Source organism: Mobula birostris, chromosome 2, assembly GCF_030028105.1.
Source record: "Mobula birostris isolate sMobBir1 chromosome 2, sMobBir1.hap1, whole genome shotgun sequence".
In the NCBI taxonomy this organism is placed as follows: Eukaryota; Metazoa; Chordata; class Chondrichthyes; order Myliobatiformes; family Myliobatidae; genus Mobula; species Mobula birostris.
In genome coordinates this window covers 212,427,843-212,674,378 of record NC_092371.1, presented here as the reverse complement: position 1 = coordinate 212,674,378, position 246,536 = coordinate 212,427,843, and the positions used below count along the sequence as shown (strand labels likewise).

General features: G+C 40.7%; 4 protein-coding genes across 7 annotated transcripts; 1 reads left to right on the top strand and 3 right to left on the bottom strand.

Moving 5' to 3' along the window:
* The first annotated feature begins 3,516 nt into the window (after window positions 1-3,516).
* Window positions 3,517-66,079, top strand: trim54 (tripartite motif containing 54). The gene is made up of 9 exons (XM_072251413.1): window positions 3,517-3,773; window positions 4,255-4,427; window positions 7,818-7,989; window positions 8,178-8,273; window positions 47,196-47,429; window positions 47,546-47,568; window positions 49,531-49,655; window positions 57,850-57,936; window positions 64,560-66,079. The coding sequence occupies exons 1-9, from the start codon at window positions 3,606-3,608 to the stop codon at window positions 64,568-64,570; spliced, it is 1,089 nt and encodes a 362-aa protein (XP_072107514.1). The 5' UTR covers window positions 3,517-3,605; the 3' UTR covers window positions 64,571-66,079.
* A 296-nt stretch (window positions 66,080-66,375) lies between these two features.
* Window positions 66,376-80,234, bottom strand: uts1 (urotensin 1). Of its 2 annotated transcripts, none has more exons than XM_072278977.1 (2): window positions 80,131-80,234; window positions 66,376-66,970 (listed from the first exon to the last, which is right to left on the bottom strand). In XM_072278977.1, the coding sequence occupies exon 2, from the start codon at window positions 66,955-66,957 to the stop codon at window positions 66,460-66,462; it is 498 nt and encodes a 165-aa protein (XP_072135078.1). In that variant the 5' UTR covers window positions 66,958-66,970; window positions 80,131-80,234; the 3' UTR covers window positions 66,376-66,459. The 2 variants fall into 2 exon arrangements, with proteins under 2 accessions (XP_072135078.1, XP_072135089.1); XM_072278988.1 differs by lacking the exon at window positions 80,131-80,234 and adding an exon at window positions 79,842-79,899.
* A 15,282-nt stretch (window positions 80,235-95,516) lies between these two features.
* On the bottom strand, window positions 95,517-144,348 carry mpv17 (mitochondrial inner membrane protein MPV17). Of its 3 annotated transcripts, none has more exons than XM_072278964.1 (8): window positions 144,281-144,348; window positions 142,673-142,755; window positions 118,003-118,118; window positions 114,369-114,461; window positions 112,382-112,477; window positions 99,345-99,377; window positions 98,922-98,974; window positions 95,518-97,681 (listed from the first exon to the last, which is right to left on the bottom strand). In XM_072278964.1, exons 2-8 carry the CDS (start codon window positions 142,716-142,718, stop codon window positions 97,612-97,614), a joined length of 507 nt encoding a protein of 168 aa, XP_072135065.1. In that variant the 5' UTR covers window positions 142,719-142,755; window positions 144,281-144,348; the 3' UTR covers window positions 95,518-97,611. The 3 variants fall into 3 exon arrangements, with proteins under 3 accessions (XP_072135058.1, XP_072135065.1, XP_072135049.1); XM_072278948.1 differs by having other exon boundaries at window positions 144,119-144,330; XM_072278957.1 differs by lacking the exon at window positions 99,345-99,377 and having other exon boundaries at window positions 95,517-97,681; window positions 144,119-144,330.
* Window positions 144,349-145,343: 995 nt separating this feature from the next.
* Window positions 145,344-221,356, bottom strand: LOC140194044 (uridine-cytidine kinase-like 1). Its single transcript, XM_072251412.1, has 15 exons — window positions 221,259-221,356; window positions 213,300-213,499; window positions 209,071-209,177; window positions 207,540-207,710; window positions 200,132-200,203; window positions 192,036-192,225; window positions 185,369-185,430; window positions 183,290-183,306; window positions 163,487-163,585; window positions 158,611-158,704; window positions 158,393-158,455; window positions 156,258-156,380; window positions 155,729-155,836; window positions 153,417-153,573; window positions 145,344-147,697 (listed from the first exon to the last, which is right to left on the bottom strand). The coding sequence occupies exons 1-15, from the start codon at window positions 221,327-221,329 to the stop codon at window positions 147,621-147,623; spliced, it is 1,611 nt and encodes a 536-aa protein (XP_072107513.1). The 5' UTR covers window positions 221,330-221,356; the 3' UTR covers window positions 145,344-147,620.
* Between the last annotated feature and the right edge of the window lie 25,180 nt (window positions 221,357-246,536).

The window sequence follows — 246,536 nt, the reverse complement described above, 5'->3', positions numbered from 1 at the left end:
TAAATGGATTTTTTTTTGCATCTGTATTCATTTTAGATTTAAATTTAGATTATGAGAACACTCAGTCCTCTTTTATTGTCATTTAGAAATGCATACATGCATTAAGAAATGATACAATGTTCCTCCAGAGTGATATCACAGAAAAACAGGACAAACCAAAGACTAACACTGACAGAACCACATAATTATAACATATAGTTACAGCAGTGCAAAGCAATACCATAATTTGATAAAGGACAGACCATGGGTACGGTAAAAAAAAGTCTCAAAGTCCCGATTGACTCCCGAGTCCCCGATAGCAGGTGAAAAAGGGAAGAAACTCCCTTCCATAAACCCCCAGGCACCGACAACTTGCCGATGCATTGGAAGCACCCGACCACAGCCGAAAACTTCGAGCCTGCGACCAGCCCCTCCGATACTGCCTCCCGAACACCTTCAACCTCGCCCTGGCTGCTGAAGCAAGCAAAGCCGAGGATTCGGGGCCTTCTGCTCCAGAGATTCTGGTTACCACACAGTAGCAGCGGCAGCGAAGCGGGCATTTCAGAAGTTTCTCCAGATGTTCCTCCATACTCTCATGTCCGTCTCCACCAAATCAGAATTGTGCACAATACCCTACATGACAGATTACCGCTATCATTCACTGGAGAGGCCACGCATGCTGTGACGTTCCACCATCTCCTCCATTTGGGAGGTGGACAGGAAGTCTATAGAGCTAGGGTAAAACAGTAGTGAGGTCATGGATGATATATGGAAGAAGAGATACATGCTTCTTAGGCAAATGAGGGTGGATAAGTCCTTGGGGCATGACGAGGTGTTTCTCTTGGGCCTTGTCGAAAGCTAGTGCAGAGCTATCTGAAAAGTCCTTGACATGGGTAAGGTGCTGGAGAACTGGAGAATAGCTAATGCTGTTCTGTTGTTCAAAAAACCCTTAAGAATAAGCCATGAAATTATAGGCCAATGTACCTGAAAACAGAAGTGGGGAAGTTGTTGGAAGGTATTCTAAGGGACCGGATATGTAAGTATTTGGATAGACAGAGCCTGATTAGGGATAGTCAACATGGCTTTGTGGGAGGCAGGCTGTGTCTGACCAATCTTGTGGAATTTTCCAGGAAGTCAAATCAATCAAATCAAGTTTAATTATCATTCAAAGCGCACAAAATGCTGGAGGAACTCGCAGGCCAGGCAGCATCTATGGAAAAAAAGTGCAGTCGACATTTCAGGCTGAAACCCTTCAGCAGAACTGGAGGAAAAAGCTGAGGAGCAGATTTACTCCTACTCCCCAACCTCCAACCCCCAACCCCTAACCCCTAACCCCAACCCCAACCCTACCCCTCAGCTTTTTTCCTCCAGTTCTGCCGAAGGGTTTCGACTTGAACCATCGACTGTACTCTTTTCCATAGATGCTGCCTGGCCTGCTGAGTTCCTCCAGCATTTGTGTGTGTGTATTGCTTGGATTTCCAGCATCTGCAGATTTTCTCTTGTCTGTGATTTAATCATCATTCAAACCATACATTGATACAGTTAAACGAGACAGCGTCCCTCTGGGGCCAAGGTGCATAAACGTACACACGCATTCAAAATAACAAAAAAGAGAAAAAGAACTTAGTCACACAAGGATACACATTTTTAATCCAAGACCCTGAGCAACAAGTCCCACAAATTGATGGTTGCGAATAGTCCAGTCTGTAATTCCACCAATCCAACAGAGGAGGGCAGCACTGGCAGGCGAGACCACCCCCGACTGGGCACAGAAGCCACACTACATTTCACTACCAAACAAGGAAAACAGGCCGTGGCAATCAATATCCAACAGGGTCTTGCGATCGCAAAAGGAATGTCCACGACAGACAGCCACTCACTATTTCACTGCATGCCACCTTTGCACACCAACTCTGGTGCCTTCAAATGACAGGCAGCAGTAAGGTCTGCACTCACGTCGGCTCCTCCAATCCGCCTCCTTGCGCGGCCTGACGGCGCGTCCAATGGCCTCTCCTCTGAACCGCCGGCCAGCTGCTACAACAATGAAGGAAATGCTGAGGAGCCAGAGAGTGCCAGTAGATGGTTGCCTCTCTGACTGGAGGCCTGTGACTCTGGGTGTGCCATAGGCTGGTGCTGGTCCATTGTTATTTGTCATGTTTATTAATGATTTGAATGATAATGCAGTAAACTGATTCAGCAAGTTTGCAGATGAAACGAAGATTGGGGGTGTAGTGGACAAAGAGGAAGGCTATCAAACTTGCAGTGGGATCTGAACCAGCTGGAAAAATGGGCTGAGAAATGGCAGATGGAATTTAATGCAGACGGGACATGGAGAATGGTTGGGCACTGAGGTGTGTGGTAGAACAAAGGGATTTGGGAAAACAGACCCATAATTCCTTGAAAGTGGTGTCACATGCAGATAGGGTGGTAAAGAGAGCTTTTGGCACATTGGTTTCTGTAAATCAGAGTACTGGGTATAGGAATCGGATGGAATGTTGAAGTTGTATAAGATGTTGGTGAAGCCAAATTTGGACTATTGTGTGCAGTTCTGGTTATCTACCTCAGTAAGTTTGAAGGAGTTTGGAGAAAATGTACAAGGATGTGCCTGGAGTTGAGTGAGAGGGGAAAAGCTGAATAGTTAGGACTTTATCCCCTGGAGTGTAGGAAAATAAGGGTAGAGTTGATAGAGGTATACAAAATTCTGGATATAGATAGGGAAAATGTAAGCAGATTGTTTTCTACTGAAGTTGGGTGAGACTCGAACGAGAGGTGATAGTTTAAAGATGAATGGTGAAATATTTAAAGGGAACCTGAGGGAGAACTTCTTCACTCAGACGGTGGTGCATGTCTGGAACAAGCTGGCTGAAGTGGTGGATGCAAATTAAATTAGAACTGTTACGAGAAGATTAGATAAGTACATGGTTGGGAGGGTTATGGAGGGCTATGCTCCAGACACAATTGATAGGACTATGTCAAACAACATTTTGGCATGGACTAGATGGGCTGAAGAGCCTATTTTTGTGCTGTAGTATTCTATGGTTCTAATTAAGGCACACTGCATCATTGTGTGGGATGTGGCAATTAATTATATTGGATTGTTCGCACATTGATTGTTATCAAGTGAAGTTAGAAGTATTGATTTAATGATGACAAATTGTTGTGTTGGAGAATGACACGTGCAATAGACAGTATCTATTTGAAATGCCTGTTAGGTGCTAGGAACAATTAGCTTTTTTTCCTCTATGGATTTAATTTCATGATTTAAGATTCGATTTAAGTTTAAGGCATTGATTCAAAAGCATATGGAATGAACTCAGTTTGAAGAGTTTATATTTAATCTGTAGCATACTTCATGAGTAATGGTCAGTTGACAGTGAAACGAACTGCTCAACAAATGGCTCTTCCACATCCCAGTCTCTCATTTCATGAGATAAATATGGAGCGTGGAATGCCGAGCACTTAACCGTTGGGCCATGTGACTTGTTGCAATCCTCTGACAAGCTGTTCTAAATTTAACTGTTTGTCCATCAGTTAGCCTGTGAGTTAAGAGAGAAAGGCAGAAGAAAAGAGAGCTCTGAAAAGAGGAAGAAATTTAATTATTACTTTACCGATAAGTCTTTTCGGGGATGAACCTCGCAGTGGGCTTCAAGCCGATGCTCGGAGATGCACAGACAATGGACGGTTTGGAGAAACAACTTATTTGTCCTATCTGTCTGGAAATGTTCACAAAGCCAGTAGTAATTTTACCATGCCAGCATAATTTATGCAGAAAATGTGCCAATGATATTTTCCAGGTATGTGTTTCATTGATTGTTATTAATTGGATGTGGTGTAATTGTTAATTTATTTTGAACAGATGAACATTAACAGCATTTATACTTTCAGTAAGATGAGTGAACTTTTTGATCAAACAAGACATGGGGTGCCTGCACTTCAATATCTGAAAAGACAGCTTTACTGACATTTTCGATTTGAGCTTTAAGGAAACAAAACTGTATAATGAGGAAAAGAAAATAACAAAGGAAATACACTCAGGACATTAACATGGCCAGAGAAGTGGAAGAAATAACAATCAAGTATAGATCAGCTGTTTAAAAATAGAAACATTCTTGTGTAAGATATTACTACCATTGAAGTGGATGTTTGTAAAATGGAAGAAAGTTATCAAAACAGAAATCTTGAGAAAGGATATGTGTTCTGAGAACAATAGCTGAATCATTTAGTGAACTGATTATTGGGGTTAATTGACATAACCATATGATATCTCGTTCCCAGGCATCCAACCCCTTCTGGCAGTCAAGGGGTTCCACAACAGTACCTTCAGGGGGCCGCTTTCGCTGCCCTTCCTGCCGGCATGAGGTCGTGTTGGATCGCCATGGGGTTTACGGCCTGCAGAGAAACCTCCTGGTGGAAAATATCATTGACATCTACAAACAAGAATCATCCAGGTTGCGCAACGTACTTTATTTATAGAGGCAGTTGGGCAAACAGAGTCAAAATACTTCAGTGAATGTTTTGAAAATATATTTATATGAAACATGGGTTTTTTTGAGTTTGCCTTTTGTTTTCTCATTTGCCCTCTCATGAACTGTACCATCATCTTAAAGCCATTCTTTCAGCCATAGTCTTGCCAGCAGAGCTGGGGGGAGGTGGGAGGAAAGAGTAACATAAAAAGGTATTTTTCCACCAGTGCCATTCCACTATTCAATAATTAGTGGGAAAGGGGAAATAGCACTGACCCTTGTGAATGGGAAATCAGAAGTAAAATATTCTGCAATATGGGAATCCAAATAAGAATGGTTAAAAATGTAGAAAGCAACAAGATTGAAAGTCATGAAGGAGGTGAAGTGAGTTGAGCATCAAGTCAAGTTTATTGTCATTCAACTATATACACATATGTAACGTATCAAACCATATAGAAACAAGATGATGTTTCTCCGAACCAGGGTGTAAAGCACAGTAGTACACATAACACACAATAACTTATGAAGATAAGGATAAAAATCTACAGATGAATAACAAACCATAAGGTATGGGGCAGATTAACCAGTGACACTTCAAATACAATGCAGCCGGGAGTTCAGAAGCCCAGTGGCCTGGGGGAAGAAGTTGTTTTCATCTTGATTGTTCTTATCTTTATGTATCATAGTCTCCTGCCTGATGGTAGAAAGTCAAAGAGAATGCTGGATGGATGGATGAATCAAGCCTGGGATATTAAAATTGTTTAACCATTATTTCACTTAAAGCTCTGAGGCCTCCATCGGTCGGAGTTGACTATTGATATTGCATCCCAGCTGTCTAGATACACCAGCCTGGGCAGTACGATATGGAGAGCAAGCTGTTGCCCGTGTAGCAAGCTCAATGTGGGACTGCCTTAGGGACTCCAGCTGGGGAAGGCTTTGGGAGTAAACCCCGAGGGAAAAATCTGGAGCTGGAGTCCCTAAGGCAGTCCCACATTGAGCTCAATGCTGACTGGCAATCCCTGCGATGCTGCTGGTACCAGACCGTATGGGTGTCTGCCGGCCCTTTGGGTTCATCGGATGCATGGAGAGGGTGAGCTTGCTACATGGGCAACAGCTTGCTATCCTTATCGTACTGCCCAGGCTTGTGTATCTAGACAGCTGGGATGCAATATCCATGGTTGACTCTGACCGACGGAGGCCTCAGAGAAAAGGTGGGGTTCTTTTGCCCGCTACTATCACTTGATTTGAGTTAATTAAGATGGTTTGCTTCTGATTCTTGTTTAAATGAATTTGAGTTGGTGGATTGATGTTTTTCTTTTATGGAAGCTTGTATGGCGTATAGCTCTGGGGTTGTCCTCCCAATGGTTTTTTTTTTGTTTTTTTTTGTTAGCAGGGACGTTTTTTTTGTTTTAGTTAGTAGGGGTTCTTTTTTCCTATAAACAATTTTTTAACACTTTATTTTTTCTTATTATTATTGATGTATTGTTTAGCTTTGTTAATCAGTTATTTGGTAATTTAATTCCTCATTGTACAAATTGACATGTTGACTTGATTACTTTAATGTTTTTTTGTTGATCTTCAATAATAATTAATAAAAAATTTAAAAATGAAAATGAAAGAAGGCCATGGAACCCATTCAGAGAAAAGCATCAACTCCCCCCCCCACTGCTCCACCCCCGCTCCCCATACCCCACTTCATGCACAGAAAACAAATCCTGCACAGCAACAAAAAAGAATGGGCAAATACACAGAATATAAAGCACAAAAACTAAAGAGTCCATATTAAGTTCAGTTCAGTATTCATTATCTGCAGGCCGCCCTGATTCAAAGTTGCTCAAAGATAGCAACAGAAAAGGGGAGCGACGGGAAACCAGAAGACACAACATAATGTGAACTACAGTCCAATCTACAACCGCATTGATTGTACCTTGCTCTGGGACCATCCTCCGACAGCATCGGGAGAGAGAGACCATTTGAATGCAGGGACCTTCCTTTGGGAGCAGTGAGTGAGAGGGAGTGAGAGAGACCGTCGCATGAAGATATCTTCTCTGGCAGCAGCGAGCGAGAGGTTGGAGGTGGCATGGGACACCCATTCACCTTCTGCATTCGCCTCAGAGTTTTCAATTTTCCTCGATGCTATAATTGGCGAGATCGGTGAGAAATGGGGTCGATCACGGGCTCGTGCCCAGTCTCCAAACCTTCAGGCCTCGAGGAGGCCGCTTACCTCCCAGAACACTCTCGAAGACAGCAAACCACCAAATGACTCAATTGGCCTGAAAGTACACCATCAAACTGTAGATCACAGGCTCCAACATTGCAGAACTATATTTGAAAGAAAAGGAAGTGAAAGAAGTAGTTTTGCGGGCCAACTTGAGGATGTTGCTCGTGATAGCATTGTTCCCTGTGCCATCTTCTTCCATCAAGGAGCCCCATCATCCAGGCCATGATTTCTTCTTGCTACTACCATCAAGCAGGAGGTACAAGAGCCCTAAGTCCTACTCCACCAGGTTTAGGGACAGTTATTACCTTCAACCATCAGGCTCCTGAACCAGTGAGAATATCTTCATTCATCTCAAATCTGAACTGGTTCCACAACCTACTGACTCACTTTCAAGGTCTCCACCACTCATGTTCTCAGTATTACTCATTTCTTTATTTGTATAACTTGTCTTTTGCACATTGATTATCAGTCTTTGTTTACGTATAGTTTCTCAAAAATTATATTGAATTTCTTTATTTTCCTATAAATGCCTGCAAGAAATTGGATCTCAAGTTAGTATATGGTTATACATACTTTAATTTGACTTTCACTATGGCTTAATTCCTTGAGGTTTATTGTTAATATCAATTCTAACTCTATTTCTTCCTCCTCACTCTAGGGATCTTTTTGCTTCTCCCAACTCAAAACAGCGGAAGTATATGAATCACTCGCTGCTGCATCTTGACAACATGCTTTCTATACTTCCTCCATTTTTTAAATTCTTCCTCCTTATCTGAGAGATGAGTCTAAAAGAAAGATCATGAAGGAGGCTAAATAATCAAATTTCCTTCCTAGGTGATCAAGAGTTAGCACAGGAAATTGCAATGGCATTGGCAATTCATTGCATTGAGCACCTCCCAATAAAGGTTCTGGTGTTAGGTGTGTGGGCCTGGGGTGATGGAGAGGCAGTGGATGTCAGAGGGGACGGCCGAGGATAAGTGGGTGAGGTGATGTGGGAGGCAGTGGGAGGAGGAGTATCTGTTCATGGAGGTGAGAAGACATTACCTAAAGGTGGGGGAGGCAATCATCTCAAGAGAAATGAAATGACTCATTCTTTTAGTTCCCAACATTTCCCGTTGTGGCACTTCGTACTTTTCACTAATAATTTTCTTCAGGCCTCTGCACACCAAGCCTGACCAGCAGTTAATGTGTGAAGAGCATGAAGATGAAAAGATTAATATCTACTGTCTAACTTGCGAGGTTCCAACCTGCTCAATGTGCAAAGTCTTTGGTGCTCATAAAGATTGTGAAGTGGCGCCTCTGCAAAATGTCTACAAACGTCAAAAGGTATGTTGGAGTTCTTTAACAAAAATCGGTATCCCTAGCTAGTGTTTTGCTATTGTATCTTTTTAAAAAAATGCCACTAACTTATCTTAAAAGAGTTGTTAAGATGTCAGAGAAAATGTTCAAGCCATGGACAAACATGTCACTGCTGCTGCCTGGAATGGTCTGACAATTATTCCTATTCTTCACAGACTGAGCTCAGTGATGGAATTGCAATGCTTGTGGCCGGAAATGACAGAATCCAGGCAATTATTACCCAGCTGGAAGAAATCTGTAAAACCATTGAGGTAAGCAACTGCATGTCAAAAATATCTGTTACTTAGCTCACGGAATAACTACTCTTTGTCTTGTAGTGTATTATCTGTTCAACTGATCAAACGTTCCATGTTTACAATAGTTCTTCATCGCACTCATTGTTCCTGTGCCTGCCAGTGTGCATTCACTTCCACTCAGACAAAGGCCCAGGTTAAAAGCCTTTCTCGTTTTCATTTCCTGGACTTGCCTCTGCATTTGCATTCTGCTCCAGCTCTGAAGCTCTTCTCCAGTCTGACTTTAATGAGCAACTCATTCCCTCAGATGTGACCATATCTTCAGCTACCAAGGTCCTTAGGTCTGTAATTTTCTTCTTCAATCTCTCCATCTTTCCTATCATTAGACATTCCTTTGATCCAGCTCTTGCCTGTTTATCCTAATATCTGATTGGCTGTCAGATCTGGTCTTGGGAAGCATTTGTTTTGCATGTTAAAGACTCTTCTGGAATACACGTTTCTGTTGCTGTATAAGAACATCAAATGAGGAACTATAGGAAATTTTTAGCCTGTCTTCAGCTACCAGAAATTTGACAACAAAAATACCGAAAATAGCAATGTAAGCAAGTAGCTGGCGAGCTGTGCCTGTTCAACAGTGTGTGGCAGATCTGCAGCAGAGCAGCATGAAGTTTCTTGTCATTAAAGGATGTAGATTAATATATTTTTCCTCTGTGAACATGCGTTATTTTGTGTCATAGTATTTGGCAAAAATGTGTTTAAAGAAGACCTTTAGTAAATACCAATCTCTCATATCATATTACAAAATTGCTTTGCTAACATCTCCAAGTTGCAAGGTGATAGAGAGGATTTTCTAAACTGAATCCTTGACCCTTATCATTCCTGCTTTAAACATTAAATTTTGTCCCCCCCCCCCCAATGTTCTTATGACATTGTTCACATGGTGAAGAGGAGAGTGTGTGTGGGGAGGAAGGAAAAAGAATAAGAAAAGAAAATCTGACTGGAAAAAAAATGCTTTAGTGGAAATTGAATAAATCTGACTTCGGGGTATTGCCCAAGTAACTGTTCTTTGAACTCACGGGCTGAATGGTAGAATATGTTCGTTAAAAAATGCAATAATGTCTGTTTCTTGTTTACTGTGATTTTTTCAAAAGCTGTGCAGCTATGATCTGAGAATGAGTTTGTTAACATTATGTTTGACCTCTGGATAATAACCTCGAGGTAATAGGGAATTTGTTGCCAACAATCCTTTAATACTCAGTTTGTCATTATTGATCTGTTGTTCCACACAAACAATTAGCCACCTTATAAATAAATACAATTATAACAAAACTAATTATTTAATTCTTGAACATTGAGAGCTACCAGTGCAATTAACCTGTGTAAGAACAAATTGGGTGACTGACAGACAAGGATGGTTATTGTATATTACAATAACAGACATGTTAAGGCGATAATTGTGTGGCTGTTCATGTGAAGAGGAAAATAGTCACTTTCTAGTATACGGTGTATGTTTTGAAGAATCGGTGAATTATAGCAGCAGTGGAACCTGTCTGAATGGGGAGATTAACCAGTGGGAAGTTTAAATGATTGTGCAAGGGGAGGTGTGCACCAAGAGAACTGGAAGACATGTTGGTTTCTAGAGAATGAGGATTTAAGAATCTTTCACTTGGTTAAGTAGGTCAAGTTATGTTGGCATTAACATGCAAATAGCGAAAGTATTCCCTTCAATTTTTAAATGAAATACACATCCTTCACTCCAAATTCTACATACAATTAAAACAAAAACAGAAAATGCTGAATGTATAGAGTAGATCAAGTTCTATCTGTGGGTAGACTGATAGAGTTAACACTTCCTGTCGGAAACTCTTCTCCCACCGTCACGTGATTTTGAATATATAATTAAGTTTGTTCTGGCTACTGTTTTAAAATTGTGCTGTTAAGAGAAGGACATCTTTATAAATTCTTATTCCTTATGAACCAAAATATTTCTATCTCATTCTGTTGTTTTGACTCATGGTCCCATGTGTGTTCTTAGCTGAAATTCCTCAAGGATTTGTCACGCTTGCTGGTCTGTGACACTGAAAATTATTTTGGGAATACTTTCCCCTGGAGATTGCTGTCATTACCAGCCTCTTTCTATCCCAGTGCAGGGCACCCACTCTCTCAACTCCTGCACCCTCTGCAAAGGATATCAAAGTGTATCAAATGATATATTTTGTATCAAAAGGTTGAGCAGGAAGGCATAGGTGGAGGTGTGGCTCTGTTGGTAAAAGATGGGATTACATCTATAGAAAGAGGTGACATAGGGTCAGAGGATGTTGAATCTTTGTGGGTGGAATTAAGAAACTGTAAGGGTAAAAAAGAACATTATGGTGATCAAATATAGGCCTCCAAATTGTAGCCAAGATGTGGGGTTGAGATTGCAAAGGGAGCTGGAAAGGGCATGTAATAAGGGTAATGTCACAATAGTAACAGGTGGGACCTGAAAAGGGCATGTAATAAGGGTAATGTCACAATAGTACAGGTGGGACCTGTACAAAAGGGACAGGTTGCACTTGAACCTGAGCGGGACCAATATTCTTGTGGGCAGGTTTACTAGTGCTGTTGCGATGGCTTTAAACTCATATGGCAGGGGGATGGGAAGCAGTATGATAGAGCCGAGGATGAGTCAGCAGGTTTGCAAGTAGATGATGGGGTAACACGAACGTAAGGAAGGACAAGCCAATGATTGGGTACAAATGCAGAAAGGGCAATGAGTTAAATCGTACCACAGAGGCAAAGTTCAAAAGGACAAAGAATGCAGGACTGAAGGTGCTGTGTTTAAATGCTTGTGGCATTTGGAATTAGGTGGATGAACTCTTGGCAATTAGAGATTGGTCAGTATAATGTTGTGGGCATCACTGAGTTGTGGCTGAAAGAAGGTCATAGTTGGGAGCTCAACATCAAAAGACGCTTTGCATCCAAAGCAGAGGCAGGAAGGCATAGGTGCTGGTGTGGCTTTGTTGGTAAGAGATAGAATCACATCTTTAGAAAGAGGTGACATAGGGTCAGAGAATTTTGAATCTCTGTGGGTGGAATTAAGAAACTGTAAGGGTAAAAAAGAACATTATGGTGATCAAATATAGGCCTCCAAATTGTAGCCAAGATGTGGGGTTGAGATTGCAAAGGGAGCTGGAAAGGGCATGTAATAAGGGTAATGACAGAATAGTAACGGGGGACTTCAATATGCAAGAGAATTGGGAAAATCAGGTTGGTGTCAGATCACAAGAGAGGGAGTTTGTTAAAACCTATGGGATAGCTTTATAGAGCAGCTTGTGCTTGAGCTGTCTCGAGGAAAGGCTCTCCTACATTGGGAATTGAGTAATAACCAAGAAGGAGCTTAATGTAAAGGAACCCTTAGGAGACAGCAATCATAGTATGATTGGATTCATACTGCAATTTGAGAGGGAGAAGCATAACTCAAATGGGTTAGTACTGCAATGGAATAAAGGCAAATACAGAAGAACGAGAGAGGAGCTTGCCCAGGTGGATTGGAGGATGATACTGCCGAGAATGACAGCTGAACAGAGATGGCCGAAGTTTCTGGGAATAGTTCACAAGGCGCAGGATAGATATGTCCCACAGAGGAAGATGTTCTCAAATGGCAGGGCTAGACAACCGTGGCTGACAAAGAAAGGGAAGGACTGCATAAAGCCAAGGAAAGGACATGTAAGGTAGCAAAAGTGAGTGGGGAAAGTTGGATGATTGGAAAGTTTTTAAAATGGATTTGGCCTGTCCCCTAAAACCCTCACTAATTTTTACAGATGCACCGTAGAAAGCATTCTTCTAGGGTGCATCACAACCTGGTATGGAAGTTGTCCTGTCCAAGACCGGAAGAAGCTGCAGAAGATCGTGAACACGGCGCAGCACATCACACAAACCAATCTTCCGTCCTTGGACTCACTTTACACCGCATGCTGTCAGAGCAGTGCTGCCAGAATAATCAAGGACACGACCCACCCAGCCAACACACTTTTCGTCCCTCTTCCCTCCGGGAGGAGGTTCAGGAGCTTGAAGATTCGTACAGCCAGATTTGGGAACAGCTTCCTTCCAACTGTGATAAGACTGCTGAACGGATCCTGACCCGGATCTAGGTCGTACCCTCCAAATATCCAGACCTGCCTCTTGGTTTTTTTTACACTACCTTACTTTCCATTTTCTATTTTCTATTTATGATTTATAATTTAAATTTTTAATATTTACTATCGATTTGTACTCCAGGGAGCGGGAAGCGCAGAAACAAATATCGCTGTGATGATTGTATGTTCTAGTATCAATTGTTTGGCGACTATAAAGTATAAAGTATAAAATCATCAAAATAAGACTAAAAAAGCTATAAGAAGGGAAAAGATGAAATATGAGGGCAGACTAGCTGATAATATAAAGCAAGATACCAGAAGTTTTTTCAGTTATATAAAGAATGAAAGGGAGGTGGAAGTTGATATTGGATCACTGGAAAATGATGCTGGTGATATAGTAATGGGGAACCTAGAAAATGCAGATGAACTTAATAAGTACTTTGCTTCAGTATTTACAGTGGAAGACACTAACAGTGTGCCAGAAGTCCATGATTGTCAGGGAGCAGGAGAGAGCACCATTTCTATTACAAAAGAAAAAGGTCTTAAGGTGGATAAGTCACCTGGACCAGATGGACTACACCCCAGAATCCTGAGAGAGGTTGCTGAAGAGATAACGGATGCATTGGTAATGATCTTTCAGGAATCACTTGGTTCAGGCATGGTCCCGGAGGACTGGAAGATTGCAAACATCACTCCACTCTTTCAGAAGGGAGGAGGGCAAAAGAAATGAAATTATAGACCAGTTAGCCTAACCTCAGTGGTTGAGAAAGTGTTGAAGTCAATTACTAAGGATGAGGTTTTGGGGTACTTGGAGACTAATGATAAAATAAGTCAAAGTCAACATGGTTTCTATCAAGGGAAATCTTGACAGACATATCTGTTAGAGTGCTTTTAAGGAAGTAACAAGCAGAGTGGACAGAGGAGAGGCAATGGATGCCATTTACTTGAATTTTCAGAAGTGCCACACATGAGGCTGCTTAACTAGTTAAAATCCTATGGATAGAGGAATGGCTGACAGCCAGGAAGCAGCGAGTGGGAATGAAAGTGGCTTTTTCTGGTTGGTTGCTGGTGACCAGTGGTATTCCTCTGGGATCAGTATTGGGACTGCTATTTTTCACATCGTTTGTCAATGATTTGGATAATGGAGCTGTTGGCTTTGTGGCAAAGTTTGCAGATAATACCAAGATAGGGGGAGGGTTAGGTAGTGCTGAGGAAGCAATGCGATTGCAGCAGGACTTAGACAAATTGGAAGAATGGGCAAAAAAGTGGCAGATGGAATACAGTTTTGGAAAATGTACAATAAAATATTTTGGTAAAAGGGACAGTAGTGCGGACTATTATCTAAATGGGGAGAAGGTTCAAACATCAGAGGTGCAGAGGGACTTAGGAGTTCAAGTGCAAGGCTCCCAGAAGGGTAGTTTACAAGTTAAGTAGATGCAGCAAATGCAATGTTGGCATTGTTGGCACTTATTTCAAAGAGAATAGAATATTCAACAGTTTTGTGCCCCATATCTCAGAAAGGATGTGTTGTCATTGGAGAGAGTCCAGAGGAGGTTCACGAGGATGATTTTGGGAATGAAGGGGTTAACAGATTTTGGGCCTGTAACTCACTGGAATTTAGAAGAATGCAGGGGTACCTCATTGAAACCTACTGAATGTTGAAAGGACTAGATAGGGTGGATGTGGAGAGGATGTTTCCTGTGGTGGGGGTATCCAGAACTAGATGGCATAGACTCAAAATTGAGGGACGACCTTTTAGAATGGAGACGAGGAGAAATTTTTGTTAGTCAGAGAGTAGTGAATCTGTGGACTGCCACAGACTGTGGTGTAGGCCAAATCCATGGGTATATTTAAGGTGGAAGTTGATCAGTCAGGGTATCAAGGGATATGGCTAGAAGACAGCTGTATGGGAATGAGTGGGATCCGGGATCAGCCATGATGAAATGGTGAGTGGACTCGATGGGCTGAATGGCCTAATTCTGCTCCTATATCTTATGGTCTTATGGTCTTAAGTGCAGTCGTGGAATAGAAACTCTCAGCCATACTTCTCTAGCTCAGCGAACAACAGGCAATACCTCTGACTGTGGCTAAGTAAGTCAAATAAAGCCTCTTGGAATTCAAAAAGAAATGGCAGACTGTATCTCACTTTTATTTATATCTGCCTATTGGTCAATTATTTCAAGTCATCCCATTACAGGAAAGATGTGGAGGCTATGAAGTTGGTGTAGAAGAAATTTACTAGCATGCTGCCTGGACTAGAGGGCCTGTGCTTTAATGAGAGGTGCGACAGAATTATTATTTTTTCTCTGGAGCAACAGAAGCTGAGAGGAGATCTGACAGAATTTTATAAAATTATGAGAGGCCAGTATCGCAGATGAGCGGACAGCCAGCATCTCTATCCCAGGGTCAAAACGTCTAATAGCAGAGAGTGTGCATTTAAAGTGGGGTGGGGAGGGGGATGGATTTTTACCCAGAACGTTGGGTGCCTGGAATGTGCTGCCAGAGGTGGTTGTGGAGGCAGGCACATCTGAGGTGTTTGAGGCTCTGTGGTACGTGATCATACAGCGAATAGAGGGATATGGATTGTGCGCAGGCAGGAGGGATTAACTGTGATTAGCTTAAACAGTTCAGTACAACATCGAGGACTGAAGGCTTCTTCCTGTGCTTTACTCCTCTGTGCACTGATTTTTTTCTGGTTTTGTATAGTTTTACACTTCCTTAATATCTTCTTTTATTCAATTATTTATACAGTATGTATTGCTATATTTTTGTTTAATGTGTTTAGAATGCCCTTAATGTTAAGACCCTCCATGTAGTTTTAATTCCTTAAGTTTAATTAATTGCTCCACTTACTTTTGAATTCAGTTGCCCCTTTTTGTTGGAGGGACGATTCGCCTCCTTCCTTCTCTGCATTGTGGGGTTCTGCCACTTGCAGCTGTTTCTGTTGCCAGCCCCAGCCCCACCTGCAAAGCTGTAGCTTCTGGGTTACAAAATTCTGGCATCAAATCCCACTGGAGACCAGGCCACAGAAAACCAGGCTGCGGCTGCTGCTCCCGTGCAGAGCCGGGGGAGCACTGCAACACAGGAGGTGCGGCCTTTTGTGTGAAATGTTAAACCAAGCCTCCAGCTGCCCACTTGAACACAATTACACTTTTCACAAAAGATTTGATGATCTGGCTCTTCTCTCACATTTACCTCACAATCAGCATTACTAAAACAAATTATTGTATTTTTTTGTTTGTATAAGTTTGCTGCTTGAAGAAGGGTTACACTCTCAGAGAGATATGAAAGGCCCCACCTATATTCAAATTCTTTTATTTCTTTTTAAACAGTGTACACAAAACAGGTCTAAGGTTAAAAGTGGGTGAGGCATTCAGTTCCTCTGTCCATCTCAGATCTTTCAATAGTGGTAGGAGAAATCCAATCTAATTTTGTCTACTTAAAGAGTTTCCTAAATATGCTTCTAAGATTCTGTTGTGTTTATATTGCCACTTGGAGACGCTTGAGAAGAATTTGTTGCTACTCGGGACTGGGTGCGTGGGTAAATGAGTCATCAGATATCTTGTTTGCCAACACTGCAAATAGTAGGAGGCACAGTGTAAACACAGCCCAGATACATGTTTGAGATATCACACCATAAGCCTGAGAATATCAGTTCGGTATCGAGCTTACAGGGCCCATGCTACTCCAAGATCCTCCATTGTCTTCAGTGGAACACCTCTAGACCTCACAGACAGATGATATGGCAAAAGCTATCTTGCTTTAAGGCCTCTGTGAAGCAACAAAGTTAATAAGTTTAAAAGGCAAGGAAATCTCAGGTAAATGCGTCACTGTCAAGGAATAAAGATAAGTACATTTTGATTACAGTGTGTAATTATGGATCACATGGATTATTTCAGACAATTTATTCATGACTTTAACATCCCTGGAGTTTCACAGTGTAATCTTATCATAGAATCAGCACATTACAGGCCCTTCAGCCCACAATACTGTGCTGACCATGTAACCTACTCTAGAAACTGCCTAGAATTACCCTACCATGTAACCCTCTATTTTTCTAAGCTCCATGTATCTAAGAGCCTCTTAAAAGACCCTATTGTATCCACCTCTATCACTGTTGCTAGCAGTGCATTCCACACAGCCACCTCCTTCTGTGTAAAAAAAACTTACCTCTGACATTCCCCTTGTACCTAATTCCAAGCACTTTAAAACTATGCCCCCTCGTGTTAGCCATTTCAGCCCTGGGAAAAAGCCTCTGGCTATCCACACAATCAATGCCTCTCATCATTTTATACACCTCTATCAGGTCACCTCTCATCCTCCGTCGCTCCAAGGAGAAAAGGCCAAGTTCACTCAACCTGTTCTCATAAGGCATGCTCCCCGATCCAGGCAACATCCTTGTAAATCTCCTCTGCACTCTCTCTATAGTATCCACATCCTTTCTGTAATGAGGTGACCAGAACTGAACACAGTATTCCAAGTGGAGTCTAACTAAGGACTTACATAGCTTTAACATTACTCATGGCTCTTAAACTCAATCCCGTGGTTGATGAAGGCCAATACACCGTATGCCTTCTTAACCACAGAGTCAACCTGAACAGCAGCTTTGAGTGTTCTATGGATTTGGATCCCAAGATCTCTCAGATCCTCCACACTGCTAAGAGTCCTACCATTAATACTATATTCTGTCTTCAAATTTGACCTACCAAAATGAACCACTTCACGCTTATCTGGGTTGAACTCCATCTGCCACTTCTCAGCACAGTTCTGCATCCTATCGAGGTCCCACTGAACCTCTGACAACCTCCAGATTATCCACAACATCCCCAACTTTTGTGTCATCATCAAACTTACTAACCCACCCTTCTACTTCCTCATCCAGGTCATTTATAAAAATCACAAACAGAAGGGATCCCAGGACAGATCCTTGCAGAACACCCCTGGTCACTGTCCTCGATACAGACTATGAACCATCTACAACCATGCTTTGCCTTCTGTGGGTAAACCAATTTTGGTCCACAAAGCAAGATCTTCTTGGATCCCATGCCTCCTTACTTTCTGAAAGAGCCTTGCATGGGGAACCTTATCAAGTGCCTTACTGAAATCCATATACACTACATCCACTGCTCTACCTTCATGTAATCTTAATGTAATAAGGTACATAAAAACGTATTGCTGCATTTCAGTTGACACAATGAGATACACGAGACCTAAACTGGGTTTGCTTGTTTCCCCTGTGATTTTATATGTCTCTAGCTTGCAAGCACACTTGCATGGTCTCCATGTACTTTCTTTATCTCTTAGTTTTCACAGTTTAAAAAATATGATGGAACATGTAATGAATTTTACCTAAAAAAATAAGCTACCTGCAGATTGCACTTATAATCTGTAAATCTGATGAATATTTCTTATTCGTTCAGAAACATGCTTTTTTTTTGCTAGAAACTAGAAGTGTTGCTTTAGGTAAAATTCATTACATACTGTAGTCTATCACAATAGAGTGGAGACAGCTGCATTGATGCAAACTCTGTTACAGTAATGTTCTGTTGAAGTGATTAATGGAGTTTATGCTATCTACTTTTCCCCAGAATGTATGCTGTTTGAAAATAATGGATGATACGGGATAGTCTATAAATAAGTTTGGTGTACCTTTCATTTATATGAAATGTCAGTCCACACTGAGGTTTCAGCCAAGAGAATGACATCATTACTTTAACAACCTGGTTATAGGCTAATAGCATTTAAGCAGTGTAGTTCCTTGAATCCAGAAATGGAGCTCGTGTTTTTGTTTACATTTTTCTTTTACTAGTTAATACTTTAACCTCTCTAAAGAACAAGTTATGATAATCCAGCATTGCAACAGATCAATGTGTCTCATTTTTTATTGATTGCCAATGAACATGGCACCTACCAACACCTGAGTTTCTATTTCACTAGTATTTTCTCGAGGTCAGATAGGTCTTATTTGGATGATGTATGACAAATAAATTTAAATGTTGTATAATCCACATAGAACAACACATGATTATAACTGTCTCAGTAAAGCACAGGCTACAGTATTTACTCCAGCAAGAAAAAACTGTGTCAAACAGCCATCCTGGCTTTTTTTTTACTACTCTTTCCTTGGATTGCTGGTGTAGGTTCTGAAAAGTGATCCAGTAATTTCAGAAATCCATTTTTAAACCACTCCTGAAAGCAAAGGATAGCCTTGTTTAATGTTATTGCGTCAGTGTCAGCTGCTCACTAGTAGGTTTCGTGATACCGCCAGCTGTAACAGTGATCAGAGGATCAGGGTTCATTTCCTGCTGCTGTCTGTAAGGAGTTTGTACATTTTCCCTCTGACTGTGTGGGCTTCCTCCGGGTGTTCTGGCGTCCCCCACCATTCCAGAGATGTATAGGTTAGGATTAGTAAGTTCTGGGCATGCTATGTTAGCTCCAGAAGCACAGCGACACTTGTGTGCTACCCCGACACATCCTCGGATAGTGTTGGTCATTGACGCAGATGTTCCAACGTACTTGAGACTAATAAAGCTAATGTCAACTTGAGAACGTGTTTGACTTCGTTCAGAGGCTATATTTCACCTCTGAAAATCTTAAATGTGCTTTTAGGTTGGAAGTTTTCTAAATGAAACACGAAGCATGGATGGAGTTGAAATTTTCTGGCTTTTATATGGTTCACTTCAGGAGGACTTCATGCTTCAACAAAACTGGGTATCTTCAGTTGCTTAAGGAAATAAAGTTTAATAGTTCAATTTAATATCAGAAAATGTATACAGTATACAAACTGAAATTCTTACTCTTTGCAGACATCCACAAAGCAGAAAAGAAATCCCAAAGAATGAATGACAGGAAACTTTTGAACCCCAAAATTTGTGCATTAGCCTCTGATTTCTGCAAAAACATAATTAAACCAAATTGCTAATAATAATTATTACACAATAATTCAGCTTTACTTTAATTATTTCTTCAACAAAGTATTTTGTTTTCCACTATGTAAACATGAAATTGGACATGGTTAGACAAAATTAAATTGGACAGCTATATGGACAGGAAAGGAATGGAGGGTTATGGGCTGAGTGCAGGTCGGTGGGACTAGGTGAGAGTAAGAGTTTGGCAGGGACTAGAAAGGCCGAGATGGCCTGTTTCCATGCTGTAATTGTTATATGGTTATATGAAACTCAAAATAATGCCATACATCTAATGCAGCCAAAATACTTCATTGTGTGAAGAAGGCGCAACCTATATTTTAATTGAGTATTCTATGTGAGTTTCTACCACTATCATTGTATAGGTTCCATATGGTAGGGAGCAATGGAAAGTTGGATCACATAGAATCCAAGGAGAGGTAGCCAACTGGAAAAAGAATTGTCTTAGGAAGGTTGTTTTTCAGATTGGAGGACAGTGACTATTGTTGTTCACCAGGGTTTAGTGCTAGGCCCATTACTGCTTGCCATCTATATCAGTGATTTAAATAAGAATAATAAGGGTTTGATTATCAGGATTTACAGAGGGAACATGATCAGCTGGGTAAATGGACCAAGGATTGGCCTTTTTCTGCAGTCCTGCGGAGGGGTCTCAGCTCAAGGTGTCGACTGTGCTGTTTTCTCAGGATGCTGGCTGACTTGCTGGGTTCCTCCAGCATTTTGTCTGTGTTTATTGGATTTCCAGCATCTACAGGCGTTTCTGCAAGGATTGGCAGTATTTTAATTTCGGTAAGTGTGAGGTGTTACATTTCGGGAAGACAAATGAGCTGAGGACTTTCACAGTAAACAGTAGGGCTCTGGGGAGTGTTGTAGCCTATAGGGAACAAGTATATATTTTCCTGAAGGAGGCATCACAGGAAGACAGGGTGATGAAGGAAGCTTTTGTCATGGTCCACACCTTCAGACAGGGCATTGAGCGTAGAACTTGCAATGTTATGCTGCAGTTGAACAGGATGTCGCATTGGCAATATTGTGTTCAGTTCTGGTCACTTTGCTGTAGGAAAGATGCAATTAAGCTGGAAAGAGTGCTCAAGAGATTTAAGAGAATGTTGTGACTCGTGGGACTGAGTTATGGAAAGAGACTGAGCAGGTTGGGACTTTTTACATTTTAGCATAGGAAAACTGGACTATATTCCAGTGTCCTGAGATAGGTTACTGAAGAGATAACGGATGCATTGGTCATGATCTTTCAAGAATCACTTGATTCTGGCATGGTCCTGGAGGACTGGAAGATTGCAAATGTCACTCCGCTCTTTAAGAAGGGAGGAAGGCAAAAGAAAGGAAATCGTAGGCCAGTTAGCTTAACCTCAGTGGTTGGGAAAATGTTGGGAGTCTATTAGTAAGGAGGAAATTTCGGGGCACTTGGAGACTAATGATAAAATAAGTCAAGGTCAGCATGGCTCCTGTAAAGGGAAATCTTGTATGCCAAATCTGTTAAAGAGTTCTTAAAGGAAGTAACAAGTAGGGTGGACAAAGGAGGGACAGTGGATGCAATTTACTTGGATTTTCAGAGGGCATTTGTTAGGGTGTTTAACAAGCTAGCATCCTATGGTGTTACAGTAAAGATACTGGCATGGATGGAGGAATGGCCTACAGCCAGGAGGTAGCAAGTATAAATAAAAGAGGCCTTTTCTGGTTGGCTGCCAGTGACTAGTGGTGTTCCTCAGGGTCAGTATTGGGACAACTACTTTTCACAAAGTTTGTCAATGATTTGGATAGTAGAATTGATGGCTTTGTGGCAAAGTTTGAGGATGATGTAAAGATAGGTGGAGGGGTAGGTAGTGCTGAGGAAGCAATGCAATTGCAGCAGGACTTAGATAGATTGGAAGAATGGGCAAAAAAAGTGGCAGGTGGAATACAGTGTTAAGAAGTGTATGATAATGCATTTTGGAAAAAAGGAAGATAAGTGTGGAATATTATCTAAATGGGGAGAAGGTTCAAACAGAGGTGTGAAGGGACTTAGGAGTCCTCGTGCAAGACTTCCAGAAGGTTAATTTACTGGTTGAGCCTGTGGTAAAGAAGGAAAATGCAATGTTGGAATTTATTTCAAGAGGAATAAAGTATAAAAGCAAGGAGATAGTGCTGAGGCTTTATATGACACTAGTCAGGCTGCATTTGGAGTACTGTCAACAGTTTTGGGCCCCGTATCTCAGAAAGGAGATGTCAAGTTCCTTGGGGTGCAGATCTCGGACAATCTCACCTGGTCCAGAACACCACTGGGATTATGAAACGGGCCCAGCAGAGATTGCACTTTTTGAGGAAGCTTAAACAAGCATCACTCCCCACTAACATCTTAACTACATTCTACAGAGGCGTGGTTGAGAGTGTGCTGACCTTTTGCATCACAACCTGGTACTCCAGCTGCAATGCTGTCAACAAAAAAGCCTTGCAGAGGGTGGTTAAGGGAGCAGAGAATGTTATTGGGGTCTCCCTACCTCCTGTCCAAGACCTCTTTCAGAGTCGATGCCTCCAGAAGACACGATACATCATTAAAGACCCCTCACACCCTCTCCATGAACTGTTTGTTCTTCTGCCATCAGGCAAACGTTACAGCAGCATCAAAACTAAAACCACAAGGCTACTAAACAGCTTCCTCCCACAGGCAGTCAGACTGCTAAATAGCTGCTCTACCTGACTCTGCTTTGGACACTTTTAACTTGCACTGGACACATTATAACTTGATTTTAACTGACATGTGGCTGTTGTGTTTTACTATTTATTGTTATGTTTATTATTTAGTGTTGTGTTTGTTATGTTATGATTGCACTGCTCCTGAGAAACGCTGTCTCATTCTGCCCTGCAGAGCTGATGTATGGTTAGAATGACAATAAAGTTTTTTGAATCTTGAATCATTGGAGAGAGTCCAGAGGAGGTTCACAAGGATGATTCCAGGACTGAAGGAGTTAACATATGAAGAACATTTGGCAGCTTTGAGCCTGTACTCACTGGAATTTAGAAGAATGCGTGGAGATCTCATTGAAGTCTACCCATGTTGAAAGAACTAGATAGGGTGCATGTGGACATCCAGAACTAGAGGGAACAGCCTCAAAATTGAGGGGTGACCTTTTAGAACAGGGGTAAGGAGGAGTTTTTTTTAGAGAGTGGTGAATCTGTGGAATGCTCTGCCACAGACTGCAATGGAGGCCAAGTCTCTGCATATATTTAAGGTGGAAGCTGATAGTTTCCTGATCAGACAAGGCATCAAAGGATATGGTGTGAAGGCAGGTGTTTGGAGTTGATTGGGATCCGGGATCAGCCATGATGGAATGGCGGAGTAGACTCAATGGGCTGAATGGCCTAATTCTGCTCCCATGTCTTATGGTCTAATTAGGGAAGATGCTAATGAGGTGAGTAAAGTTATGGTAGGCATAGAAGGGTGAATATACACAGTCTTTTCCCCAGGGTTGGGGTATCATGAACCAGAGGGCATGGGATTAAGGTAAGAGGGGTAAAATTTAGTAGGAACCTAGGGGGGTAATTTTTTATCCAGAGAGTGACCTGTGTGTGAATTGAGATCCCAGAGGAAGTGGTGGAGGCTGGCCTATTAACAGCAGTTAAAAGGTGCTTGGATTGGTTCATGGATGGGCAAAGTCTAAAGAAATATGGGCAAACACTGGCAGAGGGGACTAGCTTAGATGGGAATCTTAGTTGGTATGGACCAGTTAGGCCAAACAACCTGCTTCTGCACTGTACATCTGATCACTTGGACGTGGTGTGGCCTGTTTGGTTTTGTTTTTGCCCATTCTCCTACCTTAAACTTGGCTTGTGTTTGATGACTTGTCAAATATCACAAATAAGGTCAAGAATTTAGGGCTGGAGCCTGATTCCTGATCTCCTGCAGACAAAACACTGGTGAAAATAGATTATATCAGCTTTTCTCCTGCTTGGAGTGTTTTGTTCACTCTTGCACTGAATTCCATAACCAAAAATAAAAGATCAGTTCAGAGACCCAGTGAGCTATCAACTGCCCTTGACAGGAGTGGAGCTGTCTCATGTTTCTCGGTGTCCATGGTAGATGTCATTATTTCCTTACGGGGATTATTGGGAAAACCATTACTTCTACCAGGACTCAAAGTAAGTTCTGTCCCACAGCCATTGAATTCATCCTCATCCTATTAGATTCAGACAATGAAATTTGATCCTGCATGGTTCTTCAAACCCCACATCTTGTCTACCGCTAATTGCTTACCTCCTGCTCTGCAACATATTATGCCTCTATTCTTCATAAATAATTTTAACTATTCATTCTTTTCTCCCTTTCAGAGGGGAAACATCAGTCAAAACTCTCTGTTTATTAGTTGTGTTCCATGGTGCTGTGGTACAGCTAACAGTACTGTTGTCTCACGATGGCTTAAGTCTGCTCACAGACCGTGTTCCAGTGCTGCCTATCTGTACGTTGTGTATTTCCCCCTGTGGACAAGTGGATTTCCCTTGAATGCTTTGGTTTCCCTCCACATCCCAAAGATGTGCAAGTTGATAGATTAAGTGCCCACCGTAAATTGCCCCTGATGCTTGGGTGATGGCAGGATATGAGAGCAGTTGAGGAGAATGCGGGCAGAGTAAAATGGAACTCGGACTTTACTTGGGTAATACTCAGTAAATGGGATGCTTAATAGTCAGCCTAGAATTGATGGGCCAAATGGCCTGCTGTATAAGTTTGCCTTTGTTCCTCATGCCTCTTTTACCCCATGTCCTATAGCTTGGTCACTGGTCCCCATCTATCATCATTGTGACAGACTCTAGGACTTTAATTTTAACATCAAAGGAATGTCATAAATGCCTTTGATGTTCTGCATGCCAATTTGAACCTCGTTGTTGTAGTTATTTTCATCAAGACATTTTTCAACTTGACAAACCTTATGTGGTCATCCATGGTACAACATTTCGAGATGGCCTATTCATATTCTCAGGTTTCACAGGATTATGGATTAATGTTATAAAAAGAGAATAAAGGCAAATACAATTGGGGTCATAATAAAAATGTGATTGTTTTCACCATCTTGAAACAGGGCTAATAATTTTAACAAGATTCTGTAAAATGTGAAGTCTTAAAATAAGTCTTCATTCTTTGGAGTGTAGAAGGTTGAGCGGGGACTTGATAGAGGTATTTAAAATTATGAGGGGGATAGATAGAATTGACGTGGATAGGCTTTTTCCATTGAGAGTAGGGGAGATTCAAACAAGAGGACATGAGTTGAGAGCTAAAGGGCAAATGTTAGGGGTAACACGAGGGGGAATTTCTTTATTCAGAGAGTGGTAGCTGTGCGGAACGAGCTTCCAGTAGAAGTGGTAGAGGCAGGTTCGATTTTGTCATTTAAAAAAAATTGGACAGGTATATGGACAGGAAAGGAATGGAGGGTTATGGGCTGAGTGCAGGTAGCTGGGACTAGGTGAGAGTAAGCATTCGGCACGGACTAGAAGGGCCGAGATGGCCTGTTTCTGTGCTGTAATTGTTATATGGTTAAATGTTATATGGTTATAAAACCATTAGAGCATAAAACCATAGGACCATAAAAGAAATTTGAGATAGTATTGGAATTCCTGAATTTACTTCAGATTTTACTTGGGTAACAAAAGCAGTCTATTTATAGAATGGTGAGGCTTAGAAGAAACAGGAAACTGATCTCCAAAAATTTCAACCCTGGGTTTAGTGATTTGATAAGAAGGCAGGTTACAACATAGTTAAATGCATCACCTGCTGGATTGGCTGTTATCATCCTACAAAAATGCAAACCAATGGTTAACATTTTGACTAAAACACAAAATAGGAAACAAATGGAGGCTGAACAAATTCATTATAACAGATCTGATATGAATGTTATTGGATGTTATTCAATGTTATTGCTACAATGTATGCAGCAAATTTGTGTTGCAATTTTCCCAAGTGGCATTGCTGCATTTGAACTTGTCAATTTCCTCAGTTAAACTGCAACAACTTCTAATTATCGTGAAAAATATATTTATGTTTGATTTTGTACTGAGGAAATTAACATAGTTATTATTCTCCCCAATCTAATATACCCTAAATTGAATGTTTGTCCTTCTCTACTGGTTCTGTGTGTTATAATATCAAACTCCCATATGCGGTTAATCAGTGTTGCCATAGCAGGTAACACTGCTGAAATGCATAAGAGTTAGGAACAGGGGTTCATAATTGCAAAAAATGTATAAAAACAGGGCTCCCAACCATTTTTATGCCGTGGACCCCTAGGTTGGGAACAACTGGCTGCTATTAGCATAAAAGTTTAAAAGCCAAAAATGACTCTTTGGCCAGTCTAACCTTATACTATGTTTATATAACATTAAATGCTCTGGATTCAACAGATGGGGAGTTGCATCAAGAGGTAAAGGCAGTCAGAAGTTCAATGAATTTGCAGCAAACATTTAGGGCAGAAATTGATTGTTTCTTGATCAGTCAAGCCATCAAAGGATCTGACGAGAAGGCAGGTGTCTGGGATTGAGTGGGATCCGGGATCAGCCATGATGGAATGATGGAGCAGATTCAATGGGCTGAATGGCCTCATTCTGCTCCGATGTCTTCTGGTTTTGTGTCCATTATAAACCCACAGACTCTCACAGGTACCTGAACTATACCTCTTCTCACCTTGTTACTTTTTACATAGAACATAGAATAGTACAGCACAGTACAGGCCCTTCGGCCCACATTGTTGTGCCGACCCTCAAACCCTGCCTCCCATATAACCCCCCACCTTAAATTCCTCCATATACCTGTCTAGTAGTCTCTTAAATTACACTAGTGTACCTGCCTCCACCACTGACTCAGGCAGTGCATTCCACACACCAACCGCTCTCTGATTAAAAAACTTCCTCTAATATCCCCCTTGAACTTCCCGCCCCTTACCTTAAAGCCATGTCCCCTTGTATTGAGCAGTGGTGCCCTGGGGAAGAGGTGCTGGCTATCCACTCTATCTATTCCGCTTAATATCTTGTACACCTCTATCACGTCTCCTCTCATCCTCCTTCTCTCCAAAGAGTAAAGCCCTAGCTCCCTTAATCTCTGATCATAATCCATACCCTCTAAACCAGGCAGCATCCTGGTAAATCTACTCTGTACCCTTTCCAATGCTTCCACAACCTTCCTATAGTGAGGCAACCAGAACTGGACACAGTACTCCAAGTGTGGCCTAACCAGAGTTTTATAGAGCTGCATCATTACATCGCAACTCTTAAACTCTATTCCTCGATTTATGAAAGTTAACACCCCATAAGCTTTCTTAACTACCCTATCCACCTGTGAGGCAACTTTCAGGGATCTGTAGACATGTACCCCCAGATCCCTTTGCTCCTCCACGCTACAAAGTATCCTGCCATTTACTTTGTACTCTGCCTTGGAGTTTGTCCTTCCAAAGTGTACCACCTCACACTTCTCCGGGTTGAACTCCATCTGCCACTTCTCAGCCCACTTCTGCATCCTATCAATGTCTCTCTGCAATCTTTGACAATCCTCTACACTATCTACAACACCACCAACCTTTGTGTTGTCTGCAAACTTGCCAACCCACCCTTCTACACCCACATCCAGGTCGTTAATAGAAATCACGAAAAGTAGAGGTCCCAGAACAGGTCCTTGTGGGACACCACTAGTCACAATCCTCCAATCTGAATGTACTCCCTCCACCACCACCCTCTGCCTTCTGCAGGCAAGCCAATTCTGAATCCACCTGGCCAAACTTCCCTGGATCCCATTCCTTCTGACTACCAGACCACCTGAGCCAGGTGGCAACTGGGCTGAAAAATAGCAGATATAATGCAGACAAGTGTGAGATTTTGCACTTTGGGAAGACAAATCAGGTAGGACTTGCATGGTGAGGGGTGCGGTAGAACAGAGTGATCTGGGAATACAGGTCCGTAATTCCTTTAAAGTGGTGTCACAGGTAGGTGAGGTCGTAAAGAAAGCATCTGGTTCATTTTCATTGGCCTTCATAAATCAAAGTTTTACGTACCGGAGTTGTGATGTTATATTGAAGTTGTATAAGACATTGATAAGGCCAAATTTGGAGTATTGTGTGTGCAGTTCTAGTCATCTATCCACAGGAAGTGAGTTTCTAGAAAGTACTTTTTCTGTTAGTACATAGGTAGTGTGCTGAGAACGGGTCTGTGTGTAGTACTATGTTCTTTGTGTGAGATGTGGGAACTTTGGGAGATCTCCAGTCTCCCTGATAATTCCATCTACATGAAATGCTGCAGCTCCTTGTAGACCCTGTTAAGGAACTGGAGCTGCAGTTCGATGACCTTCAGCTCATACTCACAATGAGGAGGTCGTCACCCCTGTTGCGGGAGGCCACTGTGTGGAGAGGGAAGGGAAATAGGCAGCCAGTGCAGAGTACCCCAGTGGCCGTTCCCATTAGTAGTAACTATATTCACTTTGGATAGTGTTGTGAGGTGAGGTGGGGGAACCTATCAAGGGGAATCTGCAGTAACTATGTCTCCAGCACTGAGTCTGGCTCTGTGTCTCAGAAGGGAAGTGGGGAGAAGGGGAGGTTGGCAGTGATAGGGGATTCTATAAGCAGGAAGCAGATACTGTGAATGTGAAAGAGACACCCAGATGGCATGTTGCCTCCCAGGTGCCAGGGTCAGGGATGTGTCGGATCGGGTACACGACATCCTAAAGGAGGAGGGTGAATTATGACCTGTACAAAAAGGACTAGTTACACCTGACCCTGAGGGGAACCATTATCCTTGTGAGTAGGTTTGCCAGAACTGCTGGGGGGTGAGGGTGGGGGGTTTAAATTAATTAGGCAGGGGGATGGGAACCAGAGTGATAGGGCTGAGGATGGCGCAGTTGCTATACAACTAGATGCAGTGTGCGGTGAAACTGTGAGGAAGAGCAGGCAGATGATAGGGCAAAATTGCAGTCAGTGTGATGAGTTAAAATGTAACAAGGGGCTTAAATCAGAAAGGGTGCTGAATGCAGGAATGAAGGTGTTATATTTAAATGTACGCAATATGCAGAACAAGGTAGATGACCCTTGTGGTGCAGTTAGAGGTTGGCAGGTATGATGTTGTGTGCATCTCTGAGTCGCGGATGAAAGAAGATCATAGCTGGGAGCTTAACATCCAAGGATACACATTGTATCGAAAGTACAGGCAGGTAGGCAGAGGGGGTGAGGTGGCTCTGCTGGTAAAACTGAAATCAAATCCTTAGAAGGAAGTGACATAAATTTGAAAGATGTAGAATCTTTGTGGATAGAGCTAATAAAACTGCAAGGGTGAAAAAAGATCATGATAGGGGTTAGGAACATAGAAACAGCACAATACAGACCCTTTGGCCCACAATGCCGTGCCGAACATGTATTTATTTTAGAAAATACCTCAGGTTACCCATAGCCCTCTGTATTTCTAAGCTCTATGTACCTATCCAGGAGTCTCTTAAAAGACCCTATTGTTTCTGCCTCCACCATCGACGCTGGCAGCCCATTCCACGCACTCACCACTCTCTGTGTAAAAAAAACTTACGCCTGACGTCTCCTACTTCTAAGTACCTTAAAACTGTGCCCTCTCGTGTTAACCATTTCAGCCCTGGGGAAAAGCCTCTGACTATCCACATGATCAATGCCTCTCATCATCCTATACACCTCTATCAGGTCACTCAACCTATTCTCATAGGGCATGCTCCCCAATCCAGACAACATCCTTGTAAATCTCCTCTGCACTCTTTCTATAGTTTCCACATCCTTCCTGTAGTGAGGTGACCAGAACTAAGCACAGTACTCCAAGTGAAGTCTGACCAGGGTCCTATAGATCTGTAACATTACCTCTCGGCTCTTAAACTCAATCCCATGATTGATGAAGGCCAATGCACCGTATGCCTTCTTAACCACAGAGTCAACCTGCACAGCAGCTTTGAGTGTCTTATGACCTCGGACCCCAAGATCCCACTGATCCTCCACACTGCCAAGAGTCCATTATAATTTTCATCCATACATTTAAAGTTGGGCTCTCCTGTGATAACCATTTCCTGGTCAGGGTCTTTTTACCAGTCACCAGCAGTACATTCATTAAGTATTTATCTCTTTTCAACCATTCTTGAGGTATATGCCCAAAATATATGGTCTTACTCTCTAAGGGTATTTCAAATTTAAAGATGTCTTGTAAGGCATTATGTATCCCACTCCAATAGTCTTTGATAACGGGGCATTCCCAGAAAATATGATAATGGTTTGCATTTTGATTTCCACAATTTCCCCAGCAAACAGGGAGGTTACTATCATAATGGGATTTCTGAGAAGGTGCAATAAAATATCTTATCAAGTTTTTCCACCCGAACTCCTTCCATTTCTGTGAACTGGTACACTTCCATTGATACCTCCACATTATTGTCCATTCTTCCTCAGATATTATTATCCCTCCTTCCTTCTCCCATTTTGTTTTAATGTATGAAGTCGAATGTGTTTTAAGATTTGACAAACCCTTATACGCGCTTGAAATGACTCTACTACCATTGTCTGAATTATATGGTTTACTAAGTAGCTCTATCAGACATGTACCTGCCCTGGTTGCATCTTATTAACATACTGTTGCATCTGTAAATACCAGTAAACGTCTTGTTTTTCTAATAAGTGTTTCTCTTTGAGCATTTCAAAACTGAACAATGTTCCTTCTTTCATTATATTGCAAATAGCTGTTATTCCTTTAGCTGTCCAGTCCTTCAATCTAGCATCCAGTTTATTCGGCGTAAAATCCAAGTCATAAGCACATCATTTAAGAATTGCAATGTCTCTCTCTAGTTTATATTCTTCTATAACAGTTTTCCATATTTTAAGAGTTCATTTCACCCACGGGTTGTCAATATTATTTATGTAACTTTGTAGGTTGTTATCAGCCAAAATTGCCTGTATGAGGATGGAAAGTATCCTCTCCTCAATGTTTTTCCATTGAGTGTCATATGATGGGTTGCACCAGCATATCACGGCTCTCAACTGTGCTGCAAAATAATAATCTCTAAGAGAAGGTAGGCCCCATTCCCCCCTTTTCCTTGGCTAATTGCAAAGTTTTGAGACGAACCCTAGGCCTTTTACCTTGCCATATATATCTTGATAGCACCTTGTTCCAGTCATTGAATTGATTTTGGTTAATCTCTATTGGTAGGGTCTGAAAGAGATATAGTAGTCTGGGCAGTATATTCATTTTAATAGATTCAATCCTTGAACTGAGACCAAGAAAAAGAATTAGGTTCCATCTTGTTATATCTTCCTTAATTTTTTATATATATAGGCTGATAATTGCATTCTGATAATTTTGCCAAATCTTTTGGCATAATGATGCCCAAATATTTGACGGACTCTGTTTGCCATGCCCGAGGATATCTACTTTCAATTTCTCTTGGTGGGCTATAGTTATATGAAAGTAACACACATCAAAGTTGCTGGTGAACGCAGCAGGCCAGAGAGCATCTCTAGGAAGAGGTGCAGTCGACGTTTCAGGCCGAGACCCTTCGTCAGGTCTAACTGAAGGAAGAGCTCGTAAGAGATTTCAAATGTGGGAGGGGGAGGGCGAGATCCAAGATGATAGAAGACAGGAGGGGGAGGGATGGAGCCAAGAGCTGGACAGGTGATTGGCAAAGGGGATATGAGAGGATCATGGGACAGGAGGTCCGGGAAGAAAGACAAGTGGGGAGGGGGAACCCAGAGGATGGGCAAGGGGTTTAGTCAGAGGGACAGAGGGAGAAAAGGGAGAGAGAGAAAAAGAATGTGTGTATATAAATAAATAAATAATGTATGGGGTACGAGGGGGAGGTGGGGCATTAGCGGAATTAGAGAAGTCAATGTTCATGCCATCAGGTTGGAGGTGACCCAGACAGAATATAAGGTGTTGTTCCTCCAACCTGAGTGTGGCTTCATCTTTACAGTAGAGGAGGCCGTGGATAGACATATCAGAATGGGATGTGGAATTAAAATGTATGGCCACTGGGAGATCCTGCTTTCACTGGCGGACAAAGCGTAGGTGTTCAGCAAAACGATCTCCCAGTCTGCGTCGGGTCTTGCCAATATATAGAAGGCCACATTGGGAGCACCGGATGCAGTATATCACCCCAGCCGACTCACAGGTGAAGCGTCGCCTCACCTGGAAGGACTGTCTGGGGCCCTGAATGGTGGTAAGGGAGGAAGTGTAAGGGCAAGTGTAGCACTTGTTCCACTTACAAGGATAAGTACCAGGAGGGAGGGAGGGAAAGATGTGCTTAGTGGTGGGATCCCGTTGGAGGTGGCGGAAGTTACGGAGAATAATATGTTGGACCCGGAGGCTGGTGGGGAGGTAGGTGAGGACCAGGGGAACCCTATTCCTAGTGGGGTGACGGGAAGATGGAGTGAGAGCAGATGTACGTGAAATGGGGGAGATGCGTTTAAGAGCAGAGTTGATAGTGGAGGAAGGGAAGCCCCTTTCTTTAAAAAAGGAGGACATCTCCCTCGTCCTGGAATGAAAAGCCTCATCCTGAGAGCAGATGCGGCGGAGGCGGAGGAATTGTGAAAAGGGGATGGCATTTTTGCAAGAGACAGGGTGAGAAGAGGAATAGTCCAGATAGCTGTGAGAGTCAGTAGGCTTATAGTAGACATCAGTAGATAAGCTGTTTCCAGAGATAGAGACAGAAAGATCTAGAAAGGGGAGGGAGGTGTTGGAAATGGACCAGGTAAACTTGAGGGCAGGGTGAAAGTTGGAGGCAAAGTTAATGAAGTCAACGAGCTCAGCATGCGTGCGGGAAGCAGCGCCAATGCAGTCGTCGATGTAGCGAAGGAAAAGTGGGGGACAGATACCAGAATAGGTTTGGAACATAGATCGTTCCACAAAGCCAACAAAAAGGCAGGCATAGCTAGGACCCATGTGTGCCCATAGCTACACCTTTAGTTTGGAGGAAGTGGGAGGAGCCAAAGGAGAAATTATTAAGAGTAAGGACTAATTCCGCTAGACGGAGCAGAGTGGTGGTAGAGGGGAACTGATTAGGTCTGGAATCCAAAAAGAAGCGGAGAGCTTTGAGACCTTCCTGATGGGGGATGGAAGTATATAGGGTCTGGAGATCCATGTTGAAAATAAAGTGGTGGGGGCCAGGGAACTTAAAATCATCGAAAAGTTTAAGAGCGTGAGAAGTGTCACGAACATGGGTAGGAAGGGATTGAACAAGGGGGGATAAAACTGTGTCGAGGTATGCAGAAACGAGTTTGGTGGGGCAGGAGCAAGCTGAGATAATAGGTCTGCCAGGACAGGCAGGTTTGTGGATCTTGGGTAGGAGGTAGAAACGGGAAGTGTGAGGTGTGGGAACTATAAGGTTGGTAGCAGTGGATGGGAGATCCCCTGAGCGGATAAAGTCGGTGATGGTGTGGGAGACAATGGCCTGGTGCTCCTTATTGGGGTCACGATCGAGGTGTAAATAAGAGGAGGTATCCGCGAGTTGTTGCTGTGCCTCAGCAAGGTAGAGGTCAGTACGCCAGACTACAATAGCACCCCACTTACTGGCGGGTTTAATAGTAAGGTTAGGATTAGTGCGGAGGGAGTAGAGAGCAGAGCATTTGGAAGGAGTAAGGTTGGAATGGGAACAAGGTGCGGTGAAGTCGAGACAGTTGATGTCCCGTCGGCAGTTAGCGATAAAGAGATCCAGAGCAGGCAGAAGACCAGAGAGGGGTGTACATGAAGAGGAGAAGGGTTGAAGACGGGGGAGGGGGTTGTCGGTGGGGGTGGAAGAGTCCTTGCCGAAGAAGTAGGCTTGGAGACGGAGACGGCGGAAGAAGAGTTCTGCATCATGGCGAACGTGGAACTCACTGAGGTGTAGGCGAAAGCAGTTGGATTTTAGCTATATTGATCTTGTATCCTGATAATTGGCCATATTGTTCAAAGGATTGCATCAATTTAGGTAAAGAGTATGTTAGTTGCTCTAGACAGATCAAAATATCATCCGCATAACAGGCCAATCTATGCTCTGTCCCTTTAATAGTAATTCCCCTGATACCTTCATTTTGTCTGATGTGTTGAGCTGATGGTTCCAGATATAATGCTAAGAGTAGCAGTAACCATGCACAACCCTGTCTCGTGCCCCTTTCTAGGGTAAAACTATTAGATAAATATCCATTGATTTTAATCCTGGCAGTAGGATTGTTGGACAGTGCCTGCATAGTTTTAATAATTGTGTTATGTAGACCAAATCTATGTAAAACTCTGTAAAGAAAATTTCAATTAACCGAATCAAATGCCTTTTCAGTGTCCACGCTTATCACTATTACTTCAATTTCATTTTTTAAATATATGATCCATAATGTGAAGTGTCCTTCGTATATTGTCTTGTGTTTGGCGTTGTTGTATAAAACCTGTCTGATCATTATGTATCAGTGTGGGTAGAAACTCTTCTAATTGTTTGGCCATGATGAAGGTAAATATTCTATAATCCACATTAAGAACAGATATTGGTCTAAATGACCCACGTTCCATTTTATCCTTGCCCTCTTTCGGTATAGCTGAGATTATCGCCTCCTTCCAGCTGGGTGGCATTTGCACCTTTCTTAGAGACCAGTTCAGTGTGGGGAGTAAAACAGGAATTAACTCACTTCTAAACTCTTTATACCACGCTGCCATATATCCATCTGATCCTAGTGACTTGCTTAATTTAAGCCTACTAATTGTAGTTTTGAGTTCAGCTTCAGTTATGTCAGCAGTCATCGTTCTATTTTGTTCTTTGCTTAAAGTGGGTAACTCTAGAGAATTCAGGAAGGTGTCAATTTGGGTTATGCTTCCTCCTGGAGCTTTGGAATATAGAGTTTTGTAAAACATTTCAAAAGCTTCTATAATTTCACTTAGCTATTTTTTAATCACTTTTGTTCTTGGATCCCTAATCCTATGAATTGTATTTTCTGCTATCGTTTTTTTCAGTTTCCACGCTAGTATTTTCATTAGATCCACTTTCATAGTGTCTCTGTTTCAGAAACATTAATTTTTTTCTATTTTCTGTGTAGCCAAACTATTAATTTCATTCCTAATTTTTAAAATTTCCTCTTGTGTATCCTGTGCCAAACTCAATTTGTTTTTTTTCTAGTTCCTTCAGCTTATTTTGTAATTCCTCTAATGTTTTATTCCTTATTTTTTTCTTATATGAAGATATCGCTATAATCTTCCCTCTTAAGACAGCCTTCATAGTATCCCATAGAATGGGAGGTGAAACCTCTCCATTATCATTGAATTCTAAGTAAAGACTAATTTCTTTTTTAATTTGTTCCTTAAAATAGGGATCATTGAGTAGACTTGAATTTAGTTTCCAAATAGTATTCTTTGGTTGTAGGTCAAAATCAACAGATAAATATATAGGTGCATGGTCACTTACATCTATTGTCCCAATTCCACAGGTGATTATTTTGTCTCTATCTTTTCCAAATGTTATGAAATAGTCTATTCTTGTATATACGGAATTGGGGGGGGGGGGCAGAATAATGAATGAATCCCTTCTGTCGGGGAAAAGGTCCCTCTATATATCACGCGATCTTCCACCTTCTCAATTCAAGTCTCTGCCACCGCTATTTTCTGATTGACGTTGGTGAGCTCTGACTTTATATCATTGAGTTGTTGCTTTATCTCTTTTTGGACTTCCCTTATCTCTTCCAGAATCTTTATCATATTTGCCGCTTTGCTTGAACGAGGCCCAGCGTCAGCCTCGCCACCACGCACACGTGTAGGAGAGCCGTGTGCTGTAACCTCTCTCTTCCATAAGCTCCACAGTGATGCTTTTTATCTCCATTCTTTCTCCTCATTCTTGCCCCCCTTATCAATTCAGATGTTTTCGAAAGATCTTATATTTGATGGATTAACGGGGCAAAATATGCATTTTTCCAGAGGAGCTGTTGATTTAAGCTGCCATTCTGAACGATGACATCACCGGAACCTGGAGTCTATTATTAAGGATGAGGGTTTGGGGTATTGGAGGCACATGATAAAACAGGCATGGTTTTCTAAAGGAGAATTATTGTTTGACAAATCTTTTGGAATTGTTTGAGGAAATAACAGGTAAGATAGACAAAGGAGAGTCAGTGGATGTTGCTTATTTGGATTTTCAGAAGGCCTTTGACAAGGCAGTGCACATAGAGCCCATGGCATTTCCTGAAAGGTACGAGCACGGATAAAAGATTGGCTGACTGGCAGGCAGGAGGAGAATGGGAATAAAGGGGTCCTACTCTGGTCAGCTGCCGGTGACTAGTGGTGTGCCACAGGAGATGGTATTGGCACTGCTTCTTTTCACATTATATGCCAATGATTTGGATGAAGGAATTGATGGCTTTGCGGACAATATGAAGATAGATGGAGGAGCAGGTTGTGGTGAGGAAACAGTGTCTGCAGAAGGATTCAGACAGATTAATGGAATAGGCAAAGAAGTGGCAGATGGAATCTAGTGCAGGGAAGTGCATAGTCACGTCGTTTCCTCGATAAGAGGCCCAAACTGCTCTCAATTAATAAAGGAACGGACTATTCTCTAAATGGGGAGAAAATTTAGAAAATCAGAAGGACAAAGGAATTTGAGAGTCCTTATGCTGAACTCTCTAAAGCTTAACTTGAAGTTGAGTCAGTGGTAAGGAAATGTTAGCATTCATTCCGAGAGGAGTAGAATATAAAAATAAGGATGTAACGCTGAGGCTTTATAAGACATTTGTCAGACTGCACTTGGAGTATTGTGAGCAGTTTTGGGCCTCTCACCTAAGAAGTGATGTGCTGGCATTGGAGAGGGTCCAGAGGAGGTTCATGAGAATGATCTCAGAAAAGAAAGGGTTAACATATAAGGATCGTTTGATGGCTCTGGGCAAGTACTCACTTGAGTTCAGAAGAATGGTGGGCGGGGCGGTGTAGTGGGATCTCACTGAAACCTATCAAATATTGAAAAGCCTAGGAAGAGTGGATGTGGAGAGGATGGTTCCTATAGTGGGATAGTGGGGGAACCTAGGACCTGAGGGCACTGCCTCAGAATTGAGGGACATCCATTTAGAATAGAGATGAGGGCTTATTTCGGTGCTGTAGTGTACAATGACCCTAAAGGGTAACTTCATATCCGGTTTTCAGTTGAAACCTTCCCGGCTTTTAAAGAATTGAACCCCTGGTGACAGTCTCCATCTGAAGGTCCCAGCTGTGAGATAGACTGTATGTTAACTCGAAGATGTGGGCACAACTTCACACACCACTGGTACAAACCCGCAATAGTTCATCATGGACCAGATGGGCCGAAGAGCCTGTTTCCGTGCTGTGGTGTTTAATGACTCTATTGTGTAGTAAAAAGAAGGCAGAATGGAGATATAGTGTTGTAGTTACAGAGAAAGCGAAGTGAGGGTCGACAGATTATGTGCAAGAGCCACAATGAAGTAGAATAGATATTCAAGAGTTTATGTTTTTAGGGAGAAGCTCATTTGGTAGTAAAAATAACAATAAATACAGTGGCAAGCACAAAGTGACAGGCTGATGCAAAATACTACAGAATGATTGAAGCCAGGAGAGAGAAATGTGAAACAAAGTGTACTTTGCTTACTCACATATAGTAAAAAAAATCTGATAGAAGTGAGATTATGGACAGATAGTTGAAGTATTTGTCATGAAAGGAGATATCTTTTGGAACTAGAAACAGAAGCGTACACATAACTCAATTTTTGTAAGAGAGGTTGAAGAAAGTACCATAGTCATGTGATCATGAATGTCTTCCACAGTGGGTCCATTGGAAACCGTGGAGAAAGCATCACAAGATTCTACTGAACTGAGTCAGGAAATGGTATCTATCTTGCGTAAAAACAATGACAAACATCAACCTTACAACCTTGAGAAAGGTCCGAGGGAAAATTTTATCTGCAAATGTGTGACTCTCAGTTTCAATAAAAGGGGACAGCAGTGTGATATAGATGGGTAATATTTGTAATGTGTCTGTACATTTACAGAGTACTTGAAATGATGGAGCGGCCCAGATAACTTGTTCTAGCAGTTTTCCATGTCTGTAAGTGATTCTTTATGTTCTTGGCAGTAGTGTAGAATCAGAATTAAGAATCTACCAATAGAGGGAGACCTCACCTTAGATAATACAGTGGATTCCAGTTAATTGGACCATTGGTTCATTAGTGCAGCCTCTAACTTGGGCCAACTCTGAAAGAACAAAAACTTATCGAGAAAATACCCAGGATTTCCTTTGTTTTTTTGGGACATCATGCTGCTTAATTGGGGACATGAGACTGGTGCCAGACAGTTTCTAACTAGTGTCAGACGAGAGCACTTGCGTGACCGTTAGACACTGAAGTGAACAGTTTTTAAATAGTACCAGTTGCATGTGTTCAAAAAGCAATGATTTTTGTCGCTGAAGGGTGGTGAGAAATAAGATAATTCAGAACTGTTTTGCTCACTGCTTTTTCAAGCGTCAGACTTGGAGATGCCAGAAATGGCCAGGAGTGAAAATGAAACTATTTCATTACTTAATCAAGTTAAGAACGAAGAAGAATTTGAAGGTATCAACAATCATCTTTGTTATGAACGTGGGTTTTGACCTTTAATTTTACGAAAGAAAAAAATTGGCTGGAGTCACTTAGCACTTTAGCACAAGAGTGTTTATTAGATGCCTTAAAAATCAAACTTGCAAACATTAGTGAAAAATTGCCAATATTTACAAAGAGATATCTACAAGAAACACAATAATCGTTCCATACTTATTCTTGTCCAGTGTGAACTCTCGCAGCCCCTGTCTCTCTCCCACAATGAGCTCCTTTTATGGGCACTGGGATGTGCCATCTTTAATTATCAACAAAGTTAATTTAAGATTACACGTGAAATAGAATGTGATGCCCTATAATGTAATTACAATCATATTACAAAATAAACAGTATATAAACCAATACATACATTTACATACCTCCATTACTAAAGAAATGGGATATTCCAGTGCATATGGCGGAAAAGACCATAAAGCCAGCCCAAGCGAATCGGCTCGGTTTAGGATCCAGCAGATGCTACAGAACTGCCGGGAGGTGACAACATGAAACAGCAGGACTGTTTCATTTACTGTCAATCAAAAGTAATGCGCAGCATACACTGGGTTAATTTTTCTGTTGATAAGTATTAGGAACTTTAAATTTAAACTTTAACTTTAAATTCCTTGGTGTTCTTATTTTGGAGGGCATGTCCAGGGTAAGTGCAGTTATGGAGAAAGCACGGCAGCACTTTCTTGGAGTTTGCAGAGATTCAGCAGGACACCTAAAGCTTTGGCAAACTTCTATAGATGTGTGGTGGAGAGTATATTGACTGATTGCATCACGGCCTGGTTTGGAAGCACCAATGTCCCTGAACAAAAAATCCTACAAAGAGTAGTGGATATGGTCCAGTCCATCGCAGATGAAGCCCTCCAACACCACTGAGCACATCTGCATGAAATGTTGTCACAGGAAAACAGCTTCCATCATCAGGGACCTCCACCATCCAGGACATGCTCTCTTCTCTCTGTACCATCATGCAGAAGGTACAGGAGCCTCAGGACTCACCCCACCAGGTTCAGAAACAATTACTATCCCTCAACCAGAGGGATAACTTCACTCAACATCACTTGCCACATCATTGAAATGTTTCCACAACCAATGGACTCACTTTCAAGGACTCTGCGTCTCATGTTCTCAATATTTATTGCTTATTTATTTATTATTAGTATTATCTCTTTCTATTTTTATTTGCACGATTTGTTGTCTTCTGCACTCTGGTTGAATGACCAAGTTGGGTGATCTTTCATTGATTCTGTTGTGGTTATTATTCTATGGATGTATTGAGTATTGCAAATGAATCTCAGGGTTGTATATAGTGACATATATGTACTTTGATAATAAAATTACTTTGAACTAATGCATAGTTTTTTGTACTGATGTAGTATTGGTAGTGTTCTAATTTGTTCTGTTTTTCATTTAAATACATAATGTGTTACTCAGCTAGGTGGTAGTTTGTCTTTTTCACACCTTTTTAATTATTTCCATGAAACTTTGGCTAATTGAGGCAGTCACTTAACTGAGCCAAAATGGACAGGTACTGATGTGTCCCAGTTAACTGGAATCCGCTATCTCCAATCAACTGGAAGTTTATCTGGTCCAGATAACAAAGTTGATTTTGTGTGAGCTGGCCCTGCAATGGTTAAAGGCACAATGCTGATTTGTGCTACCCCTCAACCAGAGGGATAACTTCATTCAACATCACTTGCCACATCATTGAAATATTTCCACAACCAATGGACTCACTTTCAAGGACTCTGCGTCTCATGTTCTCAATATTTATTGCTTATTTATTTATTATTAGTATTATCACAAATTCAGATGGTACTGGATTTGTTGTCAGAAGCACAAATTCAGATGGTACTGGACTAACTATGCTTCCTCGGAATCAGACCTTGGGAAAAACTTTGAACGCAAAGCAAGCAAAACATAAGTGAAAACTATGCTGCCAGGAGAAGGCCTGTACAATCAGATGACAAGCAAGTCATTGTGCAGAAAACAAGAACTTAGTGATGCAAGTTGCTCCATTGTACAATCACATCTTGCCCGGAAGATTTACTCAATTATCTCAATGTGGAACATGAACTCAGAGGTGGAACTTGCCACCTGTCATGATAGTACCCGAAAACCATTAGCATTGTTGGAATTGAGAACAAATAAGGACTAAGTTATTTATCGACTATGAGGTTTTATTTTGCTGTATGATATCAGTGGCAGAGATATCTTCAACAAAATTAACTTTACATCTTGAAGTACACCACTGTGCACATCTACATGGAACGCTGTCTCAGGAAAGCGGCATCCATCATCAGGAACCCCCACCACCCAGACCATGCTCTCTTCTTGCTACTGCCATCAGGAAGAAGGTACAGGGGTTTCAGCACCCACACTACCAGGTTCTGGAATATTTACTGCTCTCTTCAACCATCAGGCTCATGAACCAGTGGGAATAACTTCACTCGCCCCATCACTGAACTGTACCCACACCTATGGACTCACTTTCAAGAGCTCTTCACCTCATGTCCTTGATATTATTTATTTAATTTCTTTCTTTTGTGTGTGCATGGCTTGGTGTCTTTTGCACTTTGCTGGGTGTGGTCTTTCAGTGATTCCATTGTGTTTCTTGGATTTACTGGGTATGCCAGGAAATGAAATTCAGGGTTGTATATAAATAGGCATCCGTTAGTCTCTTGAGACCATGGATTTGCGCCTTGGAAGGTTTCCAGGGCGCAGGCCTGGGCGAGGTTGTATGGAAGACCAGCAGTTGCCCATGCTGCAAGTCTCCCCTCTCCACGCTACCAATGTTGTCCAAGGGAAGGGCACTAGGGCTGATACAGCTTGGCACCAGTGTCGTCTCAGAGCAATGTGTGGTTAAGTGCCTTGCTCAAGGACACAACACGCTGCCTCAGCTGAGGCTCGAACTAGTGACCTTCAGATCACTAGACCGATGCCTTAACGTCAGTTAACGAGGGTTGTATATGGTGACATATATATAATTAATTTGCTTTTTACTTTATACTTTGTTCAAATCCATTTGCGTATGAAATGAGTTTTACCAAGCCAAGATTCCCAAAACTACATTATTTAATATAATTCAAATTAAATCAAGTTTAATTATCATTCAAACCATACATAGATATAACCGATCGAGACAGCATGCCTCGGGGCCAAGGTGCAAAATGTACACATGCATTCAAAATAATGAGAGAGAGAAAAGTAAAGAACATAATCACGCAAGAAAACACATTTTTAGTCCAAGACCTTGTGTGACAGTCCAGCCTGTAATTCCACCGGTCCTGCACTGGAGGGCAGCACCAAGGGGAGAGGCCACCCCGAACTGAGCATGGACACCAAGCTACACCACCTGAAGCATTACCTCCTCCCCTCACTGCAGCAGCGGGCAAGCCCGCAGTTTGCCTAGTCCTTGCTACAACAGAGCCAATACTACTGCCTCGCCTCCTGTCTCGCCACCGAACAAGGGAAGCAGGCCTGCAGCAAGGAAAGGTCCAAGCCAGTCACTCGCTGTTTCACTGCACGCCGGCTTCGTGCACCAACTCCAGAGCCTGTGAGTGGCAGGCAGCAGCACGGCCTGTGCCCGGGTCAGCCAAACTGAACTCAGTATGGCCTCTCCCATGGCCCAGTGGTCTGGCTCTCCTCCTGCAGCTTGACAGCTGGCCTCTGCTTCTTTGAACTGCCAACTGGCCCCTATGACACCCCAGCCGGCTACTCTGAGCTACGAGCAGCTCACTGATGCGGTAAGCCTGCTGTACTCATAGTTATTGGAGGCCAGCATAGTCTTACATGAAAAAAAAACAAACTTAACAAAGAAAGTAGCACCTTTGGTTGTTTCCCGGGAGGCTGCTGAGACTACACGTGTCATCATCTTACAGGAAGGTGAGTGATCCAATCTATAGATCAAAAGGCCAAAGCAATTTGACTTCTCATACCACTTTTATAGTCCCATTGGAATTGTACAAGATTGTATTTGGCTTGCATAAAAATCATTGACATGAACAAAAAAATGTGGATATTCGTACTATAGAGGAAATACTTATTATTCCTCTGGGTACCGCGGATTTGGCAAGTACCCAAGAACTAGACAAAGGGAGTTATTGTGACGATCCCCAAGAAAGGAGCACTAAGTGATTGCGACAGCTGGTGTGGCATCACACTTCTGTCTGTGCCCAGCAAGATTCTCACCAGAGTCATTGCCCAATGGATTATAGATGCTGTCAGTGTGTGCTTGAGGAAAGAGCAAACTGGATTCAAGAGAAAACAGAGGCTGTGTCGATCAGATCTTCAGCCTGTGTAACATCATAGGACAATGCACAGAGTGGCAGAGACAACTGTATATAAATTTTGTGGACTTTGCAAAGGCTTTTGATAGCATCTACAGGGAGAGTCTCTGGCGAATTCTCAGACCATGTGGGATCCTTTCCAAAATTGTCCAGCTTATCCAGAGTTTCTGTGCTAATTTCACCTGCACAGTTGGGGACTGCAATTTGAGCTTTGAAGTCAAGACAAGAGTCAGGCAAGGCTGTGTGATGCTGGCGATATTATTTAATTGGGTTATGAGGCAAACAATGAAAGGTAAGCAGAAAGGCATTAGGTGGACTCTATTCCATACTTTGGAAGACCTTGACTTTACGGATAACCTCGCATTCCTATCACTTACCTGTAAGAGAAAACTCAACATCTCTGTACCTTTGGTGGACAGGTTGGACTCAGAGTCAGCCAGGGAACAACTGAGACCATGACTCTCAGTGTAGGGTCTCCTCCTCCCATTAGGCGTCTACTTACCCAGCACCAGCAGATTCACTTACCTGGGCACCATCATTCAGCAGGATGAGGGAACAAGGACGACATCCAGTGCAGACTCAAAGTTAGAAACATCTTCAGATCAATGAGCAACATATGGAGATCAACCAAGTACAGCATCCACACCAGAGTGAAGCTGTACCAGAGGTGCATTCTGTCCACACTCTTTATCGGTCAGAATGCTGGTCTTGCCAAGCTGTCGTTATTCCACACTAGGTTCCTCTATATTTTCTGGCCAAGGAATATCTCCAGCCACACCCTTCTCATTCAGTGCCATCCAAGAGGACATGGCCACAATCATCATGAGGAAATGTTGGAGACGGATTGGGCACATGATGTGAAGAGAGACCAACTCGATCATCAAGACAGCACTTCATTGGACCCCTGAAGGGCGGAGGACAAAGACTACTTGACTATGTAGCGCAGAAGCAGAAATGACGACCATGAACCACGCTTGCGGTACAATAGAGAAGATGGCCAAGGATGGAAAGAGATGGAGGACTTTCATTGCTGCCCTAAGTGCCAGTGGTGCAACAGGCAGTAATTACTAATCACTACTAATCTTGTAAGGACAGGGAATTGAATTCCTAGTTCTGACTTCTCACTTTGTGTTCTGCTGTTAATGTGTAGCTACCAATATTCAAATATTGGAAATGTATTTTTCCCTTTGCATTTGTAAACAATAATGTAAACAATGGATCAGCCCATGATTGAATGGTGGAGCAGACTCGATGGGCTGAATGGCCTACTTCTACTCCTACATCTTATGGTCTTATAATGTTCAAATTCAAAACACTACCTACTTCTGCATTTATCTGTGACACTATGAATTAAAGTTCAAAGTAAATTTATTATCAAAGTACATACAGTATATCTGACCATATACAACCCTGAGATTCATTTTCTTGCATCCATACTCAATAAATCAAATAACCATCATAGAATCAATGAAAGACTGCACCAAGAGGGCATACAACCAGTGTGAAAATGACAACTAACTGTTCAAATACAACAAGAAAGAAATAATAATAAATAAATAAGCACTAAATATCGAGAACATGAGATGAAGAGTCCTTGAAAGTGATTCAATAGGTTGTGGGAACAGTTCAGCGATGGGCAAGTGAAGTTGAATGAAGTTATCCCTTCTGGTTCAGGAGCCTGTTGTCTGAGGGGTAATAACTGTTCCTGAAACTGATGGTGTGAGTCCTGATGCTCCTGTACCTTCTTCCTGATGACAGCAGCGAGAAGAGAGCATGACCTGGGTGGTGGGGGTCCATGATGATGGATGCTGCTTTCCTGTGACAGTACAGTACTCTGTGTAGATGTGCTCACCGGTGGGGAGGGCTTTACCCGTGCTGTACTGGGACATTCACTACTTTTTGTTGGATTTTCCATTCAAGGACATTGGTACTTCCATACCAGGCTGCAATGCAACCAGGTATGTGTGATGTACTTTCCTCCACACATCCGTAGAAGTTTGAGACCACAGCCCCTGGTTCTTCACTAATGCAAACAACCCTAATTAGAAACTAAGAATTCTGTTTGTTTAAATGAGGTTTCTTCCCATCCTTCTGCAATCTATCCAATTTCTCTTCATTTACCATCCCAAGAACCAGTCCGATGAGTTTTCAGCACAATCACTCTATAGCTAGTGTACATGTTTGTTGGACGAGGAGGCCAAAACTGATCACTGTGTTCCAGGTATGGTCTCACAAAGGCTCTATGCAATTAGAGTGTCTTGTCTCTGCTACTCCATGTAAGTTCGATTGCATTGAAGGCAGGCATACTATTTACCTTCTTAATCTCCTTCTAACCATATTTGTTTACAGTGGCTTGAGCACAACAACATGCAGATCCTTTTGGACATCATTATTTCCCAGACTCTTGTCATATAAACAAGTCTCAGGGTTTCTAGTGTAGACTTTTCCCACACAGTACTCCATCTGCTATGCTGTTGTCCTCATTCTCAGCTTGTACACATCCCCTTGAAGTCTGTTTGCATTCTCACAACATCTATGCTTGCAGTCTGTTTTAGTTTCATCAGTAGATTGAAAATGTTACTTCCCTCGGCCAAGTTGGCCACATCTTAAAAACACATTTTAATATGAATAATGCTTCTGGTCTCCCTTTTTTGGAATTGATGTTTTATGCAATATTTGCAATGTTGTATTCACAGAATGTGGCTGCTATAGATTAATTAATACCCTAATGTAAACAAGTCAACCACATACATCAATTTGCTGTGACAAAGTTATTCTAACATAAGCTCATGAATTAAAAAAAATAGATTTCTCTAAAAAGGTTCTGGCATGTTGATCATGATCAGTACTTAATATGGTTTCTTCATGTTGTGTTTGAATTTTATAATCTTCAGCCAGTGTTTGAAGATATGCCAAACCCCAGAGTCTGTTATTATTATTGGGGGTGGAATGGTGAAAGTTGTTTCTTTTATAGTTCTTTTGCAGCAGGATGTCCAAAACACCTTACAGCAATAAAGTCTTCTGAAGTGTACGCGCTTCTGAAATACGAACAAATTACATTGTAAGCTTGTGATAAATTTCCCTGCCATGCCTGGCATTGAACACAGAAGTCATTGTTCAACATGATAGATGATGAGCTGACGGTGTAGGTAATGATTGAAAGGCACCACTCGTTGCAGGTTGAATGGGTTCCTGATTGCAAATTTATTTTTGCTGAAAATGATTAATTGAAGTGTGTTTGAAGAAAGTGTTCCAGGTAAATCTAGAATAGTCGGTGCATAAGCCATGGTAATCTGCCTTGCACGAGCAGTTGATCCTTAATATCAAGAAGTACCTGTCATAGAAGAAGGGTTAGAGTGGCAAATGATGTTAAGGCACTTTCTACTTTTGAAGATGAGAAGCATTATGAAGGGATGATAATAAAACAAAAACTCCCCAAGCTCTTTGTCCAATTTTTCTGTGAGGGCCAAAGAGGAGAAAGTTGGAACATCATAAGGAAACAAAATCTTGACCTTGTTAGATATTCATGTTGAACCTCCCAGCTAGGTCATTGGTTAGCAGCCGCAAAGATGTTATTGTTTTGACAATTTTTGGCCAAGGTCGTGGAATTTGAATTAATTTCAATAAATTATTATAACACAATTAGAATAAATCTAAAATGTGCTTTGGAGAGGAATGCAATTTCTCTGCCAGCAAGTTTTTCATTGCACCTGTGCATATATTTTTGCAAATGATAAACTCAACTTTGGCTTTGAATTGTCAATGTTTCAGATCAAAACACTGCATCAGATATAGCTTTGATATAGTCTTTGTATTAATATTTTTAACAATTTTCAATTGTAATCCCTTTTCATGTAATTTCCCAATTTACCATATGAACTCATGTCACATAAAATCATAGTTAGCTACCAAAAATGCGAGTGGTTATTCTGTATTGTACTTTTGTTGAGGTCATCTGTAACTTCAGAGATTAGCACACTTGCTTCCTTGTCTTGAAAGCCTGAGTCACGCTCTTGTGGCCAAATTAAGTTGTTCAGCTGTCGAGCTACTGCCCAACAACACCAGAGGCCCAGGTTCAATCCTCACTTCAGGTGCTGTCTGTGTCGACTTTGCATCTTCCTCCCTCTGACTGTGGGGTTTGCTCCGTGTGCGCTTCCACATACCCACACCCATATTCAAATTGAAAAACCGAGTTTTGAACAAGTCAAAAGCTGCATCTTTTATTTTAATATTGTCAAATAAAACACTTTAAAGACAGAATAACACACAAAATGCTGAAGGAACTCAGCAGGTCAGCCAGATTTATTTATTTATTTATTTATTTATTATTATTATTTTATTTTTTCTCTTCTATATTATGTATTGCATTGAACTGCTGCTGCTAAGTTAACACATTTCACGACACCTGGCGGTGATAATGAACCTGATTCTGAGGGACAAACAGTTGACGTTTCACGCAGAGACCCTTCTTCAGGACTTCATGGGATATACACCTGTAAGGCAAAGGTGACATGGAAGCAGATACCACCATTGGTTTAGGGCCCTGCCAGCACTGGAAACTGGACATTCCCTGAGAAATGTCCCTGCGTTAGTAGGATCTGCGTAGTTTCCCTCTCAACCTCTTGTCCAAGGACCTTTACCACTAAGGACGTGCTTTTAAAGTCACTATTGGCAATGTACCATTTGTAAGCCGGTTTGGAGCAGACCAACTACCAGCCTGAGTTACCCTGACCTTCACATGCTCCTCTGTATAGTGTACTATCTATTTACTATTGAAGAGTTAGATTATTGCTTCTATTGATGGCAGATCAATAGACGTTTGAGAAATGAACCTCCCTCTATGTGCACTGAACAGAACAAAAAAAGCTGCCTTTAAGAGCTTCCAATATAGTATCATTTCTGGATGGGTTGGTCGTCATGCTTGGGAAGGGAATGCATTGTAAGCATCAGGAAATTGGGTATCAGTGGTGCAGCTTTTGATTTTCTGTCCATCGTAAAACACAAGTGTTTGACTCTACTGGTCTATCCCATGCATGCCACAAACAGATTTTCATACCTTTCACAGGACAACAGCAGAAGACAAAAACAACTCCTTTGTGAAAAATTTGATGCTCTGTATGCTATTCTAGAAGAGAGGAAAAAGGAAATGCTTCAATCTATAACCCGCGAACAGGAGGAGAAAGTGCAGTATGTCAGATCGTTGATGAGGCAGTATGGAGATCACCTGGAAGGAGCCAGCAAGCTGGTAGAAACGGCCTTGCAATCTATGGAGGAACCACAGATGGCAGTGTTCCTGCAGGTTGGTCTATCACTTGGCCAATATGTTTCCCTGCTGTGGATATACAATATTATTGTGAGTTGTTTTTACAGTAATTTGCAGTGCAATTCATTTTAGTGCATTTCTTCTCTTCACAGAATACAAAACAACTGATCAAAAAGTAAGTCAGCTTCTGAAGAATGGTTTCAAAACACCTTTGTTTCTGCTGTAATAATTCTTTGCTAATATTTACGTAAACCAATCTAATCTTTAGGGAGAGTTATGAGTGTGTATTTCCACTTCTGTAACTTTGCCAGACTTTAACCCAACCTCAGGCTTCTGCTGAAACCTGCACGCTTGCTGGTGTTACCTAGGCGTTATTCTCCTTCTGCCAGTCTGCAGCTGACACACATGCAGTGCTCTGTCTGTCAGTATTTACCTCATAAATCTTGGCTGCTTTCTCTTCCAAGTGAGGGTGAAGAAATAAGTTGCTGATGTCTCAGCACATCAATAACATTTTACAATGTGGAAACAGGCATGGCTCCTCAGTGATGCAGACACAGAATTATTCCCGTGTTCTAATTTCTTTTGCTATTTAATATGGTTTCTGACTGTAGGATAACAGTGGTTATGTCTGAACATTCTTACTAATAAACTGAAGTACATTTTTCATTTAAGTAAACTTTGCTGGTACTACTATAATTTTTTAACATCACTCACAAATTTTTGAAGCATTTGCAGGGATGTGGGGCCAGAAGAGGCACAGTCACTGTCTTGATAATCATATGTTGTGCAGTATACATCCATAATATGCACTTGTTTAAAATAGTGATAAAATTTAACTTCCTGTGCAATCCCTGCTGACTCTGCCTTGATAGAATAAGCTCCATTTATGTTAAGTACCGTCAATGTTTGGGTGGCGGGGTTGGAGATGAGTTTCTACTAAAGGAGGTGTAAACCGCTCCTTCCCTCTGCTAACCTGCAGGTAGGCCACCCTCAGGCAAGCTGTGGCACCTGCTTAGCCCTTCAGTCAAGGTCACATGAAGCCGTGGAAGCAGGTGGCAGATGGTCATATGGGCAGCTGGTGCATATGGTCCTGGTTATGTGACCACTGACTCCAGGAAGAGTATTGATAATAGCTGGGGTCGCCCATCTTGTAGAGACACTGCCCAAAAGAAGACAATGGAAAACCACTTCTGTAGAAAAAAGTTGCCAAGAACAATCATGGTCATGGAAAGACCATGAACGCCCATGTCATACAATGTGGCACATAATGAACGAGTCATAAATGTACATATGGATGAAAAAATCTTGCCTCTTTTAGGATGTTAAACTAAAACTGATGACTTTCTGACATAATTGCCATTATCCTACAATGAAAAATGGCATAGGCAAAGGAAATAAGGTATTGCACAGAAATAAAGAACCTTAAATTAGTTATCTTCCCCAGTCTGATAAGGTGTTAACTGCTAGTTCTATATTTGAAAATGAGGTGAATACTTGAAAAGAAGGGGGTCTATTGAAAGGTACTGTGAAGTTCAGGTGCAATTGCACAGCCAGGACATTAGACTCATCACACTGCCTATGGCCACCCTATCAGAATGTTGACTCTGCAAACATTTGATCAACAGTATTACCTAACAATAGAAAATACCTTCAGCAGACTGTATAATGTATAATTACATATAATTAAATACTAATCAGCTTTACACTGGGGTAAGATTCTCTTGTTAGAACTGGCTGTTACTGTGACTGGGTTTAAAACAACTAAAGGCTATTTGTATTATAACACAACATTGAGATTGTACATTAAAAACTAAGGTAAAAGAGGACAGCTTATTTGTCCTAATGCCAACTCAGTCAGAATCAAACTGGCTATGTATTAATGTAAACAATTAAATGGTAACCATACCACAGCTGAAAATTGCTCTAGGTTTGTAAAAAAAATTCAATTGCAAACATTATCTCAAGCTTTGCTTAATAATATTGCAAGGTGGAAATTTATTAACCTCAACTCCATTTAATGAGAGATGTGTGTGTGTGTGTGTGTGTGTAAAGGAATCTACAGAATGTGGATTAATATTCATTCCTTTCTGCATGTGCCAACCTATCTGGAATAATGTTAATGTACTGACTCTCTTAGGATTATCGATACATCAAAAGCTGCCCAGATGGAGAGAACAGAACCTGGATATGAAAACATGGATCATTTTGTGGTCAACTTTGGAAGGGCGGAACAGATATTGCAAAGGATAAATTTCCAAACAGGTATTAAGGAAACAATATTGGACTTAGTGGAAATCAAACCATGCAGGCGCTGGAAATCTGAAACAAAAACAGCAAACTCTGGAAAGACTAACAAAGGGTCTTCGACGTGAAAGATTAACTCTCTTCCCCTTTCCATGGATACTGCCTGACCTGCTGAGTCATTCCAGAATTTTCTTTTTTTATTTCCTTTGATTTAGTATCCTGGTATTTTGCTCTTTAAAGGATATTTCTTTTGAATATTTTTACTGAAAATGTAGAGTGGGGAAAAAAGTAAACACAAGAGATACACACAAAATCCTGGAGGATCTCTGTAGATCAGGCAACATTCATGGAAAGGAACAAACAGCTGACTTTTTGGGCCAAAAGCTTTCTTCAGGACTGGATAGGAAGGAGGAAGATTCCAGAATAAAAAGTTGGGGGAAGGGGAAGGAGGATAGTCAGAAGGAGATAGGTGAAGCCAGGTGCATAGGAAAGATAAAGGGCAGGAGAGGAAGGAACTTGATAGGAGGGGAGAGTGGACCATAGGAGAAAAGGACCCAGAGGGAGGTGATGGGCAGGTGAGAAAAGATAAGAGGTCAGTGTGGGGAATAGAAGAAGAGGGGAGGGAGAGAGATTTTTTTTATTTACCGGAGGGAGAAGTTGATATTCATGCCATCAGGTTGGAGGCTACCCTGAAGGAATATAAGGTGTTGCTCCTCCACCCTGAGTGTGGCCTCATTGGGGCACAAGAGGAGGCCATAGACTGACATGTCAGAATGGGAATCAGCATTAAAATGTTTGACCACCGTGAAGTTCTACTTTTGGGGGATGGAGTGGAAGCACAAGAGATTCTGCACATGTTGGAAAACCAGTGTAACTTATATAAGATGCTGTAGCATGTCAAGCAACATCTAAGACCCAAGGCGTTGAGCTTCAAAACTAATCAATAAGCTCCAACAGCTTGACCTCAATACCTCGTTGAGCAACTGGATCCTCACTTGTAGGTCCCAGAAAGTTCAGATTAGCAACATCTCCTCCATGATCTCCACCAGCACAAGTGCACCACAAGGCTGTGTGCTTCGCCCCCTGCTCTACTCCCTTTACACCTATGACTGTGTGGCTAAGTACAGCTCCAACACCATGTTCGAGTTTGCTGATGACACCACTGTCGTGGGCCGTATCAAGGGTGGTGATAAATCAGCATACAGGAGGAAGATTGAAAATTTGGCTGAGCGGTGTCATAACAACAACTATCACTCAATGTCAGCAAGACCAAGGAACAGATTGTAGACTTCAGGAGAGAGAAACCAGAGGTCCATGAGCCTATCCTCATTGGAGGAACAGAGGTAGAGAGGGTTAGCAACTTTAAATTCCTGGATGTTACTAATTCAGAGGACCTGTCCTGAACCCAACACATAAGTGCAATTGTGAAGAAAGCTTGGTAGCATCTCCACTTCCTTAGGAGTCTTCACTTTGCAGATTCAACATGACATCTAAAACTTTACAAACGTCTATAGGTGTGTAGTGGAGGGTGTATTTACCGGCTGCATCATGGTCTGGTATGGAAACTTTGAATGGAAAATCCTACAGCAGATAGTGGATTTGGCCCAGCACATCACAGGTAAAACCCTCCCAACCACCGAGCACATCTACATGAAACACTGTCATAGGAAATTAGCATCCATCATGAGAGATCTCCACCACCTGGGCCATGCTCTTTTCTTGCTGCTGCCATCAGGTAGAAGGTACAGGTGCCTCAGGACTCGCATTGCCGAGTTCAAGAACAGTTACCCTTCAACCATCAGGGTCTTGAACAAAGGGGATAACTTCACTCACTTGACCGACAATGAGATCTTCCCATAACCAATGGTCTCACTTTAAGGGCTCTTTATCTTGTTATTTCATGTTCTCATTATTTATTGCCATTTATTTATATTTGCATTTGCACAGATTGTTGTCTTCTGCATTCTGTTTGATCTTTCATTGATCCTGTATTGTTACTCTTCAATAGATTTGCAGAGTATGCCTGCAGGAAAATGAATCTCGGGGTAGTATATGGTGACATATATGTACTTTAATAATAAATTTACTTTGATTTTGAAACGTCGATTGGTTATTCCTTTCCAGAGATGCTGCCTGACCTGCTGAGTTCATCCAGCATTTTCTGTGTGTTACTCTGGGGGGAAAAATAGTGGTATCAAATGATTAGATAACATGAACAAGCCGTTTATTACTGCTCTGAAAATATTCGTAATCTATACGGTAATGAATCTTGATGAAAAGTGAGTGAACAAGTTTACAAGTTGAATCTTATTTGTGAAGTTATTAATGATTAACTTGTCTATTTTACTCCAGTTTCTTTGTGGGATGGTGGGGGTTGGGGGGTGGGGAGCAGGAAAGGTCAGTATTATTACAGAAGTCAACAGCTACAGTTTGTCTGGCAAGCAGCAAGGGTTTAGCAGCCAGTGGAAAGGATATCACAGATGGAGCAACAGGAAGAAAAAATGTTTGACAGCACAAACACATATGTGTTTTTGTTTCTCTGTTACCACCTGTAGGTAGAGACAATCTGCAGGGCACATCTGAGCAGCACAATTAGATTATAGACTGGAGAACCATCACTGAATACTCAGTGAGAGGTTGCTTTCTATCAGGGCAGCACAGTAGCACAGTCCTTACTGCTGTCACTCCATGGTTCCAGCAACCAGATTTGATCCTTATCTTCCCTTGCAGTCTGGGTGGACTTTGCATATTCTCCTGGAAACCATGAGCGTTTTCCACCATTTCCAAAGATGTGCAGGTAATTACTGTAAGCTGTCCCAAAGGAAGGTGAGAGGTAGCAGAATCAGCAGGCAGTCGGTAGCTCAAGTGTGTGCTAGAGAGAATAAGGTACGTGGGTTCTAGAACCAGACTGCAAACCCCTAACACCACATTAGACTATATCTTTTTTCTCGAGAACATTAGAAAGTTTTTGACAAGAACAGGCAATTCAGCCCAACAAAGCTTGCCAAATTCCTATTCACATGGTGTGTTGAAATAACTATTGAGTTTAGATTTCAGAGTCTCTACGGTACTACTCTCAACTACACAACTAGGTAGTGTGTTCCATGTGTCCACGAGTCGATGTGTAAAGAAATGCTTCCTGATGTTAGTCTGAAATCTCCCTTTAACTAGTCTCCATCTGTGGCCCCGTGTCCTAGTTGCTGGCACCCTCCTTACTTATACCTTTAATGATTTTGAACACTTCTATCATGTCTCCTCTCATTCTATATCTACTTAGGCTGAAAAGATTTAATTCTTTCAATCTTTCTTCATAGCTACAGTTTGTTTGGCAAGCAACAAGGGTTTAACAGCCAGTGCAAAGAATATCACAGATGGAGCAACAGGAAGGCCAGGAATGAGTCTGGTTGCCCTTCTTTGAACTCTCTCCACGCCTTCACATCCCTCACACAATATGGAGACCAAAATTGTACAGTACTTAAGGTTTCCCTCACAAGCACATTAAGCTTAAGGAGAATGCCTCCAGATTTGAACTCCACTGAGCGCATTATATAGCCCAACATTCTCTTAGTCTTCCTGATTGCTTCTGTGCATTGTCTAGATGTTGATAGTGATGAGTCTACCAGGATGCCCAAATCCTTCTCACACAATACACTTTCTAACTCAAAACTCCCCATTGTATATTTATATCTAGTATTTCTACTTCCTATGTGTAATATTTTACATTCACTTACATTAAATTTCATCTGCCCACATCTGGATTTTGTTTAGATCTACCTGTATTGATTCTGCTGCCCGAATGTTATCAGCCCGTCCCCTTAATTTTGTGTCATCAGCAAACTTTACTAGTTTATTTATTATGTGCTTATCCAAATCATTAATACAAATTAGAAGCAGCAGTGGCCTCAAAACTCATCCCTGCAGAACCCCACTTTTAACATCATCTAGGTGTGAAAATGATCCTCTCATCACAACTCATTGTTTGCTGTTTTTGAGCCAATTCTGCACCCATTCGCACACCTTACCTGAATGCCTACCTCTTGTAATTTGATTATTAACCTCTTATGGGATACCTTGTCAAAAGCCTTCTGAAAGACCAAGTAAATGATATCAACTACTCTATTGCTATCATAAATTTTAGTTGCCTCTTCATAGAACTTCAGCATATTACTAAAACATAATTTTGTCTTTCTGAACCTATGCTGGCTTTCAGCTAACATGCCTGTTCTTATCAGCTGCTTTATCATCTCATCCTTTATTAATGTTTCCATTATCTTACCTATGATACACGTTAAGCTTGCTTATAGTTACCAGGATTAGTTGTTACCTTTCTTATATACCGGGACAACATTAGCCAGTCCTTAGAGATTTCACCAGTCTTCACTGACTTTTGAAAAATATGTGTTAGGGATTGGTATATATAATCACAAACCTCTTTAAGTACCCTTGGATAAATGTATGTTGTCTGACCCTGGAGATTTATCTGATCTTGCACTCATGTCAATAAGTTTATTTTTCATGTAATTTACATTAATTTATATTTATGTTAATTTGTATTTGTCCTGTTTATGATGTATTGTGCTGCAGCTACAAAAAAAGATGATTTTCATGGCATTGATGCTCTTTGTATGTATGCCTATGGCAATGAACTTAAACATGATGGGATTAGTGGAATTTTAATTCTCTCTGATGGTAGCAATGAGAAGAGGGCATGTCCAGGGTGTCAGGCATCGTTAATAACGGACGCCACATTTCTGAAACACCGCTCCTTGAAGATGTCGTGGATACTATGGAGGCTAGTACCCAAGATGGAACTAATTTTACAGATTTCTGTACCACATTTCGGTCCCCCCCATACCAGACAGTGATGCAGCCTGTCAGAATGCTCTCCACAGTACATATATAGAGGTTTTCGAGTGCTTTAGGTGACAGACCAAAACTCCTCAAACTCTTAATGAATTTTAGCTGCTGTTTTGCCTTCTTTATAACTGCATCGATATGTTGGGACCAGGTTAGATCCTCAGAGATCTTGACACCCAGGAACTTGAAGCTGCTCACTCTCTCCACTTCTGATCCCCCTATGAGGATTGGTATGTGTTCCTTCGTCTTACCCTTCCTGAAGCCCACAATCATCTCTTTGGTCTTACTGACGTTGAGAGCCAGGTTGTTGCTGCGATGGTCAAGATTCCAAGTCTAGTCATGATTTGTCCTTTCAGTAAGAACTAAAGGATATATTTCAGAAAACAAAAATACATGTTAATCAGCTGTGAATCTGAAAGTGTAATATAATTTCACATTAATAGTATTACAATTTCTGTTGGTGTTTATCACTCATCTATAGTTGGTTCTTGCAGGTGGTGGGAGTGGGTTTTCTTCCTGGACAGCTGATGAATTAGCTGATGCCCTGAACTAGTCAACAGATTAATGTCTGAGGAGCGTAGGATGGTAGAGGTGGTGTGGTGGTACAGACTGTTGGGGAGCTCATGGGTTTATGCTGCCCACAGGAGAGCTCCTGCGTCTTGATCTCAAAAATATAAAAATTTAAAAACACTTGTCCCTCGGCCATGCGCACCATTGCACTTTTGGAATTTAAACCGCAATCAAGATGTTGCCCCGGTGTACAAGTTGGATTGAATATTTAAGGAGGTTAGAGGCATAGAGTTACACAGCACAGAAACAGACCCTTGCATCTAACTTGTCCATGTCAACCAAGTTGTCCAGTCCTTAATACAAACACAAGGAATTCTACAGATGCTGGAAATTCAAGCAACACACATCAAAGTTGCTGGTGCACGCAGCAGGCCAGGCAACATCTCTAGGAAGAGGTGCAGTCGACGTTTCAGGCCAAGACCCTTTGTCAGGACTAACTGAAGGAAGAGTTAGTAAGGGATTTGAAAGTTGGAGGGGGAGATCCAAAATGACAGGCGAAGACAGGAGGGGGAGGGATGGAGCCAAGAGGTGGACAGTTGATTGGCAAAAGGGATACGAGAGGATCATGGGACAGGGGGCCCAGGGAGAAAGACAAGGGGGGGGAACCCAGAGGATGGGCAAGGGGTATAGTGAGAGGGACAGAGGGAGAAAAAGGAGAGAGAGAGAAAGAATGTGTGTATATAAATAAATAACGGATGGGGTACGAGGGGGAGGTGGGACATTAGCGGAAGTTAGAGAAGTCAATGTTCATGCCATCAGGTTGGAGGCTACCCAGATGGCATATGAGGTGTTGTTCCTCCAATCTAAGTGTGGCTTCAACTTTACAGTAGAGGAGGCCATGGATAGACATATCAGAATGGGAATGGGACGTGGAACTAAAATGTGTGGCCACTGGGAGATCCTGCTTTCTTTGGCGGACAGAGCATAGGTGTTCAGCGAAACGATCTCCCAGTCTGCGTCGGGTTTCACCAATGTATAGAAGGCCACATCGGGAGCACCAGACGCAGTATATCACCCCAGCCGACTCACAGGTGAAGCGTCGCCTCACCTGGAAGGACTGTCTGGGGCCCTGAATGGTGGTGAGGGAGGAAGTGTAAGGGCATGTGTAGCACTTGTTCCGCTTACAAGGATAAGTGCCAGGAAGGAGATCGGTGGGGAGGGATGGGAGGGACGAATGGACAAGGGAGTCACGTAGGGAGCGATCCCTGCGGAAAGCAGAGGGGGGGAGGGGAAGATGTGCTTAGTGGTGGGATCCCGTTGGAAGTGGTGGAAATTACAGAGAATAATATGTTGAACCCGGAGGCTGGTGGGGTGGTAGGTAAGGACAAGGGGAACCCTATTCCTAGTGGGGTGATGGGAGGATGGGGTGAGAGCAGATGTGCGTGAAGTGGGGGAGATGCGTTTGAGAGCAGAGTTGATGGTGGAGGAAGGGAAACCCCTTTCTTTAAAAAAGGAAGACATCTTCCTCATCCTAGAATGAAAAGCCTCATCTTGAGAGCAGATGCGGCGGAGACGGAGGAATTGCGAGAAGGGGATGGCATTTTTGCAAGAGACAGGGTGAGAAGAGGAATAGTCCAGATAGCTGTGTGCTTGAATTTCCAGCATCTGCAGAATTCCTCATGGTAACGAACAAACTTGACTGAGCTTTTTTGAGGAATTGAAAATTATTGATTTTCATTGGAGAAGTTGGGGAGTGGGTGGTGTGTACGTGAACTTTCATAAAGCTTTTGGCGAGGTCTTTGATGGTAGGCTGATGCAAAAGATTAAAGCAAAGGAGATCTATTTACAGTAACTTTGAAGACATGTAGTAGTGGAAGGACGTTCTTCTGACTGGACCAGAAACCAGTGGTATTCTGCAGGGATCAATGTTGGGACCTCTGTTTTTTGTGATATATTTAAATGATTTGGATGAAATTATTGGGCTGATTAGTAATATTTGCAAACTTGGTGGAGCTATGAGTACTGTGGAAGGTTGTCAAAGGATATAGCAGAAAACATGCTGATTGGAAATTTGGATGGAGATACAGCAGATGGAGTTTAATCTAGACAAGTGTGAATTAAACTCCATCTGCCATTTTTCTGCTCAACTTTTGGAGTGAATTTTTAAAAGAAAATACATGTTCAATACCAGGACTATTAGATGCAATGGTGTATAAGAGTGGCTGCACAAGTAAAGAAGGCCAATGGATCAGGCTCAGGAAGGGGACTTGCAGCTGTATAGTTTGGCCACACTTGGAATACTCTGTGCAATTCTGGCCACTTCACTACAGGAAGGATTTGGAGGCTTTGGAGAAGATGCAGTGGAAAGTCATCTGGATTAGAGGGTATTAGCTATACGAAAAGGTCAAATGCACTTGGATTGTTTCCCCTGGAGTGTCAGAGGATGAGGAGCCGCCTGTAGGAGTAAATAAAGTTACTAGATAGAAGGCATAGCTGTGAGATGAGAGTGTGGAAGGTTAAAGGAGATTTACAAGGCTAGTTTATTTTCATAGCAGGCATTGAGTTTGAGTGTTAGTAATTGCAGGAAGTTTAAGTTCCCTGCCAAATTTTCTAAGACCCGTAGCAAGGTTGGACTAATAGAGAAGAAAACATTCAAGTATATTTCAAAATGCTCCTGGATTTTCCAACACATCTATCTGGTGATGTTCAGACCCTTGACAACTGCTAGTGATTTATGACTCTAGATAACTGATAATTTTGCTGAGCATCTATCTGATCAGGAAGTTGGTACCAAGAATATGTATGAATCTTGTCTACAGTTTCTAATGATTTCTCCTCCTCATAGAGTACCAAGGAGAAGAAGAAGAAGAGGTAGAAGAAGAAGAAATAGAAGAAGGTGCTGCGATTGAAGAGGAAGGGGAAATTGTAGATGGTGAGCAATCAAAACTAAGATCTGCTGAAGGTTTTTTGTTTTTTTCATCATTATTTTCATTTTACAAAACTCATTTTTCTTAATATCATAATAAAAACACTAATTTCTCAGAATTTTCTGCATACTCTTTTTGTCCCTCAAGTCTGCTTACAATATATCTGTCAATGTGGCTGCTCCCATCCTGACAAAAACTCTTAGAATGTTTAGTCCAGTTTGGTATGGTCTTCTAATTGGACAGAAGATAATATAGTGTCCATGCAATGTTCCCTCTAATTGTAATGACCAGTGTGCGCAAAAATCTTGTGCTGTGCAATTCTTTGCCCAGTGACAACAACAAGTGCATACTGAAGTTTTGAGTGGAAATAAACTTGAAGCTATTCTAAGGATAATAGACTAGCATGTCCAGTCTGTTGTTCATTGTTTAAAAGAAATAAGATTGCATCAGAAACTGGAAAAGGATATGTGATTGTGTACGATCGTGAAATATACCTAACATACCAACGAGTTAGAGGGTGACACCTTGTGTGCGCAGTTTAAATTCCTTTATGCACACACAGACCTTAAAGAGAACGTTGTGTCTATATACTGCCTACTTTTTAGAGAAGTTGCTCTTCTTGCCTCAGTGGGAGTGTGTTGAGCATACATTATATTTTTCCAACAAAATGCAAGGAAAGACTGATTTTTATTCCCCAGCAGGTCTCAGAAGCACCTTAACTTGTTTTGCAAATAATTGCTTTGAAATGAAGCGACTATTTTGAACAAGGACCTGCTTCTTCAGGCACCTGCTTGAAGTGTAACGGTGGGTTCCTGCTGCTTCAGCTGCGACAATGCATCTGTGTGTGGATTGACTCATAGTTGAACTAGCACAATTCCTTTTTCTAATCTTGTTTACTTCCCTGTTCCTCATGATATAGAAGAAAGCATCTGTTCATATCTATGTAAGATTTGGATATTATCCAGTGAAATTAAAAATGAGTGACAGCATGAGATTTAAATTCAGGCTCACAGCTTTGAAGAATCCTTTTTATTTCTGGAGCAGTATTTAAAAGAAATTTGAATCCTTAGGAATTGCTGAAATCCATAATTCTATCTTTTTACTTAGTTCTTTGTCACCATTCTCAATCAAATTAAGTTGTTAAAACCATAAGATAGGTGCAAAATTAGGCCATTTGGCCCATTGAATATGCTCCACCATTTCATCATGGCTGATCCAATTTTCCTCTCAGCACCAATCTCCTGCCTTCTGCCTGTATCTCTTCATGCCCTGACCAATCAAGAATCTATCAACATCTGCCTTAAATATACATAAAGGCTTGGCCTCCACAGCTGCCTGAGTCAACAAATTCCACAGATTCACTAGTCTCTGGCTAAATAAATTCCTCCTCATCTCCATTCTAAAAGGAGGCCCCTCTGTTCTGATGCTTTGTCCTCTGGCCGTAGACTCTCCCACCATATGAATCATCCTCTCCACATCCACTCTATCAAGGCCTTTCACTACTCGATAGGTTTCAATGAGGTCATCCCTCATTTCTGGTGAATACAGGCCCAAAGCCATCAAACACTCTTCACATGACAAGCCATTCAATCCTGGGATCATTTTCGTGAACCTCCTTTGAACTCTCTCCAGCTTCAGCACATCCTTTCTAAGACAAGGGGCACAAAGCTTCTCAAAATATTGCAAGTGAGGCCTCACCAGTGCTTTACAAAGTCTCAACATTACATCCCTGCTTTTATATTCTAGTCCTCTTGAAATGAATGCTAACTTAATTTTAGCTAATATTTTAATATCACTACATGCCAGCCCATTGCAGATAATGGGAGACTGAAACTGAACTCAATGGCTATTCCTATTGCCAAGTCAATTGCCAATACAACCAGGATTTTTAAAATTAATTGCAGAAGTAGAGATCATTATTTTGTGCATATTTTGTCATCTTCAATCACTTCATACTGTGTGGCTTTGTTATGATTCCACAGATTCTCACAATCAGAGTCAGGTATATTATTACTGACATATGCTGTGCAATTTGTTGATTTGTGACAGGAGTGCTGTGCAAGATGTTAAAAAATCACTAAGTTACAGTGAAATAAATATATTGTGGAAAAGAGGAATAGTGAGGTAGTGTACCCATGTGGGTCATTCAGTATTCTGATGGCAGAGGGGAAGAAGCTGTTCCTAAAGCACTGAGTGTGGGACTTCAGACTCCTATACCTTCTCCCTAATGGAGATGGGAATGAGAAGAGGGCATATCCCAGACAGAGAGGGTCCTTAATGATGGATGCTGTCTTCTTAAAACTATGCCTTTTGAAGGTCTCCTCGATGGTGGGGAGGGTTGAGCCCATGATTGAGATGGCTGGGTCTGCAACCCTCTATCCCCTTTCAATCCTGTGCCTGTAGACAGTACGCGGAGAGAACATAGTAATCCGAATCATTAGGAAGAAGGCCACACCAAACTGATTGAAACATTCTGGGAGTTTTTATCAGGGTGGAACAGCTAGGCGACAATGAAACTAGTTAGAATGCTCTCCACAGTACATCTGTAGAAATTTGATAACATCTTAGGTGACATACCAGATTTCCTCAGACTCCTAGTCAAGTACAGCCTCTGGGGTAACTCTGAGGTTTTGATACCCAGTCACTTGAAGATGCTCACCCTTTTCACCACTGGCCCCTCAATGAAGACGTGCCCTTTCTGAAGTCCACAATTAATTCCTTGATCTTGCTGTCGTTGAATACAAAGTTGTGATGCCACTCAAGACTGACTCCAGTATACCACCTTGTCGCCATCTGAGATACTGCCAACAACAGTATTTATAAATAGCGTTTGAGCTGTGTTTAGCTACCCAGTCGTGAGTGGACAGGGGGTATAGTGGGCTAAGCACACATCCTTGAGGTACTGCTGTGTTGATTGTCAGCGAGGGAGAGATGTTATTACCTCCGAATCTGTGGTCGCCCGATGAGGAAGTCAGGAATCCAGTGGCACAGTGAGGTATGGAGGCCCAGGATTTGAAGCTTGTTGCTCACCACAGACAGGATGATGACGTTGAGTGCTGAGTTATCATCCATAAACAGCAGCCTGACACAGGTATTGTTTTTGTTCGGGTAGTCCAAGGCCGAATGGGGAGCCACTGAAATGGCACCTGCTGTAGAATTGTTGTGGCAGTAGGAAAGTTGCAGCAAGTCTGTGTCCCTCCTCAGGCAGGAGTTAATTCTAGCCATGACTAACCTCTCAAAGCAGTTCATCTGAGTAGATATGAGTGCTACCAGGTGGTAGTCATTGAGGAAGCTCTTACTGGGAAGTGAAGCATCACAGTTGATTCTGCTGTTAGATTTTGCCTTATTGGAAGTAAAGGTATGTAATCCCTGCCACTGCTGTTGTGCATCCTGTTGTGTCTCTAACTTCACACGGAGCTGTCTTTTCGCTATTGTGATGGCCTTCCATGAGTCCTACCCGAACTTCTTGTAGGGTTCTAGATTGCTGATCTTCAACCATTTTCCTTGTGTATGTAACCTGAGTGAGCGTGTAGATATTTGATTGCAGAGGGAGTTGCTTGAGCTTAAATATTTTTAACTTCGTCCAAATAATACTTTAATCAAAAAGGAGTACTCTAGGTAATTTATTTTTTGCTTCTTACCCCAATTTTGAGGCAAATTGCAGATAAATTAATTTTGCACAAATTTGGAACTGAATCTGGATCTCTGATCCTTATGACTAGGTGGTATCTCCATTCTGATTACCCAATTATTAGGTATCAGGAACATCAACAAACATTGGTTGTCAAGGCTGTTTTAGGTTACAGTGAAAGAGAAATGGAAGGAAGGGAATTTTGTCTACTTATCTTGTCATACATATTTTCCTTAAATCAAAAGTGGATGTTGATCTCTTCCTTCTGCAATGGGGAAGATGATGTCAGTGTTGGAGGTACAACAACTACTTTTTTTTAACTCATTGTTTCATGAGAAGTGGGCATCTCTGGAGATTTAGTGATTGTTGTCCATCCCTACTTTTCCTCAACTGAGAGGCCTGGTAGGCCGTTTCATTTGAGAATGTCATGCAGGAGATGTAGGATAGTTGTGTGACACTTTGTTCTCTGAAAGGTATGCGTATATCAGATGGATTTACAATAATAGATCTTTGCCGTCCTGGTGTGGTTCAGTCCTGAAGTGGGCCACATTGTCAGTTTCTATCCCAGCACTGCCTTGAATGAGAACCAAAAAATTCATTCCATTATAACCATGTTCTTTCAAGGCCTACACTTAGGTGAAGTAAAACCCTGTCCTAATCCCTAACTGGTGATAACCTTGTGAGATTCTTCATCCACTGACACATCTGGGAAACAAATTAAATCTGACCATTCACAGACTTTGATTGTCAACTTGTCTCATCGCTCTTTGTAAATGTCGTTGTTCACAAGATATTTAATTGTGTATAAGATTCAAAATGACTTCTTGCTGTTGACAGAAATTGGAACGTAATACACTGTCAGATAAGTCCAACTGTTTCATTCATCATTGGAATCAGAACATAGAACACTACAGCCCAGTACAGGTCCTTCAGCCACGATTTTGTGCTGACATTTTAGCCTACTCTAAGATCTATCTAACCCTTGCCTCCAACATAGCCCTCCAATTTTCTGTTATCCATGTGCCTATCTAAGAATTTCTTAAATGTTCCTAATGTATCTGCCTCTACCACCACCCCTGGTAGGGCGTTCCACACACACATACACCACTCTCTATGTCAATAACTTGCCTCTGACATTCCCCCTTCAATCACCTTAAAATTATGTCCTCTTGAATTAGCCATTTCCGCTCTGGGAAGAAGACTCTGGCTATCTTTACCTCTTATCATCTTGTACATCTCTATCAAATCACCTGTCGTCCTCCCTCACTCCAAAGAGTTGATCGCTTTCAGCTCATCACAGTCATACAACTTGAAGCTGTGTGTTTTAATGAACGATGTGAACTAACTCCTGTACTCATCTTTATTTTAGATTGTTAGTTGAAGGTTTTAGGAATGCAAGATGTTTGAGTGTCATTTGATGTGGCCAAATCTAGCTTTCTTGAGCTTAACTGGTCTTGTTTATTTTATAGTCCTTTTTATTTCTCTAAAGTAAGTAAATTTGAAACAGTTGAAACCTAATGTTTGATTTGATCCTGATCTACGTTGCAGGCCTTGCAGTGAACTTCTCTTACAAATGCTGAAATTGGGAAATATTTCATAAGATTCAAATAGCATTCTTCTCTGGTCATTAAATAAGGGAATAAAAATTGTAGTTGTTTTGTTTCCCATTTAGATTCCTATATAAATAAATAGGTCAATTATTTCAACTGTGTATAATTATGCATGATATTTTTTCAACAGTGCACTAAAGACTACATCTGTATTACAGTCAGCTTTTTCTATATGGTTTTAATATTGAAATATATGTTAATAGATGTCAAACCTACAGCATAGGTTCATGATCTATCAAAACATCTCCTAAATTTATTAACTTTAAGGGAAAGTCTCCAATTTGTTTGACATTCAAGATGGATTTGACATTGGCTTTGTGGAAGAAGACAGAGTAGATTGTAGATGGTTGTTTTTCTAACTGGAGATCTGTGACTAGTGGAGTGCTTCAGGGATCGATGCTGGGTCCATTAATGTTAGTCATTTATATCAACGATCAGCAAATTCGCGCGTGACACCGAGATTGGTGGTGTAGTGGACAGTGAGTAAAACTATCAAAGCTTGCAGCGGGATTTGAACCAGCTGGAGAAATGGGCTGAAAAATGGTGGTTGGAATTTAATGCAGAGAGGTGTGAAGTATTGCACTTTGGGAGGACCAACCAGAGTAGGTCTTACAAAGAGAATGGTAGGACACTGAGGAGTGTGGTAGAACAAAGGGATCTGGGAATACAGGTCTATTATTCCTTGAAAGTGTGCCACAGGTAGATAGGGTCATTAAGGAAAGTTTTTGCACATTGGCCTTCATAAATAAAAGTTTTGAGTACGGGAGTTGGAATGTTACGATGAAGTTGTATAAGACATTGTTGAGGCCTAATTTGGAGTATTGTTTGCAGTTTTGGTCACCTACCTACAGAAAGATGTCAATATGATGGAGAGTGCATAGAAAACTTACAAGGATTTTGCCAGGACTTGAGGATCAGTTATAGTGAAAACTTAAATAGGTTCGGACATTATTCCCTAGATAATAAAAGAATGAGAGAGACCTGAAAGAGGTATACAAAATTATGAGGGTTATAGATAGGGTAAATGCAAGCCCGTTTTTCCACTGAGGCTGGGTGAGACTAGAACTAGAGGTCATGGGTTAAGGTGAAAAGTGAAATGTTTAATTGGAACATGAGGGGGAACTTCTTCACTCAGAGGGTGGTGAGATTGTGCCAGTGGAAGTGGTGGATTTGGGTTCTAGTTCTACATTTATGAGAAATTTGGCTAGATACACGGATGGGAGGTTTATGGAGGTCTATGGTCCAGGTGCAGGCAGATTAATATTCTGGCCTGGACTAGATGGGCCGAAAAGCCTGCTTCTGTGCCGTAGTGTTCTCTGACTCTATGATTCTGGATTCTTATTCAGAACCACAGATAACTATGTAATAACTCGATTGTTCCCCTCAGGTCAACACTGAAGTCACGTGAAGAGAATGAGGACTGAACCCATGAAGTAGTCTGCTGATATGCATTGGGACTAAGGTTCACACACATTGTAGTACTGAATGACTGTTGATGATTAGACAAGCTTGCAAAATGATTTCTTTAGCTCACCAATCACAGCGATGTGAATAATTAATACAGCACTGTGATTTCTCAATTAGACCAAATAATTAAAACACTAAAAATGTTAAACACTCCAGTAAACATTAGGGTAATATTAACTTTGCAATATTGAATCTCTCTTTTTAAAAAAAGCAACACTTGGATACTTCTGCATTTTGTTAGTTTAGAATTTTCAAGCAATTGTATTTCTAGATGAAGTAAATTTAGAAAGGAGGTCCATATAATCTGCTATTTTACCAATTTCCACAGATTTTTAGATTAACAATCTTGTGTGTAAATCTGAAGTGAAAATATAAGCCATGTGCTGGAAGTAATCAATGCATCAGTTAAGGTCTGAAAGACATACAGTAATTCTTCAATGTAAGCATCTTTGCTATAATGCCCTTGGCTTTTGGGGGCGTAAGTCTTTGATTGCTGTATTGAACTATCCATTAAATATATCGTCCAGTTTTTAATTTACAAAATTCTGTTCAATGAATTGTTTTCCAAGAATGTATATCTAAGTAACTGTATTATCTATGGGTCATATTCAATATTCTTGTATTTGTAACCCATTCATTTTTTCAGCTATGCATCTTGTTAGTCACCGGAAATGTGTTTGCGTCATAATTTATTTGTTTCACCCAAACTGTCTCATCCTTGTGGGTTCTCTTTGTCATAAGAGACTTTGGAGGAACTGAAGTCTTGGTCTACAAAAATCAAATGTCAAACTATTTACTAAAGAAAGAGACTGAGTGGTAGGAGTTAATGAAGAGAGAATTGAGACCAGGCCTCGTGAAAAGGAAATGTGTAAGAGACCTTAATATCCTGAGACATTATTTTGAAACGAAACTAATGAATCTTGTCAGCTAGTTGGTTAAAAGGCAAGTAGGGAAGTATTCACAGAGACGTGACTGGGTTTGTAAATTTCTGATGGATGTATATACAGGTAATGGCAAGGAACAGAATGAAATTGGATTAGGTAATATATGAAAGCATCTGTACAAAGCGCAATTGGCATTTTCATTTCCTGCAGATTGCTCAGCAGGCTTATTGCGTTAATCATCCAGCTTAGCCACTTAGTTTACATCTCTTTTTGAAGTTAGCCAATTCTCTTTAATAGATACTTTGCAAAGTTATGCTAAGAACATAAGAATAAGTCATTCGGACTGTTACCCAGTAAGATCATGTTTGTATTGGATGTGGAATGTGGATGCTTTATTTCAAAAATTCTATCTCTATATTAATTTCTAAGACATCCAAAGTGTTCTTCATTTGATGAAGACTAACAAGTGATGACAATTGACTGACAATATCTCTTTGAATCCATGATGCAACTGATTGAATATTATTTTTAATATTGATTAAATTTCTACAAGATATGATTTTCTAACTTGTAATTTTTTTCTCTATTTCATACATCCAAATTCAAGTACTAATTAGCTCAACTGTGATCATCTATTATGAAATATGTTTCAATTCATGAATCAGTCCCAGACTACTGCTGTTTTCTATCCAACCGTCCCCTCTGAATAATGTGTTAGTCAAAATGATGCTTTTATAAAATGACAATTATTTGATGCTGCACAATTTCATGAATATTTATTTATTTGATAAATTTTTGAATAGAATATCTTTTGGAATTACACAAGTTCAAAAGACAGATTTGGTTAGCAGTTTCATTAATAACTTTGGATCCATATGATAAATATTTGGGAAAAAATTAACTCTAATTTGATAAGTTACACTGCTACAAGTTACATCATTTGCCAATGGCATCCATAATTTTCCGATTTTTCTCTGCCTGTATCAATTGATTCTTATTCTTTCCTATCTTAATCATTTCCTTCAAAAGGTGAAATGTGAGATCCAGGGAGTTGACTGGGTCAGCAGATCTCTTTGAGCGTTCAGAAAAAGCTGGCACCATGTCGAGTTCTGCTTCTTGAGTGGACACTGGTGTTTCCGTGTTTGGGAAAAGTTCATGCAGGAGGTGACTGGCTTCAAGGATCTCATTCAGAATCTGATCCAAGGATGACTGAGAGTGAATCTTCAAGTAGTTTGGATTCTGCTCCAAAAGTTGGAGTAACTTTTCCCTCAGAATGTAGGCAAGAACTTGATCATTATCTTCACCACTGGCTATGCTGACATTGGAAGCCAGCCTGTTGAAAATACTCAGATCTGCAGCGCGACACACAGCAGGGGAGATATGGCTGACAAGTAGCAAACAGGTTGCAATGAAAATCAGTGGTGTTGTTGTCATGCTGACTGGAGATCTGAAAGCAAAGACAAGAGTCACAGTAAAATCCAACCTCACCAGGTATGGCCCACAAATGATTTGCAATGAGGCGCCACTCCTTTTAATGAAATTATACAAATTCGAGCTGAATTCTGATTGCTAATTTTTGGCATTGAACGTACAGCTTCTTGAACTGTGTGTCATTTTAAAAGCCAAAATCAAATCTCATTCACTGTGGAAAAGGGAATTTCAATTTACAACTTGTGTCTTACATTCTCCCTTAATTGGTTTCTGCAAACTTGTGAGATTATTTTAAGGCTGGTATTTAAATTGCACCTTATATTAGAATTCAAAACAGTTTTACGTAACAATTACTACCAATGGCTGCACTAACTTGCACATCAGTTTGGCCACATCTTCCTAGTCCACCATCCAGTCTGGAGCACAGAATGATCTTGTTTTCCCTCTGCATCTGGATGACAGGCGGCCAGTCTCTGTTACTTGTTAGCCTCAGACAGATTACTGATGAACTCCTGTCCCCAAAAGAAGCCAAGGCCAGCAGCAGGCATTGGAATTGAAGACCCATACATTTATTTTTGACCAATAACCTCCCCATCCTTTAACATAGAACAAGATAGTCATAGCATCTGTTTACAAAGCAGCTGCTCACGTTCTCAGACTGGAAATGTGAATGCTGAATGCAATTTAGATAATTCCAAATGCACTTTAACATTAAGTTTTCAATTTTCTTAATTATTCTTGTGCTGGCAGATTTCTCACATCATAAACGATGAACACCCATACAACTAGCAAGTTTTTTTAAAAAAGGAATATTTCAGAGATTTACAGAATATTTCTAGCAATAATGAGCTGCAGTCCAAATTAAGCAATTGTTATGAAAGATGGAAAATTTAATGTGAGGAACATTTGAGAAAAGTTATCCTTGTTTTAACTTTTCATATTTTAAAATTAGGAACAGATCTGAACTGTGCTCAGTGACAGACAAACCTTTCAGGGTAAATAGCACTGATGTCATACATCCTACTTGCTGTACATGCACTATATCAAATCTAATAGCAAATTAGCACTGACAAAGGGATAGATTTGTGAAAACCTGTGCTAAATCTCAACTCTTTCCATATCTACATATCCTGAATAAATGTTTTACACTGCAGATCAAGGGCAACCTACGGTCAAAATTGAATGCCGTTAAATTGTGTAATGTAGCATTTAATGTATTGGCACTATGGGTACCTTCGTCTGTTTCCTAGATTGGAATTTAACTATTTGACACACTTGAGATTGCACAGCTCACTGGATGTTTACAAAAGTTTTTGCTGCGCTCAGGGACTAAGTCACAACGTTAGTAGTAAAGATGTACTTGTTCTCTCATGGCATTGAAGACAGGTCATGGGGGCCTATTCATTAATAAGAAGATAAAACAGAAGTTGTACAAGAAAGACCAGAATCCTTCTTTCAGCTCAATTATACCAATCTAGATAAATTTTCAGATATTGAACATCATCACTCTCCTTACCGGATTTAAGTTAAAGAAAATAACTAGGACTCCACAGAGAAATTATATTACGTATCTTTAAATGTGGTAAATGCTTCCTCTAAAGTCAAATGCAATTTACTACATCTGCAAAGGTGAAATCAATGTCAATTATACATTTTGTTTATGCTGTGAATTGGGAAGGGGATCTGTACAATTATGGATAAATGGATTGTTAAGTTCTCTGGTCAAGTTTCGCTGATTCGTTTCTATGTTATCAACGCAAGAAATATTAAGAATTAAGAATATGAAGAATTAAGAATGCAAGGAGAGACAATCCAAGAACAGTAGTCAAATGGTGCGTGAAGCCTAGAGACCGAACTCATCGAAGTTATACATTTGAACTCACTATATCAAGTGGGCCATCACAATAAAACCATTCATGAAAAGCTTCACATTCTCATCAAATGCAGGGCCAGTTCATGAAGGTATTGCAAGATAGAGAACCTGTGACCTCTAAAGTAATTAATCTGCTGGCATTCTGGAAATCCTGGCCAATCAGTACTGTGGAATCATTATCCCCATGAGGACTGAGGTGCTGAAACACAATGTCAACATCATAAGACACAGGGGCAGAATTAGGCCATTCAGTCCATCGAGTCTGCTCCACCATTCCAGTATGGCTAATCCCAGATCTCACTCAACCCCATACACCTGCCTTCTCGCCATATCCTTTGATGCCATGACTGAACAGGAAATGAACAACTTCTGCCTTAAATATACTCACGGACTTTGCCTCCATTGCAGTCTGTGGCAGAGCATTCCACAGATTCACTGCTCTCTGGCTAAAAAAAATCCTCCTTTAAGGGTTCTGAAGTTAAAAAGTTCTAAAGGGTTGCTCCTCAATTTTGAGGCTGCACCCTCCAGTCCTGGATACCCCACCAGAGGAAACATCCTCTCCATATCCAGCCATCTAGTCCTATCAATGATATCCCCCTGCATTCTTCTAAATTCCAGTGAGTATCGGTCCAAAGCTGCCAAATGCTCCTCATATGTTAACCCCTTTGTTCCTGGAATCATCCTTCTGAACCTCCTCTGGACTCTCTCCAATGACGCACACCCTTTCTGAGATATGGGGCCCAAAACTGTAGCCAATACTCTAAGTGCAGTCTGACCAGTGTCTTATAAAGCCTCAGCATTATCTCCTTGCTTTTATACTCTATTCCCCTTGAAATAAATGGCTACTTCACATTTGCCTTCTTTACCGCAGACTCAACCTGTAAATTAACCTTCTGGGAGTCTTGCACAAGGACTCCTAAGTCCCTCTGCACCTCTGATGTTTGAATCTTCCCCCCATTTAGATAATAGTCTGCACTATTGTTCCTTTTACCAAAATGCATTATCATACATTTCCCAACACTGTATTCCATCTACCACTTTTTTGTCCACTCTTCCAGTTTGTCTAATTCCTGCTGCAATCACAGTACCTACCCCTCCACCTATGTTTGTATCCTCCGCAAAATTTGCCACAAAGCCCTCAATTACATTATCCAAATCATTGACAAACGATGTGTAAAGTAGCGGTCCCATCACTGACCCCTGAGGAACACCACCAGTCACTGGCGGCCAGCCAGAAACGGCCCCTTTTACTCCCACTTGCTGCCTCTTGCCTGTCAGCCATTCCTCTGCCCATGCCAGTATATTTCTGTAACGCCATAAGATTTTAATCTTGTTAAGCAACCTCGTGTGTGGCTCCTTATCAAAAGCCTTCTGAAATGCCACCCACAAGGGACTGGCAATAAAAACAGCTTCACCATTATTGCAATATCTCAACTACAAATGAATTGGCCACAATGGGGCATTTCAGCCCGGAAAGCTGGAGGATAGTAGGATTATGAGCTCAGAACATGGATTAACACATGGAATTATGACATTGTCGTGAGACTTGGTTGCAGGAGGGGCAGGACTGGCAGCTCAATATTCCAGGGTACCGCTGTTTGAGATGCAACAGAGTGAGAGGTGTTAAAGGGGGAGGGGTGGCATTACTCATCAGGGAAAATGGTATGGCAGTACTCCATTGGGACAGACTGAAGAACTCGTCTAGTGAGGCTTTATGGGCGGAACTGAATGGAGGAATAAGAAAGGAATGATCACGTTAATGGGGGGCTATATTATAGACCACTCAACAATCCATGGAACATAGAGGAACAAAGTTGTAGCAATATCACAGATTGTTGCAAGAAACATAAGGTTGTGGAAGTAGGTGATTTTAACTTTCCACACATTGACCGGCACTCCCACACTGTAAAAGGACAAGATGGATGGAGTTTGTCAAATGTGTTGAAAAAAGTTTCCTTCATCAGTACATATAAGTCCCAACGAGACAGCCTGCGATACTGGATCTGCTATTAGGGAATGAGACAGGCCAGGTGACAGAGGTCTGTGCAGGGGGAACACTGTATCTAGTGGACACAATCCTATTAGTTTCAAGGTAAATATGGAAAGAGATAGATCTGATCCATGGGTTGAGATTCTAGATTGGAGAAAGGCCAATTTTGATGGTATCAGAAATAATCTGGCGTGTGTGGATTGGGACAGCTATTTTCTGGCAAAGGTGTACTTGTTAAGTGAAACTTTGAGTGTACAGAATTTGTATGTTCCTGTCAGAATAAAAGGTAAGGATAACAGGATTAGGGAATCTTGGTTTTCAAGAAATATTGAGGCCCTGGTTACAAAAAAGGAGGTTCATAGCGGGTTGGCAGGCAGGAACAACCGAGGTACTTAAGGAGAATAAGAAATATAAGAGAACACTTACGAAAGAAATCAGGAGAGCTAAAGGAAGACAGTAGGTTGTTTTAGCAGACAAGCTGAAGGAGAATCCCAAGGGATTCTACAGATATTTTAAGAGCAGAAGGATTTCAAGGGACAACATCGGAGATCAGAACAGTAATCTATGTGTGTGTGGTAGAAGTAGTTAAAACTAATGTCTGATGGGATACTTGACCATTCTGGAACAGCTGGGCTTAAGACTGCTGATGCGTGTCGAGAATAACCTTGGATGATAAAGCTGAGAGAATAATTGACATCTCTTTTAAGCGATTGATCATGTACTGACCGTGGGATGCCAAACAAAGTTATGTGAAGTTGTTTGTCTTGCTGTATAAATATGAGCTCTGTATAACCTAGAATTCAGAGTTCTGGTGGCGGTGGAGACTGCTGCGGACTCTCATGATATCATGTCAATAAACTCTTAAAACGAAACTCGAGGTCACTCTGAGTGCCCTTAGTTAGTGTTTCCATCACAGCGTGGAGCCAAAAGAGACAGGGGAGATATTGAATGGATTTCTTGCATCTGTATTTACTTGGTAGACAGACACAGAGTCTATAGAAGTGAGGCAAAACAACTGTGAGGTCCTGGAGCCTACACAGGTTACAGAGGAGGAGGTGTTTGCTGTCTTGAAGCAAATTAGTGTGGATAAATTCCCTGGTTCTGACAAGGTGTTCCCTTGGACCCTGTGGGAGGCAAGTGCAGAAACTGCAGGGGCCCAAGTGAGGTGCTGAAGGTTTGGAGTATAGTTAATGTTGCTCCATTGTTTAAGAAAGGCTCTAAATATAAACCAGGATATTATAGGCCAGCGAGCCTGACATCAGTAGTGGGAAAGTTATTGGAATGTATTCTAAGGAACCGGATATATGAGTATTTGGATAGACATGGACTGATTAAGGATAGTCAGCATGGCTTTGTGCATGATAGGTCATATCTAACCAACCTTTTAGAGTTCTTTGAAAGTTATCAGGAAAGTGGATGAAGGCAAGGCAGTGGATGTTGTCTATATGGATTTTAGCAAGACATTTGACAAGGTCCCACATGGGAGGTTCAGTTGCTCAGCATTCAGGATGAGGTAGCAAATTGGATGAGATACTGGCTTTGAGGGAGAAGCCAGAGAGTGTAGTAGATGGTTGCCTCTCTGATGCGTAGCCTGTGACTAGTGGAGGGCCATAGGGATCGATGCTGGTCTGGTCCTTTGTTGTTTGTCATCTATACCAATGATCTGGATAATAATGTGGTTCACCAGATCAGCAAATGTGGATGACACCAAGTTTGGTGGGGTAGTGGACAGCAAGGAAGACTATCAGAGCCTGCAGCTGGATCTAGGCCAGCTGGAAAAATGGGCTGAAAAATGGCAGATGGAATTTAATGCAGACAATTGTGAGCTGTTGCACTTCGTTAGGACCAACCAGCGTGTGAATTACACATTAGGGCACTGAAGACTGCAATAGAACAAAGCGATGAGAATACAGGTCCATAATCCATTGGAAGTGCCATCATAGGTAGATAGGATCATAAAGACAGATTTTGGTACATTGGCCTTTATAAATCAAAGTACTGATTACAGGAGGTGGGATGTTATGTTGAAATTATACAAGACACTGGTGAGGCCTAATTTGGAGTATTGTTTGCAGCTTTAGCCACCTACCTACAGGAAAGATGTAAATAAGGTTAACGGAGAAAATTTACAAGGATGTGGCCGGGTCTGGAAGAACTGAGTTAGGGAAAGATTGGATAGGTTAGGACTTTATTCCTTAGAACACAAAAGACTGAGGGGAAATTTGATAGAAGTAAACAAGATTATGAGGGGTATAGATAAGGTAAATACAAGCAGGCTTTTTCCACTGAGGCTGGGTGGAACTACAACTAGAGGTCATGGGTTAAGGGCGAAAGGTGAAAAGTTTAACAGGAACATGACAGGAAATGTCTTCACTCAGAGGGTCGTGAGGGCGTAGGCTGAGCTGCCAGCACATGTGGCGCATGCAAACTCGATTTCAACACTGAAGGGAAGGTTGGATCGGTACATGGATGTCAGGGGGATGGAGGGCTGTGGTCTCACTGCAGGTCGATGAGAGTAGGTGGTTTAAATGGCTTGGCAGGGCCTAGATGGGCCAAAGGGTCTGTTTCTGTTCTGTATTTTTCCATGACTGTGATTGTTCAGAATTGAAGTTCCATGTAATTAGTTACAAAGGTCCTCACTTCTCATCTTTTTAGAAATGCATTGGAAAGTAGCACACATGGCACATTGAAGAACATATGGAGCAAGGGATATATGCAAATGTCACCTGTTGTTTGTAGGGAAATGACAGATTTGACAGTGAACCGTCAGCAATTCACGGAGGACTGGTCACATCTAATGCATTTACAGGAGTTTCATTAAGAAGCCTCTCATTCTCCCGAACCCATATCATTACATAGCACTACATTCACCATTAGTCTGCCTTTTAAAAAGCAATTATGCACTTCTGTGGATTAATTATTGAAGTAGCGAGGAACTACCAAACTGTGCCAATGCAAGGCTGTAAAGTAAAAGGTAATCTCTTTCTGATATTATTGGTTGGAGCCAAGTGTCAATATGATTGCAGAAGAAACTTTTATCTGCTGATCAGTTTTGGATGCTACCTTTTGCATTCTCGAGAGGCGTACTTAGGCAAGGCCTTGTTTTAAGGTCATATTCCAGAGGACACTTTTGCAGGTACGACTTTTTAAAAGTAATTTTGCTTTAATGTTTTAACTGTATTCTTATTAATTAAAAATGTTTCATATTTTAACATTGGTATTTCAAATTTTAAGCATCTCTGACCACCAGATGCATTTAAAGTTTGAAATCGCTGGCGGCCTTTCACGGCGGCAAAGCTGGGTGTGAGTCGACATCAAGTTTGTAGTGGCAGTCGTTGTTTCACTGCTCCAACTGTGTCAATGAACACTCAGATACAGAGAGTTGCTGGTTGACTCTTAGAAGGCCACCTAATATGGCGCTGTGAGACCAAGGACATTGATTCCATGCAAACTCAGGATAACTAGAGTCAGAATACTGGTCATAATTAAACTGCTCCAATTCATTGTAGAGTATGGGAGGAAAAGTGCTCAGATTAATTGTTGTCACCTCAAAGACTCCTCTGACTGCTTCTATTCACCAAAATAACTTATTTTAATTACCTGTCTACTGTGCTGCGTTAATGACTAACAGCTCTTTTCAGTATTAAATCTCATTAGCTTACTGTCTTTAGGTTTTCCAAATTAACAAAAGATTGAACTTGAGGTCTTTAATACTACTGTAATAATGGCAAGGTTGTCTTGCTTCTACTGCTGGGAAAACTGACAGCACACTACAGAATAGGTAAATGCGTAATCAAAAGGCTGCCATCAGTAATACTCTGTAATTGGAATGATCATAGAAATTGCCTCTTTGGGATTATGAGAAAGTTCAAGTCCTTTTACAAGCAAGAGTCACTTTTTTTTTTAAGTAATAACTGAGCAGTACTGAGTAATTATTTTTCAAAATGTGGAACCACTTTCCCCCTCAGAAAAATGCTAGATTTAAAAATTCTAAAGCTTTTATTTTCTATTTAAAATTCTCCTCTAATCCCGTGTATCTGATCTAGTCTTTGCTGTCGTACAATGAGAATGTAATTTTAGAACATTGTAATGGGGGGGGGGGGGGAAACGGCCAGATTGTCTGATCATTGTTTTTGAAAAAGACTCCTTAGATCCCATATAGATTGCATAAAATTCAAACTGATATTGTGAAAGAAAGCCTGACGTCCTGTTTAAACTTCACAGACAGCTGATTTGAAGCTAGAAACCACGTACTGTTTGTTCACTGCTGAAGCAAACTCTGAGCGATTAATTAGACTGCTGTCTACAGAAAACCTGCTGAAACGAGAGGTTGGCAAATGGATACCTACCCCCCTTTGCTCTCTCTCTTTATAAATCTAAATATAACTTCAAATATCCTTTACATTTAAATAATGCATTTGCACACTTAGATCTTCCACTTCCTACACAGCCTTCAGCACATTTCCAATGATTTTGCCCAAAATACACCACATACTTCTCCACATAAAATTGCATCTGTCACTTACCTACCCAGGCAGATGGTGATTGTACACTCTAGGAGCAGTTCACCATCAATGCATTAATACAATTAAGGGTGCTAAATAAATGCTGGCCTTACCAGTGATGCTCAATTCCTAGAAAAGTTATTTTTAAGTGATGCATTTTCATCGCCTTTGAGTGGTTTAACTTAACTTTACTCTGGTAGTTGAATCCATTGGATATAAAAGACAATTTAAAAAAACTTTTTTGATTACTTGCTACAAACCCTTTAATTTGGATACTTTTGGATTATGGTTTCTCATTCTTTAAAATGTACTTTTACATACATTTTACATCCATGGGTGACTAGTGAGGTGGAAAATCTAGTCAGGTGGCAGAAGGCAGCATACATGAGGTTTAGGAAGCAAGGATCAGATGGGTCTATTGAGGAATATAGGATAGCAAGAAAGGAGCTTAAGGGGCTGAGAAGAGCAAGAAGGGGGCATGAGAAGGCCTTGGCGAGTAGAGTAAAGGAAAACCCCAAGGCATTCTTCAATTATGTGAAGAACAAAATGATAACAAGAGTGAAGGTAGGACCAATTAGAAATAAAGGTGGGAAGATGTGCCTGGAGGCTGTGGAAGTGAGCAAGGTCCTCAATGAATATTTCTCTTCGGTATTCACCAGTGAGAGGGAACTTGATGAAGCTGAGGACAATATGAGTGAGATTGATGTTCCGGAGCATGCTGGTATTAAGAGAGAGGAGGTGTTGGAGTTGTTAAAATACATTAGGACGGATAAGTCCTCGGGGCCTGACAGAATATTCCCCAGGCTGCTCCACAAGGCGAGGGAAGAGATTGCAGAGCCTCTGGCTAGGATCTTCATGTCCTCATTGTCCACGGGAATGGTACCGGAGGATTGGAGGGAGGCGAATGTTGCCCCATTGTTCAAAAAAGGTAGTAGGGATAGCCCGGGTAATTATAGACCAGTGAGCTATACGTCTGTGGTGGGAAAGCTGTTGGAAAAGATTCTTAGAGATAGGATCTCTGGGCATTTAGAGAATTATGGTCTGATCAGGGACAGTCAGCATGGCTTTGTGAAGGGCAGATCGTGTCTAACAAGCCTGATAGTGTTCTTTGAGGAGGTGACCAGCCATATAGATGAGGGTAGTGCAGTGGGTGTGATCTACATGGATTTTTAACAAGGTTCCACACGGTAGGCTTATTCAGAAAGTCAGAAGGCATGCGATCCAGGGAAGTTTGGCCAGGTGGATTCAGAATTGTCTCACTTGCAGAAAGCAGAGGGTGGTGGTGGAGGGAGTACATTCAGATTGGAGGATTGTGACTAGTGATGTCCCACAAGGATCTGTTCTGGGACCTCTACTTTTCGTGATTTTTATTAACGACCTGGATGTGGGGGTAGAAGGGTGGGTTGGCAAGTTTGCAGACAACACAAAGGTTGGTGGTGTTGTGGATAGTGTAGAGGATTGTCGAAGATTGCAGAGAGACATTGATGGGATGCAGAAGTGGGCTGAGAAGTGGCAGGTGGAGTTCAACCCGGAGAAGTGTGAGGTGGTACACTTTGGAAGGACAAACTCCAAGGCAGAGTACAAAGTAAATGGCAGGATACTTGGCAGTGTGGAGGAGCAGTGGGATCTCGGGGTACATGTCCACAGATCCCTGAAAGTTGCCTCACAGGTAGATAGGGTAGTTAAGAAAGCTTATGGGGTGTTAGCTTTCATAAGTCGAGGGATAGAGTTTAAGAGTTGCGATGTAATGATGCAGCTCTATAAAACTCTGGTTAGGCCACACTTGGAGTACTGCGTCCAGTTCTGGTCACCTCACTATGGGAAGGATGTGGAAGCATTGGAAAGGGTACAGAGGAGATTTACCAGGATGCTGCCTGGTTTAGAAAGTATGCATTATGATCAGAGATTAAGGGAGTTAGAACTTTACTCTTTGGAAAGGAGGATGAGATGAGACATGATAGAGGTATACAAGACAGCTAGTGCCTCTTCCCCAGGGCATCACTGCTCAATACAAGAGGACATGGCTTTAAGGTAAGGGGTGCAAAGTTCAAGGGGGATATTAGAGAAACGTTTTTTTATTCAGAGAGTGGTTGGTGCGTGGAATGCACTGCCTGAGTCAGTGGTGGAAGCAGCTACTCTAGTGAAATTTAAGAGACTACTAGACAGGTATATGGAGGAATTTAAGGTGGGGGGTTATATGGGAGGTAGGGTTTAAGGGTCGGCACAATATTGTGGACCAGAGGGCCTGTACTGTGCTGTACTATTCTATGTTCTATACAAAGCGACCAACTTGGCTTTTTCACTGACAATTCAGATTAAGCAGAGAGATGACACTAAATAGTGTTGATGATGTACTCTCTAGCACTTCTATACTATTTTCTGAACTGATCCATAGTCTATTTTTCATGAAAACATTTCCAAACAGAATCATTTACGTTTATAAAGAAACTGTGTATACTAATATAGAGATTTTCAGGTGAACAGAAAGTATTTAAACACTTAGTATAATAGATGACACCATTTGCAAAGCAAATGATGCAAATGATCTAAAACTGAAGGAAGTCTTAATGATAATGTTGATACATTTCCATTAAAGTTAGAACTCTGGTTGCACCAAAGCAGACTTTGGAAATTTTAGCTCAGGATTCTTAATTTGGAAATCAGGGTCCTTTTGAGGTTGTTGTTAAGTTAAGTATTGCTCTTATGAAACTGCATATATGCTGCAGTTTAGGAAACTGCATATATGCTATAGTTCATGAAACTCCATATATGCTGTAGTTCATGAGAAAGCCAGAAATCAATTGAGTTTTCTCAAATATTTAAAATCTTTCCACTAATAATCTTTCTCTGTATCCAATGTCATATCAGGAAAATAATTTAGGAGTTCATCATTTTGATACATTAGCATGTATTATTTTACTTCCCAAAATACATATTTTCTCTTAAATATCATAAATATCTGCAGTTTTAAAATCAGTCACATAATATCTATTCAAATTTTGCAAAGTACTAAGCTATGCTACCTGAAGTAAATATTTTTGAATATTGTAAAATTTAACAATCAATAACAAAAGAATCAAAAGCATTGATACAAAATGTCTTGAGTTAATCTGACAAAGCTATTATTTGTAAACACTAATAGAAACATGGAAAACATACAGCACAATACAGGCTCTTCAGCCCACAAAGCTGTGCCGAACATGTCCCTACCTTAGAACTACCTAGGCTTTACCCATAGCTCTCTATTTTTCTAAGCTCCATGTAGCCATCCAGGAGTCTCTTAAATGACCCTATCGTTTCCGCCTCCATCACTGCCGGCGGCAGCCCATTCCATGCACTCACCACTCTCTGTGTAAAAAAAACTTACCCCTGACATCTCCTCTGTTCAAGCACTAATATTAAAGGTTTAGAGTTTCTTTAAAATCACGAATGTAGTTGTAGTTTGAACACTTAAAAATCCTACTATTTAATTAATTTTCCAATGGAAAATGAAACAGAAATGGAATATATTAGCCCAGTGAGTCTGCTCCAACTATCAAGCACCCAGTGTAGAATTAATATAGAATTAGCTAATAGAATGATTAGCCAATTTCTATGCTAATGTTCCCCCCCCCCCCCATATTCCCATCAAATTCGCCAGGAAACCACCACTGCACAATAGGACCAACTTTTAGAGCCCAATTAATCCTACAACCTGCACCTCTTTGAAATATGGGAGGAGCCAGAGCATCTAGACCACAGAGAAAATGTGCAATTTTCATGCAGACAGCACTGGAGAATGAAACCAAGTCACCGGAACTGAAAGGCAACAGTTCCATCAGTCTCTTCGTCACCCTCATCCGATCGAGTCATGTACCTGATCGTTACTATTTACGTTTAGAGTGAAGGATTTAGAAATCTGGTTATAAAATAAAAGAATATTGGGGTAAGCCATTTACCAGATCATTACCCTCCAAAGACATTTGTACTTATTAGAGACCTAATTCCATGTACCAACATTTCTAACTTCAGTATCTTTTCTTCCAAGCTCTATTCCTGAGTCACACTAACAATTGACCTAGTTTTAATTGCCATTTGCAGGAGAGTTGCCGATTAACTAAAAAATGAGCTAATTTCCATTAAAAGGTTAGTAACCAAGGTGGAATTAACCTCATTGCTTTTAGAAAGAACTGGCAAAGACTCCACCAGTTGCAGAGGTGCTCACTCTGTCCTGCGCTTTACCTTTTTGGATCCTGCAGATTTATAGTTCTAAGTTGGAGCAAAATAAAATTTGAGACAATTAAGTCAAATATCAAAGCAGATTTTTGTAATTCAACTGTCCATTAGTGCAATATTATCAAAATAGCTACAATTTTTACAAATCATTTCTGCTCAAATCAGTTTCTACTGACTAAATTTCCTGTCCAGATTATTTTTGCAACTTAAAATTCAAGAGAAATATAAGCAACGTGCTCCAACCAGTTTATCCTCTCTGCCTCTATAACAGAGAACAGTTTTAAGTACACCATAGCTAAATTACCTTTTATTTTTAAATCAATGTCACCCGTTTGGATTGACGGATGGTGAGGGTGTACCTTTGATCGAAATCTCCATGCCTAGCGTCTTTCCCAGTGTTATCTAATTCATCCAAAGTGCAGGAGCGGAGTCGATGTTAGCCCACTTGTCTGCTCCTTTCTGAAAAGTCACGGACGATTGTGAACGCACTCGAGCACCGAACTGCTTCAGGTACGAACTTACTTCTGCCGGATCAGAATAGGTACAGCGGCTGTTCTCAGTGTAGGAGTGGAGAGAAATGCTTGCCTACTCACCTGCCTGTCCTGGCGCTGTAGGTATAAAACGTCTAGAGTTGCAGGGGATGGATCACTGGCTGCGGGGGTTGGTTGGCACTTCAGCTCCATGGGGTCTCTCCCAGCTTTATATCACATCTAAGGAGTCGAGTTGACGTCAATGTATCTGCTTGTAAATGCACGAAAGATGTCCACAAAACATCAGTGGTCGGTCAGCTGCTGCAGTAAAATATACAGTGAATGACAACACTTCTAAAGCACGTCTAATAAAACTTAACGGGACAAGTCCTGACGGGTCGGTTTAAGCGAAACATCAATAATTCACCTGTTTTACGTGATGTACTTTGTGTACTTTGAACAAATGGGCAAATGAGATCTTCAACACAATTTCCTTATCTTTTCATGTTATATTTCACATGTAGAACAGAGACGAGATCTAGATGATTCTAGATAGTTTTACAGGTTGTTTACTTCCGTGGCTGAGGCTAGTAAACTCATTGCAGGTGCGGTGGAGGTGGAACGGCGTCAGGCCGATGGTATGGGCGGCGTGACCGACAGGATAGGAGATTCGTGTGAGGCGGTGCATGGGGCGGGGCAATTATGTGGGATGGTGAGTGTTAATGGGGATAATGGGTGTGTTGTTTGGAATGGGATGTGAGGCAATGAGCAGGTTGAATGGGATCAAACAAGGTATCTCCTTCAGCACAGACGCACCCCAAGACTGTGTGCTTAGCCCCCTGCTCTACTCGCTTTAGACTTACGACTAGGTGGCTAAGCACAGCTCCAATGCCATTTCTAAGTTTGCTGGCGACACCACTGGCGTTGGCCGAATCAAAGCTGGTGACGAATCGGCATATAGGCGGGAGATTGAAAATCGGGTTGAGCGGTGCCGCCATTACAATCTCTTACTTTAACGGCAGCAAAACCAAGGAACTGACAATTGACTTTTGGAGAAGGAGGAAGTGTTCGTTGGGGGATCAGAGACGGAGAGGGTCAGCACTTTTAGATATCATTGTGTTAACATTTTCAGAGGACCTATCCTGGACCCACCTGGGAAGTGCAATTACGAAGAAAACATGACAGAACCACTATTTCTTTAAAAGTTTGCGAAGATCCGGCATGACATAATAAAACTTTGACAAACTTCTCCACGAGTAGTGGAGAGTATATTGATTTGGCTGCATCACAGCTTGGTAAGGAAACACAAATGCCCTTGAACGGCAAATCCTACAAAGCGTGGATATGGCCCAGTCCGTCACGGGTAAAGCCCTCCACAGCATTTAACATCTACACGAGGCGTTGTTGCAGGGAAGCAACATCCACCATCAGAGACCCTCATGATCTCTTCTCACCGCTGTCATCGGGAAAAATGTCCAGGAGCCTCTGAACTCACACCACCAGGTCCAGGAACAATTATTATCCCTCAATCAGCAGTTCTGAATCAAAAGGGATAAATTCGCTTACTTCACTTATCATTGAAATGTTCCCACAACTTATGGACTCTCTTTCAAGGACCCTTCATCTCATGTTCTCGATATTTATTGTTTGTTTGTTTGTTTATTTTTATATGTGCACAGTTTGTTGACTTTTGAACACTGGTTGAACATCTAAGTTGATGTGTATTTCATTGATTCCAATATGATTATTGTTTTATATGGATTTATTGAGTATGCCCACAAGGAAATGAATCTCAGGGTTGTATATGGTGACATATATATGATAATAAATTTCAATTGAACTTTGAGAGCAGGGTTTAAATGACAGCTATAAAATGTTAGACTAGTGACCGAACACGTCATACATACAAATAAATTTATAAACATATGTAAAGAAGTTACATCTTTGAAAGTATCCAAAAATAACTCTTCAATTGGTAGAGTTGGTCATTGAGTTTGACCCTATTTTTTATCAGTACGGAAGTCTTTGTAAATTGTTTACACTCTTCCTGTATCTGTACCTTGTTATGTGACAAATCACCTAAAATGCTAATAGCTATTTCAACTGGTTTTTCCAGTATTTGAAATATAGCAGAATTAAATAAAATGGTAACAATGCAAATGTTTTAAATAGGTTTAGATAGGGTAGAGTTTGTTAGATGTGTTCAGGAAGGTTTCTTGACATATGTAGATAAGCCTACAAGAGGAGAGGCTGTACTTGATCTAGTACTGGGAAATGAACCTGGTCAGCCGTCAGATCTCTCAGTGGGAGAGAATTTTGGAGATAGTGATCACAATTCGATCTCCTTTACCATAACATTGGAGAGGGATAGGAACAGACAATTTAGGGAAATGTTTAATTGGAGTAAGGGGAATTATGAGGCTCTCAGACAGGAACTTGGAAACATAAATTGGAAACAGATGTTCTCAGGGAAATGTACAGAAGAAATGTGGCAAATGTTCAGGGGATATTTGTGTGGGGTTCTGAGTAGGTACGTTCCAATGAGACATGGAACGAATGGTAGGGTACAAGATCAGTGGTGTACAAAGGCTGTTGTAAATCTAGTCAAGACAAAAAGAAGAGCTTATGAAAGGTTCAAAAAACTAGGTAATGATAGGAATCTAGAAGATTATAAGGCTAGCAGGAAGGAGCTTAAGAATGAAATTAGAAGAGCCAGAAGGGGCCATGAGAAAGCCTTGGTGGACAGGGTTAAGGAAAACCCCAAGGCATTTTACAAGTATGTGAAGAGCAAGAGGATAAGACGTGAGAGAATAGAACCAATCAAGTGTGACTGTGGAAAAGTGTGTATGGAACTGGAGGAAATAGCAGGAGTACTTAATGAATACTTTGCTTCAGTATTCACTACAGAAAAGGATCTTGGCGATTGTAGGGATGACTTGCAGGGGACTGAAATGCTTCAGCATGTAGATATTAAGGAAGAGGATGTGATGGAGCTTTTGGAAAGCTTCAAGTTGGGTAAGTCACTGGGACCAGTCGGGATGTACCCCAGGCTACTGTGGGAAGTGAGGGAGGAGATTGCTGAGCCTCTGGCAGTGATCTTTGTATCACCAATGAGGACAGGAAAGGTTCCAGAGGATTGGAGGGTTGCAGATGTTATTCCCTTATTCAAGAAAGGGAGTAGGGATAGCCCAGGAAATTATAGACCAGTGAGTCTTACTTCAGTGGTTGGTAAGTTGATGGAGAAGATTCTGAGAGGCAGGATTTATGAACATTTGGAGAGGCACAATATGATTAGGAACAATCAGCATGGCTTTGTCAAAGGCAGGTCGTGCCTTACGAGCCTGATTGAATTTTTTGAGGATGTGACTAAACACATTGATGAAGGTAGAGCTGTTGATGTAGTGTATATGGATTTTAGCAAGGCATTTGATAAGGTACCCCATGCAAGGCTTATTGAGAAAGTAAGGAGGCGTGGGATCCAAGGGGACATTGCTTTGTGGATCCAAAACTGGCTTGTCCGCAGAAGGCAAATGTAGATGGGTCATATTCTTCAAGGAGGTCAGTGACCAGTGGTGTGCCTCAGGGATCTGTTCTGGGACTCCTACTCTTTGTGGAGGGATGGGTTAGTAAATTTGCTGATGACACAAAGGTTGGGGGTGTTGTGGATAGTGTGGAGGGCTGTCAGATGTTACAACAGGACATTGATAGGATGCAAAACTGGGCTGAGAAGTGGCAGATGGAGTTTAACCCAGATAAGTGTGAGGTGGTTCAGTTTGGTTGGTCAAATATGATGGCAGAATATAGCATTAATGGAAAAACTCTTGGCAGTGTGGAGAATCAGAGGGATCTTGGGGTCCGAGTCCATAGGACACTCAAAGCTGCTACACAGGTTGACTCTGTGGTTAAGCAGCAATACGGTTCATTGGCGTTCATCAATCATGGGACTGAGTTTAAGAGCCAAGAGGTAATGTTGCAGCTATATAGGACCCTGGCCAGTCCTCACTTGGAGTACTGTGCTCAATTCTGGTCACCTTACTACAGGAAGGACATGGAAATCATAGAAAGGGTGCAAAGGAGATTTACAAGGATGTTGCCTGGATTGGGGAGCATGCCTTATGAGAATAGGTTGAGCGAACTTGCCCTTTTCTCCTTGGAGTGACGGAAGATGAGAGGTGATCTGATAGAGGTGTTCAAGATAATGAGAGGCATTGATCATGTGGATGGTCAGCGGCTTTTCCCCAGGGTTGAAATGGCTAGCACGAGAGGGTGTAGTTTTAAGGTGCTTGGAAGTAGGTACAGAGGAGATGTAAGGAGGTAAGTTTTTTTTAAAACGCAGAGAGTGGTGAGTGCGTGGAATGGGCTGCTGGTGATGGTAGTAGAGGCGGAAATGATAGTGTCTTTTAAGAGACTCCTGTATGGCTACATGGAGCTTAGAAAAATAGAGGGCTATGGATAAAGCCTAGGTAGTTCTAAGTTAGGGACATGTTTGGCACAGCTTTGTGGGCCGAAAGGCCTGTATTGTGCTGTAGGGTTTTTCTTTTCTATGTTTCTAAACTTCAACCATCTTGGCTTTGACTGTATACAGGATCTAAGGGGCCCTCTTCTCTTGTTCCATCTCTTGATAAAACCAATGTTTACCATGTACAGTCACAACGATAATTGGGACATGGTAATTTCCTGATCTTAGATTTTTAAAAAAGTATAGCAGTCTCACTCTGCAATAAATTCAAATAAATTGGAATGTTCTTACGTGTTTTCCAAAGTTGTACAAGTACCCAGAGTTCAGTTATGCATGATCTGGATAAGTGATTCTGTGGTGCTGGAAGTATCAGAAAAGACTACAGTAATCAATAAGTGGAAATAAATTTCATTGAGAACTGTGAATTAAATCCAAAAAGAGAAATGAACCAATAGATTTAAACTGACCTGCTATTAATATGCTTTTTAATATTGTAAGAATCAGGGAATTAAAAATGTAAGACAAATGTCTAAAAGCATGTACTATCAAGATCAAGGACAACTTCTATCCCCACTGCCATCGGTGTCTTGAATGGACGTCCTGTACAATGGGATGGACTCTTGGCCTTACAACCTGCTTTGTTTTGATCTTATACTTTATCTTTTACCTGCACTGCACTTTTTTGTTAGTGTTTACATTTTTGTCATACCTTATTCTACCTCAATACACTTTGTACTAATTTAATCTGTGCAACCAGTATGCAAGACAAGTTTTTCACTGTATCTTGATACAAGTGATAGTTATAAACCAATACCAATATCAAAAATGTTCAAAATACTTAATCCTCTATCAGATCATTATCATTAGAACAATCGAGATGTAAGTGTATGAATAAAATGGATAACTTGCACCTCTTATTTGGTCACTCAAGTTTTATATTTATCAGCTCAACTGGATAAGACTAACTTCAACATAATTGTACTTTTCATGTCTAACTTCTTAATCTTTTAGTTTCGAAACTTCCCAATCCAGCATATAAAAGTAGCCTGATTACTGATTATACTTTCAAAGAACATTGAATAGATTGGCATTGGAAAACCAGTCAGTCCATATTGTTGTGTGAATCATGCATTTTAATTTATTCTAAATGTCCTCTTCCATAATTATCCATATTTGTGTGTGTGTCTGAAAGCTTCTCAAAAATCCACCCAACTGCTAATTCCACTACAAACTCCGGTAACTCATCCAGACACCTACCAGTCTCTGTGCAAAAAAAAAAGCTTGCGTCTCACACCACCTTGAAAATTCCCTCTCTAACTTTAAAAGCATCTCCTCTGGTCTTTGACATTCCTACCCTGGGGAAAAGATTCTGATTGTCTACTTTATCTATGCCTCTCATAATTTTAAAAACCTCGATCAGGTTGGAATTTGAATAAAATTTGCTTTGAATAGAATTTTATATACCATAGCTACAGAATGACTTTCTTACTCTTATATTCTAGACCCCAAGCAATGAAGGCAAGCATGCCATATGCCTTCTTTATCATCTCATCCACTTGCGTGGTCACTTTCAGTGAGAAATGGATTTGGACCCCAAGATCTCTCTGAATTTCAATGGTAGTAAGGGGCCTACCATTGCCTGTATACTTTCTCCTTTCATTTGACCTTCCAAAGTGAGACATCTCATATTTGCCCGGAGTAATCTCCATTTGCTGCTTCTCTGTCAAATCTGTAACTGATCTACACTCAGTGGCCACTTTCATAGAAACATAAAAATCTACAGCACATTACAGGTCCTTCGGCCCACAATGTTGTGCTGACCTTGTAACCTACTCTAGAAACTGCCTAGAATTACCCTGCCGCGTAGCCCTCTATTTTTCTGTTCCATGTACCTATCTAAGAGTCTCTTAAAAGACCCTATTGTATCCACCTCCACCACTGTTGCTAGCAGTGTATTCCACACACCCACCACTCTGTGTAAAAAAACTTACCTCTGACATCCCCCTTGTACTTCCAAGCACCTTATACCTATGCACCCTTGTTTTAGCCATTTCACCCCTTGAAAAATGATAATTTTTCTCTGTCCTAATAAAGTGGCCACTGAGTTCATGTTCATGGGCTTCTGTATTCAGAGATGCTCTTGTGTACACAATTATAATCACTGTCCTCTCTAAGCCATATAGGTGCGTGGCCACACAAGTGTTCCCATGCACATCGCCTTTGTTGCCACACAGCTGGAATTTTCTTTTATATAATGTTAATATAATTTTGAAAGTGTACTGAATTTCAGTATAAATAAGATCAAAATTATCTGATTTTTCAAATTTCAGTCTAAAATTACAAAAAGACATTTAATGTGCTCGCAGTTTTCAGGCTGTGTAAAATGTTCCCATTCAAAGCAATAGTTGGACTGTGCAGTTGTAAAAATTTAGAGAGAACGTTGGTTGTAATTCATGGTTATTTGAGTTACTGTTTCCTTCCTGTCTGCTTGACCATTCTCCTCGGACCTCTCTGATTAACAGGGCATTTCCCCCTCACAGAACTGCAGCTCACTGGATGTTTTTGTTTCCTGCACCATTCAAATGATCAAATGAGGTACTTAAAGAGCAATCAACAGAAACTGTTGTCGGTGAAAATTCCAGGAGATCAGCAGTTTCTGAGATACTCAAATCACCTCATCTGGCACCAACAATCATTTCATGGTCAAAGTCACTTAGTTTTACCTGAACATCAACGGGACCTCTTGACCACATCTGCATGTTTTTATGCATTGAGTTGCTGCCACTGATTGGCTGATGATATATTTGCATCAACGTGCAGGGGTACAGGTGTACCTAATAAAGTGGCCACTGAGAAAATATCCTGCTGTATTCTTTGGATGTCCTTTACACTATCCACAATTTTTCACCAATCTTGGAGTCATCCACAACTTTGCTAATCCATCCATGCACATTTTAATCCAAATCAAAGCTCAAAGTACATTTATTTTTAAAGTATATACACGTCACCATACACAAGCCTAGAATTTGTTTTCTTACGTGGCATACACGGTAAACACAAGAAACACAATAGAATCAATGAAAGGCCGTACCCAATAGGATGGGCAAGCACTGTGCAAATACAAAAGGAAAAAAAAAAGCAATAAATATTGAGAACATGAGATGAGTTATGGGAATAGTTTAGTGATGGGGATGAGTAGATGGAGTGAAGTTATCTCCTCTGGTTCAACAGCCTGATGGTTGAGGGGTTACAGTACAACTTTTCTTGAACTTGGTAGTGTGGGTCCTGAGGCTCTTGATGACAGCAGCGAGAACAGAACATAGTGTAGGCAGTGGGGGTCTTTGATGATGGATGCTACTTTCCTGCAACAGTGCTCCGTGGTTGTGATGTATAGCAATGTATCATCACTATAAATCAAACAACAGCGAGCCCAGTACTAATCCTTGTGGAACACCAATGGTCATGCACCTCCAGCCAGAATCACAGCCCTTTAACACTACTCTCCGCCTTGTCAAAAGGGCAATGTTACAATAGTTATGGCAGATTTCAGTATGCAGGTGGATTGCAAAAATCAGGTAGGTGTTGATTTTGGATCCTAAGAGAGAGAATCTGTAGAATGCTTATGAGATGGCCTCTTAGAGCAGCGTGGTTGAGCCCACTGGAGGATCATCTATTCTGGATTGGATATTGTGTAACAAAACAGATTTAATTAGGAAGCTTAAGGTAAAGGAACCCTTAGGAGGCAGTGATCATAATACGATTGAATTCACCCTGCAGTTTGAGAAGGGAAGCTGAAGTCAGATGTATCAGTATTTCAGTAGAGTACAGAGGTATGAGGGAGAAGCTGGCCATAGCTGATTGTAAAGGGATGCTAGCAGGGATGATGGCAGAGCAGCAATGGCTGGAGTTCTTGAGAGGAATTTGGAAGGCACAGGATAGATCAGAATCAGATTTAATATCACTGGCATATGTCAAGAAATTTGTTAACTTTGCTGCAGCAGTACAATGCAATACATGATAAACATAGAAAAAAATCAATAACAGCAATCATATATGTATATTAAAGTTCAATAAGCAGTGCAAAAATCAGAAATAAATGAAAATAAAGTAGTGAGGTAGTGTTCAGTATCCATTTCGAAAGTGGACAGGAGAGGGGAGAAAGCTGTTCCTGAATCGCTGAATGGTGCCTTCAGGGCTTCTGCACCTCCCAAAGAAGAAGTAGTACTCCAAGGGCAGAATGACACAATCGTGGCTGACAAGGGGAAGTCAAAGCCACCATAAAAGTAAAAGAGAGAGCATATAATAGAGCAAAAATTAGTGGGAAGTTAGAGGATTGGGAAGTTTTTAAAAACTAACAAAAAGCAACTAAAAAGCTTTAAGGAGCAAAAAGATTAAATATGAAGGTAAGCTGTCTAATAATATCCAAGAGGATGCCACAAGTTTTTCAAATATATAAAGAATAAAAGAGAGGTGAAATGAGATATCAGACTGTTGGAAAATTATGAGGGGGAGGTAGTAATAGGGGATAAGGAAATGGTGGACGAATGAATAAGTATTTTGAATCAGCCTTCACTATGGAAGACACTAGCTGTATGTCAGATGGTCAAGAGTGTCGGGGCAGAAGTGAGTGCAGTTGCTATTACTAGGGAGAAAGTGCTTGGGAAGCTGAAAGGTCTGAAGGTAGATAAGTCACCTGCACCAGCTGGACTACACCTGAGGGTTCTAAAAGAGGTAGCTAAAGAAATTGAGGAGGCATTAATAATGATCTTTCAAGAATCAGTAGATTCAGGTATGCTTCTGGAAGACTGGAAAATTGCAAATTCTGCTCCACTCTTCAAAAGGAGAGAGAGGCAGGAGGAGGAAATTATAGGCTAGTTAGCCTGACCTCAGTGGTTGGGAAGATGTTGGAGGTGATTGTTAAGGATGAGGTTTCAGGGTACTTGGAAGCACATGATAAAAGGTAGATCAAAGTCAGCATGGTTTCCTTGAGAGGAAATTTTGCCTGCCAAATCTATCGGAATTCCATGAGTAAGTAACAGGTAGGATAGACAAAGAAGAATCAGCGGATGTTGTGTACTTTGATTTTAAGGCCTTTAACAATGTGCCAAACATGAGGCAGCTTAGCAAGATTAGAACCAATGATATTACAGTAAAGTTACCCGCATGGATAGAGCATTAATTGATTGGCAGGAAGCAAAGAATGGAAATAAAGGGAGCCTTTTCTGATTGGCTGCTGGTACTACTTGTTTTCTGCAGGGGTTGGTGTTGGAACTGCTGCTTTTCACTTTGTATGTCAATGATTTGCATGACAGAATTAATGGCATTATGGCTAAATTTGCAGATGGTACAAAGATTGGTGGAGGGGTAGATAGTGTTGAGGATGCAAGGAGGTTAGAGAAGGACTTAGACAGATTATGAAAATTGTCAAAGATGGAATACAGTGTTGGAAGTGTATGGTCACGCACTTTCATAGAAGGAATAAAAGTGTAGACTATTTTATTAAACAGGGAGAAAACTCAAAAATCTGAGGTGCGAAGGAATTTCAGAGTCCTTGTGCAGGATTCCCTAAAGGTTAATTTGCAGGTTGAGTCGGTGGTGAGGAAGGGAAACACAATTTTAGCATTCATTTCCAGAGGACTAGAATATAAAAACCAGGATGTGATGCGAAGCTTTATGAGGCACTGGTGAGGCCTCACTTGGGAGTATTGTGAGCTGCTTTCAGCCCTTTATCCAAGAAATGATGTGCTGACATTTGAGAGGGTCAAAGGAAGTTTACAAAATTGTTTCTGGCTTATCATATGAAGAGTATTTGATGGCTCTGGGCCTGTACTCACTGACAGTCAGGTGGTCTCATTGAAATCTATTGAATGTTGAAAGGCCTAGATAGAGTGAATGTGGAAAGGATGTTTCCTGTGGTGGGGAGTCTAGAACCAAAGGGCATAACCGCAGAATAAAGGGACATCCATTTAGAACAGAGATGAGATGAGGATAAATTTCTTTAGCCAGAGTGGTGAATCTGTGGAATTCATTGCCACAGGTGGCTGTGGATGTTAGTGTATTTAAAGTGGAGGTAGATAGATTCTTGATAAGTCAGGGCATGTAAGGTTATGGGGAGGTGACAGGAGGATGGGGTTGAAAGGGAATGGATCAGTTGTGGTCAGATGGAAGAGCAGACTTAATGGGCCAAATGGCCTAATTCTGTTTCAATGTCTTTTGGTCTTCTATAGGCGAGCCAGTTCTGAATCCTAACTTGTAATTCACCCTAGATCCCATGCTTCTTCATTGTCCGAATTAACTTTCCATGAGGGACCTTATCAAATACCTTACTACAGTCCATGTAGGTAATGTCCACTACTTTAATTTCATCAAGCTGCTTTGTCAGCTTCTCAAAAAGCTCAAGCAAGTTCGTAAGACATGACCTGCCCCGCACAAAGCCATGCTGACTATCCCTAAGCAGGCCACAGCTTTGCAAATGTGCATAAATCATATCCCTTATTATCCTCTCTCCAATAGTTTCCCTCCCATTGAAGTAAGGTTCACTTGTTTGGATTATCCTTATTTCCCTTCTTGGGCATATTTGCTACTCTCCAGTCCTCTGGGACCTTGTCTGTTGCTAGGGAGACACAAAGTTTTTTGTCAAAGCCCCAGCAACCTCCTTGCTTGCTTCTTTCAATATTCGGGGATATGAGCCATCTGACCCTGCACACTTATCCAGTTAATGCTTTTCAAAAGACCCACCACTACCTTCTCCTTAATCTCAAAATGTCCTAGCACATTAGCATGGCCTGATCTGTTTCCACCAAATTCTTCCCGAAATACTCATTTAGCATTTAATTGGAATCTGAACACAGGTCCTTGAATGGGCCTACCCTCTCCTTAGCCTCTTTTTCTTAATGCAAATACGAAGTGCCTGTTTTGCCACCTCTCAAAGGCTATTGGGGTACCATCAGCATAATTGCATTAATCTTATTTCTGAGCTCCGCCAAATTGCCTCCATGGATGAGTTTGTCCTCTTTGAGTACAGCTCTGTAATAACATTGTTTTATGGAATAACCAACAGATTTCAGTTTTAACTAAGGTTTTAATCTTAACTGTTCGCGTTGTACATTATCAATTCTTATCAACATAATTCCTGACAGACTTATTTCCTGTAAGTTTATTGCTATTTTTATTATCTGAATATCCAAACCTGTAAAATTGGCACTGGATATATAAATCAAAATTATTACTTCATAGTTCAATGACTCTTAATACAAATATCAATGAGTAAGAAACATGAACTTCGCTTTCCAATTGATAAATTGAACAGACCAAAAATTCCTTTGGCTAGACACATACCTTGCACAGACAGAGATGGTCTATCATGTTTAGCTGCTTCTTCAATGACTTTCTTTCCATTAAAAGACCAGCAGAGTGGATGTGCCCTGATGAATGAGCAACGTTCAGTTCTGTTCACAACTCTTCATGCTTGTATGTAGTATAACACTGCAATGCTTAAGGAAGGGTTATCAAATGCGCCCATCATTGAGCACAATTACAAGGAGCACTGCCACAGGGAAGTAGCATTCATCATCAAGGAACCCCATCATCCAGGCCATGCTCTCCTCTCCTACCACCAGGTTCAGTAAGTTATTACTCTACAATCATCAGTATCCTGAACCAGCATGGATAACTTCACTCATTTCAATGCTGAACTGACCCCACAACCATTAAACTCACTTTCAAGGACTCTACTACTCGGTATTATTTATTTACTTTAAAACTTCCACGATTTGTCTTCAATTGGACATTGGTTGTTTGTCAGTCTTTCTTTATGTATAGTTTTTCATAAGTTCTGTCGTATTTACTCTCCTGTAAATGCCTGGAAGAAAATTGATCTCAAGGTAGTATATGTACGTACTTTGATAATAAATTGGCCGGTAACGTCTATGCAACTTTTGTAATGTGGATGGACTGGGGAAACAGGGGTTTTGAGGGGAATTTCATAGACTTAAATTCAACATGGATCTAGGCAGAGTAGGTAGAAACTGTTTCCAGTCGCAAAAGGCTCAAGGACCAGAGATCAAACAATGATGGTGATTAGCAAAAGAACTCATGAGAAAAACTAAACTTGTCCGTTTGAACGTTTGTCCGCTCTTGGACTGTATTCCTTGGAGTTTAGAAGAATGATGGGAGACCTCATAGAAACATTTCGAATGTTAAAAGGCATGGAGAGAGTGGATGTGGCAAAGTTGTTTCCCATGATGGGGGAGTCTAGTACGAGAGGGCATGACTTGAGGATTGAAGGGTGCCCATTCAGAACGGAGATGCGAAGAAATTTTCTTAGCCAGAGTGTGGTGAATCTGTGGAATTTGTTGCCATGGGCAGCAGTGGAGGTCAAGTCATTGGGTGTATTTAAGGCAGAGATTGATAGGTATCTGAGTAGCCAGGGCATCAAAGGTTATGGTGAGAAGGCGGGGCAGTGGGACTAAATAGGAGAAAATGGATCAGCTCATGATAAAATGGCAGAGCAGACTTGATGGGCCGAATGGCCTACTTCTGCTCCTTTGTCTTATGGTCTTATTTTACATAGCAAGTTGTCAGGATCTGGACTGCACTGCAGGTTTATTGTAAAATGAAGTTGCAGCTAGTTCTTAAATATTTTTTTCATTTCTCAATTCTGAGTTTTTCTTTCCACAAATGCTGCCTGACTGACCAGTTGAGTGTCATTTTTATTTCTAGAGCTTCTTGAAGCGGCTTGGGTTCCATGCTGTTAAGAATTATAGAAAGTTCTTCCAAAATATCAAATATTTTACTCTCATTGGGTTATATAATCTACCATTTAACCTCACAAAAAACTAACCCTTGCTTTCCAATGAATACAACTGTACTGCATGAATTAAATCAGCATTTCTATATGGTGCCTAGTTAACTACTAAAATGGGAACAAGACCAACACTGTCGTTGATCTTTATAATGTGAAAATAGCAGTGACTTTCTGAAGTACACATACACATTTAAACATCAAAATCCCAAAAGTTGCTGTCAACCAATTCCAGATCTTTAGTGAGGATCATTGCTCAAAGCAGCGCTAAAAAGCCATCTCAGCAAAGACTATAAAATGACCAGAAGTATTTACATGTTGGTACATAAGGTGTAAATAGACTGTTAATAACATTGAGCAGCTTGGCATTTTCTGGCCCAAGAAATAAATATTATGCACGTGAATTGTGCTTCCCCATATGTCAAATTAATTGTTAAATTAAATAAACCAAAGAGCTGATTATTGACCACAGGAGGAAGAAGCCAGAGGTCCGTGATTCATCCTCATTAGAGGAATAGAGATGGTGAAGTTAGTTGCTTTAAATTTCTTGACATTAACATATTGCATTATCTTTTCTGGAATCAGCACTAGGAAGTCACAACAGTGCTTCTATGTTCTTATAAGTTTGCATACATTCACCAAAAACTTTGACAAACTTCAAAAGATGCACAGTGGAGAGTATTCTAATTGGTGGCATCACAGTATAGTATGGAAATACCAATGCCCAGTAACGGAAAAGACCACAGAAATTGGTGGATACAGCCCAGTGCAATACAGGCAAAGCCCTCCTCACCATTGAGTACATTTACATGGACCACTGGCACAAGAAAGCTGCATCCATCATTAAAGACCCCTACCATCCAGACCAAGCACTCTTCTTGCTACTACCATCAGGTGGCAGGTGCCACACAACCAGATTCAGGAATACTTATTACCCTACTATCAGCCAGTTCCTGAGCCTGCATTGTTAACTTCAATTACCACTAGTCTGAACTGTTTTTACAAACCACAGACTCACTTTCAAGGACATTTTACAACTCATGTTTACAGTATTATTTTTATTTACATATCTTCTTTCCTTTTGCACATTGGCCGGTTGTCGGTCTTTGTTCAGGTGAAGTTTTTTTTAAATAACATTCTGCTTTTCTCCTGTAAATGCTTGTAAGAAAATGAATCTTAATGTATGGTATGATAACATATGTACTTTAATAATAACGCAAACAACAGGAATTCTGCAGATGCTGGAAATTCAAGCAAAACACATCAAAGTTTCTGGTGAACGCAGCAGGCCAGGCAGCAACTTTGATGTGTGTTACTTTAATAATAAATTTACTTAGAACTTTGACTTGACATTTCACCCTAATTGTGTACATGTTCTAATGTAAATTTCACAATCTATTAAATACTTAAAATATTACTTAAATTGTGCTCTTTTGCTTAGTTTGGAAAGGAGGCTCCTTTCTTTGAAGAAGGAGGACATCTCAATTGTTCTGGAATGAAAAGACTTACCCTAAGAGACGTGGCAAAGAATTGAGAACAGGGAATGGCATTTTTACAAATAATAGGGTGGGAAGAGGTATAGTCAAGATAGCTATGAGCCAGTGGCATCTGTAGATAGACTATCTCCAGAGAAGGAGGCAGAGAGATCAGGAAAGGGGAGGGAGGTGTCAGAAATGAATCAACTGAATTTGAGGGCAGGGTGGAATTTGGAGGCAAAGTTGATGAAATTGACAAGCTCAGCATGGGTGCAGGAAGTAGCGTCAATGCCAAATATATATTAAAGTAAATCCAAATATCAGTAACATTCTGTACTTAAAGCAGGACACGTTTACTTTCAAGTACAAATATTGTCATCTGGTTCAAAGGAACGATTTCACTGTAAAAGTTCATTTACAGTTTACAATGACATCTTAAATTGTAACTATATTGCCCTGAAAGTATTTTCTGCTCATCACAATTCCAAACTGGAATGACAATTTTCAGAATAAAACAAATTTCAATTTTGCTTCCCAAACCGTAATCATTAAAACTAATAATGATTTGTAATAAATTGTCCCAATTTCAGTCTGATTTCTAAAGAGTTGAATATCAAACTAACAATACAGAAGGTACAATAGGTATCAGAGGCAGTATAAGGAAATGTGAAACAGGACAGTGAATGCTTCTGAGCAGTATATATACACAGCTTATTATACTAAACAACAATAAAAATAATTATCTATAAATTAACTACTCATTCCTCTATCTTTAAAGTAGCTTTTTAAAATAAACAGAATATCCTTTTAATTTTTTTTTGCATTTTCCACTTCCAGTCATTGGTAATTTACTGAAACTTACTGGGATTCCACAAACATTGGGGGGGGGGCGGGTGGGCTTCTTCACACAGAGAGTGGTGGGAGTGTGGAATGAGCTGCCAGATGAAGTGGTAAATTCGGGCTCACTTTTAACATTTAAGAAAAACTTGGACAGGTACATGGATGAGAGGGGTATGGAGGGATATGGTCCAGGTGCAGGTCAGTGGGACTAGGCAGAAGAATGGTTCGGCACAGCCAAGAAGGGCCAAAAGGCCTGTTTCTGTGCTGTAATGTTCTATGGTTCTATGATCAATCTTCTAATATGCCCAGCCCGAGACTCATATGGAAAGAATGATAAAGAATAAATGAAAGGCTCAGAACAAACAGGTGGTGTTTATTTCTGTGATGCACAAACTTGCATACAGTGGTGATTTAGCACTGTGCTGGCCTTTTGACCTAGTGTAGATAAAGCAGGTACCTTTAAATCTTGATGAATTACAATCCACAAGTTAACATTTTTTCATGCTCAGATTTTCTTATTTATCTTCGCAGTAAGTTAATTTATACAGTTGTACTAATACTTAAGAATAAAAACTAAATTTAAATAGACTAGCAACATAAATTAGTTTTACAATATTTGGGAAATGTTTGATTCTAATTTAAAAGAAAAAAATCTATTAGAACACCACCACATTAAAATTCTAAACAAATACATTCAGAAATAAAGGTAAAAAATTAGTAAAATTCTAACTTTAGGAATAATCAAAATTTAGCTGTAATATTTGCCTTACACTTCAATAAAATGAGATCCACCAGATTTTGACCAGTTAAAAATAGCCTTTGTGGCATAATTTTAGGTCAGTAAGGAGGAATGATAATGGTGTGGCTGAATGACCAAATACATCAAAGATGATTGTGTAATGGTAGCATAGAGTTCAGCATATATTAAGGCTTCATTTTAAAAAGAGGAAACATTTTATAAACACCAGTGTTCTGTTTTATCCTATTTTTCCAACATTATCCATTGTGTATTTCTATTATAGTCTTCATGTAGTCAGGCTACAATGTTATCAGTGTGCCTAGTAAACCTCTATAACCTAATTGTTTTTTTTTGCTCAGTTTTGCTACTTGGGCCTCAAAAGGCAAACATGTAGCTCACCTTCTCCAAGAATGGCATTTTCAATATAAGAGTTTGTTTCTGATGTTACAATGAGTTATTAATTGGGCATAAACAGTACAGAAAGAACACTCAGATTACAAAAACGTATAAGGACATTTTTACAACTTCTAACAACTGTTGAGCACAAATGACTAACATGCATTTTTCTTAAAATGCAAATATTTTATTCACACTTTCACTTTATCAGAAGTTAAAATTTATTTTAATTAATATTATGCAATTTTCTTTATTCTCCAGTTTGTTCAGTTGCTATTCTCATTGACACAGGGTAATTTCATCTATGTGCGTTACTGTACTTTAGTTTTACAACCCCCCCCCATAGTGAATTTGTTACAATGCACAAATTCTCAGTGCAACAATTATCAGAATTTGATGATCAGTTAAATTTAATCCAATGCTATCTACTTCTCACGAATAGGAGTTAATGGAGAGTACTACACAAGATAATGTAGTGTTCCAAAAGACACCTAGACATGTGAAACATATAATTTATCCTAAAAATGAACTGAAATCTAGTATTACAAAATAACTTTATACATGTTTAGTACAATAAACAGTTGCTCAAGTTTTTTCAGGAAGTTCAGTAACAGTACTGCTGGTCACCTTTTCCTCTTCCAACTTCATTTACTTTAGGAACTAATGTCCTCATAACTGAGATGGAAAGAGGACATGCTGTTTCAACCTGGGACAAAGGAGATCTAACACAAACAAATACAGTGAAATATTTACCTCCCAACACATGTTCAACAAATATAACAGTTTAACTCTACAACGTTAACTTATGGTAAAAGATCATGTCAAATGGTTAAGAAAATTCAGTGTTTTGCTACAGGACTGAGAGAATTTATAGATAACTCAAATATATCATTCACGTTTTGTTTGCCATCCAGGAGAGGTAAGTATTCCACATCAGGGCGACAAGCTGGACAACTGCCAACCTGTGGTAAAGAAATAGCAGCTGAGATTAAAAGTTTTATTTTTTGATTTTTCAACTTAAAACAAAAACTCTGTTTAGAAAAGATTAAAAAAATGGCTTGGGAAATTGACTTGTTACTTAATAAAAATCTGGAGCATAATAGTTGCTTGATTTCCATGCGGATATTGAGTTGAAAGCAAGGGACATATCTGGTGAAGATAAACTTGCTGAGAAGTATTTTTTTTCAATTCGAGAGGCGTGGCCTGTGGAAAGTTACTGTCTGTTTTCAAAACTAAGCTGAGTATAATTTGGTGTACTAAGGGAACCAGTGAAAATGGAGTTAAGGGTACGAATGTGCTCATGTAGATAATATTCAGTCAAATTGAATGGCAGAGCAGGGTCAATGGACCAAATTTTCTTTTTTATATCAAAGTAAATAATATGCACAATTTCCTGTGCTTCTTCCTCATAATGCATCTCCATCTAAAATAAATTTCATTTACTAATGGATAAAGTATCAGCAGGCAATAGTTTTCACTCTATTTTCACAGGATGAATTTTACTTATTGACTCCACTTACTTTTTCAGTTGATAGAACTTGGCAATGGTCACTCTCCAAGGAAATGTCTACTATTTCTTATATGGGATGGCATGGTGTTCAATAGGAAAGAGAGGAACACAGAATAGGCAGCGTCGATAATGAAGGACCTCCAGCACCCAGGGCATGCCCTTTTCTCACTGTTACCATCAGGTAGGAGATACAGAAACCTGAAGGCACACACTCAGTGATTCAGGAACAGATTCTTCCTCTCTGCCATCTGATTCCTAAATGGACATTGAAGCTTTGGACACTACCTCACTTTTTTAAATTATTCAGTATTTCTGTTTTTGCACATTTAAAAAATCTATTCAATATATGCAATTGATTTACTTGTTTAATTATTATGTTTTATTTTATTTATTATTTTTTCTCTCTCTGCTAGATTATGTATTGCATTGAACTGCTGCTGCTAAGTTAACAAATTTGACGTCACATGCCGGTGATAATAAACCTGATTCTGATTCTGAATATGAAGACAACTTCAGAGGCAGATGAGCTACAACTCCAACATACAGGCAGATTATTTCCAAAGTGGATTTACAACAATATACAAAATCTTATCAGTAATCCTGTGGCCAGACACCCTTCATGGAACACCGTGACAAAGTACATAAAAGACATTTTTCGGATGAATAAACTCAGTGAATATTTTTGTTTTTACCTGTGTTCCAGTGGTATAAAGTAGAAATTCAGCAATTGTGCAGCTGGCCAGATCTTTAAAAGAGAGAGTAGTTCTTAGGACAATTACAAAAAATATATTGAATAAATGAAAAAAATAATGCTGATTGTAGTTAGGCCCACAAAAATATATGTTGAATTTTGCCTTTCACATTTCACATCAGAGTATTTGAAATGAACTTAGCAGAAGAAATTCAAATAGAAACAACAGAACCTTACACTGAATTTCGCAGGAAAATAATCTCCTTCCTTACATGTTCCAAGCAATATTGGAATTCCAGATTTATGCTAGAAAGAGTAGTAACCAAGTCTGACATGGTTGCAAATTTCAACCCAGCTCCAATGAGGTGGCACTAAAGCTACTTAAATGCTTCATGAATTATTAATAAAGGGATCCTTTACTTACTGCGTAGTTTGATATCAATGTACTTTTATAATCCTGAAAAAAAGGGCATCAAGCAAGGTTTGTCATTGATAAAAAAGATTGAATTCAAGTTACTCTAACTCAGTTATCAAGTTGTACAAATGTATGCAGCTACAAAAGGGAAAAATAAACATACAAATACATGTGTAAGATCAAGGCAAAAAAATTAAAATTTCATATCTATTTAGTATCTCTGTAATAAGTAGAATATAAGTTGCTGTCAGAAAACTGGTTCAACATATATGTTGCAATAATCACTCTTTTCCCAAACTGCATTTTGCAGAGCAACTATAATAATTTAAATTAAAAATGTACTCTGATATTAAGGAACTTAGACAGGCACTCAAATAGACAAGGTGCAGAAGGATATGGACCTAATGTGGGCAAAAGGGAATGGCCATAGTGGACTGAAGAACCCACCTCTGTGCTGCACAACTACAGACCATAAGACCACAACATATAGGAGCAGAATTAGGCCATTTCATCATGGCTGATCCGATTTTCCTCTCAGCCCCAATCTCCTACCTTCTCCCCATATCTCTTCATGCCCTGACATATCAAGAATCTATCAACCTCTGCTTAAATATACGTAAAGACTTGGCCTCCACAGCTGCCTGTGGCAACGAATTCCACAGATTCACCACTCTATGGCTAAAGAATTTCCTCATCTTCATTCTAAAAAAGACACCCCTCTTTTCTGAGACTGTGTCCTCTGGTGTTAGACTCTTCCACCATAAGAAACATCCTCTCAAAATCCACTGTATCGACAGGTTTCAAATAGGTCACTCCTCATTCTTCTGAATTCTAATGAATACAGGCCTAGAGCAAGGGTCCCCAACCTTTTTTGCACTGCGGACTGGTTTAATATTGACAATATTCTTGTGGATCGGGGGGGGGGGGTAGGGTTGCCAACAGCCAAGAGTAGCAGTCAAATACGTTGTGTCTACCCAGAGAAAGACTACAATGACCATGAAGCCTTGCGTAGGCACCAATGCGCATGCGTGTACCTGCCAATTTTTTTCTGCAAATCGTTTTTGGCGATTCTGTTCGGGGGAGGCGGTATTAATTACAACCAGAATATCGGTGATAAGTGGCTAATACACTCAATTTCGTTTCTAAAAGGGTTTATCTAACGAATTTAATATTAAACACACAGCGCATATTTTCCTCGCGTGAATATAGTGATAAGTCAATTATCAGGGGAGGACGGGGAGCTTGAAGCGTTGAACGAACTTCCAGTAGAAGTGGCAGAAGCAGGTTCGATATTATCATTTAAAGAAAAATTCGATAGGTATATGGACAGGAAAGGAATGGAGGGTTGTGGGCTGAGTGCAGGTCGGTGGGACTAGGTGACAGTAGCGTTCGGCACGGACTAGAAGGGCAGAGATGGCCTGTTTCCGTGCTGTAATTGTTACATGGTTATATTATAAGTCAATAGCATCATAACATTTTAAGTAATGTTTGGATATTAAACACACAGCACATATTTTCCCCGTATGAACATATAAAATCATTGCAACACACCAATTTCGCTGAATCAGTGGGAGCCCTGGGCTTGTTTCCCTGCAACAAGACGGTCCTATCGAGGGGTGACGGGAGACAGTGATACTCGAAGGGGGTTCCTTATGTCCAGTCTATTCCGCATTTAGTTTTCGTTGCATTCATTGCAGAAAACCCCACTTCGCAGAGATATGATGTTGGAAATGGAAGCAACGTTTTCAGTGCTTTCGTGGCTATCTCAGGATACTCAGCCTTGCCTTTGATCCAGAATGCCGGCAGAGATATTATGTCAAACATACTTTTCAGCCCTTCGTCAATTGCAAGCTTAAGGAGTTGATCTCCTTCCCGTGCTGACATGGATGACGTGCAGGTAATGACCTCGCATGCGTAATAGCTCAACAGAGCGTCACAGGGAATGAGAAAAGGTCCAGCTGACTCATATCACCAAATCATATCGTTTCCTCGCGGCCCAGTAGCACATGTTTTACGGCCTGGTACCGGTCCGCGGCCTGGTGGTTGAGGACTGCTGGCCTACAGCCACCAAATGCTTTTCATATGACAAGTTGTTCAATCCTAAAATCATTTTTGTGAACCTCTCTCCAGTATCAACAAATCCTTTCTGAGGTAGGGGCCAAAACTGCTCACAATACTCCAGTGAGGTCTCACCAGTGCTTTATAAAGTCTCAACATTGCATTCTTACTTTACTATTCTAGTCCTCTTGTAATGAATGCTAACTTCGCCTTTGCCTTCCTCACCACCAACTCAACTTGCAAATTAACCTTCAGGGAATAAGATGGCACCAGTAACTGGCGACTTTGTGCATGCTCTCCCGAGCAAACTGCCCTCTCCACTATCCTATACCCGAGAAACCCTTCTAAACCTCCACTCTGCTACATCTAGCAAGATCAACAGCACCCTGGCGAAGCTACTGACCCAGCTGGAGACCGCCGCGTCAGAATTGTTTCTTAAACTCTGGATTGCACCCGGACCCGACCAGCGAGGCCCACCATGTTCACGGAGACCTGTGGTCTGCTACCATGCCGAAGCACTTGGAGACGCGGCCCATTCCGACCAGCACCTCTTCAGAGAAGACGACCACAAAAAAGTGACAGTGGAGACCTCAAGGTGCCCCAGAGCGATCACCGTAAAGCCCTGTTGGTGGCCATCCACAGCTGCTGGAAGTCAGGCCTCCACCGCCGACCTCGGAAATCGAGCCCAAGGCTCGGCTGGAGCGGAGGCCTCCGCAACCGTGACTCGGTTTACGGACTTGTTTCAGCCAGGAGCCCGGCCATCCAGGATTAAGTGTTGGCTTTGGGGCCTGACCCAATCGACAGCCCGGGCCCCTGGCAGCTGGAAGTGGCAGCAGAGCCTCCCCTGTCACTCGGCCCCACCCGGAGCGCCCGACGACGCGACCCACCGATCGATCCCCGTGGGATGCGTCCACCAACCTCAAAGAGCTGACAACAGCACACTGCATCGATGGAAACTTGGAAAGATGCACTATTTACCCAGGAAGCGTGGGAAAAGAGCTGGGCTGCTGGTCAGATTGAAGCTGAGGGGCTTCGGGGTCCCTCTGCCCACCATCCTACTAGCTAATGTGCAAACCATAGAGAACAAGGTGGATGATCTTAAAGGGAGACTCACCTACTGCAGGGAGATGCAGAGTTGCTGTGTATTCTGTTTCACCGAGACCTGGCTCTAACCTGCCACCCCCGACTGTGTCATCCGACCGGAGGGATTTTCGATCCATCGGATGGACCGCACGGTGTCTTCGGGCAAGATGAGGGGAGGTGGCATCTGCCTACTGATCAACACTGTGTGGTGCTCAGACACAGTGGCACTGACAAGCTCCTGCAGCCCGAACCTGGAACACCTGTCGGTGAAGTGCCGTCCCTACTATCTGCCACGGGAATTCCCTCGGTCACACTGACCGCAGTCTACATTCCCCACCAAGCAGACGTGGAGTGTGCTCTGAGCATACTGTATGCCAACATCAGTGAACTTGAGACCAGGTATCCGGAGGCTTTGCTCATTACAGCCAGGGACTTTAACCAGGCCAACCTCAGAAAGGCGCTGCCAAAGTTATACCAACATGTCTCCTGCCCCACTAGAGGCCCGAATATACTTGACCACTGCTACACAGCAGTCAAGGATGCCTACCGTTCCGTCCCACGACCTCACTTAGGAAAATCGGACCATCGGGCCGTACTCCTCCTCCCGGCTTACAAACAGAAACTGAAGCAGGATGTCACGGTGTCAAAAGTAGTGTCGCGTTGGACGGAGGAAATGGATGAGGTCCTCCGTGACTGCTTTGAATTGGTGGACTGGTAAGTATTCAAGGACTCGGCAGCTAATCTCGATGAGTATGCCTCAGCTGTCACGGACTTTATTTGGAAATGCACGGAGGACTGTGTGTCTCGCAAGATGATCTGGGTATTCCTTAACCGGAAACCTTGGATGAATTATGAGATCAAGTCCCTTTTAAAGGCTAGAGCTGCGGCTTTTAGGTCCGAGGATACCAGTTGCTACACGGAATCCAGGCATGAACTCCGGAAAGCCATTAAGGGTGCCAAGAGGCAATATCGAGTCAAGTTGTAAGCCCAGGCTAACCAGAGGGATGCCAGTAGATTATGGCAGGGTCTAAATGAGATCACTGGGCACAAAGAAAAGGCTGGGAATATCAATAACTGTGGCACTTCTCTTCCTGACGAACTAAACGTATTCTACGCAAGATTCGAACAGAAGAGGAGCATCCCGCTCCCTCCGGATGAACCGGACCTGGTGGCATCGAGATTCATCGTCACCGAGGAGGACGTTAGAAGGGCCTTCCTGAAGATAAGTCCAAGGAAGGCGACGGGCCCAGATGATGTCCCGGGACGGGTTCTCCTGGCCTGTGCAAGCGAGCTAGCTGGAGTGTTTGCTGACATCTTCTGCTGCTCCTTGCTTCAGTCCCCTCGTGTTTTAAGAAGGCAACGATAATCCAAGTGCCGAAGAAGAGCAAGGTGGCATGCCTGAATGACTATCGACCTGTGGCTCTGACATCAATTGCTATGAAGTGCTTCGAGAGATTGGTTATGGCACACACCAACCACAGCCCACCGGTCAACCTCAGCGCTTTGCAATTCGCCGACCGGAGCAACAGGTCAACGGTAGATGCCATCTCTCTGGCCCTACATTCCTCCTTAGAACACCTGGAGAATAAAGACGCATACGTAAGGCTCCTTTTCATTGACTACAGCTCTGCCTTTAATACCATCGTTCCAAATAAACTGATTCCTAAGCTCTGGTACCGGGGCCTTAGCACTCAGATCTGGAGCTGGATCTTCAATTTCCTTACACCCAGGCTGTAAAAATAGCGGACAAGCTCTCCTCTACAATCACTCTGAGCACCAGTGCCCCACAAGGCTGTGTACTCAGCCCCCTGCTGTACTCACTGTACACCCATGATTGTGTAGCCAAGTTTCCATCAAACTCAATATATAAGTTTGCTGATGACACAACAATTGTAGGCCGTATCTCGGGTAATGATGAGTTTGAGTAAGAACCTGGTGACATGGTGCAAAGACAATAACCTATCCCTCAACGTTAGCAAGACGAAGGAATTGGTTGTTGACTTCAGAAGGAGTAGCGGACCGCATGACCCAATTTACATTGGTGGTGTGCAAGTGGAACAGGTCCAGAGCTTTAAGTTCCTCAGGGTCAATATCACAAATGATCTGACTTGGTCCAACCAAGCAGAGTTCACTGCCAAGAAGGCCCACCAGTGCCTTTACTTCCTGAGGAAACTAAAGAAATTTGGCCTGTCCCCTAAAACCCTCACTAATTTTCATAGATGCACCGTAGAAAGCATTCTTTTAGGGTGCATCACAATCTGGTATGGAAGTTGTCCTGTCCAAGACCGAAAGAAGCTGCAGAAGATCGTGAACACGGCGCAGCACATCACACAAACCAATCTTCCGGCCTTGGACTCTTTACACCGCACGCTGTCGGAGCAGTGCTGCCAGGATAATCAAGGACACAACCCACCCAGCCAACAGACTTTTCGTCCCTCTTCCCTCTGGGAGAAGGCTCAAGAGCTTGAAACTGTACGGCCAGATTTGGGAACAGCTTCTTTCCAACTGTGATAAGACTGCTGAACGGATCCCGATCCGGATCTGGGCCATACCCTCCAAATATCCAGACCTGCCTCTCGGTTTTTTTCGCACTACCTTACTTTCCATTTTTCTATTTTTTATTTATGACTTATAATTTAAATTTTTAATATTTACTAATTTTTACTATTCTTAGTATTTAATATTTGTAATCCAGGGAGCCGAAAGTGCAGAAACAAATATCGCTGTGGTGATTGTATATTCTAGTATCAATTGTTTGGCAACAATAAAGTATAAAGTATAAATGGAATCCTGCACAAGCGTCACAACTTTATCACAATAGAAACACAGTAAGGGAGATCTACTAATCCTATAGAAACATAGATTTTTCCCAAGATGGTACATCGTGTTCAGTTCTGAACATGCTGATGTAGAAAGGAGATGGAGATTATGGGGGTTGTAGACAGAAATTTATAACACTGATAAAAAAAAATTTAAAATACTAATGAGAACTGATGGAGTGGGGTAGAATGGGGTACAGTCTAGGTAAACAACAGGAATTCTGCAGATGCTGGAAATTCAAGCAACACACATCAAAGTTGCTGGTGAACGCAGCAGGCCAGGCAGCATCTCTAGGAAGAGGTACAGTCGACGTTTCAGGCCGAGACCCTTCGTCAGGACTAACTGAAGGAAGAGTTAGTAAGAGATTTGAAAGTGGGAGGGGGAGGGGGAGATCCAGTCTAGGTAACCTAGATTTAGAGAACAGGGTTCACAAACTAGAACGGGATTTTCAGGAGTGAAGCTATAAAATACTTCTGCGGTCAGGAGATGGTGCAAGTTTCAAGCTCCCTTCCATGAATGGCAATTGATGCAAGGACAATTGCCAACTTTAAATCTGAAGTTTGTGCTTTTTAATTAAAAGTACATTAATGGGAATAGGATATGAAGTGAGATCACAGATCAGCTATCATCTGAATGAAGGAGAAACAGTTCCGTTATTAAAGAAACTAAACTTCTAGCAATTTTGCATGTGGGGTGGAGTTTGTGGGTATTATGATGCCTTCTTAAAAAATCATAATTTAAAAAACAAACAAAATCATGAAACACAGTAGATCACTCAGCATTTGTCTCATGAGTCATTCTTCTTCACAATTTTCTCCCTAGTACTTGATGGTGCTAGTGGAGCCAGACTATCAGAAAGGGCAGGCAGGTGATGGGACTTAGTTGCTGCCAACAGGCTGAGATCAAAACATTAGGGATGCAGAATCAGGAAGGATAACAAATACGGTACTCAAGGTGTTGTATCTTAATGCACATAGTTTAAGAAATAAGGTGGATGATCTTGTGCACTATTACAGATTGCCAGCCATGATGTTGTGGCCATCACCGAATCGTGGCTGAAGGATGGTTGTAGTTGGGAGCTGAATGTCCAAGGTTACACGTTAAATATTGAAGGGATAGGAAGGTGGGCGAAGGGGGTGGTGTGGTTCTACTGGTAAAGAATGGCATCAAATCAGAAGAAAGATGTGACATAGGATCGAAAGATGTTGGATCCTTTTGGGTTCAGTTTTGGGTTCAGAAGCAAGGGCAAAAGGACGTTGATGGCAGTTAGATACAGGCCTCCCAACAGTGTCTGGGAGGTGGACCACAGATTACAACAGGAAATAGAGAAGGCGAGTTAAAAGGGCAATGGTAGTCATGTGAGATTTTAACATGCAGGTTGATTGGGAAAATCAGGTTGGTAATGGATCTCAAGAGAGTGAGTTTGCTGAATGCCTAAGAAATAGCTTTTTAGAGCAGTTTGTTGTTGAGCCTACTAGGGGATCAGCTATGCTGGATTGGGTGTTACGTAATGAACCGGAGGTGATTAGGGAACTTAAAGTAAAAGAACCCTTAGGGACCAGTGATCACAATACGACTGAGTTCAACTTGAAATCTGATAGGGAGAAAGTAAAGTTTGATGTAGCAGTATTTCAGTGGACTAAGGGAAATTACAGTGGTATGAGAGAGGAGTTGGCCAAAGTAAATTGGCAGAAGCTGCTGGCAGGGATGTTAGCAGAGCAGCAATGGCATGCATTTCTGGGGAAAATGAGGAAGGTACAGGACCTACGTATTCTAAAAATGAATAAATTCTCAAATGGTAAAATAGTACAACCATGGCTGACAAGGGAAGCCAAAGCTATTGTAAAAGAGTAAGAAAGGGCATACAACAAAGCAAAAATTAGTGGGAAGGTTTTCAAAACCTACAGAGAGCAACTAAAAAAATCATTAGAAGGGAAAAGATGAAATATGTAAGCAAGAAAGCAAATAATATCAAAGTGGATAGTAAAAGATTTTTCAAGTATGTTAAAAATAAACGAGAAATAAGAGTGGACATAGAACCGCTAGAAGATGAGACAGGAGAAATAATAATGGGGGACAACGAGATGGCTGATGAACTAATGAGTATTTTGCATCAGTCTTCACTGTGGAAGACACTATCAGTATGCCTGATGTTGTAGTGTGTGAAGGAAGAGAAGTGTGTGCAGTTACTATTACAAGAGAGAAAAAGCTAAAAGCAAAAAGCTAAAAGACCTAAATGTACCTAAGTCACCCAGATCAGATGAATTGCACCCTAGGGTTCTAAAAGAGGTAGCGTTAAGACGTAGCATCGTGGCATTAGAAATGATCTTTCAAAAATCATTGGACTCCAGCATAGTGCCAGAGGACTGGAAAATTGCAAATGTCACTCCACTCTTTAAGAAAGGAGGAAGGCAGCAGAAAGAAAGTTACAGACCAGTTAGTCTGACCTCAGTGGTTGGGAAGATGTGAAGAGTCAATTGTTAAGGATGAGATGATGGAGTACTTGGTGACAACAGGACAAAATCAGCGTGGTCTTCTTAAGGGAAAATCCTGCCTGATGAATCTGTTGGAATGCTTTAAAGAGATTACAGGTAGAATAGATAAAGGGGATGCAGTGGATGTCGTATATTTGGACTTTCAGAAGGCGTTTGACAAGGTGCTACACATAAGGCTGCTTACCAAGTTAAGAGTTCATGGTATTACAGGAAAGTTATTAACATGGTTAGAGCACTGGTTGATTGGTAGGAGGCAGCAAGTGGGAATAAAAGGATCCCTTCCTGGTTGGCTGCCAGTGACTAATGGTGTTTCGCAGGGGTCGGTGTTGGGATTATTTCTTTTAATGCTGTACTTAAATGATTTAGTTGATGGAATAGATGGCTTTGTTGCCAAGTTTGCAGATGACACGAAGATTGGTGGAGGGGCAGGTAGTGTTGAGGAAACAGGTAGGATGCAAAAGGACTTAGATTAGGAGAATGGGCAAGAAAGTGGCAAATGAAATACAATGTTGGAAAATGCACAGTCATGTACTTTGGTAGTAGAAATAAATGTGTGGACTATTTTCTAAATGGGGAGAAAATCCAAAGATCTGGGACGCAAAGGAACTTGGGAGTCCTTGTGCAGAACACCCTGAAGGTTATCTTGCAGGTCGAGTCGCTGGTGAGGAAGGCAAATGCCATGTTAGCATTCACTTCAAGAGGTCTAGAATACAAGAGCAAGGATGTGATGATGAGGCTTTATAAGGCACTGGTGAGGCCTCACCTTGAGTATTGTGAACAGTTTTGGGCCCCTCATCTAAGAAAAGATGTGCTGGCATTGGAGAGGGTCCAGAGGAGGTTCACAAGGATAATTCCAGGAATGAAAAGGTTATCATATGAGAAACATTTGATGGCTCTGGGTCTGTACTCGCTAGAATTCAGAAGGATTGGGGGGGGGGGGGAAGATATCTCATTGAAACCTTTCGAATGTTGAAAGGCTTAGACAGAGTAGATGTGGAAAGGATGTTTTCCATGGTGGAAGAGTCTAGGACAAGAGAGAACAGTTTCAGGATAGAGGGGCGCCCTTTCAAAACAGAGATGCTTGCATGGCGGAGTAGACACGATGGGCCAGATGGCCTAATATTGCTATGTCTTATGGTCTTATATGCTGGAATCTAGAACAAAAACAGAACCCTCGAAGTACTTGGTGGATCAAGCAGGGTCTACAGAGGCAAAAAGGTGCAAGTCAACTTTCTGGTTGAGACCTTGCAACAGGACTGAGAAGGAACAAGAAAGATGATTGGTATATAGCAGTAGATAGGAAGGAGAGATACGTTGAACCATATTATTTTAGCTTGGTACGTCAAATGAAAAGAGAAAGTACAAGATGAGCTAAGGGATCTTAGCTCTCTGAAAGCAGCTACACAGGGTGGTTAAGGCGGCACATGATATGTGTGCCTTTATTAGTCGAGGTATTGAGTTCAAAAGTCAGGACAGTATGTGGCAGCTTTATGAAACTCTAGTTAGGCTGTATCTGGAGTATTGCATACAGCTCTGGTCGACCCATTATAGAAATCGAGGTTTTGAAGAGGACGCCAAAGAGGTTTACCAAGATACTGCCTGAACTGGAGGAATGCACTGCCAGGGTTGGTGGTAGAGGCAGATACATTAGGGACTTATAAGAGACGTTTAGATAGGTAGATGAATGTGATGGAAATGGATGGATATGGATATTGTGCAGGCAGAAGGGATTAGTTTAGTTGGCCATTTGATTATTCATTTAATTGGTGGGGTACAACATTGTGGGCTGAAGGGCCTGTTCCTGTGCTGTACAATTCTATGTTCCAGAAGGGCAGGGGATGATGGACAAATGAAACCAACTGGGGAGGGGACAGGAGAGAGGAACTAAGGGAGAAGAAACCAAGGTACGTGTGCGCATGCACAAAATTCAATTTTCATACTTTTTAAAACTTTTTAAGGGCAAAAGAGATGTGTACATCTTGGATAACTTATACTCCAATGCTATGATTGATATATTCATCCCTCACATTCCCACTCCTCTCAAATCTGGTTCTAATTGCGTATTATCTCTTCCCTTCTTATCTGAATCCTCCTTTCACTTACAAGCCTCTGTCCCACCCACCCAGTCCCCAATCTGGTTCCACCTATCACCTAACCAACTTCTGTTCCCCTCCAGCTCCCTCTTATTGCTGTACACTTGCAACCTTTCCTGTTTCCTCTCAGTACTAATGTAGGGTGTCGACATGAAAGGTAGACTTGTATCATTCTTGCCTCCACAAATGCTGCTGCAGTATACAGATTTTGTTCTTAATAACAACACACATCAAAGTTGCTGGTGAACACAGCAGGCCAGGCAGCATCTCTAGGAAGAGGTACAGTCGACGTTTTGGGCCGAGACCCTTCGTCAGGACTAACTGAAGGAAGAGCTAGTAAGAGATTTAAAAGTGGGAGTGGGAGGGGGAGATCCAAAATGATAGGAGAAGACAGGAGGGGGAGGGATGGAGCCAAGAGCTGGACAGGTGAATTGGCAAAAGGGGGTCTGGCATACTGACCTCTACCTTGCCGAGGCACAGCCACAACTCGTGGATACCTCCTTTTATTTACCCCTCAACCACGACCCCACTAAGGAGCACCAGGCCATTGTCTCCCACACCATCATCGACTTTATCCGCTCAGGGGATCTCCCATCCACTGCTATCAACCTTATAGTTCCCACATCCCACACTTCCCGTTTTTACATCCTACCCAAGATCCATAAACCTGCCTGTCCTGGCAGACCTATTGTCTCAGCTTGCTCCTGCCCCACTGAACTCGTTTCTGCATACCTCGACACGGTTTTATCCCCCCTTGTTCAATCCCTTCCTACCGATGTTTGTGACACTTCTCACGCTCTTAAACTTTTCGATGATTTTAAGTTCCCTGGCCCCCACCACTTTATTTTCACCATGGATGTCCAGTCCCTATATATTTCCATCCCCCATCAGGAAGGTCTCAAAGCTCTCCGCTACTTTTTGGATTCCAGACCTAATCAGTTCCCCTCCACCACCACTCTGCTCCGTCTAGCGGAATTAGTCCTTACTCTTAATAATTTTTCCTTTGGCTCCTCCCACTTCTTCCAAACTGAAGGTGTAGCTATGGGCACCCGTATGGGTCCTAGCTATGCCTGTCTTTTTGTTGGCTTTCTGGAACAATCTATGTTCCAAACCTATTCTGGTATCTGTCCCCCACTTTTCCTTCGCTACATCGACGACTGCATTGGCACTGCTTCCTGCATGCATGCTGAGCTCGTTGACTTCATTAACTTTGTCTCCAACTTTCACCCGGCCCTCAAGTTTACCTGGTCCATTTCCGACACCTCCCTCCCCTTTCTAAATCTTTCTGTCTCTATCTCTGGAGACAGCTTGTCTACTATAAGCCTATTGACTCTCTCAGCTATCTGGACTATTCCTCTTCTCACCCTGTCTCTTGCAAAAATGCCATCCCCTTCTCGCAATTCCTCCGTCTCCGCCGCATCTGCTCTCAGGATGAGGCTTTTCATTCCAGGACGAGGGAGATGTCCTCCTTTTTTAAAGAAAGAGGCTTCCCTTCCTCCACCATCAACTCTGCTCTCAAACGCATCTCCCCCATTTCACGCACATCTGCTCTCACTCCATCCTCCTGTCACCCCACTAGGAATAGGGTTCCCCTGGTCCTCACCTACCACCCCACCAGCCTCCGGGTCCAACATATTATTCTTCGTAACTTCCGCCACCTCCAACGCGATCCTACCACTAAGCACATCTTTCCCTCCCCCCCTCTGCTTTCCGCAGGATCGCTCCCTACGCGACTCCCTTGTCCATTCGTACCCCCCCTCCCCCATGTCCGCCAGAGAAAGCAAGATCTCCCAGTGGCCACATATTTTAATTCCACATCCCATTCCCATTCTGATATGTCTATCCACGGTCTCCTCTACTGTAAAGATGAAGCCATACTCAGGTTGGAAGAACACCACCTGATATTCCGTCTGGGTAGCCTCCAACCTGATGGCATGAACATTGACTTCTCTAACTTCCGCTAATGCCCCACCTCCCCCTCGTACCCCATCCGTTATTTATTTATTTACACACATTCTTTTTCTCTCTCTCTCCTTTTTCTCCCTCTGTCCCTCTGACTATACCCCTTGCCCATCCTCTGGGTCTTCCCCCCCCTCCCCCTTTTCCTTCTCCCTGGGCCTCATGTCCCATGATCCTCTCATTTCCCTTGTACCAATCACCTGTCCAGCTCTTGGCTCCATCCCTCCCCCTCCTGTCTTCTCCTATCATTTTGGATCTCCCCCTTCCCCTCCCACTTTCAAATCTCTTACTAGCTCTTCCTTCAGTTAGTCCTGACGAAGGGTCTCGGCCCGAAACATCGACTGTACCTCTTCCTAGAGATGCCGCCCGGCCTGCTGTGTTCACCAGCAACTTTGATGTGTGTTGCTTGAATTTCCAGCATCTGCAGAATTCCTCGTGTTTTTGTTCTTAATATGCTGGTTTTTGTTGATTAACATAGTTCCAAATCAGTATTTAAAAGTTAATTCAACATTTTAAAAATAAAGTTAATATTACTCACCACCTGAAATTTCAACCATATTTTTTCCCGAGAAAGTCCGCCAAGGAACCCAGTTACTGCAATGAAACCAGCCAAGAAACAAGGAGCAACAGCAAGCTGGGGGAAAAAAAAATCTTAGAAACTTTTCTACAGTCTTCTGCAGTACTGTGAGAAGTACAAAGGATATTACAACAAAAACTTGCATGGTTCAGTTGAGAAACTGCATTGAACAGAGTAGATTCTGTAGCCCAGGAAGTATAAGAAAATCTATGCTTGCTATGGCAAACCTTTGTTTTCACAAAGATAGGTTGGAAAGTAAGCTGTAAAGAGGACAGAAGTATGGCTGCAAATAAATATAGACAGGCTAAGTGATTATGCAAAGTTTTGTCAAAAAAAGTGTATGTGGGCAAATGAGTTGTCCATCATGGTAAGGAAATTTTAAAAAACATCATCAAAATTGTTAGAGACCGCAAAGTTCTGAGAAAAGGGGGATCCAAAGTCTGGATAAGGCTCAACTAAAAAACTAATATGCAGGTACAATAAGTAATTCAGAAAGCTCACAAAATGTTACCTGTTTATTCCTAAGGGGAATTGAATACAAAAATAGGGGAGTCTGTTTCAGCTGCATAGGGCATTGGTGAGCCCACACTGGAGTGGTATTCACTGCTGGCTTTCATAAGACCATAAGATATAGGAAAAGAATTAAGACTATTTGGTTCATCGGTCTGCTCAGCCATTTCATCATGGCTGACCAATTTCCTTCCCGTATTCTTTCACACCCTGAATGATCCAGAATCTATCAACCTCTGCCTTAAGTATACCCAATGCCTTGATCTCCACAGCCACAGCATTGGCCTTCCATAGATACACCATTCTCTGGCTAAAGAAATTCCTCCTCATCTCTGTTCTAAATGGAGGTCCCTCTATTCAGAGGCAGTGTCTTCTGGTCTCAGGTTCTCCCACCATAGGAAACACCCACACTCAGCCACTCCTTTGAACATTAGATAGGCTTTAATGAGATTCCCTCTCATTCTTCTGAATTCCAGTGAGTACAGGCACCAAACACTCCTTCTATAATAAGCCTTTCAATAACAGAATCATTTTAAGATTGTAAAAACATTGGAAGAAATTCAGAGAAGGTTTATTGTTTTCTGCAAAAAGTAGGATAGGCCAGGCTGAAGCCTAGAAGATTGAGAGGTGACTTGATTGAAAAATACAATAGTATGAAGGTGAATGCAGTGAGAATGCTTCATCATGTGAGAGAATCAAGAAGTCATCTCCGTTAAAAAAATGTTGCTCATTTCAGACATGAAGTGGAATACTTTCTCAAAGGTCTGAAGGATTGGAATTTTCTTCTTCCAAGGGTAAAGCAAGCAGAGTGTGAACATTTTAAGTCAGAGGTAGACAGATACTTGATAAGCAAATTGATGACTGGGGTAGACACATATGTGATCAGCCACAAACTTATTGAATGATGAAGCAAGTTTGAGGGGATAAAGTGGCAATTTTCTGCTTCAAAATGATATACAATTTGAAATATTAAAGCTAGCACACACAATTTGTGGTTCTCTAAATAAGACAATAAGACATAGGGGCAGAATTAGGCCATTCAGTCTATCAAGTCTGATCTGCCTTTGATCCATCATGGCTGATTTATTATCCCTTTCAACCCCATTCTCCTGTAACCTTTGATGCCCTGACTAAAAAGAATCTATCAGCCTCTGCTTTAAATATATTCAATGACCTGAAATCTCATTCTGTAAGTTCAACCAGAAGTTTACGTGTTATATTTTCTTTTGCTTCTGAATCCTTTTCTCTAAAACTGGGGGCTACACATCTCTAATGTCACCATTACACCAGCATTTGGCAGATCAGGCTGTAATCTCAGTGATTCCTGTGCTAATCTGTTCCCAAATTCCACTTTTGTCACTAGGTCTTGGAGCAATGCACTACATTCTTCCTAAAAAGCACTTTAAGGTACTTTCCACTTTAATTTTCCCCAACTGACCTGATCAAATAACATTTTCTTAAAAGCTGCAGTTTTGCTTTGTCCAACTACCAGTCGATCAAGCAACCTGTACCATACACCAAGAACAGGACCCTATAGGAAAGGATTACAAGAAGCAAATGTTACAAACAATGCAATTTCCATGTCACTATCTACTACAGTTAATTGTTCTTAAAAAAAAAATCAGTAAGTACAAATCCCTACTTACAGTTCCTAATATTTGTTTTAACTGCTTAGACATACTATGCTTATTTAGGGTTCAAGTGATCTAACAGAATTGTGGCCATTTAGAAGGTTGTTATCTCAGTCAGCTCTATCACCAAGGAACCTCAGCATCTGGGACATGCCCTCTTCTCATTACTATAATTGGAAAGGAGGTACTGGAGCCTACACACAGTGATTCAAGAATAGCTTCTTATTCTCCACCATCAGGTTGATGAAACCATCAACTATTACTTTTTGTAAGTTAGAGTAATTTTTTGTGCCTTTGGACTGTTGTGGATGTCTATTGTGTCCACTGATGACAGGAACCTGGGCAGAAGAGTTTTTAAAGTGGAAAAGCCATCGCACTGGGGCAGTTCCACTCTCTCAACCTCAGAAGTCTGGGTCCAGTGGTACGACCAAGTATCACAAACTGGGGTCTTCCTTAGTTGCAGTGGATGCCTTGTCATGCCTTTCACTCTACATGGAGTGTTGCAGTACTGCCTTCCTAGTTGTTGGATCTCATTGTAAATCTCATCTGCCCAGTCAGCTGGAGCTGACTTCACATACCATGACCCTGTCTCACTGGGGTATGAGGCTGCCAACTACCGTCACCTGGCTTATCCCACCTGTTGAACCGGTGTACTGCTGGTGCAAAACAATAGCGTTTACCCTAAATAGTCAATGATAATACATCTGATTCTGATTCACAATCTATGATGTTTCTTTGCATTTCTGTGCTCATTTACACCATAAGCCCTGCCACTAAACTTAGCACGATCAGCAAGCTTCTATATGGCTCTGTATTGGTCAGCCAGTCCTTAACTATTACAAGCTCACAATATAGATCCTTGTGAGAGTCAAAAATCACTCTACCCTAATTAGATTATCCACAAAACCATCATCTCTTCCTTATCTTCTGCAATCAAATTACTCTCTAAAAACAAGTCAGGAATTTGACAAAAGCAAAACACTGCAGATAAAGTTCAAAATGCTAAAAATATTTATTTAGCTGATTAGATAAAACTATGCAGAGAGGAAGGAGGGTTAATGTTTCCCTGTTGATGATACCCTATTAATAATTTACCAGTTCTATGGGCCTAATTTTTATCTTAGGCTTGTGCAAAACCTTACCAAATGACTTCTGAAAGTTTATACAAACTGTATCACAGACATAGCCCTATCTAGTATATTACTTGTTCTTAAAGAAACGAGTTTGTTTGACACTACAATTTCATGTTGATCTTCCTAATCAATTCAAATTTTAATCTTATTTTAATTGCTCAATTACCTTACCCTTAGTTTTGGATTTGAGTCATTTAAACCATAGAAAAACTACAGCACAGAAACAGGCCTTTTGGCCCTTGGCTATGCCAAACCATTTTCTGTCTAGTCCCACTGACCTGCACACGGACCATATCCCTCCATACACCTCCCATCCATGTATCTGTCCAATTTATTCTTAAATGTTAAAAAAGAACCCACATTTACCACCTTCTCTGGCAGCTCATTCCATACTCCCACCACCCTCTGTGTGAAGAAGCCCCCCCTAATGTTCCCTTCAAACTTTTCCCCCCTCACCCTTAACCCATGTCCTCTGGTTTTTTTCTCCCCTTGCCTCAGTGGAAAAAGCCTGCTTGCATTCACTCTATCTATACCCATCATAATTTTATATACCTCTATCAAATCTCCCCTCATTCTTCTACGCTCCAGGGAATGAAGTCCTAACCTATTCAACCTTTCTCTATAACTGAGTTTCTCAAGTTCCGGCAACATCCTTGTAAACCTTCTCTGCACTCTTTCAACCTTATTTATATCCTTCCTGTAATTTGGTGACCAAAACTGAACACAATACTCCAGATTCAGCCTCACCAATGCCTTATACAACCTCATCATAAGATTCCAGCTCTTATACTCAATACTTTGATTAATAAAGGCCAATGTAGCAAAAGCTCTCTTTACTACCCTATCTACCTGTGACGCCACTTTTGGGGAATTTTGTATCTGTATTCCCAGATCCCTCTGTTCAACTGCACTCCTCAGTGCCTTACCATTAACCCTGTATGTTCTACCTTGGTTTGTCCTTCCAACGTGCAATACCTCACACTTGTCTGTATTAAACTCCATCTGCCATTTTTCAGCCCATTTTTCCAGCTGGTCCAAGTCCCTCTGCAGGCTCTGAAAACCTTCCTCACTGTCCTACTACACCTCCAATCTTTGTCTCATCAGCAAATTTGCTGATCCAATTTATCACATTATCATCCAGATCATTGATATAGATGACAAATAACAATGGACCCAGCACTGATCCCTGTGGCACACCACTAGTCAAAGGCCTCCACTCACAGAAGCAATTCTCTACTACCACTCTTTGGCTTCTTCCATTGAACCAATGTCTAATCCAATTTACCACCTCTCCATGTATACCTAGCAACTGAATTTTCCTAACTAGCCTCCCATGCGGGACCTTGTCAAAGGCCTTACTGAAGTCCATGTAGACAATATCCACTGCCTTCCCTTCATCCACTTTCCTGGTAACCTCCTCGAAAAACTCCAACAGATTGGTCAAACATGACCTACCACGCACAAAGCCATGTTGGCTCTCCCTAATAAGTCCCTGTCTATCCAAATGCTTGTAGATTCTGTCTCTTAGTACTCCCTCCAATAACTTACCTACTACTGAAGTTAAATTTACCGGCCTATAATTTCCCGGATTACTTTTCGATCCTTTTTTAAACAACGGAACAACATGAGCCACTCTCCAATCCTCCGGCACCTCACCTGCAGACAGCAATATTTTAAATATTTCTGCCAGGGCCCCTGCAATTTCAACACTAGTCTCCTTCAAGGTCCGAGGGAACACCCTGTCAGGTCCCAGGGATTTATCCACTTTAATTTTCCTCAAGACAGCAAGCACCTCCTCCTTTTCAATCTGTACAGTTTCCATGATTTCACTACTTGTTTCCCTTAATTCTATAGACTTCATTTCCTTAGTAAATACAGACGCAAAAAACCTATTTAAGATCTCTCCCATTTCCTTTGGTTCCGCACATAGCTGACCACTCTGATCTTCAAGAGGACCAGTTTTATCCCTTACAATCCTTTTGCTCTTAATATACCTGTAAAAGCTCTTTGGATTATCCTTCACTTTGACTGCCAAGGCTGCCAATGCAACCTCATGTCTTCTTTTAGCCCTCCTGATTTCTTTCTTAAGTATTTTCTTGCACTTCTTATACTCCTCAAGCACCTTATTTACTCCCTGTTTCCTATATATGTGATACAACTCCCTCTTCCTCTTTATCGGAGTTGCAGTATCCCTTGATATTATTGATATTGTTAGCTGTTAGCTTTTTCCTTCTGTGCCACTATGTCAGAAATAACATGCTTCCTGCACTCTCTAATTCAATATTTACCTCATAACTTGCAGACTCACCACATAAATTAACCCAACAGCCGCCATCTTTGCTGTCCTCTTTAAACTGTGATTAGTTAAACCTCTGCGTTCAACCAGTTGTTGCGAAACGATGTCACTTAAGCCAACCAATCCACCTACAAAATTGAAGTGCATCAATACATTTTAGTTTAAAAACTGATTCAATTGCTAATAGCAAAATTCGATAAGTTTGGCTAATTCAATTATGTAATTATTTAATACCTATATATATCAGAAGTGGACTATTATTTTCCAAAAAACGATTCACAAATATCTTATGTTATAAGAAACCAGTTGATACCCAACTCTATATAGTCTACTTATTAGAGAATAAAGTTGAAAGATTGGTCACGATCTTACTGAAAGATAGCTTAGCTTTCAATACTATATCACCTCTTCTTGTTCCACTTCCATAAACTCAGTGCCAATTGTGGTGTGCTATGATCAACCATACGCTGAGATATGAAGTTAAAGGACACAAGGTGTATTTGGTATTGATATTGATAACATAAAAACATAGAAAATAGGTGGAGTAGGCCATTTGGCCCTTCGAGCCTGCATCGCCATTTATTATGATCATGGCTGATCATCCAACTCAGAACCCCGCCCCAGCCTTCCCTCCATACCCCCTGACCCCCGTAGCCACAAGGGCCATATCTAACTCCCTCTTAAATATAGCCAATGTACTGGCCTCAACTGCTTCCTGTGGCAGAGAATTCCACAGATTCACCACTCTCTGAGTGAAGAAGTTTTTCCTAATCTCGGTCCTAAAAGGCTTCCCCTCTATCCTCAAACTGTGGCCCCTCGTTCTGGACTTCCCCAACATCGGGAACAATCTTCCTGCATCTAGCCTGTCCAATCCCTTTAGGATTTTATACGTTTCAATCAGATCCCCCCTCAATCTTCTAAATTCCAACGAGTACAAGCCCAGTTGTACCATAACTGCCACATGTATCAAGATATAGTGAAAAGTTTGTCTGCATACTGTTTATACAGATAAAATCATTACAGTACAGTAAAACAATAAAGTGCAAGATCATAACCAGGTAGATTGTGAGGGCAAGAGTCCATCTTATCGTAAAGAGGTCCAGAAGCTGGGTTAGAAGCTGTCCTTGAGCCTGGCAGCATGTGCATTTCAGGCTTTTGGAAATTTTCTACCCAATGGGGGAAGAGGAGAAAAGAATATGTTCAGAGTGGGTAAGGTTTCTGATAATGCCAGTTGCTTTACTGAGGCAGCAAGAAATATTGACAGAGTCGATAGAGCGTAGAGTGGTTCCTGTGATGTGCTGAGCTATATTCACAACTCTCCGCAGTTCTTAATGTTAATGGAAAGCAGTAATCAGTTTGCAGTTAAAGTACTTTGCAAATAAGTACTGTCTATAGAGAAGACCTGCTGGCCCCACAGCACCTGAGCTTTTTGCTCAAGAGGTGCAGTGTGAAGACAATGGGGTTATGTTAATAGGGCTTGTTTCAAACTGGACAATGCTGGCTAAATTGTAAAGTTCAAGGAAGCTTGCAGACCAGATTGATAATATCACTTAGCATACTAAACAGCTGATCTGCTAATGGTTGGAAGGTTTGTATACTCAAGACAGTCAGCTTCACAGCATTAATTGTGGGTATCCGGGAACACTGTCTCCAGAAGTTTTTAGACCATTTGTGTTAGAAATTATCTGAAAAGAAAATCACATGTTGTGAAGTCACCCAAGTGGCAAAGAAACAGTATATATGTACAGAGTAGTCGAGGAGGCATTTTAGGAATGGTCCAGGAACATCTAGAAGAATGACAGAATCATGGGGTGAACTAGAATCCATATCTCCACCTTCAACTCCTGTGACAGATGACTAGTTCATCTGCAGTTTGTTGGTATGTCTTTTTTTTAAGCTTATAGGAATTCTAACTGTGTCTCAGAAATCCTGTGTGTTTTAGAAATGGTTTGTAATTTGTAAGTCTTATATAAGATAGAAATCCTCTGTGAGTTTTAAAAGTGTTTTAAGAATAATGTTTGAGTTTAAACATGTATCATTGAAAATAAATTAACTGTGTTTAAATTACTGCTGGGGACCCACCACTCAAATAGTGGGTATTGGCAACTAAACTCACCATAGAGGGTAAAGAGTCTTTAAAGAGTTGGTAGTTACACTATAATCTCCCCTTATGGAGGGTATCCACAGCTATCTATATTGGATGGAGGTTAAGGTCTTTGCTAGAGTTTCAAACATTACAGTCAGCAAACCCACTATCATCACAGATGATAGTGGTCTTCTTAAAGCAGTAGAAGCAGGGAATGGTTAAAAATGTCTGCAAATATCCCTGCTAATTGACCCACAGAGAATCTAAGGATATGGGCAGGGACGCCATCTGGGCATGATGCTATCCGCGGGTTCACACTCTGGAAGACCAAACTTTTGTCCATGACTGTAAATTCAGATGCACTGGAGACTGTCAAGGTGTGTGGTAACATACCCATTCCCTACTATTCAAAACCTACATAGAATGTGTTCGGCTCATCAGAAAGATATATGCTGCTTTTGGTGATGCTGTCTGACTTTGTTTTGTAATCTATTATAGTATGTAAGTCCTGCCACAGATGATAGCTGAACTGAGACTCGTATTGTTCAAATTAATTTTACATACTGTACTTCCCATTAACATAGGTTAAATTTGAGCCAAACCCCAGAAATAAAAAGGGTGATCTGCTTGTTAATCAATTCTAGACCAAATCTTTTCAGAAGTCTAATATTTATAGATTCATTACTTTTAATAGATTTCTGTTAGGCAGCTGAAAGCACAGAATCTCAACAATGAAATCCACATAGATTGTCAGCACCAACTTTAAGCAATTGAATGAATGCACACTTACATAAGTGTACTGAAGGAAACAGCCATTTTATACATCGACAAATTACCTGAAATTCTGTGCAGAAACTGTAAAAAGTAAAAAGAGCTGACAGGTCAGCCTAGCATGGATTGAACTGATTGAGGGAATTATAGCAAACTTGTTTTTTGTAATTAAGTATCAGACTAATCATACTGTTCACTCAATTCTGAAAACTACTACAAAGACACTACAGGAAACATGCACTTAATATACATTGCAACAACAAATAATGTGACACAATATACAACACAATGCAAGTGTTTTATATTATTTAAAAATTCAATACAACTGCTCCATATTCACTATATACAGTGGCATGCAAAAGTTTGGGCACCCCGGTCAAAATTTCTGTTACTGTGAATAGTTAAGTGAATAGAAGATGAACTGATCTCCAAAAGTCATAAAGTTAAAGATGAAACATTCTTTTCAACATTTTAAGCAAGATTAGTGTATTATTTTTGTTTTGTACAGTTTTAGAGTGAAAAAAAGGAAAGGAGCACCATGCAGAAGTTTGGGCACCCCAAGAGATTTGAGCTCTCAGGTACAGTGACATGCAAAAGTTTGGGCACCCCTGGTCAAAATTTCTGTTACTGTGAATAGCTAAGTGAGTAAAAGATAAACTGATTTCCAAAAGGCATGAAGTTAAAGATGACACATTTCTTCAATATTTTAAAGCAAGAAAACTTCTTTATTTCCATCTTTTATAGTTTCAAAATAACAAAAAAGGAAAAGGGCCCCAAGCAAAAGTTTGGGCACCCTGCATGGCAGTACTTAGTAACACCCCCTTTGGCAAGTATCACAGCTTGTAAACACATTTTGTAGCCAGTTAAGAGTCTTTCACTATCTTGTTTGGGGGATTTTCACCCATTCTTCCTTGCAAAAGGCTTCGAGCTCTGTGAGATTCTTGGGCCATCTTGCATGCACTGCTCTTTTGAGGTCTATCCACAGACTCTCGATGATGTTTAGGTCAAGGGACTGTGAGGGCCATGGCAAAACCTTCAGCTTGCGCCTCTCGAGGTAGTCCATTGAGGATTTTGAGTTGTGTTTAGGATCATTATCCTGCTGTAGAAGCAATCCTCTTTTCATCTTCGGCTTTTTTTGTTACAGACAGTGTGATGTTTGCTTCCAGAATTTGCTGATATTTAATTGAATTCATTCTTCCCTTTACCAGTAAATGTTCCCTGTGCCACTGGCTGCAACACAAGCCCAAAGTATGATCTATCCACCCCCATGCTTAACAGTTGGAGAGGTGTTCTTTTCATGAAATTCTGCACCATTTTTTCTCCAAGCATACCTTTGCTCATTGCGGCCAAAAAGTTTTATTTTAACTTCATCAGCCCATAGGACTTGTTTCCAAAATGTTTAAATGTTCCTTTGCAAACTTCTGATGCTGAATTTGGGCCTTTTGCAAGGAAGAATGGGCAAAAAACCCCCAAACAAGAATTGAAAGACTCTTTGCTGGCTACAGAAAGTGTCTACAAGCTGTGATACTTGCCAAAGGGGGCAAGTATTGGCCATGCAGGGTGTCCAAACTTTTGCTTCGGGCTCTTTTCCTTTTTTGTTATTTTGAAACTGTAAACAATGGAAATAAAAAAGTAATCTTACTTAAAATATTAAAGAATTGTGTCATCTTTAACTTTATGCCTTTTAGAAATCAGGTGATCTTTTACTCGCTTAGCTACTCACAGTAACAGAGATTTTGACCAGGGGTGCCCAAACTTTTGCATGCCATTGTAATCATTTGGACAAGTCATTCTGACATGCTCATAAACAATAACACGCAAGGTGTATGTCCAGGTCAAGTAATTATCTAAAGGAGGGAAGGTTATTGTCAATCTTAATATTCAACGTGTAGTTGTCAGAATCGTCTAACTATATCATGGACATCTACTAAAAATGTATGCTACAAGCAACTGGCCCTGCCAATTATCAGTGCAATTTAGGAGTGTACTATTCATCAGTGTCTGATGAGTCCAATGGCACGCTTCACAAGAAAGACTTGTAACTATCAGAGCAAATGACATTTATCAATCAAAACTGTTGTAATGTAAATTTTAAATGTAAATTTAATGGAAATTACAACAGCTAACCATTCAGCTTTTCTGGCAACAAGGAAGGGCCTTATCTTCAGACAAAATGTAGCTCCTTGAACATCTACCTAAGTACAGCAACACTGTAATTGGGGGTGGGTGGCAGATAATCTGCATGTATTATGTATAAATTGCTGAAACTTTATAACACAAAGAACAGATTTTAAAAGCAATTGTTTTATGATATCATTATAGTGTGCTAGGTACTGATAAAACAGGCCCAACATAATGATGAAAAAACAGAAACAACATTAATTAATTTCAAAATCTCTTTCATTTTACAATTTATTAAATGAATAGATGAATGAAGACAGTGTTCACTTGGCTGATGACAATTAGGTTGGTTGGAAGGTAATTATGAAAAGGACCTAAGGAATCTACAAAGGTACATAGATAGCTGTTATTGCTTATTGTTAGGAGAATGGAATGTAAAAGTAGGGAGGTTACACCTCAGTTATATTGGTGAGACGACATCTGGGAACAGCGGTGGTCTCCCTATTTAAGAAAAGATGTGTAGAAGCAGTTTGGAGAATGTTTACGAGACTGAAACTTGAATAGGGTAAATTACTAAGAAGACATTGAGCAGGCTGGGCTTATATTCAATAGAGTTCAAAAATGTAAAGGAGGACATGAATGGACCAAATTTCCTGAAGGATTTTGACAGGATAGGTGTAGAATGTATGTTTCCTCTTGTGGGAGAATTTAGAAGTAGGGATCACTCCTTAAAATTAAGGGTCTCCCATACAAGAAGTTCTCAGAGGCTTGAGAGTCTTTGGAACAACTTCTTCAAAAGGCAGAGAAGTTAGTGTTTAAATATTTTTAATGTTTAGAATTTTAATGATTTAATATTTTTAATGCAGATAAAATTCTTGATAGGAAAGCAGGGATGAAAGGTCATCAAGAGTATGCATAAAAGCCAAGGTTACAGCCTGATCAACCTGATTTTGTTAAAGTAAGCACAGTAGGCTTAAAGGTCTAAATGGCTCACAACCACTCTTAATCTGAATGCTGTATCCCACCACACAAACCATGATGCCAACAAGAAAATATTAAATATTATCCAAGATTTGGAATTTCTTCCTTTCTCGGTGCCATTGAATTTACTTCCATAGAATACTTTAACATGATCATCAATATACTTCAGTCTCAGTTGGAGGGAACAGCATAATGTCCAGAAATCTAATTTCTTTCAGCATAAGAAACAGAGACATTGAAGATTATCAGTGATGAAACCAATTTTATTCTGTATAGAGAGTTGAATCAAGGGGCTATGGCTGGCCTACAGCTGCTCTCAGATAAATCAGTCTTAGACTGTAATCCTATGTCAAGCTAAACTAACCAGATCTGGAATAGGAACAGTGACCCACTCATTTCAACGGGGATTCTCGATCAGCTGGACTTTGCTCTACTCTAACTAATTTTATTATTTCTTTTTACATACTTAGTTATTATTTTTCTGCATTTAATTATATGAATTATCTAAATTAATTTTTCCAAACACTTAAATTATCTGAATATCAGACTGTCACAGGTTCTGACAGAAGGTACCTCTAGTCTTGGTTCTTACATGCCACACTTTTCCATGTTAGTGGGAAAAACAGAAAAGTGATGTTCTATTTAAATCGTGTAGACTAGAATGTATCGATGTACGATGAAATGTGAGTGTCATTCTACACCAGTTACTGAAGCAAATGTACAGGGGCAGCAATAAAACCAGAAAACGTTGGAAAAAATCAGCAAGTCAGCTAACATGTGCGGACAGAGAAAGAATTAGTGTTTCAGGTCCAAGGGTCTTTCCAGTAGATACCTGCAGATCTGCGGAGCGTTTCCAGCATTTTCTGGTTTTATGTTATATTTCCAGCATTTAGGTTTATTATTTTCATGCAGGTGCAGATTGAAGTTAAGAAGGCCAATGGCATGGGAGCTTTCATAAGGCTAGGGTATACATCACATACAGTAGGACCCTAGGCAATAATGAGGAACAGGAAAACAGAGTACACCAGTCTATAAATCCTTACAGGTGGCAGCAAGAGAAAGGTGGTGAAGGCAGCATCCAGGTACTCCTAAGGATGTAATACTGAGGCTTTATGAAGCATTGGTCAGGCCTCACTTGGGTATCGTGAACCGTTTTGGGCACCTTATCCAAGGAAGGATGTGCTGATGTTGCAGAAGGTACAAAGGTGGTTCATGAGAATGACTCCAGAAATGACAGCGTTATTATATAAGGAGTGTTTGATGGTTCTGGGCCTGTACTTGCTAGAATTTAGAAGAATGGGGGGAGGGGGGGGGGGGAAGAGAGAGATCGAATGTTGAAAGGCTCAGATAGAGAAGATGTTTTCTATAGTGGGGAGTCTAGAACCAGAGGGCACAGTCTCAGAATAAAGGGACGTCCATTTAGAACGGAGATGAGAAGCAATTTCATTCACCAGAGGGTGGTGAATCTGTGGAATTCATTGCCACAGGTGGCTGTGGAGGCCAGGTCATTAGGCGTACTTAAGACAGAGATTGATAGACTCTTGATTAGTCAGGGCGTGCAAGATTATGGGGAGAAGGTAGAATGAAATTGAGAGGGAAAATGGATCAGCCATGATGAAATGACAGTCAACTTGATGGGCCAAATGGCTTAATTCTGCTCCTATCTCTTATGATCTTATTTGCCAGGGCCTACAACGGAAGAGCATGAAACAATTTTATAAATCTTTCGAGAACTGAATGCAGTTCCATTCACCAACTACATGAAAGGCACTAGAAGGGGTATAGATATTTTCCTGAGATGGAACATTTTAATCGTGATGCGACTGGGTACGTTTTACCTGGATCAGGGGAGTAGAGGGGACTCCTGAAAGGGGGTATACACAGTTATGAGAGGCATGGATAGGGAAGTTTAGGAAAAACTTTTCCCCATAAAGCATCCTTAGGTTTAAGGTAAAGTATATGATGTTAAAGGGGTTCTGAGGAAAGTTATCTCCCCCAAAGGTAATTGAAATCTGCAACACATTGCTTGGGGTGGTGAAGACAGGCATTCTTATATGTAACAAATATGTTGATGAGCATTTGAATTGTCAAGGCTCAGACCAACTGCTGATACATGGAATTACTTTACAGTAGATGAGAACATGCTGGTCAGCATGGATGTGGTGGTCTGAAGAGCCTATTTCTATGCTCTATGACTATCTTGGTCTTCAAAGAAAGAGCATTTGAGCACAAGTGTCTTGTTACAATTACATAGGGAAAAGACCACACCTAGAATACTGCATGCAATTTTGACTTTCTTACCATACGAAGTAATATACATGCCCCCGAGGAAGAGAATGATGAGATGAAACCATGTAGGAGAAGGGAATGGCATGGATGAAAAGGGTTAAAGACACTAGGTGGATAGGTGTGTGCATGTGTGTGGGCGGATAGCACGGGGGTGTGGGTCACCTCAAACTAGGAAATACAATGTTCATACCACTGGGCTATAAGCCATCCAAGTAGAGTGTTGTTCAACTAATTTGTTTTTAGTCTCTCTATGGTCATGGAGAAGGCAGAGGATGGACAAGTTGTGGGAGTGGGAAATAGAATGACATGCACCAAGCTTGAGATGGTCATTGTAGACAGAGTGTAGGTATTCTGCAAAATCTAGTTTATACTTGATTTCACTTATTAGAGAAGCGCACAATGTGAGCACCAAATGAGTTGACCAGGTTGGAGGAGGAGCCAGTAAATCTCTGCAAGAGCTGCTTAGGCCACAGGATGGTGGAGGACAGGGAGATGAGGCGACAAATTTTACTACTACAGTTACAGAGGAAAGTATAGTGGGACAGAGAGGGGTGGGTGGAAAGGAATGAGTGGACCAGTTAGTTCCCAGGAGAGTGGTCCCTACAGAGAGCGAGGAAGGTGATCAGTGAAGGAGTTGGGACTGGCAGAAATGGTGAAGGCTGATGTATTGGATGCAGTAGTTGGTGGGGTGAAAGGTGAGGAGCAAGGGAACTCTACTGCTGTTCTGCCTGGTGACAGGGCAAGGCAGGGGTCGGACCAGACATGCAGGAACTAGAGGAAATAAGCGTGAGGGCTCAGAAGTCCTCATTTGGTGGACAGATGTGGCAGAGACAGAGAGATTGAGAAAAAGGGGTGGCGTCCTTACAGAAGACAGGGTGGAGAAGGTACAGTCAAGGTAGCTGTGGGAGTCAGTGGATTTATAGAAGATGTCAGTGGTAAGTCTATCTCCTGAGATAAAGACAGAGAGATCTAAAGAAGAAAGTGTCTGAGGTGATCCAGGTGAAATTGAGGGCAGGGTGGAAGTCACTGGAGAAAGTGATAAAATTGATGACTTGTGCACGAGAGCAGGAGGCAACAAGAGACAGTGGTCAAAGTAGAGGGAAAATTATTGCTGGGTTTCAGGGGATAGTGGGAAGGCAGTCTTGGAATAGGTCTGTGTAGGGACTGTTTCACATAGGCAACAAAGTGGCCATGGCTACACCCTTGATCTGTAGAATGTGGGAGGAAATGGGGCTAAGGACAAGTTCTGCCATGTGGATGAGAGTATAAGTGGATGGGAAGGGATTTAAAAGTTATCAGAAGTTAAAAATTCAGCTGAACTGATAACCTTTTATGTAATGGGATAGGATGAAATGACAGACACTGGCTATGGAAGAGAAATGCATTTTATCAGCTCCATACCAACTAAAAGTGGATATTCCAGCAAATGAGTAACATTAGCAAAAGGAACCTCTGCATGTTGAAGAAAGGAAGTTGTGAAATGCTACTGGATTGCTGCCAAAAGTTCCTTAGTGTGACTCTACGGTGATGGTTCTACATATACATCTAGGTATAAAAGAGGTTATAGAAAGAGCAAATATATTAATGAGTTTTCATTTTTAAGACTTATGTTTACATGTTTAAAGTTAAGACCAGAGCTGAAAGAGGATATTTACATATATTTAATATAATTCTCCTTCTTGTACAAAATCTAAATATCAGAAAGTTATCTTATGAAAGTTCCCTATATTTCAGAGGCCACAGTAATGCCACAAAACTAAATCCATAAACAGTTTGCTTGAATACAAGACTTGCACTTTTTAAAAAGTTACAATGGAAAAACTTCTGCATAAGGTTTGAAACTATTGCTATATTTTCTCCTCAAAGTTTTCTGAACTAATTTACCTTTGCTGTTCTGAATAAAAAATATTTTCCACATTTCCTTTTCTTATGATCAAATACTGTAAACAATACATTAACAGGTTTTCCATTCTGTAAACTTATAAAATATCCTGGCAAATATTTTGAGTAATAGTTAATTTATTCAGAATTTAAGTACTTTTATTTCTGACACGATTTATGATTTGAAGCCCCACAACCTCTGTTTTAAACCTGCTTGTATCTGTATTTTCTAGAGATTTAGACCTAGTACCTGACATTTGGACTTGCCCTATTTATAAAAATTATATAATTTATCTTGACTTTAGTCACTACAGGATGTCACATTTCAAAAATTTTACAGCCAGATCTGACACACAAGAGTTTGATTGGAAAGTCTAATAGTTATAAATAACAGCTTAATGGAAGAAAATGTCATAATCTGTTTATAGCTTAAAGCTTTTTGTAAGTGGTGAGCTGTCACCAACACCTGTTGCTTGTTTAGAGATGGGTGGATCTACAGAGAACTTTTTGTATAATTAGTTGCAAGTCTGAATCCAAATTATTTCATTTCCAGGCTAAATAACAGAGGTAAGAAGTATATTCAAAGAACCAAAAATCTCCAAAATAGGATATTCTACACAAAATGCATATACAAAAAATAAGAATATGCAAAGTAAAGTTCAGGTGCTAGAAGGCATTGGTTCTCATTTTATGGTTCATGCCAGTACTAAGAGAAATCTTATTCGTCCACCTCCTGTACTCCCCCTTTCCTGTACTCTGCAACTTATTGTCACTCATATACAACCATCAATTCACCTTTGATGGACACAAGATTTTGCACATGCTGGAATCCTTCAACAATACAAAGTGCTGGGGTAACTCAGAAAGTCAGGAATCATCTAAGGAGGAGATTAAACAGTTGATGTTTCAGGCTGAGACCCTTCCAACTTAAATGGATATGGGCCAGGCATTCCTAAGAGGGAATCAACCCAAAACATCGACCATCTGTTCCCTTCCACAGATGCTGCCTGATTTGCTGAGTTCCTGCAGCACTTTGTTTGAGTTGTTCAAAAAATTCCCTTTTATTCTTTTGCCTTTACCCTACACCAAAAGGTTATTTAAAACAGTCAGTTAATCTACTACTACCAACAGGAGGAAACCCATTTAGTCATGGTGAGAACATGCAAACTTCATGCACACAGCAACCATGGTCTGGATCAAGCCCAAGTCAAATGCACTACCTGTTCCACCACTGCACCACCTCCAAGAATGAGACTGAATAGCAAATTAAAAGATGCAGTAGCACTTGAAGGTCGTAGAGTCTCAGTCAGCAAGTTCATTTAAGACAGGGATCGACAGATTTTTTTCCTAGATCACAGGATACGGGGCTAGTGCAGGAAAGTGATGGCAAGATTAAAAAAAAATAAGCTGCAATCTTACTGTATGGTGGAACAGGTATAATGAATAGAATGGCTTCTATCAGGTGGGCCAACTATTGTATGCTGCTAAATTAATACAAGATCAAAATGTCATATTAAGAAAGTAAATGGTGAATGAAAATTACATCCCGAATACAACAAATTGCTCAAAAGTAAATTTAGAACTGGCAGGAAACTATCTATTAAAGGAATGATCAAAATATAGAAGATCCTTCGGTAAACTCAGGCTCAAGTTGCAACTTATTAGTGACATAGTGCTGATATTTTATAAATGAACATTAATCATTCAGTGACTCTGGATTTTATTTGGGTTTTTAGTGCTGGAAATAGTTACATTCGGACACGTCTCATTAGCGAGGCAGCAGTATGGTCGCATTGTTTATTCCAGGGACCAGCTGATTGCGCTTATGCTGGCCAGTTTAGCGAACAGAGCGGCGGACACCCCTGCTGAAATCTGGAGGAAAACACACAGAGGATGCAGAGGGGGATCAAAAAGGCGAGGAAAGAGGACCGGGTCGAGACAACAGAGACTTATGGAGAAGAGGAGTTCTCCACTTGGACTGCACGTGGTCATACCCGACCAAAACTTTTCCATGGAGGGCTTCCAGACCGTTCGGGCTGACCGGAAGTGCACTGAGAGCGGTAAGGGTAAAGGAGTTGGGGGCTTGCTGTTCTGGTTAACAACAGATGGTGCAATCCTGGTCATATTACAATCGAGGAACGTGTTTGTAGACCGGATATTGAACTTTTTGCTGTTGGACTCCAGCCATATTCCACCGAGATACAACACTGGGCGTCATGAGAGGTTGTTCCTGCCTGTGGCCATCGAACTTTGCAGCTCTTCCCGTGGAGGGTCAGAAACTCTGAGCCAATAGGCTGGTCCTGGACTTATTTCCATCTGGCATAGTTTGCATATTGTTGTTTGATTGTTTGTGGTTCTTGTATTTCTATATTTATGCTCTATTCTTGGTTGGTGCAGCTGTAACAAAACTCAATTTCCCTTGGGGTCAATAAAGTATGTCTACGTCTAATCTCTTCAACCAAATGTATCAGTCTGCACCGTCAATAAAACTGCAAATATATTGGCAATATTAAACATGCTCATCAAAAGATAGTTTTTTGACAAATTAACTTAATGTACTTAATTGAATAAAACAAACTACGAGCACAATTAATTTTATTTCAAATTACCAAGCCCAAAATAAATATCACTAAAAACACTCAGCAAACAAAATCCTCCCGACATACCCTGATGGCTTCTAAGAAAATATACTATACCCAATGTGACTAAATAATGCAAAATGAGAAAATAAATTGGGATAGTTTACAATTCCTACCTTGTGCAAACCTTATCTAAACCATCAAGGAGGGAGACTATAATAACAATTATTACATATGCTGTGTGAGTAGAGAGTGGAATAAAGGACATCTGGTAAATGAATGTGTGTGTGATCTGTTAAACAATAAGCATTTTCAAAAGGACTGATGGAAGGTTAAATGAATGGCATCTCCAAGGGAGCTACGCTAAGTTCTATTTCCTTTTATTCTATTTGTGCACAGTGCCAAAATAGTTCCAGCAACTTATGTTCCTCCTGTAGTTAAGGTTACATTCAGCTTCACTTGCACTAAAACAGCCTTGTAAAAGTTGGAATCTCTTTTTCTGGCATCTCAGAACCCAAGCATTCAAAGAGGAGGGAACATCAAATCTACTTCCAGTTGTTCCATTATGTAATTTGGCAACCCAATGCATTGTGTTGTAATACACTGCAAACTTAATTGCTCCATAAATGATTTTTAACCCTCTGCTAAATAATTTAACAGATATAAAAATGAAAATAAAGAAGCAATGGCAATAGCTGAATACGCCAGTAAAAAGTGCTTTATGGCAAGTTTATAAAAATTATGCATCTCCTTGTGGAAATGAAATACTAACCTTTGGTCAGAAGTGCCTTTTAACTACATTCAAGTTAAAAATGGCAATAGCTTTCTTATCAGCAGTCAATATTTAATAAAAAAAACACTACAAATAGAGCAAATTAACTTGAGGTCTGTAAGATGCATCAACAGCAAAGAATGACTATCACACAGGAAAATTATGTTCATAAAGCAATTGCTGACAAACTGCCACATAAAAGACGGATGCATAAGGTAAGAGAAAACGTAGTAAAAGATGTGTGTTTGCATGCTTGTTAGATGGATCTTGATTACTTCGTAGGTACATAGCCCATTGCATGATAAAATAAAAGATAACAAGCTAATAATCAATATAATAATCAATAACATGAGTTGAATGAACTAAATAGAAACTGGTGTAGAAGAAATCAAAGTGGCCAAAGGACAGCCAAACTTAAAGGCGAGGATGTGGCAGATAGAAAAACATAGAAAACCTACAGCACAATACAGGCCCTTCGGCCCACAAAGTTGTGCCGAACCTTAGAAATTACTAGACTTCCCCATAGCCCTCTATTTTTCTCAGCTCCATATACCTATCCAAAAGTCTTTTAAAAGACCCTGTCGTATCTGCTTCCACCACCATTGCTGGCAGCCCATTCCACACACTCACCACTCTGAGTAAAAAAAACTTACCCCTGACATCACCAACATGACAGTTTAACCTTCAAATCATCAATTCTTACACCACAGTAAGAGAGAGCTTAGCAACAAGACACAAGGAGGTCATTCTGCATTAGCAAAGTCTCTCCCAAGTAGAAAGGGTGCTGGATTTTTGTGGCTCTGGAGACGGGCTGGTTCAGGGCAGGTGCCCCTGACTGAGACGTTGTGGGAGAACACAGAGCATCAGGTTAGCTGCCATAGGCTGTGTGTCCAGAGCCCTGAGCCTTTCTGGGGCCGACTCTCTGGGCACACAGCTCGGAAAAAGCCACACAACAGACTTTTAATATCGTAAATCAGCGAGTTGTTTGTCACGTCTCCCCTCTTGCTATGAAATGGGGACACCTCTTTTTCCCTTATAGAGAGAGCGAGCCTGTGGTATGTTGAATTGTTGAATTACCAGGTGAACGAGTAGCTAGTAGCAAGTTTCTGTCTTTATCGATGCTTTGCTGCGCGCTTGAGTGCTCGGTGGGGGGTGCTGATGCTTTTTTGCTGGTGGGGGAAGGGGGGTTGTTGCCTTGCTGCTGCTTGTGCATGGGTGGGGGAGCAGGTGGGGGGCTTTGCTGTTCTAACATTTAACTGTCATTCCTTCTTTGGGGCATTCCCCTGTTTTTGTGGATGTTTGCGAAGAAAAAGAATTTCAGTCTGAATATTATATACATTAAATGTACCTATTGAAACTTCACGTTCATACCAGGAGTTTCAAGATGTGCTGTCTAAGCTTTTCTGAAGAAGCATAAAGAAATGGGCAAGATTGAGGACCAGAAATACAGTGGTCAGCCATGGAAATGGAATGCAGCAGACAAGGGATACATCAAACTGTCATCTCTTCTAAATCAGAAGTCATCCAGCACTGCTATCAGCTCTGAACTCACAGAAGGCACTGGAACCCAAGTACATCCCCTTACAATCTGGAGAAGTCTTGTGGTCTTCATGGAAGAATTGCTGCCAAAAAGCCATTGCTCCAAAGTAGAAACAAAGCCAAGAGCCCCACCTACACACCAAAACTCAAGGACTGGTTTGCTGAACAATGGCAGCAAGTGTTCTGGACTGGCAAGTCAAAATTTGAATTTTTTGGCTCAAACAGGTGGTGGTTTGTCTGTAGAAGAACTGGACAGCTCTACATGGATGAACATCTGCAGCCAACAGTGAAGCACGGTGAAGGTTCTCTGCAGGTTTGGGGCTGCATTGCTGCAAATGTATTTGGTGATCTGGTCAGAATTAATGGAATCCTCCGTACAGATTCTCATCCATCATGCAATACCAACAGGGAAGCTTTTGATTGTTCCCAACTTCATTCTGCTGCAGGACAATGACCCCAAGCACAAGATCAACGTCATAAAGAACTATCTCCAGTGAAAAGAAGATCAAGGAGATCAAGGAGTTCTGCAACAGATGGTATGGCCTCCAAAGAGCCCTGATCTCAACATCATCAAACTATCTGGGATTACCTTGAAAGACAGAAGCAAGTGAGGCAGAAGAATTGTGGCAAGTTCAGGATCAAGTTCAAGTTCAGTTCACTACACAAAAAGATTATGTATGGGAAGGGGCATATGAAATGGAGGTATTAACACTCTACAACTATCTGTAATTGTATATACAGTAGATAGGTTGAGTGTTGTACTTAATTTAGAAGAATATAAAGGCTGACTTTTCTAAATGGAGAAAGACTTTGGATGAGTGAAGTACCAAAGGACGTAGGTGTTCTTATGCATGATCTGCAAAAGGTAAGCACATGAGTAGTTAGGAAGACAAGTGGCAAATTGACTTTTATTGCAGAAGTGATGGAATTCAGAAATAAGAATTTTTTTAATTGCGCAAGGTACAGTTAAGGAAATGGCTGGGATGCGATGCACATGTTTAAATACTGACATTGGAGGAAGTAGAAAAGAAATTCACAAGATGCAGCAACCTTGCTACAGCATTTTGTTGCACTCCAGCATAGTCTCAGGCCATGGAAACAGGCCTTTTAACCCAACTGGTCAATGAGGAACAAAATTTCCACCCAAGCTATTTGCCTGTTCTTAAGAACAGGCCTTCCTATCCATCTCTTTGTCCAAGTATTTGTTAAGGTACCTGTCTCAACCACATCCTCAGCAGCAAGCTCAAACCAAGTATAGACCATTATCTGGAGTGAAAAGGATGCCACTCAGGCTCCTTTTGAATATCTTCCTCTTACCTTTAAACTATGCCCTTTTATTCTTGATTCCCTAATTCTGGGAAAAGGACCATGCACATTCAACCTAAATATGCTCCTTATGATTTTATACATATCTACACGATGGTCCCTCATTCTCTGACACTCCAATGAATAAAGTTCTAACCTGCTCAACCTCTCTCCAAAACTCAACCTTTCCCGGCCTGGCAATATCTTTGTAAACCTCATCTGCATTCTTTCCAGCTTAACGCCATCTTTCAAAACCAAACACAACATTCCAAATTTGGCCTCACCAATGTCTTGTACAACTGCTACACTCAGTGCTCTGATTAGTGAAGGCCAGCATGCCAATAGTCTTCATCATCCCCCTGTATACCGGCAACACCATTTTAAGGAAAGCATGTACTTGTTCCTCTGCTCTATAACACTCCTATTTACCGTATGTTCTACCCAATTTGTCTTCCTAATATTGTCTCTTTGCACTTAAGCTCCATTTACTTATCCATCTGAGCAAGATCCTTCTGTAAATCGTGATGACCATCTATTTTAGGGTTGTCTACAAACTTACTAACCATACCTTGCACATTCTCGTCCGAGTTATTTATATAGATTTTTTCTCTAGCTTCCCAAAATGTTCAGACTTTAGAGTTTAATAATGACAGTTTTACAACTTTTTACAACAGTTGCAAGAAAAAGTTTGTGAACCCTTTGCAATTATCTGCTTTTCTGCATTAATTACTCATAAAACATGGTCTTATCTTCATCTAAGTCACAATAATAGACAAACAAAATCTGCCTAAACTAATTACACACAAACATTTGTACTTTTTATGTCTTTATTGAACATATTATTTAATTATTCACAGTCCAGGCTGGTAGCAGTACATGAACCCATGTATTTAATAACTGGTAGAACCTCCTTTAGCAGCAATAACCTCCACCAAACATTTCCTGTAGCTGTTGATCAGACTTGCACAATGGCGAGGAGGAATTTTAAACCATTCCTCCATACAAAACTGTTTCAGTTTATCAATATTTCTGAGATACCTTGCTTGAACAAAGTCATGCCACAGCACCTTGACTGGGTTAAGGTCTGGACTCTGATATGGCCAGTCCAAAACACAAATTTTCTTCTTTTTAAACTCTGTTGTTGATTTACTCGTGTTTCAGATCATTGTCTTGTTGCATTATCCAACTTCTATTAAGCTTCAGGTGACAGATCACTACCCTGACATTGTCCTGTAAAATCTCTTGACATAATTTTGAATTCAATGTTCCCTCAATGATTGCAGGCTATCCAGACCCTGAGGCAGCAGAGCAGCCCAAAACATGATGCCTCTTCCATCATGCTTCACAACTGGGACGAGATTATGGTGTTAGTGTGCAGTGCCCTTTCTTCCTCCAAACACTTCTGCCAAAAAGTTTAACTTTTGTCTCATCTGTCCATAGAACATTCTCGCAAAAGTGTCGTGGAACATCCATGTGGTCTTCTGCAAACTTGAGACGTGCAGCAATGTTTTTTTGGCGAGCAGTGGTTTCCTCCGTGGTGTCCTTCTTGTTCAGTGCTTTTCTTTATAGTGAATACATGAGCAGAGACTTTAGCAAGTTCTAGAGATTTCTGCAGGACTCTTGCTGTTAACCTTGGGTTTTACTTCACCTCAACTTTTATGTTCAACTTTGCACATTGCGCTCTTGATGCGATCTTTGCAGGATGCCCACTCCTAGGGAGACAACAATACTGAGTTTGTCGATAATTTCTCTTACTGTGGACTCCATTTGTTGAAAATTTCTCTTATGATGGACTGATGAACCCTCAGGTCTTTAGAAATGCTTTTGCAGCCTTTTCCAGCTCCATGCATCTCCACAATTCTTCTTTTAAGGTCCTCTGAAAGTTGTTTTGATTGAGGCATGGTACACAAACAGATCTTTCTTGAGAAGAGCAGGCTCTGTCAGTAACACAACTTTGTGTGTCTTTTTATAGGGCAGGGCACCTCTACAACCCACACCTCCAACCTCATCTCATTGACTGGAACACCTGACTTGAATAACTTTTGTAGAAGGCTCACATACTTTTTTGAACCTAGATTGTGATTGTTTAAGTGGTGTACTCAGTATTGATGAGAGGTAGTACAATTGTTTGTGTATTATTAGCTTAGGCAGATTGTGTTCGTCTATTATTGTGACTGAAATGAAGATCAGACCACATTTTATGAGTAATTAATGCAGAAAACCAGGTAATTGCAAAGGGTTCACAAATGTTTTCTTGCAACTGTATATATTTAAAAAAAACAGAAAACAACAGTCATGTCAGTAAGCTGGTAATGCTCCTTAGCTGTTAGCCCAGAATCTGTGGTTGATGATCAGTTGCTTGTGCCTGCTGTTGACTACTGAATAAATTATCCGATGAAGTTCCCTTATAGTAATCTGTAGAATTCAGTATGCTTATAGTAACTCAGGATCTTGTGGACCAAAAGGGTTTTCTGCAAGTTTAAAGGCTCACATTGTCGGCCTACACAACTCCTGGCACAAAAGAGGTGTAAAAATGAGAGCTAGTTAAACTATTTAGTATTGCCTTGGGAAAACAGAAGGCTTCTGATTGATTCTAAACTTTAAAAAAAATCAAAAGTTCAACATAATCAGACCTTAGCTTGCTAACAACCATACCTCTCTGTAATAAAGGGTGGGGTCAAATTATACCTCTGCAAATAATAAGCACAGAGTATTTCCAGTTCTCAACTGAATACCTGTTCAACTGCCCTCCAGTGTAAACAAATTAAGTAGTTTCAGTTCACTCCTGATTTTCTCAATGATGATTCAGGCTGTTTAAGCATGGTAACCCCTGAATGGTAACTAATGAAGAAAAAATGAAAACTGATCATGATTTTTTAATCATGCACAAAACAGGATGATAATGTAACTTCTAAAATTGCCAAACTCAAACTAAAAACATGCCTAATGAAAAAACAATCAAATATAACAATTATTGATATAATAGTTATCTTAACAAATACGTTAGGACAGGGGTTCCCAACCTGGTGTCCATGAACCACATGGTTAATGGCAGGGGTTCATGGCATGAAAAAAGTTGGGAACCCCTGCCTTAGAAGGATGCAGCACAAATAAATATTTCTCAAAGCCCTTAGAAAGATTACATCACAAGAGACCCATTAGTCCAATATGTTAAGAGTCTACCTTTGGCCGTGCCATACAATTCATTGACTTTCTGTTAACTTTTCCTGTAGGTCTGTACCTAACCTTCCAAGTATATATCCAATTGCCTTAAAAACATGTAAGGTAACAACTTTTACTAACTTTTCAGGCAGTAAATTCTACCAAGTGTGCAAAAAGGTTTCAATATTATATTGATAACATAGCATTTGTGAAGAAAGAAAACCTGCAAACATCTGTCAGCTTAATGACTTTCCATCAGTGATATTAATTTATTGATGTGAGAATTTAACTCTATTTTTCTCAATCCACAGATGTTGCCCAACCTGTTGAACGTCTCCAAAAGCAGAAGCACAGGCAAATAGGGTGGTGAAGAAGGAACATGCAGATGTTTGCCTTCATTAGCTGTAACATCCTGTTACAACTTAATAAAACATGGTTTAGGCCACAAAGAGTATTGCGCACACTTTTGGTCATTACGTTGCACGAAGAACGCGATTACACCGGCGAGGGTGCAGAGGAAATTCGCACAAGCATTTCAGTTATAAAGACAGATTGGAAAGGCTGAGCAGTGATCTGAGAGAGGTATAGAAAATTAAAGAGGGGAAACACACTGGCAATAAGCTTTTTTCTCATCGAAGGGATATCTAACACAAGAAAGACAACATGAATTTGAGAGATTTCATCAGAGAATGTTTAAATTATGGAAACACTGCCTGAGGTACTCTCAAAACACTTAATCAGTATCTGGATAAACATTTGAAACATAGACATAGACATAGAAAACATAGAAAATAGGTGCAGGAGTAGGCCATTCGGCCCTTCGAGCCTGCACCGCCATTTATTATGATCATGGCTGAGCATCCAACTCAGAACCCCGCCCCAGCCTTCCCTCCATACCCCCTGACCCCCGTAGTCACAAGGGCCATATCTAACTCCCTCTTAAATATAGCCAATGAACTGGCCTCAACTGTTTCCTGTGGCAGAGAATTCCACAGATTCACCACTCTCTGTGTGAAGAAGTTTTTCCTAATCTCGGTCCTAAAAGGCTTCCCCTCTATCCTCAAACTGTGGCCCCTCGTTCTGGACCTCCCCAACATCGGGAACAATCTTCCTGCATCTAGCCTGTCCAATCCCTTTAGGATCTTATACGTTTCAATCAGATCCCCCCTCAATCTTCTAAATTCCAACGAGTACAAGCCCAGTTCATCCAGTCTTTCTTCATATGAAAGTCCTGCCATCCCAGGAATCAATCTGGTGAACCTTCTTTGTACTCCCTCTATGGCAAGGATGTCTTTCCTCAGATTAGGGGACCAAAACTGCACACAATACTCCAGGTGTGGTCTCACCAAGGCCTTGTACAACTGCAGTAGTACCTCCCTGCTCCTGTACTCGAATCCTCTCGCTATAAGTGCCAGCATACCATTCGCCTTTTTCACTGCCTGCTGTACCTGCATGCCCACTTTCAATGACTGGTGTATAATGACACCCAGGTCTCGTTGCACCTCCCCTTTTCCTAATCGGCCACCATTCAGATAATAATTTGTTTTCCTATTTTTGCCACCAAAGTGGATAACTTCACATTTATCCACATTAAATTGCATCTGCCATGAATTTGCCCACTCACCCAACCTATCCAAGTCACCCTGCATCCTCTTAGCATCCTCCTCACAGCTAACACTGCCACCCAGCTTCGTGTCATCCGCAAACTTGGAGATGCTGCATTTAATTCCCTCATCCAAGTCATTAATATATATTGTAAACAACTGGGGTCCCAGCACTGAGCCTTGCGGTACCCCACTAGTCACCGCCTGCCATTCTGAAAAGGTCCCGTTTATTCCCACTCTTTGCTTCCTGTCTGCTAACCAACTCTCCACCCACACCAATACCTTACCCCCAATACCGTGTGCTTTAAGTTTGCACACTAATCTCCTGTGTGGGACCTTGTCAAAAGCCTTCTGAAAATCCAAATATACCACATCCACTGGTTCTCCCCTATCCACTCTACTAGTTACATCCTCAAAAAATTCTATGAGATTCGTCAGACATGATTTTCCTTTCACAAATCCATGCTGACTTTGTCCGATCATTTCACCGCTTTCCAAATGTGCTGTTATCACATCCTTGATAACTGACTCCAGCAGTTTCCCCACCACCGACTTTAGGCTAACCGGTCTATAATTCCCCGGTTTCTCTCTCCCTCCTTTTTTAAAAAGTGGAGTTACATTAGCCACCCTCCAATCCTCAGAAACTAGTCCAGAATCTAACGAGTTTTGAAAAATTATCACTAATGCATCCACTATTTCTTGGGCTACTTCCTTAAGCACCCTGGGATGCAGACCATCTGGCCCTGGGGATTTATCTGCCTTCAATCCCTTCAATTTACCTAACACCACTTCCCTACTAACATGTATTTCGCTCAGTTCCTCCATCTCACTGGACCCTCTGTCCCCTACTATTTCTGGAAGATTATTTATGTCCTCCTTAGTGAAGACAGAACCAAAGTAATTATTCAATTGGTCTGCCATGTCCTTGCTCCCCATAATCAATTCACCTGTTTCTGTCTGCAGGGGACCTACATTTGCCTTTACCAGTCTTTTCCTTTTTACATATCTATAAAAGCTTTTACAGTCCGTTTTTATGTTTCCTGCCAGTTTTCTCTCATAATCTTTTTTCCCCTTCCTAATTAAGCCCTTTGTCCTCCTCTGCTAAACTCTGAATTTCTCCCAGTCCTCAGGTGAGCCACTTTCTCTGGCTAATTTGTATGCTTCTTCTTTGGAATTGATACTATCCCTAATTTCTCTTGTCAGCCACGGGTGCACTACCTTCCTTGATTTATTCTTTTGCCAAACTGGGATGAACAATTGTTGTAGTTCATCCATGCAACCTTTAAATGCTTGCCATTGCATATCCACCGTCAATCCTTTAAGTGTCATTTGCCAGTCTATCTTAGCTAATTCACGTCTCATACCTTCAAAGTTACCCCTCTTTAAGTTCAGAACCTTTGTTTCTGAATTAACTAAGTCACTCTCCATCTTAATGAAGAATTCCACCATATTATGGTCACTCTTACCCAAGGGGCCTCTCACGACAAGATTGCTAATTAACCCTTCCTCATTGCTCAAATCCCAGTCCAGAATAGCCTGCTCTCTAGTTGGTTCCTCGACATGTTGGTTCAAAAAACCATCCCGCATACATTCCAAGAAATCCTCTTCCTCAGCACCTTTACCAATTTGGTTCACCCAATCTACATGTAGATTGAAGTCACCCATTATAACTGCTGTTCCTTTATTGCACACATTTCTAATTTCCTGTTTAATACCATCTCCGACCTCACTACTACTGTTAGGTGAAACACAGAGGCATAGGCGGCCATGAAACAAATGTGGTTAAATGGGACCAATATATAGTGGCATGCAGAAGTTTGGGCACCCCTGGTCAAAATTTCTGTTACTGTGAATAGCTAAGCAAGTAAAAGATGAGCTGATTTCCAAAAGGCATAAAGTTAAAGATGACACATTTCTTTAATATTTTAAGCAAGAAAACTTTTTTATGTCCATCTTTTACAGTTTCAAAATAACAAAAAAGGAAAAGGGCCCGAAGCAAAAGTTTGGGCACCTTGCATGGTAGTACTTAGTAACACCCCCTTTGGCAAGTATCACAGCTTGTAAACGCTTTTTGTAGCCAGCTAAGAGTCTTTCAATTCTTGTTTGGGGGATTTTCACCCATTCTTCTTGCAAAAGGCTTCTACTTCTGTGAGATTCTTGGGCCGTCTTGCATACACTGCTCTTTTGAGGTCTATGCACAGATTTTCAATGATGTTTAGGTCGGGGGACTGTGAGGGCCATGGCAAAACCTTCAGCTTGCGCCACTTGAGGTAGTCCATTGTGGATTTTGAGGTGTGTCTAGGTTCATTATCCCGTTGTAGAAGCCATCCTCTTCTCATCTTCGGCTTTTTTACAGATGGTGTGATGTTTGCTTCCAGAATTTGCTGGTATTTGATCGAATTCATTCTTCCCTCTACCAGTAAATGTTCCCCGTGCCACTGGCAGCAACACAAGCCCAAAGCATGATCGATGCACCCCCATGCTTAACAGAGAGGGGTTCTTTTCATGAAATTCTGCACCCTTTTTTCTCCAAACATACCTTTTCTCATTGCAGCAAAAAAAATTCTATTCAAAAGGTTCAAACATCTAAACAAGCCTGATGCATTTTGGAAACAAGTCCTGTGGACTGATGAAGTTAAAATAGAACGTTTTTAGCCGCAATGAGCCAAGGTATGCTTGGCGAGAAAAGGGTTTACGAGCTGTGACACTTGCCAAAGGGGGTGTTACTAAGTACTGTCATGCAGGGTGCCCAAACTTTTGCTCTGGGCCCTTTTCCTTTTTTGTTATTTTGAAACTGTAAAAGATGGAAATAAACAAGTTTTCTTGCTTAAAATATTAAAGAAATGTGTCATCTTTAACTTTATGCCTTTTGGAAATCAGCTCATCTTTTACTTGCTTAGCTATTCACAGTAACAGAAATTTTCACCAGGGGTGCCCAAAGTTTTGCATGCCACTACAGAACTCAGTGGCCACGTTATTAGATATACCAGTACACTTCTTGTTAATGCAAATATCTAATCAGCCATCCTGGCAGCAACTCAATATCATGCAGACATGATCAAGACATTGCTGTTGTTCAGATACAACATCAGAATAGGGAAGAAATGTGATCTAAATGCTTTGACCTTAGAATGATTGCTGATGCCAGATGGAGTGCATTGAGTATTGCAGAAACTGCTGATTTCCTGGGATTTTCACACACAAGTCTAGAATTTTCAGAGCATGTTGTGTAAAACAAAAAAAAAATCTAGTGCGTGGCAGTTCTGTGGGCGAAAATGCATTGTTAATGAGAGAGGTCAAAGGAGAATGGTTCAAGCTGACAGGAAAAGACTAACTCAAATAACCACATATTACAATGGTGGCGTGCAGAAGAACATCTCTGAACACACATGTCGAACCTTGAAATGGATGTATTACCACAGCAGGAGATCACATTGTTCCAAATAAAGCAGCCACTGAGTGTAGGTAAGAATTATGGTTAGCACAGATATAATGGCCTGAAGGGTATGTTTCTGTGCCATATGACTATGAAATCTTGTATTATTCTACTGAAACTGAAATTAGCCCAGCATCAACAACAATAATTCATTACCGGAAGTCAGAATTTGGAGCTTCCATGGATGTTTAATCATCAACATCTGATAGGTTCTCCATGCGAATTTTATTCTTTCAAACCTGTGCAGAATAATAAGAGACATAGCAATATTATACACAGTATAACAGACATTTTTTTTTCTCTAAACTGTGCACATACCACACAGACTTGCACAGTTTCCATATTTTCTGCCATTCAATTCAGAGTCAGCTTTGCACAGGTAGTTAAAAAAGCATTTTTAATGGAACCTCTAAATACAGGGCAGCATTAATAATTCTAAAATAATATCTCTCCAGTCAATATTGATATGAAACTATGCAAGTTTTCTTGAAGTTTTATTTTCTACAATTTTGAATATTTCCAATTATGTCTAAGCAAGATGAAGAGAGTGACTTAAACACCACTGAATCCTCTACTTCAAAATAAAAAGCAAAACACTGAAGGTATTAAAAATGAGGGGAAAAAACCTAGAAAGAGGATTTGCAAATGACTTTTAAGATAGTGACTTTTTCCACATCTTACTGTAATTCTGAATTTGTAAATAAGTAGAATTATCTATACAGGAAGTGATATCGTATTCTACACAAAACCCCTTATTAAGCTTGGTAAATGGGATGTACAAAAAATTATGCTTAAGCGTGTATTTTATTATGATAAAGAGTTCAAGCTGTATTCCACTTTCATTGTTTTTGATAAACTTTTATGCAGTTGTTAAAATATTTCAGGTAGCTCTATTGTAGTTAACTTGAGATGCATTTCTCAAACAGGGATATACATTTTTGTAGCTTCTCTGAAGATGCAACAGATTTTACATGTAACAAGATTTCCGGACAACATCAACTGATAAACTGACATCAACAGACAACATCAAAGCAATTCCGGGTTTGTCAATTTCACTAAAAAGCAAAAACAAGAACTGCAAGTGATGGAGCCTGAAATAAAATCAGAAAATGGTGAGGATATTGTGGTCTGGCAAGCGTACGGACAGAAAAAAAAAACTTTTCGGGTCGATGAACCATTAGGAACGTTTTTTTCGGATTTTCATCAAAGACCATCACCCTGAAATTTTAACTCTGTTCCTTCCTGTCAAGGTCCTTGCATGTTACTCAAAACTTTATTGGAAATCCTATCTAAGGTACCTGCTTTTAAAAAGTCATTGCGAAAAACGTTTATGCCACATCCCTAATGTAAATGAAAGCAATAAAAACAAAATTTCCCCGTCTAGAAAAGAAACTATTATGGACGAAGTTACATTCAACTCTTACATAATCCAAGATAGACACCGATTCATTGTAAAATATAGGTAACTCCCTTTAAAATCAGCGCTATAATATTACTATTTTCCATATCAAAGTGGCGTTTGAAAAATACAACTGACTGGGCTAAATGTTCGCTTCAGCCTCGGATAATCTACTTATTTTTCTTCAGACAATTAAACCTCACATTATTCCCACTTTATGGCTGAGAGAAGGTGAAGGGGGAAGCTAAGAGTAAACGTTCCTTCGGGATGGTTCTCGGCCACACCACCACTCGCATTCGGATTTTTAAAGACAGACAAAGCCACGCCACGCCAGTGTCCAGTGATGCTCGGGGTACTTTCCACACCAATTCAGCTGCGGTTACGTTCACTGCTCCAGCACCAACAGCAGCCCCGGAGCACGCGCGGCGCGCTTGGCAGCTCAATTTCCTGTTCCGCGCGTCACTTCCGCCGGCACTCTGCTCAGAATGCTGTCGGAGGTGCAGGTAATATTGCTAAAGGTAGGCTGGCTGGAAACCAGCTCGACCATATCACCACCACTATATTCCTCAAGTTTTCATGCCATTAGTAGTCTGAGGTTGTTTTAATTATTAATTCAACTTGGTCCTGAAAGCTTTGTCTTAAATCAAAGCACAGCAGGGGAATAAAAATTCATGAGTCATAGTCATACTTTATTGATCCCGGGGGAAATTGGTTTTCGTTACAGTTGCACCATAAATAATAAATAGTAATAGGAGGCAGATAGGTAGAGCTGCTGCGGCCAGGGTCACGTCAGCCATGATCTTAATGTATGGAGGAGCAGGCTCAACCGTTCAGATAGTCTACCTACTCCAATTCCTTATGTTCGAAGTGGAGCAGTTTCCTCCTACCCACCCCCAAGCCTAACAACCAGTTAACTTCAGGTGTACATTTTATTGCTTTTTAATTAATACGGTGTTTGCTTCCACGGATTCACAAGCTCCTCTTATGCAAAAGAAACTTTTCTTAGAAACATACAGTACGGAGTCTATGCTGTTCACGCACCCACTTACATGAAAACTACACTAATCACATTATATCCTCTTTCCCATCAACTCTCGCCACTCTACCACTCACACACCGGGAAACTTTGTAGTTCACAATTAGAATAACAAACTGTACTTCTTTGGGATGTGGAAGGAAACGAGAATACCCAGGGGGCGAAGAGAATGTGAAAATTTCTCACATACCACGGTAGAAATCAGAATTAAAAATCAGGCATCAGTAACGCTAGTACCTCCACTCTATAAAGCTATAGCACAACTTGAACTTTTTTGCAGAAAGACACAGCTGCAGCTGACAAACAACTGTTGGTCAAATGTGAGATTTCCTGTCATCAAGTGATTTTGTAAATTGATTGATACAAAACACAATATTGAATTTATTCTGTTGGGATTCATTTCACACAGACCAAAAACAGATACATGGGTAGCCTTTGCATCATAACAAAATATAAATATAACAAGGATCACAGAAAAACAATGTCAGTGAGGGTTAGGGAAATTAAAATACAGGTAATTGCTTGATGGAAAAACAAGGTCTTAAAAAGGGAAGCATCTTTGAAATTTATCCAACTAAACTCACAGTTGTAACACAGAATACAAAATAATACAACATGAAAACACCATAAATGTCATTTCAAAAAAAATTGTAAAATGGGTTTTTAAAAAAATTTTTTAGAGTGCACTTTAAGAGTGAAATTTAAGAGTCTGCACCTCAGTAAAATTTACTACTTCAAAATTATTTAATAAATGTCAAAAATCAAATCCTTGTAATATTTGCTATACATCAATAAACTATTATAAAATTTTCAACCAAGTACATTATGTTACAAGTTCTGGTACAGTTAAGCACCATAAAATGCTTCATTCAGATTTCCATCTAGATCTTATTCTGTGTGCTCATCCATCTGTGTTGTGCAAGTCACCTTACTGGAATGAGAATGAATTATATCTATCACTCATTTAATGCACTGCACATGTACTATGAACTTTATGATACAGAAAAAGTGTAGAGTTATAATACAAGCACATATTTATGCATATCATGCACACAAAACTTTTGACATTTGAACATTTTCATATTTAAGGTATCTTAAGACATCATAAACAATCTAGGAGTTCTGCACATTAATAACTTTATCATACAATCTCCCTCCTTTACCGCACATCCTCCCCTAACTGAACACAGTCTAAGACTAGCTGCTGTTGCCTTTCAGATGAATATATTAACAGCAGCATCCTTGGACTTTAAAAACATCAACTCCAAACTGCTAAACAATTAATTTCAAATAACCTATGGACAAAATTGATTACGTTTATATCAATAAATCTTTATCAGTACATATCAACATCCAGTTAAGCAATAATTCATAGTGCACAATACTTTGGGTCCATTGTTTTCAAGTAAAGTTCAGTCCTGACAGATTCACACCTATTTCCTAAGGAATACAATTAAATTTATTTGAACAAACTGAATTAGTTAAAACAGATTACAAGTTCAACATTATTAAGTATCTAATGGTCCAATGGATACAAAATAAAGTATCAGGAATATTTTATTGGCATATCTTGAGGATATGAAAGAACATTGAGCTGAAATTCACTGGCTCTCTTTTCACAGATGTTGGTTTACCTGTTGAGAACTTCCAGCATTTTTATTTAATATTTTCAGGATCTGCAGTGTTTTTGAACACTTTTTCTTACAATACCAGAACACAGGCATAATTCTGAGGCTTTGAACTACTGAAGTATCCTATATGATCTGTATTACTTGCAAACAACCTTATCTCCGTCTATTAAAATGAACTCATTTGTATCTTAGCATAATCAAATCAAAATAAATTTATTCTGTTTATCCTATCTAGTCTCTAACTGGAAACTGGTGAAAGTTTTGTACATTTTTTTCTAGCCAATTCCTGTCCCTCTTCATAATGGCAGAGCATTTAACACCTGAGATCTGAAACATCATTAAAATAAGCAGTAATTGTGCACTTAAGTGTTCTATTAGAGTACTGATAACTACTTAGGAAATGATTTATGTAATTAACAAAAATTTCCAATTTCATGCAGCATCTCAAAAATGGTAGTGAATTATTTTTGTTTTTTAAGCAAAGCCACATAAGATACATTAGTATCTTCATTTAATCTGGGGAATATGCCACATCATTTGCTGAATTTGATCCCAAGTAAAATCTTTAAGTCAAAAATTTACCCAAAAAGCAATTTATTGGTTGAATAAATGCCATGATAAAGGTAGCCAGGAAATTACAATTTACAACTCCCTGAATATTTAGTTTATTCTTTGATATCTACAGGCCTGCTTTCAAAAAGGTTCAAACTTACATTTTCAAATTGAGGCTATCCACTAATTCCCCACGTCACTGATAAACAGTCAGGATTATTAGATTATGTAGAATCAGACAAAGTTTACTTGACAAATGCAAATTCTGGATGCAAAAACCTTAACCTTAAAATACACAGTAGTTTCTGGTTTAGAGTAGGATCAATTAATGATAAACCAAAACATCTAAACTGAGAGCATCTGAATTGTTCAACTCGTTCTGGTACTTGTTCTAAGATGTTCTTTCTTCTTTCTTTTTTCTCCGCAGTTGCTAACTTTTCACAGCCTCACTGCCTTCCCAAGTCCCTTGGAATCCCAGATGAGAAATCAGTAGTCCATGCCCTCATCACTCTCATACCAATCAGATGGTGCATCAGTGCCAAAGTATCGATCTCCAAAGTTACCTGAAATTAATGTTTTTTTTGAATTTTCATTAAAAGACCAACATTAAAATTTCAATATTTTATTGCCAATGCTTTCAGTGCACATTTTAGTTCATACAAAGAAGTTAGCTGCAGGCTTTACACTACTTTCCTTAACTTTCATTTAGTTTATTAATATAGATAAAAACTGTGAATAAAGATGCAAAAACAGACCATAAATGACAACAGTCAGATATACTAAAAATGAATCACAAAATAAATGTCAAACATTTTCTCAGCTTAAAAGTACTGACAGGACTTCTAAAATTTGTAAATACAGTTCTAACGTTCATATGTGCTCTGCTTTGTCACATGCCTTAGGGTAACAATTATTCTTCCATGCTTCACATAAATAGCTCATAAGATCTTCCAAACTGGAAATATTGGGTACCAATTTATGTTCTGAATAATGAATGTCTTATAAAATTCCTCTTTAAATCTAATTTCCTGAGGTGAAAGTTCTTTAATTAGTTTGGTCATTTTCTCCCCTCATTCTTTCATTGGCTTAACCTTAACATGTATGCATTTCAAAATAAACTTGGAAAAATAAAACTTCTCTCACTGTTATATCTCATAAGCACTAACAATTACAAGCAAATAAATCTTTTAATGTTTGCTTCAGAACAATGATAATTTAAAAATAGACATGCATAAAAGCAGAAAAAAATGCCAACTGAGTTGACATCTAACACCATTTACCAGTAAGTGATCACTACAAGTGAACACATACTCTGTTGATTGGTGTGATGGTGGTGAGCACTAACCCCTCTTGCATGCCAATGATGTTACTTCCTTTGTTTCAAAGGTGATTTGTAATGGAAATCCTTGACTATATCCCTGTGAATGGGAACCTTTCTCCACCATTATATATTAGCTTTATTGCAAAAGGATTTGATTAGAAGTATTAAGGGATCTTGCTTCAAATGTGTTCAACTAAGACCATATTTGGAATTGTGTACATATTTGGCCTTTCTTCCAAGTAAGGATAGACGCCATAGAAGGACAGCAGTGAAGATTCATCAGATTATGCTGTGAAGATTCACTAGATTATATGGGTCTCCATTCTCCTCAAACCCTGTTTAATGAGAATTTAAAAAATATAGACCTATACAATCAAGCTTGAAAGAGTTGAGAGGTTATGACACTAAAATGTGTATATTTCTTACATGGCTAAATGGGATGTTTTCCATGGCTGGGATGTCTAGAACCAGAAGTCAAGAGTGCCAAAGATGATGATAATTCAGGTCAGTGATAAGAACATAACAAAAAGCAACATGGGTAGGCTTTTCAGCTCTTTGAGTTTAATCAAGTTTCTCTAAAATGTTCTCTAATTCTTATAAACTGTAAAGGAGAGGCCCAGTCTACTCAACATCTTCTTACATAACAGACACAGGAACCCAAGACCAATATGTTGAATCTTCCTTTCTCTGCACTTAACTCTATTTAAAAAAAAATTAAGATAACCATTTAAAAAAAAAAACATTTTGCTGGCTTGCCAAGGCCCGATAGAGCAATCTTACTTCATTTGCCTTCCTATTTGCCTCCTACACTTGTACGGGGATAACCTAATATTTCCCACATTGTTCCCACCCTGAGAGTGGTGAATTTATGGACTTTTGTCCACAAGAGGGCCGTAGAGGTTCAGTCATTGAATATATTGAGAACATTTTTTTGTAACCGAGGTGGAAGCTATTCTCCCCACCAATTCAATGCAATCTCTCAGATCAATCCTATTATTACATTCATCCAAGATTGTCCTGAAACCTTTTCTGTTACATATGACTGACTTCCCCCATTACCCACCTGAATAGGGTATAATTTACAGTAGCCAGTCAATTCAACAACCAGAATGTCTTTCGTACTTGGGAGGAAACTAGAGCATGAAAGGAAACCCATGTGATTATTGGAGAAACATGCAATGTCTACATAGACTGTGCCAGTCATTGGAGCTACCAGATAGCTATCCTACCTGCAGCACAACTGTGCAAAAGCAACAACAGATAACTTTTAGGTGCTGAGAGAATCAGGGATTATGTCAGCACTGGAAAATGGCACTGCAGTAAAACATCAACTATGATCATCTTGAAGCACAAAGCAGGCAAAAAGAGCCAGGTAATCAATTCCTGCTTTTATTTCTCAGGTTCCTGTACTTCTTTATTTGGTTGTTTTGACAACTGTCTTATACCAGTGTACAGGCAGCATCCATAGAAAACAGTACAGTTGACGTTTTGGTCTGAGACCCTTCATAGAGACACTCCATAGATGCTGCCTGGCCTGCTGAGTTCCTCCAGCATTTTGTGTGTGTTGCTTGGATTTCCAGCATCTGCAGATTTTCGCTTGTTTGTGATCATACCAGTGTCCTCTAGGTAATTAGCACCAAAAATAATTTGTTTTTACTGTCACTCATTATATTGAATACTTGAATAAAATTTCCACATTCTTTTCAGGTCTTGAGAATAATTCTTCACATAACTGAAGCTCCCCACTAACATTATGCTAAATCTCGTCTTCTTCCTTCCAAGGCCTGACATATTCTGCGCTTTCTCCCATAGTACGGTGTCCAGAACTGGACACAACTCCAACGGACAACTAATGAGCATCCTGTCAATCTTTAGTATATTCCTTGCAAGTCCATGGATCCTATATTTTGTTTTAAACAGCCTCCAAACTTGTCCCATGTCTTCAAAAAAATGTGTAGATTCACTCATCCATTCTGCTACTGCACCCTTTAAAAATTCTAACAATTCATATTGCTTCTCTTCAATCTTACAACTGTAGTGTAAAACTTAGTAAACTTTGTGTCCCACAAGGCTTCATTCTCAGCTCCCTTAGACACTCATAACCGTATGGCCAAAGAAATTTGCAGATGATACCACCTTAATAGGGTGCATCTCAAATAACAAAGAAAATTGGAGTATACAGTGTCTATAAAAAGTATTCACCCCCCCCAGAAGTTTTCATGTTTTATTGTTTTACAACATTAACAGTGGATTTAATTTGACTTTTTGCCAATGATCAAGAGAAAAAGACGCTTACGTGTCAAAGTGAAAATAGGAAAACAGATCTCTACAAAGTGATCTAAATTAATTACAATTATAAAACACAAACAGTTGATTGCTTAAGTATTCACCTCCTTTAATATGGCACACCAAATTATCACTGGTGCAGTCAAGCTGTTTCAATTGACTGTAGTGAAAATACACCTGTATCTGGAAGGTCCAACAGATGGCAAGTCAGTATCCTGGCAAAAACTACACCATAAAGGCAAAAAAAACACTCCAAACAACTCCTCAAAAAGGTTATTGATATACACAAGTCAGGAGATTGATACTAGAAAATTTCCAAGTCACTGAATCCCTTTTGGAGTACAGATAAGTCAATCATCAAGAAAGGGAAAGAATATGGCACAGCTGTAGATCTGTCTAGAGCAGGTCATCCTCAAAAACTGACTGACGGAGCAAGAACGGGACTAGTGAGGGATGCCATCAAGAGATCTATGACAATGCTGGAGGAGTTACAAGCTTCAGTGGCTGAGATAGGAGAGGCTGCACATATAACAACTGTTGCCCAGGTGCTTCACTAGTCGCAGCTTTACGGGAGAGCGGCAAAGAGAAAGTGACTGTTGAAAAAAACTGACATGAAATCTTGGCTACAGATTGCCAGAAGGCACGTGGGAGGCTCGGAAGTCAGCTGGGAGAAGGTCCTAGTGTCTGATGAAACTCAAACAGAGCTTTTTGGCCACCAGACTAAACGCTATGTTTGACATGAGCCAAACAATGCACATCAAAAACACACCATCTCTACCGTGAAGCATGGTGGTGACTGCATTAAGCTGAGGGGATGCTTCTCAGCAGCAAGCCTGGTAAGGAGGGTAAGATGAATGCTGCAAAATACAGAGAAATCCTGGAGGAAAACCTGATGCAGTCTGCAAGGGAACTGCAACTTGGGAGAAGATTTGTTTTCTAGCGAGACAATGACCCCAAATATAAAACCAAAGCTCCACGGGAATGATTTAAGAACAACAAAATTAATGTCCTGGAGTGGCCAAGTCAGAGTCCAGACCTCAATCCAATTGAGAATTTTGTGGCTGGACTTGAAAGGGGCTGTTTACTCATGATCCCCATGCAATCTGACAGAGCTTGAGCAGTTTTGTAAAGAAGAATGGGAAAAATTGCAGTGTCCAGATATGCAAAGCTGTTAAGAGATTTATCCACAAAGACTCAAGGCAGTAATTGCTGCCAAATGTGCATCGACTAAATACTGTCTTGAAGGGGGTGAGTAATTATGCAATCAATTATTTTGTGTTTAATAATGGTAATAAATTTAGACCAATCTGTAGAAGTTTATTTTCATTTTGACACGTGTCTCCTGTTGAGCAGTGTCAAGAAAAAAAGCAAAATTAAATCCAGCTTGATTCAATGTTGTAAAACAATAAAATATTAAAACTTTCGGGGGGGGGGGTGAATACTTTTTATAGACACTCTAGGAAGGAGATAGAGAGTCTAGTGACATGGTGCCATGAAAGCAACCTTTCCCTCAGTGTCAGCAAAACAAGAGCTGGTCACTGACTTAACGAATTGGGATGGCGCACATGCTTGATTATATCAATTGGAGCTGAGGTTGCAAGCTTCCAAGATCCTAGGAATGACCTGTCCTGGTCCAATCACATTGATACTATGGCCAAGAATGTTCACCAGTGCTTTCTTCGGAGGCTAAAGAAATTTGGCATGTCCCTTTGACCCTCACTAATTTTTAAATCGATGCAGCATAGAAAACATCCTATCTGGATGCATCATGGCTTGGTATACCAACTATTCCATCTGTGGTGACAAAAAAAAACTGCACAATAGTGGACACAGCTCAGCTCATCACAGAAACCTGTACCCTGTCTACACTTCTTGCTCTCTCAGCTAAGCACGATCAAAGGTTCCATGCACTCTGGTTATTCTCTCTTCTTCCCCTCCCTTCAGGCAGTAGATAGAAAATAGAAAAGGCTGAAAGCACGTACCAACAGGTTCAATGACAGTTTCTATCCTGCTGTTAAGACTATTGAATGGTTCCCTAGATGCACCCTTGACTTCAGTGTACCTCACTATATTGCACCCAATTGTCTCCTTGCAGTGCACTTTCTCTGTGCAACCTTAACATTTGTTTTCTTTTTCCTCAATTCATTCCTGACGTAATGATTTGATCTGTATTAACTGTACGCAAGATGAGTTTCTCACTATACCATGGTACATGTACACCAATTCACAATTTACATTAAATTTTAACAAGAGGATGGCCTACGGCACCAGGCAACTTCTAAGCTCCTGCTGTGCTCCCATCTTCCTCACTGTTTACAGTATTCCTGAGCTTCATCTGCTTTGCAAATGTCAATGTTACGTTTGGTCCATGTTATCTTTTATGCAAGAAAAGGTAACTAATAACTATCAAGGAATACCAATGTACAAAAAATTCTAGAAAGTCAACCTCTCACACCTTGCAAATGCATACATACCACAGCCAGTCTCCTGTTAAGTTTTTAAGTCTTTATCAAATCCTTCACATGGTACTTGATCAAGCGACTTCTGTAAACTTTTTTTCAAATATATGAACTCCTCAAAATCTGAGTGGTTACAAATAAATTAAATGGCAAGGGAGTGGGGGGGGGGGCAGAAGAATACCATTTGGTTACATTTGAATTGATATATAACCTTACCTATTCCAGGAATAATGTGGAATTCATCATTTACTTTCTTGTCTACTGCTGTGGTTATGATGTTAACCTTGGGAAAGGCATAAGCCACTGAATGCACTCCCATTTCAGCCATCAATAATGAGAGTAGAAAAATTTTATCTTCCTGCACATCATGATCCTAAAATAAGTCAGAGTAATTTTATGCAGTGTGCATTTTAAATGCTATAACACCAAATATGTTGCCAGGTACAAATTGACAAAGCAAACTTTTCTGCAAACTAAAGTTAATTTTCAAAATTTTCAGAGACCATTCAAATTTTCAGAGTATAGATAACAATTTTAAGATAGCTGGAAGTCAACTTTATACAGTAAATCAGAAATAGGTCATTTACAATATTTTCAGATAACCACTTGGCTCTATGAGAATCTAAACTACAAATGACTATACATTATATTACACCCAATGTACCAAAAGCCTGTCTGCCTTATTAACCAATGCGATTTAATTCTGGGCCCTGAGCTTTGGGTGAGTCAAGGAAATAAATTCAGATACCTCACATTACATCAAATATTGAGAAAAGAGAAAAGATGATTACAAAAATAATTCTTTAAAAAATACTATTGTTTAATATGCATATTATGACAAGACCAAGTTTACCTAAAAGGGATAAGCTTAGTCTTATCAAAACATTCCGAATATCAAAATTTTCACTGATTGATATACAACTCTAATATCTTAAAAATAAATCTCCAATTCACTGTGTAGGCAATTAACACTTCAAACAGATTTATGGCCAAACCCAATAGTTGTCACATGCAGACTCAGTCTCACTAAACTGAAACGTGCCAACTGAGATATACCAATTGAATTGAAAACCACTGACTAATGATCACATTTTATCTTACTATTTTAAATTAGATAGGATATGACAAAATTAGTGAATTCTGTTAAGAAAGTTTTAGCATATTCATTGATGACTACTATGCATTTCTTTAACATTTTCATATAAAGATTTATGCATATCCCAAAGCACTTTAAGTATATTAGAACACAACAGAACAGGAACAGGCCTTTCGGCTTATGATATTGTACCAAACTAATTAAATGCCTTATCTAAACTAATCCTTTCTGCCCACACAATGTCCATATCCCTCCATTCTCTACCATTTATGTAACTATCTAAGAGCCTCTGAAAATATCTCTCTCATCTTTGCCTCTACTACAACCCCCAGCAAAGTATTCTAAGCACTCACCACTGTGTAAAAAAAAGCTTGCCTCACCCATCTCTTTTGAGCTTATGCCCCCCACCTTAAATGTATGTACGCCAGTATTAAACATTTTGACCATGGGAAAGAGATACCATCTGTCTACCCTACCTAGGCCTCTCAATCTTATAAACCTCTCTCAGATTTGCTGCTCCAAAGAAAACAAAGTTTGTACAATTTATTAAGAAATACCTGCCCAACTCCACATAGACATGCCCTCTAATGCAGCATCCTCCTTTCCTATAGTGGGGTGACCAGAACTAAATGCAATACTCCAGATGTGGCCTAACCAGTCTCTGCAACTTAAATTTGTTTCATTTTAACATTTTGCCATTCTGATGAAACGTCACCAACTAGAAACAACAATTGCTTCCCTCTCCGAGATTGCTGTCTGATCTGTTGAACATTTCCAGCATCAGCATTTATCGCTTTTAGATTGTGTTCCACTCCCCCAAATCTGCCTCAAGAACTTCAGAAACTACTGAGCCCTTTCACGAGAAAACAGGTATGCTAATAGAGACCTGATTTACTGTACTCACAGAAATTCATAGAGGTGTGAAATACCCTATATTGTTAACCCCTGTCAACACATTAAACCTATTTCTTTTTTTGAATTGTATGATTCAAAATAGATCATTTACCAAAGAAGTTTTTCCCAAACTGGTTGTTCAATGAATCATAAACTACTGCTTGCACTTTATGATTTATTGAACAACCAGTTTGGACAAAACTTGTTAAGACTTGCACTTGTCTTCCACAATCAAAACTTCCAAGTTACAAGTTCCAAATTATTAATGAATGTAAAGAAATATTACTGCAGATGACAACTCCTGGTATTTTATACCAAAATTTTACTCCATAACTATTTCAAACAATAAAGAAAATTAAATTTACCATGGCCATGTAAAAAAAATTAACAAGCAAAATATTTTAATGTATAGTAGAATTAGATGTTCCCTTCTTAAAACGTAACTTACACTTAAACATTAATTTACCAGAGACTGCAATTCATATCAGTGCATAAATTCTACAGCAGTCTATACCTAACTAACTAAATGGATACTCACCAAAAGGACTCGAACTGCCATCATAGCAGCAGCACCTGTTGACACTGTACTGTCCATCAAAATTACATAATCTTCACTGATATCCTTAGGTAATCGAAGATAATGTAGCTACACAAAAGCAAGAAATTAATCAATTTACAGCCATTAAAAGACAGCTTTCATCTTGTAGGGAATGCAGTTACATCAACTGACAACTATCGAAGAATTAGAAATCAATTACGGTCTTACAGAAAAGTAAAGCCATCAGGGATATTGCTACTTATATTGGGGCAATGAATAATCAGATAATGTAATCCATGTCTAGAAATGTTTTTATTTTGTAACCAGTGCCTTAACAGCTGATCTATCAGAGGTTAAAGATTAATTAGAAGAACTTGAATGGTTAGAAGAGTATATGGTTTAGTATGTTAACCATGCTTGCTTCATCTACAATTTGAAATGTTAAATCATATTATATCATAATCAAGGCATGGCAATTATTCCAAGATTCCCTAAGAAAAACGTTCTAGAATTGACCAGCAGTCGGTACCTCAGGCTCTCCTGTGTCATGATTTGTCTGAATAAGAATCTTTCCTAATCTGATATCCTTGCACACTGCTGTTAGTGCCTGCTCCATTGTTTCACCAGCACGGAGAATGGAAACTCCTGTTATCTGAAGAACAAGGAATAGTTTATAGTTACAGCTTAGTCACATACAGGAACGTTCACAAGTCAGGTGTTTGTAACTCAGGGGCAGCCTGTAGTAAGCTGTCCTTTTTTTTTTATTTCTGCTCTCTCCAATTCAATCTCTAATCACACATTTTCATTTAAACATTACCAAGTCATCTTCAGTAACTGCTCATAATTCATTATCACATCCAATCACACCTAACAGTTATATAGTAGTAACAGGTACAGTCTGTATATGCAAGAGAGTATTAGGTTATTTGGTTTATGATAGAAACTTACTTGCATTTTAAGGATCAAATGAGATTTAAAGGAATCAACAAGCCAAATCCCTCCTGCATTTTTGCAGAGGAATATTGGTCATTTTCCAATCATTATTCTGTATATCTCCAATCAACAAGTCTGATACTGCAATATGTAAGTCAGAAATGAACTGAAGTCAGACGTCTTATCACAGATGTCTGGTTAAGAACAAGTGCTACACCTCCTCCCTCATGACCATTCAGGGTCTCAAACAGTCCTTCCAGGTGAGGCTACACTTCACCTACGAGTCTGTTGGGGTCATCTACTGTATCTAATGCTCCCACTGTGGTCTCCTGTATATCGGTGAGACCAGACGTAGATTGGGAGACTGCTTTGCTGAGCACCTATACTCCATCTGCCAGAAAAAGTGGGATCTCCCAGTGGCCACCCATTTTAATTCCACTTCTCATTCAAATTCCGATATATCAATCCATTGCTTCCTCTATTGTCACAATGAGGCCACACTCAGTCGGAAGGGCAACGCTCTCTATTCCGTCTGGGTAGCCTTCAACCTGATGGCATGTACATGGATATCTCAAACTTTCAGTAGCTGCCCATCACTCCACCTTTTCTTTCTTCCATGGCCTTCTGTCCTCTCCTATCAGATTCCCCCTTCTCCAGCCCTGCATCTCTTTCACCAATAAGCTTCCCAGCTCGTCCCTTCCCACCTCCGCCCCCCCCACCCCGCCTTGGGTTTCACCTATCACCTACTACCTTGTGTTTCTTTCTCTCCTCACACCATCTTCTTATCATGACTCCTCATTTTTTTTCTCCAGTCACAATAAAGGGTCTCGGTTTGAAATATCGACTGTACTCTTTTCCAGATATGCTGCCTGGCCTGCTGAGTTCCTCCAGCATTTTGTGGGCATTACCCATTTATATTAATGTTTTTAATTATCTTATTTTATGATATAACCTATTCCATAACTTTTTTTGTTGTTCCTTTCCATGCATCAGGTGGCAACCCTGCCATTTCTTTAGCATTTTCATCTGTTTTTTTTTCCACAAGGCCGAGTTGCCAGCTTGACATGGATGGAAAGCGTACAGGGAGCCGGCCGGATTTGAACCTGGAACCACACGCCTCAAAGTCTGGTGCAGATGCCACTACATCATCAGCTGGCTAGTAACTGTTCTATGGATAAAATAAAATCCTTTTAACTTTCTTCCTTATTTAGAAATTAATCCTGGAGCTGAAACAGAAAACCCACATCGTCCGTTATTTAAGCCTGTCCATAGTACACAATTTGTCTGGATTTATTCCTTCCATTATCTTTACAATCTTGTAATTAGGTAATTAAATATGTCGAAATTCTATTTGTCTAAGTAACTTTCCCCATAAATTCCTGATCATGTTTTACTTAAAAAATAAGTATTTTCATCCTATAAATACCTAATACAAAATATCAAGCAATGCTGAACTAAAACCTTATTAGAAAAGCATTAAACCTCACATAATTTGTAGAATTCCTCAACTAAAGTAATATTGTATTTCAGGAACATTTAATGCAAACTAAACATTAGGCTTTTTCTTAAAAAAAAAAGTGCCCTAATTCACAGATCTAGCCAAATGTGATTTACAGATTCTTATTACCAGATTCTTGTTCTGCAGTGAAATTTTACTCTGGTAATTTGAAATGAACATTAGGAATCAGTAAATTATGAAAACATTGTAGACAATAATGGCATGATACTCACCCTTTTTCCATCAAATCGTTTTCCTTCGTACAGTTCTCCTTGAGGCGTTTCCACTGTAACAGGCTGGGAAAATTCATTCCAGAAGGAAATCAGAAAACACTTAAAGAACATTTTTGCTTTATTATTTTGACTGTAAATACTAATTTATACATTAATGGACTACTAGCCTAAAACAGGCTTCCTATTTTACCACTGACATGCACACTCAGTAAACTCACCTTGAGTGGCAGAAAGGAAAGGGCATGCTCAATCAGTAACCTCATTAGCCTTTTTGAATAGAAGATGAACTCATCTCGACTTGTTTCTTTATTTCTGTGCAATGAAAGAAATTATTAAAATTAGCTGAAGTTCCTTCTATTACATGTCAGATTTAATCAAATGATATTATTTTTAAAAGTATCCTGTAAACCAGCCCTTCTCAACCTTTTGTCATGGAGGAACCCTTAAAGATTATCATATTTACAACTTATGGTATGTTACTGTAATCAGTAAGTTGTAGATAAAATAATCGTCAATGCTCTTTTAAGTAGAGAATTAATTTTTAGGCAACCTTACTTAAAAAAAACAGGTAGTTAAACTTAGCTTATCTTTCTTTCCCTTTCATAAATTTTAAAAACTCATGAGGTAAACATAATAAATTTCTGTTAAATAACTGGCTTAAGCCAAAATGGGACTTAATTTTTCTTAAGGCAGACTCAGTAGATTTAATTTTCTGCCATACCGGTAGGGTTTGTTTGCTCCCACAAGTCAGTCAGAGGTGCCCAAGGGGAAGTTGAGGGAAGTAATTTGGGAGGGAGAGGCTGACGTCACAGCTCAAGTTGGGAGAGTCCATTTAATGCTCTGAAAACGCACAAAGCTCATCAGCCTACTACCCTCCCCTCAGTGCAATACTGCACTCACCATCAGCCTGCCGCCCTCCCCTCCTTGCAATACAGCACCCACCAATTATCAGCTTACCACCCTCTCCACCGTGGAATACAGCGCACACCAGTTATCAATGGCCTCCCCTATCTTGCGTCAAAAACTAAGAATGGACACAACCAAATAAGCACGGTCCTGCTGCCCACCACTGTGAGTGTTAGCACCATATCTTGCGCCAAGTTCAAAAAATAAAAAATTTTTTTAAAATCATGATCTCTTGTGGAGCCGCTAGCAACCTCTCAATCCCTCTTGAGAAACCCTGTTGTAAACATTAATTGAAAACTATGTAACATATATTAAGATTCTTATTAAAACAAGTATGCTCATGTGTCTACTATAAGAAAAACACTGAACAAGAATGGTGTTCATGGAAGGACACCAGTGCTCTCAAAATAAAATCACCGTTGCACCTCAAGTTTGCAAAAGACCACCTGATGTTACAAAACATTTCTGGGACAATGGCCTGTGGACAGATTAGACAAAAGTTCAACTTTTTGTCAGAAATGTCCACCGCTATGTTTGGAGGAAAAAGGGTACTGCACACCAACATCAAAACCTCATCCCAACTGTGAAGGTTTGGGGCTGCTTTGCTGCCTCAGGGCCTGGACAGCTTGCGATTGTTGAAGGAAAAATGAATTCAAAACTGTATCAAGACATTTTACAGGAGAATGTCAGGGTAGTGGTCTGATACCTGAAGCTTAATACAAGTTGGATAATGCAACATTACAATGATCTGATACACATGAGTAGATCAACAACAGAATGGCTTGAAAGAAAGAAAATTTGTGTCTTAGAATGGGCATGTCAGAGTCCAGACCTTAGCCCAATTGAGATGCTGTGGGATGACCTAAAGAGGGCTGTTGATGAAAGGTAGCGCAGAAATATTGATGAACAGAAATCGTTTTGTATGGAGGAATGGTCTAAAATTCCTCCTCACCATTGTGCAAGTCTGATCAGCAGCAATAGGAATTTGGTGGAAGCTACTGCTGCTAAAAGAGGTTCACATACTTTCTCCAGTCTAGACTGTGAATAATTAAACAATGTGTTCTACAAGGACATAAAAAAGTACAATTGTTTGTGTATTATTAGTTTATGCAGATTGTGTTTGTCTATTGTGACTTAGATGAAGATCAGACCACATTTTATGAGTAATTAATGCAGAAAACCAGGTTATTGCAAAGGGCTTACAAACATTTTATTGCAACTGTAGCTGGGAGTGATCAATGGAAAAGATCAAGGAATATCATAGGAGAGAAAGTGGACCATGGGAGAAAGAAAGGGAAAGAGGAGAGGCATTAGGGGAAGGTGAAGGGTAGTTGGGGGGTGGGGGGAGGGAGATGAAAGATAAAATTACCAGAAGTTGGAGAAATAAATGTTCATGCCATCAGGTTGGAGGCTACTGAGGCAGAACATAAAGGTTGTGTTCCTCCAACCTGGGAGTGGCCTCATTGTGGCAGAAGAGGAGACCGTGGACCAACATGTTAGAATGGGAATGTAGATTGGAATTGAAATTGTTGGCCACTGGGAAATGCTACTTTTTGCAGATGGAGTGAAGGCGCTCAACAAAGCGTTCCCCCAGTCTATATCAGGTCTCACTAATGTAGAGGAGGCTGCATCAAGAGAATCAGATATAGTAGATAACCTCAACAGATTCACAGGAGAAATGTTGCCTCACCTGGAAAGACAACTTGAACCCCCGAATGCAGGTGAGGGAAGAGGTGAATGGGCAGCTTTAGCACACTTGCTGTTTGCAGGGATAAGTGTCAGGAGGGAGATTAGTGGGGAAGGATGAATGGAGAAGGGAATCACAGAGGGAGTAATCCCTGCAGAAAGCAGAGAGCAGCAAGAAGATAAACATCTGTTTGGTAGTAGGATCCCATCAAAGGCGGCAAGGTAGGGTGGTGGTCAGCACAATGCTTTACAGTACAGGTGATCTGGGTTCAATTCCCAGTGCTGCCTGTGAGGAGCTTGCAGGTTCTCCGTGACTGTGGATTTCCTCCAGGTGCTCCGGTCTCTTCCCACAGTCCAAAGACTTACTGGTTGGGAGGTTAATTGATCATTGTAAATTTTCCCATGATTTGGCAAGGATTAAATTGGGGGATTGCCAAATGATATGGCTCAAACGGGCAGAAAGGCGTATTCTATACTGTATCGCAACAAATAAATAAATAAAAGATGGCGAAGTTGTAGAAGCTCATGGCGTGGTAGGTAAGGACAAGAGAAAGAGAGTTGGGATTACAATTCCCAATAAGAACAACAATGTTCTTATTAAACAGCACTTAAAGGGCCTGGTTAACTATACCATTTTCAAATTATACACACATGAACAAATTTACAGGAAACGGGATCAGGGACAATATACCGATATAGACTGAGAAATGGATACAGGACAGGAAACAGAGACTGGGAATGAACAGTTAATTTTCAGATTGGAAGGCCATGGCCACTGGAAAGCTACAAGGATTGAATAACATTCACAAGATATGACTGCAAAACAACCAGTGAACACGAGTTCACGGCAGTGCGAGTTGTGAGGAGGTTTCAAGGAGATGTAGACTGATTAATTGAACATTTGGGGATGAGGAATGGTGAAACATTATATGGAAAAATGTAAGGTCATCCACTTTGAAAACACCTACCAATTTCTCTGAAACTTGAAACCTCATGTTTCTATTTTTTTTAAAGGGTTTTTCAGGTTTCTATTTTATTTTTAAATCCAGAGTGATCTTGTACACTAATCATTTAAAGTTAACACATGAAATAGAACAACCGATTAGGAAGGCAATCAGTATGTTAGCTTGATGCTATATCAGCTCAGGGTGTTCTGGAGCTCAGAGTTCGATTCCGGTGCTGTTCTGTAAGGAGTCTCTGTACGTCCACCCCATGGAATGCATGGGTTATCTCTGAGTCCTCTGGTTTCCTCCCACAGTCCAAAGACGTACTGGTTAGGTGAATTGGTCATTCTAAATTGTCCTGTGATTAGGTTAGGGTAAATCGCATCTGTCGGAGTTGCTGGGGCGGTGTGGCGCGAAGGGCCAGAAGGGCCTACTCCATGCGGTATTGCTAAATACATAAAAGTACAGCTCAGAGCGTCAGAGTTCAATTCTGGTATCCTTTGTTAGGAATCCCCGAGGAATGTATGGATTTTCTCTGGGTGCTCTAGTTTCCTCTCACAGTCCAAAAGGCGTACTGGGTAGGTTAACTGGTCATTGTAAATTGTCCTGTGAATAGGCTGGGGTTAATTGGGGTTTGTGGGAAGGCGTGGCTCAAAGGGCCTATTCCGTGATGTATCTCTAAACAAAATATATAAACTGAAAGTGCAGCAAAGATTCACAGATATATCCCTGGAAAGGGGAAAAAACCCTCCCATTCAGTTTAGTAGAATGAGTGATGATCTCACTTAAACATACATCAACTCTTGTGGACCTCAGGAGGAAACGCGCAAGTATGATTCTTCCTTTAAGACATCTTGAAACCTAAGTTCCCTTGGCAGTGAACTGTGGAAATCTGATCTCCTCATGAGAAATGAAGACTAGTACAACACACAATAACTAAGCAAAAGTTTCCCTATCAAAGTGAATAAAAACATTCCACTGAAGAGAGGCTCCATCAGTTCAGAAGGCAAATTTTAAGAGTGTTTATTTATGTCTCTTCTAGTCAATTATAGCAGTCGGCAATTATAATCCAGGACAGTGCATTCCTGATCTCAAATTTCCCAACAAATACACCTTAAACTTTATAAATATGAGCAACATTACTGTTCAGCACAATGGTACCAATAATGTGTAAAATTCAGATATCCAGACTTTATTCTATATACCAGGTCCGCTGTCCATGACATACAACTACAGGATAAGTTGATTCTTTTATGAACCTTAGTCTCATGAGTTCAAAAGAAAGAGAAAGTGATTTCATGCTACAGGGGCTAGAAACATGACATCTGCTTACCTTCATTTCTTTAAATTCTGATTTATATCTTTTAAACCTTCAAGTTCTTAAATAGTAGTTTATTGTGCCCCAGCCTTGGTAATAACATACCAGACTTTTTCCCCCTTTATTGTGTCCTCATTCCCTGCATGGAAGGGACACTACAATTCTTCCCCTTCTTGGTAAGAATCTCTACTCTTGTAATTATACACTTAATAAAAACTTTAAAGCAAGATCTATAATTACCTGATAATTGTATGCATTCCTCTAACTTGTGGAGTGCTTTCAAGAACGCTTAACTTATCTGGCAGTGGTTGACCTTGGTGGGCAGATGCAAGGGCTGCTCTGTGAGGGATTAAAGATAACACCAAGTGAAAATTGTTACCTGCAAATAAACCCTGAAGCAAGTATAATAATCTAATTTTCTCTCTGTTGGCAATATTTTGGATAATATAGCAAGATTCATCATCCATTTGAAGTAGGTACTGTAGCCTTCAAATAATATATAGCAAAACTATGAGATAATTTATTTTGTTGGCATTCTAAACTTATTATCTTTCATTATGATAATCTAATTTGAATTATCTAAAAAAAAGTTCGCAAGTTTGCTGTTTTTAATTTCAAATACTGTGATGAGTCAACTAAAGACCATGGTTAGCAGATAACACATTGGCAAGAACTGAACACAAGCTAGCCAACAGGAAACAGAGGGTACGCATAAATGTGTCTTTTCAGATTGGCAAGGAGCAGATACTGATGTGCCTCAGGGGGTTGGTGCTGGAACCTCAACTTCATATGATTTATATAAATAACTTCAAAGTAAGCAAAGCCAGATTGACAAGTATGTTGTGAAGCAGAGATAAGGATTCACAAATATGTATGGATAGGTTCAATGAACAGGCACTGATATATTAAATGAAATATAATATGGAAAAATACAAAACTGTCCATATCAGCAGGAAAAAAACAATCAAAATGGGGAGAGACTATAGATGCCTGTGACACAGACTTAATAAGTATATGAATTACAAATAGCTAGTATTATAGTTAATTAGAAAAGCTATCAAATGCTATCATTTATTATTATAAGGGGAAATAAATATGCATGGGTAAAAAACAAGCTGTTTAGTCTCATTTAAGCGAGAATGTTTGTCTTGGAAACAGCTCAAAGGTTTACTGCATTAATATCAGGAATAGGCAAGTTCCGTCATGAGAGAATTTGATCAGGCTAAGTGTGCATCTACTGGAATTCAGAAAAGTGAAAATGGCCTTGATTGAAACTTGAGGGGTCTTGACAGGGTGGATGTGGAGGGGATGATGCTCTTTCGTGTGGGAAGAGTCCAGAACTAAAGACCAGTACATAAAAATAAGGCTCATCTATTTAAAGAGTTGAGATGCAACATATTCTCTCAAAGTGTTACAAGTCAAGTCAGTGTCAGAGGTAACGAACCAGGTCAGGTCAAAGGTCTCTCAGTGGGTGAGCATGTGGGGGACAGTGACCACTGCTCCCAGGCCTTCAGCATTATCATGGAAAAGGACAGAATCAGAGAGGACAGGAAAATTTTTATTTGGGGAAGGGGAAGGGCAAATTATGAGGCTACAAGGCTAGAACTTGTGGGTGTGAATTGGGATGATGTTTTTGCAGGGAAATGTACTATGGACATGTGGTCGATGTTTAGCGATCCCTTGCAGGATGTTAGGGATAAATTTGTCCCAGTGAGGAAGATAAAGAATGGTAGGGTGAAGGAGCCATGGGTGACAAGTGAGGTGGAAAATCTAGCATACATGAGGATTAGGGAGCAAGGATCAGATGGGTCTATTGAGGAATATAGGGTAGCAAGAAGGGAGCTTAAGAAGGGGCTGAGAAGAGCAAGAAGGGGGCATGATGGTAAAGGTGCTGAGGAAGAGGATTTCTTGGAATGTATGCGGGATGGTTTTTTGAACCAACATGTCGAGGAACCAACTAGAGAGCAGGCTATTCTGGACTGGGTTTTGAGCAATGAGCAAGGGTTAATTAGCAATCTTGTCGTGAGAGGCCCCTTGGGTAAGAGTGACCATAATATGGTGGATTTCTTCATTAAGATGGAGAGTGACATAGTTAATTCAGAAACAAAGGTTCTGAACTTAAAGAGGGGTAACTTTGAAGGTATGAGATGTGAATTAGCTAAGATAGACTGGCAAATGACACTTAAAGGATTGACGGTGGATATGCAAAGACAAGCATTTAAAGTTTGCATGGATGAACTACAACAATTGTTCATCCCAGTTTGGCAAAAGAATAAATCAAGGAAGGTAGTGCACCCATGGCTGACAAGAGAAATTAGGGATAGTATCAATTCCAAAGAAGAAGCATACAAATTAGCCAGAAAAAGTGGCTCACCTGAGGACTGGGAGAAATTCAGAGTTCAGCAGAGGAGGACAAAGGGCTTAATTAGGAAGGGGAAAAAAGATTATGAGAGAAAACTGGCAGGGAACATAAAAACTGACTGTAAAAGCTTTTATAGATATGTAAAAAGGAAAAGACTGGTAAAGACAAATGTAGGTCCCCTACAGACAGAAACAGGTGAATTGATTATGGGGAGCAAGGACACGGCAGACTAATTAAATAATTACTTTGGTTCTGTCTTCACTAAGGAGGACATAAATAATCTTCCAGAAATAGTAGGGGACAGAGGGTCCAGTGAGATGGAGGAACTGAGCGAAATACATGTTAGTAGGGAAGTGGTGTTAGGTAAATTGAAGGGATTAAAGGCAGATAAATCCCCAGGGCCAGATGGTCTGCATCCCAGAGTGCTTAAGGAAGTAGCCCAAGAAATAGTGGATGCATTAGTGATAATTTTTCAAAACTCGTTAGATTCTGGACTAGTTCCTGAGGATTGGAGGGTGGCTAATGTAACCCCACTTTTTAAAAAAGGAGGGAGAGAGAAACCGGGAAATTATAGACCGGTTAGCCTAACGTCGGTGGTGGGGAAACTGCTGGAGTCAGTTATCAAAGATGTGATAACAGCACATTTGGAAAGCGGTGAAATCATCGGACAAAGTCAGCATGGATATGTGAAAGGAAAATCATGTCTGACGAATCTCATAGAATTTTTTGAGGATGTAACTAGTAGATTGGATGGGGGAGAACCAGTGGATGTGGTATATTTGGATTTTCAAAGGGCTTTTGACAAGGTCCCACACAGGAGATTAGTGTGCAAACTTAAAGCACACGGTATTGGGGGTAAGGTATTGATGTGGATAGAGAATTGGTTAGCAGACAGGAAGCAAAGAGTGGGAATAAACAGGATCTTTTCAGAATGGCAGGCGGTGACTAGTGGGGTACCGCAAGGCTCAGTGCTGGGACCCCAGTTGTTTACAATATATATTAATGACTTGGATGAGGGAATTAAATGCAGCATCTCCAAGTTTGCAGATGACACGAAGCTGGGTGGCAGTGTTAGCTGTGAGGAGGATGCTAAGAGGATGCAGAGTGACTTGGATAGGTTGGGTGAGTGGGCAAGTTCATGGCAGATGCAATTTAATGTGGATAAATGTGAAGTTATCCACTTTGGTGGCAAAAATAGGAAAACAGATTATTATCTGAATGGTGGCCGATTAGGAAAAGGGGAGGTGCAACGAGACCTGGGTGTCATTATACACCAGTCATTGAAAGTGGGCATGCAGGTACAGCAGGCGGTGAAAAAGGCGAATGGTATGCTGGCATTTATAGCAAGAGGATTCGAGTACAGGAGCAGGGAGGTACTACTGCAGTTGTACAAGGCCTTGGTGAGATCACACCTGGAGTATTGTGTGCAGTTTTGGTCCCCTAATCTGAGGAAAGACATCCTTGCCATAGAGGGAGTACAAAGAAGGTTCACCAGATTGATTCCTGGGATGGCAGGACTTTCATATGAAGAAAGACTGGATGAACTGGGCTTGTACTCGTTGGAATTTAGAAGATTGAGGGGAGATCGGATTGAAATGTATAAAATCCTAAAGGGATTGGACAGGCTAGATGCCGGAAGATTGTTCCCGATGTTGGGGAAGTCCAGAACGAGGGGTCACAGTTTGAGGATAAAGGGGAAGCCTTTTAGGACTGAGATTAGGAAAAACTTCTTCACACAGAGAGTGGTGAATCTGTGGAATTCTCTGCCACAGGAAACAGTTGAGGCCAGTTCATTGGCTATATTTAAGAGGGAGTTAGATATGGCCCTTGTGGCTATGGGGATCGGGGGGTATGGAGGGAAGGCTGGGGCAGGGTTCTGAGTTGGATGATCAGCCATGATCATAATAAATGGCGGTGCAGGCTCAAAGGGCCGAATGGCCTACTCCTGCACCTATTTTCTATGTTTCTATAAGAAGGCCTTGGCGAGTAGGGTAAAGGAAAACCCCAAGGCATTCTTCAATTATGTGAAGAACAAAAGGATGACAGGAGTGAAGGTAGGACCGATTAGAGAGAAAGGTGGGAAGATATACCTGGAGGCTGTGGAAGTGAGCGAGGTCCTCAATGAGTATCTCTCTTCAGTATTCACCAATGAGAGGGAACTTGATGACGGTAAGGACAATGTGAGTGAGGTTGATGTTCTGGGGCATGTTGATATTACAGAAGAGGAGGTGTTGGAGTTGTTAAAATACGTTAGGATGGAAAAGTCCACGGGGCCTGACGGAATATTCCCCAGGCTGCTCCACGAGGCGAGGGAAGAGATTGGCAAGCCTCTGGCTAGGATCTTTATGTCCTCGTTGTTTTGAAGGGAAGCAAATGTTGTCCCCTTGTTCAAAAAAAGGTAGTAGGGATAGTCCAGGTAATCATAGACCAGTGAGCCTTACACCCGTGGTGGGAAAGCTGTTGGAAAAGATTCTTAGAGATAGGATCTATGGGCATTTAGAGAATCATGGTCTGATCAGGGACAGTCAGCATGGCTTTGTGAAGGGCAGCTTGTGTCTAACAAGCCTGATAGAGTTCTTTGAGGATGTGACCAGGCACATAGATGAGGGTAGTGCAGTGGATGTAATATATATGGATTTTAGTAAGGCATTTGACAAAGTTCCACACTGTCGGCTTATTCAGAAAGTCAGAAGGCATGGGATCCAGGGAAGTTTGGCCAGGTGGATTCAGAATTGGCTTGCCTGCAGAAGGCAGAGGGTCATGGTGGAGGGAGTACATTCGGATTGGAGGGTTGTGACTAGTGGTGTCCCACAAGGATCGGTTCTGGGATCTCTACTTTTCATGATTTTTATTAATGACCTGGATGTGGGGGGTAGAAGGGTTGGCAAGTTTGCAGATGACACAAAGGTTGGTGGTGTTGTAGATAGTGCAGAGGATTGTTGAAGATTGCAGAGAGACATTGATAGGATGCAGAAGTGGGCTGAAAAGTGGCAGATGGGGTTCAGCCTGGAGAAGTGTGAGGTGGTACACTTTGGAAGGACAAACTCCAAGGCAGAGTACAAAGTAAATGGCAGGATACTTGGTAGTGTGGAGGAGCAGAGGGATCTGGGGGTACATGTCCACAGATCCCTGAAAGTTGCCTCACAGGTAGATGGGGTAGTTAAGAAAGCTTATGGGGTGTTAAGCTTTCATAAGTCGAGGGATAGAGTTTAAGAGTCACAAGGTAATGATGCAGCTCTATAAAACTCTGGTTAGGCCACACTTGGAGTACTGTGTCCAGTTCTGGTTGCCTCACTATAGGAAGGATGTGGAAGCATTGGAAAGGGTACAGAGGAGATTTACCAGGATGCTGACTGGTTTAGAGAGTATGCATTATGATCAGAGATTAAGGGAGCTAGGGCTTTACTCTTTGGAGAAAAGCAGGATGACAGGAGACACGATAGAGGTACACAAGATATTAAGAGGAATAGATAAAGTGGATAGCCAGCGCCTCTTCCCCAGGGCACCAATGTTCAATACAAGAGGACATGGCTTTAAGGTAAGGGGTGGGAAGTTCAAGAGGGATATTAGAGGAAGGTTTTTTTTTTACTCAGAGAGTGGTTGGTGCATGGAATGCACTGCCTGAGTCAGTGGTGGAGGCAGATACACTAGTGAAGTTTAAGAGACTACTAGACAGGTATATGGAGGAATTTAAGGTAGGGGTTATATGGGAGGCAGGATTTGAGGGTCAGCACAACATTGTGGGCCGAAGAGCCTGTACTGTGCTGTACTATTCTATGTTCTAAGTCCTTGGAACTCTGGGGGTGTGGCAAAAGCAATATTTTTAAAGCAGACATTCATAATTAGTTGAGCAGGCAGGAAGGTAAAAGTTACCACACGTGGAAGGATTATGAAGTTGAAGTGATTAACTGTAACCATATTAAATGGCAGAGCAAGTTTAAGAGACCTACTCCTGCACCCAATTCACATGTGAATTTTTGCATGTTTTTTCCAAGTAGATTAAGCTTGACAAGTCTTTTTGTAAATCCAATCGCCACTGTATTAATAAAATGAATTGCAGGTGTTAAAGACCAATCAAGTCCATAACAGTCCTAAATCTGAAGTGTTAACCAATCTGTGATGTGACAGAGGTCCTGAAATTTGTCTGGAATTCATCTTACCATTCTTAGGCAAGAAAAGGAGGAAAAAGCTGAAACTACTTCATCAAAGCACTCACAAACTGATAACGAGAGACCAAATTGGGTTCTAGCAATGTATGTACATGGTTCACCTGCCTCTTAATCTCCAACTTTACCTTATGAACTCAATGTCACTCAATTATGAGTTGGTTTAAGTTTACATATAAAAATATAAAGTCCTCTGGTTTTAGCCTGGAGCCAAGAACTTCATCAAAACCTAAGTTCTCCAAGACTGTTTTTTCTGGGCACAAGAGTACCCTTGGGACAGGTGAACTACCTGACACTTACAAAAATAAAGCTACTGAAAGCAGAGTGATTCAAGGAGTTACATCTTGGCTTTAGAAGGCACTGGAGCGCTGTGCAATAGTGGGTGGAGTGGACATGCACTGTGAGCTGGGACCATATTTTGGATGTCTTTTTAAGATTAATACATTTTGACAATGTACTGAACTGAACAACACAGGTTCTTATTCTCATATTGGCCAGATCAGATTTTAATTTTATACTTGAGCGGACCACTACTACACACATTGTAGACAGTTCAACAAAGAAAAAACAGGATAGCAGTGTGTATGGTTAAAAAAAAAACATTTTTGCTGGGACTTGTAATCCTTTTGGGAACAGAATGGAAACTTATAACATTAAATTTTGGTGTGCAGGAGCTACACAATTACCCAAAATTATTGTTTAATTTTTTTTCAGGTTACGTTTTCATGATACAGAACAGATTTGTTGGTAGCAGTCAGCAGAGGGCACTATACACTTGGACCTACTGGCAATCCATTAATTTGAATCGTCTTTTAAATGAAAATAATTTATCTTCTATTGTACATTCCTAATATAATTACAGTGATTTAAATATTGTAATGGTTTTCTTATGAATGTGGGATTAATCAAGCAAAATCAATCATTATGAAGTAAAGCATTAATGATTTTAGATCTGAGTAACTTTGTGTATTTTATTTCCAATAAATTAGGCTTGGCCAAATTCAAACTCCAAAGGAAATACTGCAGGTTTCACTATAGCAAATACGAGGAGTTCTGCAGATGCTGGAAATTCAAGCAACACACTATAGGCTGCTTTCCTCAGTGTCTAATCACTTGCACATCCTCATCTTAAACGTTTTAACTTTTTTGAAATCTTTGCACATGACAAGATAGTCTCCTGTTGACTGCGGAACAACAAATGTGACCCCCTTGCAAAACAGGGTAGTAGGGCAATTATAAATTCATGTGCCCAATATTAGTAGCAGGGAAGTTACTAGAGATTATACAAAGGGGCAAGATTAACGATCGCTTGGAATTAGTGTCTTGTCAGAGAACCAAGATAGCTTTGTTAAGGGCAGATCCAATCTGACAAATCTGACTGAGATTTTCTTCAAGAGGTAACAAATTCTATTCATGAGGGCAGTGCAGTAGATGTGTTTCACATGGAATTCAGTAAAGCCTTTGGCAAGGTACCACATGGGAAACTGGTTTAAAAAATTATGGCCTATAGGATCCAGGGCAAATTGTGTCAAACATCACGATTGTGACGATATCCTGAGTTATTCATTATGGACTGTGCTTTTAAAAAGAGAGAGAGAGCATGCAGCTGTACAGCACAAACAATTTGTTACAGAAAGAGAGAGGGGCGAAGACTGCTCACAGTTTGTTTGGGATTTCTGCAAGGACACTGCCAGCTTCTGAGTTCCCACAGAGAGAGAAAGGAGGAGCTACTTGGACAGCTGGTGCTCAGCACAACAGTATTTAAACCAGCATAGTTGCTTGTTTCATAGGACACGCAGACACACTAAGGTGTGGCGAAGTTACCACTATCCTGTTCAGGTGCCCACAAGTGATTATGAGTGCATGAAAGAGCGACCCTGTGGCATCTACCAGTGTCTATCCTTTGCCTGGGTTGGCAGACTATCACTTGAAGACGGTGCTCTTATGTTGGTCAAGTTTGGCTAACTTGGAAGTCTTGGAGGACAACGGGAAGATTGGTGGCATCAGCTCAACTGAAGAACTAGGCACTTCTCTCTCTCTTCATCACTACTCAACTCAATACTAAGAACTGAACTGATTTCATTTACCCATCACTGTAAGACTGTACCCATTTACCCCTAAACTTGAAGAAGCTTGGTTTTTATATATTTCCACACTTATATATGCATGAACGTTGCTAACCTGTTTGATATATCTGAATTTATATTACTGTATTGCGTGGTTACTAATAAACGAGCATTAGTTAACAGCAATACCAGACTCCAAGGTGTTTTCCACTTCTGCTGGTTTTTTAACCCATTACAGGGTATGTAACACAATCTAAAGTTGACAGACAGAATACATCACACTCCACATCCACTCTCTTCTCCCTCTTAATACTCCTCTTGCAGGATGTGGGGAGGCAGGAAGATGTCCGGTGTCCCTGACAATTACAACAGTGAGAAGTGCATCTAGCTGCAGCTTCTAACAATCCACATTGTTGTTGCAGTTGGAACTGTATGAACTCTGCATCATTTGGGAGGATGAGGGGGTGGTAGACAGGCCATATAGGGAGGTAGTTATACCCAAGGTGCAGGACATAGGAAACTGGGTGACAGTCAAGAAGGGGAAAGGGATTAAGGAGTCAGTGAAGATACCCCCGTGGCCATCCCCCTCAACAACAGGTACGTCACTTTGGGTACTGTTGGGGGTGGGGGTTGGGGGTTGACCCAATAGAAGAAAGTCACAGTGGTCAGGTCTCTGGCACTGAGTCTGCCTCTATGACGCAGAAGGGAAAGGGAGAGATGAGGCATGCTACTGTGATAGGGGATTCGTTGGTTAGGTGAATGGACAGGAAGTTCTGTGGGGCAAGAACGAGATTCCTGGATGGTACGTTGACTCCCGGGTGCCAGGGCCGAGGATATCTCGGATCAAGTCCTCAGCATTCTTAAGCAGGAGGGTGAACAGCCAGAAGTCACGGTCTATGTAGGTACCAATGACATGGGTAGGACAAGTGATGAGGCTCTGCATAGGGGGTTTAGGGGATGCTAATTAAATGGCAGGACCCCCAGGGTTGTGACCTCAGGATTGCTATCCGTGCCACTTGCTAGTGAAGCCACAAATAGGAAGATTATACAGTTTAATATGTGGCTAAACAGTTGGTAAAGGAGGGAGAGCACAAAATTTTTGGGTAATTGGGCTCTCTTCCAGGGATAGTGGGACATGTACAGTAAAAACGGTTTGCACCTGAAATGGAGGAAGGCTAATATCCCAGCAGGAAGACTTGTTAATGCGGCACAGTGGGGTTTAAACATGAGTTGCAGGGGGATGGAAACCAGAGCGTCAGAACAGTTAGTGAAGTGGTTGTGGAGGCAGATGTTGGTAAAACCTCAGACAAAGTTAGGGATTGAAAGGTTGAGCACAGTGCAACTAGTGTCCTGAGCTGTGTATATTTCGAGGCAAGAAGTATCGTAGGAAAGGTGGATGATAGTGCTTAAGAGGAGCTAGCTGGTTTATAAACAGAGGCAATGTGTAGTGAAGAAAGGCTGTTGATAGGATGAGTTGCAGCGTAACAGGCGGACAAAATTGTAAAGGATGAATACAGGACTGATGGTGTTATATCTGAATGCGCGCAGTATATGGAATAAGGTAGATGAACTTGCTAGACAGTTGCAGATTGGCTGGTATGTTGTTGTAGGCATCACTGCAGCATGGCTGAAAGAAAATTATAGCTGGGAGCTTAATGTTCTGGGACACACAGAGTCAGAAGATGTTGAATCATTGTGGATAGAGCTAAGAAACTGCAAGCATAAAATGACCCTGTTGGGAGTTGTATACAGATACCCAAACAGTAGTATGGATGTGGTCTACAAATTACAACAGGAGATAGAAAATGCATGCCAGAAGGGCAATGTTACAATTGTCACAGGAAATTTCAATATGCAGGCAGACTGGGAAAATCAGGTTGGTGCTGGACTCCAGGAGGGGGAATTTCTAGAATGCCTAAAAGATGGCTTTTTAGAGCAGCTCGAGGTTGAGCCCACTAGGGGATCTGCTATTCTGGATTGGGTGTTGAGTAATGAACCAGAATTGATTAAAGCCCTTCATGTAAAAGAACCCTAAGGGGTAAGTGATCATAATATAATCAAATTCACCCTGAAATTGGAGATGGAGAAGCTGCAGTCAGATGCATCACTATCATAATGGAGTAAAGAAAATTAGAGGCACACGAGAGAGGTTTGTCAGAATTGACTGGAAAAGAACATTGGCTGGGATGACAGCAGAGGAGCAATGACTGGAATTTATGGAAGCAATTTGGAAGGCACAGGATATATACATCCCAAAGATTAAGAAGCATTCTAAAGGAAAGATGACACAACCGCGGCTAACAAGAGAAGTCAAAGCCAACATAAAAACCAAAGAGAAGGTATATAATAAGCCAAAATTAGGGGGAAGTTAGAGGATCAGGAAACTTTTAAAAATCAGAAGACAACTAAAAAAGTCATTAAGAAGATAAAGACGGAGTACGAAAGTAAGCTAGTCTATAATATTAAAGAGGATACCAAAAGTTTTCTTCAACTACATAAAGTGTAACAGAGTCGAGAGTGGATATCCAACCACTGGAAAAAGATGCTGGAGAGGTAGTGATGGGGGACAAGGAAATGGCAGATGGACTGAATAAGTATTTTGCATCAGTCTTCCCTGTGGAAGAACGCTAAAGGTGGTGTACACCCCAGGGTTCTGAAAGAGATGACTGAAAAGATTGTGGAGGCAACTTTTATGAATCACTAAATTCTGGAATGGTTTTGGAAGACTGGAACATTTCAAATGTCACTCTACACTTCAAGAAGGGAGAGAAGCATAAGAAAGGAAACTAAAGGCCAGTTAGTCTGACCTCAGGGTTGGGAAGATGTTGGAGTTGATTATTAAGGATGGAGTCTCAGGGTACTTGGAGCCACATGATAAAATAGGCCGTGGTCAGCATTGTTTCCTCAAGGGAAAATCTTGCTGAACAAATCTGTTGGAATTCTTTTAAGAAGCAACAAGCAGGTTAGACAAAGGAGAAATCGGTTGATGTTGTGTACTTGGATTTTCAGAAGGCCTTTGACAAGGTGCCACACAAGGCTGCTCAACAAGCTACGAGACCATGGTATTACAGGAAAGATTCTAGCATGGATAAAGCAGTGGCTGATTGGCAGAAGGCAAAGACTGGGAATAAAGGGAGCCTTTTCTGGTTGGCTGCCAGTAACCAGTGGTGTTCCACAGGAGTCTTAGTTGGGACCAATTCTTTTTACGTTATATGCCAATGATTTGGACGATAGAATTGATGGTTTGCAGATAATAATTCTGAAATGCCCCCTTCGCTGCCGCTGCTACTGTGTGATAACCGGAATCTCCATAGCTTATGGCCCCGAAATCCTCGGCTTTGCGTGTTTCAGCGGCCGGGGAGAGGTCGAAGGCGCTCGGCAGAGGATGGTGCTCAGGAGGCTGTATTGGAGAGGCTGGTCGGAAGCTCGGAGTTTTCGGACGGATGGACTCAGTGTCGGCTGTGGTCGGCTGCTTCCAAGGCATCGGCAAGTTGACGGTGCCTGGAGGTTTATGGCAGGGAGTTTCTCCCTTTTGCCGCCTGCTATCGGGGACTCGGGAGTCGATCCACTCGGGACTTTGAGACTTTTTTTTTTACTGTGCCCATGGTCTGTTCTTCATCAAATTATGGTATTGCTTTGCACTGCTGTAACTATATGTTATAATTATGTGGTTCTGTCAGCGTTAGTCTTTGGTCTGTCCTGTTTTCTGTGATATAACTCCGGAGAAACATTGTATCATTTCTTAATGCATGTATGAATTTCTAAATGACAATAAAAGAGGACTGAGTGTTCTCATAATCTAAATCTAATATGAAGATAGGTGAAGGGGCAGGTAGTTTTGAGGAAATAGAGAGGCTACAGATGGAATACAGTGTCAGGAAGTATATGGTCATGCACTTTGGTAGAGGAAATGAAAAAGTTAACTATTTTCTAAATGGAGAGAAAATACAAAAAACGGAGGTGCAAAAGGACTTGGGAGTCCTTGTGCAGGATTCCCTAAAGGTTACTTTGCAGTTCGAGCCTGTGGTAAGGAAGGCAAATACAATGTTAGCGCTCATTTCAAGAGGACTAGAATATAAAGGCAAGGATGTAGTGTTGAGACTTCATAAAGCACCAGTGAGGCCTCACTTGGAGTATTGTGAGCAGTTGTGGGCCATTTATCTGAGAAGCGATGTATGGAAACTGGAGAGGGCTCAAAGGAGATTCAAGAAAATGATTCCAGTATTGAATGGCTTGTTATATGAAGAGCGTTTGATGTTTCTGGGCCTGTATTGACTAGAATTCAGAAGAATGAGGGGTGATCTCCTAAAGTTAAAATTCTGATATTCTTTTTGATTTGCAAGCATTGCCTAAACCATTTCAATCTCTAATTTTCTTTAGTCCTGCAAACACATTTTCTATAATTTCCAGATTCCTTTACCCTGCCTCATGCACTTCCTGCGTCTTCTCTGCCAATGCTTGAGCACATTGACAGATGCGCCTCACTAAACAACACCTACATTCACCTTCATCTTTAATGTTGGCTAGTCATGAAGTTACTCCAATAGCACCAGAGGCCTGAATTCCATTATGGAGTTCAAATCCCACCAAGGCAACTGGGGAATTTATATTCAAGTAACTTAATAAATCTAGAATAAAAAAAGCCAGAATCAGTAAAGGTAACAATGTACCCACCGGACTGACCATCTGATTCTCTTATATTCTTCAGAAGGAACTCTGCTATTTTTATGTGATCTAACCTATGAATAAATCTCAAAATTAACCCCAGTTCAGGCAATATTAAGGACAGACTCTAAATCTTTGCATCATCACCACTGAAGTCCATGTCGCATAAATAAATGGCAGAATGACTATGACTACGATCAAGCCCCTGGTCATCTCCAGTACTTTTGGCTTTGTTTTCCCCTTCTTAGACATTTGAAACTTAAGGTGCTACACCCAATTGCAATTTGTCATGCAGCTTTCTTGCATGTAGCTTCTGGGTGATGAATGCTGACTAATGGATACCTGTATATGGACAAACTCACGATATTATCAAATTCAGAAATCTGATGCATTTTCATATGTTCTTTACTATAAACAGAACAAGTCCCCCGCCCCCCCCCATACTTTCAGTAATTGTTCTTTCTTATCAGTCCTATTTGCTTCTGATGCTATTCACTATAATACTGTGGAGCTATGGTTACCATATCCAGTGAATTTTCTGACTTACAGACAAAATCAATTATGGATCATTACATAGGAACAGCCTGCACATATATAATTGTACAAAACAATATTTTCTTCAATATGTATTAACTAGTCAGATTCTTCTCATAAAAATAATTTTAAAAAGTATTATTAATTGCTTGGATATTCAAGGATACAGGGTGGGTGGGAGAGAAAGGATGAAGAGAACAGTTTGAGTTAAAAGCATGCAGCAAAAATGAAAAGAATCACTTGTGGAAGAAGAAAAACAAGGTGCCATATGCCCATAATGGGCCAAACATTGGAACATATTCTTTAACAACAAAGCTTTGGTGGGTTGAGTAACCATTCGGATTGACTCTGCTTGATAGGAGACTAGCTCTTAATACCACCAAAATTGGAGCAGCAAACCTTTGTGACTGTCATCGTCACAGGGTAACACAGCATGGAAACAGGTCTTTTGACCCAATTTGTCCAAGCCGAGCAAAGTGCCCATCCATTTAGTTCCATTTGGCTGCACTTGGCTCATATTCCTCAAAACCACTTCTATCTATTCAATTCCCTAGCTCTGACTGCCTCATTTTCACTATGGACCTCCAGTCCCTATGCACTAAAAAGAAAGCCTTAAAGCTCTCTGGTTCTTTCTCTACAACAGACCCAACCAGCAACCCTCCACCACCACCCTCCTCCGTCTGGCACTGGTCCTCACTTCAACAATTTCTCTTCGGCTCCTCCTACTTTCTCCAAACTCCAAAGGGTAGCCATGGGTACTTGCGTGGGCCCAGCTATGCCTGCATTGGTTGGTCATGTGGAACAGTCCCTGTTCCAAGTCTTCTCCTCCGAATGCTCCCCAACTCTTCCCGTGCTACATTCACAAATGCATTGGTGCTGCTTCATGCACACATGCCGAACTTGTCAATTTCATCAACTTTGCCTTCAACTTCCGCCCTGCCCTTAAATTCACTTGGTCCATTTCTGACACCTCTCTCCCCTTTCTTGTTTCCTGTCTCTATCTCCAGAGACACACTGACTGCTGACATCTTTTATAAACCTACCAATTTCCACAGCTGCAGTAACTTGACTATAGCTCTTCCCACCCTGTCTCCTGTAGAAATGCTAACCCTTTTCTCAGTTTATCATTTATATATTTAGCAATACAGCGCAGAGTAGGCCCTTCCGACCCTTTGAGCCTGTTGCCACAGCAACCACACAATCCCGATTAACCCTAACCTAGTCATGGGACAATTTACAATGATCAGTTCACGTGGAGGATGGACAGAGACTCCTTACGGAGTTGTGCTGGAATTAAGCTCTGAACTCCAGAATGCCCCGGGCCATAATAGAGTCACGCTAACTGCTACGCTACCATAGTGTTTCTTCGTCTCCGCCGTGTGTTCCCAGGATGAGGATTTCCTTTCCAGGATATCAGTGATGTCCTCCTTCTTCAAAGAGCAGGGTTTCCCTTCCTCCACCATGGATGCTGCACTCACCCGGATCTCTTCCATTTCCCAGACATCGGTCCTCACCCTATCTTTCCACCGCCTTAACAGGGATAGAGTTCCTCTTATACCACCCCATAAGCTTCTACATGCAACACATCAGTCTCCACAACTTCTGGCACCTTAAACCGGATTGTACCACTAAACACATCTTTACCTACCCCCCACCACTCTCCATTGATCACTCCCTCCATGATTCCCCATCCATTCATCCCTCTGCACTATCCTCCCTCCCAACAAATATCCTTTAAGTGACAGAAATGCTACACATGTCCATTCACTTTTTCCCTTACTTTCACTGAGTCCTTCCGGGTGAGGCAACACTTCATCTGCGAATCTGTTAGGGCTGTCTACTCTACCTGGTGCTCCTGATGCAGCCTCCTCCACACTATTGAGACCCGATGTAAATTGGGAGTGGGGGTCACTTTGTTGAGCATCCCACTCCATCTGCCAAAAACGCAGTTTCTTGATAACCAAATATTTTAATTCCTATTCCCATTCCAACGCTTCTTCTTTTGACATGATGAGGCCTCTCTCAGGGCGGAGGAGCAACACTGTATATTCTGTTAAGGTAGCCTCCAACCTGATGGCATGAACATCGATTTCTCCTTTCAGTAATTATTTTCTTTGTCCCTTTTTCTATTTCCCACTCTGGCTTATTACATCTTCTTCTCACCCGCCTATCACCTCCCCCCCCCCCCCAAGTGTCCCTCCTTCTTCCCTTTCCTCCACGGCGCAGACTCCTTTCCTATCAGATTCCTTCTTCTCCAGCCCTTTACCCTTCCTACCCACACTGGTTTCACCTATCACCATCTAGCCTGTACTCCTTTCCTTACCCCCACCTTCTTAGTCTGACTTCTTCCCCCGTCCTTTCCAGTCCTGAAAGATCTCTGCCTGAAACACTGACTGTTTCATAGATGCTACCTGACCTACTGAGTTCCTCCAGCATTTTTCTGTGTGTCACTCCTATGTGCTTATCCTAATGTTTTTAAATGCTGTTTCTATACCAGCTCAACCACTTTCTTTGGCAACACTTCACTATGTGCTTACTCTTTACCTATCCATGATTTTATCTAAGGTCACCTTATTTGCAAACAATAAAGTCCTAACCTGACCAACCTCTCCCTATAACCTAAGCCCTTGAATGCTGGCAGCATCCTCATTAATCTACTCTACACTCTCTCAAGGTTCCAAGATTATTTAATGACTTTCCCAGTACACAGGTGTAAAGGAGAGCAATACAATTCAAATTAAATGACGCCTTTCCTATAACACGGTTATCAAACCTGTACGCGGTACTCCAAGTGTAAGCTCAGTAACGTCTTCTACAACTGTGACATGATATCCCAATTCCTATATTCAAAATTCTCGACTGATGAAAATCGGCATGTCAAACGTCTTCTTCACAACCCTGTTTACCTCTGGTGCTACTTTCAGCGAACTATGCAGCTGTAATCTTCTGTCCTTGTTCCAAGTCTTTCTAGGGCAATTTACCAGTCAAATCCTGTGCCAAATGCATGAAACAAATAGTTTTGGGAGTTTTGCAGTCACTGATGCAGTAGACCATCGCCATCCACACTGTAGCTTTCTCCAACAAAATCAAAGGTAATCATCAGAACTGCCACAAACTTCAAAGTTTTATGAACTATGTGCTGTTGTAAAATATTCTGAAAATTGTAGATATTACAAAATACAAGTTCTTATTGATGTTTTAATAGCACAATTTGCCATAATTGTTCACTTAGCAAACTAGCCAATTCCAAACCTAGTTTATCCTCTGCATTTTATAGTCAGAGTAATTTTGTAATCGCTTTATATAAATCTTTAAAATAAGGATTTTAAAAGGGAAAAAAAACATTTTAATATGTTATTATAGCTGCAAATCTAATCACTTGTAGATCCCAATCACTATGATTAAAAAATTTTGACATCCTTGCTGATGACAAGGAAGGCACCTGTTGACTGCAGAACAACTCATGTGGTCTCCCTTCACAAGCGAGACAGTAGGGAATAGCTTGGTAATTATAAACCGGTGAACCCAGTATTAGTAGCAGGAAAGTTAATGGGGAAAATACTGAGGGACAAGATTAATGATCATTTGCAATGACAAGTCTAGTCAGAGATAGAGAAGAGTCTACACGCACAACATGCTGGAGGAACTCAGCAGGTCGGGCAGCACCTGTGGGAACGAGCAGTCAACAATTCTGGCTGAGACCCTTTGTCAGAACCTCAGGTCTAGGCCCAAACGTTGACTGTTCGTTTCCACGGTTGCTGCCTAACCTGCTGAAGCGTGTTGCTTTGACCTCAGCATCTGCAGAATATTTTGTGCAGACAAGAGTCCAGTGAGAGATAGCCAAGATAGCTTTAAGGGCAGATCCCCACAAATCTGACTGAATTTTCTTGATAAAGTAACACATTTTATTCAGGAAGGCAGAGCAGTAAATATGGTTTACGTGGACTTCAGTAAAACCTTTGGCAAAGAGGATCCAAACCTGGCTTGGCAATTAGAGACTGGGTGGTGGTGAGGGGTTGTTTTGCAACTGGATGCTTACAAGGATCGATGCCGAGCCCCTTGCTGTTTGTAATATACATGAGTGACTTGGATGTGAAAGTGGGAGCAAGTTCCAAATGACACAATGAATATGCAGAGTAGCCTTAAACTACAGAATGATAATCAACATGTTTGTGAAATGGGCTGACAAATGGCAATCCTGATAAATGTGAGGTGAGGTGAGGTGAGGTAATGCATTTTGGGAGAATGACTGAGGCTACGACATATACCATGAATGATAGGATTTTTAGGAAGCATGAACTACAATTTCAGAGATCATTGAAGGTGACAGATAGTGGCCTTCAGTATTTGGTCATTGAATACAAAAGCAGCTATGTTGTGTTCCAACCTTAGAAAACTTTCGTTAGGTCTGAAATGTGCATGGTTCAGAGTGTCACAATATAGGAAGGAAGTGGTAATGCTGAAAAGAGTGCAGAGGAAATTCATTAGGACATTTCAGTCAGGATGGATTGTTTCAGTTATGAAGAGAGTTTTACAGGTATGTTCTCCCTAGAAGGATTTTTTCTTGAGAGGACACAACCTAGGTATGTAAATTTTTTTGGGTATAGGTAGGAAACCTTTTCCCATATCGGACTTGGACAGATAGATTGAGGAAAGGGGGAAATGATCCAGAGAGAATATGAGGGGGTTCTTTTTCACCTTGAGGGAGGCGAGTACCTAGAATGTGCTAAGTGAATGGTTGAAGCATTGTCACTGACAACATTTACGTTTCTAGATGACCACTTGAATTGTTTAGGCATAAAACAGTATGGGTGCCCACTGGTCAATATTGATGTGGTGGACCAAACGGACTGTTCCAATGATGTACATTTCTATGACTATGACCATGCTCAGTCATTTTTAGAAGTCAAAATAGTAAATTAATACTGGATTTTTAAAGTAAAAAAATACAATACCAATCTCTATGTACATTTTAAAAACACAAATCAATATAAAAAAAATCCAAATTTAGTATACATAAAATTTGTACACTGAACTTCTGAAATTAAAGAGTCGAGTAAACAAAGGCCAACATGAGGTGCAAGTGAATATGTAAAAAGCCAAAAAAGAAAAATAAAGTTAACTGCAATATCATGTTAAAAGTTGAAATCCAAGCTCAAAATACACAAGTTGTCCTCACATATCCCAGCGAAGTTTCCTCTGTTCAGTTCAGAATTATTCAATGCGAGATAATTGAAGAAATAGTCATAGACAGAAAGAGAAGACATCTATATTAGGCACAAGCACAAAGGAAAGCAGATGTGTACTGAGAAAGCATTAGGGTGCAGTCCAAAATTCATTAATGAAGCTGTTTTGCTGGAAGGAGTAAGAACATAATTTCTTGACAATAGCTCATTTAATTTTGTGATTTCTTTACAAAATTTAGTCACTTTACATCTCTTCCCTCACCCATCCAATCAGATTAATGGAAATCACAAAATCTTTCAAGGGCTGAACCCTGATGCAAAATATTTTATATACATTTAGTTTCACTCAAACTCAATAGTTGGAAACTACTATACGGAGCCAGTTATAAATGAATAATGTTATCTTACGAGTTAAAAAAACATCTACTTCACAATAGTTTTCTTTTTAAAAACAATACAACATTTCCCTAAATGATTTTTGGACTTGCCCAAGTTGTAGTTATTAAGATGGTATTTGTCATAACACGGACAGGCTGTATTAATCTTTGTATCCAAATTAAATAGTATTTGATATTTGAAGACTGGTATTTCTGTACCAGTCAATAGTATAATTCCATTCTACTTTATTTGGTGAATACAAGGTTTAAATACTCTGTAAAATCTTAGCTTGAAACATTCAATTTATTCATTAAATATTCAATTAAACAATTATTTGAAAACAGTACCAATTTTATTCAAAAGAGCAGATTTAACACAATTTTTAGTCAACTAGGGAGAGTATGGCTTTAAGATTATATAGCCAATTGATTAAATTTGGGATGAAATTTGTCATAAAAAAAATACCATTGAAATAACCAGCATCTGTATCTGGCTCAATATACTTAAACATTGTAACACGTTATTAAAAAGGAACCAGGAGATATGTGAAACAGACAGACTGAGGCGCAGAGACCCTTGAGGCAGATTAAATTTTGATCCTTCTGAAAGGCCATCAGTCGTGCCATAGCTTCATCATGTTCCCTTTTCCTTTTTGCAGGCAAAAGACATTACTCTTTGTGTCATACCTTACAGTGATTTCACGCTGTGGTGATTACAGTAAATTCGTTCAGGATTTATCAAGTATTTCATTACCACATATGGGAGGAAAGAAATAAAAATGAAAGTCATTCTCATTAGTGGGATCATTCGATATCAAGCTGCAACTGTTCAAGTACAAAAAAAGCATTCCCTCACATTTTGCCATGAATAAAAGCACATTAACACTTTAATGTTTTATGATGGTAAAAGGCCTTTTGTCCCCAAATTACTGCATGTTTGAATGGATCCTGAATATGTGTCTCAAATAAAAGCCTTCTCCTGGAACACAAACTATAATGTATCCTAATATTATTTAATTTCCCCACAATTCTACTTTATTAGTGTTAACATTTACACTTTTGCTAATAATGGTGAAAAATGCATATAGCATAGATCAAACATTTCAAATAAGCATTCCAAAAGGCATGCTGATCATTCATTGTCATAAGAAACCAAAAAAGAAAAATCAGGATTAAAGGAAAGTAAAGCTGAGTGACGTGTGGTTCTGCAAGTTAAAAAAAAAATTAACAATCTCATTTAAATAGTGGTAATTGGCAAAAGCATCTGGTGCAAATGTGCCTTCAAAAATAGCAAGATTATCTCTGATGACAGGATTCTCAGAAAAAGACATCCTCCACAAAATGAAAGATAATGTATTGCACCTGGGATTTTAAAAGTCATTGGAGAAAAAAAAAACTTTGATTCATGACACTACAAGCAGCGCTCTTCATCTGTACAACATGTGTAGTTTCACAACAGCTGGGCTAGTTCATTATTTCACAATTGCACCTAGGAAAAACGTATCAAAAAAGATCTCTATACAAAGCCCAAGGGACCAAATAACAACTTTTAATTCCACACGTTGAGATGGAGAAATGAGGTCATCAATAAAAAGTGACTAGCAAAAACTGCAATTCAGTTTCAACAGCAGCTATGGAATGAAGCAAAGTCAGAACAGAGCCCTCCTATAGGTGTGAATAAACATTTTTGGAAATTGAAAAGACAGAAGGCTGAAACCCAGCCAATTTTTAACTTTGCTTGCTACTGGGTACCACCTCTACAGTTGAGGCAGACTGACGAAGGAGCCACAGTATGGAATTATGGGAAAAATATTGATATCGTAAAGCACATGCAGGCTTAGCAACACAAGTTACACTGGATTAAAGAAGCAAGAGTACTATTCCACATTTGGAAAGTGTGCTAGCAGGCGATGGCTCCATGGGATGACACACAGACAAGTTAAGAAGTTGCTGTCAACTTGTGGAGGCAAGAGTAGAGACAAGTTACTGATCATGTCGTTGAGCCAAATAAGATTAAGTTATTTTAGCACAGTACTTGAGTGGAGGTGTTGGGAAGCAACTTTCAAACACATGATGAGAAGCGCAAGAGGAAAAGAGAGAGAAACTCCAGAATATCTTTAGGTTTGGAAGAGGAAAGCTGCAGCAATCAGAACTTAAGGAAGGGACAGACTGTATGAGCTGCAGCCTGGCCTCAAAATTGCTTTGCAGATTTTAATGTTCTTTACTACCTTGTGGATATTTAAGAGGATATCTGCTCTAAGGGAATCAAGTCATGCTGTGTGTAAGATCTAAACAAAATAACTTCAGTAACAAAATTTACTACTCAATTGTTCCCAGAGCTTTGCTTTATTTGAAAATTTAATATGCCCAAGTACTTCAGCCTATCAGTGCAGGGACACAAAAGATCTATTCCTGTATCTTTTGGATAATTAACATTTCAGTCGTTAACTTTGAGAGGTGAAATGCATCTTATTTGTAATCGCAGATCAGATAGTCAAATGCAAGTATTGCATAAGAATGTTAGGTGTCTCTCCTGGCCCCCCCCGCCAACCCCCGTGCTGGGCAAGCTTGGAATAGTGAAAGAGCACATACTCATGGCAAATATATGAATGGCTACGATACAATTTAAAACAACTAATAATGAAAAATGTAATGCAATTTTCAAAATAAAAACATGCAAGAAAATTTTTATTAAGTATATGCACATAAGGAAGGTAAACAAAATTAATACAAATACATTGTAATATAATCCTGACTCTTGCCTACCTTTTCCAGTTGACTATGAACATGTTGGACAATCAGATCGAGAGCAACAAAGTTCTCTCCACCTAATAAGTATAGAGAGATTCAAATGTTAAACTTTTATAAAGACTCAGTGATAGATCAGATCTCTGATCTCATATGTTGGAAGGATTGAGACTGTAAATCTTACTGTAACCTTTTGAAACTGAAACATAGTAGGCACAGCCTCAGGATAGGAAGGTGTCCATTTAAAACAAAGATACGGAGAAATTTCTTTAGCCAAACAGTGGTGAATTTGTGGAATTTGTTACCATAGGCAGCTGTGGAGGCCAGGTCATTGAGTGTATTTAAGGCAGAGATTGATAGGTTCTTGAATAGACACAACATCAAAGGTTATGGGGAGCAGGCCATGGAATGGGGTTGAAGAGGGGAAAATAGGATCATCCATGATTGAATGGTGGAGCAGACTTGACAGGCTGAATGGCCTAATTCTGCTCACAAAGAAGAGAAAATCTGCAGATACTGGAGATCCAAGCTACACATACAAAATTCTGGAGGAACTCAGTAGGCCAGGTAGCATCTATGGAAAAAAGTACAGTTGACATTTTGGGACGAGACCCACTGCCGAAGGGTTTCATCCTGAAATGTCAACTATACTTTTTTCCCCCCATTGATACTGCCTGATCTGCTGAGTTCCTCCCGTATTTTGAGTGTGTGGCCCAATTCTGCTCGCGCATCTTATGGTAAACATCCAACCTAGTTGCAACATACTGTCAGGCTGCATTACCATCTGATACATGGTGGGCTACTGCACAAGATTGAAGTAAGTTGCAGGAAGTTGTAAAATTAATCAGTTTCCTTAGCATCCTTAGTATCCAAAACATCTTCAAGAGGTGGTGCCCCAGGAAGGTGGCATCCATCACCAAGGACACCCATCACCTGAGACATGCAACCTTTTCATTGTTACCATTGGGAAGGAGGTACAGAAGCCTAAAGGCACACGCTCAGTGATTCAGAAACAGTGTCTTCCCTTCTGCCATCCGATTCTTAAATGGACATTGAACCCATAAACGCCACCTCACTACCTTTTTAAAAATTTATTTTTTACACTTTATTTTAATTTAATTATTTAATATACGTATTTATTTACTGTAATTTGGTTCCTCTCCCCCCCCCGCTATATTTATCATCTATTTCATTGTACTGTTGCCAAAGGTTAACAAATGTCATGACATATGCTGGTGATACTGAACCTGATTCTGAAATATGTTGTAATATGGTGACAATAAATATCCATGAATCTGATCTTTCAGCAGGCAAATCTAGTTCAAAAGAAGTTTCTGTTAAAAACAAAGTGCCCTATTAATTTAAAAGTTGCTGGTGAATGCAGCAGGCCAGGCAGCATCTATTGGAAGAGGTACAGTCAACGTTTCGGGCCGAGACCCTTCGTCAGGACTAACTGAAAGAAGAGCTAGTAGAGATTTGAAAGTGGGAAGGGGAGGGGGAGATCCAAAGTGATAGAAGACAGGAGGGGGAGGGATGGAGCCAAGAGCTGGACAGTTGGTTGGCACAAGGGATATGACAGGATCATGGGACTGGAGGCCTAGGGAGAAAGAAAAGGGGGAGTGGGGAGCCCAGAGGCTGGGCAAGGGGTATAGTGAGAGGGACAGAGGGAGAAAAAGGAGAGAGAGAAAAAGAATGTGTGTATATAAACAAATAACGGACGGGGTATGAGGGGGAGTTGGGGCATTAGCGGAAGTTTGAGAAGTCAATGTTCATGCCATCAGGTTGGAGGCTACCCAGACAGAATATAAGGTGTTGTTCCTCCAACCTGAGTGTGGCTTCATCTTTACAGTAGAGGAGGCCGTGGATAGACATATCAGAATGGGAATGGGATGTGGAATTAAAATATGTGGCCACTGGGAGATCCTGCTTTCTCTAGCAGACAGAGCATAGGTGTTCAGTGATCCTCATGATCCTCTCATTTCCCTTGTGCCAATCAACTGTCCAGCTCTTGGCTCCATCCCTCCCCCTCCTGTCTTGTCCTATCATTTCAGATCCCCCCCTCCCCTCCCACTTTCAAATCTCTTACTAGCTCTTCTTTCAGTTAGTCCTAACAAAGGGTCTCGGCCCAAAACGTCGACTGTACTTCTTCCAATAGATGCTGCTTGGCCTGCTGCATTCACCAGCAACTTTTATGTGTGTTGCTTGAAATTCCAGCGTCTGCAGATTTCCTCATGTTTGTCCTATCAATTTATCCTCCACACAAGCAAGAAGTACTGTCTACCTTAATAAGTATGATATAACCAATGTGATGCTACAAAGAAAAATATTGTCAGGGCACTGCATATAAGCTATGTGGATATTGATTCTATAAACCTGTAAAAAAAAAATCCTTCAGTTTACAATTCATTTTCAGACAAATTCTGTGCTTCTCCAATTTGGCAGCTGATCCTCACATCTTCTAATTTCCCTGATATCTAATAAATTACCAACCTCGGTTTTTAAAATATTATTACTGAACATTCATAATTCTGGAGATAGAGAATTCCAAAATTTACCTTAAGCTTAAAGAAGTTGGGATTGATGGGAAGGCACGAGCTATGCCACATAGGTTGAAAGGAAGGGCAGGTTACAGAACACGTTGAGAAAGATGGAGTGAAATGTGTTTATTTCAATACAAGGCAGATGAAACTAGGAGAGGGAGCCTGGATAGTTTCACTCAAATTTACTTGTCCCATCAGTTAACTATTCCCTCAACCTATGGATTCACTTACAAGGAGCCTTCATCTCATGTTCTCAATATTTACTGCTTGCTTATTTATGTATTTATTTATTTACTGGCTATTATGTTTTTTTTCTTATTTTCTTTGTATTTACTGAGAATGCCCACAAGAAAATTAATCTCAGGGTTGTATATGGTACTATGATAATCATATGTACTATGATAATAAATTTACTTTGAACCTGAAATGTCAGCTCTGTTTTTTTTCCCCCACAGACATACTAATATAACCATAGAACATTATAGCTAAGTATTCCCAGCATTTTCCGTTTTTAAATTTAGAGTTCCAGCACCGCATCTTCCTTGAGATAGAAACTAAACACTTGTTTGCTGATGATATCCACACCCCTATTTATAAAAATATAATGATAAGAATGCTTAATTATTCATGAACCATTATACTAACATTACTAGTTTATTGTTTAAAAATTATTTTTCTTCATATCATTGTAGGAAATGTAGTTCACATTGTTCTGTATTTGCCACTTTGTTCAAGACTCCCTCACACTTTTAGACAGCTCATTTTCCCCAATTAGTTTATTTTTACTATTAGCAACCCTAAATATGCTACATTTTGCTTTTTACTATAAATTTATAGTCATTACCATAAATTGTGATTAGCTTCAGAACCCCACAGGTCAATAGCAAAATATACTGGAGTTTAAACACTGCTTGGAGAGTATTTGCATTATAATTATTTAAATGAGAATCTCAATTGGATAAAGAACTGGACTGACAAAGTGAAGCAGGTTCAGGCTGAAATTGCGCCTTCATTTCAAAAGGTCACTCTCATAATTTCAGCAATCTGCAATACCTGAAAGCACTAATGTAAATTCAGAATGGGTAAATAGGTACTGTAAGTACAGTGATTGTTTTAAACTAAAAGGAAATCTTCATGCTCACTAAGTATTGCAGCCACACAATCTTTTTGTTTGACTACGCCCACTGCCTATTTCTATATAGTTGTGTTGGCATACCTGCACCAGACATTTTAAAGGAGGGGAGAGGACTGAGTTCCAGATAGTGTTCATAATTTTAAAATAATTTAATTGTTAATAAATATATTTAATTGCATTGTTTTCTGGCATTTTAAGTTTTAAAATTTTATAGTTAAAATTTAAGTGTGTTGTTTTTAAATAGACTTCATATCTTTCAATTTCAGGACAAGTTTTCTAAATTTTGACATTCAGTAATCTTGAAGGCATGGTTTTACTGACTATCAAGGAAATTCCAGTGGAAGGGATGGGCTTTCCGTATGCAATTTGAAAGCCTACACTCTAATGGGCCTCTTTGATCAAGAACTTAGATAGGTGAATGGTGAGCTTGGGTGGTTAAATGTTGCCTAAGGTGATTCAATTCCCTGTGTTGTGCAACATAAAATTAATAACAAATACATAATCACTTTCTCTTATATTGTGGGAATTTTTTCCTCAAGTAATTTGGAGATCACATTCCAGAACTTTAGCCATGCAGAGCTAACTTACTGGTACAAAATGAGTGGCATTGCCACAAACACAAAAAAAATTAATAGTTGAGAAAACAATTGTATGAAGTTAGAGCAGTGGATGTAGCATCTATGGTTTTTAGTTAGGTATTTGACAAGGTTCCCCATTGCAGACTCACCCAGAAATTCATGAGGCATGAGATTCATGAAAGGTTGGCTGGGTGGATTCAGAACTGGTATGCCTACAGAAGCCAGGGGGTAGTACTAGATGGAGCATTCTCTACCTGGAGGTCAATGACTGGTGGTATTCCGCAGGGATCAGTTCTGGAACCCGTGGTCATCGTGAGTTTTATAAATAACTTGGATGAAGAAGTAAAGGGGTGAGTTAGCAAGTTTGCAGATGACACAAAGATTGGAGGCACCGTGGATAGTGTAGAAGGCTGTTGTACCTTACAACGACATAAAGACAGGATACAGTTGGGTGGAAAATGGTAGAGGGGAGTCCAATCTAGAAATATGTGGAATGATACATTTTGGAAGATTGAACTTGAAGGCAGAGTACATAGTTAATGGCAAGATTGTTAGTAGCATGGAGCAACAAAAGGATCTTGGGGTCCAAGTCCCAAGTTGCCGTGCAACTTGACAGGGTGGTTAAGAAAGCATATGGTGTGTTGGCCTTCATTAGTTGGGATATTGAGTTCAGTGGCCACAAGGTAATACTGTGCTCCATAAAATTCTTGTTAGGTCACACTTAAAATAGTGTTCAGTTTTGGTTTCATCATTTAGGAAGGAGTGGATGCGGAGGAGATTTACCAGAAATTTACCAGATTTTCCAGTATCTGCAGATTTTCTCTTGGTTGTGATTTGTTTTACCAGAATGCTTTCTAGATTGGAGAAATATTTAATGAGGAATGATTGAGCAAGCTAGGGTATTTGTCATTGGAGGATCTGATAAAGGCGTACAAGATTATAAGAGGCATTGGTAGAGTGGATAGCCAGCACCTTTTTTCCAGAGTGGCAATGGCCTATACCAGACAACATGTGTTTAAGATGCATAGAAGAAAGTGGAGGAAAGATGTAAGTGTTTGTTTTTTTTATATATATTATCTACTCTGAGAGTGGTCGATGATTGAAGTACACTGCCAGGGGTGGTGGAAGAGGCGGAGCCAGATCAGATGGTTGAGTGGTGTTACAACAACAACCTCACACTCAATGTCAGTAAGACCAGGGAATTAATTATGGACTTCAGGAAAGGGAGGACCACAACCTTGTCATGGTTTGGAAGCTTGCATGGCTCAGTGACCCAGAGAGATATGTTGGCTGGGAGTCAGGGCTTTATATGCTTTGGCACTTGGTACGGTCACCCATGCCAAACAGGTCAAATGGCAGAGGACAGACTAAGAGTGGTCCACCAGTCTTCCAGGTAAGGGTATTCAGCTCAGGGCTAACAACCCTGACAGGTACAACAAGATTGTTATGGAAAGAGCAATGAAGAATTGTTTTACATACAAGTGAAATGCTATTCCTGTGTCTCCACCTGGGACTTGCACGACTAATAAAAACTGAGAGAAAGCTACTGACAACAAAAGCAGCTCTGAACATTGCCTGAAATGGAGGACTTCATTGCTGCTCTAAGGGCGAATGGTGTAATGGATAGTAATAATTCGGAAGGGGAAGTCAAAGGAACACACACCAGTCCTCATTGATGGAACAGCACTGCACAGGATTGGATTAAGCTGCAAAAAGTTGCCAACTTAGCCAGCTCCATCATAGACAGTAGCCTTCCCAGCATCACACATACACATAAACATGCATACACACACAAAGAAGAAAAACTAATCAATAGCCGCGATTCTCATCGTTTACTTGGACAGCTGCTTAATTGGGACAGCAGACTGTTCCTGAACAGTTTTAACTAGTATCAGTTGCATGTACTTCTGTTATGTTATTCATTTGGGCCTTTTTAAAAAAAATATGTACTGCTGCTGCAAAACAAGTCACGGCATACACCACTGGCATTAAACCTGATTCTGATACAACAGGGACACTTAAGCTAGGCACATGGATGTAAAATAAATGGAGGGTTATGGGCTTTGAGGGAAGGAAGGGTTAGGTTTATCATTGAGTTGGTTGGCTTAACATTTTGTGCTGGACTGCTCCACGTTCTAAATTGAGTCATTATAGAGAAACTATTCCAACAGAATTTCCTATTACAGATATTGCAGTACTTCTAAAGTTAAATTTCACCCATTACAAATGTCATCGTATATTTTAGTTCATATATACCATGGTTGAAATTCCACTCTTTTCTTGAGCCCTAATTATAACCTGCAGATCAGTACTATAATAATCTCAAAAGTATTAACATTAATAATGGAAACTACATTTTTCAAAATTTTTGCAGTTTTGTATTTAGACATTGTGCCTATTTAAACACAGATAAATGTTTAAAGAATTCTTACCTCGAGGGACCACAATATCTGAAAGCTGTACTGTTGGCTCTATGTACTGCTCAAACGCAGGCTTGACAAACTTGTTGTACTGCTTGATGACACCAACAATGTCACGACCTCTCTCAGATATATCTCTTTTTAAACGTCGAACAAGTCTGATATCAGAGTCAGTGTCCACAAAAACCTTCATATCTAGAAGCTAAAAAACATAGAATTCCATTATTTTGAATGTATGAATTAAAGCATTTTTATTTCACATTATCATGAAATGGTTTCTACTGACTGTAAATGTCAGTAGAAACCATCTTATGGTAATGTAAAATATCATCATGATAGTGTAAATTTCTGTTCATCCATAACATGCTGAACAGCCTGATAATTTAGAAATAATTGCAGCAACAGAACAAGAGGGGAACCTGAAAGCTATCAGGATAGCTCAAGTGCTAAATAAACTGATAGGGTGTCTTTCCCCTTCCTTTCCAGTCCTTAAGGGGGGTCTTGGCCCGAAACGTTGACTGTTTATTCATTTCCATGGATGCTTCCTAGCCTGCTGAGTTTCTCCAACCATTATATGTATTGCTCTTGATTTCCAGCATCTGCAGAATCCCTTATATTTATGATGTGCTAACTGATGCCTGGTTATTGGATGATTTTCCAGAAGTTTGTCTTGTGGAAAAGACTTAAACCCTAAATTCACTTCTTTCTAGTTCCTCTCCCACATTCCTCAAAATAATTTCGATGAGATTATCCCTTGTCTCTATTCCCACTAAACATGATTATCCAGCTTTCCTTTATAGGTTAATGGAGATTAACATTTCACACGGCTCTCTCCAAGCATAGCCTCTTCATAGCTGATGAATCTGCTCAACCTGAAGCACCAGTTTCCACACACGGCTTCTGTCAAAACAACCCTGTCACACATTACTTTTCTTGTGACTACTGCCATTGCCACTCCCTGATCCTCAACTTCTATGAGATTTCTTTTTGTTTCTAACAATAACCCTGTTTCTAATGCCTCTCCACTACTCAGTTCTCTAGGATTTTTCTAACCTGTAGTAGCTCCACCACTTACCAAAACAGCAATCATCTTCCATTATTATCAACGTCAGCTGCAACCATAAGTATCAAATTTAGTTCCTCCTCTTTATGATGGCTCTCAGTCCTTCTCTGCTCTGTGCTCTCAAATTGTTTTACAAACACCCCCATGAAACCATTGGGAATACTAAAGCTATCATCTACTCCCACCACATACTCTGCTTAAACACCTCGTTTCTTTCCTCGTGTTTGCCATCATCTTGAAGGCATATCAAAAAGCAAGATATTAGATTCCAAGTCAACTTCATGACTTCATATTCAACGTAAAACGAACTAATTTTGGCTGAATAGCTTTGGTTTCTAGTTCCTCAACATCAGAGTTTCTTCCTTTTGGCCTTGAAATGTATCCTCACTCTCAAACACTTTCCTATCAAATTGGTGCCAGCCTTTGAGCACCATTCATAAATCTTGTCAATCAATTCCTCTCAGCTGCGGGAAACACCTACTTGTGTTTTTTTGGGCAGAAAATTTCCATCCTTGCAACCTTCCAGTTCCTGTTTAATATCAGGGACAATGAATTTAAAGGAACTGATTAGTGAATGTCCTCAGAAAGGTGCCCATTGCAATACAAAGTAATAACCATCACACATTCAAATTAACAGTACAGTACATTTCCCCCATATTCAGGAAATAATGATGAGGGAGCCTACAGAGAAGAAGTCATCTCTCTGACATAGTGGTGTCAAGAAAACAACCTCTCCCTCAATGTCGCAAAAACAAAGGAGCTGGTTGTGGACCACAGAAGGAATGGAGACAGGCTAGCCCCTATTGACATTAACAGAGGGTGAATAGCTTCAAGCTCCTCGGCATCCACATCACCAAGGATCTCACTTGGTCTGTACATAGCGGCTGTATGGTGAAAAAGGCACAACAACGCCTCTTTCACCTCAGACTGTTGAAGAAGTTTGGTATCTGCCCCCAGTTCATAAGAACTTTCTACAGGGGCACAATTGAGAGCATAGTGACTGGCTGCATCACTACCTGTTATGGGAAATGTACTTCCCTCATTCACAGGTCTCTGCAGAGTTGTGTGGACAGCCCAGCGCATCTGTAGATGTGAACTTCCCACTATTCAGGACACTTATAAAGACAGGTGTGTAAAAAGGGCCAGGAGGATCATTGGGGACCCGAGTCACCCCAACCACAAACTGTTCCAGCTGCTACCACCCAGAAAACGGTACCACAGCATAAAAGCCAGGATCAACAGGCTCCGTGACAGCTTCATCCACCAGGCCATCAGACTACTTAATTCATGCTGGCACGACTGTATTTCTATGTTATATTGACTATTCGGCTGTACATATTTATTATAAATTACTATAAATTGCACATTATGTAACATAAAGATTTTTACTCCTTGTACATGAAGGATGTAAGTAATAAAGTCAATTCAATTCAAAATATAGTACTGTACAGAAAACACAGATTTTGATACAAGCCTAATTTCCTCTGTTAATTCACTCAGATTTTGGTATCTTCTCCAAATCAGAATGCATTATTTCTATACATTATTTTTTAAAGACCCCTTTACAGCTGCCATCTCCCTCCATCTCTCTTTTCTCCCATTTTGTACCCTTTCTATTGCTGATCACACCACCAGGCACCATTTCCTTCTCCAGCCACTTAGTTCTAACACTTCCAGTTCCAGGTTCTTGATGATCCCAACCCATACCAAACTCTGCATCAACTGGTATCTTCCTTCTTCAGATTTCATCAAAGCCCAGTTTCTTCTGAATGCTTCAAAATTCTCGAAAAGGACTCATCAAGCTACCTGTTTCTTTGGTTTCATGATCAACAACCCAACTATTCTTTCATCCTCTCTTGCTAAGTGTTTGCATAGTGTCTACTGGCAACTAACCTCACCAAGCCAACAATCATCCAACTCAAATAATGAACTCTTACTTCTTTGACTCAGCCAAAAAGCAATCTTTCTAACCACTTCAAAATGTCCAATTTTCCATTCATACATCTTTTAATCATCTTACACTTTGCCAATGATTGAGTGAAATATTAGCCTGGACCTGATTAAAATTCGTTCCACGGATACAGAACCATTCTTTATCGCTTCAAGTACCTACTAATCTAATCTTTGTCATTATGCACACCTAAAAACACTTTGGGGCACAATCAGTTACCTAATATTTTTTTCACTTCTCCAATATGTCCTCCTTTATTATTCTAACTTATTCCAATCCTTAGGCTATAATGCAGCCCATACAAATGTTTATCAAATACATATACCGAGAACAATACGAGTATTCAATAACACTCATTATATACATTTACGCTGCATCACTCATTATCATTTATTCAACACAGCAGAATGACTGAGTGACTAAGGGATATATTGGTATCAATAGATTTTAAAATTGAGATCTTTTAAAGATTAAGTGATTTAAGTTTTAAGACCTAATGATTTTTGCAATATGAAAAATTGAAATGCTTTCGATAACTTGAATGCAAGAACAAGCTAAACTTTTCAGAACTTTCATACTTGACTAAACTGAGTTCCAGTTGTAATACCCTGTTTAAGATTTTTACTGCTATGCTGTAGGTATTTTATTTTAGCAGTTCTGCAAAAGCTTTTAGGAAGTTTTGGTTTCAGCTACAAGATAGGGGGCTATGATATTCAACTTGGGAATGTAGTGTCAGCCAATCTGGATGGTGGAATCGGCAGAAAGTTCGAGAGAGTGGGGCAGAGAGAGATTTGTGACAGACAGTGTGGTTGGAGGGTGTTTTTTTTTGTTTTAGCGGGAGCTGCAAAGAGGACAGGAGAGAAGATGGCCAAGGATGCCGTGGAAAGGAGTGTCCCCGTTGCACAAGGTGCTTTGTGCAGATGAATGGCTCCAAGGAGGAAGAGCCCATTGGTTTGAGATGGATTTCTTTCTTTTTCAATCTTTTTATTAGTTTCATAATGATAAACATAACATAGAATTAATACGAAGTTATTGGGATTACATTGTTATAATTAACATATTTAAATATAAACCCAGTTGGTACACGGGTATTAAACCTCCCAATCATACAAGATACAAATATACAAAAAAAAAATGAAAGGTTCGAAAAAAACCCAAAAGAAAAACTAATCTAAACAATGCTAACTAACTAAACTAAAGAAAGAAAAAGACCTGGGCTGTTGTGTAACGTCAAAGAAAAAGAACCATTAGTGTCGTTGACTCCACTCCTCTTGACATATATTAAAAAGAAATACAATAGGTTTGGAAAAGGTCAAATTACATCATATAGAAGTGTTGAATAAATGGCCTCCAAGTCTTTTCCAATTTAATCGAGGGATCATAAATAACACTTCTAGTTTTTTCTAAGTTTAAACACAACATAGTTTGAGAAAACCAATGAAATGTGGTGGGAGGATTGATCTCTTTCCAATTCAGCAAAAAGGATCTTCTAGACATTAATGTAAGAAACGCAATCATCCGACGAGCTGAAGAGGTTAAATGATTTAGTTCTATCATTGGTAACCTAAAAATTGTGGTAATAGGGTGAGGTTGTAAACTCAGAACAGTTGAAATAATATCAAAGATATCTTTCCAGTATTTTTTCAAAAAAGGACATGACCAAAACATACGAGTTAAAGAAGCTATCTCAGAGTGACATCTATCACATACAGGATTAATACGAGAGTAATAACGAGCTAATTTATCCTTGGACATATGGGCCCTATGCACTACTTTAAACTGTATCAATGCATGTTTAGCACATATAGAGGATGAGTTAACTAATTGAAGAATTTTCCCCCATTTTTCAATAGGTAATCTTAAGTTCCCTTTCCCTTTCAACATTAAAATGTGTGGCCACTGGGAGATCCTGCTTTCTCTGGCGGACAGAGTGTAGGTGGAATTTTAATTCCACGTCCCATTCCCATTCTGATATGTCTATCCACGGCCTCCTGTACTGTAAAGATGAAGCCACACTCAGGTTGGAGGAACAACACCTTATATTCTGTCTGGGTAGCCTCCAACCTGATGGCATGAACATTGACTTCTCTAACTTCCGTTAATGCCCCACTTCCCCCTCGTGGCCCATCCGTTACTTATATAATTATAAAATATGTGTTTTCTTTTTCTCCCTCTGTCTGTCTCACTATACTCCTTGCCCATCCTCTGGGCTTACCCCCTCCCACTTTCTTTCTCCCTAGGCCTCTCGTCCCACGATCCTCTCATATCCCTTTTGCCAATCAACTGTCCAGCTCTTGGCTCCATCCCTCCCCCTCCTGTCTTCTCCTATCATTTTGGATCTCCCCCTCCCCCTCTCAAATCTCTTACTAGCTCTTCTTTCAGTTAGTCCTGACGAAGGGTCTCGGCCCGAAATGTCAACTGTACCTCTTCCTAGAGACACTGCCTGGCCTGCAGTGTTCACCAGCAACTTTTATATGTGTTGCTTGAAATTCCAGAATCTGCAGATTTCCTCGTGTTTGCATTCAAGATGAGCTCCAACATTTAGATTGGTTTAACTGCAATGGGCTGTTTTTTTTCCCCCTTTTTTTTCTTTTTCCTACTAAGTCCATTCTTTAAGAAGGAGGAAGGCAAAAGAAAGGAAATTATAGGCCAGTTAGCCTAACCTCAATGGTTGGGAAAGTACTGGAGTCTATTATTAAGGATGAGGTTTCAGAATACTTGGAAACTAATGATAAAACAAGTCAAAATCAGCGTGGTTTCTGTAAAGGGAGATCTTGCCTGATAAATCTGTTAAAGTTCTTCAAGGAAGTAACAAGCAGTGGACAAAGGAGAGGCAGTGGAGGTCATTTACTTGGATTTTCAGAAGGCACTTGATAAGGTGCCACATGAGGCTGCTTAACAAGATAAAATCCTATGGCGTTACAGGAAAGATACTGGTATGGATAGAGGAATGGCTCACAGGCAGGAGAAAGCAAATGGGAATAAAATTTTCTGGTTTGCTGCCACTGACTAGTGGTGTTCTTCAGGGGTCAGTACTGGAACCGCTACTTTTCGCGTTGTTTGTCGGCGATTTGGATAATGGGATTGATGGCTTTGTGCCAAAGTTTGCCGATGATACCAAGATAGGTGGAGGGGTAAGTAGTGCTGAGGAAGCAATACAATCACGGCAGGACTTGGAAAAATTGGAAGAATGGGCAAAAAAGTGGCAGATAGAATGTTGAGAAATGTATGATAATGCATTTTGGTAAAAGGAACAATAGTGCAGAATATTATCTAAACGTGAGGTGATGTTACAACTATACAAGACCTTGGTCTGACCCCACGGAGTACTGTGTTCAGTTCTGGTCACCTCACTACAGGAAGGATGTGGATACTACAGAGAGTGCAGAGGAGATTTACAGGGATGTTGCCTGGATTGGAGGGCATACCTTATGAGAATAGGTTTAGTGTACTTGGCCTTTTCTTCTTGGAGTGTTGGAGGATGTGAGGTGACCTGATAAGGGTTTAAGATGATGAGGGGCATTGATCATGTATATAGGCAGAGGCTTTTTCCCAGGGCTGAAATGGCTAACACGAGGGGGCATAGTTTTAAGGTGCTTGGAAATAGGTACCAAGGGGATGTCGGAGGTAAGTTTTTCCACACAGAGAGTGGTGGGTGCTTGTAACGCACTGCCAGTGGTGATGGTGGAAGCGGATACCATAGGGTCTTTTATGAGCCTCTTAGGTAGGTACCTGGAGCTTAGAAAAATAGAGGGCTACGTGCTAGGGAAATTCTAGGCAGTTTTTAGAGTAGGTTACATGGTCAGCACAACATTGTGGGCCAAAGGGCCTGTAATGTGCTGTAGATTTCTATGGTCTACCTCATGCCATATTCCCAGAAGGTTAATTTACATGTTGAGTCTGTGGTAAAGAAGGCAACTGCAATGTTGGCATTTATTTCAAGGGGAATAGAATATAAAAACAAAGAGATAATGCCGAGTCTTTATAAGACACTAGTCAGGCTGCGCTTAGAATATTGTCAACAGTTGTGGGTCCCTTATCTCAGTAAGGGCCTGTTGTCATTGGAGAGTCCAGAGGAGGTTCACAAGGATGATTCTGGGAATGAAGGGGTTAATGTATGAGGAGCATTTGGCAGCTTTGGGCCTGTACTCACCGGAATTTAGAAGGATGTGGGGGGGATCTCATTGAAATCTACCAATTGTTGAAAGGACTAGCTAAGGTGGATGTGGAGAGGATGTTTCCTATGATGGGGGTATCCAGAACTAGAGGCATGATCTTTTAGGTAAGGAGGAATTTTTCTAGCCAGACAGTAGTGAATCCGTGGAATGCTTTCCCACAGACTGCAGTGGAGGCGAAGTCCTTGGGTAAATTTAAGGCAGAAGTTCATCGTTTCCTGATTGGTCAGGACATTAAAGGATATGGCGAGAAGGCAAGTGTATAGGGTTGAGTGGGATCAGGGATCAGCCACGATGGAATGGTGGATCAGACTCAATGGGCTGAATGGCCTAATCCTGCTCCTATGTCTTATGGTCTAACTGTTCGATAAAGCTGAAATTTGTAAATACACACTTTCTTTATAATTTTATGCAGTGTACGATTTGTTATTTCTTGCTGACCAACAATTGTGTACGAGCAGTATGTATGCAGCATTTGCTCAAATCGACACTTCTTTAACTGGAGTATCACGATGGTCCTATTTCGTTGAACCCCAAATCATATTGACCCAAGACACCTATTGTTTATGGAAGTTGGCCTTCTCATTGCAGAGTCCGTGGCTTTTAGCCAATTCTCCATATGAGCCCGGTGAGGGGGCTTCATAGTGAAAATTTTGTTTTCAACAATTTTACATCAGGGCTTGCTGCAAATCTACCAGTGTTAGTATAGAGATGAACTGACTGCTGTGTGGGGCTTTAGTGCAGCCAATCTATTTGGCATGAAACACACCATAGATGGTACTGAGCACATTTCTTTTGTAGATCACATTATTAAATGCATCATGTTACCACTAGAATTTGGAAAAATAATTTTGTAACAATTAATGATGTTTCACAAGTTTTTGTTCAAGCACTGTAGCAAAAAGAAAATCCACTGCACCTTTAGAAGCTCCTTGTTGGCAAATGCAAGAATTCCTTCAAAGATGACAACATTTGCTCCATACACAGTTTTCTGTAAAAATAAATTTAAAAATATTGCAGTTACTAACTAGTTTCAATGCTCGAGAAAAATTACCTCTGAGGTACCCAATTCAGATTTAAAACCAAATCAGCACCATCTGTGATGGACAGAGACAGATTGGAAAATCAACTTTCCAATTTAATTATATCTAATGGAAATGGACAGACAAGACAACACTTGGATTATTGATTAAAACATGAACTGCAAATGCACAGCTACTTTTCTTAGTTTCCAGTCCCCTAAACGTGAATACACAATGCAGGACTTCAACATTTATGGGATAGCTTGAAAAGCAAATCAAATTCTGAATTTCTGTCACATGTACTATTCATAAATGTAAATGCTATTATCACTCATAGTGATGTTTTCAGTAATGTCTTCTCATAAGTTACATGCCATCATTGTTAGAAATACTTCCTTGGAGCCTAAAACCCATAATAATCTGTCAGTTTTTGATTGAATATACAAAATTCACAAGTAGGTACTCAAGTTAAAATTTAATTACAAGACTAACTTTCTGTAAATAAAATCGTAGAAGTACAAAACTGTGCAATGAACTCCAGAGCTGATATTAACACTGTGATCAATATAAATTTAACATTATTTGGGGGGTGGGGGTGGAAATTAGCATTGAATTAATTAAAATTAGTAAAGCCATTTTGGATCATAAAAATTGAATAAAATTGCCAAAAAAATCCTATTAATTAACATTCAGCTTACAGAGGAAAAATTACAGCCTGCAAAAATGTATGTACAATAGCAGTTTACTATTTAGTACTTATATTTAATCATTTCGCCTATTCAACCCTATTTTAGCAATTAATTTGTTAGATGCAATGTAGTAATTAGTGGGTGGGTATTCCTTCATTTAAGAAAGTAATTGTTTGGGTATTAGCAACATAAGAAAACATGTTATTAAGCTGCACGGTTTTTGAATCAACTAATTTTGATTTTCAAAAAAAATGGGAGACAGAGGTATACAGGTATATAGTTTCCTGAAAGTGGTGGCACAGGTAGAGAGGATGGCGAAGGTGGTGTTTGGCACACTTATCTTCATTGGACAAGGCACTGAATACAAGAATTGAGATATTATGGTACAATTGTATAAATAGTCGACAAGGCCACACTTGGACCATTCAGGATGCCCAGCTATAGGAAGGATGCCATTAGGTAGGGCAGATTCACGAGTTTATGAGGAATGGAAGACTTGAATAACAAGAGGCTGGATAGGCTGGGAATTTTTTCCCCTGGAGCACAGGATGTTGAGCGGCAACTTTATAGAGGTTTATAAAATCACGAGGGGCATAGTTAAAGTGAATGGTCTTTTATTCCTGGATAGGGGAGTCTAAATCTAGAGGGAATAGAAATAAGCTGAGAGGGGAATGATATAAAAAGGGACTTGAGGGACATAGTTTCCCCACCACACAATGGACGTGGATAGGTGGAACAAGCTGTCAGAGGAAGCTGTAGAGGCAGGTACAATTACACTGCTCAATGTAATTTTGGGCAGATAAATGGATAGAAAGGATCCAGAGGGTTATAGGCTAAATACAGGCAAATAGGATAAATTCACATATCTTGGGTGACATGGATGAACTGGGTCAAAAGCCCTTTTCCATGTTGTGCAACTCTATGATAACAAAATTGAAAACTATGATCCTCACTATAACTATGAATCTTCCAACTCCAGAGATTTGTCCTAAACAGCAGTATGAACTATTCTGCAGAACCACCTGAATTCATTTCATTGGAATTTGTCCCTATTGTTGTGTGTGTGAGAATTAGATTTGAAACAAAGTTTAATATATTGCTAATTGGAAAGAAATATTCTGTGAGAATGGTGGTTCTTTCACATTTCAGAGTTTTCGTACATGAATATGCACAGAGCTTGACAGATCAGCTTTTCATTTCATGGTGTACACTGAGCTCACTGTCCTTTAGGAAGTACAGCTGTACTATCATTTCATAGGAACTGCAGGGTTCAATTTTTTCTGTTAGCTATCATCTTGTTCCTTTCTCTGTTAACAAATGATTCTGTTCCTCTTCCCCTCAGAGATTGTAGCCAAGGCAAAATTATTGCCCAGCGCAATTAGCCTCTTAAACAGAACCGCTTGTTAGGCTGCTACAGAAGCTTAATTCAAGTTCAAGTTTAATTATCATTCAACCGTACATGAATATAGTGATAACTAAACAGCATTCCTCCAGGGCCAGGGTGAAAAACCCATTACCGCAGCACACAGCACATATGGTTATAATACAAAGAAAAAGCCCTAGTCCCTGAGGAGCATGGCCTATAGATTGATGGTGCATGGGATTTTGTCCTGGTCCAGCTTTTTCTTCCACTGAGCGAACACCAGAGAGCAGCATTGCCCCAACCCTGTACAGACTGCAGTGTGCCCAAAGAGGCCTCTGCTTTCTCCCGCACTGCCTCCAGCATCTCCTCCCCTGGGCAGCTGCAACAGGCAATCTTGTGGCATGAGGGCCTAGTCTGCGCCACCACTAAGGCAAGTAGCCCTATGCCATGGGTCTCAACAATGAATCAGAGAACCCGACGTCAAAATTCCACATAACCAATGCCCAACAGGGCATGCGACCACAATAAAAATGTCCAAGACAATCACTCGCACCATTTGTTGGATTGTGCCTCGGCACAACGAATGCATGCAAAAAGCCGGGCGACTAAATAACAACAGTACACAATTCCAGCTCCAAAGCTATCGAGCAACTCACTAATGGGTTAGATCTGCAGTACTTGATGTTCTTAAAATCCAGAGTCCTGCAATTGTATGAAATATTTAAAAGACAAACAATTACACCTTTGATTGAAGCCAGGGAGGCCACTGTGTCCAAGCACGCCGCCGCCTTACCAGATTCAGCAAGGAATAAAAGATTAATTTTACAAGTCAAAAATTAAATCTCATTTTGAAATACCAGAACTGGAATAAATTTGTTAGAATTTATTTATTATTTAGAGATACGGTGTGGAACAGACCCTTTGAGCTATGCCACCCAGCAAACCACCGATTTAATCCTCGCCTAATCACAGAACAATTTACAATGTCCAATTAACCTACTAACCGGTAATCTTGGAATGTAGGAGGAAACCTGAACACAGAGGAAACCCTTTACAATAAACTGGAATTCATTTGCTGGGATAAATTCAGCGTACTGCACAAAGGTAGGTTAGTACATTGCACTAAGTTGCAGATTCATGCATTGTCAATAACACTCAGAAAAGGATTTCCAACTCAGGATCAATAAAGTATTATTATAATAAATGTTCTGCCTTCACTCTTGGGACTTTTGTTGGGAAACAGCACCAAAATCTTTTCTAGTATTATATGCGGTTAACTTGCCATTAGGCTTTTAAATAGCTTTTCAGTTCTGCAGAGTGTGAGATTCAGTCATTAGATTATTAGAATCTCACATAATTCATGGAATAGGGAACATTATTGTCTAAACCAAAAGGCAGCAGGAAAACATTGTTGCATACAGGGACCAAGGTAATCTCAATTTTTAAAAATATAGTGCATCGGGACTCATTTATTCAGTGAAAGTGTTCTTGTGTGTGTGTGACTGTTGGTAATGTGTTTTAGCGTCTTGACCCCATAGTAATGCAGTCTCATTTGGCTGTATTCATGAGTATTTATGTATGGTTGAATAACAATTAAACTTGAATTGAATGATAAAATAAGAATTAATCATACTCAGTTGTAAGATGAAGCCATCGGGAACAGGTGAACACAAACAAGCAAGCATTCAGAATACAATTGTCACCTATTAAAAAATTGGGCCATATATGCTAGCACATACTGTGAATGAATGAATTACTATACAATGAAACAGAATTTGATTTATTCAGTATCTCCAGATCAAAATTCTGAAACTTCAAACAAATCTACATCAAACTAACATTTTAATTTGACTGCATCTGGCAATGTCATAGTTATGCTGTTTAAACTTAGATAGACAATACTGAACGCAAGAAAGAAAAATCACCGCGAGGTTTTTTTTATATATTATGCCTTGAAGGCTTACCACTGCCCTCTCAGCCCCTGTTGCAGTCCTTACTAACAAAAAAATTCAAGCAATAGCAAATTTCAGTCACGAGTTCCTATCCAATAAAATCTGTGATTTGGTTGTGGAGCATTAAATTTAAATGCAAAACTATAAAAAGAGGGAAACCACTTAATTGTATGCAGGGAGAAATAGCCAGAAGCTAAAAATGATGGTGGTATCTGCTTGAATTGTTGGTAATGTTAATTGTAAGTCTTTAATTTTATTGTGTTTCTGCAGCCAGGTGAGAAATGCCATCAATTTAGGACTATTACAATGTCATCAAAAAGCAGGCATCAATGATTAACTAATTAAAATAGCCTTTTGCAAACTGTTTTAGGCATTACATTTATGAACTTTCCTAATAATTAAAATTTCACACAATTCATGGACTAGAGAACAATACTGTCTAAACTAAAAGAAGGCAGGAAAACATTGTTGCATACAGGGACCCAGAAAATCTCCATTTAAAAAAAAATAAAGATGCAGTGCGTTTATACGAAGAATCTTAATCAAACTGCCACAAAACAACTATTTTCATGACATAAACACTCGTACATCAGTGATAATACACCCAATTCTAAATTCTGGGCTATAGATAAATCAGGCCTCAAACACAAAGTATACACGTTGTGAAGCCAATGAATTTTAAATACACTATAACAGAGCACAAGTCCAGCACACCAACAGTGAAGTGCAAATTCATTTTAGCATTAATTCCACTTGATTGTAAATTCACCCATCTTCCATAACAACATTTAAAGATCCAGCTACATGATCTCAAAAAAAAAGCCCATTCAAACACTAGACTGGTCCTTGGTCACTTGACCTTCAGCGTAGATTTCAAAATCCTCACCATTTATAACCAATTCTCGTAAGCACTTTTCTTCATTTCTTTAGTAACTTCTTTTAATGGTTTTGATTCTGAATTCCTCTTCCAAACAATACCTTCTACTGGTATACATAGAACACAGAAATTTACAGCACATTGCAGGCCCTTCAGCCCACAATGTTGAGCCAACCAAGTAACCTACTCTTGAGACTGCCTAATTTTCCCTAGGAATAGCCCTCTATGTCAGCTTCAAAAATATCATTACTTGGTGGTGTGTTTTATCCACCATTCCTCCAAGTCCTTCAATAACTTCTACAACAACGGACCATGTCAAATATAAAGGTTAAGTCATACAATTGGCTGATGTACAGTGACCAAAAGTGTTTAAGATTTCTACATTTGGAAATCAATTAAGAAAGCAGCAGTGCCATATACCAAATCATAACAAAGATAATCAACGTGGTTTCATGAAAGAAAGAACATTCTTGACATACTATGGTGGGAGAGTCTAAGACCAAAGGGCACAGCCTCAGAATGTGGGGGGGGGGGGGGGTCCCTTTAGAATGGAGATGAGGAGGAATCTCTTTAGCTAAAGAGTGGTGAATCTGTGGAATTCTTTGCCACAGGTAGCTGTGGAGGCCAAATCTTTATGTGTATTTAAGTCAGAGGTTGATTGATTGCTGATTTGTCAGAGCATGAAGGAATATGGGGAGAAGGCAGGAGATCAGAGCTGAGAGGAAAAATGGATCAGCCATGATGAAATGGCGTAGCAGACCTGATGGGGCAAATGGTCTAATTCTGCTCCTATATCCTATGGTCTTAGAATTGAGAAAAAAGTAATGAACAGAATTTAGTTGCAAGCTGCAATTACTGAGGTAAATGATTAGCCTACTTGTAGTGAAAAACAAAAGTACACTAGGTGCGAGAAGAGATTAGAAGACAAGATAGAAGTAGATTCACTCCCCCCCACCCACCCAATAAATGATAACATCCATTACAAAGAGGGTGGAATAAAACGTAAAGAAGTCTTGCCACAACCAAATAGGATAATGGTAACACCGCACCTGGACTATTGTGCACTGTTCTGTTCTTCAATGTAAGGAGATATACCTGCGTTGTCACAGATCAAGGTTATTTCATTACGTTGAATCCAGAGATTAAAGGATATTACAAGGAAAAATCGAGTATTTTGGGACTATACTGAATGGATGAATATGAGTTGATCTTATTGAAGATACAAAGGGAGTATAACAGGTACTGAGAGGATACTTCATTATGTGAGGAGTCCAGAATTAGCGAGTTAGGTACAAAATGAGAGATCACTTTTTTAAAAAAAGTTGAGAAGGAATTTCTTCTTAAAAATTGTGAATCTTTCTTCTCCCAAAGAGCTGTGAAGGCTGAATCACTGAACACCTTCATAAGTGATAATACTACTTTTGGACTACAAGGGAGTCATAGCACTGTGGACGAAGACCAGTGAGAATGACAGCTGGTACCCCCCCCACCCCCAACAGGGTCCCAGGATCGAAGTTCTGATCGGGCAGGAAGCACGAGGGCTGGTGACTCCCTAGGCCTGGATTTCAGGTTGCAATCATTGGTGAAGCACCGTGTCTGCAAATTGAGAGTCCTCTGGGAAAGTCAGACGCCCAATGTCTGTGAGTGCACACAAGGCTAGACGGCTGGAGGCAGCCTGTATTGGGTTTGTGTGTACGTGTGTTTATTCATGCATGTGAGAGGGAGGGGAAGCAGGCTTGTTTGGCTGCTATGTTCTTGCTTGTGTTGTTCTGCTGAACATTGTGGGTATGCTACTTTGGCTTTAGAAGCGAGTTCGTAAATCTGACAGGAGCAAAGGATATTGGGAACGGTGTGGGTGGAGCGCTGCAGGAGGGGTGTGGGACAGGTGGCAGAGAAGGAGTGCCACAGGTAGGGGTGAGGAAGGAGCGGGTGCAGACACACCCAGTCCTGAATCATCAGGCAAGGTCATTTAATTTCAAACAATTGGTTTATGGATTATTACAGAATGTCCCTCTGGTGCTTCCTGCTCCCTCACCTCCCCCTTCCCCTTTTCGCAACCATGATTCTCCTCTCCCTGCCCCCTTCCCATTCTCAGTCCACAATAGAGACCCAAAACAGAGTCAGATTTACAGTACTGAATCATGTACAGTAACAGAATAATGAAATTTGTTTTTTTTTGCAGCAGTACAGTGCAATAAAATTACTACAGTACAGCGCAAAAGTCTTAGGCACCCTAGCTATATACATGTGCCTAAGAATTTGTACATGTACATATGATAAATAAATAAATGAATAGGTTGGGAAATGGAACTGTGGCTAAGATCAGATCAGCCCAGTTGTTATCTTATTCAATGGTGTACAGCTATTCCTGCTCTCAATTCATATGTCTTTTCAAACAAAAAGCATCAAAATTCTTAAGCCTACCCAATCCTTTCTTCGACTGTGTGTGGTGAAATCATAAACTGGAACTTTCACACTTTTCCCTTTCTTCAGCTTCCTCAATGTATGTATGATTAGGTCAAAATCAAAGGCATCAGGATGGTCAAAATTGTATTCACTTTTGGCAGCTAGTTCTTGTTCCTCCTTGTTTAAGACCTGTCAATGGGAAGAAAATAATTAATCTAATTCCATACAAATTTTAAGATTATAGCTTTAGCCTTTATTCACAGAACAACAAGCCATAGACAATATGGAACATTGCAAGGAAGTTATTTTTTTCAAATTATTTAAAGCCATTATTGCTCCAAGAGTTTCAGAGAAACAACAAACGTCAGAAACACAGATACTGATATGAAGATAATAGCTGGACAAATAACAACAATAAAGTGCCAAAAATTACAGCAACATAATACAAGTGCTAGTAATTAATTCAGCAACAAAGATCTTGGAATCTGGTAATTGCAAATCATACAAATTAAACATGGGTATTAGAGTGCAGATAATGGAGCAAGTGAAAGTAAGCTGATTCAGAAGTGCTATAGCTTTACAGTGAAAAAATTGAGCTAACGTAAAGCGGAACTGCAGCAGTCCAAACACGAGTCCAGAAGAGGGCTTTTAGGAAAAAAATCATGTAAATGATCAGCTTACTTGTTGTGCAAATAAAAGCACAGTGGTGCGAGATTGGATTAGAAAACAAGTAGAAAATAGGCCACCAATAATAAAATGTTTTAATTCTTAAGATATTGAGTGTACCGCATGCTTGGTCACCACACCACTAAGAACAATCTAATTGGTAGCTGATCACAGATCTTAATCAAAATTAATGTAAGATTAGGAAGGATATTTAGTTATAGAAAACTTTAATGTCATCTTACAGAAGAATACAAGAGTGTAAGTAGCAGAAGCCCCAAACTTCTTGGCCTCCGATAACATTCAATATAACCATGGTGGATCCAAACTTGAATTCAGTATTATTTCCCTGTAGCTCTCCATAATTTTTAGCATGCCTACAAAATTTATCTGTATCACACTCCACGGCTTTCTATGGTTATGAGTATGCTTATAAATTCTTTCATTTATGGGCAACCCGACATAATTAGCTTCAAAACTTTAAATCCTCTGAATTGTTTATTTTGATGACAAGTTCAAAAAATTTTTGAAAGTGAACAAACAGGGAATTCAGATTCATACTTCAAGTGGATTAATCTGCTATGTAAAGCAAGAAGAATAAAAAGTTTTGGAGAAAACATGCAGTGGAAGAAACAGAAATGCATGTGGAGACAGCCCAATTTGAAATCAATGTAAAATGACATTTGCTCGATAACAATCCATTTCTTATCTTGTTAAAACCTTCTTGTAACTATGCAATAATGAAATGAAGCAGCATTAAATAGCACTACACAAATGGAACAGCTTCAACTAATCATTAACAGTTCCATAGAATACCTACAAATTTTCATACTAATATACCACACAATACCCTTAAAATAACCCACTACAAATAAAACCATTTTACCTTATAAAAGGAATCCATAGAAAGCAGAACCACCCAAGGAACATCCAAAGCCTCAATGATCTTGTTAGCCACAGTAGTTTTGCCAGAAGAACTTCCTCCACACAAACCTACAAAAATAAAAGCACATTTTGGAGTTTAATGGTGGATGGGAAGGATGCAATACCCATCCTTAACAGCAAATTCATAAATTAATTACAATGGTGCTCATTTAGAAATTGTCCCAAAATATTTTTATACAGGTGTCACCCGCTTTTCAAACGTTCGCTTTACGAAATCTCACTTATGAAAGACCTCATTAGTTCCCTGTTTTAGCTAACAAAAGCTGTTTTCACTGTTACGAAAAAAGGCAGCACGCGAAAAAAAGCAGCGCGCACCCCGAGCAGCCGGTCCTCCTCCGGATTCGGAACTGCATTCTAGCTGGCATTGCTTAAACACGTGCCTGTGAGCATCCGTTAGCAAGATGAGCTCTAAGGTATCGGAAAAGCCTAAAAGAGCTCGTAAGGGTGTAAGGGGAAGTGGGGAGGGAAGGAGCAATTGTCGATGTTTCAGCAGGGTTCTGACCATCCACCACTACCCCCCCAACCCCACAGATGCTGTTTGACCTGCTGAGTTCATTCAGCAGTGTTTATTGCAACCTCTGCAATCTCTTGAGTCTCCGAACCTTAAAAAAGACTTATTAGCCTTTTTTTTTTCAGTTCTTTCAGGTTCTTGCTTTGTGCCTGCCTGTAAACAGACAAATCTCAAGGTTGTATAATGTATACAAACTTTTATAATAAGTGTACTTTGAATGTTCTTTGTTTAAGGAGAAAGATGTCTACAAAATAATGGTGATGCTCCTATTTTACTGATGTAATGGTGGGAGAAAGTAGAAGATTCATTTCTGCCTGCTTTTTTTCTCTTTCTCTCTCTCTCTTCTTCCTCTTCCCCTCCCCTTTGTGTTTCTCTTTACCTCCCAGAGTTTGTTGCTCTTTGCTTTCCCCAATTTTCCCCTTCAAAAGCCTTGGGGTGTTCAGGTGACATGTACGGATCTTGTGGCTATCATTGTATTGAACGGTACAGAAGGGATAATTTCTCCAGATAGCAGAAAGGTTGGCCAGCATTGGCTAAAGCATCTTGGTTTCAAGCTCAACTGCCAGGGTTCTGTGCTTGATCAAGCTGCGAAGACAATGATCAATGATCACCAAAGCCAACAGCAGCAGACACTCTCTGGTGATACCATACCTACCTGGCAAAAAGCCAGTTCAAAAAACTACAGTACCCACCTGCAGTGACCTGAAATTATACTGGAGGCACTATTTTTATATTAGCTGTTACAAAAGACTGGAATTGGGACTATTTGGGGAGTGCCAAACTTCCTTACTCAGAGAGTGGTAGCTGTGTGAAACGAGCTTTCAGCAGAAGTGGTAGAGGCAAGTTCGATATTGTCATTTAAAATAAAATTGGATAGCTATATGGACAGGAAAGGAATGGAGGGTTATGGGCTGAGTGCAGGTCGGTGGGACTAGGTGAGAGTAAGCGTTCGGCATGGACTAGAAGGGCCGAGGTGGCCTGTTTCCGTGCTGTAATTGTTATATGGTTATATGGTTACATTTAGCGTAAAACTAGACATAATTAAGCGTTTCGATCATGGTGAATGAAGCAAGGACAAAGTGAGTTTGGCTTGTGGAAGTTGACGATGTTGAAAAGGTTTTGGCATCCCATGACCAAGAACTGATAGATGAAGAGCTGATGCAATTGGAAGAGGAAAGGATAACAATCGAAACCAAATGCAGTAGCGAACGGACCGAAAGTGAAGTCGTCCAGGAACTCAACGTGAAGCAACTGCGTGAGATTTTCGCTGCAATAATTGCAGAAAAGTACGACTTTAATTTTGAAAGGGTACGTCAGTTTAGGGCATATTTGCAAGATGGTTTGAGTGCTTACAAAGAACTGTATGATAGAAAAATGTGCGAGGCTAGCAGTCAAGCAAGCCTTCCAATCAGCCATAGCAGATGACGAACGTCGACCTTCGACATCGAGGCAGGCAAACATAGAAGATGACCTGCCTGCCTCGATCGACGATGAGATGATGCCCCAGTGTCCCACCATCCCAACCCCTGGGCCGTGGACCGATACAGTGCCGCAGAGAATGCAGCAGTAGCCAGGCCACACCCAGCACATCTTTAAGAAAAAAAGCCGAAATAAACAAGCTAATTAATTACGTGCCGGGCGGCACCTAATTAATTAGCTTGTTTATTTCGGGTTTTTTCTTAAAGATGTGCTGGGTGCCTCCCGGCCACCGCTGTACCCCTCCCTGCATTCTTCGCGGATTGGTATCGATCAGCAGCCTGGAGGGTGGGGGCCAATGCACCACTCCAGCCTCCCAGGACTCAGCCAAACACACCATCATCAGTGTGCTCGGCAAGCTGTCTTCCCGATTCCTGTAAGTGATTCTACACTGTACATACATTATTTCTACTTTATATCGGCTGTGTATTTTTATGCGTTATTTGGTATGATTTGGCAGTTTCATAGCTTAAAGGTTACTGGAGAGCGCTTACGCTGTGTTTTTGCCGAGAGCACTTGCGTGAGATTTTCGCTACGGAGAACAGTGCAGGCAATGACTGTAGAGAAATATTTCTACTTTATATAGGCTGTGTATTTATCATAACATTCCTGCTTTTACTATATGTTACTGTTATTTTAGGTTTTATGTGTTATTTGGCATGATTTGGTAGGTTATTTTTGGGTCTACGAATGCTCACAAATTTTTCCCATATAAATAAATGGTAATTGCTTCTTCGCTTTACGACCTTCCAGCCTACAAACCGTTTCATAGGAACGCTCTACCTTCAGATGGCGGGGAAAACCTGTATTGTTTTTCAAATTCAAATTTTAAAAATCTTAAATCAGGTCAAAAGAATGCAAAGTTTATTTTACACAACCTGAAGCAATCAATTTTGTTTTGTCATTCTTACAACCCTGAAAGTAGGAATCATTTGGGGGATTCGTTTTTGGAACTTTCTTATTTATAGGCAGGGCTTTACTTAATTCAATCTTCAAAAAGAATCATCCTCTTCTGTTAAAGAGAATAAAAAAAACTATCCAGAATTCTGATTTAGTAGTTATAATTCAAAAAAAGAATAAAGATTAGATTAGTTTTATTTGTCACATGTACATCAAAAAAAGCAGTGAAAAGAGTTGTTCGCGTCAAATCAGTGAGGATTATGCCGGGCTGCCGGCACCAAAATAGCATGCCCACAACTCACTAACCCCGACCGTTTTTGAAATGTAGGCGAAAACAGCTCGCCCAGAAAAGATGCTGTGCAAGAGAAGCACTCAGGATAAAATTATAAGTCAAGTTCAAAAGGAGTAACTAATTAATTGTATAAAATCCAAGTAATAGAACTGACACTGAATTATGCAATTTATTTCTTGGCTTCAGATATGCAAATAGGCTGGAAATAATAATGGCACTGACCCAATTAGCAAAGTAAACCGAGATTAAGTTTCATATAGAGATTTGAGCCCATTGAATTTAGACCTAAAAGAGAGCGACTATTTTCTAACTGGCAAGAACCAGAACTGTGAAAAAGCACAATTTAAATTTCCCTGTACAGAAATGACTAACGGTTAATGGGAAGGTACAAATATAATTTAAGAGTCTAATGGAATGTCAGCCTCCACTTTGAAGAAATACAAAGGAGTGGTACTTAAACTGAAATTGAGTAGTCAGGCTAACCACATTTGGTTTATTAGACATTGCTTCACAAAAGGGATACATTGGTCCTGGAAAGTGCATAGCAGATTTACCCAAATAACAATTAAAGGTGAAGACAAATTGATTTTCTCCGACGAGGGAAGTTCAGAACTAAGGGGTGTAACTTTTAAACAAAACGGAGTCAGACCATTTAAAGGTGATGCCAGGAAGCAGTTCCTCATATATACTAGTAGAAAATTAGAACTCCGTTCCTTTACTCAATTTCAGTTTAAGTAACACTCCTTTCTATTTTAAAGTTAAAGCTGACATTCCATTAGATCCTTAAATTATATTTGTACCTTGGAAAATTTGTACAATGGAAAATTTCTAACATGAAATCAATTAGAATACAGAACAAAGTGGACTAATAGATATAATTAACCATGCAAAGCAGTCTATCCCTATGTTCTCCAGCACTGTAGGAGACGACTACAGGTTTTAATAAGCATTATTGTTATTAGGAAAGTCGTTAAAAAAAAGTATCATTCACCAATGACAAAGGCTTCTTTAAAAGGAGTTCCTGATTCCGTGTACCAGGGAGGTCGTCCTGCAGTGTAGATGGTTCGCTTGCTAGTCCTCAGAAGCGGTGGTTCAGACTTGCTTTGACTAGTTGTTCGCTTCCGTGGAGAAAGAGATGGAGTTAACGGTAGTCGGGAGAACAAACCATCCAAGGAATCCTCACCGCTGCCACTAGGATAGAATACATACACTAAGGCACACACTTTCTCCTTAAAATATTTACTATCCCCATTTATTTTTTGTGTTCATATGAGTGATGTAAGCCAAACAGCCTTTCACGCCTGCCCGGCATTCAATAAGATCATGACTGATCTTTTACTTCACTCCCACTTTACTAAATTATCTAATTATTCCAAGATATTCAAATTACAGTAGCAAGGACAATATCAAAGTTAAAAGTAAACAAAAGAGACTGCAGACTCTGGCAACCTCAAAGAAAAACAAGTAGTACGAGGGACATCCAGTGGGTCGGGCATCAACTGCGGAGAGAGAAGCAATTAATGTTTCAGGTCAATAATCCTACTGAATAATCATGAAATTAATGTCAAATTCTGCTTATGCTAAATATTATGATAAAAAAATCAAGCCTTTGGCACTCTTTCCTCATTGAAATTTGATAGGAAATATTACTGAGTCCCATCTCTGGCTTTTAAATAGCAGAAGTAGATCTGGACGTTTCTAAATTCTGAAAGACAATTTGCCACAAAGGTACCCAAAATATCCCGGATTATACGAAAACAAATCTGGACAGAACTCTCTGAAGCTGCACTTTCTCCAAGGCAGTTCTACTATTCCAAATTCTAAGTAAGAGTGCCAAGTTGCAGCAGATTTTAAAAAACTGACTTCTATTCAGTCATCTCGTTTCCCAACATCGACCTTTGACCTGTATTACGGATTATGCTTGTCTATGCAAATTTTTAAATGTAACCCAAAGTGCTCCCCAACACAAACCTCCGTCACCTGACCTATCTCATTCCCTAACAAATCTAACACTGCCCCTTCTCTAGTTGGCACCTCTATGTATTGCTGCAAAAAACTATCCTGCACACATTTTACAAACTCCAAACCATCCAGCCCATTTACAGTATGGGCTTCTCAGTCTATGTGTGGAAAATAAAAATCTCCCACAATCACAACCTTGGGCTTACTACAAATATCTGCTATCTCCTTATAAATTTGCTCCTTCAATTCTCACTCCCCATTTGGTGGTCTATAGTACACCCCTATAAGTGTTACTACACCTTTCCCATTCCTCAATTCCACCTAAATAGCCTCCCTAGATGAGCCCTCTGATCTATCCTGCCAGAGCACCGCTGTAATATTTTCTCTGACAAGCAATGCAACGCCTCCCTCTCTTGTCCCTCCGATTCTATCATACCTGAAGCAATGAAATCCAGGAATATTTAGTTGCCAATCACACCCCTCCTGTAACCATGTTTCACTAATAGCTACCACATCATACTTCCAGGTACCAATCCATGCTTTAAGCTCATCCACCTTTCTTATAATGCTCCTAGCATTAAAATAGATGCATTTAAGAAATTTTCCACCTCTTACTCTCTGTTTATCACTAACGGTGCAAACAACCTTACTATTTTCTTTTTCTTCCTTCTCCCCTACATCTGTTCCTACACTCTGGTTCCTCTCCCCCCTTGTATCTAATTTAAATCCACTGGAGCCTCTCTCATGCCAAAAGGCAAACTCTTGATCTCCCAATCTACCACATCAAAGCTCTACAACTTACTTTGTAACTGTAATACTATATTTTGCATTCTGTTTTCCTTCTTTCTACCTTAATGTATTTATGTATGGCATGATCTGTCTGGATGGCACACAATATTTTCACTGTATTTCAGATCATGTGATGATAATAAACCAATTCAGATTTTTTCTGATAACATTTCATGTGCTATCTAGAACCATTGTTGCATAGAACTTTAAATCAAAGAGTACAAACCTTAATATGCAAAACTATTGACAGAAATGTCATTGCCCTAAAAGTTAAAGGTATAATATATTCCAATTTGGAAAATGAAATCTCATTTGGATCCAAGAACTGTACTGCAATATTACATTTACAAGAATTAAGTTAGACTCATCATTTTTATAACTATTAACTTAATATTCAGTAATGACTTATAAAAATGTTATTGCAATACAACAAATTAAAGCTTCTGCATTCATTGAGATGTAGGAGCTTTCACACGGCTCTAAATAAATTAAGCTATCCAACTACTCTGGTGATGTTTCCACAGAAAATTAATTTGACAAGCTTATATAAATAGCATACAAATACAAAATTACCTTGCAAGTTTAAATCAAGTTGATGGACATTAGAACAAAATCCACCAGCAGCTGATTTAGTCATGGCAAATTCATCTCTTCCCACCAACAGATTGTTTTATCCGCCACAAAGAATCAAGGAAGTACTAAATCTCTGTCTGCAAGTTTGCCATTGCAACTGCTAACAAAGATAGAAATCTAGGTCAATTATTAGCATTGACAAGAAAATCCTGAAAGTGGGATCACTGACTAAAGATCCCAAGCAGAAATAGGATGCTACCAGAGAGCAAGTGTTGGGAAGGTAGAGCTAGCAAGCAGGCTTGAGATTTACCATTAACATTGCATCCAGAGTTTTGAGGCCAACCGTCAATTCATGTTCCAATGCAATTCACTAAGTACATTTTAGATAAATACACTTTTAACAGAAATGAAACTACTAGAAAATCCGCACTGAAGTTTCTCTTAAATGGAATGGAAATGGGATAGTGATTGCTGCCCTCACTCGTAAGTCTGCCATTTTCCACACATCTGCCTTTGCCCTTACCCACTACTGTCCTATCAGGGTTAGGGTTCCCCTTGTCCTCACCCACCACTCCAAGAGCCTCTGTATCCAGCACATCATTCTCTGTAACTTCCACCATCTCCAACGGGATCCTACCACGAGGCACATCTTCCTTCCCTACCCTGGTTTTCATAGGGATCACTCTCTACATGACTCCATTGTCTACTCATCCTTCCTCCTGGATCTCCCTCCTGGCACTTATCCCTGTAAGCATGACAAGCGCTACACCTCCTCCCTCGCCACCATTCAGGGTCCCAAAGAGGCGATGCTTCACCTGCAAGTCTGTTGGGGTAATCTACTGTATGTGCTGCACCCTGGTGTGGCCTTCTCTATATTACTGAAATCCAATGCAGATGCAGAGACTGCTTTGTTGAGCACTTATGCTCCATCCACTGCAACTGCCAAGATCTCCTGGTGCTACCCATTTCAATTCAACTTCCCATTCCCATACGGAAATGTTTGATCTATGTCATAATGAAGTCAAATTCAGGTTGGAGGAACAATACCTCATACTGTCTGGATAACCTCCAACCTGGTAGCATAAACATTGACTTCTCCAACCTCCAGTAATCAATCCCCTCTAGTTTCCCCGTACCTTCTCCATATTTCCATCCTAATTCTGATTATCCTCTCACCCCTTCTCTTCTCCTCCCTTGCCACATACATATCACTTGCTTCTAGTTTCCTTTCTCCCATTGTCCACTGCCCTCTCCTATTAGATTCCTCCTTCTTCAGCCCCTTACCTCTTCCAACTATCCCTCAGCTTCTCACCTAGTCTCACCTGTCACCTGCCTACTCCTCCCCACACCCCCACTTTCTTATTCTGGCTTCTGCCCTCTTTCTTCCAGTCCTGAAGGGTATTGGCCCAAAACACTAACTGCTCACTTGCTTCCACTGATGCTGCCTGACCTGCTGAGTTCCTCCAGTATTTCATGTGTGTTGTTAAAAATCGGCAGCCTGTAATTATTCTTGCTCATGGATGGAAAATGGATGTGGTTACTGTAGTTTCATACATGTCTTCAGCATGGCACCCTTAGGCCAAATAACAATTTACTGTATGTTTCAGAAGAGAGAATGTAGCTTGTGGATGTAATTTTTAGCTCCATTTCCAGCTCTTCAGATAACAGAACAAGTTCTGGACAACTATCAAATCAATGGGACTTCAACTTCCACACTTGGAAAAAAAATGAATAAGCTAGAGCAGATCTCAAATTTGGTTGACAACAGTAAGATTTATAAACAAGGCCCCAAGTTCATTATCAGCAGATAATATGTAGCCAGTATTAACAGACCTACCTGTTGAGTACAAATGACATTTAGAGTGATGCAAATTGGATTAGATACCAACAGGGACAAGATCCCATCTCAGATTGATCAATAAGTACTAACTATATATTGGTATATTTATCAATAATATGCTCTGCTATGATATATGACCTTATAAGTCTATACTACTTTCCTGCGATGGCGCTCCATGGAAATGTGCTCAATGGTGGGGAGGGCTTTACCCGTGATGGACTGGGTCATATCCACTACTTTTTGTAGGATTTTCTGTTCAAGGACATCGGTCCTTTCCAGGCTGTGATGCAACCAGTTACCCTGCCTCAGCCACTGGTATGATTGTCACCATTTTGAAGCAGGTGGTGATAAAGTTTAAGGGAATGGGGGATTCTCAGATCCCTGTAAACAATGGATTCAGTACTGACTATGTCTGTGACTGCAGTGTGTTTGAATAATGTCTCACAGCTGCCTTCTTTGGAGCAAGATAATTAAAGTTTGCCCAGATCCACATCAGATGTCTCTGGGCTTTTCACACCTTTTGATTTTGACAAAAAGCAGTACCTGATGGAAATTAGACAGAACATTCCTTTCTTAATTAAAGCCTAAATGTGATGGATGTTCTTATCTTTGTAATTAAGTTGTGGCTCCAGCAAACCAGGTAGGACATTCTTTACTTAATTAAGGTGGCTGAAGTGTCTAACAAATTGATTGTACTTTTGTATCAGTAGTCCATTGACTTGGCCGGAATAGTTATCAAACTGATTGTTCTTTTGTATCGGTGGCCTTATAACTTCTGACAATTCTGATATTGGGCAGTGAACTTGTAGAACCGCCAGGGAGATGAGAAAGGGTCTCTCCCTGATGTCGGGTCGAAGTTCACTCGCCGGCTGAGCTCGAAGAAATAAACTGGTAAAAAGATAAGTAACAATCTTTATGTGCTGTTGTTATTTGATCCAGCAAAGTTAAGTTTACAGTGGGAACCTCCGACTGCAGCAGTGAGAGATTGAAGATGTCCTTGAATACTCCAGCCAGCTGACTGGCAAAGGTTTTCAGTGGCCTACCAGGTGCACCATCAACACCTGATGCCTTACAAGGGTTCACCCTCATGAAAGATGTTACATTGGCTGAGACAGAGATCACAGGATCACCAGACGCTGAAGGGATTTGCTCAGGTGTAGCTTTACTCTCCCCTTCAGAGCAAACATAAAAAGGTGTTCAGCTCATCTGGGAGTAAAACATCACAGCCATTCATATTAGGTTTCACCTTGTAGGAAGTAATGCCTGCAATGCTTTAATGCTAGAGAGAAAAGTAGAAACTGGGGCATTTACAGGAATTCGGAAGAGGGACTGCAGGTCAAAGGATTGGTTTTCCATTGAAAGGCTCAAAATTCCAACAAATAAATTGGATTCCTGGAGCAAAAGCATCCCTTTGGAAGCTCATGGTACAACAATTTGGTCATTCAAAGACATGTTTGAATTTGATGGAAAGAAACTTGAGGCTTAAATATTTATTTCCACAATAGAATTTTGTATGCTGTTTCACCTATTCAACTCAAAATTGCTAAAAATCAATTTTTCCATACCTCCCAAATTCTAATATTAACAATTTACAGGGAAAACATAAGGGAAAGACTATTTCAATTAAGAGCAGAATTAAGTAAAATGTTTTCAAGGAATCAGCTGTTGATTTCAAATGCGCTGTGGGAGGGAATAGGGATCAAGTATGAATCATTTAGACCAAGAGAACAGCAACAGGTATTCAGCAGAAATTTGGACTTTTTGGAAGCTTTAAATTGGCCAAGTGGTTAAGGCGTTGGTCTAGTGATCTGAAGGTCGCTAGTTCGAGCCTCAGCTGAGGCAGCGTGTTGTGTCCTTGAGCGAGGCACTTAACCACACATTGCTCTGCGATGACACCGGTGCCAAGCTGCATCGGCCCCAGTGCCCTTCCCTTGGACAACATCGGTGGCGTGGAGAGGGGAGTCTTGCAGCATGGGCAACTGCCGGTCTTCCATACAATCTTACCCAGGCCTGCGCCCTGGAAACATTCCAAGGCCGAAATCCATGGTCTCGTGAGCCTAACGGATGCCTATTAAAAAAAATTGAGAGGCCAACAAGAAGGAAATATAAAAAATTTTAAGGAAGTAAAAACATGGATAAGAGTATTGGCAGTAAAAGGCCAATCTTTCCCCATAGCCTGTAAATTTCTCCATGCATTTTCAAATACTTGAAACAATTCTTTTTCATTCCTGCTACTGAATCTACAGAACAAACATTTCAATTAAAAAGTCAACTGCATCTTTTTCACAAAACACCTTAAATCCAAATATTCTGGTTACTGATTCTCCATGGATGGAAGCATTAACGCCATACAAATGCCAGATAACAATCACCACCAATAGAACAAAACTAACAAACCTCTCTTTATATTCAGTGGCTTTATTATTTTGTAGCCACTATCCATGAGGAACTCAACTGGACCAACCAGATAAATGCTACAAGAACAGGGAACCTGTCAGACTGGGCATCCAGTAACAAATGATGCACCTCCTGACACACCTTCCATCATCTACCAGGCAACACTCAGGTGCATAATAGAATACTCTCCACTTTCCTGGACAAAAACATCTCCAACAACATTCAAGAAGCCTAACATCATCCAGGACAAATCAGCTTGCATGACTGGCAGTCGTTCACCAGCAGAAACATTCATTCCTTCCATTTCAATGACTGCATTGTCTACCATCTGCAAAATGCAGAGTGTGCATACTCCAATACAACACTCTAAAACAAAGAATGAATGCAGCAGGCATTCTCCCTTTCTTTACCCAAATCCAGGCCACCCCAACCAAGCCCCTCCATTTATGTTGGTGTTACTTCATCGTCACTAAGCCTAAATCCTATCACCTCCTATTTGACACACTGTGGAATTCCCCACGTCTGAAGCATTTCAGCTATTCAAAAAGGCAGTCCCTCAGCAATTATGGATGGACATAACTGCTGGCTTTGCCACTGATTTCCAAATCTTGAAAAATGAATGCTATAGCATAACCATATGGAAACTGACTGGAGATTTTTTTTTTGAAAAAATGTGGTTCTAACATTTGGAATCCACCAGCCCTCCAACAAGGTGTAGCATCAATCAATCTGTCAACTGGAAGGATTCAAGGAGTATCGGAATAGTTGCCCGTTTATGTAGAAAATATTTTAAATTTAGTTAATTTAGTACCGATTCGCAGTAACAAATTCAATCTTCTTTCTTTCCGTTTAAAACATCGTGTGGCTATTTCCGGCAACGCGGCTTCATGTCAAATTCGTATTTTTTTAAAAAAAGTTTCCAATATTTTACTGCGATTTTTGGATCTTTCATATGCTCCTGGTTGATTTAATTATGATAAATAATGCAACTCCTTGTAACTCACACTTACGTCTGCAATGACAGACTTGATTTTAGGTTATTTGAAATATTGTTTAGCCTGTCACAGGCTCGGAGAGTGAAGTAAATGTGAAGTGAGTTAGGCAACATGTGGAAGGGCCTACGATGATGCTCAGCTCACTCGCTAATACGCCGGTACTTCACAGCGGCACGCGTGGTCCCTCACGCACACCGTACCGGGGAGGACGAGGCCTCGTTGCCGGGCTGCCCCATGGCAACCGGGCAGCCAGCCCATGTTTAGTGCCCCAGGCCTGCTCCTTTCCGCTACGCGCCACGCTCCCAGCCCCAGGCGAACCAGCGAATTTCCAGCACCGACCACTCCAGCAAGTCCTCGTCTCCTCGCAACGGCCACCGTGTCGTTTTGCTCGTACCTGTCTGACCTGGAGATGACCCGCTCCTGGTCCTCTCCCACCGGCGCGATCTGATCCACGGTCCCAGCCATTGCTCCGCTCCTTCAGCGCTTACTGAGAGCGCGCCGCCGTGTGTGGATGACGCGAGGATGCACGTCATTTCGGCGCGAACGCGAAGTGGAGTTGTAGTTCTTGGTTTCTGCCCTGGGATGGACTGTGGTGGTAATCTCCGAATCGCAGAGTTTAATTGTTCGGCTCAGGGATGGACTGTGTTGGTAATATTTGAATCACATAAAGGGTTTAACACAATAGACAATAGGTGCAGGAATAGGCCATTCACTGTGATCATGGCTGATCATCCACAATCAGTATCCAGTTCCTGCCTTATCCCCATAACCTTTGATTCCGCTATCTTTAAGAGCTTCATCCATCTCTTTCTTGAAAACATCCACTGCCTTCTGGAGCAGAGCATTCCACATATCCACCACTCTCTGGGTGAAAAAGTTTTTCCTCAACTCCGTTCTAAATGGCCTACGCCTTATTCTTAAACTGTGGCCTCTGGTTCTGGACTCACCCAACAGCGGGAACATGCTTCCTGCCTCCAGCGTGTCCAATCCCTTAATAATCTTATATGTTTCAATAAGATCCCCTCTTATCCTTCTCAATTCCAGTGTATACAAACCCAGTCGCTCCAATCTCTCAACATATGTCAGTCCCGCCATCCTGGGAATTAACCTTGTGAACTTACGCTGCACTCCCTCAATAGCAAGACTGGCCTTCCTCAAATTTGGAGACCAAAACTGCACACAATACTCCAGGTGTGGTCTCACCAGGGCCCTGTACAACTGCAGAAGGACCTCTTTGCTCCTATACTCAATTATACTTTATTGTCACCAAACAATTGATACTGGAATGTACAATCATCACAGCGATATTTGATTCTGTGCTTCCCGCTCCCTGAATTACAAATATTAAATATTAAAAATAGTAAATATTAAAATTTTAAATTATAAGTCATAAATAGAAAATAGAAAAATGGAAAGTAAGGTAGTGCAAAAAAACCAAGAGGCAAGTCTAGATATTTGGAGGGTACGGCCCAGATCCGGGTCAGGATCCGTTCAGCAGTCTTATCACAGTTGGAAAGAAGCTGTTCCCAAATCTGGCCCTTGTTATGGAGGCCAGCATGCCATTAGCTTTCTTCACCGAAGAGTTATTCGGCCTATAAAGTCATTGTCAAGTCCCTGCAAGATCTGTCTAGTTAGGCTGCCTCCCCATAACCCATGCAATATTTTATGCTATTTTTTTCAATTGGATTTTGGATACTATTAACTTCTCTGGCATTATGAAATTAGATACCAATACTACTTTAGTTTTTTTGCCAATCACTTGGTTTCCTCTGTTTTCGACCCTTTTGACAGGGGCTACCGTTTTCCTTTAACTAGTTCTGGAACCTTTATAATTAAAAGCACCTTTCCCAGATCCCCTTTTAATCTCCTGTGCTGTAAATTGAGTAACCCATTCTTTCCAAACATTCTAGGAAATCTTGGGCAGCTTCCCTTAAGGCCTTTGCTTCACTGTCTTTGATCTTACATTTCATTATTTTTTTAAAGATAGGCAAGTATTTAGCTATGTTGAAACATTTTCCCAGGAATAAAATATTTGAGGTCAGCATTCCTGCACGAATATTACCTGACAACTTTGGTTGTGATTCTGTGGCCACAATGACATTTCAGTGGTACATAGCCAGAGCCACTATGAAACACACTTTACTCTTTTAGTTCTCCTAAACGACCAGCCATTCTCTGTTCAATTTACCTCCACAGCTACTCCGTGACACCAGGCACTGCTTCTTTCCCACTTCATAGACTCTGCATATGAAATACAGATGTAATTTTTCAATTTAATACTCTCCTTTTATTATCCACAAAACAGTCACTTCAATATTGAGGAGACCAATCACAGTGTGTGACCATTTTGCCATTATTAGCTTTCATGGTGTTGATTCTGGCTTTGTTTCTCTGAAGTAGATATGATGTACTGGTGTACCTCACAGGGTAACTCTAGAAGACAAGAATGTATTAGTCATGCAAAGACTGTATAGCTGGTAGTATTCATGTTGTTAAGTGTCAGATTGTAGTGCAGTTTCATAAAAACCTATAAAATGTTTCTTACCATAATTTCTCTTTTGGCATGAGCACTTTGGAAAATTTTCTGAATAAATATCTTAAAGAGGAGCTAATGAGGTGTTAGCAAAACAGTTTTGCATCTGGAATAGCCACTGATGTTGGCACGATGTAGAAATGTAAACAATTCAAGAACAGAGGATTGTCATGGATACAGACACTACAGGTATTCAGAGACTGGAGAGTTGTCGTGTCAAAGGAAGAGGACATAACATTCATTGAAGAGGATATCCTTGGGGGATCATCCAGTGAGTCTGTATGGGTTTATGGGTCTTATTTCAAGGGGAATAGAATATAAAAGCAAGGAGATAATGCTAAGTCTAAATCCTGGTCAGGCTGCCCTTGGAGTATTGTCAACAGTTTTGGGCCCCATATTTCAGAAAGGATGTGTTGTCATTGGAGAGAGTCTAGAGGAAGTTCACAAGGATGATTCCGGAAATGAGGGGGTTAAGCTACGAGGAGTGTTTGGCAGCTTTGGGCCTGTACTTACTGGAATTTGTAAGAATGCAGGGGGATCTCATTGAAACCTACGGATTGTTGAAAGGACTGGATAGGATGGATGGGGATAAGATGTTTCCTATGACGGGGGTATCAAGAACTAGAGGGCACAGCCTCAAAATTGAAGGGCGACCCTTTAGAGTAGAGGTAAGGAGGCATTTTTTTTTAGCCAGAGCATAGTAAATCTGTGGAATGCTCCGCCACAGACTGCGGTGAAGGCCAAGTCCATGGGTATACTTAAGGTGGAAGTTGATCATTTCCTGATTGATCAGGCATCAAAGAATATGGCGAGAAAGCAGGTGTATGAGGTTGAATGGGATCAGGGATCAGCCAAGATGGAATGGCAGAGCAGACTTGATGGGCTTATGGTCTTATGGGTAGAACTAAGAAACAAGAAGGGGATGGTTAATCTGATGGGATGAGCAGATGTGAAGGGAGACTGCAGCTTGTAAACATATTAGGGTGGCATTAAAGGGAGACTTTAACTTCCCTAGTATTCACTGAGGCAACCATTGTGTGAAAGACTTGGATGGGAGTGTGAAACAGGGACACCTCTTTTTCCCTTAATAGGGGGAGAGAGAGAGCCAGTGGTATGCTGAATTACCGGGTGAGCGAGTAATCTTTGGGGTACTGCAAGTCTGTGTCTTCATTGATGCTTGAGTGCTCGGTGGGGGTTGCCTGTGCTTCTTGCCGGTGGGGGGGTCATTGCTTTCCTGCTGCTTATGCATGGGAGGGGTGAGTGGGGGGGGGGGATTTGGCGTTCTAATATTTAACTGTCATTTATACTTTAGGGCAGTCCTCTGTTTTCCTGGATGTTTACGAAGAAAAAGAATTTCGGGATGTAAATTGCATACGTTTCTCTGACATTAAATGTACCTATTGAATTGTGAAATGAGCCAAAGAAAGCAACCTTTATCAATATCAGTAAGTATTAGAGAGGCTGCAACACTGGGCTTTCTCCTGGTAACTGAGGTTGGAGAAATAACGGAAGTGTCTGCCAGAGAGCACATTGGGTCCAATGCCTATGATATTGCTGTTTTAAAACAGTCATGGAGAATGATATACAGTAACTGGTTCACAGGTTAAGGTTCTTGAAGTGTGGCACAGAAAATTTTGGAACCATTAGGTGGGATCTTTCAGGGGGTGTTGGGCAAGATTGTTTGCAGGTGTAGAAGCATCTGCCAAGCAGGACACCTTTAGCGTTCAGGGCCTGCATGTCCCTGCTACACTGGCAGGTTTTGGAAAACCGGGTTGATAACAGATATGGAAGCTCTGGTTAAGAGAACGAAGGATGCATACACCTCGCAAAAGTGATTGGGAATTAGTGAAATGACTACAAGTGTAAGGCTGTGCTTAAAAGAGAAGTTAAAAGGACAAAAAGAGGGTATGAGAAGGTTCAGGTAGGCAAGGTGAGGCAAAATACCAAGAGATTCTATCAGTATATTAAGATTAAAAGAGTGGCCAGGGGAGAATAGGGCTTCTTAAAGATCAGCATGGCCATCTGTATATCAAACCAAAGGAAATGGGAGATATTTTTAATGAACTTTTTCCTAACACAAAGGATTCTGCAGATGCTGGAAATCCAGAGTAACACACACAAAATGTTGGAGGAACGCAGCAGGTCAGGCAGCATCCACGGAAAGGAATAAAGAGCCGTCATTTTGGGTGGATACCCTTCGTCAGGACTTTTCCCTTCAGTTTTTACTGAAATGGGGAGAACAAGTGATATAGCCTTGGATCACATACCAATTAGCAGGGATTGAAGAAGTCTCTGACAAGCTACCACCAACAGGTCACCTGCAGAACCAGAGAAGCAGGAAAGATACCCTCCTGCTTCAAAAAGGCATCAATCGCTTATACAGCACCATCAGGAAAACTTACCCTGCTATTCCTTGCCTGCACTTTGGCAGGTCCGATCACCTGCTTTATTTCCACTTCTGGCACAGAGGCAGAGAATGAGGACCACAGCACCAGTGGTAAGGATTGCAAAGGTGTCCTCAAGGGAGACAGAAGAGCGTTTGCAAGACTGCTTTGAATCAGCGGACTGGACCATATTCAGAGATTCATCTTTGGATGTGACTGAATATGCCATGACCTTCACCGACTTCATCAAGGCCTATGTGGATGAGTGAGTGCCTTCAATAACATAATGAGTCTTCCCAAGCTGGAAGCCCTGGATGAACCAAGACATTTGTAGTCTGCTGAGGGCTAGACCTGTGCCATTCAAGACTGGCAAGCCAGGACCCTACACAAAGTCTAGGTATGGCCTAAGAATGCCATTGTGCGAGCATAAAAATAATTCTGTGTGAAGCTAGAGACACTTAGGAGGCACAACAGCTGCGGTAGAGTTTGCATACCATTTCTTCCTGTGCGATGAAACTTAATAGCATAAATCGCAGTGAAGCTTCATACCCTCTGCATTCCCCTCCCACCAATGAACTCAGTGCCTTTTATGTGTGCTTTAAAAGAAAGAATAACACTAGACCTACGCAAATCCCCATTGCATCTGATCTCTGTTTCTGAAGTCGACGTAAGAACATCCTTAAAGAGGATGAACCCTCACAAGGCGTCGATCCTTGATGTGTAGCTCACAATGTACTGAAAGCCAACCAGCTGACTGGAGTGTTCAAGGACATCTTCAACCTCTCACTGCTGCGATTTGAGATACCCTCCTGCTTCAGAAAGGCATCGATCATACCAGTGCCCGAGGTGCTTCAATGACTACCCCTTGACAATACTTACACCTCCTGTGATGAGCGGCTTTGAGAGGTTAGTCATGCTAGAATTAACTCGTGGACCTGCTGCAATTTGTCCATCGACAGAAACGGTCTACCACAGCCACAATCTCACTGGTTCGTCACTCGGCTTTGGAAAACCTAGAAAACGGAAAACATATGTCAGGCTGTGGCTTATCAATTACAGCTCTGCATTCAACACCATCCTCCTCTCACTATCAATCAACAAGCTTCAAAACCTGGTCCTCTGTACCTCTGCCTGCAACTGGATCCGTGACTTTCTCATTGGGAGACCACAATCCGTGCAGACCAGTATAACATTTCCTCCTTACATCGGTGAACCTCAGGGAGGCATGCTTAGCCCACTTCTCTATTCTCTGTACACTCTTGGCTGTCAAGTCAAGTCAAGTCAAGTTTATTGTCATTTCGACCATAAGCTGCTGGTACAGTACACAGTAAAAATGAAACAATGTTCCTCCAGGACCCCGGTGCTACATGAAACAGCACAAAACTACACTAGACTATGTAAAACAACATAAAAACTGCACTAGACTACGGACCTGCACAGGACTAAACAGTGCAGAGCAGGGCAGTACAATAATTAATAAACAAGACAATGGGCACAGTAGAGGACAAATTACAATATAATAATAAATGAAGTAGATGTCAGTCTAGACTCTGAGTATTCAGGAGTCTGATGGCTTGGGGGAAGAAACTGTTGCACAGTCTGGCAGTGGGAGCGCAAATGCTTTGGTACCTTTTGCTAGATGGCAGGAGGGAGAAAAGTTTGTATGAGGGGTGCGTGGGGTCCTTCACAATACTGTTAGCTTTGCGGGTGCAGCGTGTGGTGTAAATGGCTATAATAGCGGGAAGAGAGACCCCCGATGATCTTCTCAGCTGACCTCACTATCCGCTGCAGGGTCTTGCGATTCGAGATGGTGCAATTCCCGAACCAGGCAATGATGCAGATGCTCAGGATGCTCTCGATACATCCTTTGTTGAATGTGGTGAGGATAAGGGGTGGCAGATGGACTTTTCTCAGCCTTCGCAGAAAGTAGAGACGCTGCTGGGCTTTCTTTGCTATGCAGCTGGTGTTCAGGTGAGATTCTCCGTCAGGTGAACACCAAGAAATTTGGTGCTCTTAATGATCTCAACAGAGGAGCCATCAATGTCCAGCGGAGAGTGGTCGCTCCGGGCTCTTCTGAAGTCAACAACTATCTCTTTTGTTTTGTTCACATTTAGAGACAGGTTGTTGGCTCTGCACCAGTTTGTTAGCCACTGCACCTCCTCTCTGTATGCTGACTCATCATTCTTGCTGATCAGACCCACCACGGTCGTGTCATCGGTGAACTTGATGATGTGGTTTGAGCTGTGTATTGCTGTGCAGTCGTGGATCAGTAGAGTGAACAGCAGTGGACTGAGCACACAGCCCTGGGGGGCCTCTGTACTCAGTGTGATGGTGTTGGAGATGCTGCTCACGATCCGGACTGACTGACGTCTCCCAGTCAGGAAGTCTAGGATCCAGTTGCAGAGGGAGGTGTTCAGGTCCAGCAGTTTCAGCTTTCCAATCAGGTGCTGAGGAATGATTGTGTTGAATGTTGAACTGAAGTCTATGAACAGCATTCGAACGTATGTGTCTTTTTTGTCCAGGTGGATGAGGGCCAGGTGGAGGTTGGTGGCGATGACATCGTCTGTTGAGTGGTTGGGTCGATACGTGAACTACAGGGGGTCCAGTGAGGGGGGCAGCAGGGTCTTTATGTACTTCATGACGAGCCTCTCGAAACATTTCATGTGTGGTTAGGCACAGCTCAAATACCATCTATGAACAGGTACATATGTACCATTGATGTAAAAATATCATGTGCACTATACCATCTCCCTTCCTGAAGTCAATGGCCAACTCCTTTGTTTTGTTGAGATTGAGCAAAAGATAGTTTCCATGAAACCATGTCACCAGGCTCTCTCCTTCCCATTGCTCCGATTCATAATTTTTTGAGATTCAGCCATCTACGGTGATATCATCTGCAGACCTGTAGACAGAGTTAGAACAGAAACCGGACACTCAGTTGTGAGTGCGTGAGGAGTAGTGTAGGAGGGTGAGGACACAGCCTTGTGGGGAACCAGTGTTCGTGGAGGTGTTGTTGCCTGTCCTTGCAGTCTGTTAGTCAGGAAGTCAAGGATCCTGTTGCAAGGGGAGGTGTTGAGTCCCAAGAGAAAGTAATTGGCAAAGAGTTTGCTTAAATTTATAGTATTTAAGGTGGAGCAGTAGTCAATAAATAACAGTATAATGTAGTTGTCTTTAACATCCAGATGCTCCTGAGATGAATGTACGTCACGAGAGATGGTGTGTTCCATAAACCTGCTGAGATGGCTTGAGAAAGGCAGTGGGTCAAGGTGGTTTGGAAGGCTGGAGTGTGCCATGACCAGTTTCTCGAAGCACTTCATAATAGTGGATATCAGAGCCACCAGGCAGTAGTCATTAAGGCATGTGACCTTGTTTTTCTTGGGTATCAGAATGATAGTAGTCTTCTTAAAGCAAGCAGGTACCTCAGATTGAAGCAGGGAGAGGTTAAAAATTCTGCAAATACTCCCACCATTTGATCTGCACAAGGTTCTAAGGACATGGACGGGGACATCATTTGGGCCAAATGTTTTCCATGAGTTCACTCTCTGGTGTCTGCAGCAGTGACTGTGGGTTCAGGCACCTTGGAGGCTGTCGAGCTGGGTGATGACATACCATTTAACTTCTGTTCAAAACGTGGATAAAATGTGCAAGATCATCAGGAAAACATATACTGTTGTTGGTGATACTGCCTGACTTCGTTTTGTAGTCTGCTATAGCATCCCATTCAGAATCAGAATCTTGTCTGGGACTTTATTTTCGATTAATATTGTGTCTTAACATCACTGAAAGTTTTATGGAAATGGTGTCTTGATTTCTTGCATGGTTCAGGGTCACCTGATCTGTACACCAGACCCTGGAGGGAATTTAGTCGGAGTGGATCTCCTGGTTCAGCCATCGTTTTCAGTTTGTGAAAACCTGGATTGACATCTTTACTACACAGTCCTCTACACACTTAATAAAGTCCACAACATTGGTAATGTACTCATCTAAACTAGGTTAGTTTGCATGGAATCCAGGGTAGATAGTGGATTGGATTCATAGTTGGCTCAGTGGTAGGAAGCAGAGGCTGATGGTCATGACTTGATTCTCAGACTAGAGGCCTGTGTCCAGAGGAGTGCCACAGGGCTTGGTGCTGGGACCTGTGATGATGGTAGTAAACAGTATAAATAAATTGGATGTGAATGTACAAGACATACTTAGTCAATTTGCAGATGAGACTAAAATAGGTGTTGCTGATAGTGTAGAAGGTTATGCAAAATTACAGAGGGATCTTGATCAGCGAGATATGTGGGCTCGGAATTATAAAAAATGGCGTTCAATCCAGCTAAGTGTGAGTTCGTGAGATCCAACCAGGGTCGGACTTACACAATGAATGGTCGTACCCGGGAAGTGTTCTGGCATTAGATGATCTGAGTAATGGGATCAACATGCACGAAACAGTGCACCCTAACACCTTCACCATCGTTTTGGGAGATTTTAACCAGGTCAGTCTGAAAAAAATCACTAAGCAATTACCATCAACAGATCACTTGCAATACCAGAGGAAACAACACCAGAGGAAACAACACACTGGACCATTGCTACTCCACCATCAAGAATGACTACTGTGCTATTCCACGCCCTCACTTCGGGAAGTCTGATCACCTAGCTGTACTTCTACTCCCTGAGTATAGGCAGAGACTGAAGACTGCAGCACCAGTAGTAAGGACCAAGAAGGTATGGACAAGGGAAGCACAGGAGTGCCTATAGGACTGCTTTGGATCAGTGGACTGGACTGTATTCAGGGATTCATCTTCGAACCTGGATGAGTATGCTGCAGTTGTTACCAACTTCATTCAAACCTGTGTGGATGAGTGTGTGCTCACAAAGACTTACTGCACATTCCCAAACCAAAAGCCGTGGATGAACCAAGAGGTACGTCGTCTGCTGAAGGCTAGATCTGTGGCATCCAAGTCTGGCAACCTAGGCCTCTACCAGAAAACCAGGTATGATTTGCGGAGGGCTATTTCAAGGGTGAAGAGACAATTTTGAACGAGGTTGGAGGTGACATCGGATGCACAGCAACTCTGGCAGGGTCTGCAAGGCATTACTTCCTACAAAGCGAAACCCAACAGCATGAATGGCAGTGATGTTTCACTACCAGGTGAACTCAACGCCTTCTAAGCCCGCTTTGAAGGGGAGAACACAACTACAGCTGTGAAGATCCCTGCTGCACCTGATGACCCTGTGATCTCCATCTCAGAGGCCGATATTAGGCTGTCTTTAAAGAGAGTGAACCCTTGCAAGGCGGATGGGGGTACCTGATAAAGCTCTGAAAACCTGTGCCAGCCAACTAGTGAGAGTATTCAGGGACATTTTCAACCTCTCACTGCTACGGGTGGAAGGTCCCACTTGCTTCAAAAAGGCAACAGTTATACCAGTGCCAAAGAAGAATAACGTGGTCTGCCTTAATGACTATTGCCTGGGAGCACTCACATCGACAGTGATGAAATGCTTTGAGAAGTTGGTCATGACTAGACTGAACTCCTGTCTCAGCAAGGACCTGGACCCATTGCAATTTGCCTTTTGCCACAATAGTCAACGGCAGACACAATCTCAATGGCTCTCCACACGGCTTTGGACCACCTGGACAACACAAACACCTACGTCAGGATGCTGTTCGTCGACTATAGCTCAGTATTTAATGCCATCATTCCCACAATCCTGACTAAGAAGTTGCAGAACCTGGGCCTCTGTACCTCCCTTTGTAACCAGAAGACCACAATCTGTGTGGATTGGTAATAACATCTGCTCGCTGATGATCAACACTGGCACACCTCAGGGGTGTGTGTGCTTAACCAACTGCTCTACTCTCTATATACACATGACTGTGTGGCTAGGCATAGCTCAAATACCATCTATAAATTGGCTAACAATACAACCATTGTTGGTAGAATCTCAGGTGGTGACGAGAGGGCATACAGGAGTGAGATTTGCGACTAGTGGAGTGGTGCTGTAGCAACGACCTGGCACTCAACGTCTGTAAGACGAAAGAGCTGATTGTGGACTTCAAGAAGGGTAAGACGAAGGAACACATACCAATCCTCATAGAGGGATCAGAAGTGGATAGAGTGAGTGTTATATACCCCTAGGGTTCATTTCTTCTGTGGACTGTCACTTTAAAACACCGAGAGAATGAGACTGACTTTTGGGACACTGTTGGATTTCTACTGACTGCAAAATTGCTTGGTTACTATGGTGAGAGAGGTGGAGTTGTTTGATGGACAATAAATGTTTATGATTTCTCGCAGCTTGTTTTGAATAAGCAAGGTCAGATGATCCTCTTACAGACACACACAGTTCAGAGTCAAGATGGTTTCGATCATGGAAAGATACAAGTGAGTGGGGTCGCTGGTTTAAACTTTCAGTAGTCCAAAAGGGGTGAGTTGAGATAGATCCAGAGTATTGATAAACGACTCTCACAAGTGCTGCAACTAGAAGAAGTTTGCAGAGGGGAAGGGAGAGAAAGGTTTGAAACAGAAGAAACCTAGTGACAAAAAGGTCACTGTTTGGACTGTCTCGAAGTAGCACATAAGGGTGAGTTTGATTCCACTCGAATACCAAAGTGTGATTGTCACATAGTTAATCCACAGGAGTGGGTTCTCTGGTGAGGGGAAACCTTTGTGAATACCACGTGTGTGTTTACTCTTTGTTTGGGTGTGGTAGTTCACTGGAAGACGGCACCCCTGTGGCAAATCACTGTTGGAGTTATTTCGTATGTTGTAGAACTGGATAAGTGGCTATCTTGTTGTGTGTTTGGGGTAACCATGTAGAATCTACCGGAGTGTCTACCCTCGCCTGGGTGGTAGTTTTCCCTGGAAGAGGGTCCTTTTGTGATAAGCTACTGTTGGTGATACTTCATGTGAGGATTCGGAGGACAACAGGAAGATCGATGACACCTGATTATTTGTTTTTCTCCTATTGTGGATTTCGCCTTGGATTACAGATATCTCCCTCATAACAACAATAACAACTCTGTGCATTTGAACTGAACCGAACTTTCTTACCTACCATCGTAAGACTGTAACTCTTGCCACCTGAGCTTGAATAAGTTTGGGAACTTTATTTATACACCTATATATGCATAACACTGCTAACTTTTGGATTACCTGGTTAAGTTACTATATGACGTAGTTACTAATAAAATAGTGTTTGTTAACAGCAAAACCAGGCTCCAGGTGTGTTCTATTGCTGCTGATACTTTTAGTGTTGCGTGCATGTAACTGGTACTTTCCCCAGGGTTGTGTGTACGTAACAGTGAGCAGCTTCAAGTTCCTGGGTGTCAATATCTCTGAGGAACTAACCTGGTCCCAACATATTGATGTAGTTATAAAGAAGGCAAGACAGCGGCTATACTTCGTTAGGAGTTTGAAAAGATTTGGTACGTCAACAAATACACTCCAACTTCTATAATTGTACTGTGGAGAGCATTCTGACAGGCTACATCACTGTCTGGTATGGAGGCGCTATTGCACAGGACCGAAAGAAGCTGCAGAAGGTTGTAAATCTAGTCAGCTCCATCTTGGGTACTAGCCTGGAAAGTACCCAGGACAGCCTTAAGGAGCGGTGTCTCAAAAAGGCAGTATCCATTATTAAGGACCTCCAGCACCCAGGCATGCCCTTTTCTCACTGTTACCATCAGGAAGGAGGTACAGAAGCCTGAAGGCACACACTCGGCGATTCAGGAACAGCTTCTTCCCCTCTGCCATACGATTCCTAAATGGACATTGAATCTTTGGACACTACCTCACTTTTTAATATACAGTATTTCTGTTTTTGCATGTTTTTTAAATCTATTCAATGTACGTAACTGATTTACTTGTTTATTTATTTTACTTCATTTATTGAGTACTAGGCTGAAAGCAGCTTTGCAGGTAGGTAGGTGGTGAAGAAGGTGTATGGAACATCAGCCTTCATCATTCAGGGCACTGAATGTAAAAGTTGTGAAATTATGTTGCAATTATATGAGATATACGTGAGGCCCCCCTTGTAGTATTGTGTGCAGTTTTGATTGCCCTGATATAGAAAAGATGTTATTAATCAAGAAAAGTGAAAGTCATGGGGTCCAAGTTATAAGGAGAGTTCATATATACTAGGACTTTATTCCTGGAACATAGGAGACTGGAGAATCTCCTAAAATAGAACAGAAAAGATTATATCTGAAAGAGGTATAAAAACATCATGAAGGGCATAGACTTGATGAAAGTATGTAATCACTAAAGCCTCAGCTTCCCACTCTAACAATGGCTCACTCACACAATGGCCACTCCCACAGAGATCATTCCGCTTAAACCTAACATTTTGTTTGTATTGGACCTTGCCAAGTGCCTAATTGTACACAATCCAATGTCTCCTCGGGAGCTATGGTGCATAGAGTATGCTGACTACCCCCAGTCGCTCATTTTCAACTCTCTCTCCCTCTATGGAATCCAATGTCTCCCGGGTATTGTGGCATGCAAGATGTGCCAACTGCCCCTGTTTGCTTCTTTTAAACCTTCTGTCTCTCCTCTACGTAATGCAATGTCTCCTTGGGAAATGTGGTGTGCAAAATCTGCCGCCTGCCCCCGCTTGCTCCTTTTAAACTATCTCTCCCTCTATGTAATCCAAAGTCTCCTTGGAAACTGCGGTGCGCAGAAATGTTCTTTATGTAAATAGCAAAATTTTTAAATTGTAGCAGATTATATCAGCCATATCTGAGCAATACAGGTATTTTGAGGTAGAATTCATTTATGGTTAAAAGGAAATGTGCATTTATATATAGAAATAGGTCTGTTCACCCAGTAAAATTCAAATCATAGTTTTTAAAATGTGCTGTAAAAATTATTTATTTGGACTATCTTGTGTTCCACTTTTCTCTCTTGTTGAATTTTGGAATTAGTTCAAAACTGCCTTTGATTTTCTTGTTTCAGTGCAATCATTTGGCCTCAAGGGTCTCATGTAGTTTATAGTGTAATCAGAAACATTGTTTAAAATTGTGTGGTGATACTTCAAAGGAATAGGTGCAAATATGCATGAGTATTGAAAAATTTCTGTGCCAATTAATCTTACAACAGAATGTAACAGAATTCCGTATTTCCCCATCCAAGTGGGTTCTAATCAAGCCAGAGGTCAATAGGATTTTGGAATCAAAGCGTATAGGATTATTGAAAAAGAGCTTTGACCAGCGACCAGTCTGGACGTTGGAACTTTTGAGAGGAGGGAATTTCACTCAGGTCCACTGCCTGAGTAGGAAAACTAGCCCCGGGTTACTACAGCGAGAAAGAGCTTTGACCAGCAACCAATCAGTGTTTGTGATTGATTAGCAAGAGCAAATTAAAGGAAGGCAGGGCTATCGTTGTTGGAGTGGACAGAGTCAGAGTGGTGATCTTGAGGCTTTAGCACAGTGGCAGATTGGCAGGTATGATGTTGTAGGCATCACTGAGTCAAGGCTGGAAGAAGATTATAGCTGGGAGCTTAATGCCCAAGGACACACAATGTATCAAAAGGATAGGCAGGAAGGTAGAGGGGCCAGCGTTGCTCTGTTGATAAAAAATCAAATCAAATCATTAAAAAGATGTGACATAGGGCCAGAAGGTGTTAAATCATTGTGGATAGAGCTAAGGAACTGCAAGGGTAAAAAGACCCTGAAGAAAGGTGTATACTGACCCCAGACAGTAGTAAGGATGGGGTCTGCAAATTACAACGGGAGATCGAAAATGCATACCAAAAGGGTAATATTACAATAGACATGGGGGACTTCAATATGAGAAGCTAAAGTCAGATGTATCATTATTACAGTGGAGTAAAGGGAATTTGAGAGGCATGAGAGAGGAGTTGGCCAGAATTGATTGGAAGAGAACGCTGACAAGGATGATGGCAGGGCAGCAATGGCTGGAATTTTTGGAAGCAATATGGAAGGCACAGGATATTTATAATATGGAAGAAGTATTCTAAAGGCAAGATGACATAACTGTGGCTAACGAGAAGTCAAAGCCAACATAAAAGCCAAAGAGGGCATATAATAGAATAAAAATAAGTGCAAAGTTAGAGGATTCAGAAAGTTTTAAAAACCAATGGAAGGCAACTAAAAAGTCATTAAGGTAAAGATGGAATACAAAAGTTAGCTAACCAGTAATGTTAAAGAGGACACCAAAAGTTCCTTCAGATACATACAGTGTAAAAGAGAGGCGAGAGTGGATATTGGACCACTAGAAAATGATGCTGGAGAGATAGTAATGGGGGACAAGGAAATGGCTGATGAACTGAGTAAGCATTTTGCATCAGTCTCCACTGTTGATAACACTAGCAATATGGTGGAATTTCCAGGTGTCAGGGAGCATCTCCAGGGAGAAGTTTCTTGGGAAACTGAAAGTTCTGAAGGTAGATAAGTCACCTGGATCAGATGGTATACACCCCCGGGATTCTGAAAGAGGTGGCTGAAGAGATCGTGGAGGCATTAGTAATAATCTTTCAATAATCACTAGATTCTGGAATTGTTCTGGCAGAGGATTGGGAGCAAGACAACTACCCACCATCAGAAAAATAAACTCCAGAAATTTTTATTTGTGATTCTAATACAGAATTGGTTGACTAAAAGAATGTAAAGCTTAGAAAGGATGTACTGATGTTGGAGAGAGTTCAGAGAAGATTTACGAGGATGATTCCTGGAATGCAGGGGCTAACATATGAGGAGTGTTTGTCGGCTCTTGGACTGTATTCATTACAGTATAGAAGAATGAGAGGGGATCTCATAGAAACGTTTAGAATGTTGAAAGGGTTGGACAGAGTAGATGTGGAAAGGTTGTTTCCCTTGGTGGGTGAGTCCAGGACAAGAGGCCATAGTCTTAGAATCAGAGGGTACCCAGTTAAAACAGAGATGAGGAGAAATTTTTTTAGCCAGAGGGTCGTGGATTTGTGGAATTCGTTGCCACATACAGCTGTGGAGGCCCGATCATTGAGGGTGTTTAAGAAGGAGATTGACAGGTATCTAATTAGTCAGGGTATCAAGGGATATGGAGAAAAAGCCAGAAATTGGAACTAGATGGGTGAATAGTTTAGCTCATGGGGAGCTGCGGAGCAGACTCGATAGGCCGAATGGCCTACTTCTGCTCTTTTGTCTTGTGATCTTGTGATTTCAGAAGTTTCTCCAGATGTTCCTCCGTGCTCTCACGTCCGTCTCCATCAAATCAGGATTGTGCATGGCACCCTACTTGACAAATTACAGACATCACCACTGAGTGGCCGCTGCGAGCTGCGTCGCGCCGCCATCTTCTCCTCCCGATCCCATTTGGAGTATCATGAGCAGTTTTGGGCCCCTTGCCTTAGAAAGGATGTGCTTAAACTGGAGAAGGTTCAAAGGAGGTTCACGGAAATTATTCTAGGATTGAATGGCTTGTCATATGAAGATACGAAGATGGGGCCGCCCTTGTGCTCTCTTGCTGGAGGCCAGTTCCCTGTACAGCAGGTCTTTCAGGATGCTCCCGTCTGACATGCGGTGTACGTGGCCCAGCCAGCGGAGACGGCGTTGTTGGAGCAGGGTGAAGAGGCTGGGTATCTGGGTGCGGGCCGGGATCTCATTGTTGGTGACTCGGTCAACCCACTTGATGTCCAGGATGCGTCTCAGGCTGCAAGGATGGAAGGCATTGAGATGCCGCTCTTGTCTGGAGTAGAAGCTCCAGGTCTCGCTGCCGTAAAGCAGTGTGCTGAGGACGCAGGCCCTGTAGACTGCAACTTCGGTGTGCGTTGTCAGCTTTCTGTTCTCCCAGACTCTCTTTGTCAGCCTGGCGAACGTTGAGGCTGCTCGTCCGATCTGTCTGTTGATCTAGGGGTCTAGGGAGAGGCTGTCTGTTATAAAGGCGATAAAGGAAAATAATTTATAAAATCACAAGACAATTAAATAGAGCCAACATTTATTTATGAAATGGAAATTAGGTTTGAAAAACATGATGGAGTTCTTTGAGGATATAATAAATAGGGTGAATAAAGGGGTTATTGTAGAAAGAGAAGTTGAGTTGGTTCCTCTATAGTTTTATTGGAATTCCAAGAATGAGAGATGATATTACTTAAACATAAAAGATTCTGAGGTTGATTGACAGGGTAGATGTAGAGAGCATATTTCTCCCAGATGTCTAGTGTAAGGGGTACAGAATGAGGGAAATGAGGAAGAATATTTCTTTCCCATTGGATCTTGAACCTTTGGAAATCGCAACCAATTGATGCCGTGGAGGGGGAATTCGTGCAATATATCCAATGCAGTGACTAATAATTTGAACTACAAGGAAGTAGAGGTCATATGAAGAATATTTGATGGCTCTGGGCCTGTATTCACTGGAATTCAGAAGAATGATGGGTGACCTCATTGAAACCTATGATGGGTGAAAGGCCTTGATAGAGTAGATGTAGAGGGGATATTTCCCATAGTGGAAGAGTCTAAGACCAGAGGACACAGCCTCAGAATAGAAGGGTGTCCTTTTAGAACAGAGATGAGGAAGAATTTCTTTAGCCAGAGAGTGGTGAATCTGTGGAATTCTTTGCCACAGGCAGCAGTGGAGGTCAAGGCTTTATGTATATTTAGGGCAGAGGTTGATGTATTCAGAGCAGGAAGGGATTCATGGAGAAGGCAGGAGATTGGGGCTGAGAGGAAAATTGGATCAGCCATGATGAAGTGGTGGAGCAGACTCGATGGGCCAAATGGCCTAATTCTGCTGCTATATCTTATGGCTTATTGCAATAAAGTATTGTGAAGGTAAAGGATCTTACTGAGTGGCTAAGCAGTCATGGAGACCAATTTGTTCTGATTCTGATGTTTACCATTGGCGTGCCCAGTGAAGTACACACCAAACAATGCAAGGGTACAGTCAAGCTTTCAAACTATAACTTCCACTGCAGGGTATCTACTATCATTGTTAGGACAAGAGAGTCCGCAGATGTTGGACATCCAAAGCAACACACAAAAATTCTGGAGGAACTCAGCAGGTCAGGCTTTTGACTTTTCAGGCCGAGATCCTTCTTCAGGACTGAAACAGAAGGGTGAGGGTACCAGAATAAAAAGGTGGGGTGTAGGGGAAGGAGGCCAGTTGGAAGGTGATAGGTGAAGCCAAGTGGGTGAGAAAGGTAAAGGTCTGAAGAAAAGGAATTTTACGAGAGAGGAGTTTGGACCATAGGAGAAAGGGAAGGAAGAGAGGACCCAGGGGGAAGTGATCGGCAGATGAAAAGAGGTAAAAGGCTGGAGTGTGGAATTAGAGGAATAGAGAGGGGGAGGGAGGTTTTGGTTCTTGTTGATTTCACCATGTGGTTGCTTGAAAGAGAGACATTATCGATTTTGTGCTTAACCAAACTATCTGGGCCCAAACCACAACTTATGGTTCTGTACAATTCCTTGTTGGTCTGTGAGCAACATCGATAGTCCAAAATTTGCATCAAAACAATCCATTTTCTTAATCACCCAATATTTGAGGTAGGTGCAGTCTTAAGCTTAATCCTAAATTTGTGCAGATCTTGTTGTGTACTTGTGACATTGTAACAGAGTGCATTTACTTTAACCCTTCCGTCTTTGAAATTTCATTATCGTTGCACACAGATTTCTACAGCTTCAATTTCATTTAACATCATCCTTTTGGGAATTGTGTTTATACACACAACATAAAAACTGACGTTAGGCAACCTTTACTTAATGATTAGTGGAGCAAGTGTTGACTCCAATATGTGTGAAGAAATAACGCTGTGTCAAAACTGAAACAGAATATCACAGTCATCTGAGACTAATTGGAATGTCATCTGCATACACTTGGATTTGAGAATTGTTTTTGATGAAAATGTTCTCAGAATTTTCAGAGGTGTAAAAATTCTTGTAAGAGAATATACTGGCACTTCTTCCATGAGTTGGGCTCTGGTAAAAAGAAGCATGTGTGTATTAGAAACAATAGCAGAAGTAGACCAGATGGCCCTTGAGCCTACTTCTCCATTCAGTAAGATCATGCCTGGTCCATTCTCCTGTTTTGCAATCTTTCTCGTGCCCTCTACTTCCTTGTAGTTCAAATTGTCAGTCACTGCATTGGATATATTGCATGAATTCTCCTCCACGGCATCAATTGGTTGCAATTTCCAAAGGTTCAAGATCCACTGAGAAAGAAGTATTCTTCCTCATTTCTGCCTTATCCCCTTTTTCTGTACCCCTTACACTAGACATCTGGGAGAAATATGCTGTCTCCATCTACCCTGTCAATCAACCTCAGAATCTTTTATGTTTAAATATCATCTCTCATTCTTGGAATTCCAATAAAACTATAGATCAACCAACTCAACTTCTCTTTCTACAATAACCCCTTTATTCACCCTATTTATTACATCCTCAAAAAACTCTATCAGGTTTTTCAAACCTAATTTCCATTTCATAAATAAATGTTGACTCTATTTAATTGTCTTGTGATTTTATAAATTATTTGCTATTATTGCCCTTATAACAAGACAGCCTCTCCATGGACCCCGAGATCAACAGACGGATCGGACGAGCAGCCTCAACATTCGCCAGGCTGACAAAGAGAGTCTGGGAGAACAGAAAGCTGATGACGCACACCAAGGTTGCAGTCTACAGGGCCTGCATCCTCAGCACACTGCTTTATGGCAGAGAGACCTGGAGCCTCTACTCCAGACAAGAGCGGCATCTCAATGCCTTCCACCTTCGCAGCCTGGGACGCATCCTGAACATCAAGTGGATTGACTGAGTCACCAACAATGAGTTCCTGGCTCGCAACCAGATACCCAGCCTCTTCACCCAGCTCCAACAACGCCGTCTCCGCTGGCTGGGCCACATACACCGCATATCAGACGGGAGGATCCTGAAAGACCTGCTGTACGGGGAATTGGCCTCCAGCAAGAGAGCACAAGGGCGGTCCCATCTTGGTTTCAAAGATGTCTACAAGAGAGACATGAAGTCACTGAACATGATCTCTGAGAGGTGGGAGGACATTGCAAGGGATTGCTCTTGCTGGAGGCTGGAACTACACAGAGGTCTAAAAAGAGGAGAAGGGAAGCTGAGGCTTGTTGCTGAAGAAAAGCGCACTCGCCAATAAAACAGCACCAAGACAACACTGGAGGCCAGCGCCTTCAAGTGCAGTCGCTGCAGCTGAGACTGTCACTCCTGTGTGGGCCTCCACAGCCACAACAGACACTGCTGTACCAACACAGACTGAAGCAAGACTTTCCAGGCACAGATCCATGGTCTCACGAGTCTAACGGATGCCACCTACCTAATGGATGGCAGTTTTCCCAATGACTGATATGAGGCCAACAGGCCGATAGATTCATACTTTCTGTCTCTTTTGCTGAATTCTGGGATTATAATTACAGCTTTTCAAATCTCTGCAAACTCTCCAGAATCCAAGGAGCTCTGGTTTAGAGTCCAAGATGTAGGCCATCGGGTCGGGGGACCTGTCTTCCTTTAGCTCCATAATTTGAATGGTACTTGCAGTCAGTGAAGTGCTTTTAAGTTCCTTCATTCCATTGGCATGTTGATAAACTAATATTGTTGGGATGTGCTTTCAGTACCTTCTATCATGAAGCCAATCCATTGTAGTTACTTAAAATTACTGTCATTTTTCAATTTTCCGTTATCCCCTTATTCCCATTATCTCCAGATTCAGCCTTTGAGTGACATTTACTTTGACTGGCTCTTCTTTTTTTTATATACATGAAGAAGCTCTTATTGCTTATCTTTATATTATTTTCTAGCCTACTGTCATACTCTATTCTTTTTAATATAGTTTTTAATCATCTTTTGCTGGTTTCTAAAAATTTTCCAATCCTCTGGTCTACTGATAATCTTTGCAACACTGTACAGGTGACTTGCACCTTACAGGGGGCGGAGGGTGGGGGAGTTGCTTCCCTAGAAAAAGTTCCATATTGCAATTTACCATAAAGTCACTTCAGCTGAGCACGTGCTAAGAAATGTGAGCTGAAAAAAATTGTGTTTGTTCATTTTGTTTTTTTTTGCATATAAATTCTGTGAGAGAGAATTTTATTCCGTATCTTTGAGTAACGATTTGTGAATTCTGTAAGGTTGAATTTCTGTTTCCTGCATGGTCATAATGTGGGGATTGCCTATATGTCTTTTCTTTCAATTTAATGCCATCCTTAATTTCCATGGTTAATCACAGATAGTACACCTTTCTCATAGGATCTTTCTTTCTCACCGGAATATACCCTTGCTTAGATTTCTGAAATATCTCTTTAAATGTGTGCAACTGCTGATCTCCTTTGAGACAGAAGAGATTCTGCAGATGCTTAAACACACTCAAAATGGTGGAGGAATCTTCAAGAAGTGTTCAAGAATCTTAAACACACTCAAAATGGTGGAGGAACTCCGCAAGTCAGGTGGCATCTATGGAGAGAAATAAACAGTTGATGTTTAGAGCCGAAATCTGATGAAATTCCCTGTACACTTCCATCGTCCATTGGGATGGACTTAAGGCTCTCTACTTCTTTTAGGACGACAGATATTACTATATGTTTATACTCACAACACAGTTCCATATGCTACTCTAAGGAAGGAGCCTGTAGGAAAGATTTGTAGACATGTTGTGAGAGGTTAAAGAGTTATAGTTCTATGGAGATAGCATCTAGGCTGTGGTCACTTTCTTAAGAGCAAAGGGAATTCTTAACTGAAGTATATATAATCATGAAAGACCTAGACAGGGTAAGTAGCAGGACTGTGCTTCCTTTAGCAAAGAGGTCAGTTGCTAGGAGCCATGATTTTGAATTCGTTGGTGGATGGATTAGAGTGCAGTTGATCAAAAACTGGAAGTTATTGCCAGAAATAATTAAACTCTTTCTTAATTGTACCTGGATTAGCAATTAAAAGACAAATGTGAAGGGACATGGATAAAGAGCTAGAAATGGGGTTAACCTAAAGTTTATTAATATGAAGATCTGAAAGATATCCTTCTCTCTGGCAAATTGCTTTGACTCCTTGCTAACCAATGATTAGTTTTATGATTGAAAAGAGAATCAGAAAAGGAAGTAATTTCTCACTCAGGGAAGAAGGCTGGTAAAGATTCTGCAGTCAATGCTTAGCATCTCTAGAATCAACAAAAACCCAAGTTTGAATTCACATTACAGAAACGGTCAAAGTTGCAGAATATAAATCAACATCAAAAGGTTGTGACCTGTAAACAAAATTCAGTGAATATAGATTTCACGTTTTACCCATTCCTTGATGTAGAAATTTCTTGCTATGAAGCATATTTTTTCTTCATTGAACATATGCTTATGTAGGTGGTTGATATATTCTTAATTTAATATTTTCCTACCCATGAATTTTTGCCATCTGGACTTCAAACACAAACCATGCAATTCAGCTCTACCACATGTAATCGCTACAAATGCAAGCAACAACTCAGAATGGCATTTCCATTAATACTTGTGACACTGTATAAATACTTAAGCTAGCACAGATGATATTATGGAAGAAAGTGATTTTCGATTGGAAGTATCAATGCTTAAATACAGATGGGTCTATTGAGTTGTGGGTGTATATTTAAAGCAACAGCTACAAATATATCTTAATATTTAGTGTTTCCTTATGGCAAGGAAGGAGGCTATTTTAAGCCATTGAGTCTGCTGACTTACAGAATAATGCCATTCCCCACTAATTTCCCTGTAACCTATTCTCCCGTCATTCCCATGAACTCCCCCAAGCTTCTACTGACATCAACACAATAGGAACAATATAGACTAATCAGTAAGCCAATCAAACTCCATGGGAGATGTGGGAGGAAGCCATGTGGCCACAGGGACATGTATAAACTCCACACAGGGAGCACTGGACATCAGGTTTGAACCCAAGTCACTGGAGCTGTGAGACAGCTACTAGCTGTGCCATTCTACTGTCCTAATTGCAATTGTCTTCGTCAGCTTCCAGATTTTACAAATCCAGAAACGATGGAGGCTTAGCAATGGGGTTCAGCAGCGACAGGAATCTTGCAAGATTTCAATTCACTTTTTAATTTTTTTGACGATGGTGATAGAAATGCTTATTTGTAGTCATGAAGAGAAGAGAAGAAAAGCTTTATCCTGATTGACAGATACTTGTACTCAGAGAGCCACTTAAATGAAGTACGGAAGAACCACTGACATCCATGTATATATACAGTAGTATCCAATATCGATACTGTCTTACTAGCCCTCTGTAAAACTGGCCTTATCATTTATGATTTTTTACATATTATTTGGCAATTGTTTCTTTGCTCTCTCAACATAGGAGTTCCATCGGCACAGCAAAGAGCTGAGGAGATGTTGCTTTTCACAGTCACTTATCTATTGGATTTATTTGTGGAAGCTTGCCTCTGGAGATTAATTTCCAAGTAACACTGATGATAGGGAGTAATCTTTACCAGGACAGAATCAGGAATTTGTTACTCCAACTCTTCTGGTGAAGGTGCTCCAATAATCTATTTGGATTTTTCAGTATCTGGATCTAGATTTTCAGAGAAGCGATCTGAGTATATTTCAAAGTCAGGATACAACTTCAAGGGAACCTTTAGGTGGTGTTGTCCTAATGCATCTACCACTTGTCCCCTTAGGTGATAAAGATTGTGAGTTTGGGAGGTGCTATGGAAATATCCTGCAATTTGTAAACAGTACACATTATACTTACACTATGTAGATTATGGGGGTGAATGATTGGCTGATAAATGGTGTACGATCAAGTAGGTTTTATTGTGTACAGTTCTGGTCACTGAATTATAGGAAAGATGTCAATAAAATTGAGAGAGTACAGAGGAGGTTTACTAAAATGTTGCCGGGGTTTCATCTCCTAAGTTCCAGAGAAGGGTTGAACAAGTTAGGTCTTTATTCTTTGGAGTGTAGAAGGTTGAGGGGGGACTTGATAGAGGTGTTTAAAATTATGAGGGGAATTGATAGAGTAGACATGGTTAGACTTTTTCCATTGAGAGTGGGGAAGATTCAAACAAGAGTACATGAATTGAGAGTTAGAGGACAAAAGTTTAGGGGTAACATGAGGGGGAACTTCTTTACTCAGAGAGTGGTAGCTGTGTGGAATGAGCTTCCAGCAGAGGTGGTTGAGGCAGCTTCTATGTTGTCATTTAAAGTTAAATTGGATAGATATATGAACAAGAAAGGAATGGAGGGTTATGAGCTGAGTGCAGGTCGGTGGGACTAGGAGAGGGTAAGAGTTCGGCATGGACTAGAAGGGCCGAGATTACCTGTTTCCGTGCTGTAATTGTTATATGGTTATATAGGTTGTGAATTCAACAGTCAGTGTATACTTTGTCCGAATGTACTAATGTTTGCACTCAATCTGGCAAGTGGAGAATCTTTTATCGCGCTCCTGATTTGTGCCTTGCAGGTGGTGGAAAGATGTTAGGATTTTGCAAGATGAGTCCTGCCTAGCCTTTGATATGCTCTTTTAGTCATACTCATTATGTGCCTGGACTAGCTGAATTTCTGAAAAACGATGATCCCTAGAATGTTGATGGCCGGGGCCTTAGAGATAGGGATGCCATTAAGTGGCAGTTTTGTCATACGTAGCTGATTGGAAACTCTCTTGTTGAAAGTGATCATTGTCCGGCATCTCTGTGGCTCAAATATTACTTGCCACTTACCAGCACGTGCCTGGATATGTACCATCTAAGAGCCTTATGGCAGATTTTGAGGATCATCTGACGGGACAGATGAAACTAACACCAGTGTACTGGAGGAGGCTGATATGAATAGAATTCCACAACAATAAAGCAACACCAACTTCAATGGATAGGTCATGTCATTCGAATATTCGTGTGTCCCTAAACAGATCCTTTACTCCCAGTTGAAGGAAGGTCAGCAAGCCCTTGGTGGACAAAGGAAATAGTTCAAAGATAATGTCAAAATCAGCCTGAAGAAATAAAGGGGGAGACTGAACAACTGAAAGACCCATCCACTAACCACAGCCCCACCACTTATTTGTGCCCACACCAACAGGTGGATTTTGGATTGGCCTCTACAGCCATTTGTGGGCCCACCAATTGATAGCCCATTTGGAGAGCATCATACTCAACCCAAGTGAATGCACCTCTACTACATGCAGGTGTGAGTTGTTTCATTTGTAACAGAGTTGTGAATGGAATTGAAAATTATGTAATCGTCAATGAATATCTACCTCCAGCAGCCAGGGCATGCCCTTTTCTCACTGTTACTATCAGGTAAGAGGTACAGAAGCCTGAAGACTCTCTTCTCCTGGCAGATTCCTTCTCCAGCCCTTTACCTTTTCCACCAATCACCTCACAACTTCTTCATCCCCTTTCCCTCACCCCACCCGGCTTCACCTATCTCTTTCTAGCATGTACTCCTTACTCTCCACCCACCTTATTTTGGCTTCTTCCCCCTTTCTTTCCAGCCCTGATGAAGTGTTTCAGGCCAAAACATTGACTGTTTATTCATTTCTATAGATGCTGTCTGACCTGCTGATTTCATCCAGTATTTTGTGTGTGTTTCTTGTGATTGATAAGTAGCCTGTTTCATTATCCTGTTTGCATTTATATAGTTGATATACAGGTAAGCAATATTGAAATTATACCTCACACAAATGATCAACTCGGAAGGAATCTTTCAATCTTCTTGAGAAGCCCTGAGATTGAGGATGACTTGCTTTGCTTCTAAGGTGACTAATGAGAACAACGTGTGAATTACAAACTCTGTCACAAATGAGGCAATAGGTAGCTTCTGAGCTGGTGTGCTTCATCTGCCA

Coding starts and splice junctions, on each gene's coding strand:
- LOC140194044 (XM_072251412.1), bottom strand. CDS start 221,329: ATGGCTGGGACCGTGGATCAGATCGCGCCGGTGGGAGAGGACCAGGAG. Junction 158,456..158,610: donor TTTCCTTTCTGCCACTCAAG/GTGAGTTTACTG, acceptor GAATTTTCCCAG/CCTGTTACAGTGGAAACGCC. Junction 153,574..155,728: donor TGGCAGTTCGAGTCCTTTTG/GTGAGTATCCAT, acceptor GACTTATTTTAG/GATCATGATGTGCAGGAAGA.
- trim54 (XM_072251413.1), top strand. CDS start 3,606: ATGAACCTCGCAGTGGGCTTCAAGCCGATGCTCGGAGATGCACAGACA. Junction 4,428..7,817: donor TACAAACAAGAATCATCCAG/GTTGCGCAACGT, acceptor AATTTTCTTCAG/GCCTCTGCACACCAAGCCTG. Junction 47,430..47,545: donor AGATGGCAGTGTTCCTGCAG/GTTGGTCTATCA, acceptor TTCTCTTCACAG/AATACAAAACAACTGATCAA.
- mpv17 (XM_072278948.1), bottom strand. Junction 99,378..112,381: donor TATGGTTGAAATTTCAGGTG/GTGAGTAATATT, acceptor CCTTTTTTTCAG/GATTATAAAAGTACATTGAT. Junction 98,975..99,344: donor CATTGATATCAAACTACGCA/GTAAGTAAAGGA, acceptor TCTCTTTTAAAG/ATCTGGCCAGCTGCACAATT.
- uts1 (XM_072278977.1), bottom strand. CDS start 66,957: ATGACAACAACACCACTGATTTTCATTGCAACCTGTTTGCTACTTGTC.